Here is a 288,358-nt window from a genome sequence, read left to right as displayed (position 1 = left end):
TTTTAGTTATTACTGAGGGTTCAATCGTGCTTAAGAATTTTTTTGTTAAACAATTTTACGATTTTAATTAAATCCTCAAGAGTTCTAAACTTTGAGGTCTATTTTAAAGAAAAAATTTTGTGAAAGACCAAAATAAAATTATTTTAATAATTTTCTAGGCTTAAATAATTTTTTTTTGGGCAAAAATATAACTAAATATTAATTTTAACATACTGATAGAAGAATTTTTTAATTTATTAAATAGAAGCATTTATTTTTTAACTTTTGATAAAAATTTTGTGGAAAAAACTAAATTTATTGATAAATATATTTTGAATTGAATATCTCACTTGTAAGATTACATTAATAATTTTATATGAAACAAAATATTATCTAATCAATTATTATCACTCTTCAATATTTATTTTATTTATTATATTTTTTTTTTTTTTTATAGAAAAACAATTAATCTACCTGATTTATTGGAATTTTTTTATTTATTCAAGTTACGGCATTGCAAAAAGTTCCAAATAAATGTTTATTAACAGTTAAAAAATATTTATGAGTAGTTAATAAAAATTTTTAACTATTTAATTTTTAATAAATCATTTTTGGCTCGAAATAAAAATAAATTAAATCATCAAAAATGTTAAAAAATAATTTATCAATATTTAATGAATCTCATTAAAAATCAAAAAATCCTTCTATTTTTTTTTAATTTACTTTACTATAACATAAATAATAAAAAACTTACAGGAATGTAACCGAGCTCGCCATGCCAGAGGATCACTAACAAGTCCCTGTAATCCTGGCCAATAAACAGCCGGATGTCGAGCCTCTGTCCTCTGCTGAAACTGTCCGAGTCCTAAAAAAAATCCACAGTGAAATTCTATCCAAAAAAAAAAATTCCCAAATCAAAGAAACAAACCTGCAGAAGCAGTGAAACCTGCATGCATTCCATATCTCGGCGCAGCCAAGTGCTGCGGATGGCTGGGAGTAGACGCGAGCGCGTGAGCCGCCGAAGAAGGAACCTGAGGATGAGTAGCAGCGGGCCGGGATAGAATATTGTCAATGCCGTGCGGATTGCTGCCTACCGAAGTAACAGAAGTAGCTGGGCTATGTTTTCCACTGCCAGTCGGCGACGCTTGGCCTTGCGGAGGTGTTGAATTTATCTGCCCCAATCCAATAGACTGCCGCTGAAGCTGAGCCGCATGCTGCTGCTGCTGCAATTGTTGTTGTTGTTGTTGGTGTTGATGGCTCCGTTCGGCCATCGAGTGGAGCGCGGCAAGCGGTTGGCTAGCCGCTAGCATGCCCCCACCACTCAAATTTAGGAACTGCAACACGTGAGGCGAAGCCGCAGCGTGGAAATCGTGGAGCCAAGGTGGCCGCGGTGGAGGCGGCGAGTGGCTCGAAGCTGGCGGCGGCGAACAAGATCCCAGTGATGACCCTGCGGAAGAACTCCGGTCGCCATCTATGTGCCCGTTTCTTCTGTGGGCATCACTTAGCGATGACATTGCGTCTATTATTTCACTTCTGTCTCTCACTCCAAGGACCAATGGGTGATTTACACCACTACCTCCAGAAATATTGGTATTATTGTTGTTATTATTGTTAATATTAGTATTATGGGACGATGTATCCAGAGTATGATGATGAACACGAGTGGCCTCTGTTATACCGCTATTACGGAGGCTCTCGGCGCTGGTCACGGAGCACACCATCTCGCAACGTGCATAATAATTTGCTGATGACGTGGTCCGATTATCGTCTGGCGATGAACAATCCGTACGGCTAAATCCAGAGTAGTCGAGAGGCTTTGCTGTCGATGCAATATCCAGTTTTTATGCTCTTTGTGTCCGGTTTTAACGGATTATTTTTTTACAAAGCTTACTTATGGCATTTAGACTGTCCAAATATTATTGGAATCCCAATTACACATTGATATAATCACTTAAATTGCTTCAAACAGTACAATAAGTAGACAATGTTTATAAGTAGACAAATACAATTTTAAATAGCAATAATTACTGTGTTGTGAATATTTTGATAATTTGGCAATCTCAGCTCCAAAATTAATCAAGATAATTTGTCAAATTTTAATTATTATTAATTAATTAAAACACTTATCACGTAAAAATAAGTCACAAGTCAGAAAAAATCACAAACACACTTAAGCACAGTTATTATTATTTTTTATTTCCACTTTAAGGTTTCTCCCAATTTTTGAAGGATCCAAAATTCGCATTGTTCAAATAACCAAATAAAATATTTTAGTTATACTGAAGTACGAAAAAAAAAATCTGAGTAATTCACTAATTATTTAAAACTTCCACAAAATTAAAAGAATTTTTTTGTTATTAATTTAACAACAAATAGAAGTTACTATTAATGTTGACAATAATAATACTTAAAATTGAAGTAAATTGAAAAGGATGGATGAGTAAGCGCGTGTCGGAAGTGCGTACAGTGCGCGGCACCTACGAGTGGAACGAGTGGAATGCGAGGTGCATCTCTTGGTCGTTGGACCGTTTTCAGGATTTTCACCCCCGCTGGTGTGTGCTCGGGTTCTCTCTCGCTCCCGCAGTCCGGACCCAATAGGCGGCTGGGAATCGCCAGAGGGGAAGATTCTGGACAGGGATTGTGCAGTGGCGCGCTGGAGAAGCAGATCTGGAGAGGGCGGGACCAGAGACGCTATTGGAGAACTTGATTCCCGCTACTGCGGAAGTTAACCGCGCTCGCGGGGCGTGGCCTCTCAATCTCGCGTTAGGTTCTTGTTAAATGTCTTTCATTGTGTGTTTAAACTTGTAATTTATGATCCCGACTGAATAAAACAAGAGTAGACCGGCGCGCGCACTAAGCTCAGCTCCAACCCTGTATTATGTACGTGTGGAGTACTTATTATTATACTCATCCTGGTGTCGTGTAGCTGAGGTAGAATAGAAGGACTCGGGACTGAGTCTAGTCCCGATAGACGACTCGAGGTTAGAGTTAGGAGATAGTAAAAGAGTAAAGAGAAATAAAGTGGGATATATGCTTCCAGCACACACATTACGTCACAATCCTTATTCTCACTTTGCCGGACGTTACTGTTGACTTGCACCACTTACAAACTACACTTTAGTTAATGTCCGTGTACCTTATTTTCAGAAAACACCACGGCTATAATGCTACTGGATAACTTTACTCTTACCGAGTTTAGTATTTTCTCTAAATAACAAACCCTATATTTCAGCTTTGTTTTTCTTTATTTGCTAGTTAAACATAAACACATTTTTCTTGACCGGTATCAAGTGATTAATTATCACACCACTGCGCTTGATTTAAATATCACAAGTGTGGAAAAGGGGCAGGGGTGGTTTTGATTTTACTACACAGAAAAAAAAATTTACTTGAATCAAGTAAATAATTTTGAAGAACGTCATCTCTTTAATTTAAGTAGAAAAATTCTTAAGCTAAGAAATTTTTTTTGGCTTAAGTAAATTTCACTTGATATAAGAATTTTTTGTCTTGATTCAAGACAATGAAACTCTTTAAAATTATTTTTTTGGTTCAAGAATTTTTATTTTTATTCAAGTTAAATTTTTTTACAGCGTAGGGTAAAACTAGATTTAAAAAACTACTTAATTTAAAAGAAATATTGTTGAACTAAAAATAAAAGTATTTTCAATTCGAAGAGAATCCGTTGTCTTGATTCAAGAATTTATTTTTTTTAAACAAAAGCGATATCTTTTTTTTTTTTAATAAAATAGTTTTTTTCTGTGTATTAGTGTTGGTCATATTTGAATTGTTCACGTTATATTTTTGATTAATTGTGACTCAAAAAAAAAAAAATAAATATTCAATCCCGAAAACAGGGAATATCTATAAATTTTGAAACCTAAAAAAAAAGAACTAACTCAATGTGAGGAGACCTGAGAACATTTTTGAATTATTATTGAGTAAAATTAAAAATCACTTGAGTAGTAAGAATAAAAAAAATTTAATTATATTACATGATTTTTATGAAATCCTGAAATATGATAGCTATCATCACTTGGTATCGCAATAAATGAATAATGAATAACTTTTACTCACACTTATACAAAATATCAATTCCATTTGTGAAGATAATTCAATGCAATATGTCATAACTCATAACGTAAGCGTATCTGATTGGTCTTTCAGTTGAATTTACGTATTCAATAGAGAAAATAAGTCATTTTTTCCTCACCAATTCAACTTTATATACAAAACTTATTACCATTACTATAACGTGTAATATAAGGGGATGAAGAACAATAATGAAAGCCCCCGAAAAGGTAATTGAGAGCTAATTTTCCAGAACATCAAATTTTATTAACGAGTTGGCAGGTAAAGAATAAGCGGACTCATGCGTGACTATCATGTACGCGCATGCGTTATATTTCTATCAATGACGTTAACTTTTCGACTGACTTATTACAACTATTATTACCAAATGTAATGGATTAGGTATGCAGTTAGTCAACTGGAGATAATTCATCGTGCAAATGCTTGCAATAGCTTTTAGGATGTGTCAATTTCTTTTCCCCTACAGCTCCTTTATATATTGTACATCACAAATGTGAGTACATATATTTATATATCTGTGTCTTTATCTGTTATATATTGTATATTGTATTATGTTATTATGTTATTCAGTGTATATAACATCCATATATGTGTCTAATATGTACGTTGTGATTTTAGTAACAGGGGATTTCTTTAATACGTCTGATTAAAACTTCAAGCATTTTATTTGTGTTGAATTAAATAGATATTTTACAATGATTTGAGAAATTATAGTAGTTTAATGAGATTTAAAAATTTTTTAAAGACAAAAAAAAATTAAAATTTACTATGAATTTTTTTTATCAGATTTTCAGTGTTAGAAAAATTAAATTAACTCACGATGAAAATTTTGGGCCATAAAAATCAATTTTAAGAATTAGATCATCATCAATTAAACAAAAAAAATTTTTAACCAAGTTTTTATTAACTTGAGAAATTTTTCACTCAATTAAAAACAATTAAATTTTTCAAAATAATTTTTTTATCTTTTTCTTAAATTGTCAGACAGACTCTCTACAGTAAATAGTATATCCAGCAATGCATGAGACGTAAGTATCGTGGATGACGTGAAGAAAAAACTTCTAGTAGAGCAATGACAGCTGTTAGGTTTCTGAATTTATTTTTATTTTCATATTTCGGTCTCACTTATATTACAGACATCCCGTCTCTTTATATATTTTACTTTTATTTTATTCTCATGGTAGTTCTAGTCAGTATCGGGCGTCTATTACTTATTATATTATACATTATTATACGACTGCACGGTGACTAGTATATTCTCAGGGGCCCAATATCGAGTCTGAGAGCATTCAAGCGTTATATGAGTCCCATTCAGCGAAGAAAAGACACTCTGTATCTGTATTATATGCATCGGAGCAGCTCCTATGAACCAGAGTGTGCCACTGCTGTGTTTTCTACATACTGGCGCCGGTAAAACTCCCTCGATGATCACCGACTGTCGTCGTGCCTCTACAAATTGCCCGGGTGTATATAGTCAATATCCGTGCCAATGGAACGATTAAACACGACACACAATTTTACTTATAGTACAGACATCGATGCATTGAATGTCTGTATGTTACTAGTTATAAGATTGATGATTAACTTAAGTTTAATTTTTTTTTTTCAATATTTTTTTAATAAAGTAATTTTTGAATCAATTTATTTCCATAATTTCCATCTTTGTCTTCCATTCAATCAAAAATTTGATGAGTTAATTGACAAACACATTTTTGAAAAAAATAAAAGTTGCAATAAATTATTTTTTTTGTATGCATAGCCTGATGTAATTACATATGACGAAATCAGACTATTTATGAAAATTGACCATGTCAAAAAATTTTTACGGGTTACATTAAGAATCTAAAATTCTTAACAGAAAATTATCCATGAAATTGTTAACAAAGCAGTTGAATAACAAGCAAATACATAACACGAATAAAAGTGTAATAATAATAAAAGTTAGGTAACGAAAAACTGTGGGAAAATAATAAGACACGTTGATGGATGGACGCACACATGACATTGTCACTGTCATACACACCCAGGGATTTATCTCGATATGTATATGTGTGTAGATTGTTCTCGTGTAACCTAACGAGATATTAATGACGTTACGGTGCGGCTTAAATAATAACCAGTCGATGATCGATCGGACAAGTACGTGCGCGGAAAGCCGACATCATTATTGTGGTTGATATTTTAAAAGTCCGTCTATTCGATCACTTATCTGTCACTCTAATATCTACACTTTGTTAAAAAAATCGTACGTACATACAACATATATGGATAGTCTTATGTAATGTAATATACAACAGAAAAATAGTTTACGGGTACGGGTACCAACGCACTACTGGCAGATGCTACTAATCTCTACAAGCTGGCGATACCGCACGTCCCTAGTCCTCTACTCATTTTCTCGATCATATTGATTCGACTGCTGTATTTGTTACTCCCGGTATCTTATATTTTCATTTATCAATTCATCAATATTAAGCATGTACAATTATTCATGTAATACATGCTTTCGAAGCTTGTGATCAATTTTACATAAATCATATGCTCGAAATTATTTGTGGTTTATTTTAATTTGTTTTTGTAATTTTTAATCTTAGGTACTATTACAATGAAATAGATAAAAAAATTTTAGATCAAGAAAATCATTTTGAAGAAAGAAATTATATCTTTAATCGAGCAGAAAATTTATAAAAATTTTTTAGATTTTTATAACAATTAAATTACATAATAAAAATTCATAAAAAAATTTTACATGGCTCACACAATTTAATAAATTTAATGATCAAGCTTCGAATCCCGGTCATTGAAATTTTTTCTATAAAATTGAAATTATAATTTTTTAGGAATAAAATTGAGTTAAAAATATTCAACAATTGTCGTGTCAAATTTAAGTTAAAAAAAAAAAAAGTTTAATTGATTGAAATGCTGAAAAACCATATTTTACTCCCAAGTATACATCACAGAAGAATATACGGATTTGATAAACTAATAAAATGTATTGGTACCTAATGTTAAACTTTAAGCAAGACACATTAAGACCAATCGATGGTTATTATTATAATATATATTTATGTATAACAAAGAAACGGATGAAAACGGCAATAAAGGTGAATGAGTGAATGAGTAGCTACTGTACTTTATTCCCAATGTATATATTTTATTTTATTTTATTTTATTTTATTAGTATAATACTCCCCTATTATACCTTGTTATTGTTACCATCATTATTATAGCATATCCAGCGGGGCGAAATACGTGGCTAAGCATCAAAAGTCATCCAGTAAGCTCACTAGACTGCACCGACACATACAAGGACGCCCATATAGTTGACCTGTGCCGGCTAATTTGACGGTAAATTCTATTGTAATGCCCCGACAGATTTGTGTAGGCACGCTTGAAAACTCAGGGGTACGCTGTATATGCTATCCTAGTAAAAAGGTACAGTTTTTCGCACACAATACACCACTGTGACTTTTTTTATTTCTTTTCGACCTGAAATGACCAACGTCACAGGATATGTCAGGAGATTATAAAGAAAGTGAATGACAATGGCCTTTATATGTATATACTTACATACGAGGGATAGAATATTCACGGAGAAAATTAAATAATACCAGTCTCGATAAGTGTAACATCGGGATGAGATTATATTTTTAAAAATGTCAATAATTCACAAGATACTAGCGCATTTCTTAATTATTCTAACTAAGTATTCTACTCATATTGTGTTATATTGCATTGTTTAAATGCATTGTAGTATTAAATATATAAGCACAGTTTGTCGCACAAACAGCACATAGAATATATTTAGAATAAATAATAAAGGGTGGAAACCGAGTAGGGGGTAGGGGCTTAAATAAGAGCCCCTTTGCGGCTCCACAACGCTCTTAATCCGTTCTAAAGCCACATATGTAGTTAAATCGAAATGCCAGTTAAAAGAGCTAAAGAAGTTTGTTAACTTGGAGGAATACAACCAGCCAATAAGTTGAAACTGTTCGGGAGACATATGGACGTGATATGAGGCTGATACACTGATTTGCATCATATCCTATCCGCCGTATGTCGGTTAACCATGTTGTGGCTGAGGCTAACCTAAAATTAAATGGGCTTTTCATATCACGCTAAGAGTTGTCGAATACGTTTAATGCTGCTTATATAAGGATTTGATTATTATAATGAATACTAATATTAATGGATAATATAAATCTGTAGAGTTTCTGCTCTTTCTTTTGTGGAAACTTTACAGTAAAATTTACATTGAAAAAATTAAAAAAAATCATTATTTTTTAAAGATTTTGCATATTTCAACTCAAAAAAATATATCCTAAAATGTTCTCAAAACATCTGGCTTGATATTTCTGGAGGTAATTTTATATAATACGCTCATTTATAATTTTTCGATCAAATGTAGTATTGAAAACATCCGACAGGTGGCACATGGCCGCTGAATTCTCTCATTGCAAGAAAGTTAAGTTTAAGATATTAAGTTATAATGTGAAAATAATTTTTTTACTATTACAAAGAGCTTATCTGACATTAGTTTAAAGTTTTAAACTAATGTCAGAAGATAAAAAAATGTAAAGCCTACTTTGAATTAAATAAGACAAATAGTTTATTCTATCAAGTAAACCAGCGTCGAGATAAAAGATATATAATATTATGATTATGATTATATGTATATAGAGGAAAATTATTAAAAAGAAAACGTTTAGCATTAGGTAACGGACTACTAATTTAATAAACGTCTCTTGGCTACCCCTAGTGGCTTCGTTTTTTTCTTCTTTAGTTTTTCATATTCATTTTTATTATTATATTTTTTTTCTTTAATTTTTTTTAACTAACTCGCTCCCTTACTTGGCTTTACTTAGCTCGTGCTCTGGCTTGGTGCCTGGGCCCTGGGCTGTCACGTCGTTGCAAATGCGCCCGCGCTGCTTAATACTCCAGCAGCTATAATTCACCCAGCATTATCATCCGCTTACTTTTTATACTTTATTCTTCATTTTTTTTCTCTACTCTCACTCACAGTACCGCCTTTTACGACTTGTCGACTGAGCATTAATAATCCGTGTGCTTTGCCGACAATAACATTTGGGCGTTCCGATAACACCCTGACGGGTAACAATATCCAATAAGCAAACCGCCCTTTTAAATTTTTGTTTTATTTCATTTTTTACGTTGATGGAAAATTAAATTCAGTTAAAAATTCAATTTGAATTAGTTGTTTTAATTGATCAATAATAATTTTGATTAAAAACTAGCTAAGATATAAATTTTTAGATTGTTTGCGATAATAACTAACTAAATAAATTGAATAAAAAATAACTATTGAAAAATAAAATAAATTTTTCCTTAAAAAATGGATTCTGATAACAATGCCATTCATATTTGTATTTACTACCCCGATGTTTTCAATCAAAACTTAGAGTTAAATTTTACACAAGAGATAATAATAAAAAAAAAAAAACACATGGGAATCAATAAATTAGTTATTTATCTCTTATCATTCAGATACGTACAAATCAAAATATGACACGCCGTGAAATTGGAACACAAACCCGTGTGTATACATTTTATCAGATACAATTGAGACTTGAAGAGAATTAAAATGTTGATCAATAGATAAACCGTCCGTTTTGTGCACGACCGCGTATGTATGTGTATCATATTTCTGATAACACCAATCATTTGATTCGATCCGTTCGACAGAACAGGATAAATCCCAGTGATGCTTCACTAAATTATCTCACTAAATAAATTAATCCCTTCAATTCATTTTCATTATAAACAACGCACAATCTAATTTATACGTCAAAACATTAAATCATTTATATTTATTTATTGTGATTATAAAATAACAAATTTTGCAAAATTGAAATTTAACATTGACATTTTATGTAAAAATATTTTCTGACATGGCCAATTTTCATATAAAACCTTATATGGCTTAATATTAGTTGATATTATCATTTATGACTATATCTGGCTATATATGAAGGTAAAAAAATAAATTTTGATTAGACGAAAATTCGTTTATTAAATTATTAAACCAAAAACTAATGATAAATAAAAGCTCTCTAAAAAAATGAAAAAAAAATACTTGTCACACTCAACGATTGAGGGATCATGCGCTCTTCATTAGATATTTTCAACACAACCTTTTATTAAAAAATTATATATGGTCAGACAAAATTTTTTCACGAGATGGTTTAAATTTTTTCAAATGAGTAAAAAATTCTTGTATTGATCGACACTAATTTTTGTTGTACACAAACATACAAGCGGATTTATTAAATTACATCAGCCATGTACAAGTTATGACTTAATGATTAATACTGCTGACAAATCTGTGAGCGAAGGAGTGAGAAAGGAAGCCATAAGCCGTGAGCTGTAAGCTGGGGTGAAACATTAGCTTTGAGCTTGCGACTGTTCTGCGAATTCCATCGGGTATCTCTTGTCCTTCTCGGGCTCCGCTTATACACACTCTTCACTATAGTAGTCTAGTAAATCCGTTGGCTATAATTGTAGGATTACCAAGATAATTGAATGTTCCGTCATCTCGCATCCGTTATCTCTTTAGCCGTCGTGGCTGCTACGCCGGGAGACGCTGCTACACTTGGAGACTTGCGAATGTTTTTTAATAAAAATGTAAATGGTGTCGCCAGAAAACAACAACACCCCAGGAAAAACATCAACATACCAGCTTACCCATTATTTTACTTTATATTTTCTCTTCATCGCTTATTATAAGCAAATTTTTTATTCGTTTAGAAGCTTCAAGTATATACTAATTGTTCAAAATTTAACACAGTGTTCAATTTTTATATTGCAATAATTTCAGTCCTAACATAAAAATTTTAAACTTTTTGAATCTCAGAACTCAATCAGAAACAATCAGGACATGTAAACAAATATATATGGACATATCAGACCACAAATGACCACATCAAAAAATTTTTTTACGTCTTATTTTTCGAAAAATAACTGAGGAGTGAATAGATAGAACATAGTTTATAAAATACAATATCCCGAGGGGACGGTAATAAAATAAATGTTAAAAGCAAGGAATAGAAGTCAACGGGAAAACGAATAGACAGATTTATGCGTCACTTACAAATTGAGAGACACTTTGGGTTAGTATAGAATAAAATAAGAAGGAACTTTTGTTTCCGTTTCCCGCGATATTATTCAAGAGTGTCTGGTGTATAGTAAGAGTAGTAAGAGTGAGAGTAGTGTGCCGGCGGCGACATTTTCGGTGGGGCGTACACGTACAGGCTAAAAGATAGAAACAAGAAAAATAAACCAGCAATGTTATCCACGGGATAGAACACAAAAAGAAATCTAACAATTGAGACCACACATATCATGAAGACATACATGAGAGAGAGATGAGAAATTCGCGAGGTGGTAAAGGCGCGCAGTCTCTTCTCTATCTCCATAGAATGGCTGCTGCTCTTCTATTCACCCTCTACCTCTATATATATATATATATATATATATATATATATATATATATATATATATATATATATATATATATATATATATATATATATATCTGTATAAAGTGAGGGTGAGGGTATGAGAAGATATCAGAGTAAAAGACAAAGACAGGAGTCGTTTAACCAAGATCTTCGCTCATGTCTCGGCATCATTCCATTTCTCACTCTCTCATTTCGAGCAAGTAGAGTACGAGGAAGCATAGCAGTCGCCGATGTAATCCCGGATTCAGCACTCAATTTCGTACGTTACACGGCGATTTCTACGAAGCATACTCTTTACTCTTAACTGTATACGTGCATGAAGTTGCCTTACACAACCCCGGAACTCCTATCCACTCACTTTCGCATCCCCTCTACACAGCTCCAATCCTATTTTATTCTCAACATCTCTACATCTCTGGTACACGGTGGTGTTCTCATCCCCATCTCGTTTCTGCTCGCCGACTCCTTGGTATTAGTCCTCCTATCCTATCCCAGAACTCGCCATCCAGAAACTCCAATTCCCTTCTATTCTCTTTATTCGCGATCTCACTTCATTTCGGGCTCTCGACCCCGCGTTCCTAGTCCCTCTTATTCTTCCCTATCTCTTCATTTCACCCCATTGGTGCCTCCACACCCATACCTGGCTCGCTCTCATTCTCCGGGAGGCACTTATACCTACACTCGGAACCCCGACGAGCTTTCTACTCAGAAACTATAGTCCGCAAACCACCCCGCGGCTCCTTTACCACTCTATGTATACTCGGCCATTTGTTTTACCTATATAATGGATGGAGATATAAGAAATAAGTGTGTATGCAAGCAACAAATGTGTGAGTATGGGCGACATATATGTAATGTACTCGGAAGGAGGTGGGACTATACTCTGCTCGACTCTTGCTTGCGTTTAAATTAGATTAGACAAGTTAGTCGATGTGTCGATTAAAAGTAACAATCTTCCAGATTTACCAACAAAATTATTTCTCAATGAAAGTTATTTCTCTTGTTAAAAGTTTTTACACTGATAAAAAATTTAACTTGGCTCAAAAGCAAGAATCTTGAACCAAAAATACTATTTTGAAAAAAATTAATTTCTTCGATTTATAAATTATGTATTTATTAGTCTCAATTTAATAACTCTGCTGGCTTGACCTCTTAAAAATAATAAATAAGTCCTGAAGTTTGAACAGTCAGAATAGACACAAAAGACTAAACGGAACACACAAGAATGACAGTAGAGATCAGGTGTATAGTCTGGACAGTACACCATGGCATGATGATCACGAAGCGAAAGCGAGTGTACTAGCAAGCGTACTGAAAAGCGGTCGGGAATCGAGTGTAGTAAAGCGCTCGGTTAGGATAGAAACTCTGGGAGGGGCCATAAACAAGTGCTTACCGCAATCTAATGCGTCTGTAATGGGTTGAAACGGCAGTATCTCCCCCAGTGGTCCCACTTGCTCCCGCGATTTAATTACTATGTAAATGTCGCATTCCCCAGCCTGTCCGCCATGCCGGCGTGTACTCACTCCACACACAAAGCACACAACACACAGTTTTCCAACACCACCAGCTTCACCCGCCTTACCGAAGAGTGCCGTAACCGTAACCATATCTGAGAGCGCTGTCTCCTGTCTTCTGTCTCTTGCATTGTGTTTGGATGTCCCTTGAATAGAATATCACCTCCGCTAGTACCTCTTCTTCCTCTGCTTGGGATCCTCTTCTTCCCGTGCCGCTGTCGCCCGATGTCCTTAATTACTTTATACGTTATTATAGTCCACCAGCACGTCACCCCCTCAACGGTTGCTGGCCGGCCCTTCCACTAATATCCTATGCCTTACATTCTTGATCTACAATCTAGTTTAATATAATAATATAAGCTGTACCGCTCGACCCAACACTCCATTCTCTGTCTGCATATGTGTCTATGTCCATGTGTTTATATTCTAGAGTGCTTAGTGTATAAATACCGCATCACAGCCTGATATCTATACCAAAAAAAAATTTTTTCTTGATAATTATTGAGATCATATTTTCTGGTCTGTAGAAATGGGCAAATTGATCAGTGAAAATTTTATTTAATTAAAAATTAATTAAAAAATTTCTTGTTTTTAAATTAATTTTTTTAGTTTAAAAAATTCGAAATTTCTACATTCTAGAGTATATTATCTTGAAATTTAATCAAATTTTTCACTAAAAGCCACAATCCTTCTAAACTAAGAGTAATTTGCGCATGAATAAAATTCTGTAGGTTTTATTTAAAAAATTTTCTATTTAAGACAATAAATTTCTCCAGAATAATTTTCTTGGTTTGAGATTTTCTCTTATGAATCAAGTTAATTTTTTTATCAGAACATCAATATGTGTATACACATGTATACACATAACACTTGGATCTATCAGTAGATAGATTCCACGACATGCTGGAAAATTGAATAGCAAATCGTGCAGCTTGACTTGGATATCGTCCAAGGATAACAGACGGCACTTTTTTTAGAAATACATTTCTTTGCTTTGTGTTAGTGAAGTGAAAATAATTGAGCGTTATGATCTAATGAGACCCCATCACGGGTTATGATGACCGATGAGTCAATTACTACCACAATAATTATCAGTATCACGATAAATTTTTTTTTAACTAATAAAAAATCTTGAATTAATTAATCTCACAAATCAGAAACTTTTTTGGAGCACCAATCGGAGCTCCTTAAATAAAATGAAACGTAAAAGTCCCCGTAGAGTTGCAGCAATATAGAGTACAGAGATCAAGCTTAAACTCTTTATCTTGTCCAAATGGTCAGTGGCTGTCCTCAGTTGTCCGATAATGCGTTGGAGGCGGTTGAGAGTGAGAGACACATGACTAGACCGCACTTGGGTCACTCTGTCGACGTTAATGTGTTCTACAAGGGTGGTTGAGGAGCAAGTAATTTCAAACCGATTTATCTTATATTTTTTACGGAGCCTCTGATTTTCGATGTAAAAAATCCTCGAGTAGAAAACAGGATTAGATTGATAATTTTATTAAACAGAGCCATAAATAAAATAGTGTTGATGAAAAAGTAACACTATTTATTTTTAATTTCCGATAGAATATAATACGGGGGTGCTTTTTGTGGACAGACGGGAGTCGCCGATGAACATTGAGTAAAAGAATGGACCGCATATAGCTGATACGATAGGAGAGGGCGTGTTGTTTTGAGGGGAACAAGTTGAGCGCAATGATGCCAGTGTATGGAAACATTGAGTTGAGTTTCGAGAGCAGGGTGGTTATGGAAGAGCGAGAGAGAAAGGGATGGTTCAGCAGCATGGTAGGGTGCGTGAGTTATGAGTGCTCTGTGATATCAATGCATCAATTTGGCTAAACGAAGGATTAATTTAATAACAAGTCAGCAGCGGGGGCATCGCCGTGTGATCTATGGAGAAGGGAACTACTGTAAACCGATATACAGCTTACACCTACTCTACGTATTGTGTGTATGACTAAATTATGTGTATAACGTCAAGAGTTTGCATTGTTGGTTTGCTGTTGTATATAAAACACATGTGTCGAGTATTGGTGTGAGTTATTTACAAATCTGGATAAATCTCTGCTAAACTTTTTGTTTTGAATTACAAAATGTGATTGACTACCGTTCATTCGTGGCAGAGTTTTGTTATTTATGGAATTTATTTATCGACAGAATTAAGGGATTGAGTTTTTATTTTTTGACACTAATTGGGAGAAATTTAGGGGAAGATTTATTTGATATTTAATTTTGAGTTATTGGCGCACTGAGTTTTTTTAAATTTTTTTTTTAGAAAAAGATAATATTCTTGCAATTATAAATAATGTTTAAAATCACTAAAAAAAAATTTTCTTCTAGTTTTTTTGTATAAAATCTGAACAAGTTAAGGCCTTTAAGACAACGATAAAATTTTTCAGAAGTTAATTAATGGAAGAGATAACGGTGAAAAGAGCTTAACAACCTTTTCAGTGATAAAAGCTTTTAAACTTTGTTCAACGAGTTTTTAAAGCACGAAAACGCTGCTTTCTATTAAACTAACTTCTGATTTCTCATTAAAATAATTAAAATTCTGTAGGATTTGTTTCTAGTTTGTGATGAAAGCAATCCGATATAAATAAATATCAAAAATAAAATTATTAACAATCAAAAATTCGAAATAAATTATCAGCTACAGGACACTGAACTTAATCGCAAAAACTTTTAACAATCCAGTTAAATGAATATCTAAGATAAGAGTAGTAAAATATAAAAAACACGTTACTAAAATAAATTACACTGCACATTAAAACTGAATGTACTCGAGATGGGTAGTTAAATTCAGTGTGTAAATGAATCAATATAAAATTATAATAAAGCATTTATAGCAATAATAACTTAAGGCGTGAGAGAATAAGATGAGAATAATATTAAAGGGGATAAAGTAACGCATATCAGTTTCATCGTGGCGTAATGTTACTAAGCGACAACTTCTCTCGCACCCTCTTCTTCTCTATCTGTCAAGCCAATTAACCGTTCTGATCCCCAAGTCAACCAGTACAGGGTGGTCGATGGGGGTCGTCAGTACACTCTAATACTGTAAAAGCGTACTGAAGCAGTAGCTTCCAGCTTCCTTTTCTAACTTTCTTTTCAACCCCCGATCCCGATACTCCAGAAGAGTCTCTGTAGGGTGCAGATTGCTTTCTCACTTCGGCAACACTGAAAGCTCATATTATACGTACTGCTTAAACGCACCCACAGAACTTGCTTTATCATGGTTAGGTACCTCGCTTTCTCTCTTTATTTCTGCTCGTTATCCGCCCCTTCGTCTCTCACAGGCGATATCGGTCGGCGGGTTAGCTTCGATAACATCTAACACGCGTGTTAGAAAACACCGTGATTACTATACGTTAAAACTTTAAAGCTGGAACACACATTGGATTTTAGACTAAAAAGTGTATCTCTTCCCGCAAAAATATCCCATCTCGATGGGACACGAGCGAGCTTATCTCCACCAGGCTTATATAAGCCGTGCCATTTCGATCTGCTCTTCCACACCCGCACTTTTACATGTATGTATACAAAACTATAGAATACGATACTTTAAAGTCTGATGCGGGGTTCACGCGAATACCACCGGCCACATTATTTCCATCCATATCCGTATATAACGGATAGTTTATAGCACTTGGCCTCAGCATCAGCATCAGTATCATATATGTATGTTAGATATATACATCACCAGCAGCAAAAGCAGGACAGAAACAGAAGCAGAGAAACGGCTAGTAGAAATGCCCCGAGTTTTATCCCCTTTGGTATAAACATGACGGGTTTTATTGTTTGACGTTTTGTTATCTAATTGGTCGTTACTCGGCGCGCCGCGAGACTCATTTCATCATTTTACGTATATATATATATATATATATATATATATATATATATATATATATATATATATATATATATATATATATATATATATATTCCATTTAATTTCATTTCGTTCGAAGCTGCATCATCATTTTGCTCATTGTTGTATCCCTTTCGATGGAGATATAATATATTATCTCTGGTGAAAATAATTTGGGAATTACGGTACTAGAGGAACTTCATTTGCATAGTGTATTTGAGTTCAATTGTTGATGAGAAGAGTTTGAATAAATTTAATAGAAGTAATTTATTAATTAGATAATAGTGGCTTGATATACCTAGACATAATTTTTCAACGGATTGAATTTAAATAATTTTTTTATGAATTTTTTTTTTTGAACATAAAACTTATAGCCGTATAACCATGCAATTTATTTTCTGCCTCAGCAATATAGTATCTTCCGATTTCAATTTTTTTATTTTGGTGATTTTATATAAACGACTAACGAATTTATATTTGTATATACGCTTGGTAACATCAACTCTTCTAGTAGTAGAGATAAAACCTCTGAATTCAATTCTATTCTATTACAATTCTGTTCATTTGCCAACGGTTCAATTAATTTCAATCCAACAACACCCGGAGATAAATGAGGCTTTTGTTTCATTTACACAACAATGACGCTTTCACGAGTTTAGTTTCAAGCGTACCAGTACCAATGGTTGTAATGGTGCCGGTGGCCAGCAGATACCCGGCATACAATCCACTAACGAGCTTTTGGCGTCCGGATGTCGCTCATATATCCAATCATTGTGTACCAATCAACGCTTCCATTAAAAGCTTTACCAATTGCTCCTGCATTTGCAACAAAATTTTATCCCAAATGACACACAGGTTAGGTTTAGTCATTTGTCCTGATATATGTATATTGTGATATCAAATCAAGATACTACATCCTCTATTCTTTATATACTGTCTAAATAACCTCACATACCGTTCCAAATACTCACATACATAGGTATAGCTTTCTTGAAAATAAAGATACGATAGTCTTGGGATGAAGAAAGCCAAGAAAGATAATAGCTGAGAAGCAAAAGCTCCAGCACGCAGTCAGCAATATCATAAAGTAAGTTTGTGGCGTGGATGGCCGCCGTGCGCTTATAATAGACAATAACCACGATATACTGCCTCATTCAGACACCCTTGGAAAACATAGAATACAGTTACCCAGCTTCTGAGGATAATTTAACTCTTTATCCAGCAGAGTATTTCCGAAATATAAATGCTAGTGAGCCATCATTTTCAATAAACTTACGATATTGCCCATAGAATTGCTGTTTTTTGATTAATTACACTGTCATACGCGGATAAGAAATGCACGCGGTGTTATTTCACAGGATAAAAAACGATAAAAATAACTGGATTTGTGTGTGGATGTATCTATGTACAAGTGGGTTGGAACACGTTAAAATGAGGAGGGTAGAATGATAAAAATGGAGACAGAAGGAGCGAGAGAAAGCTACCCGGAGGCTCAGAGGACCAGAGAAAGACCAGGAGAAACGGAAAGGGAGAAAAAGCTAAACGCGTGGAATCGCGAGGCTATATTTTACATAGGATTGGGGTTGAAACCCGGCGCGCATCGACGTTTGATATTTTTATGCGGTGGCGCCACTGCGTCGAGATTTACGAGGCAGATATGTGATCACAAAATGGCCGACAGTAAATCAAATATGGTGCATCGGGAAAACATCCGGCATTATTATTGGGACTTTTATTGGATTCCCGAGGCAATAAAGCAAAACGCATGACGTTATTTTACAATACCTTCATATATCCATCTTCTTTACTGCATGATTAGGCGCTGCAATACCGCGGTGCTCCAGCGACCCAGACATTTCATTCGAGAATTAAATGCTTTTTTCTTTTGGTTCTAGGATAAAAAATGAGTAATCTTCTTTGATCGATTCTTATCGGTTTTATAGACATCGTCTTTCGTTTGGACAACGAACATGGAACAAAACTAGCTGAAAAAAAGTAAAATTTTTAAAAATTGCGAGTTGAAAAAATTAGAATCATTCTAACGAAAAACAGATAAAAAATACTTTGAATAGTAGATCAAAGTTCGAATTCAGATTGATAAATTTAAAATATCAGTTAGGAATGGAGAAGTTACAATTTTCTCGATTTCTATATTTCGATATATATATATATATATATATATATATATATATATATATATATATATATATATATATATATACATATATATATATATATATATACATATGATATAATTCAAATAATACCAAAAGGAAGTATTTTTTATAGCATCTCGTAATATAATCAATGCCAGAGAATATGTTTGTTGAGCAAACACAGTAAAAATATAAAAAGAACTAAACGAGACAAGAATGAGGACACAACATTGGTATCCGTGTCAGTTTGGAGCAATGTCTTCGGGGGTTGTTGTCTGAAATAACATCAGCCACTGCTGGACAGAATTCTACTTCTCTCTCTCTCTCTCTCTCTCTTTCTCACAGTTGACGACAAACTCAATACAAGAATATCAGATGAATTTTCACTTCGGCAAGCCGCTTCACAGGTGTCTGTGTTAGTTCAAAACTTTTTACAAACTGGCTCATTCTATTTTCTATTTTAATCCTGTTTTCTGTGTTTATTTTTATTTCATTTTAACTTTTATTATATTAAGATTTTTCTTGCTAACATCAACAAAGGCTGAAGATCTTCACCGTGGGACGAATGCCCCACTGTGTTAATGAATGTGTGGTCTACATCTAATATAAATTATATAACATGTAAAACGGATAAATAAGTCACTGCTTAGTTATTTTATTATTAAATATTAAATTAATAGTTTTTTTAAATGACACTTTTCACATCATTTATTTATGTGCTTTTTCCGGTACAAAACGCTGTAGCAGAATATTGTTGTATAATATATAATACTAACTACTTAGAGTGTTAATGTATAACAGCGATCACAACTGAAATATCTTTAACTGAATACAAATGGACATAATCTAAAAAGACACCAAATAAAATAACTCAGTGGTGAATATATGAATGGTCAATATAATAATAAATACTACACACAAGTTAAACCCGGCTTAAACTTTTCTTTGTCCATTCGAATTCGGTGTAAGCTCCTCCTACAATAATATAAACGTCGGCCGGAAATACTTTCGTCTTAGTTTACCATTGATGCATTGATTCATTCACTGATTTTTAACTTATGAAAGAAATGAGACGAGCTAGTCAGAAATACATCCACAATTACAGATACAAATACGAAAAAGTATTCCTATATAATGGAACTATCATTGTTATGTATATACAGCTTATGACGAGCTAGTCTCTTTTTGCCGTGTGTATTATTCTATTCTACCTTCTACCTAATATAAGACTCTATACCGCGTGCAATAGGGTGCATTATGACGATTTATGGTCGACAAATAAACCCTTGCATTGAGATACTTGCTAATGGTTTTCATTTTTTATTTCTTTTGAATATATTAAGAACCGGTCTTTGGAAACATCCATCATGGCGACGATTTATGGTATCATAAAAGTTGTTTAAAAAATTCCAACATGGAAAATTGTTTACACTAAAGTCTTATTAATTTTTATCTCTACGCGAAAATTTTTTCATGTCAATTTTTTAGTAAAAAATAAAATTTTTTTGAGCGAATAAAAGTTTCTTGCTTCAAGAATAACACAAGTATTATTAGGGAATTAAAACTACTTGTCACTAGATACAACAGGTAAATTTTGTGAAACGCGCATGGCTGTTAGGATGTGAATGCCTGTTTCACCATATACATGCAAACGTTAATCAGCGTCGGCGTCGGTCAGCAGAGTTAATTTTCACATTTACTGCCTTATTGATTATCTTCTTAATGCACATAGAACCAAAGAAAAAAATTACACACCTCAAAAAAAAATCGCCTTCTAGATAAATAGATTAAACCGGCTCGATTCTAACTACCGTGAAAATAACAAATTGAAAAAATGAAATCCCAAGTTTGTAGTCTGTCTCGGATATATTTGATGGCAATAAAAATGCAAGGTGGATCCATTATCATGCGGAGGAGTAGAGAGCAGCATACTAGCGGAGTAGCGCACGTTTGGAAGACACCGAACGAATGGGAAATGTACCCATTGGAATATTAAAATAATCTGTGATTACTTTAATAAATCAGAGCAGGATGAAAGTACAGGACAGGAAGAGTACCCTCTACTTCAACTCATTGGTCCTCGATCCTTGAGTACAGTAGCAGCAGTAGTTCCCGGGTCGTCAGTTTACTACTTGGAGTCCGGGCGGTCTGGGCTCAGCTTTCTTTTCTCTCTTATAACTTATAACAATATATACTTGTTCGTGCTCTTGAGCATAATCTCTGTTATATCTTCGCTCGCTCCCACTCACTCTTGGTTGTACTTTTCTGGTATTATATGGAGACTGTTGGAGTCATGCTTTAGCGAGGAGTAAGGACAGGAGTATGCCGACCGGCAGAAGCTGAGCCAGTCACAGATGTGACTGTACCCCTAATGAGCGCGCTATTTTTCACGAGTATTTTTATCCCGTTTATTGGCCGCCCGCTTCAACAAACTGTCGGCTGGTTATTAATCATCTGGCTCTTACGACTTTGAGTTTTATTTCTTCCAAGGATAAAAGTAAGAGGGCGACAAAGAGTAGACCTGTGTGATGATCATTCTTATACACCGATGGGGGGAACTAACTTCTTTCTTCCCCCTCTCTTTTGTTTATTATTATTATTATCATCATCATAAATATAATAATAATAATACAATACAATATCAAACCTGCTGATACTCCCGCGTGTTGCGTTCTTTAACGTCACTACAAAAATTAAATAACCCAGGTATAAACCCAGTGTATTTTCATTATTCACACCCTCTATGGAATACATCTATTTAGATATTAGTGAAATGCATCGCCCAGACCCAACAATTATCCTCCAATTTGTCTCTCATCCATCTTATCTATTTTTATTTCAGGTCCTTTTTATTAAAAAGGTATTAGAGCGAAAAAAATAACCGATTATATCTACTCAGATTGACGCTTCTCTTCAATATTGAAAAATATATTTGAAAAATGATTTTAAAAAATTCAAAGAAAAAATATACTTGATAAAAAAAATATTTTTCAGAGTATTTTCCTTCAAAAATTTTATATTCTTAGTTCGAACTATATAATGCTTGATCAAGAACAAATTTCTTCGTTAAAAATATTAAAAAAATTTTCAAATAAATTATTTGGTAACTCATTTTAAAACTTTTCAGAATTTTTTCGTTTTGACCCATCTAGGAATCCTAGCCCAGATTATTTTGACGTTTCTCTGACTCATAGCTTTTAAGAATTTTTCGTGAATTTTTATACATATTCTTGACTTTAATCTCAGTAATAATTCAAAAAATTATCATCCCTTCTTGTTCCAGGAAAATAAAATGAACTCTATTGACAATACTACTATCCTGTCAATTCAGTTTCACATGAATAATATAATACACACTATTCTTCTAGCACTAAATATCCTACACTCAAACTCTCTACGAGAATAGTAAAATAGTAAAACGGGATTAGTGAAGTTTGAGAGGAAAGAACATAAATTTATGAATGAACTCAGAACTACAACTATAAGGAATCTATGAATGAAACTGCAGGGATCGCATAACTATACACATACTCTGACAAAGTTAGTATATACAACCGTGTTATATCCTCGTCATTTCAACTTAGTTATAAATAAACGAGGGTGGCGCACCTGTCCTCAATAGCTACCGGAATTCAACAGTCAAATTTCGTCCTAAAAGGCATCACTAAGTTACTATGAATAGACCGAGTCACTAAGTCACGTCCGGTCAGTCCGTGGGATCGTCATCTTCGTCCTCATCCTCATCCTAGCGGTCTACTACTTACATATCACTTGTTACAAAAATACTATATATTTTACCCTTGACATTATTATGCACTAAAGAGATATTTTACTAGTATTTGAATGCTACAAATTAAATACTGAACCGCAATGTCACTCACTTTTGTGTGACTCAGTCGTCACTTTGAATCGATGGATTTTTAATTTTACCATTTAACCACTCACCATTTAAAATTTTTAAAACCCGAAAAAAATAAAATTTCTACGGTGTCATTCGGGATAATAAGTGTAAGATAGAATAACAATTATAGGGATTTCATTGTTATTGCTCCATTACATTTTTTTTCTATATTTATACCGCTATTGATGTTTAATTATTATCCAAACATTAAATTTCTTTTTAGGCGGCTTTATAATTTTAATATACATTGTTTAAAATAAAAAAAAATAATTAAAAAATCGAAAAAAAATCCCCAGGATAAGAGAGAACGCAAAAACTTTGAATTTTACGATTTTTAAAATTTTTTAGGAACTTTAAGGTAATTCTAAAAGACACTTTTTATCAGAATGGTTCTACATCTCAATTTTTTACTTCTTCGGTGGAGAAAATAATTAAATAAAGAGTTGAAAAAAATCCGTAACATAATAGAAAATTTTTTGAAAGCGGGAAATTAAAAGAATATTTAAAAAATATGTAAATAAATGCTTAGATTTATCCTAATTAAATAAAATAAATTTAATTATCTGTAACTTAAGCAACACCTGAGTTCCTCCAGTTGTTATACTTGTCACTAAAATAACAGCCGAATATCTTTTGTCAATTTTTCTCAGGCATTTATCTTGAAGCTCCTCATTATATAAATACCACTTTCATCTGTCACGAGTTCACATCTGTCGTAAATAATATGTCTCATAATCCTCACTCTGTGTAATTGTATAAATTGTATTATTTTATCACTGACAGATTTAAATAGCTCTTATTAATATAAAATATTTTAAAACCATGGAATACCCAAACAGAAATTAAACAGGAGTATTTGTACTGCTTATTATCCTATCCACGGACGCTAGCAATAAAAATTCATATCCACACTGAAGATATATTTGTATATTTATAAATTAGATATTACATATATGTGGAGTATATAATACAAATGTATAAAGCCGATGAACAAGCTGCTCTCTGTAACGTCTATCGAGATATGGCCAGACGGTAATAACTGAAAACCGTACAGTAATAATGTAATATATGTGTCATGATCGATGGAGGTGATTGAGTCGTAATATCGGTACTCGTAGCCTCGGCTATCGCGTAACCATCTGGCGCGTGGCACTGTTATTGCATCTCGCTAAACATATATACCTATATGACATAAATATATACACTTACATGTATTTATATACGGACAAGTTTGTGTGTTAACCGTATAAATTCATTAGAGCTCGGTAAACTAATATAATATGTTATAATCTGATCAATTTCCTTCATTGATAATCCTCTATCAAATATATCATTTTACCCTCGATTTATGATTTCATAAGTACGGGGTTCTAAATAAGGTGGATCGGGAGGAAATGAGTCAGCGGTTCTTTTAATTTCAGACAATTTTTCTGACAATGTTTTATGATTTAAAGGACTAACAAGAAGTTGAAAAGTATCAAACAATTTTACTTTATACAATTAAACGTTTACTTAGGAATTAATTGTATTAAATTCACTATAATATTAAGTGGCCAAAAATGGTCCTAAGATGACCAAAACCGATACTTCTACCCTACATTGACCAGAAAATAAAAAATATTTAATATCTACAAATTTATAGCCTATATTTGAGAGCGTGAAAACTTTAAACAGCCCGAACTTTAACTCAAAAAAATATTGATCAATTTATCTTAAATAGGAATCAATTTTTTTTTGTTTCACTTCAATAGAAAAAGTGTCACAAGTTCAGCAATTTTGGAGCTTGCGCCAGAGTAGTCAAAAAAATTTCACTGAGCCATCATTTCGTAAAAAAAAGTTTATGATAAAAATTCAAAATAATATGATTACAACTAATTATTTCCTTATAAGTACTATGATTTAATAAAAAATAAAAAATGACTATAAATATATTATATTTACACATACACTGATAAATTTGTTCAACCAATTAGTCATAGTTCAATACATCTAACATCCATTGGACGTTTGTTAAAATGTTTTTTCCAAGTTGACCCTCAAGTAAAGCAAAAGCAGTAATGTCATGTGTGATAGGTTTTTTTCAGATATATTTTCGCTACACTGTGCTATGACATGAATGAAATATATTCAACACGCTCCATATACCGTGTACCCGTTATTTGCTCGTCCTCATCCGTTTTCAACTCAATAGAAAAGCAAACAGCATAGTTGTGAGCTTTGTAAGTGAAAAGACTGACTCTGAGATGAGAGAGAGAAGAGAAGGGAGAAGTCAATCTGTGTGCTGAATGTACTGGCGTAGCTTAGTGTATTGTAAGTAGTATAGAGCTTGATATAATGACAGTGGAGAGGAAAGAGAGAAAGAAAGAGCTAGTGTAGCTAATACGTGATGATGACAATAGCCAAAAACTACAGCTGCTAAGTAAAGAGCCTGCATCTACGTCAGGCTGTCTATAACTTTTCTATGTCCTTCTTTCTTGCGCTCATTAAACAAACCCCAGTTATTTCCCTTTTATTATGTAAGAATGTCGCTGTTTATTTAACTATTTTTTTTTGTCGTTGATCCTTTTGTCTCGCGGATTACTGGCTTAAGTTATTGCTATTACTTAAAAAAACGTTAAAACCATTTACACTGTATAAATTTCAGTGGGTATCATTTGAGACGCTGCCTCTACTTCATCACGCAAAAGTTGCTTCTATTTTTTTTTTGTATTATTGATGGTGGAATTAATAAAGTGAGGATTCGAGGATGACGGATATTTATCATAGAAAAAGTTCAAGGTGAAATGGGAGTATTTGTTTAATAATAAAATATCCATTTTTTAAATTTAAGCCTACTCAGATTTGAATCTATTGTTAAGAAGTTTTTTTTTCTGAAATAAATTGAACACATTCATCAATGTTTTTTTTTTTTTTTTAGTCCAAACAAAAATTCAAGACGATTGTAAAATTGAATTTTGATATTATAAATTATTTTGGGGTAATATAGACGAAGCTTTTAAATTTAAAAGCTTACTATTAATTTTAATGGTAGTTAAATTCTAATTAATTTAGAAAAATTCAAAGTTTTATAAATTATAAAGCACGTCGCAATGTCTCATATTATTGAATAATATTAAATTATGATTGTACAACATTAAACGAAAATGTATTAAATTAATTATTACAAATTTTCGATAACGAATGATTTATCAGTAAAAATATATATATATATATATATATATATATATATATATATATATATATATATATATATATATATATATATATATATATATATATATATATATATATATATTATTTTCCGAGCAATGCTTGGGATGAATATACGTATATGGAGATGTATCTACAGAGTTTGTGTGTGTTGTAATATATAGTAGAAGTAGCATAGAAGGTAACGCGGGTTTGTGATACTGACAATAAATTATGGAGGTACCGGGTAATAATAATGTGGCAAATAGCGTTAAATATGGTCGGTTGTGACAGAGCTAATAGGGGAGGAGGGATTTCATAGCTCGTTTTATGAAAGGTATACCTTGCACGCTTCGATTTTAATTCAAACACTATTTGATTATAATTTATAATAAATCTAAATAAAATATCTAATGAAGATTGAATTAAAAATTTGAATAAACTTGCTAATTCTCTATTCAAGTTGTTAAAATGAAACTAAAAATTTAAAAACAGCGTGTTAATGTTTGTACAAAACTATTCGATGGGAATAAATAGTAAATCTGTTATGAATTTAATTATAAGCTATTAATTTAAGAAATGGTGAGAAGTACACAGCTTTAACAACTGGCAAGGTAATAAACTTTATGTCGGGCTAGGTACAGTACTTGGAGTAATTATTATTATATTTTTGGTTCAATAAGCAACCGAGCGACCCCTAAACCCGGTTCTAAATACTTATGTATATATTATAAGGCTTTTACACCCATTAAACATTTATATAGGCCTTGTATTATTGTAATTATTATTGTACTATTAAATTAATAATTTTTTTTCTTATTTTTAAGTTATAATTATTTTTTTTTCTTAATTATTATTATTTTTTTTTTTATTATTATTTGACGACCTAATTTAAAGCCCATTAAAAGTTACTAGTTAGGATATTTTAATACTCTGATATTTGGTTAAGATTTATTGGTTGTATATTTAAGAAGAGATACGTCAATTTTACAGCGCCTATTTATTAAAATAGTAATAAAATGCGCGTAAGTATTAAAATATATTATAAGCTGAAATTGAGTGATGGTACGTTAAAGTTTAAGTTATTTATAAATAAAATTTTTTTGTCGTAGGAGTTTTACAGAGGAATACTTTAAATTCTTTAGTATTATCTGTTAGTTTTAGCGTTTTATTGCCTGAGTTTAAATTACGGCAATAAATAAATCGTGAGTTGAATTTTTAAATTTGCCGTTTTATTATTATTCAAGTGATTTAAGTGCCACTGGAGGAACGAGTTTCATTTCAAGTTAAAGCCTGACATCTTTTGTCGTAATTTTATATTAAATTAAATAATATTTAATTTTGCATGAGCCAGGGTGTCGGTGCTTTAGCGTCCGACATTTTGAATAATTGATAATCAAGGAAGCCCTTCAATATTGCATGCATATATATTAATTTACATACCAAATGTATAAAAAACTGCAACGGCAAGCTATAAAAATATTTAAAAACAATTAAGACTGATCATTATTAATTATTTGTTGGATTTTTGACGGATGTTTGCGGATGAAAAAAAATGCGACCGTTCCGGCCCGAGGACGCGTTCCATCTGGCGGTTAGAAAGAAGACTCCCTGGGCGCGGAGCGGGAGTTTTAAAATTTTCCGCCAGATGGCGCTAGTATGTTATTTTAAAAATATAACATGACACTGAAGTTGGCTGACATTTAAAATTATTTTAAAAATTTATAAAAATGAAATTATTAAAAAAAAAATTAATTAAAAAATTTCACATGTGAAAATTAATAAAAATTATAAGTAAAAATTTTTAAGCATTTTTTTATTGCAATTAATTTATTAAAATAATTTCTTAAATTAACAGCTGATTGCTAACTTCAATTTTATAAGAAAGTTCATTTTCTTTCCGTAATTTTCGGAGAAAAAAAAATAAAATTTTACATCAATCGATTTGATTGCTATAACGTGCGATAATTATGGCTGGCCGTGAAACATTTGATCTTTCTCCGCTTCAAAAAGAAATATTAGAACAACGTGCAGCAAGGCGCAATAAATTACGATATGAATATCTGAAACAAACTCAAAATCCTTATCGTCATGCTTTGGGTGTCGGAGGTATTGTCGTAAGTGTCAACAAATCCAACCTTACATTTATCTATTTTTAAATTAATAATTTGTCGAATAATTTTAATATTTTTATTTAAATATTATAAATTAATAATTACTGCATTATTTATTTGACATTTTATTTTTTGTGTGTGTTTTAATTGATTTTATTCTGTTACATAATATTCTGTTTTGAGTGTTATGATTATTATTGTTATTAATAAAATGATTATTAATTAAATCATGGAAATATTTTACTAAATAATTTTAATAATTGCAGGACGATGTCGCAATCAATCGCTTTATGTCAATGAAAGTAAGAGCAACTCATTTTTTTAGACCAACTGTTAAAAACGCCGCGTTCTTCTGGGGAGTGATGATCGCACCAATATTAGTTTCTACATACTTTCTCCGAAAATCAAGGGTATGAATTAAATATTAAATTTTCATTAATATATTCTGTCACAAAAATTTTTACTAAACATATTTATATTGTCCTTTAACAGATGGCGAAGGAAAGTAAGTTGAGATCTGGTAAAGTAAGCTACCGAGACCGTGACTTTGCGTGTAATTAAACATTTTTTGTAGGAGTACAGATATATATAATATTAATTGGGGAAAAATAAATAAAAGTAGAACTATTAAAATTATATACATAAAAATTTAATTATTGTTTATTCTCTTTTGCTAACTTTTAAATATACAATAATAGATTATTATTATAATTATTGTTTATCACTTAAAGGTAAAAAGTAAATATTTATTTCTCATCGAGCTGTTTATCTCGGGCTATTACAGAATCATCGAATTTAACCATGTACGTTGTTCCTTTGTGCCAGTGGGCTGTGACTTTTGCCGGCTGGAATAATTTTTTACTATTAGTAATAATTAATAATAATTATAATAATTCTGGAAATCTGGAAAAAAAACCTTTTTTACTTACAAAGCCAGAATCACATAATACAGCTTCAACAATACCAGCAACAAATGACGCGCAGTTCAAGCTACCTTTATCTTTAGGCACCGATACATATTTATTGACCAACGATTCCTTCTCGATGATGTAGTAAGTCCTTTCATCGTCATTAGCATGTTCCAACTTATCAGCTTCACGCCCAAACAGCGACTTCCACAGCGTACTTTTAACGAAAAGCAATATGTTAAGTAATTTTATTTCACGCTTTCCATTTTTATCTCGCATAATCAACAAGTCTGTAACTCGGTGACCAACATCTGCTCCAAATTCTGCTAATCTAAAATATTTAAACAATAAACATTTTTTATTAAAAAATAAAATCACTTATGTTTGTATTTATATTTAATAATTATCTTGTGAATTATTGACATTTTTGAAGATATAAGCTCATCCCGATGTTACACTCATCAAGAGCTTTCATTTGAGTACCCACATCATTTTTTCATATATTTATATATATTATATATATGTATATATGAAAAATATATAAAAATGCATGTGGGTACTCAAATGAAAGCTCTTGATGAGTATAACATCGGGATGAGCTTATATCTTTAAAAACGTCAATATTTAAGAAAGTACAGTGCAATTTAACAAAAGTCATGGCAGTCACATAGTTAATTATTAAATAAGTAAACAATAAACTTGACTCACTTGTTTTGTAATTCAGGTACGGTATAAACACGGTTTTGACAATATTGAACTAATTCAGAAAATAGTAGAGCATAACAACTCAAACTAACCTCACCTTTGCCTTTACTTAATGATTTATCAATAATACTTGTTCTAGGGCGTACCGCCGATATTGTTATATTATTCATATTCATTTTTATTAACTATGTAAACAATTTAACCTACTTTCTTAATTTTAATTTATCTTCTACAATAATATTTGTACAATTATAAACTACCAAGTTAAAAAAGCGCAAGGTTTTTATTTAGCTGTCACAAGTCAGCTGTTTCACATTTCAGATGGCGTTTGACTTTGACAGTTACGAAAAAACCTCCCATCAGATAAATGATTTATTTTTTTAACGTTTAATAATAAATATTATTAAATAATAACAGAAAATATTAATAAATATTTTTAAAATGTCTGGACCACCGATAAAACCTCCACGAGGTATAAAACATACCAAGGAAACAGTAAGTTTTATTCGAATATTTTTATTAAATAAATTCACACTTATTTAGGTTATAAATTTTTTTTTATTGATTATTGATAATTGTTGGTTAATAATTAAAAATTATTTAATAGAGCGGATTGTTGATATCTGTAATACGAGCACTGTCAGCAAGTGAAACAAATGAGCAAAGAGAAGTTGAAAAGGCTAAACTTGAAAAGGAATACAAACGGAGTGATCAAAAGCTTGATGAACTGGTATCATTGCATGATCAAGATCTTACTGAAGTTATGAAAGTATGTAATTTATTTTATTTAAAAAATATTAAATTTTTAATCAATAATTTATTTATTACACAATTGATTATAAAATTATTTCATGGATATTTTGATAAGAAATGAAAATTCCAGTATTTGATAAAATTTATATTATTAAGAGAATAAATAAAATTTTGTAGGCAATGAAAATGAAGTTAGCCGAGATTTCAAAATTTTTAGAAATTTTTTATTTAAAAAATTTCAATTGAGTAATTAAAAAAAAATTTCACCTGTAAAAAAATTGAAAAACTATAAGTGTAATTTTTTAGTTGTAATTTAATTAATAAAAAAAAAATCAAAAATTTTCAGACGTTTGCTAACTTCAGTTTTAATCTTAAAAAATATCAATTGTTAAAAAAGTACAGTGCAATTTAACAGAATTTATTATTTAATAAAGCAAAATTTTATTTATTTATAATTCACAATTGCAAGGTTGCTAATAATTATTAATTATGTTAAACAAAATATGATGTTAATAAAATAATTTTATTTAAATAGATATTCAGTAACTTATCTGAAAGAGTTACGTCATCACGAGAAAAGATTCACACAGTAAAAGAAAACCTGAATGCTTGTAAACAATTACTGAGATGCAGACGTGAAGAATTGATGAAATTATGGCTGGAAGGCATTGAGCACAAGCATGTACTGCAATTACTGAATGATATTGACCAGTTGAAAGAAGTGCCGGCAAAATTAAGCAATTATTTGAACAAAAAATTGTACCTCCATGCGACCCAGCTGCTGGTCTCCGCACTGTCAATGGGTGATGGTAGTTTAGAAGGAGTTGAAGCACTGAGAGAAGTCAAGACAGAGTTGGAGGCAAAGAAGCAGCAGCTTCAGTCTAAATTGTTGGAGGAATTGACGAGACACTTGTACGTCGAAACTACCCGGGAGGTTTTGTTGAAGAGACAAGGATCTGGTCGCGATTTTCAGCGCAGTAACGAGGCTCGCGGATCCAGAGGCAATAAAGTGAAACGCGCGTTGTTGGATGTCAGCTATCCTAACGGTCAGTTGGCGCGGGGACTTAATGCTCAGCAAGAAGACTTGACAAACATAATTGAGGATGAAAATTCATTGAATCCAGAAGAAAATTCCGAGCATTTTATTGCGATTATCATTGAATGTCTGGCATTGTTGAATAATATTCCCGACGCAGTCGAAGTGATCAAGAGCAAGATGCAGAATGAGTTGTTGAATATAATTGCGCGTACTTCGGACTCAATAAAAGCTAATGCTGATAAGATGATGCCTAAATCCGATGTCAGTGGCGTACGTATAATCAATCACGCTGACGGGGATGAGAATAATGGTCAGTTGGCGTTACTTGAGTTACTCCAGACTATTTTTGATCAGTTTAGAATGATTGCTAACGCCCATTCAATGGCGTTACGAAGTTTCTCTCATGTTTCCAAAAAGTACAACGTCGATGTACGATTGTATGAGATGCCAGATGTTTGGAGTAAAATACAAGTAGTCTTACAATTATTACTGACAGAGTATCTTGATATACAGAATGTTGTGGATCGACCGTTTCAGCCGACTAATTTTTCCGAATCATCTGTTGACATTAATGCTTACTTTGCAAAGCGTAAACCTCAGAGACAAAAAAATGGGTCTTTGTTTAAATTTGACTTTTCTTTACATCCTAAAACACTTAATACGTATCTGAAGGATCAGAAACTCAGCAATGCTAATTTTATAGTAAGTATATTTTTTGGTAATTATTTACGAGTGGGGTCAACCCCATTTTTGGCTGTAACTAGATGAAAAATTAACATTTTCAAATTTTTTTTTATTCTGCTTGTTTTTATGGCGCATTTATGATAAAAAATGTCGTGAAAGAAAAAAATAAAAATTTGGATATTTTCAAAAAAAAAAAAAAATACATCAAATAGAAATTTCGTTTAAAAAAATAAAAATTAAAATTGTTAAGCCCACTTGTAAATATTTAACATTTTTTTTCATTTATTTTTGATAGATCACTAAAAATAAATAATAAATCATTTTTTTTTAGGACAATGCATCATTAAAAATATCAAAACGGCTGGTATGTGAACCAGACCCTAAAAATATAACATTTATATTCCGTCCTATGATGCAATTTATCGAAGAAATAGAACGCGCATTAGAAATCCAACCTGGTAATTTTTGTACACTAAATAGTTTTATAGCCGACTACATAAAGGAAGAGTTTCTGGGCCGACATCACATAATGGTAGCAACGACAATTGATGCTGCAACAAAAGCATCGGACGCTTGGCAAACAATAACACCACCAGAAATTATGAAAGACTTGGGATTAACGCGACCGCTGTTACAATCAACAGTAAAAGTCGAGCAGTGTATAGCTGAGTTGAGGGCGCTTATGATTGCTCTGCCACTTCAGAGCGAACATTTTTGTACTCTGGCGCTTAACATTCTCCACAATTATCGGGAGACTTGCCAATCAGCGTACCGCAATATAATACAATCGGGAAATGAGGATAGAAAAATCTGTTCAGCGGCTTGGTTGAAGGACGACGACATCAGCAGGTTCATAAAATCACTGCCTAACTGGGACAATATGAAGAGTGAAACTACGAGCGATAAGCGTGGGAAGATAACCTGCGGATGGTCAATGCGGCGCCAGGAGACTCAGGAAGAAGAAAGCCCTGAAGATGTGAGACAACGAAATTTGCGAGAAGCTGAAATTCTGGCGAGCAATTTGGGTGAGGGTGGAATTAATTCAAGCGAAATTTTATCTGACGTTGGTCAGCTTCGTTGTCTGGCACTTTTGCAAGAAAGTGTTGAGTGGTTTGCTTTGTCAATACGCTCACTTACTGCTGAATTGCAACAATCTAAAAACAGCAATGACAATCAAACACTTTTACCACGTGTTTCTGACTCGCTTGTGGAACTGCTCGAGCAAGTCGCTGTTGAGTTTGAAGAACTTGCCAACACATGTATTCTTCTGCTACACCTCGAAGTAAGAGTACAGTGTTTCCACTACTTATTGCCTCGTGGAGAGTACAGTCATCTGTGTGATGGTGTTCAGGACCCTCAGGAGGCAGATCCGCGTGTTCAAGAACTCAGTCGTGTTCTGCAGAACATCGACGAGTCACTGCAGTCTACTCTGCACCCCAAGAAGACAAAATATATATTTGAAGGCCTTGGTCATTTGATAACTAAAATATTAATCACTTCCGCGCAGTATATTGATAAAATAGACAAAAGTGGGATCCAACGTATGTGTCGAAATGTTTTTACACTCCAACAGACACTCACTAATATAACTATGGCCCGCGAACTGGCGCTGGATTATGCAAGACAATACTTTGAACTTTTTTATGAAACACCTGAGGATATTTTGAATAATATACTTGAAAATGGACCACAGTTTTCTGAGCTGGAGTATATTAATGCTTTTCAATTAATTGCTAGAAGTCAGGCACAACACTCTTCTATAAGTAAACAATTAGAAAGGTTATCTGAGATTCTAGGTGAAATTGGAGCTACTGTATAGTTTTATCGTTAGTTTATATTATTAGGGTGTGCCAAAATGCTACTTTCTTGATGGAACTCTTAAAATTGGAATTTTAAGACAGAAAAAATTTTTTTTTCTGGAAGTTGCATTTTGGCACACCCTATTATATTATATTAATATTAATAAATATATTGTTGATTAAAATGGTAATAAAATTGTTATCAAAAATTATTTATTACTTACAAAAAAAAACTTTATAATTAATTTATTAATTTTTAATAAAAAAATACTCTAACGTGAAAAATAATCTTCCATTAATGTAATTGAGGTAGTAACAGAAAGTATTTTTCAACAATAAATGTTATTTTGATTAATCAGAATCACTGTTGTAGAACTGAGTTGGTTTACGAACACCTGATCGTTGAGTTGATGTCATAAGTTGACTTGGTTGAAAGAAACGATCATTACCATTGTTAGATGTCTAAAATTATTAGCAAAAATTATTTAGACAAATTTAAAAATAATTAAAGCGATTATTGGATAAGATTAGTACCTGGTTGTTTCTAGCCTGAGTACTTATCGTCAGAGGACTTCTGGCTGGAGAAGCAGCAGCTCGTCCCCTGCCACCACGTGCTGCACCGCGGGCTCCTGCTCTAGCTCTTGTTCCTCTTCCACGCCCACGACCGCGAGTAAGCACTGGCATAGGGTCATCCACGTTGTCTAAATCTTGTACATCCATCAGGTCTGATGGCACATTGGCGATGCTTCCATTAAGTCTTTCCCGTTCTGCCCTGTTGTCCAACATTCCTTTAACTTGATTTATTTCATCAGTCGAATTTTTAGCACGTTCTGCTCGGAAGATTCTTAATTCTTCCTCGTATTCTGCGCGATTCAACTTTATGTCACGAGTCTCAAAGTGGTCTAATGTCTTCTTTACTTGGTAACTGCAAAAAATATTTTTATAAGTAAAATTTATTGAATAAATAAGTAAGAAAAAATTAAATTGATAGTTACTTGAAGATACTAAAAAAAGAATTATTATCATTGGCTTTTATGCATCTGTCTAAGGCTTCATTCATCCCCAGCAATGAAAGTATGTTTAGTTCAGTATTATTTTTTTTCAAACTATTTTCTACTTCTTTCTGAATAGCCAGTGACCAGTCTTTATCAGTCTGAAAATAAATAAAATTTTTTTTTATGAAATAATAATTTAATCATAAAAACCCATTTTATCATAAAAATACACTGGCCACAAAATTTTCCGTATTCTCTTAATAATATAGATGATCAAACTTTATATAAAAATACCTCGTGTTGAAAACACTCTGCTAAATCAGCAGCAGCCTCATTGTCATCAAATTCTAAAGACTCAAGCTTGAGGCCTCTTTTATCGCGTCTAAATAATATCAAGTCTTTAGCATTAGCAACTCTATCAGCGTACTTGCGCGTAATCCTAGAAAAGAATTTGGAGTTAAAAAAAGTAAATTTAATAATAATAAAAAAAAAAAAAAAAAAAAAAAAAAAATACCTACAGCATAGAGTCAAACATATGTATATCTTCTTTGTAAATAACTTTTAATCTGAGAAAGGGTATTTTTGGCTGATTAGGGTCGTCAGTAATGAGTTGTTCGACTTGAGGAAGCATCGTATTCGCTATATAATCATCAACGTATTCCAAAACACCTGTGGTTGAATCATCGCAATACCCTTTGTTAATAATCTCTGTAATGTCGATTGTGTCGAAGACTAGAGGTCTTACTGTTTGTAATTTTATAGCATCAATCAAAAAACGACCATCTTGGATTTTTAAAATCCCCACATGCTTCGGCTTAGATTCGCCTATCGCCATGGACGTTGCCACCGAACTCCCTGTAAAAATTTGTTTCATTATCACTTGTGATGATTGATTTTTTTTTTTAAATAAATTTTATTACCTGGTTGTGTGATATAGTACTTTTCATCATCAGGTAACGATATTAGTTCTGGTACAATACGACACTCGTGTTCGTGACCCCAGAAAACTAAATCAAAAAAGGATGGTAATTTATTTTCAGGTATACTTCCATGGCGAGTGTGTGTAGCGCGATTTTGATGTAATACCAAAATGTTAAAACAATTTTCAATGTTTTCAGGACGTAAAAATTTCACCTAAAAAATTTTAATGAAGATTAATTAAGGCAAATAAATTAATTGATAAATATCATTTGATGAGTGATAATTTATACCATATCATTCTTGAGTAATCTTGATAATCTCTGGTCTCCGATGTAACTCAAGCCATAAATAGCAATATAACTATCACCTTTTTTCAGTATCATAGGTGAAATAGTTATTTGAGTCAAATCTGATACTTTACCAAAATAATTAATCACTCCTGATGCTGCAAGTATGTCCAACGTGCTTGTATACTCGAAACCTATTAAAATATAGGTCAAATAAGAATTTATAAAAAAAAATTATTTCATGCAAAAATTTAGATCTTTAAACAAAAATTAACATAAAATCAAAAATAAAATTTACTTGGGTTATCATGGTTGCCATGAATTGTAAAAATTGGTAAACCAATGTTCAAATTTTCATTTTCAAAATTAAGTTCTTGTGTGATATTTGACAGTACTTCTGATGGATCGCTCAAAAATTGAAATTTTATTTTTCTGAAACAACGAAGCAATAATCAGAGTTAAAAATTAATAACTATAGTAAATAAATTTTTTACAAAATTAAATAAATATATTTACCGGTCACCGAAGCAATACTTTCGTAATAAATTAATACATCTCAAAACGACATTCTGTGATGGTGTGCTGTCATGAAATAAATCGCCACCAAGTAAAATAAAATCGACTCTTTTGGCTACAGCAATTTGTAGGATTTCTTCAAATGTAATAAAACTGTCTTGTCTATCAGCTGAAAAATTAATTAATAATCAGTTTTAAAAAAATAAAATACTCATCAAATGTCTAGTATTTTAATTGTTATAACGAATAATTAAATAGCGGTAATACTTTTTTTAGAATTGCGTTCTTCATAACCCAAATGACAATCTGTGGCAAGTAATATTTTAAAAACACTACTACTACCAGATGAAGTCGCCTCTGGTGTTGGTTCAGTCATTTTTAAGCAATGATTTTTTAATCACTGTATGAAAAATATATTCAGGTACTGTAAGTAATCCAAATCTAAAATTAATTATTTCACTGCACTTACAAATGTATAAATTGATGATCAACATCAGCTGTCTTGTGTCTTGTGGCTGTTTAAATACAACATGCACTGACACGCTTGTTTTGTTGTTTTTTTGTGATCTGTCGGTAACATTAAATAGAATTCTTATGGTAACAATCCCGCCATTTTTTATATTACTCTACAAATTTCGCGGGAACTTAAAAAGTTATACTTGTAACAATAATAATAGTAGTAGTAGTAAGAGAGGTTATGTTTTGTGTTATTGTTTACACACGTGACATTATCTTTAAAAATTACAAAAAACTCATAAAAAATATACAATTAAATAATTTTATAAAATTAATCAATGAACTCAATACCTGGAACGTCAGGATCCAATCAAACGGTTGATAGTTTGATTGTCAAACAAAAAGGAATTTCGCGACATGTGCTTAATAAATTAGCTAAAGATTTCAAAAAAGAACAAAAATGTAAGTATTTCATATTTTATATTTATATATTAGAGAAATAAAATAAAATAAATAATTGATTAATTGCATTTGTAATTTTTTTAAATTTCTACATGTCAATTTTTTTTTCTATAAATTATTTGTTACAAAAATGATTAAATATCTGCTAAATTAATTTTTATTATTAATTTTAGTTACAGATTTATCACTTGTCAGTCTTTACTCAGCATTTGGTGACGTTTTTGACAGAGCATTGAGCTTATATGAATCAAGTAAAATAAGTAAAATAATAGCTGTCGATCCAAACGCTCAAGGTGTTTGGAAGGAAATAAATTCCAGTAGATGGTTGCTCGAAGTACAAGGATTATCCGGTGAAGCTTATATTATATTTCCCAACGTAAACTACTGTCCATGTGCCGCTTTCAAGTACTACTTCAATTACAAAATAATAATGTGATACTTATGTTATATTAATAAATCTATTTATTGAATTATAGGTACCAAGTGCTTAGGGATCAATCAGACCAGACATGTAAGCACGTTCTAGCAGCTTGGTTGGCTAGTCTTGATCCAAGTAAAGTCACTGAGAAACATATTACTCGTGAACAATTTAAAAATTTATTACTGTACCAAGTTTCAGAGAAGTAAAGTGTCAAATGCCAAAAAGGCGTATTAAAAAACTTTTTTTAGGCTGTCACACTAGTTGTGTGTGTTAAATAAATTTCTAGGATGCAAGACTTCATAAAAAATAGCAGACAGCATCATATTTCTTGAATTTTAATTTAAAAAAATTTTTTTAATTTAAACTCGATAAAAGTAGCGCAACTAGCGGGAATAAATTGTCACTACAGCCAACTATATTAAAAATCGACCACAAGATGTAGTTCTGTAGAGATTTCCCCAACAATGCAGCCAATAGAAATTTCAAGTTATGCATTCACAGGATTTACTACTCATTCTCATCAGCCATCACATGTCTAGATGTATACGGTAGGATCAGCGGTACTCATCCGTGTACACTCTTAACGCGAAACAACCAGTGGTTAATGTTTGTAGTAAATAGAATTTTTATACCAACGCAAGCCACTGAAATCTTTTTTATTAATATTATTAGGTATTTATATCATTTTCAATTTTTTAATTTTACGACAAGTCATTCATTTTTGATTTAATAAATTTTAATTGTTTCAGCTGTTATTTAAAAATTTGTATGTAATTATAAAAATAATCCTCGTGCACATCTGTGGAAACGCCAACGTAAACGGTTATAGTGTAACCACAAAAACCAGGGATCTCCCGTCTTGCATACATTCGTTGGTTAAAAAATTATTCATATCATTGACAGTAATAATATCTTATCAGTTATTGCGTTTAATTATTCTATTAATACTTTTTAATTAATTACAGCGTGATTAAATGGTACTGAAATTAGCCAACGTTTTTAATTTTTTGATTTTTTTTTTCATTAATTAAATTGCATTTACAGTTTTTCAAGTTTTCTACAAAAGAAATTTTTTTTTTAATAATTTTTTCAATAAGAAAAAATTCTAAAAATTTTTAAATGTCAGCTAACTTAATTTTCACATAATTAACTAAGATTAAATTAATAAAAATAATTTTAAATTATTATTCCAGAATTATCAATGGAATAAATTTTTATTTAACATAAAGAAATAAAAAAATCAGCCCGTTTTTGAAAGAAGAAATCTCAAGACAACGGCAAATATTAAAGAATGGAGTCTGAATCGTCGATACCAAGAAAACGAGCGAGACCATCGTCGTCATTAGGCCATCCTGCACCCAATATCTCACTGACTGAATGTGTTCGTGAATTTGCGCTACCACAAGCTTATCCTAGTATGGCTAAGGGCAATGACAATAGCAGCGAAGTGGCTAAACCTCCAGGAGGAGCGACACAAAAATCAATGAAGCTTGCAAAGTATAAAATAAAAACTAAGGATGGCCGAGAGCTTGACATGAAAATAATGCCACAAAATACGCCAGTGACTTCTCTGAATGGCAAAACAATATCATTCTCATTAGCGAAGCCGTTGATTAGTTTAGACCAGCCTATGAATATAATTACCAAAGGAGACACTTTAAAGACCACAGCATCTGGGATAAGCGACAGTAAACCCTCATCACAGGATATTTATAAATCACTCAACAAAAACCCGAATTCGGCGGTAAAATATGTAATTCCGCCGCATTTAAGAGGTGTTAAATTATTATCAAATTCAAATTCTCGCGTTAATTTGCCATTAAGATCAAATATTGTTACCAATCCAATTTATCAATTTGATAACAATAATATTGTTGTGTCGAATGACGACAGCATTGATCTTACTGGTAGCTATGGCGAGAGTAAATCAAATGGAATTGTTATGCAACAGGGAAGAGGCTGGCGAGTGTTAAAAAAAGAACCTGAAAGAACGGTTTTAAGAAATGTACAAAATAAAAGTGCTAATTTTATTGTCGATGATAATAATTTAAACGGACAAAAACCAACTTTATTGCGTAGAGGTATGTCACTGCTGAATAAAAGAACAAATTTACCGTTCAGAACTGTCACAAATGCTAATCAAAAAAATATTATAAACAACAGGCAGCAAGTGAATGGACAACCCGGCAGTCGCTTGATTCGAATCGCCAGGAATAAAAGAGGATTCGATAAAAATTTAATAAGTATTGTTGATGACTCCAATGGAATTATAAATCTTGACGATGGTAATAATTTAGATAGAAATACTGTTTATGTTTTGCAAAATGAAGATAGTTTGTTGGATCAACAGCAGACTGAAACTGAAGTTAATGTTAAAAATGCTGCACAGTCTGTTCCGTTGGTGAATTCACAGGGCAGAGTGAACCTGATAAGAAGGGGGAATAACAAAAGTACGAATAGTAGTAGTAGTAGTAATAAATTTAACAAAGATGGGAATCCCAGACGAAGTGGGTTTCCGATGGAGAGCTACAGGTCTCCATATTTGCGCGAAAATTTAACGGATGAAGAATTATCCGATAAGCTGAGTGTTGTGGGCGAAGCACTTAGCACTGTTAGTGACGAAGATCTTAAAATGAGAGCTCTGAGGGCTTTAGAGGAGTGCGGTTTTGGAATGGAGCGGTTTATTCCAAAAAAACCGCCTCATAATTATTTGTCAGTGAAGGACACGTCATCGCAGACGAACGTGTTCGGGTTGTTGGATAAAAATGATTTTATTCACGTGACTGGAGATACTAATGGTGTGGAGAGACTTCGCGAAATCGAAAGACAAATTAATGATACGAAGGAAGTTAAAAGGAAACCTTGCGCAGATACTGCTAACTTTCAAGAAGCACTTGATAAAATGTTGGACGAAGATGTTTGGATTGACAAAACAAGTGTTGAACAAGTTAAAAATATATTGAAAGTTAATCCGGTGGTGGAAAAAGCTTACAAAATATTGGATCGCGATTTGAAGAATGCCAAGAAGTTTGACGAAAATGGATTACTCAATGTTCATAAGGCTGTTTTGAGAAATGATCCACGAGTTTTAAAGAGACATCTTATGATGCTCAAAGTTGTCAAGGAATCTGTTGATATTCTTACTCAAGACAAACAGGTGAGTTGATCTATATTATTAAAAGAATAAGCAAAATTTTATTTATTTATTTGCTAGAATTAAAATAATGATTTACAATTTTTTAAATATTGGCTTGGATTAATTAAATTTTTTTTTTATTACTGTTTTTTAGACGAGTCTTGAATTAGCGATTCAACATTCTGCGCAGCCCGAAGTTGTTAGTTTGTTGTTGAAGAATGGCGCCAATCCAGTGTCACCTGAAAACGCTCACGACTCCGCTTTGATTATCGCTAGTAGAATTACCTCAAACCTTTTGCCTCAACTTGTTCAATACGTATCGCCAAACAATCCAGCGATAAATAATGTTGACTCAGAAGGTAAGCAATTAAAAAAGAGAGACACTAAGAGGGCTCATAACGCGACTCGACTGTAGAATAATTTTTAAAATATAAAAAAATTAAAATTAAATTAAAAAAATTTTTTACAGGCTTTACAGCTCTACATTATTGTGCCAGAAATGGAAATTACAGAGGAGTTATGTGTTTGATCGCTATAAATGCAGATGTCAATGCACGTGACGGTAAATCTGGAAGAACAGCTCTGTTTCATGCGTTTGAAAATGAGAGCATAAATATATGTAAAGAATTGTTAACTGCAGGGGCCAAACCTAATATTCCAAACTTTTCTGGTCAAACGGTTCTTTCTATGTTTGATGAAGAAAAACATTTCTTGTTAAAAGGATACATTCAAAAGTATCAGAAATAAGTTATTTTCATAAATTAATAAGCATATTTTCTAAATTTTTGTTGTTTTATTTTTTGCTATAATTTACTCGTTAATTATTTCTATTTATTTATTTAGTTAGTAATTTTATATGGCTTTTATTCATAATAATACATAATTAAATATTTAATTAATCTTTAATTTCAACAAAAAAAAAAATTATTAATGAATATAAGTCGCGGGTATTTTTAATAATTTTTCAATAGTATTATTTAAACGTATATTTATTTTAAAACACTATACAAATTTTTTCTGTTTTACATTGTAGATTTATTATAAATTACAAATAAATAAATTAAATTATTATTTTCATGTTCATTAAAATTTGAAACATTTAAAAGTTATTAAATAAAGAAAATTTATAAAGTATTATTTTTTATTTGTACATTCTATATTAAAAAATTTTTTTATAGAGATAAGAATTTAATTTTAATATAAATTAATTATAACATTGCAAATTTTTTTTTTTTTAATCTGAATCCAATATCAAGAAGCGTGAATATGTCAGTACATTTGTACCACTGCAACTTGTCGCTTTATAGAAATAGTCACTAACGCCACTGGTGGCAGTTTTGAGAACTTCACGACGAATAGTTTACATGAAACGCGACGTCATTCATTGTTCCCGCTAAAACTGCTCCACTCCCCACTCATTTCGCGTTCTCGCGTCAATTGTTTAATAAGAAAAACTGTAACTATACTGAGTTAACAAATTTGCAAATTCGATTAAATATATTTATTTTATCAACTGATTAAAGTTATCAATTAATTAAATACGCAGTTAAAGTAAATATATTTCTTTTAATTCTCACGAATGTTACTATAACACTGAAGTTAGCCGTCAGCTGTTGATTATAAAAATTTTTTTAACAAATCAATCACTATAAAAAAAATGCTTCCGAAAATTTTCACTTTTAATTGTTATTAATTTTCACATGTGAAACTTTTTAATATTTTTTTTATAATTAAATTGGTATAAAATTCTAAAAAAATTTTTAATATCCGCTAACGTCAGTGTCATTTGTTACTTCATTCAAATAATGCTGAATGTCTGCCAACTTCAGTGTTATTCAATCAACTTTTTCAATTTTATTCTATCAATGATTTTAAGTCACTTGTTTTAATTTCAACAAAATTATTTTAGTCAGTATTAATTTTTTTTTAGTTTTCTTTATAGTTTATTGCGTAACAAAAATTAATTTATCAGATATTTGATAACTTTAAAAAGTTTGTAACAAATAAATGATGGCAAAAAAAAAAAATTAAAAATGTAATTTTTTAGAAATAATTTTTAGAACAATTTTGTTTGTTAAAAAAAAATGAAAAAATGGTGGTGACTGCTAATTTTAATTTTATTCCGGCATAATGCTAAATAAAAAAATATATGAAGGTAATTTTATTATTCTGATCATTTTAATGACATTTATTAAATTGTTAAAAATTTTTTACTTTAATATCTTATTTTTAAAATTACATATTATTTATTTTGGAGTTTGTTAATTAGCTCGGCCAGTTTTAACGATCATGCCATTAAAGTTAGCAGTCACTTGATAATTTTTTTTTCAACAAAAAAATTAATTAAAAATTTTTATTTTTTTTAATTTCTACATGTCAATTTTTTTTTACTATAATTTAATTGAAAAAAAAATTTTTTTAATTATCAAATAAAATATTTAATCTTCGCGTGTGTCAGTATTTTTTTAAAAAGTGTTAATTAAGTGTCATCGATGAACTTGATCAACAGGAAAAGGAACATCGAAATGTAAGTTTATTTTTTTCTGATATTATTTATTATTTACTCATTTAATCAAGAGTATAATTATAATAGTAGGTAAATAAATATTATATTTATTATTATTGACATGAAAATATATAATAAAGTTTGAGAGTTAAATTTAAAAGTTAAAAGCCATTGTTGACCAGATGTGATTGAAAAATATTCAGCAGGCCCAATTAGAAACGGAAAGATTATGCCTCGACTTCATCTTCTTTTATTCTCTTCTCCACCCATTCAGGTTTTTCCTGTAATTCCAATTTAATTTTTATTATTTACTGAGACAATGTTGTTTTTTTTAACGGGGGAAGCCGCTTACTAAACTACTTGAAATAAAAGTGAGTAATTAGTAGCATTATTGCGAAAAGTGAGTTTTAGTTGACATTTATGTAGTAAAATTAAGCAAAAAAAAGATTAATTAGTCCTTAAGGTCAGGAGAAGGTTGTTAATTTATTTATTTTTATTGCTTCTTACCTCAGGTAAATGCATTTAGTAGTTTTTGTTTATTGCTGTTAAATTTAGTTTGAAAGATAAAGTAATATGGTAACAGATTTTAGATTTAGATTTTCATAGAATTTCAAACTGAGAGGTTCGAATAAATTTAAAAAGTAAAAAGTTTATAGCGAAGAAATATATTTACAGTGAAGAATTGACAGTGTAAGCTTGTATTTTTTTTTTTTTTGACAGAGTAGTGTTAAATTTAAAAATAATTGCATGCCAATTATACTCGGATCTGAAAAAAAAATGCTTTAGTAACAAATGAATTTTTTCATCAGTGGGTGTTCGAACGTTCGTACTTCGTGAAGTAAAAAAAAATATCAACGCGCTCGTAAATATTTTTAAAATATTTTTTCTTATTATTATTATTATTGAATAATTTATTATTTATAAATCAATTAAGTATCAAGTCTCCTTTCTCATGTGACATCCAGCTACTTCTTGGTCTGCCATTCAGCTTTCTCGGATTTCTTGGGCTATCAAGAACAACGAGAAATAGCTCAATAGATTGATCATTAACAGTTACGGGTCTCATTTATTTGTTGGAAAAAAAAGGGTAAAGAAATTTAAAATACAGTAAGAAAAAAAATGATAATTGGAGAAAAATAATTATTAAAAAATGATAATAATAATTTACCTCTTTATCTTCTTCTTCCAAGGTGAATTCTTTTTTCTTCACTTGCTTTAGTTGATTGCGGAAGTTGAATTCAGCTGCTTTCTTTTGTAATTTAGCGAATTTGCTTTCATACTTAGATACTTTTTTCAAAGTCGGCTTCATGCTGTAAATTAAAATTTATTACTCAATAATAAAATATGTCACTGATTTCTTTTTTATATTTTTTAATTTATATACTTACAATTTTCCTCGGAGATCATTAACTTGGCTGTTCAAATCGGAGATCTGTAGAGAACAAAAATACATTTTTATATTATCAGATTAAATTTTCACGTTTAGATTTTTTGCTTATTTTATTGTATAAATAAAACTAAGCGATGAATTTAAAAATACAAAAAATAAATTATAATATTGAGAATTATTTATTTTATTCAGCGTAGAAAAAAGTTAGCGAACACAGCTGAAATGCAAAATGTTATTTTACGATTATACGAGAGTAGAGTTGAGTTTATGGAATATAGAATATAAGAAAACAAAGGATATGTAAAAAAATTCTTGAGGATTAAAAATTCGTGCTATTAATACGTGGACCAGAAAAGCCCACAGGTTTTAAAGATCGAATAAAAATAATAAATAAATAAATAAAAGACACGGAAGGACTAGAATGCCAGTGGGGGATCAAGAAAGTTTTTGTACCAAAACTTTTTTATATCTACAGACTTTTTTCAACAATATAGCACACGGTTTTATAATCCCGCGAGTAAAAAAAAATAAAAACTTTAGAAATTTCAGTATTGTAGTTAAAGAAAAAAAAAATAAACAAACTAAGAAGCGTACAGTCTGGAATCGGTTACAAAAGATGTAAATGACAGAAAAGTTTTTTTTTGTCTTTGCTTTCCACGCATAAGTTTTGCTGGGTTTTGTTTTGTGTAAATATACCTCGAAATCTTTCTTCTTGACAATATACTCGATGTCGAATTTCTTATCCTCCAACTCGCAGATCCTAGTGTGGTATTCGCGTAGAACACGCTTCAGAGTTTCTGTATAATTTGTTTAAAAAAAAAATAATAATGTATCTATAAATTTATTGGGTACTAAACTAATAAATTTTATCATCTAATAATTAATAATTAATAACAATGACTAATAAAAAAGTAAAAGACCCAGTTCCGCAAATATCCATGACTCAACAATTACTTAAATTTTTTTTACTGCGAAAAATCAATAAATTTTCAATTATATCATCAATTGTTTGAGATACTATAACAAAACAGTATCATTGTCATGTCGAAGCAACAAAAAGTTTATTATATATTTCATTGTACGGGCTCGAAAATAATTAGATCGTTTTAACGATAATTAAATATTATAATGAAAAACAATATTCATACAAAGAGGAAACTGTGTATTTAAATCATTTAGTATTAATTACAATTATGTATATATATTTTTTTTTTTTTTTTTTTTTTTTTTTTTTTTAATTAATAAATTCTATAGAAGGCGTAAGTAAATCATGGATAATATCGAATTGCGATGAAATATTTCGTTTTATATAAAATATTTACATTACTGAAATATTTTTGCACGAATGAAGAACAATCAACAGTAATGAATTTTTAAATTACAATAAAAGCTTACAAGCGGTATATCGCTGCTGATAATAAATTTGTTCCGTAAACTCCAGTGTCCAACAAATGGACTTGTCACGGTCAATTTTTAGTGGCAATAAAAGTACATTACGATTTATTTGTTCTATTAGGGTGAATTTAAGTAACAGTCGTACTTCCTTTCGAAATTCATATTAATGTTTACCACTTAATAAATTTTTGTAAATAAAAATTTTCATTACGATTCCTGTTTTTGTCAAAAGTAACTTCAGTAGTTCGTGGAGAGTGCGATTATTTTTTTAATAAAATTGAAACTTGTTGTGTAATTGGGTCTTTTATCTTACAATAAATTAGTCTAAAATTAATAAAATTATTCTAATCAAATATAGAAATATACTGATATTATAAATAAAAGCTTAGCTGCATTTCTACAAACTAAACTAAATTTTAACAGCTAATAATCAATCGAACTGATAATCATTGTCATTGATAATGAATAATCACCTTCATTGGCATCTTCAATAGCTCTAGGTTTTCCACAACGTTGCTCGATGATACGCCGTCTCTCGGCAGCTTTTCTTTCCTGCTCTTTTTTCAACTCTTCGGCGGCTTTCTTACGCAACAGTAACTGTACAATTAATCAAACAGTTCAGTTATTTATTTGATACTCTTTTTTTTTTTTTTCACATGTGTTCATATAAAATAAGAGAAAACTAAAGAACAAAAAGAAATCTTGTAAGATTTATTTTTACTCACCCTGAGTTTCTTCTTTCTCTCTGGGGTCATAAAACCTTTCTTGGCCTTTTTAGCTTTGGACGCTTCCTCGAGACGAGCACGAACTTCAGCTCGTTTTCGGTCCGTCTCTGCTTGTTTTCTTTTCCTTTCCTATTTTCATTCATTTTTATAATTATCTTTTCCCATGAGAAATTTATAAATTATGATTTATTACATTAATCATTTATTTGTTGGCTAAATTTTCAACTATTAATTAAATTTGTTAGTTATTATTTGAAAAATTTTTAAATTTTCCAAAGGTTCACTCTCTAGGGTTATTAAAAAAAAAAAAGTTAATAATAAAATTGTGTGTGTTGTCTTACGTACATCCTCGATACGTTTCCTCTGTAAAAAAAAGAGGATTTAAAAATAATTTGTGTATTGTCTATTTATTTATATGTGTGTTTTTTTATATGTTGTATGATTGGAAAGAAATGGGATATAGAAGTTTAGGTAAAATGGAGCGCTTGAAGATTTGTAAATGTTCGGGTCGAAATAGAACGCTATTTTTAAGATTGAATTTATTTTTAAACTCAAATTTATTGTTTACACTTCACATTTTTTGTGACAATTAGGAATATATTCAATTAAACAACATTATAAATTTGACCTGGAGAGTCATGAATTTCTAATTATTTGTAGTACTTTTGATTTCTTTAAACAAAAAAATACATCATTTTAATTTCTCAACCCAAACAAAAGATTAAAAATTTTTTTTTATGTCTACACAACTTTAAAAGAATAATTTTTACACAATAAAAGCTAGAAACATTTCAAAGCTTTCAGATTTTCTTTTTTAACGAAGTGTCATGTTTCAGTTCAGGTAGCTTTGGGGCCATTGGGAGGTATTGCGTTCTAAAAAAAAAATGCTTTTATCTTTAATTTTTTTTCTTAGCTCAGATCGTTTAAATAAATTTCATTAAAACTTTATTTTTAATCTACAATAAAATATTACTTTGATTATTTTAAACAAAAACGTAAAACGTAATTTAAAAACAAACTTCGCAAGCTAGAAGTTTCTGAAACTTGTCGCAGTTATTGGAATTTTAATAAAATAATTAAAGCGTAATTGATTTATGAATTTTATCATTAAAATAATTGATTCTTCCTTAGACTGCAAGTGTAAAGACTAAACAGTAAATTACTCTAAAAAATTTTTAAACTTCAAAAATAGTTTTCTGTTTTGCTCCGAACTTACTAATTTTTCTCCGTTCCATTTTGTCCCATTCTTCTCTACATGTGTTAAACGCATTGAAAGTAGGTATATATAATTGTTTGTAAATATATATTTGTCTGTGAGAGTTTGAATTAATAAGCAAACATATTATGCAAAGAAATGTAATGGTTAGTCAACGGCAATTAAAAATAGCTTTTTATAAATTAAAATATCATTTTGGAAATTGATATCTCTTGTGCGGGTGTTTGTTATTTCGACAGTGAAGGCGACAACAGTCGTTTATAATTATCACACGTCCGCCACTACGTTGCCTGAAACAGGCGTCATCGGTATGAGTACATTTTATTTAGAGGGGGAAATATTTATGCGGCATCATAATCTTTGGCACAAATTCAAATTTTTACGGCTGCTTTATTATACACTACTCTATTCTCTTATTACTTGAATCCACCTTCGCAGTTAAACGTTAAACAATAAAGTCTATTTCTATCACAGTTTTATCTAATAAATTTACAATATGTTTATTAACAAACATTAAAATTAATATTCATATTCATATTACAAGAATTGGGTTAGCACTTATCGCTTGTTTTAAATTTAAAAAAAAAAAAAAAACCCTTCACGCTAAAAATATCTTTATTTGTAAAATCAAATGTGGGCGTGTTTCTTTACACAGTAGGTTAAAGCTCAAAGCTTAAGTTTCTCAAACTTTCTATGCAGTACAGCAAGAAGAAGAATTGTTAAATTTATTCCGGATTCTTTTTCTTTTCAAATATTTGTTTAAACTTGTAAATGAAATTCCTCTTAATTAAATCCTTTTTTTTATCGTTAATTGGAAAAACTAAATTATTAATTAAAAAAAATGTAACTTTGTTAGTTCACTAAAATTGTTGAAAAGTTTTTTAGTTTTGTTTACTCAGATTATTTTATATTAAATTAAACGATACTTGATAATAATTCTGTTAATACTGGATTGATGTTTTTTATTGTTGATTGTTGAGCGGATCCGAGTATCAGGTTTCCCCCGTGGAATGGGCAGGAGGAATGAAAAAAAATATTCAAATTAGGAAATGAAAATAGTGCTGGCAATGCAAATGTTAATGCATTGTTCAGCAGAAAAAAAATTAATCTTTAAGAATATAAAATCCAGCTAATTATTTTGAAATAATTAACAATAATAATAATTATAATATTATAATACATACCCAACCTCATCGTCGACAGCCATGGCTCTCGGTTTTTTCCTAAAAAATAACAACCTAATCCAATTATCATAATTTTATAATTGGAAATAAAATTGTTAAACCAACTCAGCTAAGCAATTTGTTTTTCAAACTATATAAAAAAAATTGATTGGATAATTATGATAATGGAAAAATAAACTTACGTGTAAGTGATCTAAGGGAAAAATAATATAACGTGGAGCTACCACTGGTTAACTGGAGCTTCTGAGGTTGACTATTCCGATGGAAAACAGACTTCTGCTTCGACTAGTTCTTCGGTGACGTTTACGAGTGTTGAGGCGCGTTCGCAGGACAGCTTGATTGGCTGGAACGTTTTTAGGCGAGCTGCGTTGCCTCTAAAAATAATTCCTCGAAATTGAAAACGGAGATGCTCTCCTACGCTTTATGTTACCTTTTCCATCTTACTCTTCTTCTTCATTATTTTCCGTGATACTAGTTTCTAATTTTTTTTGTTATGTTGATTTTTTTTTATATTTTTCATAAATTTTCATTGCCTTTTTATCGTAAAACTTTTTTATTGTTCCAATTTTTTATCGAGAATCTCTTATTCTTTAGAGAATTTTTTGTTTTAATAATTATAGTACTGGTATTAATGTTCACTTGAAATTAACTTGTTACGAGGCACGGAGTAAAAATTAATTTAATTATCACAGACCGATGAATAAATAATATTTTCAGTATTTAAATAATTTTATAAGATGATTATAAAAGTTACAAAATTAAATATTCCAATGAATAGAAGAAGGAATATTTTTTTGTGTTCATTTTAAAACTGGATGTAGAATAGTTTAAAAATAAATCACAAAGTGAAGTTGTTCTGGATTTACTCACTTTTTATAAATTTAGTAATTCTCTGAACACAACTTAAATATATCATATTTTACGTACAGTGTAATGTATACATACACGGAGGAAACAAATAGAACTTTTTCTAATTTTCGCATAGGGAAAATTTTGACGTAAGAATTTTTTCTTGTCAATATTAAATTAAGAAAATACCAATGTCAGCATGAGAAAGCAACCTAATTTTAATTAATCAAATTTTAATGGCAATATAGTAAAAAAATCTATAATATTTTAACTAAAGGTTGAATTTAAATCAGCATATATCAGTAAAGCATGTAAATTAAAGAAACTTTAGAACTGGGACCGCCTGGAAGTCATAGATGGGTCGGAACGAAAGAATCGAAAAAAGTCTTAGACTTCTCTGGAAAGTAGATCATTAGCATTATTTTTAATGGACGTAAAATAGTCTAGATTTAAAAAAAAAAAATTTAAGATTGTAGAAATTTCAAAAGCACTCTAAAAAGACTTCCGATTTCTAGGAAAAAAAAATATTTTCGAAGTTCAAAAAGTTAATAGAACCTCTCTGAATTTAAAACGAAAAAATATAAGAGAAAAAATCTTGAACTCAGAAAATAATTCTGTAGATTTTGAATTAAGCTGAAAAATTCTTGAGTCAAGAAATTTTTTTTTTTATTTAGTAAATTTAATTAAATCAAAATTTCTCCAACATAAAAAATATTTTGCTTATTCATTTTTCACTTTTTGATTCTTCTCAATACGATAAATATGTTTACTGACCCGGCTGACCGATAAAAATAATTTGTTGTTATAAAACCATTTGGGAATAAAAGTGACATTAATAATAGTTATTCTATTGTTTAAAAAAATAATCATGACTTTTACGCAGAGAATATTGTATCCGGAAATCCGGATATAAATTCCTGATGAATCGAAATTGACAACGTGCTCAACGATGGATTACTATTTGATTTATACAATAACTTGTTGCCGAAGCTTTTTAAAAGCTTCTACATTCGATTAATAATTCCCTTTTACTAAAACAAAAAACTCTTATCATTTTTGTGTTTAAAAATAAAAAATCTCTCTATTAAACCCTTCCATGAATATACATTTTCAGATTTTATATTTCATATTCACTATTAATTATCATTTAAACGATCCCGAATTCAAACAACCTGAGCCATGATTCAGCGGAGCAAAGTATAATTTTTCTAAAAACTTTCCCTCCATAAATAACTTAAAAATTATTTTCTTCTTCTTACTTCTTTCAAAAGTTTCTTGACACGCAAGAGTAACTTTACAAAAAAATTTCTCCGCATAAAAAAAAGTTTTATCATTCAATTCAGAGCTTCAAAGAAATATTAAAATTTTTCCCTTTCAAATAATCACTCTACAATACAATAGATACTTGGAATATTTCGCGCCCGCGTTCTCGAGCTTGCACGATTCGCAGTAACACAGCATCCTCACAGGAGATTCAGTCGCCGTTTAGACCGCGACAACGCTGGGCATCGAACCGGCTGCTTGCCTCTTCCGTTAATTTTCTTATCGCGATTTTTCAGCACTCATTTTAACAACAAATTCCTAACATACTCCGTAATTAAATCAAATTAAATAATTAAAAATTTATTTAATTCAAAATTAAATTTATTTCTCCCGAGGTATTTTAAATAAAATTGTTTTAGTTTAAAACGCGGCTGTTTAACGACGTCATTTGTCGCCAATTTTAAATATTTAGATGATAAATTTTTTTTAAAAGTGTTTTTTGCTTATTTCATAAATTAAAATCGCAAGACACCGAGTCTATTGTCTCTGTCTTCGGTCGTGTACAATAGGCTCAATTCTGTGAAATTATATATTACAATACTCGAGGGAAGTTTTAGTAAATTTAACCGCCGATAAACAGCCGACGTGTGGTCCTGGTGTGGTCCTTGAAAACTTTTGAAACTTTCAGCGCTTCGATAACCTAGATATGTTTTTATTTCACTCACATAATTTCTCTATTTTCGGTTATGTATTTCTGTTTATAACTTTTCATATTGTCATATCAAAAAACCGCAATGTTAATTTGCACACTTTACGCTAATAAATTATAAATCTTATCTGCAAAAAAAATTAAAAAAAAAAAAAAAAAAAGTTTTATACTTTGAATAATTATCATTTTTTCGGTCTAAATTTTTATTCCAAAAGTTTCATAAGTATAATTGCTAAACGTGTAAAGTGTAATCTGAAATTTAATTCCTTTAAAATCATTATCACTGTGTTTTTAGTTAAAAAAAAGTCACATTGACTTTGAAGTTGCTATAATTAACCCACATCTGACAAGTTTTATTCTAAAAGTTTAGAACATCCTCTGTAATTTTAAAATTCTATTTTTAATTACAAACTAAATTTTCTATGTATTCCATAGAGTAAAGTAAATCGATTGTTTGCTTTCATTTTCACCTCACATTCTTCCTAATTTTTTTATTTTAATAAAATTCCATCGGAAAAACCCATTAAAATATTTGCGGTATACATAAATTCAATTTGATATTTAAAAAAAAATATTTACTGAAATAAAACTGAACCTATAAGTAAAACTAAATACAAGTGAAAAAAATTAATGAATAATAACCATCCAGCAGCTTAACAAATAATTGTTTCAGTGGTTTTGTTTTTAATGAGTCTTTAACTCGAAATTACAAATTCTACCTTGTAATCCGGGGAAGGAAAAAGCTAAAAGGAATCAGATTTTATCATAGGACAGAAAAATCTCATCTCCGGTTGGTTTATTTCAGAAGACACGCATCATTCGTTTTTATCAGTTTTCATCTATCCCATGCGAATGCAAATTAAAGCTTCTTTATTATTCAAGTATTTTGTTGTTAAGCTATTGTTGACTGTTCTTTTGAATTTCTTCAGCCATCACCGAGGGCAACTTGTTTTAATTTAACCGTCCGCAAATACAAGCTCTTCAAGCTTCTGATAACAGAACGAATCTTTTGTCTCGTGATGGTGAAACAAAGCGAAAGTGGATGATCAACTGCTAATAGTTATATCCATTATTTTCTCCGCTTACTCTTATCTGCTTCAAAATAGATTTTCATCGTGTAATAAATAATAAGTGACTTCCCACGCGGGAAAACTCTCGTCTGGTGGTCTAAATAAACACGCAAGCGGCTTGTTATTCATTTCATTGATCCGCGAAAATTCTGGATACCACAAATTCCTTAATACAAGTCATTGTTTTATAATTTTTTAGTTTTTTTTTTTCTTCTACCATCTATGGAATCTTGCTCTTATTAACTTATCTTTTTAGAGTAACAGCACTTTCTTCTTAATCACATTTATTTTCCTAATGTCGACGTAAAGTGGTACATCTTAACTTGGGCGTCTTTTTCACTTTATTTTTATTTTATCATCCCACCTCAAACATTACTTTCTCATTTTATTCATTATTATTTTTTTTTTATTTAAAAATATTTTGTCTTAAGAATTTTTTTATACCTAATATTTTGCCCATAATTTTGTCAAAGAATTTATTTGATTACAAAAAATTTTTTTCATGACTTTTTACTCGAATTCCAGCTAGAAGGTTGAATGTAAAAAAAATTTCAAGAACCTTAAGGATAAAAAATTTAATATCCCATAAAAAATTATTTTTATGATTTTTTCGTATCATCATAATTTTATTTACTACTTTACAAATTATTCTATCACAAAAAATTGTGTTTAAATTTTTCACATCAAAAACCAATTATCTTTTCCTGTGTAGGCAAAGAAACCAACGCAGCTGCTTGTACTAATTTGACAAACCTATAACTACCAACTATGTTACTGTAAAGCGCGATTATAATTGAAGATAAAAAAGAAACAAGTAAATCTAATTACCTGGTCAATAAGCAAACAAAAAATAGTGAAATAGAATAGGAAGAGAAGAAATTAGCAGAAAAAAGTGTAGGAACTATTTTTATTCGGCAAATGCAATTATAACGTGAGTCACGTGCGTGATTATAAACGAGGAAGATACAGAGGAACGGAATTATCAGAAGCGTCATCAAGTTGCTCGGAAGTGCGATCTGGTAAAATAGTTAGTTTGACGGCTGGGGTTATTTCAACTCCGGTTTCAAGCTCGTATTCGGGTTCATCTAATTCTTCATTACCGGGGCTTGAGGTCATTACTGAAGAAGGAAATAAAGAAGAGCCAGAAGAAGTGGGACGTCAATTTGACCGCGATTGCCGGGGTTTGTGGACAAAGACCGAGGACGAGATCGGACCCGGATGCTCGCAAGAACAAGACGTCGGAAGCGCTGCCACGTTGGAAGGGAAAATCTTGACGGTCCTCAACAAGTTTCTGACAACATCCCCTTTGGTTAATAAGGTTAAGCTACTTATGGTGAGTCAAGCAAATTCACTCGTCTATTTTGTTATTTACTTTTATTTCTGTTCTACCTTACTTTTACTATACAACAAATCCTTTTTTTACTGACGGTAAGCTATGGCTGAAGGATTCGAGACTTTTCTGATAATCAACAATTTATTTTTTATCACGAAATTCTATTTTGTTGTTTATCTTTTATTTTTGTTAGTTAATTAAAAACTTTTGTTTGTCGGTGGAATTTCTTTATACCGCTACCCACGCGCGGAATATATCTGTTTTATAGAAACTGTTTTTGAAAACCTTATGTGCGCTGTATACTCCACTTACATTACATAATACGAAAAAAGCGAAAGAGAAAGAGAAAGAGAGTGGAGTGAAAATATGCGATGAAGGAAACTAGAACGCAAAAACTTTTCAGTTAGCTTTTTTAACCATACGCTTGTATATATTCATAATGCTTAAGAACTTCTTGGAAAGTAGAGACCTAGTTTTAATATGAAAATCAATTGTTGAATGAGGCATTTTTGTTTTAATAAATATCATCAAAAATTACTTTTTAAAATTTTATAATTATAATTTTAGAAAAAAAAAATATTTTTCGTTTCAATTTTATAAATTTTTAATTTTTTAATTTTTGTGAATTAAAATTTGAGTAAATTCTCATGTTTAAAAGTTATCGTAAAAAAATGAAAAATTGATATTTATTTAAACTTGATGAAAATATACAAGTGAAATGTATTTATAAATATACAAAAGTTTTCCGCGGTTTTGTATTTCGAATCATACCTCAGTCGATAAAATTATGATTGTTATTCCGTAAAGTGATCTGCATGTCATATCTATTATAGATAGTGGATATGCGATGGTTTTGTGTCAATTTAGAAGTCAAATAACAACAAGACGATTTTCGAATGCGGGGGATTGTAGAAAGAAATTGATGAAAAAAGATATCTCAAGGGTATTAATTTATTCATTGCAAAAAAAATCAAGCTTTATCGATGATTGAAGAAAAATTCGGACAGTTTTCGAATACTAATGATGTATTATCAGCATTTGAATTGATAAATGTTTCATTTTTTCCATTTGTTGTTCATACGAGTGACATTTCCGGGGTAGAAAATTGTGTTAGTGCAATCATAATTGTATTTATTCCCGATTTATGAGAGTAGACTAATTTATATTGCTCGATAAACATCCATTATGACATTAAGAGCACTAATTGTCTGTTCTTATGTGTGCATAATTTATTTAAATAATTTAACGTCTACATTCTGCATGTCAGTTTTAATTTTAACATGACATTCTGCAATGCATAATCAGTTTTAATTGTCATTTTTGTACTTCCATTCGCCCGCTTGAACTTTTCCCTTAGGATATACGTCGAACTAATTACAATTCCATGATAGAAAGGCTTTAAAAAAATAAAACATTTAAAAAAGTGGAGAACACTGTTGGCGTTTGATTTACAAATAGATTGACAGGCAAAATTAGAATTGCGTGAAATACGCTCGTGAGAAATCGTTCAATTGTCGATAAATAAACCATGAAAATGAATAGAGAGTATAGGCTATATCTTTAAAAAATAAATTGCCCATAAATTCTCAGCAAATTTTATTGTAATTTAAATTCTTTTTATCCTGTTTTACATAAAACATTTTTAATTCTTCGAAAAAGTCTTCATCAATTTTACGTTTTGTGTTTTCCAACAGTCTCTAATCTGAATAGCAGTTAAATCTCCAAGAATTTAGTCCTTTGGATCAATTGGAAATAATGATAGATGTTAGTAAATTAATTTTAAAATATAATATCGGGGAACAAATAAATATTTATTGAATTAGCTTAGCCAAAGCTAACAGCAACAAAAAGTATTCATTAAAGTATACATCAGGTTTTAGAAAAAATAAATTTTGAAGAAAAATTTTTTATTATGATGCAATTCGCATGAAAGAATACTTTTTGATCTTGAAAGTAATTTCTCATGTACCTTAGTCTTTGATCAAACTTTCTTAAGTATTCCCTTATGTTATACCTTAGCGAAAATAGGATGACTGTTTGATAGATCATCAGTAATAATGCACTCCGAACTCCTCTCAGCAATTCAACAATACTCATAGTATTATATTAAATAAGTATTCCTACAGCAGCAGAAATATTTTGTATTTTTGACGTAAAAGGGTTGTAAATATTAAGTAGGATTATTATTATATGTTCAAAAGTAAATATGGTAATACATATTAGAATTTCCATTTCTTTTATGGATTTTCAAAAGAGATTTCATAAATTTTCAATGAAACCTTATTTATTATCTGAAAAAAAAAATTAAGCTCGATTCAAGAGAAAATTTTTTAAACCAAAAAAATTATTTTGAATCAAGAAAATAATTTATTGGTTCAAAAATTTTTTTCTTGAATAAATCTAATTTTTTTTCAGTGTTTAAATTTAAATTAAAAATTTTCCTTGGCTATTTTTAATAGCTTTTTATATTATATCGGTATAAAAAATAAAAAAATCGTATTTCAGATATTGTTAATCATCTATTCGTATAAACTTGGAAAGTAAAGGCCGAGTGGTATTTTATGCCATCACGGAAGACAAAGAATAAAGCGAAATGTGTGTATATATGCCGATAAATAGTCGTTGAGGACGAATCAGAAACATAGTTATCGACACGTGACCAGAGTTGGTTTTGTTCTCACTCACTTTGTCATCTCTTTGTTAGCCCGAGTGTGTGATTGTTTTGAGACTTGCCAATTGGATTAAACTTCTACCGATACACAATATGCGATAATAAAAAATGACACTAAATTTAGAAAACTGATCGAAGTGACAAAAAAAAAAAAATAAGTTACATTTGTTACTGTCCCTTTATACCGTTCTATTGTCACCATATCTATAAATCCGTGATCAAAAAGTGCGATTACAAAGTGACTAACTGGCACCTTTGATGGGAAATAAAGCTTTTTTTGGCGTTTCTTGTAGCATTTTTTTATATGATGATCAAGAATTCTATTCAGTTCGCAATTTCGAAGCACGTAACATACCAGATAAATGCTGATACAAAAGCGTTAAAACTTCGAGTGTAGCTTAGTGTAGCTGACCAGACTGCTTTGCTCCGTATAAATACACGGAGAATACGTATATGCTCATATCAGTGAGCGCTGAAGAAAAAAAAAATGAGAATCCTTTGTATGCATACGAATGGTCTTGAACCACTCGGATTGGATGACACTAAAGCTTATAAACGCTGTCATATGTTAAGAGGCGGAGATTTATCTTTTTTCAGGAGCTAAAATGCCTCTAAAAAATTTTTCAAGTACATCATTACTCAATTATATTGCTCAAAGTATACCATGCAGTAGTTACGTCTTTACTGCTCTTGTAGTTCCGAAGAAATAAAATGATAAAATGTTTTTTTTTTTTTTTTAATTTTTTGTGTTAGAATTTTAATAGTTTTTCAAAGCAGAAAAATAAAATTATTTCTCAGTTCATTATGCAATTTTTGACAACTTCATTTATGGATTTAAAAAATCAGGATAATATTAAACGAAAAAATAATAAAAAGACTAGTGTGTTTCGGAAAGTTGTAAGGGTTGTTACGGAATTAATTAGTGAAGCAAATATTTGGTTCAATCGACTGGTAGGTTTCTGGTTAAGATGTGGTCTCTTAGAAGCAGATGGCCTCATTGCAGAACTTGATAGTGTTCAGGTATGAATAGAATATACTGCTATATACTGACATAAAATAAATGTATAGGAATAGAAAGAGAAATTTCGATTTTAGTAGTAAGTTAAAGTAGTAGGATTTTATTTTAAAGATTCATTCATAGATTATAATCAGTGTCATTCTTTTAAAATATTACATGAGATTTTTGTAGCCTTTGGGCTCTCGACATACACGTACATGAATAAAAATAAAAGTACGTCGTTATCTCTTGGAGCAATGAACGTTGCTTGCTCTCTGCTCTAGTGGCTTTATGGAGTTTTTATGAGAATATTGAAATTCTCTTTAGAATTTTATTCTTAGGTACTTTTTAGGTTTGGGATATCTGCTTATGTATATTTAAAGGGAATATTCTCATTATTTTTTATTGAGCTCTATTATACCATTTTTTATTTCGGATTTTAAACTGTACACAAAATGAGGTTATAGGAATATTATTTTATTATTAATTTTTTATTTTCATTCATTGTTATCATACACGCCAGTGTAAAAAATTATTTATTTTTTTGGATTAAAAAAAAATTTTTATTCCAAAAAGTGATTGAATTACATTAAAATAAATAACAAAATATTCTTTTGCCTGATTCGGGATCTCATCATGAATATTTTAACAATAACAATCAGAGCCCATTGTTAAAATTTTCCGCTATTATTCTTTTTATTATACATAAGCTAATTTTTAATAACTGAAAGGAAGTTTTTTATGAAAAATAAATTTAATTGGTAAAAAAAATTTAGACAGCAGCATAGGGATACTATTACGCGATTTTTTACTATTGACGTTAATATTGAACTTTATTACTAAAGACACTAAGGATTTAAGTACTTGGTTAAGTATTATTGATAGGTCGTTAGAGTTTTCATGCAGAAATTCACAAATAGGCCGTATTTTATCATAAAACAAAATTCGTAAATTTTTATAATAATTTATCAAGTTTGAATTTTAATTTCTCCGAAAAATTATGACAATATTGACTTATAAAATAACTTTTATAATTAATATTAGTGATAATTTATCAAAAGAGTTATTCAAAATTTAAAATTCTCTTAAAGTAAATTAAAGTTTAATAGATTGATCTCAAGTCTAATTGAATTCCAAAGTGAATGCTTTTATGACTTAGTAAGATTCTTTTCAACTGATTGATTTCTTAAAGTTCTGAAAAGTTTGAAGGTATAATTTGAACTAATTTATTGAAGCATACAATGTAAATTTATTCAAAAATTATCGGCAAGTTTTGCTGTTATAATTAAAATCAGTTTCAATAAATTTAGGTCACAATAAAATTTTGTGATCAAGCTATTTCTTCGTGGGGATAAAACAAAATAAAAATTTAGTATCTGTTAAATGAGAGCAGTATTTCAGTGTTAAGATCAAAAGAGAACAAGCATAAATGGAAGAACATGTGAAACCTGAGGCCTGATTTACGTTTGCTTAGCAGGATAAGGAATTTTCCGGTTTTCGCTAAGGTGTAAATAAGCTGGAATCGTGAACAAAATTCGCCGCGCCCGAGGGGTCCACATGAGAACGCCTAGTGAATTCATGACGTTTTATCAACTAAACCGGCATCTTGAGGCTGCGGTGACCCGAAAGCGAGATTTCATTATATTACTTGTGACACAGGCTAAGGTCAAAAGTGAGACAGTTGCCTGATTTACTGAAGACTTAAGTAATCAAAAATAAATTAAATTACGGAACCAATTAAGTGAAATCATTAGATACTACCTACTGGTCTGGGATGAAATATTCGTAAAGTATGGAAATCAGTCTGTTATTAATATCTCGGATTCATATCTATTACGGCGTAGGAAGTATAACTATAAATTTATACTTGGGTATAATTGAAGTAGTTTGATTTCGACTGTAATTTGGAATCGTACAAAAAAATTTAAAACAGCTTTTTTCTATCATTTAATTAGTCAGTTATAATCAAAACTTTATTGACAGTATGGATTTTTTTTGACGACCAAAAAAAATAGAACTTTAGATTTTTCATAATTCATTTATTGCTATTTCAAGAGTATGCAAAAAAAAAATTTGGAGTAAAAATTTCAATAGTCCGTAAGATATTCAAAATTACATTTTTTTTTTTTTTGAATTAAAAGAAACATGAAAAATTATAAATTATATATAATCAAAAAAATTCGTAATAAAAATAACGTCATACAAAAAATAAAATGACGTATGTTTTTGAATATCTTGTTGCTGCATGCGTCAACGTTTTTATCAGCACAACAATATTACATTAACCGTAAAAATATTTTTCTGCAGATTACTGAAATATGCAAGCGATTCAAAATATCGCTGAAATGCTTGAGACATTGTAAATATAAACAATAATTTAAACTGTCGTCAGTATCGAGACATGACGCAAATATTTAAAGTTGCATAAATAGCGACAACTTTTATAGTTCCGATTTAAATCACTATATATAAAAAGTCGATCTTGAATGTATTTTATTTCTTTCAGATTTAGAAATATTTATTTATTTATCTATATTTTCCGGAGTGTGAATATATATTCCAATCGTTGGTAAAAGTAAAAGCAGAAGCTTCTTAAAAAGTTTAACTAAAGCAGCTTAGAACCCCAAGTACCAGAGAGAATTATTGCGAAGATTCACAGAGATTTTTGGCACCATGCAATACAATGTAAATGTCCCACTTTATAAATATATTTTTTATTCTTACGTCGGGCTTGTACATAATAACAATAACACGGAAACTCGAACCCCTCGAACCACTATTACATCCTACCGTAAAAATAAATCTGTTCGGAATGAAAATTTATTTTCATATTACTTGTTATGATATTCATCTTGACGATTTTTTATTGTTGTACATTGATATTAATTCGCGTGGGAGTTTCCACTGCATAATTCTGTACGTGATAGTGGAGATACTTTTCAAGCTTATTACTCTTGATAAAAAAAAATTATTAAAAACTTTATGAGTGTGAAAAGAATGTACAGGTAGAGGTAGAGAAAAATATCAACAATAAACGTGAAAAAATTGTTATTATTAAATAAAATAACGGACATGAGATAATTTATTATCGCTCTTATTACAATGATAGATAATTTTTTTCAACAGGATTTTTTTTTAGATTTTCTTTTATCGATAGATTTTAAATTTTTTAAGAATGAGGCGAAAAATTTTTTTTTTTCGTTTTTTAAATTATTTAAAAATAAATAATCGACGCCTTAAACTCCCCGAGGGATTTAAAAAAAAAATTACCTATAGGTGTAAGGGTATATTCATAAATCCATGTACCCGAGATACATTGTACAGAGTGCAAACATTTATACTCATCACTTGTATAGTAAATATCTACATGCCTAATACTAACGTCCAAGCCTGTATCTAAGTGCGTAGCAGGAGTTTTATGCGCGTTCCACCAACACTTGAACTTGTGTGCTTAAAACCCTTCGAGACATACTGTCGCTTTTGTGTGTGTGTAGATATGCTGCGTGGAAGATGTTGATCGGGATCCGGATACTGAGATGGGTCGGAGAGAGGATTTGCCCTGGGTGATGACATTCTACGTCTGTTTACTTTCAATGGGCTTTACCAGTATCGAATAAATTTTATTATAAATTCTTATATTAGATTTTATTATTTTTTCTGTCCATTGCAATGTGCTTAACCGCATTTGAATATTTTATTCCCAGAGATGAATTATTCCTTTGGGGACAAATTAAAAATGCAATGAGACTGAGACAGCTTAGGTTTTTTTGCTTAAGCACAAGAACAATTAAAAAGACGTTGAATGGAAACTAGGAAAAACGCAACATTAATTTCATTCGTATATAAGGTCTCTTTGGAGTTGGCAAGTGATGTATCACTGCGGATGACCCGTAAAAAAATTCATTCTGTTATGGCTCATGCTTTTCTCGAGAGAGCGTTGTATAAATAGCGTGGATTTAATATGAAAATTATTTAGATTTCTTTTAATTTTCCAAACACATCCTTGTCACTTTATCTTGTTGAGAATATTTTTCTTTAGTTTACTTTAACTACTTATTTTTATTTTTTGTTGATTAATGGCTAGAATTATCTAAATTCAAATAATTATAATAAAATTACCTTGTTTCATTCTCAAAATGAAATAACATTTTTTTTTTATTTTTCAAATAATTTCCATTCGTGTTTCAATGCTTACATTAGTTATAAAAGTTTCTGAGTGTAATAATTCAGCAAATTGCGTTAGTAAATTTTGAACTTCTTAACCTAAGTTCTAGTCTCATCTATTATTAAGCCAATGAGTATAAGCGGCTTGTATTAAGGTAATTTGCAATGCCTGACGAACGATGGTTTGCCCTTAAGTCTAATACTGTACAGCTCTTATATTTTTCTTTTTTTTGTCAAACTTATTCTAGAGTTTTGGAATTCGCTAGCATTATATATAACATCGTTATGCCACGTGCAGAAATTCTGAAACTGTTCGTGTTAGAGATCAATATTACGAAAATTTAAATAGTAATGCTTATTCAGAAACTACTGGAATATTTTTTCGAATAATTCCAAATTTTCTAATCAAAAGAGATACATTTTTACGAATGAGAATTTTTTTCTGTTGATTCAAATGTTATTTATATTTATATTTTATCTTTCCATTGTATCTTACATTTTTTTTATTATTTTATTTTATTTTTATAAATATCTTCAAATCTAACTTTATTCGCCGAAAAATATTACGATTTTATTCTTATTATGTTTTATATGTATACGTGCATAAAATTTTTTTCTACTGGTTACGGATGCGGGTGTTTATATCCTACTGAGATTTTTATACTCCAAGAAAATTTAACGATAACGAACTTTAGCTATAAAATTATAACTTTTAAAAAAAGTAACAATTTTTTTTTTTACAAGTTCAATTATAATTAAACTTTAATTATTATCAAAATAACTAAATGCCCAAAATTATTCTATCTATCATCAATTGTGTTAATTGATCACTCCATAAATCATTCTGTTAAAAATAAATTTATTTGATTGGGTTTTTCATTAAAATTTCCAAGAATCTAGAATTTTATGTGATTTAAAATTATTGACAAGTCATTTTTATCGTTCGGCGTATTAAAATAAAAGACCAGTTATTGACGCTCAAGAACACCTATAATTAATAGTTTGATTATTTTGATATATTTATTTTTTAGCTTCTCTGTTATCTAATCTTTAAAAAGTACATTGAACACAACTGAATAATCACATGATTACATGATTACGTTTACATGAAACTTATTATTTAACAATCATTGACGTACATTTTTGGTATTAAAAATAATTTTCTATCGTCGTCATTAGATAATTGTGACGATAGTAGAATTTAGTCACGTACTATAATAATATATAAACAGATACAAGTAATAATTATTATATTGTGACTAGAACTACTGTTCAAATCAATTTATCCATTTCATTCGTTTTTAAAAAATTCGTGTGTTAGATATAATTTTGCTATTAGTACAAACTGCAAAAATGAAAGTTAAATTTGTTGCATTTATTGGAATTTTAGGAATAATTCTCTTTTGTCCCGATTCGGAAGCAATACCTAAAGGTATGCCTCGAGAGTTATATGCTAAATATTTACCTAAAATAGCTTGTTATTTCAAACAACAACATTGTAGTCTTGAAGATGCTTATTTCAAATGTAAGTACATTTTTTTAATATATTTTTTTTTTTGAAGCAAATACTGTACTCAAATATTCTAAATATAATTTTTTTACAATTAATGTATTTATTTGATAATTATTTTTCGTGTCGTATTTCAGCTCAATTTCCAGACATCGTTGGCAACGAATGTTCAAAATGTGATGCAAAAACTAAAATAAAAGCACGAGAAGAAATGCCCATCATACAAAAATTCTACCCGACTAAATTTAGAATCTTACTAGAGAAATACGTTATTCCAAAAGTTTTTGACTGTCTTCTCTATGATGGGCCTTGTGACAAAAAAATTACTCTTTTCAAAGAAAAACTGCCATTTATCTTGAAAAACCACAAGTGCCCTGGTTGCAGTGAAACAGTAAGATTCAAAATTCGTGAACGAATTATTTATCTGAAGAGGCGTCATGCCAAAAAATGGCGGGAAATTAAGAATAAATACCTTCATTAATTTATATTACTATCAATATATTTATATTATTACATTTTTTATATTTCTGTTTAGAATAACAAAAAAAAAACCTCTGTCGATAAAAATTAACAAATGTAAAAAAATAAAATAAATAAACTATCAAATTTTTTATTTTATTACAGAATTTATTTCGATATCCTAATTTTGTGTACAAAAAATCCATCTCAGTAATTTTTTTTTTTTTTTTTAGCGCTAATAACTTACCTATTAATTATGAAGCGCTCTTAATCATTCAATTATACAGGATTTCAACGCGTCTGAAGAAACGGAACCTTACATCGAACTAAAAAGCTCTCTGTTGAGTAAATTATAAGGAATTTCCTTGTAATAACTTTATACACGCTAAATTTCTTATAATTCATTATCATGATATAAACTCGCAAGAAATCTTACCGCTCGTTGATGCTTCTTTAAATGAAAACAAACTAGAACTTTAAATTATTATTTATCTATAACTGAACACTGTTATAAATTTTTACCATAAAAATTAGAGAATTATATTCAATGATAAATAATTTTTGATCGTATAGGTCAGTCATTTAAACCATTAATTATTTTAAATCAAGTTCTGATAATCAATACACTAATTTTTATGACAAAAATAATCATATATGTACTTGAACGGAATAGTAATGAGAATATAAATTATTTACAGTAAGCTTCTAGACGGCTGAATAAAATAATTTAACATTCTAAGTGATTAATTGTTCATTTAGCACCAATTTAATTAGTACATCGTCGTCGATAATTATATTTGGGTTGTTGAATTTTTACTCATGATAATTTTATGAATGAAATGCTGCAAAATTAAATTTTATACACTATATTAGCTGTATATTTACCATATTCATATTAATATTCTTCTTTTTTAACGGCGCATCTCAAGGACATATATATTTACAGTAAAATATTAACATATATGTATAATCAAGAGGGTGGTAGGTCTGTTAGTAACTCTATTACTCATCGTAGGTAACTCGACAGCAGAAAGTGTTGAGAGTACTACTCGATGTTAAAACTTCTACTCGCTTAACTTGTTAACAATGGCTCGATTGCATTGTCTTCCTTTACATATAATAATAATGCTCAGAGACTCTGAATGTTAACGTATAAACCAGAATGCCTCCAAATGATACAAACTCTGTTTTAAACGCTGTTGGAGCTACGCTGTATGATATAATATATTGCATTATATCTTACCATACTATTCCTTCATACTAACTGTGATTGTTCGATTTTGTGTGTGATTATGATAATAATAATAATTATTATTATCATATGATTACCATAAGATCCTCGACAATAACTTTTTAAGCAAGATTAAAGTTAAGAATCTCCGTGTTATGTAAATCTTTGTCAACTCAACAGTTTTAAAAGTTTTGTATGTAAAATAAGAGAAGAAGGGAAGCATTATTATTTTTTTTTTTTTTTTTTTCATTCGCGTCTAAGAGATTTATTATTTTTCATACACCTTCCATTCATTAACTTTTAATGTATACACTTTTAGTCATTAAAAATCAAATTGTTAAGCCCTATACTTTGTTCATAAAAAATAATTACTGTCCAAAGAAAAGCATAGGAAACTTTAATTTTTTATCCCGCAAAAAGTTATTTATTCGTTATTCGTTATTAAAACTTGTCTCTACATAACGTGTAAGGTATAGTTGAAAGAGCAAATTATTATTGGGGAAAAGTGAAAGCCTCCGGGGGTTTTTATGTCTTATCTAAACTTCTCATTTCATCTGGGAGTTTTGTCCAATTGCCTGTAGTAAAAAAACCCCACGGCTATTTGTAGATAACTTTAAAAAATCTTTTACGTCTACAAAATTATCAAATATTGGAATTTCATTCTACTTCTATTTGATTTTTTGGGGTTAATGTTTAAAGAGGTATAATCCAACGTATTGTCGATTTCAATAGTTCTTTTTAATATCAAAGCAAGGATCGAAGGATCTGTTAAAATTTCATAAGCTTCATTAATTATTAACAAAACTTGTTAATAAAATTAATAACAAATCGCTGCCAATAAAATATTAAAAAATAATTATCTTCCGTAAAAATATCCAAAAATGAAACAAAATAAACGGCTTCATGTTTTCTCCATCGTCTATAAAACAACTCGTTAAGTGTTTCTTTTTTTTTTTTTATTTACGCCAATATATTTGCTCTTCTCAGAACATCACTGTACCACTACGTAACATTTACTTGAAACCTGTAGGTATTCCTTCGACATTGAGTACAGACCTTTCAACGAACTAACTAATTGAAATTGCCAACACGGTAGTTGATTTTACTCAAAGTGTTGGTTATTCTAATTGATCACGTTTCAAAGACGTACAGATATGTCTTGCAATTAATCTATCCGTATAATTTAATAATCAAACCGTTTAATCAAATGCAGTTAAAGGGAATATTTACTCAAATTTTACTTCCTAACTCACCAATGAACTTTAATGACTTTATTTGAAACTTTTGTCTAACTCGTATTTGTTATTCTAACTCAACTTTATTCTTCACATGACTTTTACTGCTCTGCGACATGATAAGAGTTATCTTCAATCTCTATCTTAAAATCACCCTTCACTTCTTTAGTTTTATCTATATTGCTTTAACTTATTAGAATAATTTTACTGTATAGTTATTAACATAAAACATGTAGAAGGTGTGAACAATAAAAATTGTCACACTCAGATCTTTTAAAAATTATTTGAAAATGTTTGAAAATACAAGAATTGAATTTGTTTCACTCCAACAATTTTTGGCAATAAATCTCTCTTAGACAATAGCAAAAAAAAAAGCGCGATGGAATCTACTTTTAAAATTTTATTAGTTCGTTTGATGGTCCGAACCTTCAAAGCTCTCGGAATCGTGCAGGTTTCTGCACAAATTAAACTCGCTCAAAACGATTTATCTGTAAACGTGAATCAATTGTTAAACAGTTTAATTTATAACTTCATTTTATCATTTTACTCTTTGATGACTATATTTAATTCTATCCACAATTTTTTGATATTCTCATGTCAGGCCACACATAAATATATCAAGACCTATTAAAAATTATATGTGGTCGTATCAAAAATTTTTTTCACAAGTACAAACATGTATTGATATGAGGACTGCAATTGCAAAAGTTTGTGAGTGTTATTCTAAAAACAATTAATTACAAAAACAACGTTGATGAATACATTGCATTTATGATTCCGAAATTTGTAATCAGGAAAATATTGAAGCAATTTTCCATGATTATGATTTTCACTTACAATAGATTTCACTCGAATAATGAAGAGTTCACATCGCTTTCACTGGCTGCAAAAAGTAATTTAGCGAATCGATATTCTGTTATTGCCACGGTTACTTTTAACAAACGGAAATTTTACGGTTATAAACTCATTATTGTGAAAAATAAAATTGTTAATCTTGAAAAAACATATCAATCTCTTCAAAAATCTACCAAAAATTTTATCGAAGGTTTGTTTTTAACCACTACTGCATTTTTTTTTCTTTTTTACTTTTACGAGAATATATTTTTACCTCATTTTGAATTGTAAATGGAAAGAACTGGATACTTGATATTCCGTATCATTTATAAGTATTATTTACTCGCGAAAATCCAAACTAAATGAAGTTTCAGTTGAAAAAATTCAAACAAATATCCTTTATTTTTTATTCACTACTATTTACGTTTGTTTCCGGCTACTAAATTCCACTGACTCATTACTGCACTCATAGATCGATTTTACAGCTGCCGGGTTAGTCTCACCCGATAGCTCTCTTGTAACATGTGTAATGTATTTTTTTAAAAAACGTTTCAAATAAAAAAAAAAACATTTTATGTTTTATTTTTTTTACGTTGATCAGTTCAACTTTGACACACATAGTTACATTTGTACAATTAAATCCAGAGAGCAAAAAACATGAAATTTAAATTCCGTCGGCTTAATTTTGCTTTTAAATGGGGAAGTATTGAATTAACCAAAAATAAACCAGCGTTAAAATAGTTCTAATTAGATTGTGTAGACTAAAATCAAGATACGGCCTTTAATAAGAAAAAAAAAATTATTTTATCATTCGCGAAAAATTTCCATCTTGAAAATGACATAGCTCACAATTTACGAGCTACATTGACATTTAACCTACTTTGGCAGCAAAATTAGTTCGTTTAATCACTGTAATTAACTCCGTTAATTTTTCGGTAATAATCTCATGAATGAAATAATATTTGTTACTTAAACAATTAAACTTATTATGTATTGATTTTTTCTCCAAGAATCTAATATGCTTTGTTTAGCAAATAAATGTTTCTTCATTTAAAATATTAAAAAGAAACATTCAACCCATTCTTAAACGTATTTACTTTTCTAAAAATTTACAAAATTAAAAAAAAAATCATATTAAAGTAATCATTCAAACTTTCCTTAATATAAATTTTCAAGGAATCAAAACAAAACTTTCTTGAACAACTTTTAAATAAGTTACTGTCTTTAAGACCTTCAGATATCATTTACCTTGACAAGTAATTAAATTTTAACAATCGAATATTAAGTTGTGCAAAATAAAGTTTTGAAATATTTCATCTTAAATTTGAAGCTTCTGTGCTTAAATTTATTAACTTTTTATTATTTATCATGAAACACAACTAAAGATCAAGTTTATTTTCATGATTGAAAATTTATTTAAAAAAAAAAAAACCTTTAAACTTCGTACATAGTGACATTTGAATGAAACATTTGATACCAAGTTGAAGTCCTATTGATTTGACTAGTTGATCAGTATAACTTTAAGAAATATTTCAAAGATACCAAGTTCTCTTTGCATCGATAAGATTCATCAAGAAGCGATATCATTAGTTACTTCTTAATTTGCGTAATTAATTTATTGAAATTACCGCAAAAATTCAATGAATATTCGATCAAAAGACGTTTTTTGAAACAAGACTCGTAATGAATTTCCAAGACTTCACTTTGAAAAGATCAATCGGAAAATTTGTAATACCTTATCTACAAAGAGCTGTCTCACAAATGTATTTGTCTCCCTGAAGATTGATCTGAAACCGTATAGTCAAACACGATTGTGTAGTCGGTCAGACATTGTACTTGAGGGAGCACATTAAGCACGTACATCATCAAACCAAGTTGTTGTATACAGTATTGTAATTGTGGTCCAATAAACAAGACTGATCGCTTGGCTCTAACGCTGCTCAACCTTACATAGATTGTGGGTGTGTTTATATACACACAACATAAGTACGATAAACAATATATATATATACACATTCGACAGGAATACACCTTCACATTAGTATAGCTTGTAAAGATATCATTGAAATAGCTCCCGTACGTACCAAAATGATGACGGCATGAAGCTATTAGACATTTGAGTATCGTCACGTCAACCTCAAGAGTAATACAGATCTATTAAGATTCAGACGTATTCTGTATTATCTAACTATAATGGTATAAGAAGAGAAGAGGGGTGCCTAGATAGACAAGATGTAGGGGTGAATTAACGATCCTCAATGCGAAATACTCTGTCATTTTACTAAAACGCTGGATTAAAATAAACTCTCTCAAACATTTAATTAGTTTCATGCTTTATGATAATTATTTTATTTATTTACATTACTTTGATAAGCTCAAAGCTCCTTATTTTGAAGGAAATTTCATTTAATTAAAACTAACAATGTACAACTTAATCACGACAAGACTGCAGAGTATGAGTTTTTGTTTGAAAGACTACATTGTTCTAAAATATTTAATAATTTATTTATTGAATGTTTATATTTTTATTTGATCACAAAAAAAAATATATTTCTTCATATAATTATGCAAAGAAGACAAAATTTTTCTTATAATCTTGATTTTATAGATCAATCCCTCTGTGTCAATTTCAGACTAATAATTAATTATTTTCAAAGTTCGAAAATTCCATAAAAATATGATATTTGTTAAAGATAATGAAATTCAAAAATAATATTTATCAGAGTTAGAGAACTATGAAGACTAAAATAATTATCTTCACTGGTTCAGTTTCAACGATAATGAAGTTTACCGTCCAATGAAGTATTAAATGAGTAACTGATGAAAATCGATAACAATCTTGTGATCGATGCGGAATAGACGGTAATAAAAATCCCAATTACCTTCGATGACTAGTCGGTAATACCCAGTTACCATATAACTTTTATCCGTCATAATCATGTGTAATTTACTCTTGCAATCACATTATTTTCCTTGTCAATTAATACTACACTTTATATTATAACTTCCTCTTTTTTCATTCAGTATAAGAAAATCTGCGAATTAAAATCAGCTGTACAGTATAATACATATTTATTAATAATAATTAATGATATAATTTATTAGGAAAAATTCTATTAAATAAAATTTGAATGTCAGAGTGTGTCCGTGGGCTATTTTTAAAAATTTGTTAGAGTCATTTTCGTTTGAGTTAAGTGTATCTGATCGATCAAGCTGTCGACATTGTGCCATTTGTATTTCGTCCGACAGCCTCTCAGGGGCTTATGTAAGACTGCATTTTCTTTACATTCGTAGCATTACGACTTTATTTCAACTACATTTCAACTTCTTTTATTTATTTCTTTTTATATTCAAGGTACAATAACTATTTTTGTATTTTTTCTCAAAATAGGTTGTTGGGATTTTTTTCGATGTTGTTTTTTTTATTATCCTCATTATAATTATTATCATCATTTTTTTTCTATTATAATCTTATACATTTATTCTGATACCCATTACCTTAATTTGTGTTCAACCATTAATAATATTATCACAATGTGCTCATTACCATATTCTTGTTATCGTTAAGATACTGATTTAAATATCGAGTTAATATACGATTTGAATTATCGAATAGCAATAAATTTAATTTCACCGCCTTAATTTACTCATAAGATTTACTGCGTCAATATAAAATTATACAAACTTTAATTATTAAAATCATTAAATAAAAACATAACAATAAACTTCCGAGGCATTGCGATAAATTTAATGCAGATTCAATTTATCTGCTCGCTAATTGCCATCCTTTAATATTGCCATAATACCGTAACAGTAGACACTTATAGATCCAAGTTCGAGGGTGGATAATTTTCGAGCGATAAGAAGGGAGTTGAAAGAAAGAAAGCTATCTATTGTCTTCCAAAGAGTTGAAATGAGGTCAAATTTGACACAATCGATGTATCGTTCACGACCAACTGTTCTCCAATAGAAGCTCCGGTATTTTATAAGGAAAGTTTTAATATCTACATATCGGTAGTTTAGTTTCAATGGTTTCATAACTTATTTCTATGCTATGCAAATTTTTTTTTAAAGCTTATCAATTATTTATTTATAGTTCGCCAAGGACCAGGTGTGATAAAAAAATTGGCTGTACAGAAAAAAAATATTATGATAAAATAAATTTTTTAAGTTATAAAATTTTTATTCTGTTTGCTTAAATCTACTGAATTTAGAAAAATCCTATCAGGATTATTGAGAACCGCTGATTGTTATCGATAAAAATAGTTCAATTTCCTTTTTTATTTTTTTTTCTTGCACTACCGTCACTTGCTTCACTGAGCTTCAATTTCATTTTTTTATATTAAATTTATATTGAAGTTTCCTAAAAAAAAGAATTTTAATTTTACAGACATTTTTAGATTGATACAAAAAAAAAAATTAACTCGATTAAAAAGAGAAAACAATTTTTTGTCTTAATTCAAAGCAGTGAAATTCTTTAAAATTATTTTTTAGGTTGAGGATTTTTTTTTCTTTAATAAAATTGATATTTTTTATCAGTGCGCACAATTTAGAAATCTAGCAGAATCTACCGTGCGACGAACAAAGGGTTGAGTAGCAAAAGAAAGAATCGTTTGCAATAAAATAGGGTTTGAAATAACGGGAGAATTAGCTGGTTATCAATAGTATTATCTCAGCAATCTTGTCACCTGATATTGTCCTTTGGCATTGTAACCAGACATTCCAGAGAGTATTACTGTCTTATTGTCTAATGACAATGACAATTGAGCTTGATATCACCGATAAAGTATCAAATAGCGTGTAAGGGTGACTAGAGTTTGATAGTATTTTAAGAATCAATTAAATTACCCTGATCTGTTTAGTCCGACAATGATAAATCGAATCTAAATGCCAATAGTGACAGTTTAAAGAGCCTTGTCGAGTACTTAAGAGTTACTTGATAAAACCTGGTAAAACAAAATCGTATCTTGTTTATTCTAGCAGCCGATAAATTAGTTAAATTTATTTTTTCGAGTATCTCTTTCAATTAATAGTCTGAAAAAAAATTTCCAATGAAGAAAAACAAAAGCGAGCTAAAACTACGAATCACATTGATTAAAAGACGGAAAGTCAATATCAATAGACTAACCGTGATTCGAATTAAAGTTAGTACAATAATGTTTTTGAATCGGAATGGCGATCAAGTTTTCTCCTTGGTCTTACTACTTCACTTAACTCTACATAAACTTGAACTACTGCGATCTAAAAAATACGAGTGGGAGTCGGAAACTCATTCGGTACTTAGAAAGAAGAACTAACTCTCTTCATGGCTTTTTATTAGATTCAAAAGTTTTTTTCTATGAAAGATAGAAAAATTTTTATTTTATCTAAAACATTACAGGAGCTATTTTCTTTCAATTTAACGAGTATTTCTTTTTTTTTTTCTTTTCTCTACGGGAAGTTCGAGAGAATTTATTGATATACTTATGTAAATACAGAGCGTTAAATTTGCATAGACATTTATGTTATTATACTTCACTCGAAAATATTGCGAATTAAAATATTTACAAATCGACGCCGTTGTAGTTACATGAAATTGGGGTTTTTTTTATTAGGGGAGAATCTAAATAAATAGAATGACACATGAAAATATAACGGTAATGGTACTCGTTCTTTATTTGTTTATTCGTTTATTTATTTCATTCTTTACGATTAAATGCTAACAGTTAAAACATTTTTTTTTTTTATTCTAAAATTCAAACTATAAATTATCAATAAATTTATTTATTTGGAAACAATGTATTCGTTTATTAAATATAATTAATTGCGTTAAAATTTTTAATAAATATTTTTTTGAAAGAATTTTTGAATTTCTGGAAAATTAATAAAATTTTTCCATGAAAATTGACAGATAGTTTTTTGATGAGTACTACTACATATTGGAATTATAAATGAATAAATATTGAAAAACCTATCGTAGAATATAAACAGTTTTTTTTTGTGTACAAAAAAAAATGAAACCCTTCAAATTCCATCTCTCGAATTCTGTAGCTCCCTTGACGAATATTCGAACCTGAATAAATCGAAAAAACAAATGCATAATAAAATAAATGTACTTGAATCTTTCTGTAAAAAAATCTTTTCGTTATTCATATTTAACGCATCGCTGACTTTGAAGGAATTTTTAACAGTTTTCCAATTTTAAATTTGAATAAACGAAATTAGTTTCAAAGATGTGGTCGAGTTTTTAAATTAACACATAAAATGTTGCGAAAATACGCCGGGATGTAAATATATCTCGTAAATAATTCATAGAATAGTAATAACGATGTTACTGAAAAAATGTATTCTTAATTGAAAAATAATCTTATGAATATATACTGAACTAAAAAATTCTATGGTAATTTAATTAATAATTTACTCAATGATAATTAAATTTGTTTAAATAATTTAATCAAACTTTTAAAGTATAAATTTCAAGAGTCTATTTTATTAAACATTTTTAAAGTTAAAAACTGCACGTTTTATTATTATAATGGGCGTACGGTAGCTTTAACTTTTATTTCCTCAACAACTTTTGAGTCTGCGAGTACTTTTTAAACATCTTGTTACATTTTTGGGTAAATTTCTTTATGATTATCTGCCGACGTTATCGGTGATAATTTTATCAGCGCAACTTTTCTTAACTGATAATAATAAGTTATAAAACTCATAAAAATCAAATGATATAAAAATAATAATGATATATAATTATAATTGGAATAATTAAAATTAAAAATCAACGAAACAAAAATTGAATAATATAATTAAATCAAACTTATCTGAATTTTAAGTGTTTAGTGCAGTATTTTAATTTTTTTATTCAAACGACATCGATATCGACATCAAACGTTGGAATATGTTAACCTACTGAATTTTAATAATTCCTCTAGTATGTAAATTTTTGAGGGTTCTCTGTGAATAATTTACATGAGAACCGATTCTAAAAAAGTCGTACTGTGCGAAAATAAATAACAAATAAAATAATACTAAATAAAGTAAATAAAATTTTACAAAATAATAGCAATTATTTGTAGTGATTTATATAATGTGTATTGCAGTGAAATATATTTGTAAAGGTTGACTGATCGAGGTCGAACTAAATCGCAGGACAATTAACTAAGTCTACTAATGAACGTCATAGATTGCTGGTGACTTGGTTCAGTTGGTCGCGGATCAAGTTTCAATATTCCAATATTTTAGCATCCAAGTAAGACCTCAATTACCAACTCGCAACGGCTAACATTAACATTAATCAACAACTTTTGATGTATTTCTCATACAAATATCTGAATTATTCTGTAATATTAAAATATTATTTACACTACGTATGTAGGTGAGATCAAAGAGACCTTCAAGTTGTAATGTACATATATATTAGCTTCAATTTTCATAAATAACCCAGATTTTTTTTATTTCGATATAGTTTTCTATTTTTATACCGCCAAATTACGATCGGAAAAAAGTGGACACAAAATCGATATTCTATACAACAAATTGATCTTTTTTTCTTAGAATCCAGTGGTTACAATACCGTTATTATTCCAGCTGAAATATCAAAAGTTTGATCAAAACTTAAACTACGAAAGTTCAAATTCACAAACTAAAGTTCGGTCGGCCAAGTTCAAATGTCTGAAGCCATTGCGGTTTTGCTTCTATTAAAGTGGCTTTCTTGTTTTTTCAACGTTATCACTGACAATCATCAAAAAACTTTTGATTGCTGTCAAGTACTCTAATTGTAGTATACTTCTCACTGCAATTTTTTCAGAACGTTAATTTAAAAATGACGACCACGGATTTAAAAGAAAAATTCTTGAATGACGTAAAATTTTCTTAATCCGAAAAAAATTTATCAAGTCAAAAATTTTTCTACTTAAATTAAGACAATAGCTTTTTAAAATAATTTTTTTGGTTCAAGAATTAGCTAGTTGTTTCAAGTACCCAGAAGAATATATCGAGCAATCGTGGTGCAATTCACGAGTATATAGAACGATTAACAGGTGGCCTAGTATCTGTTCTCGTGGGACTTTAGGTCAATAGCAGGATGCAGTTGAGATAAAACAAACTGCAACTTTGATTCATTGTATTTTTTTTTTTTTTTTTTTTAACTAAACTCCACCATGACAAGTTTTTTTAACGTCAACGCTTTACTCTGAACACAAGTGACTTTAGATTGACGTGATTATGTTTCATGACATCTGATGACGATAAAGTTAAAGAGCCAAAAGGGGTTGATGGGATTCGTGTTGATAAATTAAAAGGATTATGTTACACAGGGTAGACGATGACGATAACGATAACAGAGGGTCGAAACTTGACGCTGCATAGCTCGCATATTTAGTCGAGCACACCCACGCCGTTCTATTTACCTCAAGTGCATCATTCCGAGAGATCCTTTTCCCTATGTAATATGTACATGCAGTTGAGTTTTTATACCTATGTCTTTAAAGCAAATGACGTAGAATTCACCAACGGGAACAACATCTGTAGCAAGTACTTTGAAGTCATTTTGTGACTTAGAAGTACATCAGTTAGATCTCAACTATTCATGGTCGCAAATCCCTTGCCGTTAACTATTTCCTCGTTCCTGTTCAATTACTCAAGCCAGTCAACAGAATTACTGTATTTATTGCGGAAGTCACAGGTTCTAATGCAAATAAAATAATACCTGTCAGACTATCAAACAAAATAATTGATTACATATTCAACTATATCAATTTAATGCGAAACTTTGAGAAGGTTATTTCAGAAATTTGAATTTTTCTTTCAATAGAAATTTTTTAAGAATTTTACAGAAATTAAATTATTATGAAAAAAATTGAACAAAAAATTCTACATGTGATAATTAAAAAAAATTATTAATGGAAATTTTTTAAAGAATTTTTTCATTATAATTGATTTGTCAAAGAATTTTTTAAAATTGACAGTTGTCAGCTAACTGCAGTATCATTATTTTTTTTAAATAATTGTAATTTTATTATTATAGATGACAATTTTTTATAAAAATTTTCTAATACTTCTAACTATTATAAAGTTCTAATTATTTGATCGAAATAATTGATGAATTCAACTATTTGCACACCTCGAATTTAGTTTAGTTTAGTTTTTTCTTTTAATAAATTTTTCTTCATCGTTCTATTCGTCTGACTTGTTCCTGTTGGTTTCCAGACACGTAAAGACACTGATGGAGGAAGTGGAGGCGACGAAGAACCCGGTAGTTGTTCTTCAAGGCCATCGATTAGTGAAACTTCCTGGGCGGATGCGCAAAAACCGTCAGTGCCAAATGAATTTACGTCAACTTTAACATCAATTCGACAGCAGTTTCCGTTCGGCAATGATACCGATAAAATAATTTCAACAGAGAAACAAGGAACATTAGAAGAGCCGAGACATGATAAATGTCTTCTACGAGCAGACTGTCCTGTTCAAGCAATCGAAGTAACCGGTTGTGAACCAACAACAGACACCAAGATGGAGCCACTTATGATCTCGGCGGCTTCTTCAAGTTCTTCAGTATCGGGACAAACGAGACTTCCTACTAGTTTACTTTTTGAGCTACCGGACTCTCGCAGAGGATCCACTACTCCGAGTGATCAACTGCCTGCTATTAGCAAAGCCCAAATGAAAGGTAATATTATTTTATTTTTTTTACCTTTACTTTGCTTCAATTCATTTCATCCAATTGACCGGTAATTTAATTGGACAAAATTGTTTTTTTTTGTGAAGAATTTGAAGAAGCATTCAACCTTTTTGATAAAGATCGTGATGGCAGCATCACGAAAGAAGAACTCGGCAGAGTTATGCGCGGTTTGGGGCAATTCGCGAGGACAGAGGAATTGCGGACAATGCTGGAGGAAATCGACACTGATGGTAAATTTCAATGACAGAAATACAATTAAAATACTTTAGAATTGCATTTAAATAATAAAAGGCATGTGTCATATGTTAAATAGTTTTAAGTGTCAAATGAATCCGCAAAATTTTCGATCAAATCGAGTCATGTTTCACTTTGTGTACAAATAACCCACCGTATCGCAAATAACTCACATTCTCGTTTGAATATTTTCCCCTATTAAGTAGAAACGAGGGTTTAATAAACACACCAACCACTCGTTATTTTGCTGAGAATTAAAAAAATTAAAAAAAAAAAAAAGGAATATATGAGGTTCATAAGACGATTTTATATGAATTTTGTTCAGTTATAAATAATTAAAATGTAAGCTCAATTATAGATAATTAATATCAGTCATTAGAAAAAATAAGCGACAAAGAATATCTAGTTAAATTACTTTTAATGATGGCAACAGTCGAATTAGGTTCAAATGTGATAAACACGATAAAATATTATTGCCAAGCGCTCTAATTGTTTTATAATTATTGTAAGATAGTACCGAAGCATTGTTGCCTACAGGTTTGGTGGGAAAAATTTTATTAAGACGATAATTATCAAAAAATACTAATCAAATTAATTCTTATAAAGATTTATTTAAAAAATTTTTATTTAATCTCTTATTTCTATACATTTCTAAAAATAGATAAGGTAGAAAGTTTATCATATTTTCTTTTGTATTGGCTTGATTCATCAATGAGAAAAATTCAAAGTTTAAAATTGTAATTTCAAGTCACAGCTAACAGCCATTACTTTCGCCGACCTATATTTATGATATTTAAAGTTACGTCTTTGGGAGTTAAATAATTTGAATTAGACAAAATATTTGCTATTTGCTATTCCTTTGATAATTATATTATTTATGATTTCACGGTAATATTATTTTGGTTTATTTAATGTCAATACAATTTCAGTTTATTTTATTCCAGTTGGCTTTACTAAAAAAATTAAATCGAACAAAAAATATTATTTGTGTCGTAATACAGTAAGAAATGTATAGAGACGTAAAATTTCACGGATGCTTGACAATTTCAAGGAAAATAAAGTTGTCATGACATCCATCTCTCTATCGGGCATCGTATTTCAAGTTGTTTTTTTATAATCGCCTGTCGACTCTTCGATATTTTTCATTTCAAGATATTTTGACTTTCATGAACTATATTTTTGTTACATTTCTGATCTTTGCTATTACTTTGCTACACAGGTGTTGATATATATATATATATATATATATATATATATATATATATATATATATATATATATATATATATATATATATATATATTGCAATGTTTCAACGGGATTAAAATTATCCATTGATACGAACTATTTCTTTTATTTTATTTTATTTCAAAAAGTTGTACAGTTATGAAATTTCAACAAGATCATCAAGTTTATGAATTATTTATAAAAAATACAATTATAAATACGGAGACCTTCTGGATTTATTAGCAAATACAAATGCATTTTAAAGTTAATGTATAATAAATATTAAAACAAAAGCATCCTTTGTGAGGATATTACCTCAAATTTTAGGTAATAAATATGTTAAATAAGTAACAATACACTTTAAAAAGTTTAGTTATTATCTTCAGTATCGTGTTAATTAGTCGTGGTAAATAGTGTTTTATTTTCAAAGAGTGAGTTACAAACTTTACACTACTTGTTAAGCTTAATTACATAATAGCAAACGCAGAAAATTTTCTAATAGAATTTTTGATAATATTCGTACTAAGCCAACAATTATTTTCATTCAAAAATTTACTCTGTTAAAAAAATAATTTGAAATATTATTGGAGCCCGAAACAATTATTTATTTATTAACCGAAATGTCAAGTTTTATTTTTATTGTGATCTTGCAAAATTTGCGCGCAAATAAAAATTTTTAAATAGGTAGTTAAATATGTGAAAGCAAGCTTGAATATAAAAAAAATAATTTTAATGAGAAAAGCTTCTTCTGGTTTGATATCTGCCTCTTTTCAGCAGAAAAAAATAAAAAACTTCTGACCGCGAATATTTTACCCAGTAACCGACAATATTTGAAACAAAGGACTAATCCATCATGACCCAGCTCACTAAAAATCGGATTTAAAATCCCTCTCCCGAGAAACTGTTTTACAAAATTTTTCACAGTTAAATTTTTCACAAGATAATAAATATTTATTGCGGGTATTAATTTTTCCATCCAAGATAAGAGTGTTTTATTAAAAATAATATCTTTTCTATTATCTATTACGATCATTTTTAACCCTCAATCCAGATTTTTCTTCCAAGAATTACATATAAAAACTTTAGAATATGACCAAGACTTATTGTCGCGCATTAAATATCAGTCTAGTTATCTCGATATCGTGCTATTTGTCAATTTTTTATCAGTTTAATCGATTACCCTTCCAACTACTTACTGAATATTTAATACATTCGTTCGGCTGAATTTATGACAATAATATCAGCTAATGTTATAAGAATAGTTCCAGATTGTGATTGTGTTAGACAAAGACTCAGCACATCGTAAATAGAATATCATGAACCAATAACATAACTATCGAGCGTAAACGGTAACAGCTTAATGGATTGATCAATACCCTTGAGATTGAGAATTTTTTCCGCTATCGGATAAGTAAGTTAAAGAGGTATATATACAGTGTAGTAGATGGAAAATAAAAAAAATACCGCCTCCTCTAGTCATCGTAAATTTTTAAAGATCTGCCAATAGAATAGCGGAAGGTAATTGCCTACATTTTATAGAGCATTTTCAGAAGTGCAGTCTATGCATTTTCCAAAGATTTAACGTCGCTCAAGGCGTCTTTGCATTTGCACTAAATATTATAAATATAATAAAAATTATCGAAAATTTATTTACATTGCTATTTTTAGATTAATTTTTTATGAAGCCATTAGGATATGCATATGTCTAAATTTTACAAAGTACTTATTCAACTACTTAGCATAATTCAATATGTCTTTTGAACTTTGAACTTCTCTCTTCCATTCGGTACAGAGTACTAATCAACGACGTTGTTATCTTATTGGAAAATTGTTTTTTGTTACGACGAACATAATATTATTTCAAATTGATGTTTCGTAATTTATTCCATTTATATATAAATTTATATTCTACTGTGCGAGGGCTCGAATCAATTACTCGATAGTCTTATTCTTATTACATAGCAAGGTTGTTTTTTCCTGTGGAAAATAAAAAGTAAGGAGGAATTTAATTAATTGAAGTCGTGAGGACAATTAATTATATGTTGGATTCCAAATATTTTCATGTCTGAGTCCGAGTGTTTGAATACTTTAAGAGCAAAATTAATTGCATTTAATCCGAAGCAACGTTTTAAATAAATTGCAATTAAATCTTAGTAACTTGTAATTCTCTGTTATCTAATTTTACTTTCACTTTGTAAGAGTTTCGTAGTTAAAGGACGGTGACAACTTTAACAAAAAGCTCCCGTTGATTTAGATACTGCTGGATGGTTTTCTTATCTTTATGTTTATGGATTTTTCTTCTTTTTTTGCAATTGAAATTACAGCTTTGTTGACTGTTATATTCTGGTGTTTAACATTATACTAGGTCGTTAAAGTATGTGTCAAACAAGAACGAGGTTTTAGAGTTGTTTGCAGTTAAATCATTAACATATGACACGAATGATCGATTGGTTTCAATATTAGCTGACGAATTTATAATAGAATTTTTTTAGAAAGTTAAGAAATAATAATAATAATAATAATAATAATAATAATAATAATAAATTGAAAAAAATGTAAATTTTTCTTAATAAAAAGATGTTTTCAATGACTTGAAGGATAAAGAGAAGATCCTAGTTTCATGGCCCTTGATAAATAATTCTCGCGTTCATGAATATGATGCAAAGTATATATGCATCGTTGCATTTTCATCATCTGGTGAATAAGTATTCACTCGACCTTTCCTTTAAATTCGGATCATACTGTGCACTGTACATATCATCAAAATAGTTGAATATTATATTTTATCCATCCATAAAAATATTGTTTACCAACATATTATTAAAAACATGCAATACACTACAAATTCCATTCATCATAGTTACCTCGTATTATAATTCAGTCGGCATTAAAATTTAATAATGTATTTCATGACACTTTCAGCCTTATGTAGATTGATTCAAGTATCAGCTCAAAAGTTTAAGTAACTTCTGTGTTTAATACGCGTGAACAACTAAGTTATCCATATTATACAAGGATTTACGTGTTACCCAGTTTAATGTAGTTATTAGATGGTATCGTAAATTATAACTTATTTATTTGGATTTTTTAATATAAATCACGTAAAATTCCTTTACTAACTATTTCGTTTTATAAACTTCATGAATAAGTATCTCTATTCAGTTCCTAAAATTCTTGAAATTCTTAATTTTATCTCACAGACGAACTGGAATTTTAACTATTTTCTTCACTAACTTGGAAGCTAACTAGGATGTGGTTGATACAGACTTTTAACTCAAACAAAAAATTCAAAATTTTGTTTTATTTATTTTGCGCTGGATTTTGATTTTTAAAGTAAAAAAAACTTTGATCTTTTTCGGAAGGAATTCAATATTTCTTATGTGGTTAAAAAAATTTAACTCCACTATTTTTATTTTTTAAAACAAGCAAACAAATAGTTGTGATGATTTATCTTAAAAAGAAGTTGTATGTAATGTACACTTTGCGAGGGGATGAAACTTTTATCGCATAGTTTTTGTCTACATTTACACTGTTATATAGCATAGAGCTTTACCAGTAGAAGATAAAGAAAATTAGATGTCTCAGTGCAAGGAGATTCACGAGTACATCGTGTTGTAACTTAGACTCTTTCCAATTTACTGTAAAGTATTGTTTCAAATGGGTTAGTAGTCATATCGCAAACAACAGGAGGTGCAAAAAAGGATGCAGTATCATATTCTCTGTTTTTAACAAGAAATAATTTTTCTACCTGGTATGCAGTACGTGAACTCATATTTTCATGGAAGTAAGGAACGAGTCAGGTTAAATTTTTTTAAGCTGACAAAAATAAGTTATAAAAACAGCCTGTAAGTTTTCAGGCGGTTGCTCGGGCTAAAGTATACACAGTACAGTGGATAGTGATGATGTAGATGGTTGAGTTGAATACCTTGCGCTAGACCTCGGGCTAATTGTCGTGTTAGAACGATTATAACTAAAGCGTCAAAGAGTTTGTTGTAATTGTAATTATAATTAACTTTAAATGACTGAATATCATCGTCTATAATTTTCACTCTTTGGTAGTGGTGGCATTTAAATTTTTGCCTTGTGCATAAGCACTTGTAGTTTGAAATTTAGACGAATGATATAACTTTGTGATTTCATACAAATGAACAGTTTTGTTTTGTACTGAACAAAAGGCCCTACACAAAAGCTATATTTCGATTGTTATAGTTATTATCATAATACGCTGGCATTGTACAGTGTTTTGTCAGCAACCAGCATTAGATTTTAAACTGAAATTAGTTATTAAATTATATACGGGAAAATCCGATTAAATCAACTTTGTAAAAAAATCAAATTAATAGTTAGTATTTTAAAATATTTTTTAATTCAAATTAATTGCTAAAATTTGAATAAAAATAATTAATTTAATGCTTAAAAAAATTTATATCCCATGAGAAAATTTTTCACATATGATACATCGATTTATTTAAAAATTTAAAGAATTATTAAATAAACATTTTCTTCCAATTTAATAAGATATATTTTTTTTATGAATGCTGGAATTAAATTTACATACAACAATTATTTAGCATAAAAGAGAAAAAAATAAACGACATTGTCACGAAGCATTGTTACTAAAATAAAACTTTTGAAAGTCAATCACCGATTGATTTTAAACTTTCGAGTCTTCGACAGTAAACTTTACATCACCGGAACCGTTTCTTGACATTCGTTTTGCTCCCTCGTGTCTTCTTTTTCTCAACTCACTTAAACTGTTGTATACAAGCTATAGATTGCAATGAAATGACAATCTTTTTTTTTTTTAGAGAAAAAAAACCGAAGAAAGTAAAGTCATGAGGGTGAAAAAAAAAATTACAAAGCAATTCATTTGTCACGAATTTTATCTTTCTTTTGTATTTTTTTCAAGAGAAAAATAAAGAAATAAATTGTATTTACACGTTTATTTTGGTAGAAAAGATTTGCGGCTTACTTGAACCAGATTTAATTCGAATGAAGTCTAGGACTATACAGGATTTAGAACACAGTAATGTCACCGTTTTGTACATCGTCGAGACATGTTGATGTCACTGGCATTTTATTATCACGATTATTATAATTTTTTTTAATCTTTTTGTTTCATCCGTTTACATAATTTATTCTTATTTACCCTAACACACATTATCATGCAATTAAAGTGTGTGTAGATGGGCAGATTTTTAATTTTATTTTTTCTGCTATCCTACTACACTATACGTATACATAATGTCACATTATAAATATTTATCGCTAATTAAAAGCTTAAATAAAAATAAATTTTAATTTTTATTCGAGCATAAAAATCTTTTTATATTTCAGTCAAGTTTATTTAATTTAATTATTTTTTTAAATGCTGATGTTCTGCTCTGATGCAGATACGGCTGCACTACCAATAAGTTAACACTTGTAAACATTAAGGTCAAGCAAGGGTGTTACGAGTAACCAGTCATAAATTTAAAAGTTGTTATACCTATGCCAGTAAGTGATTACAGTATCGTAGCAACAATTGTAACCGGAAAAAATATATACTGCTAATAAAAGCAATTTTATTTAGTAAGTGTAGCTAATATTTTACGTCCAAGACATCCAAGTAAAATAAGTTGAATCTATTGGAGCGTATGCTGTGATATTGACGCAATAAAAACACTTCTTAGAGTTTAGAATCACTGAGTTGTAAAATTGCACACCTCAAGCGCGAACCATTGAGTGTGCTCTATTATCGCGCAGCTGTCCAGTCGCGATACTCTTACCTTAAACTTTTTTTTTTACTATATTTTTAATCATTTCAATAATAAAAGATTATTAATAGACGATTAAATTTGAAATTGTAGTTAAGTATTAAAATTTTATAAATAGTATCAAAGACTTTGATAGAAATATTTTTATTTAATTAATTAAATATAACTTTGTTAGTTAAAATGTTGAAAAATGCACTGAAGACAAAATTATTTGATCAAAAAAAATTTTCTCGATCGAAAAAAAATTAAGTAATATTTTTTTAAATTAAATTAAATGAATTAAAAAAAAAATTCATCAAATATTTATAATCGCCAATTAAGTTATTTCGTTATTGATAAATTTGATTGATGAACGTAAAGCGAAAGCGTGATTCAATAAAGGTATGATATTTATTGATAACTTGTTTGTTATCATGACTAATAACCAATTCAATTATTTCGCGATGAATAAATTTAATTGATGAGTATAAGAATAATGAAGGTCTGATGTGATGGGATTGACGTTATTGATCAGCTTTTGTAGTATGTCATTATGGGTTACATCATTTCAATAATTATCATTTGGCTTATATTGACGGGCGTGAAAGTAAACAAATTATATCGATAGTTGATCTGTGACAAACAAGTCCTGGGATTTTGTTTGAATGCTCTGCATGCTCTATATTAAGGTGCACTCAGATAAATTGAATCATCCGAATGATATTTAGACCTTATTTTCAATTATTTTGACGTTAGGTACTGATTTTTTATTTTTTCAGGCGATGGAAATGTCAGTCTAGTGGAATTTGTCAAGATTGTTAGTGATATTGGCAATGCAAGCGCTGCTCAGCAGACAGATCTCACTCAAGAGCAACAGGAGGAACAAGAATTACGCGATGCATTCCGAGTAAGTTTATCTTTTTGTTCTCTTTATTTACTTATCATTAGGAATTTCGTAGCGTGGGTTCCAAATTTACGTTCGAGGGAAAATTGTGTTAAGTAACATTCGTAACTTATCCATTTATTTACAAACTAACTGAGTTCATTGGTTCAACAAAAAGGTTACATAACACTTTCATGAATTTCTTATTATTTGTAGCAATATTTACGTACAGATGAAGGTGTTGTGGGTCTATTTATTCGAGAAAATATTTGAAAACAGTAGAAAAAAAAAAATAGAGGAAAAAATATGAATAATAAAATAATATTTGTGGTAAATTACAAAAATTTATATCATTTTTCAATACTTTATTTTTTTTTAAAATCACTGAAACTATGACAGGAAAATTGTCAGCGGTTATAGCTACATTATCGATACCATTTTGTCGTAAAAGCAATCGACTAGATCACCCATAAACTGATGATATGGATATATCGTCAAACATTAACTTACATTGCCTGTTTGTATTAGCATACTAACGATAAGGCGAGACATATATTGTCAATGATAGATAAAAAATTCAGGAAAGCAAATCTGTCGAAATATTGATGTGTCAATAAAGCACTCAGCGCTTGAGATGTGCGAAACGTTTCTATCCATCTCACAATTCTCTATCGATGTGTTTTGCGGCAAAAACATCCAATGCAGAATGTGTTACAGTATTTAATTGGTAGCTTGTAGTTTAAAAAATAGCAGAGACAGATATTTGTTAAAAAATTTACGAAAATGAAAAATGTAAGTTTTGAATTAAAAAGTGTAGTTTGTGGCAACTAAACGATATTAAAATTTATGTATTGAATAATTTAATAGCGTAATGAAGATCGATATTTTTTTTTGCTTTAGAGAATCTAATGAATCTAAAAAAAAAAAAAAAAAATTCAGAGAAACTTGATGCTGCGTCTTGAATAATGGATTACTTAAGCTTTTGACATTTCTTCTTTACCTTTTGAATTTTATATGTTTGTGACGTTTTCCAAGTAAAAGTTTATTTTATTTGCAACTTTTTCTGTTTTTTTTTTCTACAGTTTAAAAATTTATCGATAAATTTTGCAGAGTGTCTAGTGTAATTTAACCAGACTAGCATGATTTAAAAAATAAACATCCACTTAAACTCTGTCGTCAGTTAAATAAAAAATTATTGAGCTAGTGTTTTTATTTTATTTCTCTCAGTATTTGTATAATTCATGAGAGAACACAAAAAATTTTTTTTTTATTCATTTTACGGGCCTTTAATTAGAGTTAAATTGACAGAAAAAGGAAAAAAAAAAAACAGGAAATAATCATAAATTATGACTCGGCATTAAATATGAAAAGGATTTAAGAGAGAATTTATTTGGCAAGCGAGTACAGTTAATTTGACGCCAATTTCCTGTAAAGAGAAAAATAGTCCTGACTTGAAGTGACGGCATCAGGTGCGAGATGAACGCAGAAAAAAGCTTTAAATTCGAGATGAGAATAAAGAGTTCAACTGTGGCTAGCTATTTTATATATACACATAACTATACACTTATAATACACTTACAATTATATATACACTTAACTAAAACTCATATCAACTTTTTATACTAACCATAGAAGTAAATTAATTTAACCACTTTTTCAAGCTATGTGATTATGAAAATTTCATTATTCATTTTTTTTTATTCTCTACAAGGACACTTTATGCGATTAAAAAGCTTGAATAAACTTTACTGAATAGGCTTTTTCTAAGTAATTAAAATCATGCCTGAAAACAGAAAAATTCGTAATTAATTTTAATTATCAAATTAATTTTCTAACTTCTCACAATAAAAATAAAAAATTTTTAACATAACTTCTATACTTTCGAGCTCGAAGATAAATTACAAATACTTGATGAAAATTTGACATTCTGTTCCTCATTCCAAACACTATGATCAATGATAACTGGGGTTAAGATTAAAAAAAAAAGACAATAATTGTTGGTTTGATAACTGTGAGAAGAAAAAAAAATTAAAAAAAAATTTTCCCGATAAAAAATATCATGTTGTCGATTTTTCTTATTCTCAAGGGAAAACATGACTCGAAAACAAATTCCTTGGTTATGCGTTTCTACAATTTACTCAACTTTCGATCGTTACTTTTATCATTTACTCTCAATTCCATTGCTCAAACTATTCTGTTATTTTATTATCTTATCGCACTATTCAATTTAACTTTTCTATTCACTTATTTGTATTTATATATTCTGCACTCTTACCAGTCGATCTAGTCAAAAAATAAAAGAAGAAATAAACCAATAAATAAATACATTTTCCAGCGAACGAAAGAAATTAAACCACAAATCAACATTTAACTTTCTGTTTTCATTTGACTTTGTTTTTATATAGTGAATTTTTTCGCAGTTTACAACATTCGTATTTTTAAGAATGGTAAAATTGCTTTTTCAAACTTTTACCATTTTTTATTTATTCATTTTTTTTTACGGATAAAAAAATACAGACAATACATATTGTATTAAAAAATCAATCCACTTTACGACATATCACAGAGTAAACACTTTCCATTTGTAACAAAAAGAATTCAATATCAAAACTGCCTCTGACTTGTCGAATCTGTAATAAACAAATAATTGATGTAAATATTTACAATCTATCCAAAGTAAAAATAAAATTCATAGCAATTCTCTACCAGTAAAACTATTTTCATAGCCTCAGGAAACGTTTTATCTCTGACTAACTGCCGATTGAAAATGTCAACAGTGCATTCGAATTTTAAAAAGAGTCTGAAAGAGATAAAAAAATTTTTTTTTCAAAATCCACACTTTAGTATTACTTTATAATTATTCAGAGTGCGCTTTGATACCAGCTTCTTCTATTTTTGTACACAATCATACGGCTATTTTATATGTACGGAGCATATAATAGTGTTTCAATGAAATGCATCGTGATGCATTAACGTATAAATGAGAATACCACACGAGAATCAGGCTATATAGACGTAATTTATTCGCGAATGCATCCTTTTACTCACTAACGTGGCATCGAGATAAGAAAATTTCATACCTACTACCTCGACAGCACCGCCGATTGCACCTTGAATCAATTTCCGTGTCAATTTATTTTAAATTTAGGAGCTTCAAGTCAGAGAACGGCGTCTTATCCTTCTTCGTACAGCACACCTACGGTAAGATAATAACGAACCAAATGTACAAGACACTCATGCACTTAAACTCCATCTATTTTAACTTTCGTAAATTCCTTACCGTCAGATCATCACCTTCAATTTTTTTTACTTTCCTTATTTCTTTTATACACAATATCTTACACTAAACTTGTTAGCGTTTTATCTGTAAATAAATTTACAAGATTTTTTTTATGACTGACAAATGAATTTACGCTTACATTCAGCACATTTGTATCTTATTCACTTCGTCCGCCTGCAGTTAACGTTTATTCTTATTATATTTATTTATTTTCTTGATGTATATTTACCGCCTATTGATTCGCATTCAATGGTTATTGATAGTGCTTACGGAAGTTTAAATCGGAAATCGAAAAATCTTGAATTCGACAAACGTTGTATTGTGTGTGATACCATACCCGTGAAATACATATAATAGATACAAAGCATTTCGTTTTTTGCATACAAATAGGCTAATGCATCTCTTGAATCTCTTCCAAAATATTACAGCTCTATTAACTTTAGCTTTCTTTCTTATTTTATTTTTTTTTACTGACTTTATTTTTTTATTTTTGCTTTGCATTTTTTTATGGTTAAATTTTATCTATGCACATGCAAAAAAAAAAAATTATCAATTATAAATATCTCACATTAAATTAATGGGTCGTAAATACATGATTGAAATTTTTGTATAAAAAAATTTAATTGATATTTGAATTAATAAATTAAAAAAAAATTAAATTGAAAATTTTTTTACGGGTTTAGTTTCCTTTTGTTGCTGTTTTAAAATTAAAAAAAAAAATATTTAATAACTCTTGATAATTTTATGACCCGGAAATTGTTAGATTATAAACTTTAGCACAAACGACAGAAACATCGATTAAAGTCTGTTAGTGGCATAAAGTTATGGACTTTTATAATATTTATTATAAATATTGTAATTGCAATTATAATTATCATTAAGTATAGTTAATTTTTTTTAATGTTTAACTTTAAAAATTTTCATCTCCCAATTTTTAATTTTATGATAAAATTACGAAACTTTAATCATTAAATTAAAAGTTCAGATGGTTTGACAATAATTAGCCGAGAGTGAAAATGAGAAATGCCTACGGTCAACTGAATTCTGTGAGATAGTTAACCAATTATAAAACTTTCAGCAGTTTTCGAGTTCAAAGACATTATTTGTGCGACGTGATGTTTTTTAATTCGACCTCTAGAAAATTTATTTTTTTATTATGAAAAATTTTATGGTAAAAAAAAATTTTTTTTTTTTTTGCTGATTGTCTAAAAATTAAAAAAATAAGTAAGAAAGAGATTTAAATTCAAAAATAAAAATGCAACAAGTGAATGGATAATCGATACTGTCTGATAAACGACAAAAATTTCTAAAACAATGTTTTCCGTCACCTTCATAAAAAAAAAAACTGCTGATAAACGAAAAAATTTCTGTCTATTTTGCAGAAATTTCAGTAAGGAAATAAAAATAGAATGACGTCAATATAAAATTCAGTGGAGCTCATAGAAGAGTAATAAAATGATTTGGCAGGACATGGACATCGAAAGTCGCATAAAATAAAACGGTCATACACACAGATGCATGACAATTTAAAAGATGTAATTTGATCGATAAATTTATAATAGTACAAAAAATTTTAGGTGACAGCGATAAGATTGATGAGTCAGATGTTCATAAAGTAGGTCGTGACTTGAATGTTGGCGAAATTGAGATAAGACAGAAATTGCAAATCGTGTGCAATTGTCCCGAAAGTTTCTAACACCCCTTTTCCTTTTCCACTTTCTTATTCTCTTCGTACTTCTTCCTATACCAGCTCGTATCCTCAACTTATTGTTTGGCAAATATTCCTTGTGGAGTGAAGAAAGTATCTTCTACTCTATAAGAGACGAGCCGAAGAATGAGTTTGACAACTCAAACAATCAGCTTCACAGTAGCCCGGCAATCACCGTCGAGGCAAATCCAGAACTAATTGTTGGATATTAATTATTTGCTACTAACGACTTAGTTTCTCTACTTTCTCAATTATTACTTATATCATATCAGATTTTGTGATATTCATGATGACAGCAAGAATTTCTAAATAATTTTTCAATTTTTCCCGATTTTATTACAAGAGTGATTAAAATTAAAAAAATTAAAAATTTAATATTTCAAAAAAAAAAAATTTTTTTTAATTAAATAAATAAAGAAAAAAAAATTTGAAATTGTATTTTAGTAAAAAAACGTGAAATATCAAAAAATCATATTTTTAAATGATCAGACGCTTGTACCACATCGACTTACATGTGACAACTTATTCTTACAACTTTTTATTTGGTATAAAAAAATGTCGAAAATATGATTTGAAGTTTAGGGTGTAGATGAAAATGAAACGTAGGGGATAAAATTTCCTAGTGGGTTGTGTTATAGCTTATCACCCTGGAGGACGATAATTTGTTGACAAGTCGATAAGACGTATGTGAAAAGAGCCGTGTATGTCGTTTAGGTATTACACCCTTCGCCCTATATACACTACAAGCTACAAAGCGTTGGGTATATCGCATAAACTTTCGGGTGTGTAGTATACTAGTATGTGTACGGAGCAGATTGATCTGGAGATGAGTCCGCATCGTAATAAATATAAAAATAAAAAACGATTGAGAGTAATCTCTGAAAGATATCCCGATAAAAAAAAAAAATTGTGTAGCATAAAAAATAATATAAAAAATGTGGATACAATTTAACTCATTGTACCAAAAGAAAAATAAATTAGAAGCTTTTATGAGTCATAGTCCATTAGTGTCTGACACTCAGAACAAAAGGTAATTATTGTAATTAGTATTCAGATTGTGTGAGATAAATAGATTGATCCTCGGTTGGTATTTGACACACTACACTTTAATCGATTTAATGTTAAAACTTGTCAGCCGCTGACGTTAATTTTCGATGAATTTCGACTTTTTTCGGTCACATATTTTAAAATTTCGAAAGGTTAAATCGGGTTGATGTCGCTTGTATCGGAACGATGGGTTTAAATGTCTGCTTAGCCAGTCGAAACATCTCGACCCAAATAAGCGAGTTTAAATTGATCTGGTTCTTCCCTAGGGATCAAACTGCTTTGACTGCCTGCTACATTGGTCGCTAACGTTATTACATTCGAAATCACTTTTGATTATTGTTCCAGCTCAATTTACGTATCTGTAAGCCTTTAACTGTCTAATTAACTTCGGATATTTGATCTCTCTTTCAATTGTCACTTACTACATACAAAAAATAAGGCTTTAAAGCTAAAATATTTGTTTTAAAATAATATTTAGTGAAATAAAAAAGTACGTACATACATATTAATTATCATATTTTGGATTCTAGTTTTTAAAAAATAATTCTTGATTTTTTAATTTTAATTTTTGGGTTAATAACATTTGAATTCAGCAGTTTTAACAATTTTTTATTATTTGACTGACAGATGCTTTGCCAGGGGCAAACGTTTCATTTTTTACAGACAACAAAAAGTATTAAAGTTACCAAATTATACATCGAATGTTTCACGGCTGCCGGCATATTTAAATATTCATTTCAATTTCAATATTAATATTTTAACAATGCAAGTATTATCTAAAGTGCAGCATTACTGATTTATCGCACAAGTAATCGCTACTGCAGCTATATGCAATTTTGAATGGTAATTTATTCAAATAATACTACTAATCGTAAAGACATTTTTATAAAAATTAAGAGAAATCTTTTATTATTATTATTCATTTTATTTTTATAAACTATAAATAATTTTTTAACTTTACGTTTTAAAAATTAATAATTTTCATTTAAAAAATTTTTTAAACTAATTTTAAATAATGTACCTAAAAAATTTAAAAACAATTAATCTTATATATTTTTTTCAGCTAGAATATTTATACCTTTGATAGCTATAAAATTATAATTATAAAATTATAAAGTATAACATTTAAAATTAATTAATACAAATTTTCAATAAATTAGATTCTTTTAATTTAAAATGTTACTGTAAAACAATTAACTCTTAACAAAGTGAAATCGTTGTTCGCATGAGGGTATTGTAGACATTCGATAAAAAATAAAAAAAAAAATTAAATGAAATTGAAAAAGAGTAATAGAGCCGCTTAAATTTGCGAGTTTGATTATCGGAATATTCAAACAAAGCGATTCATTATACGTACGTATATATGTATTTTATTAAGCAATTTTATAACGAGTAATTAACCAGAGATCACTTAAATACACATTATCGATAATCAGCGTCAGGGTATGCAAATGAGCTATAGCCTATGTGCATAAAAATGATATAAAATAAGAAAATAGGACGGAATAATTCTGGATGGATGAAAGAGTGTCTTCCTCGTCAGCATACTGTACTGTCTCGGAAAAAATTGAAAAATATATAAACAGATGTCCAATAAAAATTGATCGAGTGCCGTACTGTCGTACTCAGTAGCTTTCAAAAACATTCTCTTTTCATTTACGATTCACAAATGATTGTTTGGTTGTTAGTAAGAAAATTGAAAAAAAAAAAAAAAAAAAATTACCAATTATAAATTAAAAGATAGTAGAAACAATACGAGATGAAACGGAATATACATGATATGATAACATAATAATATAATGAGAGCTCTCGGATTTGAATTTTCCGTATTTATTTAAAATTAAATTACCATGTACCTAGTTATACTATTATCAAACGACTCACTGAAATGAAGCTTGAAAAGTAAAATAAACAATCACAAGAATGTATACATAATCATAAAGTTTTTAAATTAAAAAATTTCCGCGCTCTTTTTTTTTTTTGCGGTCACGCAGTAGCAGTTTATTTTTTTTTTTTTTTGAGCTCGAGTTACTCCAGATTATGAAGATCTCATTATAGTTAAAATAAACGGGATGTTTATTTTCATTTTCTTGTTTGTAAATAAAAAACATTGCAAAGAAAATTAATTAATTAATTAATTATTAAAATACATAGAGATTTTTGTGCGAGACTAAGAATAATAACACATACTGTTATCATTTTTTTTTTTTTTTTTTTTTAGTTATAAAATTGTTAAATAAATTTAATAATAATAATGATAATTGTTACATTTTGATAAGAGATTAAGTAGTTAGATACACGTGCACGATTCAATTTGCGGGAAAGCTGTTAGGTAAATATCCAAGCAATTAATCCATTTACAAGTATAACTTATCCGAGAATATCATATTATTAAATCGGCATATATATGTATATATTTCTATTAAACGTTTCAATCTCGCGAAACCGCAGGTGCGGGAAACTGTTAAGGGCTTGAGGATACACAAATGCATTTTATTAGAATGACGATCACGTGGTACTGGGAAAGGGTAGGGAGGGGAAGAACGTGTAATTAACAATTATTATAACCGATCATGTGGTAATCATCTGGAAAATGGATTAGTAATTGCATTTTCTCTATTTGCTTCGCATTTATCATTCATATCATTTTCAATTATTTATTATGGGTTCATAGTTTGATGTGTTAACATTTGATCAATTGTTGATTTACAGTTTGATTGTTGTTTTGAGCATATGTAGCTCAATACTGATATGTATTTTACAGCGAAGTCTAAGCTTCAATAAGTTTTAGAAACAAACCTTTTAACTTGTAAAATATTGATATTTTTAAAGATATAAGCTCATCCCGATGTTACACCCATCAAAAGCTTTCATTTGAGTACCCACATGCATTTTGATATATTTTTCATATATAAATATATGTAATATATATAAATATATGAAAAATTGATGTGGGTACTCAAATGAAAGGTCTTGATGGGTGTAACATCGGGATGAGCTTATATCTTTAAAAATGACATTAGTTAAAAAAGTAAGGCGATAAAAAATTGTACTTAATCAAATTAATTCATTTTTAATTTAAATTTAAGATTAAATTAATAAACTAACACTATATGTTAATTTATTAATATTTAATATTAAAAATTGATAAATATTATCCATTTAGTTGTTTGCTCAGAAAATTAAAATTTTTTTTTTTTTTTTTTTTTTTTTCAGGTCTTTGATAAACATAACCGTGGTTATATCACAGCGTCTGATCTCCGAGCCGTTCTACAGTGTCTAGGTGAAGATTTATCCGAGGAGGAAAGTAAGTATCAAAATGCCACTAAATTTTAGTCAAATAGCTCGCTTTTTTTTTTATCCATCTACGGTTTTCTTTGAAACTTTAATTGGCAAGGAAAAAAGTAAATACAACCTATAAACAGTGGAGGTAGTAGTTAAGTTGAGGTGCTCGACTTAATTTTTCCGGTTAAAGTATTTATTTTTAAAAAAGTTTAAGCAGCGGATTTCGAGCGAATGAATTTGATGATAACTTGCAAACTGAAATCGAGATAACGAGTAGAGCGGCTTGTGCCATTAGTGTATTCTTTTGATCTGAAATAAATATCCTCCAACCTCCTACGCATCTTTATTTGGATTTATATGTGGATTACATTGTTGTGAAGTCTTTTGAGTACAAGTATCTTTTGTGAAAAACTATTTTAAGTAAAAAGTAGAAAAATGGTTATCTATGGAGTATTCCGGATTATTTGTACGATTCTGTTTCCAATAATTAATTTAATGAGTTCATTATAATATTAATTATCAGTAAAAAAAAAAAAAAAAAAAAAAAAAAAAAACTATTTTTTTTTATAATTTCCATGAAAAAAGACTTAATTTATTTCAATAAATCATATAATTTTTCTATGCATAAAACTCATTGACAAGCACGATCTACGCACACAAAAAAAATTTTTTGGCTGGAGGGTAAATTTTCTTAGCTCAAGAAAATATTAAAAATAATAAATTGGCAAGTCATTAAATTAAAAGTAAAAAAAAATGAACGTCATAGAGACAAATAATACTAACAGGGCAATTTAAATTAAATCCGCGATTTTAATTATAATTTGCAATATTGAAACTTGTGGTTAGTCTCCACCTACACCGCAAACACAAACACTTGATAGGGATGATAGTGGAGTACACATGTGTTACAGTTGATCCGCGAGAAAATTGGAAAATATCATTGCCCATATGCTGTATGCTGCACCTGAGTCTATATATGCACTTTATACTGTATTGATCCGCATTATAATATAATTATTCATTTATTTCGAATGATCAGTAAGTTAATAATATAATTTACTCGTCGTAATTAGCTGCCGTGTTATCATTTATTTCCTTCAATTTAATTGTCCTTGTCGCGATTTTTACACGTACGTTTATTTTGTACTCGATATGAATACTCGGTCGATTTTATTAATATATTGTACTCAACGGCCTGCATTCGATAATTAGTATACAATTTTAATTACTTTATCAATTACATTCCATTGACTTTATGAATATTGTTGAACCAATTAAGGAATATATAAAAGAAAACTGAAGTATTTATTAATTTAGAGAATTAATGGAATGAGTTTATTGTTAACTCTATCGAAAATTTACAATATGTGGTTTCAAGTATTCAATATATGGCAATATATGCCTTATAGTATCTGGTATCTATTATCAATAACCATTTAATAAAAAAATTTCCAATATATAAGTTATTTTTGTTTACACATAAAAAAATTTATTTTCTGATAAATTTTTTAAAATTATTTTTTTGGTTTAAAAGTTATTTATTCTCTTTTGTTGAGTCAATTTTTTATCTGCAATACTGACCGCTGATATTTTTTACTTAATAATTGTTTCTAATTTTTAATGTCACTGTTCCAAGTTTGAAAATAAATTTCAATACTAGCAAATTATACTTAATATACTGTGAAAAATTAAAAATTTAGACTGTTACAATTGTACGTTGTAATAAATGTTTTTAAACAAACTTTTTTATAAATTTTAAATAAAACTTTAGAGTTATCTGAACTTTATTAGCAATAAGAAATGATTTGTGGTATTAATCTCATAAACGGAGGGTTGAATGAGAAAATAAACTTTAAAAAAAAAACGGGGTAATCAAAAATTATGGTAATAAAGTATTTTTATCTTAGATGGCTATTAATCATAATTTTCTATTGACTTATTGTTATTTTTTTGATAATTTCTGATTTCCTGATGTTTGAAATTTACTTAAAATATTTTTTTTGTTAAAAAATTTCTCTATGAAATATTTTAATAATTATTATCAATAAATTGTTAAAATTTAATTATTTCTTCGACCCGAATTTTGAAATCTAACACACAAGAGTAGGTATTGCTAAAAAATTGTCAAGAAAAATGCTGAACGTACAATTATAAATTGAGGGTAAAAAAATAATGAGAACAAGATAATTTTTAAATTATTGCAACAGCCCCCGTAGCAACCACTCAGTATACATGTAACAGCTCCCGCGTGTGTTAATGGCTCTAACTTTTATTTTAATCGTCTCATTATTACGAGAACTTCGCGCGATAAAATGTAGGCGACTTTGAATGCGTCGGTAGATTATTCACCACTACAGATATTTTGCGGCTGCCTCATTCACGATCATGTAAAATAATCATTCTTCCATTAATGTCAAATTTCTTTTTTTTTTTATTGATTGAAAACGTTTTTTTTTTCTTTTCAGTTGAAGATATGATCAAAGAAGTCGATGAGGATGGAGACGGAAGAATTGATTTTTGTGGTAAGATTATTTTTAATAAATCATTTACAACAATCATACATTTTTCGTTAAATTCTTTTCTTTACAATTAATTTTTTTACACCCACATAAATGGTTTATTCCATTCTTACGTTAGTTTAAAATTTTTATCTCGATATTAAGAAAAATACAAAAACAAAGTTTCAGTGCAAAGTGTCACTCCAAGCACATGTTTAAGCTGTTGAGACTATCTTGACAAAAATACTTTAAATCGCTAAAAGTGCCACAATAAAGAGTAATAAAAAAATATTTCAATTTTTATTTACTGAAATTGTAATTAAATTTTATTTCGTACATTTATTATATTATATACTTGTTTATAATTGTTTCTTAATATTTAAATAAATATACGCTATAGGACAATTGTTTTTATAATTTTTTGCCGACAGAAAAATCATCATTTTAAGAAAATTTAATTACATTTTTGATAAATCAATTATGAAACCATTTTTGTGTCAAAATATAAATTAAAAAAATAAAATTCACAACAGACTAATTTTTTTTGATAGATTTCATAAGAATCTAATTATTTATATGTATAAAATCGGTCGAAAAAATAATTGATAATTTCTAATTGTAATTTTAATTAATAAATAATAAAATGAAATCTACTTCCATTAGAAGATATCGCAGATTACTTTCTTACAGTATTGACTATTCTACTTAGAACTTTATATTATTTTTTCATTGGATAAAATAGCGGATTAATACTTGAAAGTTAAATCTTTTCCGTGGTGAATCCTCAGATACTTGAAAGTATTTTATAAAGTAGTTAGCTGAATTGGATAAAAGTACTGTTTGCTGCGGTGTTGAAGAGCTGCTCAAGTGCTTTATAAATCTACTACTGACAATGTTAAATATCAAATTCTTGACACGTTTACCGGATTAAAATAGATTTTTATAAATTTTAAAACTTTTGTACAAGCGATTGTTGTTTTGCATTTCCTATAAGCAATAAGTTATATAAACTAGTTCTGCACGCTTAAATTTCAAGTCACGTTCTTACTCAGTGTCTATTAGATTTCTCGATCTGACACCGGTATCACGATGACTGAATTAATACACGTATTTTAATTGACTTTCTCCTTCTATTTTTCAACTAAATTATGAGTCGATTGACAATTAGAGGAAGCGAGTGCACTCATCAATAATAGAAGTCCTTTGTCTCGTCGTCGAGACGGATCCTCCTGATTTTCCCTCGAGTTCACTTCACACTTAGATTTTACAATCTCTAAATCTAATTAATTACACTTACAAATATCATTTGAGATTTGCAATTTTATAAAGTCAAGTACATCAAATTTTAAAAAATAGATTTTTATTTTAAGAATAAACAAAACATTTATTTTTATGACACTTTAATAAATTTAGCTTTTATAATATTAAAAAAATAAAAAAAAATTTTTTTATAATTTTCAAAAATAAAAATAAATCAATAATTAATTATAAATCATGTTTTACACACTGATAAATTACACTGTATCTGTAATATAATTTTTATCATGAGAATTTCCGCGCTGTCAAGAAAATTATAAAAGAAAATTTTTCAATGTATTTTTTTTTTAATTATAAACTAATTTATTTAATCACATTTTTTTTCGTAATGTATTGAATTTTATTTTTATTTATTTATTTATTTAAAGTCCCAACAGCCTACTGGCCAATAACAGGAATATTTTATAAAATCAATTTATAATTTAAAATTTAAACTTGATTGATATTAACTTACATATCCAATTAAAGGCTAAATTTTTATTGAAAAAAATTTTTTTTATAATTAAAATCATTAATTATTTATATTTAAATATTAAAAAAATTTTTTTATCGCTAATATGTCTCTTGTAAATCAAATACTAATTAATAATTTTTATTAAAATAGTTTAATTTGATTTATTAAATATATAATCCGTATCGAATAATTAAATTGATGAAATTTAAATATTTGTATTAATTTTGATTGCAGAATTTGCTCGATCACTAGTGAATCCCGTGAGTGACAATGAAGACGAGGATGAACAAGACGATGAGGAGCCGCCACTGTCACCTCTTCCTGCAGGTATTCCTACACAAATTCCTACATCTCTTCCTGCATCTGTTCTTACAACTATTTCAACTCTTCCAGCTCCTAGTTCTGCACAAATTCCCCTATCTCTTCCTGCACCTGTTCCAACAACTCTATCAACATCCCTTCCAGCCCCTATTGCTACACCAATTCCTACGACCCTGGCTACATGTCCTCTTACAGAAAATTCAATGGCCAAATATAAATAAGAGGGTTGTTAAATACTTCTGAGTGTTTTTTTTTTTTTTTTTTTTTTTTTTTTTTCACCGTAAACGAAATATCAACGAGAGACCACTTGAAGCTAAATAAAAAAATTAAATTAAATTAATTCATTAAAATAAATAAATAAATAAAGTCATAATCACTGCACGATATTGTCATTAATAAATTTATTCATACTAACAGACACATCGCGTGTCTATGAGTGATGTAACTATATTGTGTATATGTATAATGTACATTTTGGCTTTTCAATTTAAAAACTATTTACTGACTAAAATTATATAAAAATTAATTAATTAATAATAATATTAATTATAGTAAAAAATTATACCGATAATTTATTTCTGGAATTTAAATAAAAAATAAAACAAAGAGACTATTCTTTACACAGAAGGATTATTTTTTTGGTGCGGTGATATTGATTAATAAAATTATTCTGCGCTGGTGATTGTAATCTTTCTGTGACTTGGAATATCTCAACAAAATATTATTATATTATTAATAATAATAATGATGATAATAATAATAATAATAATAATAATAATAATAATAATAATAATAATAATAATAATAATAATAATAATAATAATAATAATAATAATAATAATAATAATAATAATAATAATAATAATAATAATTTATCTCGTACCTTAATGAAATGAGAAGTTTCGCGTTTTACAATCAATTTAGAGTCCAGTTATGAAAAATATGATCTTATTTTGTTAACTTATTAATTTTAATTTTTATTTTTTTAATAATGAATTTTTTGTTAAAATATTTTCATCACTGGACAGAAATATTGAAATTAAACAAAAGAATCCTAATATACATATCCAATAAATTTAATCGCTTACATTTTGAGATATTTGTAGAGTAAATAATATGCGACTATTGAACCTGCAAAAATGTGTTTGGAGTAAAGTAAAAATATTGATTAATTAAATTAATTAAATAATGAAAATTTAAAAAAAAAAGCGCGCAAAGCGCATTCGATTTTCTAGTTTATAAAAATTTATTTAATTAATTTTAAATATTAAAAATAATTTAAGGCTTAAATTAAAAAATTAAAATAAAATCTAATAAATGTTTTTTGTATCATAAATTAAATTTTTTTAATATTGTAGTAAAAAAAGTTTTATTTTTTAATTGCAACAGAAAATTTTATCCGAAAAAAAAAATTATGATAAATTTTTACAAAAATATTTTAGCAAGGTTCAATAACGCAATTTATATTAAATATCTATGAGCAAAAGTCTTACATCTATTAAAAAAAAATATTTTAAAATTTAAAATAAAATTAATAAAGTTACTTTTGCTCAAATATCATTGAATTTTTTAAAATAGTTAAAAACATTCTTAGACTCTGCTCTGTTGTTTAAAAATACTTTTTTATGTACATTATTTGAAAAGAAATCAAAGAAAATACAAAAAACTGTCTATAAATAAATAATATGAGTCTGCTGGTCGTGAAAATTAAATAAATAAAAAATTAATAAATTACCCTACTGTACGCATGTTCAATGAATTTTTAATAAAAAAGAATCCTCTATAAATCTTTTCCAATTTGAAGAAACTAAAATAAATAGTGACCAGATGGCTTGTACCAATATATCAAGTTATTAATATTAATGCAAGAAAGTATTAATCATTTTATTAACCATCTTCTCAATGACTTAGTTGATAAAGATTAAAGTATGCTTACAGATCAATTTGTTTATTAAAAAAAAAAAAAAATTGTTTCTTGAAAAGGGGATGAATTGCGCTCAACTTTTTAATCAATGCAAGAAGTGAATAATAAATATAAATGCCCATGTTATCTTAAAATTTTTCGAATCATAATATAATCCAATAAAAAGAACTATGCCATTTATCTTACGAAAAAAATTTTAAACATTATACTGTTATGCTAAATGATGAAGGTAATATGCTATGTTTCAAAATATTTTAAAATTATAAATTTAAATAAATCAATTATTGAAATCAATTTTTCTTCTTTTCTATCCTATTCTTCCTTATTGTAAATTATCCATAATATTAAGAAATTAATTTTTGGAGAAATTTGAAAAAAAAAATTGAATTTTTTTTTTTTTCAAATTTTAAAAAAAAAAATTAAATTTTTATTTTTTAAGTTTTTTGAAAAATTAATCTCTTTGATTGAAAACATAAAGATTTTTGAGAAAAAAATTTTTTTTTTCATTTAAGAAATGAATAAAAATCGAAAAATTGCTCATAATGGTGATTTTTGCAAAAACAAAGAATTTGAAGCTTCGCAGCACTATGAAAAAAAATCACAGCGCTTTGAATTTTTCAGGTATATTAGGGGACACTTGGAGGTTGAAAAATTACCAACGATATCCTTTGTTAATCCATTTTATCCAAAGTTATACCAAGTTATCCAAATATTTTTAATTAAGCGAATTTTTGTCGCTTTTTCAGTTAAAGTTTTCAATTCAAAAAAAATTTTTTTGACAAAAACTATTCACGGTATCTTATAGAGAATATTATGTAGTTTTCAAAACCGTCCTTCGATTTCCTATACGATCATTATTTCCAGAGTTATTGATTGTCAAAGTGAAAAAGTACTTTTTTGCTTTGACTGACGATAACTCCGCGGCAAATCATCGTACAGGCTTTTTGATTACGTCAAATTGAAGGGAATTGAATTTTCTAAAAAAGCTTTCCAGCGAAATAATGGAAAAAAAATTTTTTTAAGCCCGTAGACCTTTTTGAAGACGAGAAAAAATTTGGAAAATTTTTTTTTGTGGTTTTCTTCGGATTTCTCCAGACCCGAACATGATAACAGTTAAAAAATTACAGTGCAATTTATTAAATAAGACAAAATTTAATTTTTTTATTTTCAAAGGCTCATTTTTATTAGCGATAAATAAACTTACACATCTTTACATATTTAACAATGCATACTCATCATAATTCGTCAGAAAAAATATAGTTAAATATCTATCTTCGTTATACAATTATAATTTATGTATATAATATAATATAGTAATTAATAATAAATATAATAATGGGCTGTGCCTCTGGACGTGTTTTAAACAAACTACCATTCTTAATCTTTCATTTCTCTCACTCGTGGCACAACGGTAATAAATATATTTATTAACATATATTTATCCTACTACTGATTACTGATTACAAATATCATTTACGTTATAATGTATAATAGTTTCATCATAACAGGGATTAAGAATTTCTTCACAATTCAGATTATTTTCATATTCATAACTCATTACCATAAACATTCATTTATCCGTAAATCAATCAAGTACTTTCATTCAGACTTTAAAAATTCTTTCCCCATTTTTTTATAATTAAACTCAACGACAATTGTACAATTAATTTAATTGTCTTTGATTTTAATAGTCATAAATAATTTGAGTTTGTTTTAATTACCTTAAAATTTATTAAAAAAAATTAATCACGCAATATTTTTAAATATTGCGTTGCAGTACAATTAAATTAAACTTAATTAATCCGACTTACATAAATCGTGCTGTTTTAATTATATAAATTTCCGGCGCGGTAGTAAATTTTTTTGATATTAGAAAATTTAATCTTCGAGGCAGTCTCTTTAGATTATTGTCCTCGAAAAAAAATAACAAATTACGCCAGTATAAGTAGTCAGTTTTGTCTATTATTTCAGCACATTAGGAATTTTTAAATTAATTATCATTATCCTAGTTTTAATTAATTTTAATATGATATATAAACAATTAGATGGACGGGGATGACAAGTTACGAGGCAAGAAAAATTTTTCTCTCTCACTTATACATATATTTATGATATATATTTACAAATATAAATTACATCTGATCGAGGCTATTTAAATAAAAATAAAAATTTTTTTTAATAAATAATTTATGATAATGATCAAAAGTCATTTTTTTAATTTTTTGGTCAAAGTTTTTAATAATAAATAAATTTTAGCTTTAATTTACCATCACAATTTTATTGTCATCGTCGTCCATCATTCAACAGGTAATTGAGATAATAATTAATACAATAAACTGTAACGCCAACTGGAAGTTGTACTCTATATATAGTCGTGTAAAAATCATTTGATATTATAATAAAGTTCATAATAAATCTCATATTTTGACACAAATATAAAATTCATAAAACAGTCATATTTTTTTTTAATTTGTAAAAATGGTGATAATCAATTTTCTTTTTAATTGTTCATTTTTTTTATGTATTTTCTCAAAAAATTATATATCAATAAAATCAAATAAAAAAAATTAAAAATTAAAATGGTGACTTTAAAAATATTTACTAAAAATTTTTCAACCCCAAATTATCGGAAAAATTGTGCAGAATTAAATTTTGACGTTTTTTTTTTTTATTTTTTTGATGAAAATTTCAATTTTTATCAACTAAAAATATAACTAAAATTTCAAAAATCAAAATATCAAAAATTTCCTCTTCCTGAAGGATTTTTTTTTTCGATTTTTGATATCGTTAATAGTTATTGAGTTATTTACGAAAAACTGAGATTTTTTATTTTGGTTGTTTTTATTAATAACAAATTGAAGTTTTTATCAAAAAAAAAAAAAAAAAAAATAAAAAATAAAAAAACAACAACATTATTTTTAGAATTTAATTCCGTATCGAATAAGTGATTTTTCATATTTTTAATAACAATTTCTAGAATTTTTATTAGCAAATTTACAAAGAGTTCTTACAAAAATTTCCGTTACGGGTTGTTCATTTCATATGAATCTCATATTTGTGTCACAATATGAGATTCATAATGATCACAATCCATAATAAACCTCACCATGATATCAAAAGATTTTTACACGGCTATATTAATAATTCATTCATTATTAATTATCATGATGCACATACAGTTTTTTTTTTTTTTTTTTTTTTTTTACGTAACACGTATAATTTAAAATTTATTATTATTATTTATTTTATCGTTTGACAAAAAAAATGATAAGTCAACATATGATACGTCAATATATATCTTTATAATTTTTTTTTTGATTTTTTAAAATATTTTTATTTTAAAATTTACAATATACATTGTATATTCGCAGGATTGATTTTTTTTTTTTTTTTTCAAGTATAAAAGAAAATTTTTATCTATTATTTTTTTATCATAGACAAAGCAGACATTCTTTTGACTGAAAAGAGCGTCATCAGCTTAATTAAAAAGCTTCATGCCAATTTAAAATAATTCGTCAAAATGCAAGCATTGGTATTTTATCCATAAAAATGATTTTTTTTTCTTGTAAATATATCTGCAGCTAAATATCCAAAATTCACTTTTAACAAAATTTGTTCACTAATATTCCAGCATAAAAAACGCTTACATATAATAAAGTAACAATTGTTTGAAAGTTATTACAAAAAAGCGATTAAACATTCATAATAAAAAAAATCACATTTTAACAATAAAATAAATTGAACATATTTTTATTTAAACTTAACTCGAAACAAGAGTTAAATTAATATTTTAAACAAAACAATATTTAATAATTATTAATATATTTCGAGGATTATTTAAATATTATATTAAGTATTAAATAACTCATACAATTACAAGAGACTTTTAATTCCAATATCAATTTAAAATTTACTATAAAAAAAAACTAATAATATTCTGATTAAAATTAATACTAGAATTGAATGCCTCGCACTAGTAAGTTGTCAACTTAATATTAAACGTAATTATTAAAACTTAATCATAAAATATAAATCAACAAACATCACATAACATAAATAATTACATAATAAAAAACTTCAGGTCTTGAGATGTAATATGTAATAAGGATCAGGTGAAAAGACCATCAAATTCTAATATAATTATTCGTTATACGACATCCTCAGGTATCTAGTTTGACAAACAAATAATACAATCATTTAAAAAAATTAATTATAAATAAATTAATATAAAAATTATAATTAATAATCAATATTTCGACTCAATAGTATATTAGAAGCGTTTACGCGCTTTTAAAAATCTCATTCAATTTTTTTTTAAATTTATTCAATTATTTTATTGGAGTACAGATTGCACAGAGCTGAGAAATTTTGAGTACCTTTTTTTTTTTTTTTTTTTTTTTTTTAGAATAAAATATTATTAAACAAAAAAAAATTATATAGAGATTTTTAAAAGCGCGTCAACGCTTCTAATATACTATTGAGTCGAGATATCATTAATTATTAATTATAATTTTAATATTAATTTTTAGCATTGATTTTATATTAATTTATTTATTATAAATTTTTTTAAATAATTGTATTATTTGTCTGTCAAACTAGATACCTGAGAATGTCGGAATAAAACCGACGAAACGTCGTACAACGAATAATTATGTTATAATTTATTGACAGTCTCTTCACCTGATCCTTACTACATAAATAATTACGTTGAATATTAAAAAAAAAAAAAAATTGAATAAATAAACAGTGAAAAAAGGTTTAAAAAATTTGTTCATCAGTGTCGCTATTACCTAACTCCTGATAGGTAGTAAGCAACCCGGTACTCGTATGAGGGCTGGGATGAGAAGGACTGACCTTCAGCTTGAGTTTATGCTTGTGCCTCTGGTATCCATGACCAAAGTTCTCCCTGGCCAAAATGAGAGGCCTGAGAGCGTTCCTGACCGACCAATATACTTTCGGATATTTCTTCTCCTGCTGAACCATCAGCTCCTTATTATTCTTACTGACGACCTCGTTGACCTCATTGCAGCTCTGACAGACGACCCTGAGCATGGGGAGTTTCTTCTCCTCCGTGAACTGCTTAAGCGACTTTTCCCTGACATAGACAAAGGGCCTGACCACCCTCAAGTCATGTTCCTTGACATAATAATGCGCCTTCATGGTCTTGAGTTTCCCGCTGTAGAAAAAGGCCGTGAGGAATCCCTCAGTAAGGTCGTCCAAATGGTGACCCAGGGCTAGAACGTTGAACCCGTACCTTTTAGCCACAGAGTAGAGTCTCTTCCTCATGCTGACTCCGACTCTCCCGCAAGTAGTGCAAACCCGCCCGGGAACTGTTTTATCACTTGCCAAGTCGACGGAAGAATTGTTAACCGCGTCGATCAAGGACGCCTGCTCTTCAGCCTCTTCGTAGAAGTAAGGAACCTTCAAGCCCTTGAGGTAACTCACGGAGTTTGCTTCTATAGAGTCGTAGCTGCTGTTGGCGTCAATTGTCACCGCTCCAATTTCAAAATCAATGTTTTTAGACCGTGCGTAAAATTGGTACTGGTGCAACGCATGCAGCAAAGCTAGACCGTAACCCCCAGCAGCTACTCTAGCACCGGTTGTGGTGGCTGGAAGACAAACAAGCACTCTGTCCTTATCCCGAATCATATCGAACTCATGAATCGCCTCGACAGTCGCTTTCCACATGTTCTTCGGCGGACTGTACCACCTTGATTCACCCTCGCCCGGTTTATCATCGTCTTCATCATCTTCTTTGTCATCCTGCTCAAACCCAGACTTCTTTTCAACAAACTCGTCGTCATCGGAGGTCAGAATTTTGTCAGGAATTGGAAGACTAAATTCGTCTTCTGACAAATCATCTGGAAGCTTTCGGGTTTCTTTACTTTTTTCAATATTTTTAGAACGCCTTGGTCCTTTTATGGGAGTGCTTTTAGGTTTTTTGCTGGTAGTGTTGCTGCTGCTAATAATACCGCAAGAGTCGGTACTACTGCTGCCGCTGCTGCTGCTAGAGCTTCTACCCAGCTCGGTAGATCTAACGTCGTTGTCATTGAACGACAAATTTATGCCGCTGTCTTGGGAGCTCACTGAGTTTACTGCTGAATAAATTTCCGGCAGGGTTTTTGTACTATTACCAGTTATTTTTTTAATGACATTTTTGGTTAATTTTTTGTTAACTTGTACTTCTTCGTCGTCTTCCTCGTCAGAGGTTTTTGAACGCTCGCGATTCGTCGTGCTGGTTGTTGTTTGGTTAGTTGGAGCTACTCGAGGACCCACCACGTATATCACAGTCTCGTCCGATGAACACTCGCTGGACATCTTGCTTTCTTGCTGCGACTGCTGTAAGTCCGACAGCTTTGAAGTCTTGGCGAGTTTCAGCCCCGCTAAAGGCGAAGAGGGGAGTCTTCTTTCAGGGGTCCCGTAGCCTGGGGAGCCGGTTGATGCTGTTGAGTGCAAGTCTGGAGAAAATCTTCCCAGACCGTCTACTTGGTTCACCATACACCTAGAAAAATTTTTATTTTATCGTTTTTTTCAATATTAATTACGAATTTTTTTTTATGATAAAAATCAAGGATTAAGGTATAATTCAATATTGATCAAAAGGTCCAAGAATTTTAATTAATGATGGTTATTTAAAAAAAAAAGAATAATTACCTAATTTCAGATTTAACTTCGCTCGCCATTCCCTTAGAAAACTCCATCAAATATTCAGCAACTTCCCTCGCGGAGCAAGAATCATCCTTCTGATACTGTCTCTCACTAGCCATGACAGCCGCTCTTTGATTATGATGCTGGGGCGTCCCATTATCCGACAGAACATCATCAACCTTAGAAATAACCTCCCTAATCTCTGACTTAATCTCAGTAGCAAGTTCCTTGGTAACTTCCTTTAAATAGGCCCTCAAGTCATCATCAGAGCTCTGACTAAAGCTGCTAATAATCGGCGAGCACCTTCCCAATTTATGCGTCTCCGGGATGACAAGTCCGGGATGATGCGCATGCTGATGGGACATCTGATGAGAATTAAACGCCTGAGTGTACGGATGCGGCGACGGAGAAGAAGAAGAAGTTGGAGAAGAAGTCGCCGAGGACCCGGGAGACCTAGTCGGGCTGTTACCAATTCCACCATCAAGCTCCAGCGAGCTGGACAAGTCAATTCTGCTGCTGCTGCAGCTGCAGTACCGATGATTCCTCGGTAAATTACCAGCAGTTGAAGCAACAACCCCCAGGCTTGCTAAAGTTTGGGGACTCAGGGGAATAGGAACCGGCATGGTTTTTCCACTGCTGCCCAATGAATTGCACCTTGTTCTGTTCCCTCGGTGACTGTTGCTTGCGTTTACATACTGCGGCATACTGTGTTCGCCAGCCATCAGCCGCGCGCCAGCCGGCGTTGTCGCGATAATCATCGAGGAGGTGACGGCCTCGCCCACCGCAAACTTTATCGTCGGCAACGGGGAGTCCGTGGAGGACTTCTGTCCAGGGTGCGAGTGAATAGAGGACAGGGAAGAAATAGAAAAAGAATTTTTACAGATAGCTAGAGTTGGCTTTTCTTCGCTGGTTGTTGAGTCGAAGCTGTCGCCAGAGCGGTTCAACGGCGGAGCGTGAGGGTCTGAGGACAGCGCGGGCAGGCTGTTGTGTCTGGGAGATGCTATTGCCAAGGGAGGGTTCGCCGATCTGGGGATGTCGCTGTTGAGTCTCCGGATTCCGGAGTTATTGATCCCTAGAGTGAAATCTCGGCGGTGCTTTCTTACAGCCGGATCGAAGGGCAGGTCTTGCTTTACATTCTGGGAGTTTCCAAGCAGAAGATCCTGAGCTTCGCTGGGCAGAATGAACCAGCGCAGAGACTCGCCAACTGCGGTGAAGGTCACGTTGCAGTCCATTTGGAGCGGGAAGCGGTGTGCCATTTTTCGCGATCGATTGAAAATGTTTCGCGCGGTTTGAAGACAGTCCGCGTAACTTTGAGGGAATACACCTCCTCCGCCTGATACTCTCCTTTCAGAGGCGATCATTTTTCCGTCGGTATAACGAATTGATCCCAGCCACTTGCGCTCTTTGAAGACGCTGTTTGTGTGGTGCCGCCACTCCCCGGTGTCCGGGTTCAGCACGTACTGCGGGAGGAGTTTCCAGCCCTCAGTCGCAACCATTTTCAAGGCCTCTAGTACGAACGCCAGCTCGGCCTCTGTCGTGAAGTAGGGCAAGGACAGCCGAGCGAATCCAGGCCGCAGGACTTCGGCATTAGACTCAGGATTCGAACTCCTGGAAATGGGCATAGATTTTTTAGATACTAGATTTTTTTATAGGCAGATTGATAAAAAGGGAATTATTTAAAGAGGGATATTTTTAGCTGTGGTAAGGAACAACAACGAGGAGAATAATAATTATGATGAGTTAAATTAGTGGCTTACTTGTCCGTTAGTATTGAATTGTATTTTTTGGCAAGGTCAATGCCAATCCCCATGAGATCGTGAGCGTATCGACCGGCGCAAGCGCATCCGCTTCGTGCTTGTATACCAAAAACGTCGTTGAGAATCGCACAGACGAAATTATGATGCAAAAAGGTTCCTCGTGGGTGTCTGACCATGAATGAAAATACTGGTAGTCTTTTTATGTTTTGGAAATTGCTACCGAGTAATATGAGCTCGGGTATTGTTCGCACGTGAGCCAATACTTGTCTGAAAAAATATTAATTTATTAGATTTTTATATTTTATGAATATAACTTTAATTTTATACTTTTTTTGTGTTAAAAAAATATTTAAAAAATGGATAGTAAAAATATTTTTTGTTTTTTATTTATAGCACCAAAAAAAGAATATCTCCTTAATATTACTTAAAAAGTTTAAGTAATATTTAAAGTGACATTGAATTTATTATAAAATCTATTTATCTATTTATTTATAAAATTTTTAAAATATCAAGCTTTAGAGAAGCTGCGTATTATTTTTAGACTTGATAATAATTTTTTATATACGTTGAATCCCGTTGTGACTTTTATATTTATGATCACGGTCAAGGACAAATGATATTTGATTTCTAAGGATCGTTGAGTAAGCTTTCGCAACATTTATCACGTGATGTATAATATATATTCTTCTGCTATAAAATACTATCGGAAATATTTTTTTACTGATAAGAACTCAAACAGACCCTTCAAAATTTAATGCACTCTATTATTTATTGCTATTATTCTCAGTTCTTAGTTTTTTCATTTTAAATCGAAAGAATAGTTAAATAAATTTTTTGCTATTAAAATCGGGATTCCTGGTGAGTTTATCAAGTTTATTTTATTACTATATGAGTACTAAAAAATTCCACAACAAACAGTTGAGTATTTACAAAGGTATCCTACTTTTATTTTAGATCAACTTATTTGTACAGACAAAAGAATAATTTATCTCAGTCTTAATATAATTTACAAGATTTTTTGATAATAAATTTTGAAACCAGATAAGATCACCTTACAGCATTAAAAAATCACAAAAAGTAGTGTTTTATAAACTAGTGATAAAGTACATAATCTTGTCATTACATATGATATTTAAAGGTTTCTATAGAAGTCAAGGAAATAAATCGTGTTAACAGCTTTTTATTTTAACTTAATTTTTGATAAAATTTAGTTATTTTTATATTTCATCGTTTATTTTTAATATTATATTTATAAAATTATTTTAATATATTATACAAAATTAAGAATAAAATTTTATGTTTTAAAAAATGAAAAATTTCTGCTATATAAATTTGAAAACTGATTAATTAATTGATAAAATTTTTTTAAAAGGTAAAATACACTATCTCTAGACACATAATCAAGAAATGACCTTGTATCTTGTGAATTATTGATATTTTTAAAGATATAAGCTCATCCCGATGTAACACTCATCAAGAACTTTCATTCGAGTACCCACATCAATTTTTCATATATTTATATATTTTATATATATATGTATATATGAAAAATATATCAAAAATACATGTGGGTACTCAAATGAAAGCTCTTGATGAGTGTAACATTGGGATGAGCTTGTATCTTAAAAAATGTCAATACTTAAGAGAGTACAGTCCAATTTAACGTCATTATTTAACGAAGCAAAATTTTATTTATTTATAGTTTACGTCACGGCAGTCACGCAGTGACTGCGAGGTTGCAAGTTATTTTTATCATAATTTATAATATAAAAATATAAATACCCATGATACAATTATTTTATAACGAATAATAGTATAAAAAAAAAAAAAGTGAATACTCACTTGGAAATTTTTTCCTGTCGTGAAATAATAGCTTGTGTGGTAACATTTTCTTTCAATTGCATCGCGAGCCCACAGCGAATAGATCCGACAATTCCCGCGGTACCACTTTCATCACGGAGTTCCGGATCTTTGAGATATCTGTGGGAGTCTCGCATATCTTCAATGGCAATATCATTTTTCAACAACGACCTCTTGACTACAAGGACACCGGGTGATTGCGCGCCACCCACAAATTTGTGTCCGCTAAATATTATCGCGTCTTTGTACACAGCAGTTTCGCCTACGCCTGGTAAGTGCGGATTCATGTCCATATGAACGTAAGGAGCTAAAAATAAATAATAATAAATACATTGTAATTTTATTTTATTATTTTTCTTAAATTAAATACTTTTATATACTTATAAAAATTTATACAATTTATTAAATCTTAAACCATTAAAAAATGAAAGTGACAATTTAAAAACAATTTTTATCTACTTGGTAAATTTATTTAATATAAAGTAATTTAAGTTTAACTGATTAGAGTAATTTAATTACAATGTCAGCTGTTGTGTTTTTAATTTAATTAATAAAAAGTAATTGAACTGCATCAACCAAGTTGATGAACCATTGACCTTCATTATAATTTCTTTTCTTTTTTAATATTAATTTCTCATAATATTAGTTAAAAATTTAAATAACAGCAAGTACAGTCAAATATATAAATTATTTACGTAGTAATTTATGATCTAATTTTTTAATATATTTTTTTTTAATTATTTTTTTAAATGCAAATTTTTTTTCGCAATTTATGACAGTTTTTCGCAGTTCATTATTATACAAACTGTAGATTATATTATTTTCTCTCGTGTTAGTTCTGTTATTTGTGATTTGTATCAGTTTAAATAACTATAACTTGTATGGTAATTATTTTTATTTTTTCTAATATTTACATAAGTAGATAATTATTAAAGGGTCAGACTATTAAATACTTTCAAGCGACTTTTAGTTGTAAAATAGACTTTTAAAATTATTATAAGACAACTTTCATAAATTTTTAACATTTACTTGAGTTTTTAATTAAAATTAAATTATTATTATTAAGTAAAAAAATCAAGAAAAAAAATTAATAAAAATTCGGAATAATCGATTGATAAAATAATAACAATATTAATAGTAATACAAGTATAACAAACTCACCGGCTGATGTATAGTCCCACACACTTAATGCACCGTACTGATGCAACAAGAGAGTGGTTGCAACGTCATCAGCAAGTACACCAGTAATACAACTAGCCGCATTAAAGCAGCCAACCATCATACGTTCTGACGATTTTTCCTCAATAAGTTTACGCTCTAGGTCATTCAAGTCAAGAAATCCCTCTTTGGTTTCAGCAATTCTCACCACCTAAATTCGGATAATAATATTTATTACATCAAAATAAGTGCTAGGTCTTCATTATCATTGATCATTGCACTAGCACATCTTGGATCTATTAATTACATATATTATGAATCGTTAAGAGTCAAAAAGTGAAAGGAAGATCTTTAGGTATCAAGTAAAATGCCAAGATTGCGATTATGTCGATTGCGCAAAGGAATTTATTCAAATTTAAATAATTCTGTAATTTTTCGCTGATAGCACTCGGGTTCAATCCGGTAATTTAAAGCATTATTTATTCTTCTATACTATTATATTAATAATCAGACATGCTTGTTACGATATCTGTGCAGATAGATAATTTTAAATCTTTTAATTTATGTGTCGAGTAATTGGCGGACATTGTCTAGTTTATGTTGGTTTCATTTAACGTTTTAACCGCGGAGTAGAAATAATTGACCTGATTATTCAAAGGTTAAATTTTGTAATTTTTTTGCTATCTAATGTAAAGATTTTTTTTTTACAAAATAGAAAAATATTAAACAAGAATTGGTAAAGAAAATAAAATTATTATTCACAGTAAAAAAATTGCTGTAATTTAATTTTACTATTCTGCAATATTTTATTGGCCTAAAGATCATTTTAATTAAAATTTTTTTTGGTCAGGTTTTATTGTGCTTTTTAACAAAAAAAAATTATCAAAATGTTTGTCTCTAGATAATTGGAATGTATTGATGGAAACTGTGTGGTATATTGAAGCAATTAACATAATCAAAGGGAAAGCAATTAACTGAAATTGTATCACAACTTTGCTGATAATTCAAATTATAATATTAATAATAGTCGATCGACCAACAATCAAGTCAATTATTATAATAAGATTGAGTAAATTATAAACAGAATTAAATGAAACTTTTACTTTCATAAAGGTGACATTTTTTAATTATTTAATTATTATAATAATTGTAAAGCATAAATGTTTTTGAAAAATTTAATTTTTGCTTTGAATTGCTTTGAAATTTATTAAAAAGAAAAAAATTTAGTTAATTTAAGTAAAAAAGATTGCCTAATAATTAAAAGAAACAATGACTGATTTTTATTTAAAAAAAAGAACAGAATTAAGGAAAAATTATGAAAAATATTAATAAATAAATAATACGAAAAATTAATTAAATTTTTGATAATTGTGATTTATTCTATACAAAAAAAATTTTTTGATTTGTTAACACGGTTGTTCCGTAATAAAACAAAGCATAATTTCTTTGAAGAAATGTAAAAACCCGGTAATGATGATAGTTTAAGACTTGTAATTTAAAAAATATATATAATAAATATTCTGTAAGCAACAGAGAAAAAAAACTACAAGAGTTTAGTTCTTGATAGAGCGCCAAACTTGCCAAGGCGTGTAGTCGATGTTGGCTTGGAATCAAGCACGGTCGAAGTTTAAATACGAAAAACTTCTGGCAGTTTTCCACAGGACTTTGACTTTTCAATCTCGTTACAAATGAGCATCAATGACCCACTATTGATTCCGAAAATATTTAATTTAACCCTTTTTATTGTTTCAGTAAATTAACGTCAGAATTAATTAACAAGATTGTCGTCAACGGTAGAGATAAACAACAGCTAATATAAAATAAAAAAAAAAAAAGATGAGTCGCGATCGTTGACCAGGAAAAAAATCCGGGATTTTCCGTGACCGAGGAAAGTGTTAATGGGGTGTGAAGCAGTGTTAAAAATCTGAATATAAATAAACGTACCTTGGTACCGAGTTCGCGCCAGGGTCGCAAATTGGTGCGATGCTCGAATGGACCAACAAAGACAACGGTCGGCCTCCGGGGGACGTCAAGATGGCGAAGAAGAGTCCGCAGAACGTCGTCGGTACCATGACCTGTAAAGAGAACAGCATCCTGCTCTCCGGCCCCGACTGCATGTCGAATGATGTCTCTGGCCTCGTGCCTGTAACATTCACAGTCCGGTCATCAGCTGCTACTTTTTTCAACCGCCAGTAATATAACTGATCCGATGCGACAGATAATTAAATAAATTGGTACGCACAATTATTGTACGTCTCAATAAGGTCTCCGCCTTAAATGGATTTTAATTTATTATTTTTATCAATCACTATTGCTTTTTTACGGATTCAGTTTCAAAATTGTATTTTTTATTAATGGGTCACTTCAATTACTAATTAATCACTTCTGGTTATTTATTTATTTCAGATTGATTGCAGTGAATAAAAAAAACCTTACGAAGATAGAGGTAATAGTGTTGTAATTTTTTTTTAGCTGCCAAATATTTTGTTGACGCTTCGTCGATGATTTATTGAAGAAAAAAAATTTTTTTTTTTGCTTAAAATATCGTTAAAATTAAAAAAAAAAAAATAAAAGAATTTTCTAATGGGTTCAAAATTTAATAAAATAATTTTTTTTCCATCTAAATTATTAATATAAAAATTACTGACGATTAAATAGTGAAAAATTTAAAGATTAACTAATCTTTTTTAAAATTAATTTTAAGAATAAAAATTTAATTTTATAATTGGAATTATGTAACTTCTAATGACGAATAAAAAATTCTGTTTTAATTTGTCACTTAATTCTTTTAATTAGATTCGAAGAAAAATTAAATAGATAAAATATTTTCAAGAGACATTAAATAAAATTATCATTGAAATTATTTATGTGAAAAATTAAAACTTGATTTTAAAAAACATTTTATTTGACGATTCCCAAAATTTTACTTTAAATAAATTTTAATTGAATCTTGATAAAAAGTGTTTGATGAAAAAAGTATGACACCTGGTCTCAATCAGCTCATCACCTTTAATAACACACGTATATCAAACTACTTAATCCTTAACTGATGATACCATAAACGGTTTCGTCTTCGGGACAAGACTAAGTTTACGGTACTTGTTGCGAGAAACCCAGTGACTTGGATTATTGTGCCTGAGAGAGCCGGTGTCAACAGCTCAACGAATATCGAATAAAGTTGCTTCCTTAGAACATACTAGAAACTCCTTTCTATAATGTCTCGCTAAACTTTAATCGTATCGTATCAGGTATAACTTGTGTACATGTGCAACTCAGGGACTTTTCTATAAAACAAGATACTCCGTTATTGCTCCAGTATGCATTAAAACATCTAGGCCAGGCTAGGTTATCCCTTCAAGCTTTTCCGATATGCCGATCCCTAAATGTCATTCTCTTAACTCGAGACTCTCATGGTAGCCTACTGGCCGAACCTATCAAACTTCATTCTCTGATTTTTTTATCAGATAAATAGAAAGGTCATGCGTTATTTTATTTAAACTGAAAATAATTACTTGATTGAAGAAAAATATTATTTTTTAAATTTAATATTCAATTCGAATTAATTCAAAGACATTTTTTTTCAAAAAAAATTTTTTTTTAAAAAGTCCAGAACTTGTTAATTATTATTTTAGTACAAAAAGTTTTTGATGGCTATTAAAATTAATAAAAAATAAAATAATGAATGCTAATTTTGACTACATCAACAAAATTTGAATAATAATTAATTAATTAATTAATTTAAATACTTTTTTGTAATGTAAAATTTTTCTCAGTAAGAAAATAAATTTTAAAATTGAACCAAGACAAAATTTTCTTCAAAATAATTTTTTTAGATCAATAATATTTCTCTTGAATCAAATAAAATTTTTTTTTCACTAGAAATTTCGTCTAATTTTGTCTGGTAAAAATTTTCAATTTTTTTTTAACAAGAAAAATTATTTCCACTTCGATAATCATCCAAAAACAATTATCCTTCGATTCAGAAATCCGGCTGCTATTTTCGAATAAAAATAGACTTTTTATTAAGCGAAGCTAATGATACATTTAATGTCGTTGTTCGCTAATGACACAAATCCGTACACATATAGACTTGCGGCTTGAAAGTAAACAAGGCTATAAAAACATAAATTAAAAAAAAAAAAGAAAAAGAAAATAATGAGCCTTGGGTGACAACCTTGAGCTTTAGTATAAAAAAAGCTGAATGTGACTCAAATCAGAGGCTTTGTGAGCTTCCATGCCACTCTGGAGTCACCGAATCGCCCCAAGGTCTCTTTGCATTTCCACTGCGACTGTCTCATTACTTGGGACATCAAAACATCAATTCTCTAATTGCAAAAGGAGAATTAAAAGGAAGTGTGGCTTGCGTCTCTACAAACTGCAAGCCTTTTATCAGCAAATAAATAAATAAAATAGGTTGATAATTTGACACAGGGGGCGTTTTCTCTGGCATTTTCTTTGCCGATACCGATATCCGATACTGTTATACATAACACCGCACCGATCGCAAACATAATTACATACATATTGAGATTGAAGTTTATGAAAGTAAGCTGTAACTTTAATTAAGCCGGTGGATTATTATCTATCAATTCAAGGTACGATGACGATGAGGTAATAAATATTTTTTTTACACTGCTTCTGTATTTTCTTTTATTTGATAAAATAAATTGTAAATTGTGATACTTATACTCAGAACTGTAATCGTCATCGTAACTTTAGATATCCGGGAATTATTTTAGAGCATAATCAGCTAGTTTTTTGCTAGAGGTACATATATATATATATATATATATATATATATATATATATATATATATATATATATATATATATATACCGTATATTACTACTGCGTTGTGTGTAGAGTAGTGTACAATAACGCTAAGACTCGTATTACTCGTAAATATCGTATAGCTTGAAATTAAGTTTTATTTTTATCAATGAACTCATCAAATTTTTTATAATTTTTAAAAATGAAATTGAAGACATAACTTTGACCAATGAGAAAAAAAAAATAATATTTTTAAATCAATAAATTATTTATATTTATAAAGAGCCTACAATATTTTCTTGTTATTTTTATTTAAATTTTCTTTGTCTTGGATCATCCTAACTAGGTAATTATTATTTATAGCCTTGACGACATTAATGATCACCAAACGCTTTATTACCGCTAGGTCTTTATTATCGTTTTACTCTGGAAATAAAATAACTATGAAGACCGATCTTAGATTCGAAAAAAATAACATATTTGTTAACAACAAATATTTAATCTAATCAAAATCAGAAAATCTGTTAACTTACTCCATTATTTACTCTTTTTTAACGACACTATTTGCTTTTATTACTAACTATTTATTTTTTGTTTTATTATTTTATTGTATCATAAATTATTGCTATTACTAATTCACAGCTTATTCTTTTTTTATTATTATTATTATACAAAATATATTTTTTTTCAACAGAAAGTTGAATTATTTTTTAGATCTTACATTTTATCGGTAGGATAAAAATTGAGGAATTTTTTTAAGGAACATCTTCGCACTTGAAACAAATGATATTATTTTTTAATAGAACGTTAATTTGCTTCAATTGATGACACTGTGAAGGTTACATGTATTTATAGTTTTTAAATTACTTATTTTAATAAGCAAGTATTTATAGAAGCTTATGCTGCTAATTAATTTTAATTAATGTCCAATCAAGAGTAAAATTATGCTTAATTTTTTTTTTTATAAAAATCCAATACATTGACAGATTATTTTTAAAAATTTTAATTTGTTATTCAAAAATATAAAATATTGAATAAAATTTTTTTTTGCCAAAAATAAAAAATTAGTCATGTCTGTTGAATAGTTTAAAATATTCATCAATTATTATTACTTTTAATATGACCTAAAACTCCAGAAATATTTTTCGGCAGTCCATCGTGTCGAATCAATTGTAAAATAAATTTTATTAATCAAAATAAATGACTCAGATATATTTAAAGACTGATTCATCATTGCGTTTCTCTAAAAAATTTCAACGAATTCTTTGCAAAAAATTTTTTTCATTAAATTTCGTACATGACTTGACAACTTAACTGTCTCTCAAAAATACCGAGCTGAATAAATGAAATCATTTATGTCTTTTTATTTTTTTTTCAAGCTGGATTAAGCGTCAATAAAATATGTATGTAATTGGTGTGGATCTAAAAGGACAAACAACAGAAAATAAAGATAATATAAAATGCATAACAGCGCTGACATTGGCACAATGAGTTTTGTGAACAAACTTTCCTTCCTAACTTTCTATTCTTGCTCTCTGGCGGAGTCGTGAATGTGGATAAACGGCGGCATTTTATTCGCATTTTTAAAACCATTAGACATTAGACCCCCTCGGCATACAACTTGGAATTTCCTGTTCCTCTATCAGTCTCTCACGCGTTTATACCCGTCCTCTTATTTCCTCTCCACTACAATTCAAATCGATCCGAACTTTGCACGATACTTTTATTTATTTCAGTTGCACAAACATTAATATTATCGTGTCTCAAGTCTATTTATTAACTCTCTAATTTCAATGTTTAATTTTAGGTCATTTTATGAAATAAAAATGCCAAATCTCAATATATCTTTATAATTTTTTGCTTATTTTTCACACACTTATACAGTAAAAAATTTTGCGTCATTGCGTCGAAAAATTTTGTATTAAAAATTTTTTTATTAAAATTTTTGTATTTATTTACATTGTACATTCGCTCAATAAATTAAAAATTTAAACATAAATTATTTTTAAACCAACAAAAATACTATTATTTTGTACGCAGCAAAATAAAAATTTTACTCAAGTCCAAAAATTTTTTTTAGTAATTTTTTTACAAAAATTAAATATCTAATCTTCATATCAAACTATGAATCTATCTAAACAAAGAAGGAAGGCGTATTATGTATAATAGAATGGAATAATTTGCTATTATACTGGCAACAGCTACCATGTTACGTAGAAGGACTCACCAGTAGAATTAATTAAATGGTAAGATTCTTATTTTTTATTTTACTTTTTGTCATTTTGTTTAAAATGAATCTAGTTACCTTGCACAATTCAATGTGTCGTTTAAACTGAACACGGAAAAAAAAAATTAATTTGATTCAAGAAAAAAAATTTACTTAAATCAAAACGATGAAGCGCTTTAAAATGATTTCCTTGTTTAAAGAATTTTTCTCTTGAATCAAATGAATTTTTTTTTTTCAATCCAGATATTTATTTTTTTAAAAATATACTTTTTTTTCAAGACTTAAATTAATTAAGATTCATTAATATATTTTGTATAATCCAAAAAAATATTCTCATACCTAAATTTTTGTATTTATTAAAAAAAAACATGTTAATAAAATATCTTCTAATAATTCTTATGAAAGAAATATTTGAATCGTAGTAGACTCAAGATTCAAGATTATAATTTGTACTAAATAAAACATTTTTTTTTATCGTGTTATGGCACTCGAGGTGTTATCAGAATTAAAGAATGTAACGTACGACATTTGTAAACAAGAGAATAGAATGATAGTGACTATGGCCTTGTGGTGTAAATATCACCTCATTTAATTATGCAGCTTTCCCGGAAATAGTGTGCGTGCGAGGGTGTTGCTACGAGTAACTCTCCTATTCTCAGTAAAAATCATAATTTGATATTTAACACGGGGTAAAACAATAAACTACTTTTGTAAATATTACAATAAAGAACCACAAAAATTAAAAAAAAAATGTATAATTAAAAATATATTAGATACTTTGACATTAGATAATAATTAACTTAATCGATAATTTAGCATATACTTTCTACAAATGCGGAGTAAAAAATTGGCGGTTTGTAAATCTCGTGAGAGTTAAATCCGATCGGGTAACTCACGTTCCGCTCATTGAATCGTCTGATGTGAGATTATGGTGAATGTGATATGAGGCAAGTATGCACGTGTACAACTGTTATATACCTAACTATCTAAACTATATACTTGCGACTTTCGATCGAATTTGCCGCTAAACATGATTAGGTGAAAGCGAGAGCTACAAAACTACAAATGTACATAAATAACAATTGATCAAAATTATCAATTTTATTTTGATTAATTTCTCTTTATCAATTAATCTTTTTTACATTTCACCACAGATAAATTTTTATCATCAGATATTACACAGAAAGAAAAATTTCTTGACTGGAGAGCAAAATTCTTGGCTCAAGAAAATTTTTCGGGATAAAAACATTTATGAAAATTTACTTCTATCTTTATATTTAATTTTTTGGAGCAAGAGGCTGAATTTTCTCCAACCAAGAAGATTTTTTTGACTCAAATAAATTTTCTTAAGCCAATAAAATTAATTTTGTTGGAATAAGTTAAATTTCTTGTCAAAAAAAAAATTTTTTTTTCCTCAAGAAAATAATTAGGAAGAAAAATATTTTCTTGGCTCAAATGAATTTTTTTGTACTGTGCAAAAAAACTTTTATAAAAATTTATTTTTACAAAAAAATGATTTAGATTTGATACCAAAGTAATTATAAGGTCAGATTTATTTCAAAATTTTAACTTCACAGTTAAAAAAAATTTTTTTTGCACAAATAATGTCAAAAATAATTTTTTACTGTGTTTTAAAAAAATTAATTTGAATTATTAAACTGTAAACTTAAAAATCATCAATTGTTGTCAGCGTACAGTCGCATAACAACAGTTGCTATGGCGACAATTTTCTTAGCAACGCGCTGGTATGCTAACAGTAAAGGTTTTTCTCCGCAATTTTGCTCTTAGTCGAGAATAAAACTACTAAACAGTTCACAAAAAAATTCTTGAAATGTAAAGCTATATTTTTCTGCACCTTTGACGGCACGTGACCTCTCCAAGAATGTCAAGTATTTAGCAAACTCTTTAAATTAACGTAAACTATGTACGCGGAGGATAGAATAGAATAGAAGTCGGTGTGGATATTGATCTGAGCAGAGACTCTCTTACACAGAGATAGAAGGTGTACCGAGTTTGGCCTACATTTAGCGATAAGTTTGCGCGCGCATTGGCTACTTTGGGTTCTTTCCCGCGCTTTAGATCTGGCCCGGGGGCTTAGCTGTGTTCTATTGGAATTCATTGAACGTGATACACTCCGGATAAGGCGCCGACCTCGGGTTACCTGGCATCAATTAGTATAGACCTCTACTTATGCACGCGGACATATTTAATGCATGCGTAATGCAATTACATAAAATATGCACACTTTCGTGTTACCAGCTAAAATGAGGATATTTATTACCTGAAGAGTGACGACTGCAAGCTGCAAATTGACGTCGATGCACGAGTATCTCCAAGACATGGCAGTACTTCTTTAGTTATGTATTCCTCTAAAAATTGCAGTGATCTTCCTGTTGCCGTGTAATCACAGTAAATAACTGTAAACAGATACATAAAAAATGTAAATTAATTTTGTAGAAAGTATCTAACGCAATCGATGATTGATTTCTCTGATATATTGTATATTACAGGGGAAGAGGAAAAAAATTAGATTCTTTGGAGTTTTTTCGCTGAAGGAAAATATAATATCATTGAGCCAATTGAGCTACTTGAATTTCTCCGCTAAATTGATCATAAATAATTTTTTTATCAAATTATTTATTACTTTAATCAACAATAAGACGGTAAAATTTTTTTACATCGTTCTTTTTAATTAAAAAATTATTTTTAAATAAATTTTAAATTAGCAGAAGCATTGATTAAATAATTAACTTGATTTAAAAGAAAATATTTGAAACCGAAAAAATAATTTTAAAAAATTCGATTTTATTACTAAAAAAATATAATTAAAAACTTTTGAAAAAAAAAAATGTTGATTTTAGTAAAAACTTTAAAGGTACACTACGATCGAGATTATTAACCACGATCCGATATGAAAGTAAAAGTACATATACTTTACGATCGAAAATTTCGAAAGGAAAAACGTCAGTAAACGTTGTATTGATACCCATCATCATCATAATACCAGAGTTTATATATTTCGTAATAGATTTTAATCTTTTGATCTTTAAACTTTTCCCGTAGTCAAAAATATTCCTGTTTATTAATTCTTCGCTGTCAGAGACGACAAAAGCGTCAACATTTTTTTTTTTATGCTAAGAATACCTTGATTTGAATTTGAATGTATTTTTCCTGACTATAAAATATAGATTAATCTCAGACCAAGAGTTTTTTGTGAGTAACTAAAGCTTCTGGGTCAAAATAATCTGTCAAAAACACAAACAATGTAATTGAAAATTTTTTTATTTTCGTCCAAAGCCATAAATTTTATTTTTTATTTTTTCATCTGATATTTTAAATTAAATATTTTTTTTTTACTTGAAAAACATTTTACAGTTTAAATATTTTGTCCCGATTTTCGCAAACGGTTTTCACAGAAGGTAACACGTTCCAAGCAAGATGTTTGCTTGAGTAGCGACTTCAAAGACTTGAAAGCTTCAAAAAAGACTCTTTAAATATTTCGTCGGAGCATTATATCTTTGTATACATACAGAGTAAGAGTTTGCTGTTAATTTATAGTCAATGCATAATTTACAACAAAATATGTTGTGTTTTATTGATATAATCACTCACATCTTAATCTGAATGGTGTACCAAAGAGATAAATAGGGAGATATAAGATCTAGAGGATTTCTACTAGCTACCAGCAGTATAACCTGACGGCCGTAATTCAAGGACATAAATAACAAGGAAAGTTTCTATAATGAACTTGTAACGTGTAACGTGTCTTGGTTGAGTTAGTGAGATATGGAGAACAGATTTAATGCGGCAAATGCATACAATAATCTACCGAAGGAGAGAAAGGGTGAAGACAATGACACATATGAGATCTGGTGATAAACCTGGTGAAAGAGACACCTTTGCTCTCACATATCCAATCGCAGTTCTGCATCACCACGACTGAAAATATTTAATAGTCCAAGTGATTAACGAAAGGAGGAAATTAATTAAAAAATTTAATGAACGGATTTCCACGCGATTACTCGAGATCAGAAAAGGCATTTAAAAGTCTAAGCTGAATTAAATGACTTTTAACTTTTAAACTTTCGCTCACTCATGAATATATTTTAAATAGAATTCGATTGCTGATTCAGAATAGTGTTATTAATTCATTAATCAGCCCACTTTCACTCTCAAAAATATTTATTTTATTCTACTGTAGATTGTGTATCGATTTCTCTAAACTTAATCAGAGTAAAAAAAATTTATAATTAAATTTTTAATATTTTTTTGACGTGTGCTAGGAAATTTGAATGAGAAAGTGCATTATGATTCGATAGAGTTTAAAGGCGCTAGTTGTAGATAAATTTGTTTAACGATAGATTATTATAATAGCTTGAGGGCTGATATAGTATTTTATTTTATTAGTATATCTAAGGAAATAAAATGAGATACCAGATTAATATTATAATAAGTGCGAAGAAGTAGCACGCTTAAATAGAGTGACTGATTCGGGTCATGGACGATAAGTAGTACCACAAATATTTTTGCAATTCGCTGTTGTTGGCATATATGAATTGTTTGTACAATTCATGGTAGAGGGTAAATTGATAAGAAATGACTTAATCGATATAAATAAATTATCTTTTTTGTTTATGTAATCGATTATCGTAAAAATAAGACTGATAATACGGGAGATAAAAAAAAAAGGATGTCATTTTTCAAACACGGAAGCTCATTAAAATTTTTCAGTATTTTATTTAATAAAAAAAAAAAAATAATAATAATAATAACCAACTCTTGATTATATTTTTCATTTTTTTCTGAAATAGAATTTTTATTTTTGATGTTGTAAAATTTTTAGTCTAAAAAATTTGAAAGGAATTTTAAAAAAAATTTACAGTAAATAAATCAGCGGATAAAATGAAAAAATGGTTTTAATTTTTTTTTTTTTTTTTTTTTTTTTTTTTTTTACGTATCATATTATAGCATGTTAGAATTCTTCAAGCATGTTTTTCAGTTATATAAATCATCTTATGACGCTTATAATAATGAAAAACTTCACGCAGAGACAGTTATTGAATAGTCAGCAGAAAAAACAGCACGACAAAAACTAAAGACCTAAAAAACAGAATAAAGGTCTCGAAATCCTTGGAATGTTTATTGACGCCAAATTCGCCGTAAATTAGTGCCCTTGAATTGGTTAATGATCTCGTGTGACCGTGAATTTATTTGTCAGCCCACAATAATTACACACCGTGAATTAATTTGTTTTGAAACGTCAAATGTCTCAGTTATCAACTTGAGATTCAAAATATTTTTAATTAATTTATTTATTTATTTTTAACACTGCGTTGAAAAAAATATATTATCGTTAGACATAAATAGTTTCATTCTCAGTTTATATACTGTTTCGTTTTAATAACGCCAATTTATCAATGACGTTATACTAACGTCTATCAGTTGTTACTAGAAAGATATTATGAATCGTTTGGGACAATTAAATTAAATCAATGTTGGAATTTTATATCTATATTTAGAATTAGAAATACTAGTGGCTTTGCTCGCATTCTATTACTCGCTTCAAAGATACGATGCTTCGCTCTTGTAAAATGAAAAACATCGGGCGCACTGACATAAAAAACACACTTCGATACACTAATTTGATATGACTGATATTGATAGCCTCTTACTATAAATAATTGTAGAACAAATTTTGATTGAAAGAATTCTTTTGGGAACACTAAGTTGTTTTTATATTATGCTTCAGATATATGGATGTTATCATGATGATAATTAATCTCGAATGGATTTATTGATTCAGATTTTTTTTTCTATGATCACAAAAAGTAGAATTTAAATAAATATTTATTTAATCACATTTTTTGTTCATTTTTTTATAATAATTAAATTAGCTGAATGTTCAGTTTTATTATTTTGAAATAAATGATAAGAGGTGGCAAATAATTCAACTGTAAAAAAAAAAAAAATTTATTTAAGCCAGAAAAATTATTAAGAAAGACCAAAATAGTTTTGGCTGCTGAAAAAAAAATTTTTTTTTTGGTTAAAAAGATAAATATAATTTTTTTTTATCAAACAGAAATTTATTGAAGCGAGAAATTTTTTCTAAGATCAAATAAATTTTATTTAAATCGAAACTTTTTCTGTTTGATTAAAAATAATAAATTTTTTTTTTCATTCAATTTTTAATTTAGCGAATTTGAAAAAAGAAAGAAAATTTTAATATTTAAAAAAATTTAAAGCAATATTTTTTGAATTTTTTTGTAAAGAATTTTATTCAAGTAATTTTTTGAAGTTTCTTGAGTTTAAAAAAATTATTTGCGTGTGTTTAAAAAAAAGCAAAATAAATTTTAGAACTTAGAATAAATTTAAGGAATAAAATAAGTAACATACATAAATATAAAATAGATATAATCTTAAAACTGAAGCCATGTCATATTAAACGGTGCAAATTTAATGTCCAAATAAATAATAGCTCGAGCGCCAGCAGAACATATTTCCAAAAGATATATTACGTTGTGTAATACAAGTAGAGTAGATTAAAATTCAAAAAGAGAATTTATTTTCGTAGATAACAAATTGGATTTAAAATTATTTTTGACGTTAGTTAAAGTAAACGACATTATCGCCTCGTAAAGATTTATTGAAGAGGATGTGCGCAAATCCATGTCTTCAAGAAAATCAAATATATATACTGGAGAGTTTCCATGCAGAAACAGAATGGCAGGGAACGCCAACAGCAGCTGTACTCTGCAAGCTTTTAGAATTTTAACTAACCCGGCCAACAGTTTAAATTCGATTTTCCGGGTTCTTTTCCGAGTTGCGTTAATGCTTGTGTTAAATAAACATTTAGTTACATATGTAATATCCACATCCTTTTAATATTTACCTTGTGATATAATGCTTTGCAATAACAAACATTTAAATTAATCGCATTGTTAATTATTTATCGCCTAATGAATAAATGAACAAATAAACATTCAAGACGTTGAGACGTATGGATAAATAAAAGTAGAAATAGCCACTTTTATCCAGTAATAATAAACAATCCAGCTTTAAATTATTGTATCGTGTGTGTGATATATAAATGAATAATAATTATTAATGTGAAAATATTAATAACAAGTTTAGTTTATGTCTGACTAGTTTTTACGTGGATATAGACAGGATTTTATTGGAAGTTGAGAAAGACAAATAAAACTTGGTGTTGAAATCGATATTTTCTTCATATTTACTAATGTTAAAATAGCTGTTAGTTTTTGTTCTCAAACAGACAAATATCGACAGACTAATCGAAATTTAAGAAAGACAACTAAAGTAGAGTAACAGTTGAATCAATATTTTTAACAAAAGCTGCACTAAATTATTATTATTATCTTCCATATAATTTTTTGACAAAGATAGTGTTAAAAATCTCTAACAGATGGCGTATGATCTCTAAATCGTTTCGTTATAAGAGAGTTAAGTCTGGCGTGTTATATTAAAATACAAAAAAAAAAAAAAAATCAATTTTTAATCTACTGAAGAGCTTTAAATCGGTTTGTAGTTTAGCAAATGTAGCTATGTATCAAAATTGGCTGCATGACGACATCAGAAATTTTTTTCACGGGTTTTTCTTATTATTACTATTATTATTATTGGAATTTTTTTGTTCAAAATATTTGTTTACATCCCGAAGGAAAGAACGTTGCCTTTTATGGAGAATGTAGAATGAGAATAATATATATATATATATATATATATATATATTTTTTTTTTATATAATTTCTCCGAACTCGAGACTCATGACGTCAAACCCGTCCTTTGACCAGACCAAGTACAAAGCCATAAAATTCAGTTAATACTAGCTTGCTTTTAAGGCACGAAATTACATATTTTGAACGCGACTCTCCGACAAAAAAATAGTCGTAAAAAGTACATTAAATTATAGTTCATTTTAACGTCAAGTAATCGAAATTACAAATTTTTTAGTTACTTTAATTTATTTAAAAACGATTGTATTCATTTTTTTTTTTTTAATTTTCGTAATAAATTGAATTAATATAATCGTATTTAACCTAATTAATTTTTAAATTGTCACTTCCCTCAATGGAAAATTTCTTATCAAGTGTTGGACAATTATCAATTTGTTTTGTAGCGGTATTGCGCGGTTATTTATTAACTTGCCTGCAGGCGATCAAATAATCGAGTTCGATACAACTTCAATTAAATTAATCATTGATAGCGTCAAGTAATAACGTGTCATCGAAAAAATAAAAATTATTTTTTTTCTCAGCGATGATAATATTTGACAATGAATGCGATTATTAGTTACTTCCTGTGATACTTTTGGTGTACCCATTCTTTAACTTTAACAGTATCAGTAATAGTAATAGTTCTTCAAATAAAGTGTAATGTAATAGCCGACTCATTATTTTAATCGAATTATATTCAACCTACCCCTGTGACCTAGTTGTCAAGTCAATAATTGTCGAGGAAAATGCAGATGAGAAAAAAAAAAGTTACTATCAAATTCAAAGCCGGATAATAAAATTTGACGATAATTTTACTTTCTGGTTTATACCTTTTTTTTTTAAGTTAAATTAAAAATATATTAGACAAAAATATAATTCTTGAATAAAAATTTCTAAAAACGTGGGCGAGTATAAAAAACTCATTTAAATTCTAAAAATAGTGAATATATATTTTTTTTAGTAATAATAAATATTAATTTGAGTTTTCATAAAATTAAAAATATAAAAATATGGAATTTTTAAAACAAAATAGTTGGCAATGATTGAAATTTATAAATATCTGTACATAAATACATATTTTCAACATTGAGTCAAAATAAATTTTCAATGATTACGAGGACAAGAAACAGAATAAGAAGTGAGAAGAAAAGTTTATGTTATTTATCAACTGTTTTATATTTTATTGGCACGGTTAAATGGGATCAGAAAGCAAGTGTGCCAACAATATTAATTGAAAATAAGCTTTTTACCGTCATTGCTGTAAAGATTCGCTGTGTAGGTGTAAAAATAAAATAATAAAAATTAATATTGTACCGAAATAGGAGGTAATAAGTTGCATAAACTTGAATAAAAAAAAATAATAACAAAATACAAAGCCTCTAAACAGTTCGCGGGTCATACAACTTTAAATATTGACCGGCTTTCTGACTTCTGCTATTATCGGTTAACTGAATTGGCTGTTGCGTGTGCCGGTTAATGCCCCTAACTTAAAGTCGACTATTAAGCTAATATTTTTAGATCACTGGACATTCATTAAACATTACTCTTCATCTTCATTTCGGTAAAAACAACTATAAATATTTATAAATTCATTTTATTCAAAAGAAGGAGAAGAAGAAGGAGATTGCTTTGACATGAGATTTTTTTTTTTAATTTAAATTTTACACGCTCATTTTTTTAGTGTCAATATTACTGTATACATTTTAAGATAAAAATAAATATTCTATAATTATAATATTTATTTTTTAATTAATTCCAAATAGAAAAAATTATTGAAATATTTTTAATTTCTGTCGATCTTGATTTTTACTTGCAAAAAATAATTAATGATTAAAATAAAATCATAAAATTACACATATTGCGTTTAAAATTTTTTAAATTAATTAAAATAATTTTTTGTTGCTAAAAAAAAATTTTAATTTTTTTATGATTAATTTTTTTTTTCTATCGAAAAAAATAAAAAATGAATCGACTGAATGAAATTATTAGTAAGAGAACAAATTATAAACTCTTTTCCGCATAATTGATTACTTAAAGTTACAATGACTGTTACTGCTGCAGCAATATCGATCCATAAAATGTATACCAGCTACCTTCTATCCTCCAAAGTAATTTAATCCGATCATGCAAAAGTTCAATGAACGACTTCTCTCCAGCTACTCTCATTATCATCATCACTGAGCTTTGGATCATAATAACATAAAAAAAACTAAATCCGTCATGTCAAACTGCAGTTATTTTCAGCAGACCGATAAATATTAAAATCCGCGATTTAAAACAATTAGACCCAAAGGAATAATTTTTTGTCAAGATAATTTTTTTTTTATTCATCATTCACATCAGCCGGTACCAGAGGAGGTCATCGCACTTGGATGTTATGTTTGAGCTTTTAAAACACACTTATCAACTAAGAGACACGCAGGCTAAAAGCTTTTCCACTCAACTTATTTACATCGATCAAGTTATAATAAGATCACAAGTTAAAAATTACTACAGCTCTTATAATAATAGCAGTGACAATCGGTATATTTTTTCGTGATATCTTCTATTTCTGCGTGATATGGAGTAACGAGGTCGTTCGTGCACTAGTTCATTGGCCTAAGGTGCTGCTGACAAAGCACAAAGTGAGCTTTTCTGCTTATTGAAAAAAGTATTACTGAAATATAAATTGTGAAAGCTTTTATTCAGTAGTTTTATTAATAATCTCAGTCTCGCTGCTGAATCTCAATAAATTATTTCATTGATATTGATATTAATATTAATATTAATATTCAGTTCTCCAGAAGTGATAATTAGCGGTATTAATTATCCATAGAAGTTATCTCTGAATATTATAGTTAATAACTCGAGCTATTACGGGTATTAAATATCGATTCTGACGTTACTGTGGTTTTATTGTTTCATTACGAAATCAAATTTCAATATGAAAGACAAATCTCAAAGCTAATTACTAAAATGCAATCAAGATTATAAATTGTAAAGTATTTTTTCCCGATTTTACTTCTTTTGAACTTTGAATAGTGTGAATTAATTAATTAAATTGCCACTCAAATTATTCAAAGCTTTGTCAAAGCTACATCAATTCAATTAGTAAATTATATTTTTAGCTATAAAATTAATTGAATAAATAAATGATCAAAAATATAGTGCTAAAAAAAATTTTTTTTTTCCTTTATTTTACGTTGGCAATCTGTAATATGACGTACATAGATGGCGCATCGGTTAGCGCACGTAATTTGAATTATAATAACCAGTGTTAATGTATAATTAAATTTATAATTTTAAAAATTTATTTAAAATTATACAGTTGTTGTATTCTGTCAAAATTTATTAAAGAGAAAATTTACTGCATAGATAAAATTGTTTTAAAATAAAATTTCACAACTTTTATTGTCATATAAATTATAAAAGGACAAATATAAATAATAGTTGACCAGTGGAAATATCCACGACACTTTGTCTGATAAATAAATAAATTTTCTCACGACTTTAATTGAACAAACTGTCTAGGCAGCAATGCAAATAATGCAAATATCTAAGCTCACGTGTCTCTATGATACTAGAGACTTTGTACTTTTATATATGTATAAAATTACGAAAACAAAATTACTGAGTCACGAAAACACTTTTGAACTTATCTTATGAAATTATTGTTATATATATTACGATAGTCGACCGTCGAAAAATTTTAAATTGCCCATTAAATTATTTTTTATGGCGAGGATAAATATTCATTAACTAGGTACAGATATATAGAGTTTGCAATAACGATGATATTTTATTTACATAGTAGTTTGTTTACTATGCAAACTTTCTTCAAGAATAATAAAGCTTCCAGTAAGCATTAAAGTACATAAAAATTTAAAGAGCTAAGCTAAAATAAAAATCTAAAAAATTAAATATACGTTACAAAAGATACTGTCGGCGTCAAAATGAAGTGCATTTTGTTTGTCGCAATTGAATTGCACTCGCTGCGAGCAATTCCGTCTAGTTAAGAATTTACTTACGTCGTTTATTCAACACATATAAAGCCACATCAATGTATATTATATGGATAAAATAAAATCTATTTAGCGTATGTGTGAAATATAAATTGTCTTACGTTTAATTGGCCGTTCCGTTGTTTAATTCGCTAAAATAAAATTCTTATAATAATCGGCCGGTATTTCCAATTTTTTTTTATTGTTAAACTTCATTTTTTATTCAAGTATTACAACAACAATCCTTTAAATTTTAATTTGTATTATTTGAATGGGTTTTCTTTCTAAATAATTAGATTTTTCCACTCAGGAAATCATATTTTTTAATTTATTAGCCATCATAGTAAAAGTAATATTCATCGTAATTATTTCGCGCTAATTCTGTCTGTCATTGACGTCAATATCTAATTTTATTACAAAAGAAACTCGGGATTTACAGATCCAAGTAATAAGCAAAATAAATTTACCTTAATTAAATTTTTTATAAACAAGTGTAAGATAAAAAAATTATTTAAAAATTTGAATTTAGTTTTTCCAATATTCTGCATGAGTTTATTTGAACTTTTTAAAATAATTTATTAAAAAGGCAAAAAAATTTTTATAAATAATAATACCATCAATAATATTTGCTAATGAAGTCGATAACAATTTTTCATAGTGATAATATGACGATATAGAGTAATCAATTTATGCTAGGACTTTGCGGAAAGTTTATAACCTGAGTCTTATCGCATTTCTTGAAATTCTCTTTACTATAAGAAGAAATATTGTATCTCGAAAATTCTAACATCAAATCAAACGATCATACGCGTCTGAAGCATATTAATAATATGTTTACTTGAATAATTAATAATCTATCCATTACTTAATAATTAATAAATCATAGATATGATAAATGGATAAACTGGATACTTTAAAATGTAACAATAATTGTCAGGTTTAAATTCAATAAACTTATAAATAATTCATTTATTATAATAATAATTAACACTCTGTTGATGTCTTTTTAATGGATTGAAATAAACTACATGAATTAAATTTTTAATAAGTTCAATACAAATCCTACATTGATAATGTGCATATGCATGTAAAGAAAAGTATATCTCTATATCTATATATCTTTTCCGGTTGCAGTGACTATGATGCTTACGATGGATAACGTGCCACGTTACGTAACTATACTCAGTGTGCATGATACACGTTTTATTTGTACGATATGCATTTGCGATGCATGCATAAGGCGATGGTAAGTGTTTTAACAAGCGTTAGTGTCAAGGTTTTGTTGTAATTGATAAATACAAATTTGAGTGAAATTTGATATTTAGAAAATTAAAGAGTCAAATTAAATAATATTTAAAATATTAAAAAAAATTTTTTTTTTACGAAATTTTGGATGTGAAAAATAATATTTATTATTTTAATTCTTTCACTTTTTAATTAATTAATAAAATGAAATTAAACATAAAACATTTTTATTTTGTAGATTTCTGTATGGATAATTTTATTTAAAAAATTTCAAACATCTTTTTCCTCAAATTTTGATGAAAATCGAAAAAACACTAGACTCATTCTTTTAGTAAATATAAACTTCTCAATCAAGTTTTTTTTTTTTTTTTTAATTTGAATGTAGAGGTCATTAATATGCTACTAATTTAAACAATAAAAAAATTAGTTAAAAAAGATATTTTCTTCATATTTCACGTCCAAAAATAGTTAGCCACTCTAATGTATGCACAAGTATCAAAAAAACTTTTTATGATATCAAGGAAATTTTTTTTCTACTTCAAAACTATTTTATTTTATTTTATAAATTTGATTATTTAAATTTATACAAACAAAATAGTTTTTTTTATACGGAATAAAATTTTATTTACAACGCAAGAATAAAATTATATGCATGTGTTTGGGGAAAGCAAGTTTCTGCCATAAAAATATTAAAGATACAGGAAGACTAAAGATTATTTACGACAAAATTGTTTGTCAATTAAATTTAAAATTTATACTTTACTAAACTATTATTTAAAGAATGTGCTAGTTATATGGATATTAACTTTCTTGTAACTAATAATTCTAAGAATAAAACAGATTTACATAATAAAAATTTGCATTTATTTTATATCAATTAAATTATTGCAAATTAAAATTGCTTACGAGTTATAACCCTCGATAATAAAAATAGTTAAGGTATGCATAATATAGTTCGCAAGGAGTGAATCAGTAACAATTTGGCATGAGTTGAGTACGATTTTCTTTTTTTATATGACTCGACATAAATCTAGCAATAAATGACATTGAGTACAATTAATAATAATAACAACAATAATAATTGTAATAATAAAATAGCATTTGGACGACCTTAGCTATATAATAATAATTCTATACTTAACAGGATTTAACTACTGCTCTGATGCGTAAACAAGTCGTAAAATATCATCAAATTTTCTAAACTTTTCCTACGTATTTAAACAATGGAAAATTGTTTTTTCACATTTGCATTTAATCACATCGTATGTTTAATGTACTTTGTCTTTTAAATGGTCAATTATTTTTAGATAATAATTAATTTTCAGTATTAATATTGAACATAAAATAATTGATGATAATAAGAATAAAAAAAAACATAATTGACAATTAAAAAGTAATAATTAAAACAGATAAATAATATTTATCAATTTATGATTAACAATTAACAACAAAGCGTACAAAAAAAGAATAACGGTTCCATCTGGTATTTATTTAACAGAAAATTAATTTATATTATTTACAAGTATTATTTATCGAGTAATATATTTATAATTAATTTTCTTTCATTGATATCCGTTTTTAAAAGGCCATAAAAAAAAAAAACAGTTTAGAAAATAAGAATTAGAACTTTAAGAGAAATATAAAAAACAATTTTGTAGCGTGTACCTCATTAATCAAAATAACTTAAACTGCGTCGTTAAAATTTAAACATACTTTTTTTGGTAATTTTAGTTACAAATTTTTAACTTTATTACAAAAATAAAAACAAAAAATTCCTTCAAATTTATAAAAATATAAATCATTTTTTTCAGTCATTAATTAATGATAGAATTAATTTATAATAAATATATAAATGATTGTTGTAGCAATTAGTTATTTTATTATTGTACTTATTCGATCTAAATATAAAATTTTGAATAGCAAAATTGCAAAAAAAAATATTCAGCAGCTCTAACATAACTACGACAATTCTAGAAACATGTAAAATTTTTTAATAATGACTTCATAGAATAGAATAATGTAACATTGTTTTAAAAGATAACACACGTTACAAACGTGAATTTTGTGTGGTAGATTATTACTATATTATATGTACATCTTTATATGTATGTTCGCTCAAACAGTGACTCATACCCACGAATAACTGTAGACTGACAGTAAGATAGATGAGCTTTGCTAGGCAGTAAAAAAAGAGTATTAAAAAATAGACGAATACAGTCTACAAAAAAAGCATCAATTAGGTGAACAGTGAGGATCATGTAAAGTGCGATATTTTAAAATTTTCAGAGATTTAAAGCAAAATAAGACTCGGTCTAGACTTCAAAAAAATTTGCTAAACAAAAAATGACTTTATTCTTTTCATTAATTATTCTTAAATCAAAAATAGCGATTTATCATTTTTGATAATTTATTCAGAACATTATCGTACATTTTTTATCAATAGTTATTGATGTGAGAATTAGTAAATAAAAATATAAAAATTTTCTCACTGTGCTGATATTCACCAAACACTGATTCGAGATCAAACTCTTATCTATCCAGACGATAACAAATTTTTTCGACTACAAAATACTCTTTCATAAGTGCGATATATATTTAATATATTATAAATATATAAAAGCATATCATGCAACAGTTACTGCAATACAGAACCAGTACAGGCATCTCAATCGTTACATTAGCAACGGTGATAGATTACAAACATCAGAGTAGAAATAAACATTTCTATATACCTTGTGATGTCGTAGCTTATTCTTTAGACTTTCATCTAAGCCGCGCTCGTAAATTATTTAATGTCTTTGACTATTGATTACCAGTTATATATTATTTTTCAAATAAAAAAAACAACAACTGAGCAATTAATCAAGTCATTTAAAAAATACAAAATTCATTCCATTGTTTTAGGTTTATTTTTATTTATACATTTGCATCATCGATACTCAGTAAAAATGTTTATATCTTTAACGTTGTTTTTATTTATAAATTTAATTTTCCGAGAACCAATTTTTGAAATAATTTTTTTTTTTTTTCAAAATGTTGATTTCTTGAAGTTAAAATTTTTTAGTTTCAAAAGACATACTAATTAAAATTTTGTATGTATTTTATAGAATTTTGATAAATTTTTCATACAAATCTTCTACAAAATAACGATTTGATAATTGATAACCTTGGAAAAATTATGAGTTTACTTAACGAGTAATTAATTGACATACAGTTGAGAAAACAAGGTATGAATGGAAATTGCCACTTGGCCAAGATTAATTCTGGTTTAATGCCAGCTACATTTCGGTCGGTAGTTTCCGATTTAATTACAAATAAATATTTCAAATAATATTATGTATACACTTTCTTGCGATCAGTACACGCTTTATTCATATACGTGCTCTACTCAAGTGTAAATTTATATTCATAATATCAATAAAAATATAAATACAATGATTATTTCGACTCCTAACACAAACAGTATTCTTCCACGTAATATTTTTTAGGATGAATAAAAATTTTAAAAATTTGTATTTTTTGTTTTGAATGATTTTATCGAATAGAATTTAAAAATAAGATGAATGTCCAAAGGATTAACATTGATCTCTATCATCTGCTTAATCAGCAGAGAATTTCTGTAATTTTCACCAAGTTACTTGCTCGTAAAATAAATTTATAAAAAAGAGAAAAAAAATGATGTCAGCTGAAAATCTTACCACGGAAAATTTTCTTGTGTAAAAAAATTAAAAAATGATTAATGAAAAATTTTTATCGTCCGAAATTTAAGTATTGTAATTTATCTCACAGTGAGAAAAACAATTTTTTGTTCTAAAAAAACCTACCAGAATACAAACAACAAAATTCCTACAAAAAAAGCATGGGTTTACACTGTCTGTCAGACAACCCGGTCATCTCACATGCACGTGGTTTTCTTAACTCGGTTTGGAGGTCACGAGTAGGCGCGACACATGCATACGTCATATCAAACTTGCTCGACTACTTAAATTTCTTTCATTTTATTTTCTCGATTTACAGCAAGCTGCATTGTGCCGTACTATACAATACTACAATTCGCTACTCGCGATGCACATTCGCAGTCTTCCATTTCTCGTTTTGTTCCGTTCGATTTCATAAAAAAAAAAAAAAAAAAAAAAAATCATAAAAATAATTATAAAACATACTCTAAACTTTATTTGTATAATCACCATACGTTTAATTTTTATTAAAATACAGCAATGCAATTTTTCGAGTATGTATGTTACATACGTAACAGCATACATGCATATAATTATTTATGTGCATACTCTGACTACGCAATGATCAATGTACGGGTGAGTGATTGAGGCTTTAACATTCGATTTAGACGATAACAAAAAATATAAATAAAAGTTACAAAAAAAACAAATTTACTCACTTCAAATTTGAATAAAAGGTCAATAATGTTCTGTAATTTATTTATTTATTTATTTATTCATATATTTGTATTTGTGCTGTTTAATGTTTAATTCAATTTAATATTAATTAAGTATTTATTTGAAATTAGTAAATTGATAAGTCCACACTGATAAAAAAAATAAATACTGTTCAGACGAAAATTTATTAGCTCAAAAATTTTTTTTTAACAAATTATTTATTTAATTTACTAAATTAAATGATTTGAAGTTTTATTTGAAGCAAAAAAAAATTATTTTCACTAATTTTATCAAATTTAGCATGAAAGTATACATTTTTAAATTGTATTCATAAAATATTTTCATACTACAAGCATTTTTTTCTCAGTTTATAATAAATTATTCTATTAAATGTCAACGACTCAATAACACAAACATGCCCTGATTTATTTATCAAAATTTTATCATTATCAGCGAATAATAAGTATTTTAATGGAATAAAATTGTCTTCCGTATAGAGGCAAATATCGAAATAACATAAATATGTCAAAGTACAATAATAAACTGTAGTAATTTTTTTTTTTTTTTTTTTTTTATAATAATAAGTGCTTTCTGTATATATGCTTTGTGATTTCTCTTTTTCATTTGCTCATCATTTACATTATAATTATTACTATATACGCAGACCAAAACTTGCATGTTATATGTGTAATATGGATTTGAGTTAGTGAAGAGTTTGACTTGGTGTAAACAAGCGATGATGTCATGATTTTCAGTATGAAAAAATATCTTTGTGTATAATATACATGTATATTCGCATAAATGTGTGCGAAAATGCATTAAAAATATGCTAATAAGTGTGTTGATAAAACATGTGCATTCTTAAACATGAAATGTTAACATTTAGTAAAAAAGTTTTCGATTATTTAAAATGAAAAAATTTTTTTTGTTCCAACATTTATAAAAATAAGAACAATTTTAATTGACTAATAAATTTTATTGTATAGTAATGTTATATATGACGCAACAGGTTTTTTTCAAAAGTTTAGCATTTTTCCTATTCCCAATAACAATAACAACAACAACAATGAAAATTTATTTGTTAGAGATTAGACGGAATGCACAGTATCGATAAAGTGGAAAAAAACAGACGGATGGATTCATATTTTTTATTGTAATACCGATGAATCACGCGTTTTCAAACACTAGTCGAGGACGTGAAGACATTGTTTTTTAAATTAATGCAAAAATTCTGTAGCAATTACAATAACGAAGTCATAAAAAGTCTTAACAATTTATTGAACGTCGTTAATTAAATAAAATAAAATAAAAAATCCAGAACATTATATAATTGATACATTAATGAATATGTTTTTTTTTTTTCGTAAGTTTAAATGTCCGGTTGAAATAAAAACAGATGGCCGTTTTAATACAAGCTATTATATATCTAAATATTATTATTTTTAACCGTGGTTATTAATTACTTAAGCATAATAATTAAAAGTATCAATATTTACAATTATTAAGTCGGGTGAAAATATTTTTTTTTATTTTGCTCATGTAATAATTAGTGTAACGATTTAATGCCTCGATGCCGATATTGAGTTACGTTACAAGAGTTGTAAAATCAAAACAATTTAGTTCTTTGAGTACTTTCATTGACATTTTTTTGTTTTAATAAATTCTACCGAGTTCAATAATTTTTCTGCTTGGTTCAAAATTTTTTCTCTTGAATTAAATTAATTTTTTAACAATGTGAGAATTCTGAAGTCAAGGGAAGAAATTCTTGTAGCAAAAAAAACTTAATTTTCATGAATCAAGTTAATTTTTCTTTGAGTGTAATATTTACATTATTATCATTAAGCTAAGTGTGAATGTAATACGTCCATCGACCTTTCAAGCAGTGAATAAGTGAATCACTTATTGTAATCAGCGATTGAAAGAGTAAATAACAAAGAAAAATCACAAATTATATTTTTGTTAACTGAAGAATGAATAATTATTTATGAATACAATAAAGTACAAGTTCAAATGTTTGTACCTAGATATTTAATTGTTAGCTTGGTGCATTATGCTGACTACAAAGATTAACCAAAGATGAGTAATTAAAAATAACTCCATATAATAATACAATGTAGCGATCGAAGTCTAGTGTGATAAAAAATGATTGTTGCGAGGCGTGATGTACGCGTGGCATGGTATCATGCGATGAAAAAACTAAACATTTGGCTCATAAAATTGTTGCTGTAGTCGGGTTATTTTCAGATAAAATTCCCGTGTCGCGCAAGTACTCTGCAATACAAGTTGAGTAACAAAGCAAAAAAAAAAGATAAAATTATATTATAGAAACAAAATGTCTTTTTTGTGTGTACGCTCAATATTTAAAAGCAACTGTGTCTACAAAAATTTATTTAAATATTCATTAAAAAAAAAAAAAAAAAAAAAAACCCAAATCTCATTTTTTTTTTAGTGCTGGATAATTCAATTTATATTTTTTGAAAATATTTAATACATATTACTTGCAATCACAAATTATATATTTTTATTTATTGTGAAAAGACAATATATTTTTTTAATTATCATTGTCATTGACTTTAATTGATAAAAAAAAATATTATTCAATGCTATAATTAATTATGATGTCTTTATAAATATATAAATCAAGTCCTGTCATTATGGGGTTGGTAATAATAACAATTATTATTATTGTTTTTATCATTTGAAAAGAAAATAAATAAATAAATTGTAGAACTTTAAATTGTAGGTCAAGGAAACCCACTTGAATCTAATTTCATGAGTAAAACTAGTTCAATCTGAACTTTTTAATTTCAGAAATCTTATAAATATGTAATATATTTATTGTTAATTATTTACAGCCCTTTTACTTATTATCATTAGTGTTAAAATTCTTGACAATTAGATACTATCCGAGACTTGATAAGTTGATAAATAAATAAATCACCTTATCTAGTGTAATCTTCCCGCAAACTAAAAAAATAAAAATTAAAAAAAAAACACCCTATCGAGATAACGAGAGATCCATAAAAATGAAAATATAATTGTAAAGAATATGTAATATCATAGTATACAACCGACACATCACACATCTACGGTCATCGTAATATGTTATTATTAACAGTGTAGATTATTCAAACTTTATCATTATTTAACCCGTATCTTTCCATCCAATTACAATTATCACTTCAAGCTGAATAGCACTGTTGGTAAAAATAAAATCCGACATAAACTCTACCGACCAATATAATAATATATTACGATAATAAAAAAACATAAAAGCAATTGTCGGCGCCCTGCTGTCTGCTGCAGTTTTAAATGCTTACGCAATTATTCTTGCTAATAATAATATAATTTTTCATCTAGTCGTAACCACGCGATTCGTATCGCGGCAATTATAATCTACTTTGACGAATTGGCATCAAAACCGCACAGTATAGCAAGACTTACTCTTAGTTTTTTAGTCTTAGTCATTCCTTATGTTAAGATGAAAATAAAAATTAATACCGCATTTTTGTTTTCAACTCGTTTTTTTTTTTTTTAAATTACATGTCGTGTGTAATAATATTTGTACGCAATGTCTGATTGATTAAATGTGATTACGTTAATAAACCAAAGCGCCGCCAAGCAGTCTACCAAAGAAAAACGTATGTGATCATCAGCTGCTACTTTAATTCAATACCCTATACATCCATACTATTGCATAATACCCGACAATCTATATGTTATATGTTGTGTGTATAACCAAACATAAATTATTGCTTATGATTGGCGGACATTGGATGCCTCCACCAGATGTAGATAAAGTTCTTCCGGTTATGATACATGACTTTAATTATTTTCAATCGTAATTAATTGTTTTTTTAAACAAACATTTTGTGTTTGAGTCTTTTGTTGTGTTCGTTATTAATATTTGATGAAAAATAATTATGAATAAAGTATTGAAGTAAAAAAATATTCTTTTTACCCTCTTACTTCTTCTCTTCAAGTAACTTTTTATAAAAAAAATGTAATAATTAATAAAAAAAAAAAAAAATAAATAAATTCTACCTTTCCTGCGTCCAAATGGCCCAAAGAATGTTCCATTTTTCCCAATAATATTGTCATCAATATACTTGAGTAACTTAACCGTATCTTCACCCTTTTTAGTGGCAATAGATTTGGCTAACGCTTTAGATTGAACAGTCTTCAAAGTTTGCTGTTGGTGTTGTTGGAGCAACAATTGTTGTTGCTGAGGAATAAGTACTTGCGTAGTTGTTCCTATTACTATCGGAGTACTTATAACCGTACTTCCGGGATTTGCTGGCGATGCGGGTTGGCTTAGTAACACGTTGGTTTCTTCAGGCAAGGAGCCAATACGTCTCTGCTGCGAGCTGGCCCAGCCCTTGCTCGAGATCTTCACCGAGCAGCTCATTCTATCATAGTACGATTTAAATCAACTGTTCACTAACCAACAAATAAACTTCAGTAACTCAAGTAACTAGAAGCTAGTAACTAATTAACTTAACTCAACACTTCGCGTACACTCGCGCTTAAAAAAAAAGATATTTTTTAATTTTTACTATATTTTAATCACGTCACAATATAACGCAAAACTTTAACTCCTGGTGGGATTGTCCAGTGGAGAGTAAGTGGCAACATAAATACCAGATTTAACTTTAACCACTTAAATCTTTAATCGTTACCAATTATTTCTTCTTTTTGTATTTCAAACTAGAGTAAGAATTGCTCTGGCTCCGCTGATTAATAGCAATATTACCACCTGGTGCATCAGAAACCGGTTGCTGGACTCAGAAAAATTATATTCTGGAGCTTATATTCCACCGGTGATTACAATTCCTTCAATTGGATTGTTATTTAGAAAAAAAAAAAAATATTTCCTCAATCAGCAAGAACGTCGACTTGTCACAATGCGAGTTCCTGGTAAAAACAAAATCAAGTGTCAGTAAATAAAAATGGGACAAGTTAAGATAAAGGCATTACATAGTATAATAGTAATAATAATAAATAACATCAAAGTTAGCAGTCATTTAACAATTTTAAAAATTAAATACAAACAAACAAATAAAAGAACTAATTTCTATCATGCACAATAGTCAAAAGATTCTTTAATGCTGTACCAGCAGCTGGGTCACCAAGAAAAGAGACTGAAGTGAGAGTGCGCAAAAGTGAATGAGCTAAGAGAAGAAGGGGCTGCTCGATATAAAATACATACACAGACATTTAATTTATCTATCTATATCAATGCAATAATAATAGTTATGTATGCACATAAATATACCTTAAAGTTTAGTACTCCTGTTGACGGATTTAAGTCGATAATGAAATGCGCGTCTCTGTGCTAGTTATTACACAATGTCAATTAATTAAAAAAAGTAAGAAGAATATAATCACTTTCGCAGCGATAAATCTTTCAACGGTATCACTTTCACTGGAGTCATTGATCTCGAAGATAAGTTTTAAGAAATTATTATTATTATAACTATTGATACTAATTTAAGTGTATATGTTTAACAATAATAAGTTGTTTGTTTTGTTTTTTTTGCTTCAACTTGAATAATTTCAGCCTTAGGCAGAAGAGTAGACAGGTGCGCCGATAAACGAATTAAAAGTTGGTACTCACAGCTTGAGGTGCGCGGCTAGACTGACTGTCTGGTTCGCTCGCGGTGGCTGGTGCTAGTGCTGGTGCTGCTGATCAGGTTTGTCGAGTTAACTTGTGTTGTATTGCTATACTATGCCTTTGCTGTGCTGCTCGTATCGTGCTTCTTGGCCCGGAGCGGCTACATGACGTCATCGCGTCACAGCGGGACCGCGCACGCGCAAATTCTCTGGTTCTGCTTGTACATATCTATATCCATCTATTCTACTTGTCGGTGAATTTTTTCACTTATAATCTTCACTATGAAAATTGAGGGGGTATTCTGGTCTAAAATGATGAATTTTAGGTAATTTTTTAAAGTGCCGTAAAATATATTTTTTTGTTCTAATTTAATTAATAAAAAAAAAAATTAAAAACGTCGGCTAACTTTAGTATTATTTCTTCACTGAAGAAATAAAAGTTTCAATTTTATCTGATGAGTAAAAAGTAAATAAATTTTAAAACCTTACACTCTTACTTTCTTCCCTTTCTATTCCCGTTCAGCGGCCCTTGGACCGGATGGGAGTTTGGTCGTAAAGAAGTTACTGGATGCTGTTTTCACTGGTTTGTCCTGTGGATCCTTGGCCTTCGGAACTTTTTTACCCGTTGGCCCACTCAAGGTCCAAGTGTGTAGGACATGAGACGTGATTTGAGGATAAAAAAAATATAATTTACTTTAAAAAAAATGAAGAATGTGAAGATGATGTCTTCAGAGTGTTCTTGTATCGTTTTTCGAGCAGCCACACTGCACATGAGCACGAGTTTTAATTTAAATTTTGTTATAGGCACAAACATAATGCACATGCACTTTGTCAGGGGTATTTTAGTCTCACGCATGCTTTATCTCTTGGGTCACTGGGAAATTTTACATGGTTGCTGTTTTAAATGAGGACAATGCGGTAAATTATGGAAATATTATTTTTAAATATTCCTGGCTATTACTTATGAACTATTAACTCTACGTCATTTTTTTACTTCACTTTCATGCAGTTAAATTTTATTAAAATCAATTTAAACTCTCAAAGTCTAATTTGGGTTACACTGATAAAAAATGTATCATTTATTTTTATAATTGAGCAATTATTAAAAATACTAATTAGTGTATTATCACCCAAATTAACAAATACGTCGATTAAAAAAAAAAAAAAAAAATAATTATTTTTTAATTAATTATAAATCAAAACAACTTAATCTGTAATTATTAAATTTTAATGATATCTTCTTACAGATTAATTTTTTATCTTATCATCCAAAAAACATTAAATGAAAATTTTCTTCTTAAAAATTCAAAAAAAAATAATTTAGTCTTATTTTTAATATTTTCGTGTCGCTATCACCTATATTAGCTAGAACTGGAGCGAGAACATTTCTGAATACACCCTTTGAGCTTAGCCTCCAATATCTGAAGGGGGAAACTTTTAAGCGCTCATACATATATCTAGGTCTTTTGACCGGCTAGATCAATAAAGATACATTTTATAAAAATGTTACAGTAATTTATAGGTCACAAGCTTTAAATTTCTTGCCGGCATTTATATATTTTAGGGAAAGAATTATTTTTCTAATAAATCTCGATAAGAATTAAGAAAAATCTGTCGCTAGAAAAAGCCATCTGGCAGCGAGAATAACGGATCAGATTACTGAAAAAAAAAGTTTCTTATTTAAATTAAAATTTAAGATGTAAAATACATAAAAATAATTATTAAATTTATGATAAGACAAAATAATATTAACTAAAAGATCCAGGTTCGAGTCCTGGTCTGAGTTGTCTAAATAATTTTTTTTTGTCAAAAAATTATTGTCAAAAAAATTGTCAAAATAAATTTTTCTTGTTAATAAAATTAAGTAAAAACACCGGTCTATCGAGTCATATATAAAAACACATTAAAAATAAATTAATTTTTGTAGGTTGGTTACTAAAACGGAGCACTGATGTCAACAAGTCATTGAATCATATCACCCATTAAAAACAATGTATTTTTTGGGAACATTAGATTTAATTGCAAGTAATTTAATATTGTTGGTCAAATGGTTATCCATCACTTTGGCGAGTCAAATAGAGCCGTTGAGCCAAGAATAATAATTTTACTTGGCAACAGACAAAGAGATAATTCACGTATAATTTCCTCTCGCAGATGAGAGTACTACCGGAACCCAAATGATCTGTAGTATCTAACAATAATTTGACCAAGATGAATCATAACGATCTTTAAACTCTTTTTATCATTCCGAAATCTTCCTCGAATTACTTATCAAGTGGTCTTTATTGTCCTCGCTATTATTGCCAATTAAATGCGTTGGACATCAATGACATCCTGTTTCAACTTTTAATGAAATAACAAAACCACTGTAAGCTTGTGTTCATATTTTATGACATAGTGTAGTACTAGTCTTCAATACTACGAATCGCGTGATTCCTTTTTTTTTAGGAAGTGACTAATTGTAGGCTTGTACGATTCTACAGTTATACATGTTATGTGTATTATATGAGACGTGGAATATAGGGTGTCCTTGAAAGTTCGAGATACAATAGAATTTGAATCGTTACAGTTGGACTTGCGCTAATAAAATTCTCTTCAACGAGTGTATAAAAAGCATCGATCGCAATATGTCACTACATCAATTGAAGTTTTGTTTTAACTTTATGATTTTAAGTACTTAGCTTTTTGATTTTATTATTTTTACAGTAATATTATATTGTTGAAAATCATTGTGATTTTTAAATTATAAATTTTTTTTAGACTATCATAATAATTTTAATAGTAAACAAAAAATTTTCTAAAAGCACTCAATAATTGTAAACAACTGTCGCTGATAATGTAAATATTTTTGCTAGTAATAAATTTAAAAAGTCATTGATTGCTCTCGGTTGAAAGGTAATACTTCAATAATTCTATATAATTTTGCTCAATTAAATTTTATTTTAAAACGTCGTTAATAGGCTATGAATAACTTACGGCACCTGTTAATATAAGATATTCTGAGTAAATTTCGGCAACAACTGAGTTTAGTTTTTGTACAGTTAATTTATTAACGATATCTATCTGGTAAATTCAACTTACTTTGAAAATATATGAGTAATATTTTGAAATATAAAAAACATTACCTAAAAAATCATGTTAAAATTAAAAAACTTTTTTATTTGTAACACTTTAAAATATTTAATTAACGTCAAAAAATAAATTATCAACGTAATCAAAAATTTAAACTTGCGTGCTTATAAGTAATAGCTTTTTCAATTTACTTCTTTTGAGAGAAACTCATAAAATCTATCCCCTAGGTCCATGTAATAATTAAATTTCATTAAGAAGAAAATTTAAATTTTTAATTATAAAAAACTCTATTTTAAAATAAGTTTATTTTAGAAATTTCTAACTCAATAATAATTCAAAGGTTGTTGTAATATATAATTATTGTGTGTAAAAATATATCAAAAGTACTATACAGAGTAAAGTGTAAATAGACGATTAGGATTCGCTTTATGACGCACGAATGAATAATAATAACCTTGAACTTCAAGACGTGATAATTCACAGCTAGCTCGCGTAGCTGGAACAAACTCGCGACAATTTTACTTCTATTCGCAAACATAGCCGCCATTCTTGTTTTTGTGAGCGTTATATCTCGAAAGCACTTATTAACTTGCAAAAAATGTTGGTTGAGTGTACTTAGATGAAAAATTTTTCTCAAAATAATTTAATTTTATTATTTTTGCACAGTAAAAAATTTTCCGTAAAAGAATTTTGTGTTAAAAATTTTTATGTAAAAATTTAACACTTTTTTGTGTTAATTTAATACAATAAATGTTAAATTTACACATAAAAGTGTTAAATATTTAACACAAAAATTTTTAACACAAAATTTTTTGACGAAAAATTTTTTACTGTGTGGATTATTAATTTAAACAATTAAAATCTTGGTAAAATTAAAACTTGAAGTATTTAATAAAATTTTTAATTATTTTCTAATTAACAAATGGATCAGATAAAAAAAAATATTATATTTATGAATGACCTATTTAAAATGTTATTTAATTTTTTTTCTTAAGAATTCTTAAGAATTCTGTAATGATCGGCAATCTCTTCACGCAACCTGACCCTGAACTTTGTTAGTAAATTATTGCAGACAATATTGATGTTTCGTTCGTGATATAATATCATTGATAAGTGTAATCACACTGGCATTAAAAATATAAAACAAAGAGCAATTAGTTATTACTTAATTACATATTTATTTAATAAAATTAAATAAGTAAAATATAATAATAAATAATTATTTAAATATTAATTAATTTGTTGATTTAATTTGGATTTTTTGGCATCTTTATGCTTTGTTTTGTTTAACGCACGTGGCTTTAAAGGATTCTTAACTCTTCATCTCACACCTTACTTATTGTACAACGACATAGATATATAATGGATTATAAAATATGCACATAGATATAATATCAACACATACTTGCGTACGTACACGAGCAATTTAATCACACGAGAGACGTGACAGTTTTACCACGCATTGGTCAATATCATTTATAGCCTCGTTGCCAAGCAAGTTTCTCGTCGTCTACTGAGTAATTGCATCAATAACTCCGCGTTAACCACAACATGTACGTACGCAAATATATTGCTTACACATCTTACTGTTTAACTTAGCTTCTTCCTAAATTTATTACTCTAATTCAAATAAATACTCCATCCGCTGTATATTTTCCTACGGTACATATTTATTATCAGTTAATTTTTAATTAATAAAAATAAAAGTTACTATTTAATTATAAGGATGATGTGATTATACGTATAAAATTAACACGTGTACCGCTTATTGATTTAAATTTCATACCTATTTGCTCTAACATTAACACGGTTATCTGCTTCGGATTTCCCGATCAGTCCCTTGTAATATTACCTTACCTGATGTTTCGTTCTATTGCATTACTCTTCCCTACTTTATTATTGATCCACATAAATAGATACCGCTTATTAAATAATCTATTTTAGAGTTTTTTTTTTTTCTACGTATTAAATCTACGCAAGTGTCCTAGACACTCCCATGACCTTTAGATTTTTTAATTGTTAAGTGAAACAACATTGATATATATTTTTTTTTTACTAAATCTAATTTTTTTAATTAAATTTTTTTAAGAAATGGCCGAATATCTTCTAAACTATTGACATTTTTAAAGATATAAGCTCGTCCCGACATTACACTCATCAAGACCTTTCATTTGAGTACCCACATCAATTTTTCATATATTTATATATATTATATATATATATGTATATATGAAAAATGCATGTGGGTGCTCAAATGAAAGCTCTTGATGAGTGTAACCCCAGGATGAGCTTATATTTTTAAAACCGTCAATATTTAAGAGAGTACAGTACAATTTAACAAGTCAATATTTAAAAAAAAAAATTAAATCTATAATTTCAATTTAAAATTTTAATTACAAATAAAAAAAAAACAACATTGATTTGGCAGTTGTTTAATCGATGTTGTATAGGAAAATTTTCCATGGTTACGTTTATTCCATCAGTTAGCTTCAAGCTGGTCGCCAAGTATTCAGCTCCACAATTTTAATGTTTTAAAAGTTTTGATTAATTTATTTATCAACTCACTCGTAAAATTAATTATCCGATTAAAATTACTGTATACAACGAAACAATTTTAATTATTCAGCATGCTCAAGTTTCCACCGACGACGCCACAGGATCTCAAGGTCGCAGCTTGCATTGAGCAAAAACGACGAAATCAAGAGGCTAGAAAACAGAGAATATTCGATCCACGATGCCAAATTGGGGTAAGTTGGCTATTACCTTATCAATAATTTAAAAAAATTTTATAACAAATAAAAAGAAGAAATAATCTTTCTAAAAACTCAGTAAAACTCTTAAAGTAAGATTAATGCGCATAAAGTTGATAAATATATTAGAAGTATATGTATAAATGATAAGAAATATGTTGTATCAAGAAAAAAAATTTTTTTTAAATAAAATGATATCTTAAGTTTCATTAATCTTTCATACCGAAGCGATTAATAAATATTAAGTTTTTTTTTTTTTTGCAAACGACTAATGCGTCTCGGATCTCGAATTTAAAATCTCGAAGAATTATATTTATTTATGCAACTATAAAAAGAGTTGTTTTATTTTTTTTTCAATGTAATTTATTTATTTGAGTAAAAAATGGCGGTGATTGTTTATTTACTCAAAGTTTGTTTACATTGGTACTGCAGATAGACAAAGAGTTCTTGGATTGGCAGATAAAAGAAAAAGAGCGACTGCGTCAGCAAGAACGAGAACAAGAATGCCGGATGGATGAAGCGCTGCTGCGCAGCAGTAAATTCGCAATGATGCTTGAGAAGCGGGAAGAGGAGGTTTGTCATGCTCATGATTAAATTTTTTTCTCATGTAATCCCCACGCATTATCTTCTGCAACTGATATACTCCATAGCGTCCTGCACTGACACGACATTAAAAAAAATCCATTCAAGCTGATACTTGATAGCTGAGAGAGGAAAAAAAAATTTATGCATTTAGGTTTTATTTTAAAAAAACAACTCAAGTGTTTATTATTTATGTTTATATTTCTTCTTTTTTTTTTTACACAAACATTTAATTGAAAATTAACAGAAATTATTTCTTCAATTGAAAAAAAATTTTTTTTTTTAATTTTTACTCCATAAAATACAAATAAAATTATTTCTTCAATTAAAAAAATGTATGTCTTTATAAAATTACTTTTTTAAAATTATGAAATTAGAATAAAATTAATTTTCAATATAAAATTTGTAACTTGGTCAGTAATAAGAATTCTAACTTATTCGATTACTTATTTATTTACATAAAAATTTGTTAGTCATTAGAATTACGTTTCGTCACCTTTGTGACATCTTCAGATTTTAAATTAACAAGAATACTATTCATGTAAAAGTAAATCGTATAAAACAGTGAGTAGATTTAAATCAACACGTGCAGGCAAATGGAAACTTTTAAAATATTTTTTTATAACTTAAAAATTAAGAATGTTTGAATTTATTCTAAATTTAATATCTTAAACATCTAACAAAACTGTTCTATTTTAATTACTGAGTAAATGAAAATAATTTTAATAAATGCACACAGATTCTTAGAACGGGTAATTAATTCTAGAGCAACGATCTAGTTTCACAGTTTGTAAAGGCTTAATTAATATTCTAGGAAAAGAAAAAGATAAATCGTGATATAAATTCATACCGGCAAATCTATCAACGTCCTCAAGATCGTCGTGACTTTGATCTTTACGATCCGGATAATTTGAAAAAATCATTGCCAGGTCGGCTAGCCGATGATGATCCGCGAATTGGACCTTCTTCTGCTCAAAAGTTTGGATAAAAAAATTTTTAAAACAAACATTATAAATATTAAACATAAATATTCAAATGATTATGATTTTTTTATTATCAAACGCAGATTTGAGGGTGAAGATCTTGAGAAAGTTAAAAAACGGAGCAGAGATAAAGAGCAGATGCAATCGAGTCTTATGCAGCAGGTGTACGAGAAACAAAAAAACAAACAAGAACAACAAAATGCTGATGAATCTCTTCAACGAATGATATTATCTAGGGACAGACGTGCGATCGACCTTGAACGAATGGAAGAAGAATGCCGAAGAAAACTTAATGAAGCTACTGCACAGTTTAATCGTGCCCTTGTGAGCTTTATGTTTTATTTATTGTTTAATATAATTATTATGTCATTAGATTATTAAAAATGGAAAATTTTTATTGTTTATTTATTTATATATCATACTGAATAATTTATTCGTTCGATTGAGGCTGAGGAACAAGAGTACCGTAACAAATGTGAGGCAATAAAAGATGAAGAAGACAAACGTGCTGAGATTTACAATCACCTTACCGGTGATTTCCTAACAGAAGCCCGTGAACAAGCTCTAAGTCATTGTGGGCCAAATAAGTTACTTGCCTATCGGTACAAAGGCATGACATCTGACGAGTTAAAGGCAATATGGAATGAACAAGCTCACCAGATGAAGGAAATTCAGGTCAGTTTTAAAATTCAATTAATTTTCTTCTTTAGTTACAATTGGAAACAGTAAAGGGTTTATTAATTTTTTATTATTATTGGTTATTTGATTTTGCTTATTTGATGAACGTAGAAAATGAAGGAAGAACAAAGGAGAAAAAACACTGACTGGGACCGTTTAATGATCGGTAATGCTCTTGCTGCTGAAGTCTATAGCCAACAATTAGAACGCCAAAAAATGTAATGAAAAATTAATACTTTTATTTTATTTAAAAATTTTTAACTGTGATTTTTTATTTTATTTTTCTTTTTTCAGGGAAGTACGAAAAAAAATTGCTGAAGAAAATTTACAACTAGCGCAACAGCAGAAATCACATCAGGATTATTTGAACAAAGTCGTTTATAAGTATCAGCAAGAACCTGAATTTTTTAATCAATTCAATTCATGCCCTCGTTAAATTCATTTTATTTTTAATATAATCAAAGTCTAAAAAAATTAAAGTCGAGTTAATTAATAATATAATAGCACGTCACAGAAATAAATTTTATTCAAATCGGTAATAAACTATAATAATAATAATACAATAAATTAAAATAAGTAAGCTTATAAATAAATTTATTTATTTTTTGTTTGCGTAGCTCATTTAAATGAAATTGTATTAAACCATATCCATGTATTTTTTTTTTTTTTTACTCAAAAACAGATTTAATAACTTTTTTTTTTTTAAATAAAATTTAATTGAATTTTATTCTAACAAACTGAGTAAGTGAAAATTTAATTTGCTTATTTGTACATTATATTTTTTTAGATTTTTAAATTTATTTTACTTTTTTTATAAAAAAAAAAAAAAATGAATTTATAAACAAATAATTTTAAAAGCAAATGTAAATAATAAATGAAACAGTTAAGTTTCACGCCTAAAAAAAATTATTCAGTAAATGAATAAAAAAAGACACATTGAAAAGTGGTTTAGTTTATAACGAACACAAGTGGTGGTTTAGTAATTGCTTACTACTGATTATTGACTTTAAATAATTAATTAAATATAATTATGGCGTTCAATAAATTAAATGTATCATTTGGTATACAATATTTTATGAAATAAAAATAAAAACGTGCTGATTACTCAGCTTTGATTGATTTTTTTTCTTTTTTCTTCAGCGGATTGGTTTTGCAGAATTTATAAATGTTATTCAAGTCGAAGGCAGCTTTCATGTTGTCCTGTTAAAAAAAAAAAAAAAATAAATTAAATTATTTTCAGATATTAATATGTCAATTAAATATTGGAGAGACAAAAAGCTTACCAATGAAAAAAGAAATTTAACAAGTTTTCCATTCTTGTCAGCATACGGCCGGCGATCGACTTCTTTACCATTTTTGAATAGAATAATTGTCGGTAATTGTTTACTCGTACTTGCATCGCTGACATGATATTTCAACCCAGCATCGGGAAACCTCCCAATATCGATTTTACCAAATCTTAAATTCTCCAAAGCATATCTAGAAAAATAGATTTTTTATAATAAATAAAAATTTCTTGTAAATTAAATTCAAGAGAAAATAACTTACTCTGCTGATAATTGAGAATATATTGGAGCAAAGGTATTGCAAGCTGGATTCCAAGCTGTATAAAATGCAACAACCCAGACTATGCGTGTATCTCTATTTAATTCTTCCTCAAGACCATTAGCGCCTCTGATAAATGTTATATTTTGAGGACCTTGATACGTCGGTTCCGGAAGAATTAAAGCACAAACTGGAAAAATATTTTTAAATTAATAATCAGTAAAATTAATCAATAAATTAATAAATTTAATAAATATATTTATATAGATTATGTATTTTTTGATGATTCTTTAAAAATAAACAAGGTCTAAAAATTTTAATTTAAAAAAAATTGTATTTATATTTTTTGAAAGCTTTTAAAGATGGAATTTTTTAAATACATTTTTCTTACTATAATTTATAAGTTAAAAAAATTCTAAAAATTATCCCTTGTCTCTTAATTTCAATATCATTGGCTGACAGTGTTAACACTTGAGTCAAAGTATTAAAAAATAAATGAATTAATTAAAAAATAAAATACTTACATATAAAAATGACAGCAAACAAAATACCCATTCTGATATCAGCATAAAACCATAAAATAAGATTTGTAATTTTTGTATAAACAAAACTAGTTGACAAATAATGTATCATTGTAACACTTCCACTTTTTCGTGTTCTTATCATTATTACAAACAATAAGAAAAACAAAATATGTGTTTCTTTCTGTAACAAAAAATAAAATAATTAAGTAATTAATAATTTATTAAAAATAAAAAAAAATCTTACCCCATCTAATTCACGTTCGTCTTCAGCAAAAAGATATGAACAAATAAAAGGTACTTGTTTGGCAATAATATACGATAAACTCAGAAGAATATTAACTAAATAATATGGTTTAAGTAACAAACGTAAATCTTCCTTAAAAGTCATCTTGAAAATTGGCTACAGATCTGCAGTGATCACACTTTGTAAATTAACACAATTATTATTAATTAGCACAACTGAATAATTATTTTTTATACACTAAATAACTATCCTCATTTTTTATCTCCACATTGTCAAACAAAACTTGGCAAGTGTCACTGAAAACACTTGAGTGAATGTATTTAAGTATTAATAAATTGATAAATATATGCTGGTCTTTTTGTGTACACACAATTGTAGTCAGTAATGAGGAAGACGATTATTTTATTTTATGATTATTCTTTTTATTTATTATTCCAACGATGACGTATTTGTACTCGTCATCTATCAGGGAGGATGAGATTTTTATTACGTAAAAATTATCTAGGATCTCTTGTTATTATTTTTATTTGCGACTAGATTCATGAGTGCGTTTGCAGAGGGAGTTACTGTTTAGTGCCAGAGCGATGGCGCTAGTGTTGACTTATTGTCATGACAAAATAATAATACTGAAGTTAGCGGTCAGCTGTCAATTTTAATAATTTTTTTAATGCATTAATTACAATAAAAAAATGCTGCTAAAAATTGTCACTATAATTTTTATTAATTTTTGCATGTGAAACTTTTTAATTAAATTATTTTTTAATAATTTAATTGCTGTGAAATTCCAAAAAAAATTTTAATATCTGTCAACTTTGGTGTTTTACAAAATAAATGTCTAATGTTGTTGTCCAAAAATAGTGAGAAAAAAAAACATCATGATATTAAATTTAGGTGTCACTTCACAATTGTTTTAATTTTTTTTAACAAATGAATTATAGCAAAAAAATTTATTCTAAAAATTATTTAAAAAAAATTGTATTTTTCATTTTTTTTAATTTCTACATGTCTATTTTTTTAATAATTTTTTTTGTTATAATTTATTTGTTAAAAAGATTCTAAAAATTATTGAATATCTGGCAAATTAAATTAAATTTATTTTTTTCCAAGTTACAAAATTACATAATAATTTAAAAATATAAAAAATTTTGAACTTCAAAAAAGTTTTTCATACAATATTTAATTTTATTTATTAAAAATACAAAATTACTTTCTTTATTATAAAAGTCGTCAAAGGAAAAAGAATCATTAACCTCAAAGTAAAAACTAGGATTTTAATTTACAATAAAAAATTTTTTAAGATAAAAATATGAGTATAAATTTTTTTAAATAATAAAATTGCAAGTAAAAATTAATATTTACATTTCTTCTCCATAAAAATTTAAATATTTAGTTAAATTCTCTTATCATAAACGTAAAATACAAAACTTATTTATTTTCAGTCATACGGATTTAATTTATAACATATGAATTAATAGTAAACGTATAAAAAATTACCAGTATAAAACAGATAAGGAAGAATTTATCAATCTGAATCAGTTATATTACTCAAACAATCTCTTACAATATCACTAATGTTGACTTAAGTATATCATTTACCTAACAAGTACAAGTCTCTATTACTCAAATAATCTGTAACATTTTCCACAAAAGCATCAGGAAGATCATAATCCCTCTTGAATTCATACAAAAATTCCTGAGCTTGTTTCAACAGCAATATTCGTTGCTTGACTATTAGTTTACGATACCAAAGCATGTCACTGTAGCGAGTAAACCCTGAAAAACAATTCGCATAAAAGAAGAACTCATATTGGCCAAGATCAAGATTTTTCAAAATCTTAGCTAACTTGTTTCTATGAATATGCAGTGAATCGTAATAAGTGACATCAGACGCCGCAATTTTAGTTTTCTTCATCAATGCGACAATATTACGACACTCTTCACGCAAGCGGTCATACTTAGCACCTTGAACAGTTTGTAAATTCTTATCACTGACATAAATGTCCGCAGCAATTAATTTCACAATATGTTGTTCAATAATAGATTTGTAAGAATGCTGATCGTTTTCATAAGCAATGTCATGAGCTGTGTTGCCATTGATATCTACTATATTGATGTCAACCCCCGCATTCATCAAATTGATTGCATTAGATTCGTAATTACATCGAACAGCTATATGAAGCACAGATTCTCTTTTTGACGTTAAAGTATTGATATCAATCATGAACTTGTGTGTTAACAGAAATGGCATTAAATCACCATCATTCTTTGAAGCAATGTGATGAAGAAATGTTGATTTCGTTCCTGTTTTCCAGTCGAAATTCATATCAGCACCGGACTCCAGAAGATAGTCAATCATATCTCGAAATCTGATATTAGCGAAGACGCTGCACAATATCGGAGGCAGATAATCGTTGAATTGAAAATTAACAAAAGCGCCATTGTTAACTAAAATCTTGACCATATCTAAATGGTTTTGTGTTACGGCTATACGCAATGGCGTAGTCGTGCAATGTCCCAATGTAATATAAGAAACAGCGTTAACATTAGCGCCATTCATTATCAGAAGTAATGCTATTTCGATTGCATTCAATTCAGCAGCGAGATGTAATGGCGTCCAATAGTCATTCCATGCAGGTATATTAACATCAGCGCGCGCTGTGATTAATTTTTTAACCAGAGTAAAATTTATCTTCTTTACTGCTATTCCAAGCGGGGTTTTAGATGTTATATAAATACAATTGGTAAAATTATACTTCGGACTATTATTGACATCAGCTCTGTTATCTATCAGAAGATCTACCATTTCTTCATTCTGATTGTTAACGGCAATATGCAATGGCGTAAAGTGATGCATTGTATTGGGAAGAATATCGTTTTTGTCAATGACAAAAGATGGATGCCCTCTGTATAGATGCTCTTCTATAATTTTACAACAGGCATTAACATCAGCTCCATATTTAATCAGCAAGTCAGCAATTTCGTAGAGATTCAATTTAACTGCCAATTGTAGTGGTGTAAATTGTTCACAGTCTGAAAATGGTCCTTCATATAGTGATTGCACGTTAATGTCAGCATTGGCGTCAAGCAATTTTTTCACCAATTTTTTGTCTTTTTTCTCTACAGCTAAATAAATTGCGGGGTGACAATTTTTTGAATTGAAATTTATGTCAACAGAATTTCTCAGAAGATAGTCCACAAATTCTTCGTCATCTTGTTTAATAGCGTACTGTAAATAAGTATCGACGCCTTTAAAAAATTTTTTTACCGGTATTGTATTTGCGCTTAGAGTTCCACGAATTATTTTTTTACGAACTTCGTCGTACGCCAATTGGCTATTGGATGGAAGTAATTTTGTTGAATTTGTTCCCATTTTTTTATAGCTTCAAAATCAGTTCTTGGGAATAAATAGTTATAGTTATTTCTTCTTAGTCAATTTTTATAGTTGAATTTTAATTTTTGTCATAGTTTAATTTTATTTATAATATTTCAATCTCTAAGCGTTTTCAATGAAATTTACATATATTTTCATCAAAAACTGCCGTATAATTATCACTAATTACGCACTTAATATTTGTGTTATTATTTTCCGATTGTAAATATGTAAAATATACTGTTTTTATAATTATTAATTTATTTTATCGAACTTTCAATTTATAAACTATAAGATTTTTATATGACAATTTAATAATTATTTATTTTAACAATATTTTAACGTAATACACTTTTATTTTGGACAACACACGACTCTAGTCATAATACAAATACTAAACAAGTACAAACGCCAACTGTAAAATTTGAAACTATTCAAACAATTCTAGATAATTCTTTTATCAGTTTATTAAGTAGAAATCTAAACAAAATAATAAGCTGATTACTTTAATTTTATAATAGGCTCAAAATTTCTTTTTTTAAGCTGTCACAAATCATGAAATTATTAAGTGAAGTTCTAAGAAACATTTCACATAAATTTTCACAGAAAATTAGTATTATAAATTACATCAAGATAGAAAAATTTATATTTTCATTGATGATTAGTATAATTTGTTTGCGAAATAATAAAATTGAACAATACCTGGCATATTTCACATAATACTGAAGTTAGCCGTCAGCTACTGTCAATTTTAAAACTTTTAATAACAAATAAATTACAATAAAAAAATGATTTTAAAAATTTTCACTTGTAATTTTAATTAAATTTTACACGTGGAATTTTTTAATTAATTTTTTTTAATGATAATTTAATTGCTTCAGTGTTATTTTATCACTTGCATTGCATATGTAACTAAAATAGAAAAGTACAATAGTAATAATAAAATTAGCTGACATTTTTGATTTTTTTATTTTGCTTAATTTAATTGAATTATAATTAAAAATTATTTTTAAAAAATTGCACTTATAATTTTTGAAGTTTTTAACAATGAAAAAAATTTTTTTGTAATAATTTTTTAATAAAAAAAACTCACTAAAATTTTTAGATGTCGGTTAACTTCACTTCATAAAAGTACAAACTAGCGCCATCTCTTGGAAAGTCTGACAAGACATTAAAATAAATTTATCAAGCGATGTAGATAAAGATGAACTCTGACAGTTAAAACATACTTGATAAATATTTGTTTAACTACCAAATTCCTACTCTTGTATTTCCAAGAAGAATTTAAAACTCTTAAGTATCAAATAACTACCATTGGTATAGCGTCGTTTCTTCATTCTTCATTTTTTAATCGTTGACGCGTTGATGCGACGGTTTTGTTTAAAAATTGGTTAAATTAAATTGAAAAAATTTTTAAAATGACAGCGCGGAAACATATTTATGAGAATACTGGGATGATCAGTGACATAATAAATTCCGGCACAGCAGTGATCAATTTTGATAACAAAGGTGTAACGGACAATGCTCTGTTGAAGAAAAACCATTTTTATTACAAAGGAAAAATAATTGACTCTCATGAATGCCTTGATACATATATTGCGCCTGGTACTCTGGTAATTATACAATTTAAATGTTTTTATTATTAATTATATCATACTGAAATTGAGAGACATAACAATTAAATTAGCCGACATTTTTAATTTTTTGATTTTGATTAATTTATTAAATTTAAACTAATAAATATTTTTTTTTAATTGCTCTTACAGTTTATCAAATTTTTTATAACTTTATTTTCATAGAGACATCTGATAATTTTCAGCATTTTTTAAACAAACAAATTATAGCAAGAAAATTTTATTTAAAAATTTCATCTTTAGAAACTCTAAAAAACTTGGAGAAAATTTTTCTAATTTTTTTTATTGGAAAAAATTGAAAGAAAAAAATTTCACATGTAAAAAATTTGAAAAATTAACACAATCAAAAAATTATTATTAATTTATTCGGTTCAACATAAATTAATATACTTAATCTTTTCATACAAATAGATAAAATTTTCCGGGTACAATTGGTCCTCATCAGAGTACTCAGACTGCACTTGGTACGCAACCATGTGCTGGACAATTGATCACAACCCATGGTCCAGTGTTGCGATTAAAAGCGGCTTGATGTTTATAACAGGACGAGTTGCTGATCTTAATGGTCGCCGGGGTGTCATTGAGCTGACTGATAACTTAGAAAGAGTTCATAGAATTTTGTTCGTGGCGACCAAGTTCTATCCCAATGGCCAGAAATTTTCTGGTAAAATTCTGTCGGAAGAATTGACAATTGGTCAAAGTATTATGTTTGATGCAATCCCTTGCATTGCTGAAGAAAATGAAGAAGGCTGCCAGTGGTTTGCTACATGCGCCTACGTTGGCTACAGACCTTACTTAAATATCAAAACGCCTGAGAAAAGTAATGGTGTAACTGGTGGATTGTCACCAGTTTCAAGTAATCATACTAAAATTGATGATTATAAAGTCAATACTAATGTTAGCTGCTTGAAACTTATCAAAGAAGTAATTTATTGCTTATTTTTTTGGCTTAACTGAACCACCGCCATTAAACAAAAAAAAAAAAAAATTTATTTTGTTATTTTAAAAAATTAATTGGTAATAAATTTGTAATTTGTTTTTTTTTTTTTCTGTTATTTAGTACATGAGTAATCCAGAATCATTATTCGTGTGTGGAAGAGGGATTGTTGTCGACATTATTAATGATGAATTTGGTGTTTTGCTGGGTGAATTCGGCGTTAATCATTTCCAAACAATTCTGTTTCACCGTCGGAGTGTGTTCATTGATAAATTTTGTCTGACCGCGGTTAATCTGGTGGAAATATTTACTAATGGTAAGATCAATACTTTATTTTGTAGATGGTTCATAAATTAGCAATTTATCCCCAATTATCTATAAATTAAAAATATTAAATCAATAAAAATTTCTTCACAATAAAATTCAATGTCCGTTTGTTGATATCAGTTATGACTATGACGTTTTTAATTAATCTTGATATATTCTAGTAGGATATTTACTTCCATGATTGAAATTAAAAATAAAATTGAAATCTACAATGATAACCACTTAAATCCATCACTATCACATCAGCCTTGACAGTATTATTGTCATTAAACTTCTGAACTTGATAGCTCTTACACTACTATATTGAAGCTTTGATAAAAATTTTATTTATATCTTATTTTTATAACTAATTGAAATTTACTCTGAAATTCAGGAGATCGATTGAAATTCATCGCCGTTGGAGCACCGCCGGGTTTTTTCACTGAATGGATCGCCGTACAAATTTCCGTGATTTTGACGGACTTGAAGAAAGAACCAGATGAAACTTGTTCAGAATTTAGTGATTCTGTTTAAGCTGATATTTATAAAGAAAAAAGTGCAGTGATGTGAGTAAATATCGTAAAAAGAGTATTTTTTATACCAATATTGCTAAGCATGAATCATAAGTTTACTTAAAGTACGTACAATCATTAAAAATAATTAGTTATGAATATAAAGTAACATGATAATTTTTTTTATATCCATTTCTCTCAAAATTTCTTTATTACCAATGTGTATAAAACCGATTGGCGTTAAAAATACTTAAATAAATAACTAAATAAAAAAATTTTGAATGTACGTGCTAGAAATAAAAAATCAAAAAGACTTTCAACTTAAAAAACGATAATTTAAATTAAAAAAAAAAACAAATAACGAAAACAAATTCAAAAACTCGCATTGAATTTTTACGATCGACTATGATGCAAAAAAAAAAAAACAAGGTTTACCAGATCTCGCGTTCTCTGTTCGTTTCTTAAAAGTCCAAGTGTTGTTTTTATTTGCTGGCGAAGTAAATTAAGCAATTCGGATGCCGAACCGATACCTATAACATTCGGACATGTAATTTTTTTCATACCGTATACTGTCGAGCACTCTCGGTTCGTCCTTAAGTTATTCTTTCTTTGGAACTAACTCCATACTGATTACTTTAGTAAGCTCACCACGATATACTTTTGCCCAGTCTCTGATGGTCCCTCGAGGTCTGATGTAGCCTCGTTATCGCTGTCACTCAGCACCTTGTACTTGCTTTTATTATATTACACATATCTCAAGAAAAAATTAATTGATATCGACTGAAAGGTAAAAAATGACTACTGTAAATATAAAGTAGTGGAAAATAATTTAAATCCCCAATTAATTCACAGATAGTGACGTAGACATGCAGTGTCTGGTTAATTAAAAACAACACACCGGGGCAGTAATTATTATGATCTGCCTTGACCTCTTGATGTATTGAGGTATATTATTATTAAAGTAAGATAAGCTCAGCGTTTCAGGAAGGCGAATCGGTCGCTGCAACATCAACCGATCTTCGGGATTTTATGCGTGTACATTATTTAGGAAGTAACCTCGAAGTAATTCGACGGATAATTTTTCCGACCGGTTGACCCGTCTTCCTTATAGGGACACCCGTGTTAATAGGAAGTAAGTATCCTTGCAAAGGCGCCCGTCCATTCTATTCTCGTATGTATTTGTACGTCGCAATCTCGTTGTCGTCCCAGTCCCAATCCCAGTACCAGTCTTCGTATTCGTATTGTACCTTGCTGATGATCGTCTACCGCGTGTACCTACGGCCTCCAACGTGAAAACGATCTCGAATAAAAGTTTTGCCATCTAAGGGAGTCAAAAGGACCGAGGTAACATTATTGCATGTGTGTGTGTTTTTAAGAAGAAATATATAAGGATACACAGTACACCAATGTAAAAATAAAACACGCACTGGGCAATCGCTTCAGGTAAGGGAGTTCATGGCCTTCCGGCAAGGCAAAACAGCCACCGGCGAAATTCGACCGGGGAGAGTCATCAATCTTTTCCCCTGGATCATAAATGTTACTTCCTACTGGACCGATGTGTCGTTTCAATGTTTGCTGTTTTATTATTACTTATGTGCTATGCACTTTACTTATATTAGCTGCGGTCTGTGGTAATGTGAGATTTTATGAAATACGAGACCAATATGAATTGTTTAGGCTGTTAAACGAAACATGATGTACGTCAAATACGCTGTTAAATTTGTTTGATTTTTTTTTGTGGTGGTGGTGGTGGTAAGTAAAGTCCAGGTGGTGTGGAAATTAAAATAGGGATTTTTTTATGACTTTTTGTAAAAATGGTCTACACAGTAAAAAATTTTGTGTTAAATATTTTTAACACTTTTTTGTATTAATTTAAGACTTTTATAAATTAATTCAACACCATAAAAAATTTTAATAGTTGACTGAAAAATTAAGCAGAGTAAAAATGGATTGAGGATAATTTATTCCCATTGTTTATTAGTTTATCCTTTTAGTACTTAACAGTGAAGGTTTGTTTGACTCTTAGCCTCTCAGAGGGAGAGATAATTTAAAATGAATGTTTTACCATCTAAGGAAGTCCTAAGGTCCAAACTGTGTCGTCAACACATGTTTATATTTTTATTTTTATTTTTCTCTGTAGTTTGATAGAGTTCACGGTCTTACTGACCGATATATTGCCACGGGCAAGACGAGTAGAGTACACTGATCTTACAATTAGTTATGCGCCATTCGTTTTAAATACCTCAAGGATATAACTAGAAATTTTATGTTAAATTATCAATTATTGTTGGGTGACTGAAATTTATAAATATTTTATCTTTTTATTAAAATCATTATCCTGGAAACAAAATTTATTTTTTATTCTCTTAATAATATAGATAATAATAATAATAATAATAATAATAATAATAATAATAATAATAATAATAATAATATTGATGATTTGATGGACATTATACATTATTATGAATAGATAGTATTGTAAAATAACTCAATGACACTTGTTAATTTGTCTTACATTACACTAACCTTGCGATGTGGTAAAATAAAATATATGCGGGCTCATTGATATACGCTCTGTGAATTAAGTAATCAATTTTAAAAGACTGTGGGACTTTTTGTTTTGTCATTTGTTGCTTACATTGGATACATAAGGCTTCTCAATACAGATGGTAGAAAAAAAAATTGATCAATTTAGTTGGTCATGGATAAAGCCGCCGGTGCTTCAAATTAGTACACCATAAAGAAAGATGACTCTTTCACAAGGAGGAAGAAAAGGTATAAGCGCGCAATAAAAGTGTCTCTGCACGTGCGAATCCGAGTACGAGGACGAGCAATCCACCTATGCATAATGCAATGTACCTCAGTCCAGGCTTACTTGTCAGAAACTTACAAGAAAAAGCCTCCGAGAGCATGCCCTTAAATGTCTTCTGTGATACCGTTCTAGACAACGGAACGCGTGCGTCTCACCCACTTGATCTCAGAACTTACACTCTACTTAATTTTTTTTTTTTCTAACAAGTTTTTTATCGTTAAAAAAAGCATTTGTGGCTTGCAATGGCTTAAATAGTATTAAATTTTATTTAATATTAGTACAAAAAATTTCGATGAATTAATTTTTAGTAATTTAAAAATATTCATTTAAATTAAGTACTCACAGTGAATTTTTAACGTGACAGATAAAAGAATACATAAAAGTTGTAATTGATTTCGTAATTTTTAAATTTATGAAAATGAAGGTCTATTTATTTCTATAGATATATTACGAAAGAGTTGTCTTCTTTTATGAATATATTGAGAAATTTGTATTTTCTATTTAATTAAATTTTATTATTTCATTAAACTTTACCAAAATCCTTGATGAAAAAACTAATATATTTATAACACTACGTTCATTTATAATTTCTTAGTAATTAAAAAATATTTCTTAGTATTTAAGAAATATTTCTTAGAATTTTTAATATTTCTTAGCGGTAAAAATTTTAGTGTCCATTAAAATCCTTAAAAAATAATTAATTTCAAAACTTAAGCGTAAAAATTTTTAACTTCTAAATTTTAAACTGATTTTAGTTTCTTTTAATTAATATCTTTTTAATTAATTAATTTAAAATTTATCATTAATTAATAAAAAAAAAAAATCAAAATTTCTCAAATTCAGCCATTTATCTAATCGCCGTCATATATACCTACGTTGTAGCCGGTCTTTGCTCTCTTGTCGGTGATATATATGAGTTGGCGCCAAATTCTTATTCGTATCGAGAAGAGATCTAGAGAGTTGAGGAGGCTTTATTTGATGCACGGAGCATGCAACATAAACACTAAGATAAATACTTTTTTAATTTTTTTTTTTTTTTTTCGAGTATGACTCAACGGCTAAATACATTACATTGCAAGGATGTATCGCTTAGTTGAAGTTAGAACTTGTCTGCATTCTGCGGTGCCATATAACACGGTAGTATGAGTTATGAAAGAACAGAGATGGGGATAAAAAAAATTTACTAGTCAGTAAATAGTGTGTAGTTAGTATAAGAAGTAAGAAATGAGCGTAGGCCAGTGTATGATCATTTGGATGGGCGTTTGATTCGAAGTGCACCTACTGATTCAGTCTTCAGTCTATCAAAGCAATAATACACTATGAGGAGAGTTACTCATTGCTTTTTCTATTCATCTGACTATTGCTCACTTGTCTTCTATGCACTTGCAGTTTATGTAAGTTTAAGAGATAGAAATAAATGAAATAGCTACTGGTCAAGTTTCAATGGTTACGCAGCCATGTCGGAATCTTAAGTACGCGGTTCCGGGGCTGAAAATAATTCACGACTAGCGGTCGCACGAACTGTCGACCTGCAGCGAATGCAATGAGAGTAAAAAAAAGATTAATGTTAAAGAGTTAGCAGAGAGATTGAGCCTCTGATATGTTTTCTTTGTACTATGTTTGTTGATGCTTCATGCTTTTCTTCTTAATCTTAATGGATCATATTTTATGTCGAATTAAAGAGTCGTTATAATTGATTTTTTTTTTTTGTGCGGCAAAAATGGAAATCTAGAGACTTAGAGGAAATTTTACGAAGTAATAACTCTGTTCTATTTGGTAATTATTATTTTGGTTTTTATTTTTAGAAGTTGTTGAGTCTAGACCTCAAGCAAAGTGATCTTAAATATTTAATGCACGTTCTAGTGGTTTCTTTTGTTTTTAAGTAATTATAGTTTATCGCAGCGGAATATTATAGTTATGTGTTGAATTTTAAATTGATGTTTTGGGAGTTGAAATTTTTTTAAATTAGGTAAAAGACCCAGTTTCTGACTTTCAGCTTTAAAAAAATATGGTAAATAATTTAACATATATATTCTTCGGAAGTTTTGAGTAATACAATATTTTTATTTGAAAAATAATACTCCCGTTTCATTCGAAATGTAAATATTAGTCGTCGATGATAAATATTCAACTTCCTACGTAAATAGTTTTTTTTTTTTTTTTTTTTTTTTTTTATTCTTTGCATAATATAACGAAACACAAAATTATCATAAAAAATATTTTGGAAATTATATCGATTGCGTGTTAGCGTCTGAATAATGATAAATCGTTTTCTTCTATTAGCGTGCGTTGAAAATAAATAATAGCTTAATGTACGAATAATTAGACAGTGCTATAAATCTTATTTTGACATTTTTGATAAGAAAATAGTAATACTTATTATTATGGCGTGTCAAGGTCCCGAATTTCTGCGCACTATTGAAATATTTTTACACTTATAATTATAATTACAAAAGTTCTTTGTCATCCATAATAAATTAAATCTTCGTTGCAGATTTATTTTCTTGATTATCCAGATATAATATCTGTAGACGCTTTACATTACTTTATATCACTTATACTTACACACGCGACCAAACAAAGTAACCGCATAGCACAATGGCGCTAAGAGGAGCCTCTTTAACGACCCTGTGCTCTCCATATTCGGGCTCAATCATACTGGCGAATGGATTTACCTTTCTCGTCTCACGACTTTACGCCCAAGTGATTCAAAAACTAAAAATAACAATTATTTTTAACTTTAAATATATATAAATTAGGATCAAAAGCTCTCAATCGTTTCCTTGAATTAAAACAACCCTTTCTTCTTTTATAAAATAAAAAAAAAATAATAATAATAATTTTAAGTTAATATCCTTCTTATCCAAGTATTTCGCTGTTCAATTGTCCAGATTATTTTCAGAGTGACCCTCGAGTTTCCATATTTGAATTTAATCGCGGTACAAGACTCGACGCCCTGTCGTGTCCGAGGACAACAAACAGCATCTTGTTGTCAGGTTATTTTCATGTGCAATATCCTCTATAAACATTTAATTTATCAGTTACAAATTAACATTATACCGATAAATATAAATAATCGGACCGGACACAATACACCAAATAGTAATAACAATAAAGTTGCACTTTATCGTTTATGTTAGACTTTTAAAGACTTACATACAAAAGTATACCTTATTTATTTGCGGTACGTTATTTATATAATCAATATTATTAAGAGAAGGAGAAAATTTTTTTTATACAGGATTAATTTTTTTAATATTAAAATCTAAATTATTAAGAGAATAAGCGAAATTTTGTGGCCAGTGTATTTATATGATAAAATGGGTTTTTATGGTTAAATTTAGTGTTATTGCAAAGGTTTTGATTTGAATTTGTGCCTTCTCAAAGTTTCCTATTATTATCACCGATAGTTAATTTATTATGATAAGTAATTAGACTGCATTCGAAAATTCTCTATCTCTAGATACATAATTAAGAAATTACCTTGTATCTCGTAAACTATTGACATTTTTAAGGATATAAGCTCATTCCGATAATACACTCATCAAGACCTTTCATTTAAGTACCCACATCAATTTTTCATACATTTAATATATTTATATATACGAAAAATATATCAAAATTCATGTGGGTACTCAAATGAAAGCTCTTGATGAGTGTAACATCAGAATGAGTTTATATCTTTAAAAACATCATTTAACTGGTAAAAAGTGCATTAAATTACCTAAAAAAAAATAAAAAAATAAATTTTATTGAATTTATAAAAAATTTAAACTAGAATGTTTGTTCTTGTAGCAACAACACAAAGTATTAATGTATTATTTAGTATTTACTATAATACGGCTGGTTGGTAGCGATAATATTAAGTCGGATTATAATACACACGTGTTCACAATAAGCAAGACACGATAGTCACATGAAAGGACATTGGTAAATGCTTTCTGTATTGCCGGCTACTGTTGACGTATCCGGGACAATTCAAGTCACAGGATTTAATAGACGACTGACGGAACTTAAAAGTCGCGCGTTTAAGACCGCGTGGGCAGAAGCTCGAGGACCACCGCCTGGTCCTATTGTCCTGTCTATCTATTTTTTTTTGTTTTATAGAAAATTTTTTATTATCTTAACATTCCGGGCTGTTCTACATTCCACCTCGATTAATGACTTCCCAGTGTCCTTTTCTCTTATTTCACTACTTTTCCCTAATATCATGCGCAACTTATGTGAATATATATATTTATATATATAAATCGCTGGAAGGTATATATTGAGGTTGAGAGAGACTTTAAGTAGTCTATATATAAATGTATATTTGTACATGCGTTTCTTGTCCCTCTGCGATGTAAGGATATACGTGCACGCACGACTGGTTACGAGATATACCGATTTGCGTTACTGTAACTGACGTACTTACTCGGATTGGTGAATTACTTTTCTCTTTGATTGGTGATTAAAGGCTTGTGCCTTTGAAATGGGTATACATTTAAATGTTTTAAGAATATTGATAGACCGGTGGAAAACTACAGTTAAAAGTTAAAACTACTTTATTTAAATGTATATCTATCTACATATTTGTATACGTTTGCTCGATCAAGATTGATCTTTTACTAAACCTGGACTTTAAACTTTCTAGCGAAGTCATTTGTCCTGAGATCAATTGGACGGTGATCTATGCACTCCTCTCCGTTTTATTTGTTACTCGAGTTTATTATCCTTGATTAGGTAAGCTTAATTATATGCGAAAACGTGTTTATTTAATATGTGCAAATTAACCTTTAGCTTACTGTTTGTTGGATATTTTAAATAAATAAATTATTTGCTTTGTGTTACGCGTGTCAGGAGCTAAAAACTTGTTTGTTAGATATATTTGATTCGGGTAGAGTCAATACATATTTAAAAATATAAATTATTTAAAATTCTGCGAGTAAAAAAAAAAAAAATTGTAAATTCATAAATAATTTTTTATTGTAAAAATAATCTAAATGAGTGACTGCAACCTCCCTTTTTCTATTGAATCATTAAACCACTCTACAGTCCTTTTCTGTATTTTGCCAAGTTAAGAAAAAAGTCGGCAATACTTGTCGGCTTTTATGTAAAACAATTATACACTTATTGGCAAATATTAAATATTGAATTCCCTTATATTAGGATTGAGTTAATTATTCGTCGGTGGTTCTGGTACTCGATGACAATGAGGCACCATCGAACTTGAGCTACTTTTCCTCAAGGCTTTTATCTGGCATCAGCCGCACTATAAGAGCTCTTATAAGCTAGCTATAAGTATCCTCATTATGTTCAGTAAATTAAAAAAGCTTATTATACACATTGTCTAGGACGATGAAAAAATAATACACATTTATAAATAAATGTGTACACATATTAAGTTGCATCACAAAGATTTAATTCTTGTATACTCCCGGACACTTGTGCGGAAGGTCGACCTTGTCGGACTCATTGCGCATCATGCATAAAAGGCAGCACCGGCAGCAGCCTTATAGAAAGTCAATCTTGTTCATTATTTTTAATGTCAATTATTTAAATACTATTTGTCATTATTAATACGTTAAATATTGTCAAGAGTCGGCGTTGTTAATTGAAGAGACAGCGGTTGTTTTTTCTATAAATGGAGGAATTAATAGATCGAACAGCCGCTAAACATTTATTTTTACAACGATTTATTGTACTAATGCGTGTAAATAATTAGAATCACAATAACGCGGAATGGATTATTGGCAAACACGATGTATTAGAAAGAAAAAAATACTTTTGTACGTTTAATTGTATGCCGGGAGCTAGATGCTAATAATTTAGTAATTTTATACCGATATAATCTAACTATTCACAACTTACAATTCTTACCTTGCAGTTGGTATAAAAATATAAATGAGAAAAACAGGGTTGTATTAATATTTTCTCAGGAAATTTCTTGGTCGTTAAATTATAATATAAGTTATAAGTTTAGTATCTTAAAAACTCCGACACCTTTCCCACTGAACTTCCATTGTAACACTATATTACTATTCTTATACTTATACTTACACTTTACTTAGACCGCGGGTGAACCAGTGGCCGCAGATGAGGACCGTCGAGTTGCCATTAACCTCTCATTAGACGGAAAAGATGACACGTATAGTGCAGTAGTCTTATTACTTTTCCTCTCAATCTTTTGCTTTCTCATGCTAAAATAACTATTTATGAATTATTTTAGCTTCATTTTGCGGCTTTGACTTTCTACATAATTCAGATTATTTTTAAATGGAAAAAATACTGTTTTTTTTTGCCATTTGTTTATTTATTTAAATTAAAAAAAATAGAATTTCGATCAATTTTTTTGGCTTTCAAAAATAAAATTTTTAGTGAAAATATTTTACAAAGTTGAGTTTTATTTGCAGCACTTGCACTGAAAAAAAAATTACCTGAATCAAGCAAATAATTTTGAAGAACTTCTTCTTCTAAATTTGAGTAGAAAAATTATTAAACTAAGAATTTTTCATCTTGATTCAAGTTAATTTTTTTTCCAGTGAGTATTAGGATTCCATTCAATAAAACTCAAGCTTTATGAAGGCAGTCTTACTCGTTTTATTACTTGTGATTCACGGATCGTAACAAAAATTGGATCGTTTATATAAATTTGGTAATAGTTGCGCAAAAAAACATCCAAGCTTACATATTTACGATAAAATAAAATGTTAAGATTGTGAAAACATTTTTTTATTCATGTTCTTACATATTTTCTGCATATAAATGAGTATTAATCACGAAATAATGTCAATGCTAACAGAAAAAAAAACAAAAAAAAAAATGATCAGTGTGAAATACAATTATTATTAATTTTTTTAATTAGGATTTAAGATAAAAAAACAAAAAGTATATAAAAAGAAAATTAATTTCTTGATCATACATAAACAGACTTGTTATTTTCATTGAAAACATTATGTATATATTTACAGTATAAATCCATCTGCAAATGCGCTGGACTGTAACAACTCGAGTACGTAACTATTTTAATTAATGCTTGAATTAGTTATTTTAACTTGAATTATATGAATCATCTTGAGAGTTTGACACTTCCATAACGAAAATATAAACTCATTAAACAAATGACTTATTGAGTGAATATATTTTCACTACGGATGTTTATAATCAATGAAAGTGGATTGTTGTAATTGTTGAGTGGGTGATTTTTATGTTTTATCAAAATATAGCCAATTACTTTGAACAGACAAAAAATACATGAATTTTTAAAGCTCTTAGATTATCTCAATAAAATTTTATGTTTAAAAATTAACATTCTGGCACTTGACCAAAAAGAATTCGAGATTTATTCAAAAGTTACTAGATTTGAAATTCACCAATAAATTTTTATTTCCTTTTTTAAGATACGACAAAAAGTTTTTTTTTTTTTTTTTTTTTGTATCCGTATGCTGATTTTACGTAAATAAGAAATAAGTACTTTTGATAGGTTTATAAAAGCCACCAGTAAGGATTGTTTTATTTAAGTTCGATTAAAATTCTCAACAGGAGTTGAAATCAAAGATTTATGGCTTGTTTTACTGAATTTTAATAGCTGTATCTGCGCATTCGTCGAATTATGCTAATATTTCTAATATGCGTGTTCGGTGAAAGTGTATACGATGTAACCAAAGAAGTTTGTATTTATTTTGATAAAAATGGGGTAAAAGTATCAATTAGGGATTTAAAATTATTATACAGATGTTACGATTATGTTTTACTAATTTTTTGCAAATTGATAATTACAGGAAATTTTTCGCTAGAAATTTAATGTTATATTGAATAATTTTTAATTGATTTAATATTTAACAAATTAAGAATTTTCTTCACTTTAGGCCTAGAAATAATAAATAAAAAGTGTTATAGTTAAGATAAAAATTTAGTAAATTTTTTTTTAATTAATTTGTAAATCTGGAATTTTTTTATAATAATAATAATAATAATAATAATAATTCTCATTTTACTTGTAAATATTGGGAATATTTTTACAATTAAAAATTTATTAAAATAATCCCAAAAAATGTAAAAGATAATTCAACTTCTCTATCAAAGCAATTAGCATAAATTCTCCTACTTGACATTAAAAAACTCAATTTATATGTCTTATTCATATTAATTATGCTTCTTCGATAAACTTATTTAATTTTTTTACCTGATGAATTTTAATTTTCTTACCGGTCGCATGCGGAGTACGTGATTAAAATTAACCCGATGTATAAAATAATAAAACTGAGTATTTCTGAAAGTTTGAACCCGTGATTGATTATCGGTGGATAATTGATAGACTGAATAATTAGCGACAGTTTTAAAATAAATATCGAGCAAGGTTTTATTTTTGACATACACGAATAGAACGGAAACTACCGAGTAACAAAAATATAAATAAAAAATAGCAGTCTTGTAGTCTCGTAGACTGGTATACTTGTAATAGAAAGGTGATTCAGTAAATCAGTAGTTAATTTGAGAGAAAATAACATGATAAGTGCATTAATAACGGGTATGGGCCCGTCTAACATCTCCCGATATTTGTACGCCACTGACAAATGCGTATGTCAGAATGCGTGGGCCGTACTTTAACATATCTACTTGAGACGGTCGAAGTGCCCGGAGGCACCTGTATGCCGCCCACGAGGAAACAGCTCATGGGCAATATGTGAGATACACCTTGGTCGATGAGTTCCAATATACAAGTACAAGTATAGCATAACTATAAGCATAAGCAAGTAAAGTATCTCTGCTTCTACATTCATACATATATACACATAACATTATTATATATTGCATTATATTAGACGAGAAACGGTTAGGTATTATAATGAAATTCGTTGTTTGTTTCTCAAGTGTATCCAGACACGGAAGAAACTAGACAGGACTGCATCAGTGGCTCTGCATCTTGTCTCCCAGAAGATTACCTCTATCTTATAACTTTGATGATGATGCACTTTCTAAACATAAATTTTCCAAATTGCTGATCAAACATTCTTACCTTTTTACCTTTTTCATATTATATGTCTAATCTAACATTCTGATTCCGAATAAAATAGCTTCTATCATGGCTAATACTCTATTTTTTTTGTGCTACTTTTTTTTTTTTTTTTTTTTTTTTTTTTTGTATCAATTATAACTGTTCATGAGTCGGGTGATTTTGAAACAATTTTTCGATTAAAAATATAAAAAATTATAATTTAATTTTTAAGTATGTTTTGATTGAAGAAAAATATTTTTATTTAAATTTCAATTTGCAAGATTTAATAATTATACTTCAATACAGTAGTATCAAATTAATTAAGTAAAATTATGAATTGGGGTCAACCCTATTTTGGGCCATAACTAGGTGAAAAATTGACATTTTCAAATTTTTTTTATTGTTTGTTTTTACGGTGCATTTATGATAAAAAATTTCGATAATAATTCAATTCCGCCTATGCTATAATTTACAAACTATTTTTAACAGTATGTTGAAACAAAAGTATTCGAAGGTAGAGATGGTGGAAAAGTTAAGTAAGTAATTTAATAAAAAAAAAAAGCACAACGCAAAAAAAAAAAGTATGATCATGAACCTTTAAATAAATACCTTAAATAATTTATTTACTTACTGAATTTATTCAGACAGGTTTTATCTTATCGCGTTATTAATATTACAGAATTTTTTTTATTTGTATTTATACTTTATAATTGAATTCATGTTATCCGTCTATCGACGATATTGAATAATAGCTCATAAAGAACGATTGTTGTTATTATTATTAGCGTTGAGTTCTTCACTGCTGAAATGGACAAGTGCCGGTCTTACCATATTCGGCAAGGACGCTAGCTCGAGTTGGCTAGTCTTTTAAATATTTTATCTTTATTATACCACTCAATTTCTATCGGCCGATCAACTGAATTCAATCGCTGCAAATTTATGTTATTAAATTTATACAATCATCACTTGGGATCATTTTTATAATTATATTGATAATTAATCATTTTTTCAGGGTGTTCTTCTCTTGATGAACACTTGTAAGATCCTTAGATTTTGCTTTACTTTATTATTATTTTTTTTATTGATCAGATATCTTAAAAAAATCTTAAATTGTCTCACATTTACACAATAAAAAATTTAGCGTCAAAAAATTTTGTGTTAAAAATTTTTGTATTAAGTATTTAACACTTTTTCGTGTTAATTTAACACAATAAATGTTAAATTTACACATAAAAGTGTTAAATATTAAACACAAAATTTTTTACTGCCTATGTATTTTTTTTCTTGTCAAAATCATAATAGATATCTTTGAGTTTTTTTTCTAAGTTTAAAAAATATGACCATGACTCGTATTTGATTGACGTAATCGCTAACAAATATTGCCATAATAAATTTAGAGGCTTCCAAAAATAACAATGGATCATAAATTACCTTAATTTGTGTGTGTGTGTGTGATATAACACGTCACTTATGTTTAATATTATTTTTATGAATATTGTAACATTTAAAAAAATTTTTTTTTAACTTTTTTCAATCGATAATTATCTTGACTAAGTTTTAAATTGACTACAAGAAGAATCGGTAAATTAATTTGAATATTAAGCTGTTCACAACTTCTAACTTTTAAGACAATAAAAACTTCTGCGACTTGTTTTGTTCCTTTTACAACTTTTAATGACATAAATAAACTCGGTTCTATCAAAAGTACGCTAAGACTTCAATTAATGAACTTAATTCAATTGAAATTAAAAATCTTTTTAATGGAAATATTTTTTTTTAAATCGCAGTTTAATCGAGTTTAGTAATAGTATTTTTTAAATAAACTAGCTATCGTTGTAACTTTGATAACTAGGTGGTCAAACCGTGCTATTAATAAGTAATTAGAAAATTTTTTTATTGAAAAAAAATTGTCTCTTATCATAATAACTCAATTATTTTTTTTTGAGTAAAAATATTTTTTATCGTGGTGATTAATAAAAAAAATCGAAAAAATGTTTGAGTTTGGAAAAGTGAAATATTTTATCTAATAAATTAATTGTAATAATTTTATAAAAAAAATTCTAATTCAAAGAATTATCTTAAAATAAGTCTATTTTTTAAAACTAAACATTTATTCAGATTCTAATGGAACTTTAAAATCCTGAGAAAAATCTAACTCAAAAATTCTAAATGCCAAATATCCTCCAGATCCTTTACTGCCTATGTGAATAATTCCAATCCTCTCCAAAGGAAATTCTGGGGAGCCTTCTACCGGAAGAGCGTTGAAAAATGGCACTGTACTTTGTCCAGCATCCTTTTTCAAATCGGACGCTTGGAATCTGACAAATTGGCCTGGTTTTGAGTCGATATTATTTTCAATTGATTTTGTTGGATTATCTGGTTCGTATAACTCCAATTCGTCCCTGAAAATGATAATTAAAAATCCATGAACAGAAAAAAATATTGTATGTTCTAATTTTTCTTAAAAAAAAAAAAAAAAAAAAGAACCTTTTGTCTTGTTTTTTTGGAGCTATCCAATGTGTTAGAGGGTCATTGCTTATTTTTTTCTCAACAACGTCAAATGCCGACACCCGTATTTGTAATTCAACCGCGCCAAATTTCAAATGCGGTGAGTCAAATGAGTCTCCAGCATATCTGAATCTTACTCCAGTGATAACGAAGCCTGTAGGTGCGATCAAGTCATCAAAGTTTATACTTTCCGGATGTCCATAATCAAGTCCTAAAGCCAATGAACTTTTTTTCGAATTAACAATTACGACATATTGGTCAAGATATTCATCATAGTGAAAATCTTCGAGTTCCTTCCATACGCTAAATTCTACATTCTTCAAACTCGAATCTAATTTGGCTTCTTTGATTTGAACATGCATCAGGTTATCTTTTTTTATGAATCTAACACCGACGACGACCCTAAAAAATTAATTGTCCAAATTATATGCATTGAATAAATTTTTTTATGCTAATACACGGAAAAAAGTAAACTAATTAATCATAGTCGATTTGAAATAAGTATTTTTCCCGTGTATCAATTTAAAATTTTTTACTTGTTCTCCTTGATATTCGATACTTGGTCTCGAAAACTGATCGCAGTTACCACATTTGGTTTATCTTCGGGATGTCGTTGACAAATACAGACACAGTAATCACAGAAATACACTGTTGATGCTTGGTAATAACTGCTGACAGATTTTACGGTGTTTGGACACGATTCATTTTGGCCAGGACCGTAAACAACTCCGTTAGAGTCTTTAAACCATTGATAATTTCTTGACTCATTTTTCTCTAGCTAAAATTCACAAGTTTTGATTAAAATTTTCTTTTATTTGTTTATTTAATGTTGCAAAAATTTATTCTTCAAAAAATGTTATCCATTACCTCACAAATATCGAAACTTTTGGTAATATATCGGCATTCCTTGAAATCTTTGCATACAATTCCATTCGTGTTCTCCAATTTAGTAAGATCACAATCAAAACTACAATCTCCAGTACTACTAACTTCGTTTTCATTAACAATAACTGCCTGCATCATTTTTTCCAGTTCGTAATAAGTTGTTTTATTTATTTGATACTCCTCAAAATTTACTACTACCAAAAAAAATGATTAAAAATCTTGAATTTACATTATTTATCGTTAAAAAGTAAATAATTTGGTTAATACATATTGAAATTAAGTAATTAATAATTACCATCATTAACAACCTGACCGTCACATTGATAGATAAATTGTTTTTTACTTTCAATACATATTTTTTTATTTAACCGCATGGTAATTGTTAATTTTTTAATTAGAGTATCTTTTGTATTTTCCATAAAAATCTTTGGTGACTCTGTTAAAAAATAGGAGTTGATTAATTGCTTTAAAATTAATTGTAAACGCTTGTTTTTAGTTGAAATAACAACAAAAATATTCATTATTTTCCAGCAAAAATTAAAAAAATTTTTAATTAAAGAATTTGCGGTATAATTTCGCGTTTTGTGCTAAAGACGTTCCAAAAAAATTAAGATTTTTATTAATACATACTGTGTTCACAATACGCTCTCAATATTCCTGTAAAATAATTTACAGTCCATATTTTCAGGTACGAAGTGGTAACTAACCGGTAATACTCATAAAGCTCTTTGGTAATTGCAGTTCTTTCTCCACAAACATGAAGCCAATCTTCAGCCTTAATTATTTATAAATTAGAAAAATAAAAAATCTTTTCAAGATTTTTTTGTACAAATTTTCATAAATTATTTTTACTTACATAATTCAGACTGATTAAAATGGAAGTAAGAAAATTTTTATAGACGTCAGTAATAGACTCGGTATTATTCTTTGCATCGAACAAGTTTAAAACCACTGGTAAATAAAAACAAGGATTCTTCGTAGATGTTAAATAATTATTGTCTTGTAAATACAGTATACCCCGCACATACGTATCAATTATCTCACGTTTCACATCAATAACAGCAGAATAATCAAATAAAGATGTCGTCCATCGAGAAACGCCACTTTTTATTTCGTGATCGTCGAATAATTCCATGACATTGTTCATAACGACTACCCAATAATTAGTGTGGGGATCATTATGAATTCGATTTAATGTTTTTAAGACATCTATCATGTCACTGAAAATGACTTTTAAAATTTTATATGGTTCATCGTCAGACGATGTAGCGTTTATCAAGGTATAGTTATTCGTAACTCTATTCTCGAGTTTGTCCACGAAATTTTTTATAGCTTCTATGTCATAAATTTCAGACACGTCAATTGATTTAACAGTGATATGTAAGGTAAAAAAAATTAATAAGAAACTAATTCTTGTTAAAAACATTTTTAAAAATTGTTTAAAATTTGCGGAGAGGCTCTAAGTAGATAAAACTACCAAGTCATAGTAGCAACTGTCGGTTTTTTCCATTAATTTAGAACTTCTGGAGCTTATCTCAAATTTTATCGCTGCAATTAATGTTTTTATTATCGACTAATAGGTAAAAAAAATTCCCAATTATAAATGAAAAACTAAAATAATAATAACTGGCACTCTTGCAATCACTATGTGACTACCGTGACTTGTGAAGTATGAATAAATAAAATTTTGCTTATTCTCTTAATAATATAGATTATTCTAAACCGATAAAAATTGGAAAAAAAAATTTTTTTCAATATTTGATTACGGAGTAAAGGATTTATAAATTAAAACCTGTAATATTTTTGATTGTTTTTATTTATTTATTTTTTCATTCAATGTACAACTTGATTTCGTTGATAAAATCAAAGGATACAACCAGTTTCTTATGATTAGAAATAATAGTTGTAATAAAAATAATAATAATAATAATTATGAGTTATTATTATTTAAAATAACAACAATAGCAATTTTACATACTAAATCTTACAGTAATAATAATAATTAGTAGTAATAACGATTAATTTCGGTAAATAATCGTTGTTAAATTTAATTAAAATGAAGAAAGAACGGGTAGTGATGACGAAGATAACAATTATTAAAATTACACAATATTTGACAGCAAAGTATATCATAGTAATTGATATTATATATATACAGTAGAAATAGTTACAATAACTGTAAAAGTAATAGTTTTAGTGACAATAATAATGAAAACAGTTGGAATAAAATATTCAATCAGATATCATGATAATGCCATCAAATACGACGAATGGGGTTTATTAAACTTAGGCATAAGTGCACATACGTGGGCGTGCATGGATTTTATTATAAATTATAACACACTAGACGCCGCCCGTACTCATAATATCCACTTTTATTTGATGTTATACGATCGTAATTTATTTTTAAGTGTAATCGTTGCAGTCTGAATCACGTACATAATTAATTTGCTGCTGAAACCTCGGAAAAATTTTTTTACACGATAATATTTAATTAAGAGTTCGCTTACATAATAATGTTGTGTTATGTGTGATGCAAATAGAAAATTTCATTTGATACATTCTTCTGTAGTATATTAGGCGAATAATAATAATAAAATCAGTGGAATTGGGCCGGATCTATTTATAAATATACTTTGTTGCTCTAATAAAATTTTTGCATTTATTCTAAGCTATGTATAATGCTAAAAAATAGTTTGGGTATTTTTATTTCTATCGCGCTCTTTATGAAGAATTTTTGTACGACCGATTTATTGTTTTATTTTATTAAAATTCTATTTATACTTCTATTATTATACTTGATTTTTATTAGTAAAATTTTTCGAGTTAAATTAAGCTCAAACAAGCCTAAATCCGGCTTTTACGGTCCAAAAGTATCTTGTTATTTAAATGGTTAATTACCATTTTTAAAATTGAATTTTTAAACTACTAATTAAGACACTTGGTATGTAAAAAATGCTCCTACACAATTTTGGTATAAAAAAATTTTTAAACATTGGAATGACACCTATTCTGATACGATATCTAATGCAGTCTGTTAGGGGTTTATTTTATAATATTTTAATATTATAATTATTAGTTTTCTACATAATTTTACTTGCTTAAAATTATTTATTATTGCTCCACTTTATTTACATTTTTTACAATAAAGCGAAGGCTAATTAACATGCAAATAAATTGATTTCAATAAATATAACCAATAGACTATATAAATCAATAATTTTGAGAAAACAATTTCACTTAAGTCATTTTAAAAAATTATGTTTACAGTCAAGAGTTTTTAAAAATTGCTACTGGAATAACATCGATAGATAAAAATTCTGTGTCAAATATTTTGACGTTTTATACAGCGTATATTCTGTAATTTGTTTATGTACAAGTGTAATTTTAGCCTAAAATTTTACTTTGATTTAAATTTATTTCCAAAAAATATTTTTCAAGTTTTTTTTTAGATTAATATAATTAAAAATATAAGAAAATTTTTTTTTTACTCGATTATTAAATCTAAGTATAGTTTGAGCATGCGCAAAAACTGACACAGAATTTGTATGTGCTACTAAATTTGTGTTATTCTCGTATCAAAATTTTTCTCTGTCGCTTGAGTGAAATAGTTCATGATTATTTTCTAGAAAGAAGAAATTTGAGTTAAAATAACAGACTTATAATTTTTAATTAATTTTTGTACAAACGGTTTATTAAATATCTTGCCGATCATTTTTAAGTAATTTTAAATTTTTGAACCCTTCAGACACTAAAAAACACCCGTGTCCAGACGGGTTAAATTAAAAAAATTTTTTAAATATTTTTTACTTCCCGGTAAATTTTTTTATCACAAAAAAATTTCAAAAATATTTTTAATTATTAATTAAAAAAATAATATAAGTTCCAAATTCAAAAATTTACCGCTACCGTAGTTGCTCATGATTTTAGTAATTTATGTGACTTTAAACAATTAAAAAAAAAAAAAAAAAAAAAAATCTGATAATTTAAATACCTAATATTCTCCAAAATTAATTACGAAACATTCAAGGTTTTTTAAATATCAATATCGGGTTCCCAAGAAATAAATCATGAACTTTTTGCCCAACACAACTTTAAACTAAACTCTTGCATTTTACAAAAGGTCTTTAATTTTTAATAAAAAAATCATTAACAACTTAAGACACTCAATGTCTAAAAATGAATTTAGCGCGGATCTTTTCAGCAACTTTAACTTTAACCATTTAAATATATGAATTATCGTCATCTTAATAAGCGACAAATCGATAACTAACATAATAATAATAATAATTAATTGATCATATACATTCTATAATAATAATAAATATAATTTTCAAGCACCATCTTGAGAGGCTAGCTACTCTCTAGGTATCACCGAGGTATTTAACTCGCTGCTTTATTGAGTTTAAAGTAATAATCACGGTAATAATTATATCATAATAAAAAAAAAAAGCTCAAGGACGTCAAGTTTCCTTCTGAAAGCCGGCTTAATCTTCCTCTGTATGTCACTCTATAATTAATTTCTCGGAACTGGCCGCAAGTACGATAAAGAGGAGAGTCCAAATGAAAAACAAAAAAGGAAAGAAAACATCCTTAGCTACTTCCGCAACGATATTTTTATATTTAATTTTTATTGTTATTGGATATGCTTCTACGTTTTTTATTATTTTTAATTATTTTCTGATATCTATTGTCATCTTACGCTTTAGTTATTTTATTTTAAATATCATTATTATTATTATTCTTTTGATTTAATCTGTTATTATCTCACTTGAAAGCTACTGTCACAAATTACTGTTGATAATCGCTCTTATTAAGCCCCGTTGTAAACAACGGATTTACGTCAATTTGATTCAGTATTAGAGTAATAAAGAATATTTGACGTTATTCGCTAATTGTAAGATTCGAAAATAAAAAAATTAATCTAGAATTATTTTTTTAATATTTTTAAATCAATTAATATTACGGCTTAAATGAAATATTTTATTATCAAAATCAAAATTATAATTATAAACAACATTTTTAAATATAAAATTTTTTTTTTAATGTTAAATTGTAAAATAATTGGATTATTTTAATGTAATAATTATAATTATGACGTAAAAATTACTAATTTAAATTCTTATTTATTATTTATCATACAAAAATATGCCTTAGTTTATATTTATGATGTGACGCGGTCGTAGTTATAGATACGACCGATAAATTAGCGCTCAGCTACTGTAAAGGTTACACGCTTATTTAAATTTGACAACGTGTTATACAAAGTGGCCGTACGATATAAGGTGACTGATAAATTAGAGTTAAGGCCATTCTTAAATGATTTATTCCTTTTTTTTAAAAAAAATGTCGCGGTAAAATATAAATTTATTGCAATTTCAATTATGAATTAATAAAAAAATATTATAATTTATATTGTATAAGTGAAATTTAAATTTTATTTCTGAGCATCAAATTTTTTTAATCATTTTTAAAAATTTTTTTACTCGAGAAATTTGTTGTCAAAATTTTTGAATAAATAGCCATTAAAGAGTTAAATTTTTTGAAATTAACAATTGTTTTGACTAGAAAAAAATATTGAAAATAAATTCTTTAACTTTAACTCAAAAAATAAAAATTATTGCAATACTTTCACTTTAAAAAAAAAAAAAAAGAGGAAGGATCAGTTAAAAATGACTTTAAGACTTTTTTAAATTACTTGGATTGCAATAAAATAAAAATTAAACACATCAATCGATTTATAAATATCCTAAAAATTCTAAAATAATTTTCCACATATTTATAATAAATCCATCTAGATACAAACTGTAAATCTCATTAGGTCCAACTGGTATAACTACTTGCATAAAACCGCAGTGAAATTTAATAAAACCTTAAAACTAAAACCTTAAATTCTTACCCTTATTTCAAATACTGTCAGACGCAACTGACATCGCGCGTTTGTAAACAGGAGCGGGAATTCTGGAAAAATTACCGCGTTCATTAGCAGCTTTAGGATCTTTTCTAGGACTGGTAACAACTGGAACTTCTTGAGGGAGAGCAACAGTACCGTTTCCGTCAATCCACGCCCGCGTGAATTCTAGATTAGGTTCTCCGTCCGTAGCATGAGTCTGGTAATCTCTCAAGAAGTCTTGGAGTTTCTGGACGACTTGTTTGTCATCCTGGAGATGACCGACTTTTTGTAGGATTTGCTCCAGCAGGGGATTAGCAGCTTTGGTCGGAGATGACTGGAGAGAGACACTTGAGGCCGGTGGTTTTATCCGTCTTCCGTTTCTGTCATACTGGACGCCGTTCATCAGCGAGGACTTGGGGAGACTCTGTCTTACAGAATTTTTCCGTGAGAAATTTGTGGGCGATGCGCGATTAGCATTTCCGCTAACAGAATTATTGTGGAGCGGGGAGGACGGATTTACGAAAGTGTCTGACGACAATCCGGGTCGTTGTCGCGATTGCCTGCCATTCCAGGTATTACTGCCGGCTGTCAAGTGGTTTTGATGAGCTCGTGGTACCGCTGATGCTTTACTGACAGTTACAGCCGGTGGTAACTTTTTAATGCTATTTCTCACGGCATTACGTTTTAGAGGACTTCCTTCGGGGCTTGAATTACCCTCTCGTGGCGTTCTACTACCCGAGGAACATCTCGACAGATTGCTGTTTTCGCGAACCATTGAATTTGCACGAGGTGTCCGTTCTCCTGACGAACTAGTGACACTTCGTGATGGTGAATTACGTAGTGGGCTCGCCGAAGATGGGGATACTTTTGTTTTTCTCAAACCTGTTTCTATGCTCTCCGTGTCGACACACGAACGCTCCTTCTCTAGTTTAGTGAACGGTTGTTCTGTAATCAAAATTTTAGTTTTACGGGTTAGATAATTTTTAGAAACAGATTTTTTTTTTTTTTTTTTTCGTTAAAGTATCAATTACTTTTCGGAAGTTATTTATTGGACATTTACAATCGATCAGTAAAGAATAGATAAATTCAAAGAATTAAAAATTTTTGTGGGAAATAAATTTATTTTTTTATAGAATTTTAGAATTCTAAGTATTGATTTTTAAAATTTATGTCTTAGTGAAAATTTTATCTATTTTGATTTATTAAATAATTAATTTTGTTCAATACTTAAATTAAAATGAGACGTATTAAGAACTTTGGCACCAATAGCAAGAAAATAAATTTTGATGGTTCCTTAAACATTATGAAAAAGATAGTTTATCTTGAATAAATAATAAAAAAGATAATATTCATGATGTATGAATTCGTACTACACTCATTGTTTGGATAATCATAAAACTTAAACAAACAATAAATTTAATTTATCAGTAGATTTACTTTGAGTCTCGGAGTTTGGTTATTATTTAAACGATGGCTGGATATATTATAAAATAAAATATAGTTATAAGTTCAAACGAGATTGAAGATTGAAATAACATATAACATCCTTAAAATTGCAACTGATGAGTAACTTTAGTAGTTACAGATCTGAATAATTCATGACAACAAGCAAGGAAGTTGTGCTTAAGGAAGATTGAATGTAGGTGAGGAAACTCGTCGCGCGTTTAAAGTTGTTGTGATCGCGTCTCTGATTACAGGTAAGTACCGCGTATAGATGACTCATCTGAGCCCGAAATGGAAGGTGTATCGTGTACCATACGGCAAACTACGCATTTCACTGCATCACTGCATTACAAGTCCTTCGTTTGCTTGATCTTCAAATATAGAAATCCAGAAAGGACTCAATAACTTGTAATTGTACTCAAAAATACAGTAATTTATCAGTATTAAATGTTAATAATAATATTATTATTATTATTGTTGCTAAAAAAAAAAAATGTGTGCAAGATATTGTATAATAGATATTTTTTTTTCTTTAAACAAGTGTCAACATAAAATGATTGTAAAATAATTATTTTTTGTCAAGTGTTGAACTAAAAGAACTCGATGTAAAACGATTTAATGTGTCCAGTCAACCTACGCGTGTCCTTCTAGACGATTTACGTGGTTCTAAGTGCTGCCGGCGAGCACATCACCAAATTCGTCTTCAGCAGGAACCGCAAAAGATTATAATTTTTTAGATTATCTTGAGAGAAAGATTCAGTAGTTTGCATAACGCGTGGGTCTGCGTAAATGGGATATATATCTTTAGTTTTAAATTTTCACTGTTTATCTCGAAATATATTTCAATTTAAGTGCTCCGAATATTAATATTAATAACTGCAAAAAATTACAATTCCACACTTAAATATAAATGTATCTAAATGCACAATAGCAAATTGTTTGATTTATCGTAAATCTTTATATCAACATTCTTAAAGTGCACTCGAATGTAATTAAAAACTTCGTATTTTAATTACAATTTTATATCGCTCATTTGGCTGTGATGTGAATTTTTATGAGACGATGAGAATGAGTTGTTGATTGAGTGCACTAAAGTTGAATTTGTTCGTGGAGGTGAGCGACGCAATTAACTCTCTCGAGGCACTTGCAATTATAAATTCCAAGTATTAAATTATTCTGATGAGCAAAGTGAGAGCTAACATTGTCAGTAATTTTTTTTTATAAATTTTTATTCAGCTTACTGTTGACTGCTGATCATCACGATAAATTCAATGCTAAAAATTCCAAAGTGACACTGCGCATTTTTATTGAAATCACTTAGATTGTTACTCAATCAATCACGAGCCGATTTATTTTTATTTACATGTCAGTCAGTTGCATTTTATTGCATTCATTTATTTTCTCAATCACTTTATTTTTATTAATTATTAATTACCAGCCAAACTACTTGCTTCATCAAACGTTATTTAATTTTTCTATTCAAATAAAAAAAAATACAAAACTAATTAATTTTTTTTTCAGATTTATATTAACTCATTGGCCTTTAAATTTTTTTTAAAAAACTTTCAATAAAAAATCCGTGAGTTATCTATCTTACTGAAATCAAAACATTAGGAATTCAAAATTTAATATCAATGCAACGATTAATGTCATAAAGCTCGACTGATACTTATCTGATTATCAAGTTAATTTAAACTTCCTAATCTCCACTCACGCTTGTCTTCTTTTAAGAACCAGTTATCTGTAAGATGACACTTGATTCTCTTCAACGATCCTTGAATCATATTTCTATAATCCCTACCCCAACACGAAGATAAAGAACTAAAAAAGGATATTATTTTGATCAAAATCCCCAGTCGAAATCTTAGGCATTGATTAAAATCGTTAATTTGACTTCCTCGGGTCTAAATAGTTAAATGAACCGGAAATTAACTTATTAAAACTTCAAAATATTCAATTAGAGTTAAAATTTTTTATTTGATATTCACAAAATTTTTTAACAGGAGTTTTGTTTGGTTAAATTTTGAAATTTCAGCAAAAATTCCTAAACAAAATTTCTGTTAAAAAATTCTGTGGATATCAAATAAATCGTGACACACCAAACTATCTCAGAAAATGCCCAAACACAGCTCTTATTAAAAACGGAACTCAAAATTCCAATTTTAAAAGGTTCCTTTTCAAGATTGAATATTTAACATAAAAATTTTTTACTGTGTAATATAAATTTTGAAAAATCATGTAGGGTTAGTCATAATCTAAGATTTCGAAAGGGGATGTTCTAGACTATCATTTTTTTTTCCGGGAAAAAAAAAAAAAAAACATTAATGCAATCTTGGAGAAAAATAAAACTACTTTGATTAAGTGTTGTATTTAAAAAAAAATTTCTCACTTTATTGAGCTGACTCTTGAGTACTACTTAAACTAATACTAATGCTACATATATTTAAAAAGCTTGAGTTAAGTTACACGAATCAAACGGCGGAGAATCGCTTCCTGAGACAGGTTTGCGGTTCGCCCACGTTGTTTTGCCACGAAGAGATCTCTTTCTTCTCTTCCTTCTTCTTTGTCTAACATATTATCTCATGGCACACGTACGCTAAATGTCAGCCCGGCCTTCTTTACGGTTTCATGCCCAAGGTATGAAACCACCTTAGATAAATATATATATGTATACATATACATTTATATAAATATATATATCTTCGTGTACTTTGAATATTAATGCTTTACTATCTACGGGGTGGTCCGAACTCGTGAGGACCACGGACTTGGTTAGGTACGGAGTACCGACATTGGTCTCACGGTGGCATCGTCACGACGATGTGGGAGCTGGTAAGAGCAGGAGAGTAAGACCGAGAGAAAGATGTACTCGAGGAGAGCGGGACAACATGCGCACGATTCAGTCTTATGTGGAATTAACTACCTTTTATAAATAAAATAAAAATTTATAATACCATTAATAACTTTTTGCTTTTTCTGCAATAATTTAATTATTGTTTTATTTGTTTATTTATCGTAACTTTACTTTGCTTTATGGATTTTATTATGCAAGTCATGTTGGTTCATTTTATGGATGTTTTTGAAATCGATTTGCAGTGATGCATTTGATGTAACAGAAGAAAGAGTCTTTGAGGCAGAAAAATTTTAATGGGCCTTGATGTGTTGGAAATATTAACGCTGATTTGATTCAATAGACTTGCATTGCGATAAATTGATTTTCATCATTTCAAAATTATTTTAAATCGGCGTAACATTTTCGTGTTATAAGACAACTCTATTTTTATCAATTCCATGAAAACTAACGGTTTAAAAATAATTTAGTTTCTTTTTTTTGGTAAGACGATTTTGAAATAGTGTTGGGCCCTTTAATACTGTTTTTGGTCACTTAAAATTATTTAAACATTACTTAGTTTTGAGATTAAGTGACTGAAAAAAGGACAATGACTACAAAGGTGCTTCTATCTTATTTCCCCTAAGGATATGTTTCTATACTAACATCTAGCATTAATTTACGTCACATCCCAATTCCAAGCGCTTTCTGTCCCCCATAACAATCCGTGACAAATAACAAAGCCTTTGCGGCCGTTATGTAACTCGCAGACAGTTCCTTAATTGAATTATCAGTAATTTTTCACCGTAAATTGATGCGTTTTAGAAAGTATGGTAGTAATCAAGAAGGGTGTTGATTCAACACCCCTAGAGCAGAAACTAATAGACCGCAATAAATGTAGGCAAGGGTCAATCAAATTAATGATACAATCGTTTTTTTATTTATTATATAATTGTGTGTTCTATTAAATCTAGAAAAATGAAAATTTTTTTTATGAACAAAAGAAAATTAATCACATAAGAAAATAAAAAATAAAAAAAGGCTATATAAATTTATGATGACTCAAAATTACTTTCACAGGATACTTCTATTTACATTTAAAAAAATTTCTCCGTGCTCGGGTGTAGGTTTAAAAAGTTTAAGTCATTCGAATTTGAGATAAAAAAGATTTGAAAAATTTTTGATAATTATTCCGAGATAAAAGGGACTATTATAAATTAGAGCACGGTAAGATTAAATAAAAGGCAGTTTGACAAGACCACTTACAAGTTCTGAAAGGAATAAGACTCGAGGTTGTCAAACTGCCACTAATAATATTGAGACAGTTGCTTACGAGATTTTATGATTAATTAACTCAGTTTATAGTTAGTACCGGTTGAAATGTTAAGTCTATAACAGATTTACGATAATCGTTAAATTACATAAAAGTTCATTCATAGATTTCATAATATAGCGTAATATAAGATAATAACTATCAAGTATTATGCATTAATTCATTCAACTTTGTGACGAATTTAAAAAGTCGTGTTTGTCGATTGTAAATTCCGATAGAATAAAAATAAAAATAAAAATAAATAATAAAAGTATCAGTGGAATAAAAAGTTTGGAATTTAATTGAAGAAAGAGAAAATCTATGAAATAATCGGATCAAGTATAGAAGTGAATAACTCACTTGGACAGTCGACAACCGTGGGTGAGCCTTGACTGTTGGTAATACCAGTACCGGCGGTGGTGGTGCTGGTACCGTTGGAAGTAGGTGCTGGTGGCTGAACAGCGCCTAAGCTCCTATAACCCTCATCAGACACCTCACTCCCGTTATCTGAGTGCTCGCCGTCATGACCGGACTTTGTATAATGGCACACATCCTTTCCGAATGAATCGATTGTTTCTTCTTTTATTGCCGGCGGACTGGGTGTAGGACTGCGACTATTGCTCGAGTCCTGACCGCACTTGTAATTATAAATCGCCGGTTCATACTTTGGTGTGTCTTCTTTGTCGAAAGCACGACGTGCTACTCCGCCCTCCACCACGTATCGCTTTGAAAATTCTTCCGAGAGAGGAACTTTTGAACGTATCTCCTGGTGAAGATCTTTCTTAGGATCCTAAACAGTTAGTTTTATTGTTAATTAATTTAGAATTAACATGGCGAATTGTGGAAGGTAGAGTGGAGCTAATTTTATACGAACAAAGGTTGAGGTCATTTAATTGCTGCCTATGTTAAATAGAAAGTTTTATTAAGAAGATATTTATAAAAAAATCAATAATTTGATTAATACAAATAAAAAATTTTAAGTTTATATTATCAAAAAAAAACTTTAAAAACCAAGAAGATTGAAATAAAACGACATTTTGCTTCAAGTAAAGACAAACTGTTCAGAAGTTTGTGTTATAAATTTTAAAAGTGACTCTCTGAGTAGGAACACCTCATACTACATTGCGCCGCCTGGCGTAAAAGTATGTAAATAAGACACGTCATCTTAATTTAAGTAGAAAAATTTTTGAAGTGTAAAATTTTACTTGTTTTTCGTAAATTTTACTGGATACATAAATTTTTTATCTTGATTCAAGAGAATGAAACTATTCAAAATAATTTTCTTGGTTCAATAATTTTCCTCTTGCATTAAGTTAATTTTTTTCTACTTTTACTTTCACTCAATTAACAATTTTTTGGCTCAAGAAACTCAATGATAATCAAATATTTAATAATATTTAATAATTACAATCTGAAACTATAATTTTTCTAGTTTTCATGACTGAGGATCTTTAAAGGATATAAGTATAATTTATACAAGTCTAATTTTATTCTTCTCGTGAATAAATTAATAACAATTTGCTCGTATTAGCCCCACTCCTTATCTTTCTTCTATGAATTTTTTTTTTCAGTGATAAATCATGAATAACAAGAAATTATAAATAATGACGTAAAAAAAACTACCTGGTAGTTATCCTGGTGACGAGTGTGATACATCTGTGATCTGTTGTCGTACTTGACTTGTCGTATTTCTTCATTCAATGCTTTTCTGGTGGCATCAAGCGGACTCGTACGACCAGGCTTAGCTCCGTCTGGTTTCGGCGTCGGGGACCTTGACCGCTGCTTCCTCTCAAGGTCGTTACCAGGCTGGTGCACTGGACTCCCTTTGCTCTGAGGAGTAGGACTCATTGATCGGTTGGCTAAGCGTGTCAGATCCTCACCGAGATGCTGTCGGGTTGCGTGATGCGGCGTCGGCGAGCGAGATCGGTTCGTCGATACGCTGCGTGGTGTTTGAAGGGAGTGAGCTGCGGGTGTCTGCTGCTGCTGCTGCTGCTGCTGCTGTTGCTGTTGCACTGTACCACCACAGGAACCGACACTTGAAGCCGAACTCCTGCGTGTTCTCGGAGGTGATCTTGATTAGAAAAATTCGACTCGTTTTAGTATTTTTATACTTACCTCCGTTTTTATAGCTAGTTAGTTTTTTTTTTTTTTTTTATTTCAAGGAATCATTTTAACTTACCTTTCGTAATGCACCTGCGCGCTACCGAGGTCAAAGGATCCGCTGGCTTTTTGAATTAGCTTCGCAGAAATCATTGATCGATGTGCTAAAATATTAATGAAAAAAAAAAAAATTTTCATTATTTTTACACTAAAAAAAAAATTAATTTAATTCAAGAAAAAAAATCTTTAAATCAAGAAAATCATTTTCAAAAAATTCGTTTTGATTTAAAATTCAATTTAAAAAATATATTCTTAAAATTCAGACTGATAAAAAATTAAATTGACTTAAATTAATAGAAAAAAATTTACTTAAGTCAATAATTATAAATTCATTTTTTCTTAATTTTTTTTTAAGTGATTTTGTAGGAATTAAATTTCTATATATATTCTGTCTTATTTAATATTCAAGTTAAAAAGCCTGAATTTTTGACTACATACATTAAAAATATTTTTATCATTTAATTGATCTATCGCCTATAAATTAAGAATTTAAATAAAAAAATCACAAATTTAATTAAAAAATAAATTATAATAACAATAAAAATAAATACTTGATAATAATAAATGTCAATATTCTTAAGAAACACTACAATGGAAAGTGTTTTTTGACAAATGGGAATTGCAAAATTAACTTACAAGTACGACAGCGACAGGGATCGTGTTTGTCGAGATAGTGACTGAGAGTGTCCCAACCGCCGCCCACCCGTACCATAACGTGGCTTCTTAAAATTCTTACGAAGATGAGGACTTTTGTGTCACCGATTCTGTATTTTCCTTCGGAGACGCGGATCATCGGGAACTGGGTCGGGCAAGTGCATTTTTCTACCAAATCGCGAACCTGGAACAATTAAACAAACATTTTATTAGAAACAAATAAACTATTTTTAATTTTTTTTTTTTTTTTAATTAACAAATTTTTGAATGGATGAATTTTTAACTTGGCAGCTCAGTTCATACTTAAAAAAAATTATAATTAAATACTCAGAGCAGACATTATCATAAAAAAAAAAAAATTTTTTTCAGAAATGAAAATCAGAATTGAAAACTTAAAAATTCATAATAAATTGTTAGTATTATTATTAATATTCTTACAGATAAAAATATGAAGTGTTCATACTCGATTTATCAATAGAAAAGAAACTTTCGTTCTATTGACTCTAAGTTTTATATTATTATACATAGACTGTAACTTATTATGTAATTGTCGACACACATGTGTGTTAATATTTATATCCTGATGTAGAGACATATTGTCGATATATATCCAGGCCTAAGACATGTGGACATGTGTCGAGATACTTGTTTATATTATTTGAACATAATTACATCAACGGGAAATATATCAAATAAATACGATAGAGAATTGTTAGCACTGAATTTAAAGTGATATTCGTAATTGCAATTTGTTGTACAATAGTTTTCCCTGTCCTGTCACCGTACTCTTTTATTTTTTAAATTTCTGTTAAATATTTATTTCTTCATCAAGTTATCAATTGTCTTGTCGAGAGATAAATATCTAATGGAATCGTGTACCGATAAATATCGTGTGTTTGTATGCTGACACCCACTATGCCGTTTCTTCATGTACAATCATCTGTGAAGTTAAATTATTTACAACACTGGTAGTTAAACATACCGAAATGTTTTTTAGTCACGGTTATAGTTAGATGAATGCTAGGAATTCATACAGTCTTATTATTTAATATTATTATGCTGCAATTTACTCGATGATGATTTTTTATTAAATTACTTACTGACACCTTGTCATTATTAATATTATTACTTTTATTCAGTTATTTAGTAGGCAAAACATTTTCAATTTATAGCTTTTAAACCTGTCGATTTTATTATGCGTAGTTTCGAATGCAGTTAATATATTAATGATGTAATAAATTGTGGTTTGATGCATATTTTTGAGTTTAATTTTTATTTGTTTATTTATTTATTTATTTATCTGGTAAGAAATTCTATCGAGGTGTAAAAACACCTGTTTATAAAAAATAACAATTTTTTTATAATACATAGACTTTTTTACTAAATTTATGTCGCTAATTCAATGCAAAGAAATAATAAGTACAAAAAAAAATCAATTAAATTTTTTTAAGTAAAAAAATATTAAAAATTTTTTGACAGTACAGTGAATTTTATTTAATACTTCATTATTCGAAAAAATAATTATGAAAATTAAAAATAAATTTTTCTTTAATTTTTTTTACTAAATTTAGTGTATAAAAAATTTATAAAAAGACCATTGAAGATTTTTATACCATTAAAATATTAATTAATTCGTAACGAAATTTTTTATTAAAAATTATAACGCTGAAAAGTATAATTTCAAGTACAGAGTAAAGGAAAATTCTTTTCCTGCTTGAAAAGTCAAGTAACTCGACTGTTTTGTTTTTTCCTTCAAACTTATTTATATTTTTTTCAACCCTTCAGCTTTCGCGTTAAAGCTTCGTTGAATAATCGCGTGATGAAAAAATTCACTAGTGAACGCATGCGCTTGAAATTAATATCTAATTAAATAAAGCTGTGTTGAGAGTTTAATCAATAGTAATAATTTATTTATTTGCATATTTGCTGTAGTATTATTTTTAACCTCATAAGTGCTGATAAAATTTATTGAATTTCTGTAAATTCTTCTAAGAAAAAAAATAAACTTGAATCGTCACCATCAGCAATAAAAAACTGACGATTTTTCATAAATATTCTAGCTTTAAAAATTTTACGTTCAATTTTTTTTTTCAATATCTCAAGAATCAATTCCAAAAAGTTCAATTTCAGGGGATAGATAAAAAAATATGACGGTTCAAGAGATCAGTATAGAGTTGAGTCGAGAGTTAAATTATTTTTCATCTTTGAAATTGAAATTTAGAATTTTATGATCAATAAAACCTGCTATAAATTTTTTTTTTATTTTTCTTAGTTACATAAAACTTTTAATGACTTTTGGATTAGTTAATTTTCATTCAAAACAACAATTAACATAAATAACACCAAACTAAATTTCTCTAAATGAACAAATAATTCTAAAATTAAATTATGAGTAATATTTGATTCCTAAAAATAAAAGATAAAACTCTAAATTAACATTATCATTAGAAAATCGATAAATATTAAAGTTAACAAGTTAGCTGAATATTTGCTGGGTGAGCGAAGGTACGTGAGCATTAAAATTGCGGATATTCTCAACGGGAGTTATCTACAGCAGAGGAAATAGTTTGATGATTGGAATACGATGAACGCTGTCCACTTCTGTTCATATAATGCATATACACACATATATAAAAATATGTAAAAACATATTTACCTAGCACTATCACACATATGATATGACATTTGCTCCAAGAATTATATACTAACTACGTCAATGAATTTCTCGCTCCAAATAATAATTGACAATGATCAATCGGCTTTCCATGTCACTGGACATTGTGATACATGCATCTATCAAACTAATACCTTGTTTATAATTTATCTTTATTTTTCAACACACGTATAGTCATAATCACAACAATAATCATAATAAAGTTAGAAATTATAGGATCGAAAAATCGGACAAATGATAAACATCCGATTTAGATTTAGATCGATGTCAATGCATTCCGATCTATCATGTTTAGCATGCATAGACAGTAATAATAAATTTATCGTGTTTTCAATTAACATAAAAATCAATTACATCGAAATAACATGGATTTTAATTCTGACAACTGTATATTTATCGAGAATTAGAATGCCGAGAATTTTATTGAAACTAGTTGATTAATTTAATTAATGCATCCTGTCCTATTCTATCCTGTGTCGCTTAGACGATATGATGATGAAAAAATTTTATGCATACATAATTGTAATTATAAGGCGATCTGATAAATGTGTGATATTCGATAAATATACTAACACAAAGATAAAAAGCACAGTACACAGTACATAGTGCAGAGTACAGAGAGGAACATGCTATACATTTGAACGCGCATCAAATAAGTCGACAAATTGTGTGTCGCATTGCAGGTGAGCGGACAGGATGAATGGTTTATGATGCTATAATGCAAGGCCGCCATCGACTTACGTAACTTAACCCAGCGATACGGAATACAGATTATATTTTATCAACTTTTATTGGTGTAGTTGTTTGTCGGAGTGGAGTACAGATTTCATATGCGTGTGTCTTTGTATGTATGTAGAGATGTATGCAACGTTAAAGAGGTAAGGTGAGGCTGATACGCGTTGTTCACTGGATGATTGCTATTGCTATGATATTGGGAACGTCCACCGCCAACTTTTTATTTGTTAAGCCAAATGCCTTGCTTTGCTTGTTCAGTTCACTGCCTTTATGTTCATAAGGAGATTTATTTATTTTTTACTAGCTTTTATCCCCGTTGAAGCGCTTAGATAAATATCTAATTTTTTGACAAACATTGTTTTTTTTTTTATAAAAAAAAAATTTTTTTTTTTTTTTTAAAGGATCCTATGTTATTTCTAATACCTTCAAGAATATGTGTACAAAGTTTCATGATTATTGATTAAGTAGTTTTCGTGTAAAGGCGTAACAAAAAAATTTACATTCACATTTATAATATTAGAAGGGATTAGTATTGTTTTGAAATTATGTAGAGATAAAATTTTTATGATTTTGGGTGTAAAAAAAATTTTATTTTAATATTGAAAAGTAAATTTTGTCCCGTCTAAAATTTTAGATTATTTTTTTTTGTAATTAATAATTTAACTTATTTTTTTTTTTTTCATGTTTCTGTAAATCTATTATTAAAAAATTGATGAGACGTTTTCATTTTTGACAAAAGCGCGCTCGATTTTCTAGTAATTAATAAATTTATTTGAAAAAAAAATCATTTTTTTTTAACTTTGAAAAATTTTCAAACAAATTTTTGTTATCTTGTATTAAATATTTTAAATAATCAATTCGGTTGCTTATTATAATAATAAGTAGTTTTTTTACCATAAATTTGTAAAATTGTCTATTTATAAAACGATAAAAATTTTATTAGTGTTGCTTACTCAATAATTCTATTGGTAATTGTAAATTTTAAACATTTATTACGATTTTATAAATAATCATGAATTTGTAATTTAACTGTTGAATATTGAATATTGAATAAATAAATGCGTAAATTTATAAAAATGTAAATGTAATAGTTGAATGAATTCCAAAAATAAAAATAATAATTGTATACAAGTGGTGATAAGCTGTTGTGAAATAGAGATGATCGATAAAATTATATATTTAAAGATATAAATAAATTAAAAAACATAATTAACGGTACACTACTTAACAAAATAAAATATTATCATTATTATAATTTAGTTAAGAAATTTTGACATTAAAATACCGGCATAGTAATGTATTTAATATTATAAGTCAGTAAGTAATATATATTGGCTTATTATCATATATATTGATAGAATTATATCAGATATTTATTGAATAAAAAGCATTAAACGTGTCCATTATGTCACTCGGTTTTTTAAAAATTGTACTACAATATATTTACATATTTAAATAAAACTTTCCTCCGGTGTTCGTAAGAGGAAGCTTTTACCTTAATACCTTTTTTGATTGATTATCAGCCGATAATAATTTTATTAAAATTTTTACTAATGTATTTTTGATATATTTATATTTCCGACTTTCTCCCACGAATTTGTCGTTTAAAATTTGGATAAAAAAAAAAAAAACAGGAGACATTTTTTTTTATATTTAAATATAAACTGCAAAATATTTAAAATTTTATAGGATCGTGTAAATTTTAATTTAAAGGTAAATAAAAAAAAATTTTTGAAAATTTTAAGACACTGTTGAAACAAGCCGCACTTAAAGTTGCGCAATACATTACAAAATAGCAAAAAAAAATAAATATTTATGATACATATAAAATAACAAAATAAGCAATCTTATTTATTTCTTATCTAGAATATAAATAAGTAGCTACGAAATTCATGAAATTTAAAAATAATCACCATATCCATAAACATTACTTTAAATGGGATATTAACGTAAATACGTGATATTATTTTCATTTCTCTCGTTTTTTAAATAATTAATAAATTTAAATAAAGTATTAAATCGGTTGTTTAAAAAACTTGTTATATTATAATATATAACTATCATTTTTTTAGTCTATATTTAATCAAAGTAGCTATAATATTATATTTTATTGAACGTGAGGAAATGCTGAGTTAATAAAATATAATATAAGGCAAACAAGGTGTTTATGTAGCTAGTTATTAGCATCCTGGAGAAATTTTTTAGTTAAATTGTTTGAGAATACCTAGTTAGCTGTTAAATAATAGTTATAGTGTTCTTAAATCGAATATTCTTAGCCATTACTTAGCACAGTGCGATTACGTATAGTGTATTAGGCATGCACACCGATATTATCCGAAGTTTATGTAAGTTATTAATTCGTGAATACATGTTTTCAGGTTTGTTATTATTATTTTAGTAGGATACTTAAGTATCTAGATAAATAATAAAAGTGTTTTAAATCTTTATTATCTTTATAAACTTTTGATATTTGATGTGACTGAAAATGCGACGGTGGAATGCAAATAAAATACGAAAGTGCAATTTTATTAAATATACTGGTATTGCATAGTTTAAATTTTCTTAATGTGTATTGATTTTACACTTTATAAAGTGTACTTGAATGGTTTAAACTCAAAAAAATTTTTAATGACATTTTTAATTGTAGATTTTGAATTTTTTAATATTTTATGACTTTTAATTATTTAATAAATTATTTTTTAACATTTAATGACTTAATAATAATAGATACTCATTAAAAATTAATTAATCCTTTATAAAACACAATTTATGAACTGTCAATAAATATTTATTAAACGATAAAAATAATAAGTTACGTTCAATAATTGAATAAATAATTTTTTAATAAATCAATTTATCAACAGCTAATAAATTTTCTTCCTTTATATAATCAAAAAGAATAACAGTCTATTCAAATTTATTAATTTAAATTAATCTAAACAATACTAAGCTTCGATTTTTAAAATAATATTTATTTTACGATTATTTACAAAACAAATTGAATAAGTTATTGGCTTTATCAAATTTATTACACCTTAAATTAAGACATTGTTATTTAAACATAAATAAAGTAATAAAGTGTATTGAAGGGATGCGGCCAGGCAAGTGTAAAAATAAGAATTTCATTTGAGCGTTTACATTGGTACTTTAGTTAATATCTAACACAGCAAAGGCTGAAGACTAGCTTCTTCAACGGCAATTTCTTCTCGGGTACTATTATATGCTGGTGTATAAGATAATGTCTTATGCCGTGTATGTACATACACTTATACACTTATAACAGCGGATAGGAATAATAAAGAGAGTAAGAAAGAGTAAGAGCTCTTAAGAGCTGCTGGTATGCTGTATCATCATGTACTTGTATGAGCATATGTACATGCTCGGGTGCGGTGTACATTATACAGATACACAGGTATAGGTAGAGGATTATATACATTTACCGGCACGGCGCATAAATATATTGTGTAGAGCTACACTAAGGCACGCGCTGGGGTCACGCAACGTGAATTCAAAGAGGCGTACAATCTCATAAACCGCTGAGATTAGGTTGCCTCTGGTTACCTTGTATTCTAATTATCATATGATTGAGAGACTATTATAATTGTTTTATTACCAGTAGAAAGATAACCTTTTTTATTGGCAATCATTTTAGTTATTTATCGTTATTATTTATTCGCGATGATTGGCTATTTACTCTAGTATATTTATTAAGAAATAAATCAATTATTTTTTATTATTTTGGTTCAAGATTTTTGGCAATGTTTAGAAATTAGTAAAGTAATTATTCAAAATATCGAAGTACTAAAATTATTTTTTTTTTATAACTTGGATCGTAAAAAAATTTCTAAATTAATTTTAAAAAATTAAATAATTTATTAAAATTTTTCTATAAGTGAAAAAAGTATTAATATTGAAATTTTTATTGAGAAGAAATTTTTTTTGACATTTTTATGAATAAAATGTGAATCTCTGAAAGTTAAAAATTTATTACAAAATTCGAATATGGAATAAATATTAAAAAATGTAATTTTTTTAATTAATTTAATAAGAAGAAAGTTAATAATAATAAATCTTCCCAAAATAAGTTATCAATTAAAAATAAAACAAAATTTATATCTCAATAAAACTTTATTAAAAGTATATTTAGCAAGATATCGGTAAATAAAATATCCAAAGGTTAATTATTTTTATTAACGTAATAATTCAAATCATTAAAACTTGCTACCAACGATGACTTTAAGTTTGAAATCTGCGTTGATATAAATGTATCTATTTTCATATTTCAATTACGGTAAGTACTAAAAATTTCTATTTTAATGTAAGCATTCGATGGCAAAAGCAATTACTTGAAGAATAAAAATAATGAAAGCATCTGCATGAGCATCTATTACCTCAGATGATCAGAGAAAAAGTGCAGTAAACTGTTACGGTAATAAAGTATTACCGGGATAACTGTAAGCAAAAACATAATGTCACATTTGTTTTTATAGGACGTAGATAGAGAGACTGGAGACTGTAAACTGGAGACTAGACTGTAATAAAAAGCATGAGGATAGGAAAGACATATCGATCGAGTTGTTTGTCTTTTTATTAGGGTGGGTCAGATCCAGATATAAGAGTAGATCCAGTGATTTGGGATCGATTATCGATCTATCTCATCGGGCATATACACGTTGGCTAGGATAAACTGCACGATCGGAGAAAGTGATGGAACTCTGTCGGAGATCCTGATCGGTATCTTTGAGATTGTATCTTTGGGAACGATCTTAAGTGTGCAGCCAGGACCAATGTGGTAAGCATAGCATATCAGGAGGAGTCCTGAGACTCGTGGGAAGAGATCATAAGAATGACCTAGGTGTTAACCTCTGCTCCCGATTCGACCGAGCTATACGATCGATCGGACATAATCGTGGCGTATATCGTCTTTACCAAATGCATTATTTACTATGAGGCTTCGTGTGCAAACTATTATATTATAATCCCTTACTTGCCATTGCGTTAAATGTCAGATTATTATTATTTTTAATAGTATATTATTTAATTATTATATACCACACCGATAATCAGAACTTTTCGTTACACAACACTTGTAACATTACTTCATTTAAAAGCCTCCTTCATTATTTTTTTTTTCCGCCGAAAGACTTTTGGGTCAATATCTGCTTGACCCTTCGATAAGTCGTGGCTCAACATTTTTCCGGTTGGATTTTTTTTTATGTAAAGACGATGCACCGGCTCCTTTTGTCAGGCTTCATCCACGTTCGAGCTAGAGCTTTTTTACACCTGACTATTCTTTACCCTACTTTTTGAAGTTTAAATCACTGCCCGATTGACTTACTAGCTAAGGAGCTTCGATCGTTGGCTATGTTCCGAGAATAATTATAAATAGTATTAAAACACTTTTGTGTTATAGGTAGACATTTTATTCATGATAGGTGTAGAACCACCCCACGGAAAAATATTTATACAAACATATAAAAAATTTATATCCACATGCACTGAAAAAAAAATTTTTTTCGACTCAGAATACTAAATTTTTTACTCGAGTTTTCTTGATTTAAAAAAACTGCTTTTCTTAATCTTAAAATACCACATTTTATTATAAAGCTAATTTTTTGACAGTCAGAAAACTTTATTCTTATAGTTAAAAAAACTTTCATATTTTAATCATAAGAATATCAATTTTTTACCCGTAAAGAAAAATTTTCACATATTTTTTAATCATTTTTTGCATGTTTTCTCCGTGGAGACTTTTATTTAAGCTCCAATAAATTTTTCTATCGCTTATTATTTAATATTTAAAATTGCTAACTGTAAAACAAATTTTGAAAAAAATTATTTCTATAAAAAATTTAATTAATAAGTATTGCGTCAGACCGGTTATTTCTAGTATCGTAAAAAAAAAAAATGAAAAAAATTAATTTTTTTTTTGTAGACACGTCTGGTAACTAGTTCCGCTAGAGTAGATAGATGGCGAGAGATAGTCCAAAGTTTTCACTTGCAAAGCAGTAAGTCGAGTAATTAAGTGTATTCCAATACTCCATTTGTCAGATATTTTTTTTACTAGAAACTTCTTTAATTATTTTCAATATAAAACTTCAAGCATTAAAGCTTGGTTTTTATTGCCTAAGCAAAGAAATTAATTGTTCTAATTTACGACAGAGCAATTTTATTTTTTTCTAAATTATTTATTCACTATTTATTTCACTCAAAGCCTTAATTGACTTATGAGCAAAGTATGAACCTTTTTAAGTCTTATCGCACTTGCTTTTGCATAGTAAATTATGAACGCTGTATTACCATTGCTGAAATTGTAGTATATACTGGTTTATGCCTCTAACGTTTAATATCCATACTAAAATAAATATTATTCTGACTTATATATGTTAATTATCTAACGCGTGAAGATAAATGTTTAAAACAAGTCTTAAGAAATACATTGGTGATTATTTCAGACGACTAATTTATTTTTTTTATCACTATCACCACGTACTATTATTAAAATATTATTCAATTAACAATCAACCGATAGAAAAAGCCTGTAAATAAAAAGCAATTCCCAGAATTTTTAATTTACTTGTTGACTTAAACTTGGCCCATAGATTTTAACGATCATTGCTCCTATCCCGAATTTCACTATGTTAATTACCGATAGGATAACAGCTAAGAGGTACTCTCACGATGTTTTCGTGGATATAATGGCTCCGGTTGTAAAACGAATAGCTCGGAGGGATGACGACCAATTAGATGAATTTTAATTTTTACGATTAAAAATTTAATATCCAGTAATAAAAAAGGCAATTTAACTTAATTTTTTGTTTGTATTTTTATTTTACATCTTTTTTTATTTTGATAATATCAAAAATTTTTATTTACAATTCACAAGAATTTATTTATATGTGAAATATCTAAAGTTTGTGTGTAACTTGTCGTGTTATTGATCAATGGGTTTTATGAAGTTGTAAACGTACGTACGTGGTTTTCTTTGTCTCGTCTTCAACCCACGAGGAAAGGAGACGCGGAAACTGAAATGGCGAACTAGCTGTGAAACAATCGATCGCGACTTAGTTGCCATTTGAAAGACTATTTTTTTAGCGCCCACGGTTATGGGTATCAAGTGTGGGTCGTTACAGCGGAAAAAACGCTAAATAAATAATAATAAAAAAAAAAAAAAAAAAAATTATCTCCGATTAACTTGTGAAGAGGAGGAAGTCGAATTGAGAGTAGGGATAAAAGGGAAAATAAACCGGTAGTGAGATGTCAAACAAATGGATATTACACTTTTAAATAATAATGCTAAAGAGATTGATCTGATACGCGAGACGTTGAATTATTTTGGTTTCAATTATTGCTATCGATACAGTCAATTTAAAATTGATTTCACTCCGAATTTGTGTTAAATGTCAATTTGAAGGGTGAGAAGAAAAAAATATCTACATACGTTTATAAAAATATTTTTTAACTTATTATATATTTAGATAGAGGCTAGTTAAATGTAGGCGGGGCCGCTCCTTCATGTCTAGACTTTTATTAATAATCAGGTTGATTGATCAATGAGATTATCCTAATTAACGTTCACCGCGCATTCCTAATGTACTTTAGGTATCAGTGATACTAAAAATTTTTCTCAATTTCTTGATCTCTATTTTTCAATAAAAATCGGAAATCGTCTAATACCAATAATTAAATTTAATTCTAGTGATAATATTTCATTAATACTTGCGATAGTTAATAGTACGTATTATTTCAATTTGCCTGTTAATTGACCAATGAATTTTAATTGAAACTATATCTGATGTAATGATGTCTAGTTGACGAGGAAATGTTACTTTTAATTAAATATTTCTGGTTTAATTTATGCACTATTTTTTTTATTAAATATTAATCGCCACCTTTTTTTATTATTATGCTAATTTAGTTAACGTATTAAGTATAACACGCTTCGTTCGCGTAATTGTTCATTAATAAATTATTTAATTAATCGCATAATATATCAGTAAAAAATAGCATTAACAGATATTTTTTTAAATTTATTATTAATAATAAATTTTTATTTTGAAAAAAAATTTTTATAATTTATTAAAATGTTTTTCAAACTTTCGCGTATATTACGTAAAAACTTTTTTTATAAATTTATAACGGAGAGATCCAACATCTATCTTATCTCCATAAATATCAAACGCGTGTAATATAATGACTCGGTTTTTTTTTCCATCCGTCCGTATATACCCTCATATTTATCCGGGTAATTTTAGTACCACAACTGATATCAAAAAAAGCAATTTAAAATAAATTTTACTATCATAATCTGTAATAGTAATAGTAATAATAAATTTCCTTATAAAATCAGCCCTTATTTTCCAGCAATTATAAATTTAAAAATATTAAAATGTTGGGTTTATGCTTATAAAAGTTAGAAAGTAAATGTGATGTGATAAATTTAAAAGCCGTTTTCCTGAGTAAAGTCCCATACTCGCAAAAGTCTTTTAACCATTTCCCATGAACACATACTACATACATAATACCCTCACACTTATTTATTTATACTATAGCTTATATATTTACACGTATGTATAGAGGCTTGTTGGGAAAGAGAGAGGCGCACCCACGATTTCACCGTTTAAATCGATACACTACGGATTTTCCTGACCGTGAAACGTCGTGCATGATAACAATGTGATCATCGCAGTGTACTCAATCCGACTCGACGTCATTACATCGCATCACGATATATTCCTTCTCAGTCACTCTTAACTCACGGTAAATAATCGGAATGTCGCAGGCGTGTCTACTGCGTCCTGGGAATCCACGCAGATTCGCAGCATTTCCGCGCGGCATCACACATTACCGAGCTGTACTACTACACGCTGCAAACCATGTACATTGTATACATATATGTTGCCAAGAGAGCTTTTGCTAGATATCGGGTGCGGTGCCAAAGCCAAGTGTACATGCACACACATATATCAATATTACATGGTATATTATACATACATATATATATATATATATATATATATATATATATATATATATATATATATATATATATAGTCGCATGCATTCGTTGGTACGACGTCCCGGCGCCGGCGTCTCTACAATCAATACCATCCGCAAACTCGAAGAGTCTATAGTTCTCAGCTGTTCGTCTATATCATACTTTTTGCTGTTACTTCTGCTCACATGTATTAAATATATATGTACTAGCTTTTGCCTGTTTTGTGGAAGATAAAGAAGTGGAGGAAGATATACTATTGATATTAATTTAATAGAAAAATAACTCTTTAATTATTGATTTTTTGTCGGAATATAAAATTTGTTTTTTAGTTATTTTTATTGTGTTATTGTTGGGAAAATTGAGTGAAAATATCAAACTTAGATAATTATTGATGTATAAATTATTAAACGTAAAAATTAAAAAAAAAAAAATTTTTTTTGATATTTAAAATTATTTGAAAAATTTTCTTAACTTCCACAATTTAATTTTTGAAAGTTAGATTTTGATAACTTAACTTAAAATTAATTTTGCTAATTAACTCAGGCTTAAAAAAAATTTTTCAGAGCATAAATAATTTTTTATCGGTCAAATTGTCAAAATTTTTCTAGTTTTTTTTTTTTTTTTTTTTTTTTTTTTTTTTTTTTTAATAAAATTTATTAATTGTTATAAAGAAAAATATGTATAAAAAATTTTTTTAATTAATAAAAATAAATTTATGATTCTTGAACTTTAAATAAAATTTTTTCTACTTTTTTTGAGAATTCTTAACGAAAATTTGTATAAGGATTTTTTAATTTAAAGCTATTGAATTATAATATTATTTTTAACACTAATTAAAATTATAATTTTCACAAGACTTGTCAATGATTATGGAAAAATATAAAAAAATAATGACTGAAGGTATAATGTCTTCGTAAAAAGTAGGCAAATGCGACTTTTTAGTATACTAGAATTCAAATTTGCGCGCGCAAACGCGCGCTTGACTATAGCGTTTGCATATATTTTCATGCTGATGATATATTAAACCAATCACGTTAGGAATAGTTTGCTTACATGATATATTTTCATATTTTTCATCTAAATTATAAAAGTGGATCGTGGCTTAGATGTAACGAGATACAGATAGATAGTTATTGGTTAAGACAAGTAAAGCCGATAGCTGGATACCTTAGGCGGACCTTGCATGGCTCAGTAACCTTCCTTCGAATCCGCGTTCGCTTGAGTTAATTGTAGGTACATAATGGCTCGTGCGGTAAAGAGCCAAGCCCGTGCGTAGTCACCTTTTACGGTCACTTATATGCACCCGACGCTCTCATTCAACACTCAATCCACATATTATAGATTTTTTCCCAGAAAAACGTATGTATCAATTCCCCGTTAGTCAATGAGACACCTTGGAAATTGTTATGGTGATTTTAAAACGCCCTGGATTAATCTTTCGGTGCATTTATCGCAGTAAGCGAGTTTTTATTGACAGCTTAACGTTTAGTAATTGCTTGGGAACATTTTTTAAGCCTATTACTTGTCGATCAAAAGGATTTCGGTCGCTTTTCATCTTTTATTCATTTTCCATCAATTTTACATTTTTCCCAGGCTTTTAATAAATTTCTTTATTAAGCACGTTTTTCAGGAAAACTGAAATTTTAATTTTTCTAATAATTGTTTGAACTATTACAGTTTATTCTATTTAAAATCTCTTGAACTTGAAAAAAAAAAAATATATATATATAGATATTTTTCTTTGATATTTCTTCAAATTAAAATTTTTTAAATTTATTAAAATAATTATTTTGATGTTAGCGACATATTAAATGTTAATTTGTTAAATTTTTGGATTTTTTTAAATTAATTGATGATAATTGAGTACTTTTTTCTTATAAATCTATTTTTAATACTTTTGACATCTGAATTTTATAAAAAAAAAATTAATAATAATAGTTATAAAAATTATTACGCAATTGCTTCAAGCAAAATTAAACATATAATTTATAACATAATTTTTGTAATAAAAACATCAATTTTATAAATTAAATAATTAAAACAATTGGCCGATTAATAAATATTTATTAAAAAATTGATTATAGTTATTATCAGATTAAGCAATTGATACTTTATTTCCATTACGTAATACACGACAATTTTGCATAAAAAATACTACAATGCTATTAACCATCTCATATTTTTTATTGCTTGTTTATTTTATTGAGTAATTGACATTTAAAACTTTGTAATAACTAATAACAATAATTCATGCTAATGCATGAAAATATTTATATAAAAAAAAACTCTCAATGGTACTCAGATGCTTTATTTTATTGTGAGGCTAGACTTATTGTAATTACTGTAAAGTAACGATATAAATTCGTATTATTCCAAGTATTTATTTATCGAAATTTCTCTTTATCAAACAGTTATTTATTAAAAATATGTCAAACTTCTCAGCTATTGTTATCAAAGGAAGTGTACATCTATATAAATATAACCGTCTTTAAATGGAGTTGAGTAAATATTATTGTACGATAACAAACGAAAGAACGGACCACCGGATGTCAAAGTCGAAAATATATTTTCTTTAGATAAATAAATTTTAAACTTTCTTATTTCTTATTATCATTGTCTATTATTAGTGTTAAATAAATATTTATTCCATTTCCAAAAAAAGTAATTTTATAATGTATCAGCGATAAAAAAAAAAAAGTCAAAGAATTTTGAATATTTCACGCTGTGAATTAAAATAAACGTAAATAACAATTACCGTAAAATGTAAAATACCAAAAAATCTAAATATCGTTAAGCCGAGCCGGCACATTTATGATGATATAGGTGTAGGTGGGTGCGAGGTGTTAAACAGACTTTTAAAGTGACTCATAACTTTTAACGTTATGAATTGTATTGAGAGGCAACTTACAGAATAGATAGATATATATATATATATATATATATTATATATTATACTCAATGTAGAATATATTTTGATTGTATATACGGCATGCAGCATACAGTATCGATAGGTCAGTGCGAGGTAACGTAATCGTGACTCCCACTCATTTTAGTCTCGGCCTTTCTCGCGTCGAGCAAGGACGTATGGAAGCGGCTTTCAAAGAGAGGATATACTCTTTACATTATATTATGTCTGTTTGTCTGATCGAATCATTTAATAAAACGTCGATCCGCTTTGAGAAGAAAGCTGTTTGTTGTTTTTTGTTATTATCAACCACCACTTTATCCCTTTGAATAAGTTTTTCTTTTTTTTAATATACAAGTAAATTTTTTTAAGGTAGAGGAGAATTTGCATCTTCTCTTTCGATATAAATATACAAGAAATTTAATAAAAATTAACTTAATAGATAGTTGATAATTTTAAGAATTTTTGTAACAAATAAATTATGGCAAAAAAAAATTGACATTTAGAAATTTTAAAAAACTACAAATGCAATTTTTTTTAAATAATTTTTTCGCGCGAATTTATTTGTTAAAAAAAAATTAAAAAATTGTCAAGTTACAGTGTACAAAATATTTAAGTTATATTTAAAATCTTATAATTTAATTTCTTAACCCACGAATTTAAACTCCGAAATATTCTTATAAAACTCTCATGATTAAGCTCCTTGAATTGAAGTGAAGTTTACTCTCGAGGGATTATAAGAACAGCAAACTATCCACTTTACCCACTACATTTTTAATCTTCCCCCATTTTCCATGAATTTTTAATATCTTCGTTTTACAAACTAACAATTTTTGTGCTTTTATTTCAAATTATTGTTGAAGTTTTTTTTTTTTCACACCCGATCATAATTATTCTAGCATCTGGATTATTAACAAACTTTTTCTGAATTTTTTTCTCATCAATAAACTACTGTCTCATGTATCGATGTAGATGATAAAAAAGAACGATAAAGATTTCTTGAGGTGCGTGAACTTGACACAAAAGCTGCTGGCGATCAATACTCTGATAAGCTTTCGAGTTGGCGCTTTACTTGCCCTTAAAGTTACAACCTTGTATTTCAGGATCCTTGCATTACTTTCTCTTATCTCGGTCCTTTTTTTTTCTACTTGCTAGAGGCTCCGTGATCCGCATATTACTACCCGATGAGATAAATCGAAGCCCGAAGACTCGCTCAATGTTTGCTCAGACCATAAATATTCTTCTATTACGTCTCTTATGTGGGATGTCCGTCAAATAAAATAAGAGTTCAGCTAAATATCGTTGCCAACTTAAAGTGTATATTACCATGGTGATTTCCATGTTGGATGGCTATATATAATTCTATACAGCTGAGTTTATTGTACGTGACTCACACCACCGATGTCTGGCCAAATTGATTTTGCTTCACTGTTCGCTGGGGAGATTATTATTTATTTTCTCCAATATTTTATCGATCATTTAAATTAAAATCAATAAAAAATTTCAATGATTTTTTATTCCATAAAAATTTATAAAACAATTCCAAAATTTTAATTTGTCATCTAAAAAAAAATAATAGAATTTTTTTTAAGGAAATCTTCAGGGTTAAGATGAAGAATTTTTTACACTTTAATTGAAGATTTATTTTTTTTTTTACCGTTAAGTTGACCGAATATAAACCACAGCAACTTGCAATCACTATAATAAAGTAGAATTCACTATTCTAGAGTTTAAATATTTCAATACCCAACTCTTTAAATTCCAGCGAAAAGTTTTACACAATCTTTTAGCTACTTAAAGTCAATCTTACTAATCTGTTGCCTTTGACGAAGTTTAATTTTTTATTCTATTTCTTAAATCACTAATGAACAGTCTCTACAAAAAGGGAGATGTTTACGTCAAAAGCCATTTAATGACACTAAATGTTAATAGTTTAACTTCATATGTAGACGAAAATTGCTGACACCTTATACAGTTTTAAATTTTGTCATTAAATTAAATAAAAAAAAATTTTTTTAAGTAAAATATTTAACGTAAGTCTATTTTTCGACTATTTTTTACGTCTTCGTAATTACTAAAAAAAAGTACTCTCGATATTAATATTTTTTATTTAATATTTTATTTATATTGTTGAGCTAAAATATTCTAAAAAAATTTTTTTTTAATTAAAAAACCATAAAATATTGAAACTAAAAATTTTTATGATTTTACATTTAAAAAATCTGTCAGGCGTTACAATTTTTTTTAATAATTATCATTGTAAAATATTTTAAACTTAGAGCCATTAAATATTACTATGAAAAAAAAAAAAAAAAAAACTTATGAAAGAAATCATATTTGGTTAACATTACGTCAATATTCTTAAATAGTAAAAAAATGTAAGAAATTATAAATATACTTTTCGAGAATTATTAACAGATGAGTAATAAGTGGAATTTTTCAGTAAAGTCACTACGATATGAGTTGTTAAATGAACTAAAAAAAGATTAGGTATGATTTATTGCCGACATGTCTTGCTATATAGATACCAAATGATTCACGGTAATATTTTCCGCATTCTACACAATCGGTCTCGAGTACACAAGCCCCAGATTAGATAAACAGGCTATATACTCATTTTTTACCTAACTAAGCCCACTAAATTGATTACGTGACCTCGAAAAAATTTGTTCAGATTGATATTTATACCTTCAGTATTTTTTTTAAATTGTTAGAATTAAATTTTCCGTAAGTAGCTAGTGGAAGCAAAAAATTCTGCATATTCATCGCATTAATTATTCTAATTGAAGCAATAATCACGAACTAGATCAAAAGTGCAATGCGTTGGTATCTTGTATATTTACGTCACAGCAGCTACGTTGATTAAACTATGCGCTCAATTATTCAATTAACAATTTATTGTAACTAATAGCGTCGTTCTGACACTTAGACGATTCTTATAATAGAGATTTTCTCGCTTGTTCAAGGTAAAGAGCGCAGTATCGCTTCAAGAGTTGTCACGTCCTCCCGAGGAATGCAACTGGTATTCTCAGAAGCATGCTCCATAAGTTGAGAAAATGGTAATTTTTATTTGTTTTTCTTTTTGTTTGTTTTATGTCTAAACATGGTTTAACACAATGTAACGGCGTGTTTATTGTATTTATATTTAGTCAAACTTTGTAAATAAAAATCGACAAATATGGCTTTTTTTTTCTATTATGTAGAGTTATTTTAAATTATTGTTTTCACTTTTGTATCGAAAATGGTCAAGTACCAAAATTACATATTATTAGAAAAAACATTTGGCTTAGTTTAAATAATTACAATTATTCTAGATAAAATAAGTGTAACAGAGAAATTATTCCATGGTTTTTTTTAGAGTTAAAATTTTTTAACCTTTTTTGTACAAAAATAAAATTAATTAATTCTGAATTCTTGCTTTTTGAATTCCTTGTTATTAATATTATTTTTAAAGGTGTGAATTATTTTTATAAATATATAAAAATTTTTTGTCATTAGACAATAAGAAATCTGCTAATTTTTGGAGCAGTTAAAAATGTGAAATTATGAAAAAGTCAACGTTTGAATAATTTTTTTAGGGATTTTTTTTAGTTAAAAATTAAAAATTGCTAAGAAATTTAAATATGATGATTTACAATTTGTCTTATTTTTTTTTCTGTTTAATAAATTTACAATAAAATTAATTAAGATTTTTATGACTACCTAAAATTAAAATTTTTGGTTTTTGTAAAGGTTTACCTTGAATATTTTTAAATAAATAATAGAAAAAATTAATTTTTTTTGTCTTGATGTAAAAAAATTGACAAAAACTATAAATAAAATTTTTTTGTGATAGAAAATCAAAATATTGTAATTTTCTGCTATTTTTTTTACCAATTTAATTAAAACCAATCAATAAAATATAATAATTAAAAAAATAAAATGACATTGAAAAAAGTGTTACTTTTTAGTGATTTTGTTCACACTCATTATTTTTTATAATTCGAACGATGTCCAGACAAGACTGGGACGTGAATAGGCTCTGGGTTGTATCGAGCTATCGATGGTGTAAATCGTGCAAATGTTATATACACGTGGTTACCACAGGGTGGCCCTAGAAAGGAGACTGGCTGGTTCTCTTGTTCCTGATAGATAAAACCGTCGTGATTTGCTCGGTTAAATATTTTATTCATTGGTCCTCAAGCGATCCTTTGTCTATGCAAATTTAGTCGTTCATTATTCCAGCATTCACACCGAATGAGGCAACTACAATCCGGGAACTGTAGAATCGTCGTGAGATTCCTGGTTAACCGGATATGTTAACTTCTTCTGTATGAATATATGTACCTATATCCTCTCCTCCATCCTCGATTCTATTACTACATATAAATACATAAAGGATGGGATTTACCTCCTACGGCATTATTTTACCTTCAACCAGGTGCAATGCGAGAATTCATCCTAGTTTGCACCTGTACTCTCTAATATTCCCGCATAACCGCACATACTTGTGCTTATATTTATTTATTACTCCTCTTCAACAATAAAACTGTATTTTATCTTTTTTCCTGATGAGAATAATCAAAATCCTCGCATACACAATTACTCTCAACATGAACTTTGTTCTTTTAGACTTATCATATGAGAATTCTGCGGCTTGACCCACAACTTTTATGTTTTTATGTATGCGCATATATATAACATTTATTTTAAATGAAATATTAACTCGAGGATTTATTAACTCACTCTAAAAATAAATATAACTTGTGGTTGAGTCAAGTCACAGTTATTGTGAAATTAGAGAAACGAAACATTTTTTTTTTTTAATTTATGTGTAATAAAATTTGAGCTTTTATTATTAATCTTCGTGATTGCACATTCCCATTTAAATAATACTGAATTATGTTCAATTAAACTCTGGTATTTTATGTTTTAAATCTGAACAACAAATATGACGGAAAGTCTGTAACATTAATTTGAAGGAATGATATGTTGCAAATTTTTTACGCTAAAAGTCAATTTATTTGATAATAAAATTTTAATAAAAAATTTTTCGCTATCTTTTATTATTTTTAAAGTTCATAGTTGTTTTTAAGAGCGCAATATGTGTACATTGTACTGTCAATACGCAAATGTTAACTCTTAAAAGCTTCGAGTAAATAAAACTCTGTAATTTTCATTAAGAATTTACTTAAGGGCGAATAAAAAATAAGATGATAAATAAAGATCATTTAATCAACAGGATTGAATATAATTCTGTAAAAAATAAATATAATAAAAAAGAAAATAGCGGGGCCATAAATCGATTTATTGAAATGCCTCTGATCCAATTTCTCAGTGTGAAGTCGAGTCATTACTCTCGATAACTCGTTCCGGGGAATTCTTAAGGTGTCAATGAACACTCCGATATATAAGTGTCTGAATATATATATATATATATATATATATATAGTAACACGCTGTGAGTTAAATGTGTTTCCTTTCGTCCTTTTTATCTTACAACTTGTTACTTATTCGAACTATCAAGCGAAATTGAGAAAGAATATTCGTTGGAATTATACACCACGTAAAAGGTGTTTGAAACTGCCTCGGAGGCTGAGTAACTTTTTTCATTCGGTTCTTTCTTTCTCATTATTTTTTTTCCGTACGTACGCGTGCGACTTAATCCGACGATTTATCGCTGCTTATACACAGAACACTACCAACTTGTATTGGGCACAATAGGAGTTTGTTTATATCTTTATATCTTTAATAGTACCTTGTACTTGTGAAATAATAAGATAATGTTCACGATATTGATCCGGTTATTTTAATTTAATTTTATTAAAAAAAGGTAATACATTTAAATTAACAATTTTGCCTTGCAAATATTGTGATTAAGTAAAACAACAATTCACATCGTTAATTGAAAATTTTCCCAGATTTTTAATCTTCTATTCAAATGAAAACTTTTGTTCCTCTGTTCTATTCTTTACAAGAATTCTTAGTTATAATTATTGTTATTATTCAATGAAAAAAATCTCGTACTTTTAGATAAAACAAATAATTATTTTTTTACAATTTAAATTATTTGAAAAATAACAATAATAGTGGTTTAAAAATTTAGTATGCAGAAAAAAATTAATTTTAATCAAAATTTTAAATTTCTGTTGATTTAGGAGAATTGAAACACAAAAAAGTGTTAAATATTTAACACAAAATTTTTTGACGCATGACAAAAAATTTTTTAGTGTTTTGTAATGTTAAAATTTAATTTTCTGTTAATAATTGTCAATTAAAAAATTAACTATTTAAAGAAATTGATAAAAAAAATTATCTCAATGCTATGTTAGTCTCAATGTTTCTTTTACAAGTTCGTAATCATCAAAAACATGTCGTTTGAGCATAAAAGACGCGATATCTATGTCCAATTTTAAATTGCTATAGCAAATTGACAAGCAGTCGACCGAGTATTGAATTCCAAAGATATTCTTATTTAATATACTTTACTCGTATTATATATTATTACCTTTCGTTAGTAAAGCTCGAGTAAAGCAGTAACCGGCGAATCCATACGAAGATTATTTACCCCGTCGAATTCACGGCGATAGATACCGACTACCTTCGATTCGCGATAAACGTGTCAAGGCAGCTAGAAAAAATATTTATTTATCCCGCCAATTATCGTTGTGCCTGCAAACGGAGATGTGCCAGTCCCGATAACTCATCGAGAGTCATGCTCGTTAATTTTTATACTTATGATTTTATTATAAATTATAAATGACTTGCCATTTTAAACAATAAAATTAGCTCATTAATTTAATTCAAGGTATGAGAAATTGCAAAATATTGCAATAAAAAATTTTTTAATCCAATGTATTAGAAATAAATTGGAGTTTAAAAAATTAGAAACATCCTTTAATATCAAACCAAACTAAAAATTTGAATAATTAAAAAAAAAAAAATTTATTCTTTTATAAAAAAAAGGCTGGGGTGTTTTTGTGATAATTTTACTTTTACAAATATTTACCAATAAAATATTTGAAAAAATTGATATCAAAGTTTTTACAGTTTAAAATTGAAGATTATAATTTATTTTTGAATTATATATCGTAACTAAAAATCAGAAGCGTTAAAAGTGTAAAATTTTACTATTTAAAATTAATCTTTTTTTTTTTTATTTTTATTGTACCAGTCGGAACATTAGGATAAAGTTATTAAAATATTGTATTGTCATCGATCCTCAATGCGTGTGAAAATTTTCAAATTAATCAAACGTATTAAAATGACGATGAAAGATTCCGTTATTTAAATAATTAGATACATACAGGGCAAGCTAATAAGAGTTAAAAAAAAAAATTAATAATAAACATGATGATGATGATGATGATGAATATGAAAAAGACTCACCATTTCATCGAGGCTCTTGAGATCGTTGGTAACAATTTGCGGCTGAGGACCGTAAATTAAGTATGGCTCTTCTTGTTGCATTTCGCCGTACTCGTCATCACTCTCGTCGTTTCCGGTCCCATTGGAGGCTTTGTTTTCAGCGGCGATCTCGCGGTCAATTTGTCGTTCCATTTGCACAAGCATAGGCGCGAGCATTCCGAACTTGGCGCCGCGTCTCGCGACTTCAAGTAAACAAAGTATCACGTGTCTCTCGTTTTTTCGCATTATGAGGTCGTCGCTCTCGAAAAGTAGACAATCAATGATACCGAGACTATTACGACACCAACTTATAAAATTAGAGACGTTGTCACGGGCGAAGAAAGTCCCGGCCTTGGCGTTTGGTAGGAAGGCCACGTCACTCAACTGGGTCATAGGCACCGCCAGAGATGAAGTTATCGAACGTGTCATCTGCTTGCGGGCTTGACGACGAGCTATGTACTCCGAGGCTGCTTTTCGCACATTGTTCGCATGCTGAAACAACCAATACAATAAAACTGGTTAATTAACTTGCTCATTAATTCAAACTTTTTTTCAGACGATTCAATCATTTTAATTCCTAATTCTCTCTTTATTTGGTTTATATAATTCATTTAATTTTTTTTTTTTAATCAGATAATAAAATAAAATGTTTAGTTAATTTTAAGTATTAATAAATTTTTAGTCACTTTACATTTGGAATGTTTATTGATCTTACCCTAAAATAAATAAATTTAGTGTTCTATTACAATTTATTATTACTTTCTTATAATGCATGTATGAAAAAGCAATTTTTAATGTTTTGGAAAAACATGTTTTTAAATTAAATCAGGACTTTACTCTTATTGATTTAAAATGAAAACTGTCATCCAGAATTTATACCAATAACTAGGTCTGATGTTGACAGCTGATATCTTTCATATTTTCCAAGAAAATACTTGAAAAAAAAAATTTATAAATTTAAAATTTAAATCTAAAAAATCTTAATATTTATTAGAACTTATGTATAAAATGTTATGAAAGTTTTTATGAATTATATCCATATTTTTTCGCTAAAAAATCTATGCAGAAGAAGAAAAATTAAATTTTTTAACTTTAATCACTTCATTATTCAAAATTTTTGTCATTAAAAAATTTTAATAAGATTTTGACTCAAAAAATAAGCTAAAAAAATTTTTAATAAATTTATAAAAATTTTAAACAATAAAAAATTCAATTTTGTCGTAAAACTTTACTTAAATATAAAACGCTTTATCTTTTAGATGATAAAAATAAAAAAAAAATTATTCGAATGAAGCAATAGAAACCTGACGCTATTTTTGACTTTAATACAAACTAACGCAAAAAAGTCAATCAAAAATCCAATGATTGGAGTTCATTAGTCTCCCGGTAGGGATGTATGTCTGTAAACACGATATCTTTCGAAAGGCTGATTGATTGGCCTGATTCGCATCCATTAGCTTTAGAATCTAAATTATCAATTAGCATTTCTCGATTTTTAAAATAAAAAACTTTTTGAAATTGAGACTCTGCCAGTTATTGATTTACGGCTTTATTGACATTGAGTGAATAAAGCAAACGTACAAAAAAATAAAGTAATAAATTGAATAGAAAGAGGAAAGAAAGTAACATATATCTAAAAAGCATGAACAGCGATTAAAATCGATTAGGTATTTGGTCTGACAGAGTTTCTCAAAGCATTGCAAATTGATGCGACAAAATTTCCATTAAAGATAGTATCACAATTTCTCTCGCTTGCATTAACACTTTGAATTCCTAAACCTAAACCGACTTTACTTATTTTGTCGTAGATGTCACACAGGATAATAATTTCTTCCTTAGAGGGAAGAGTAGCCGGTGCTAAGTGCCGCAATGCTTTGCTTTGGAGTGACGATAAAACACGTGACACAGTTTAGTATTACATACGTTTAAGCGCGATGCCCAACCTCGGACAACAGTGAAAGGCTCTGTGATTATTTACTCCATTCAACTTGATATATACATGTATATACAGCTTGTCTTTCGAATACGCTTTTTTAAATCTCGATGACAACGAGACTGGTTATTAAATAATTATGATCCACATAGAGAAATGGGTTAACAGTATTTGGTAATGCAAAAAACTACATGATCATAGCCTGCCATCTTTTAACTTACTTAATAAATAAATATTTGCCAATTCTTTATTACTGAATTGAAAAAATTTTCGAATTAATAATAAATCTTACACTTGTTACAAAGTCTGCCAAGCTTTAAATTTTATAACACAAAATTATAGATCAATAATTATTAATTATTCATTATAAAATACTATAACCAAAGCAACAGGTTATGGGCACAGTGTTTTCATCAATAAATTTAAGAAAATAAGGAAAATTTTTGTCATTTTTATCATTTTTTTTAATGAAAAATAAATTTTAAGTTGAAAAAATTTTCAAGAAAATTAAAAAAAAATTTTCTTGTACCACATTAATAAATATTTAAGAAAATGTTTCTTATGAAAAGATGTATTTAACTTTATTTTCATGTTTTGATTCAAAGAATTTTATTCATTGAATAAAATCATCATTCATCATCATTAGTAAAAGCAAACATTTTTTTCAGTACAAATATAAATTTTAAATCATATTAATTTTTTGTAGTTTATTAATGAATATTTACGTGATATTAAATGAAAATAAATTATTTTCAAGAATTAATTTGTGTTTTATCATAATTAATCTCAATAATATTGTGAAATCCGGCATTTATATTACCGAACAAAAAAATAAAAAATAATTTTCAATTCCAATCGAGTTGAACATGTTTAGATGCTCATTACAAACAATTAAATAAATTTTTAGAAAGTTTATGAGCTGTTAAATTTAATAAACCAAAAGAGCAATAAATTAAATAAAAGTGTACGTAATATTAAATATTCGACAACCAATAATTATAACTCAACATCTCAAGGATTCACCGCCAAATCATCGCATAAAAACAAGATAAATTACAAGTATTATTACTTACAAATTTTTTTCATCATTTGTTTTAATTATACATACACAAAATGTATATATACGAACGATTAATTTCGCAAAATTTATAATTAAACATGGCCGTCTGCAAAGACGAATATATCTCCCTTTCTATTTAGGTTTCACCGCCTCATTATTTATTTTGTTTACTTTTTATTATTTTCTTCCGTTACTCTCTTGTTACCGTGGTTCGTTAGTTTTTAAAAAAATTTTTTTAGAAACTTCTTGATTGATTTTATTCACAGTTTAATTTTAATAATTTCAATTTTTAATCATTAAAAAAAAAAAAATATGGAATTATTCTAATGATAATTTTTAATATTACTTGTTCAAAATTGTTAACTCAGTCATAAAAAAATTTTTTTTTAATATTTTATTTTACCGTAGCTTAAAAAATTTCAAGAAAAGTTAAAATTAAACCTTTCATTATCCAATTATTTAAAAACAAGCAGAAAAAAAATTAATTAATTATCTTAAATTTTTTTTTAAATCTTCTAAAGTTTCCCGAGTTAGATTTCTTCGTTTTCCCCAAATATATTTTTAGCTTGAAAGCATATTTATAAATTTCAACCCAAATAATCTTACGAGACAATTATTTTTCATAATATATTTATCTAGTCTTTTCTTCTAATAACTAAGCCTCCTCTATCTATATCTATGTAAATATATATATATATATATATATATATATATATATATATATATATATATATACGTTGATTCTAAGCGTATTCTGACGGTAAGCTGTAAGCTATCCTGACATTGCACACGTGGGAGCGGTGAAGACCACACGCGCATTATATGTTATGTGTGACGATGCTATAAGTTAGGAGTTAGGACGTATGGTGTGTCCCTAGTTCCCTTGCTATATGATACCAGTTTAAGTTTAAGTTGTTATAAGAGAGCTTAAATATCTGAGAGTTATAACTTCTTCTTTGACATCCGGTAGACACTCTCTCTCTGTACTGTTCACAACAGTAATCACGAATCAGCTCTAAGTACTGTGGGATCGTTATTAAGATTAGCTATTGTACTGTGCATTTATATGAATAGATATTCATATATATTTCAATGACTTTACTCAACTTTTATTTATCTTGTGATATGAAGATAAATAAAATTATATTGCTAGTTGTGTCTCTGATTTTTTTTTATTTGCTAGTTGCTCACTTTCGAGTTGACCTTTATCTTAAAAATATTAATTTTCACTTTTATTTATTAATATTGACAAGTAAGTAGTAGAAAAAAATTTTTACATACACGTAAAAAAATTAAACTGTAAAATTCACTCGAATTCTGGGTAATTGTTATAGTTTTGAACATTAAAGCGGACATAGGGGTGGCAAAAACATAAAAATTACAGAATTTAATGCAGAAAGTGTAAAAGCCACAATTTATAATTTAATATCGAAAATTCCATGTAAAAAAATTATTTTTTAAATATTTTTATCCTTAAAATTAAATTTCTACTTTAAATTTTTAAATTGACCAAATTTTTTTTCTTGCATTTAAATTGATAAAATTAATTTACAGTGTGATAAATAATAAACACATGGTAATATTAATTTGCGGATGAGAATGGTCGACAGGATGTCACATATAAAGTAGCTTATGAACCCTTCTATTCATCAAAACTCTTCAATGTCGTCGTACCGTGTCTACATTCTACAACGCAACGACAAATGTGCTTTATAGAAATGGCCCCTGCATTTTAAATTACTGATTGTATTGTATGCAGCGCATATAATTATTATATATTGTAGATGTTGTAGTGTGCTCAATAAATAATATAAGTACGAGGGACACAAAGAGCTTGATAAAAAAAAAAAATTATAAACTGGCCAGTGTAAACTGAGATTAAGAGCCAGATGTTAAATAAAAGCTTATAAATTTGATGTTCGATAAAAAAATTTATTGATACTGTCTAAAATTTCTAGCTCCACAAAATGATGGTTAAAAGTCAATACTGCCATCTGCTACCCATTCCCAATAAATCTCCAAATGAAAGTACATTGTATTATGTATTATTCTATCAATGTGAGGCGCAATTACTACTGTGTTGCGATTGTATACATTTAATGGGTGAATGTGATATGTGAATTGGAAGAAAAATTGCCATAGCGGATTATGGATCCCCTTGGCTGTCCGCTGCTCTATGAATCAGGGGTCAGTTTTGTTACAATGGGCGGATAAATTGCATGGGTAAATATATATTAATATGATATTGTGAATTTTTAATAAAAGCATTTTTGAGGGCTGGCTAAATTTTTGACAGTCTTGTATAAACATTCAATGTAGATATTTGTTTTGCTAAAACAAGGACCTAAGTAAATAGAGTAGTCAACAAAAATACAAATAATTTTTTTTTTTTTTAATTAAAATTTTTGATAATTTAATTTAGTCAAAAATTATATTTTAATAACTTTAATAAAATCAGTGATCATTTTTTAATAATTTTTTTATCATAAAGAATTAAATAAATAAATGAATAAATAAATAAATAAAATTTTGTTACAATTTAATTAAAAAATAAAAAATTGCATGTACCTAAAGTTTCATAATTTTTTCCCTTTCTTCCCTATAAATACCTTAATTATAAAAATTAATCATCAAAAAGTTAAATAAAGAAAGCCTAAGTGAAAGATTAAATCTTTAGATCCTCATCTCCCGATCGAGTAGCCATAACTCAATACACAATACACGTTTTCTCTGTATGTAGGACTGTGATGTAAAGACCACTTGATCGTGTATAAAGTATACAGCTTGGCAGACTTGTATTACTGTCAGGAGCACAAAGCAGCTGCGAGCAATTCATTATTACTTTATTTACTTTTTCAGCACACTCTTACTCTCAAATTGTTAAACAAAAAATTTCTGCGTAGAAATTGTGCTTACATAAATCGACTACCGCAGGTGGCTGGTAAATAATTTACAATTTATATCCAATTTAAGGACTTGTCTCTGAATTCCCTCATTTTAAATCGAAACTCGAAACTGCTTGAATTAAATCCAGTGGCTAATGGCACGTGGACTTTTTTATACGCAAACTTCTGTTCTTAGAACAACAAAAAGCTGATCATAGTATCTTGTAATGTAAATCGAACAAAGCCCTTTTACAATTACGATTTAAACATTCAAGAGACCTAACATGGTACATGGAAACAATATAAACATGTTTATTACTGTACCGTTACTCCTGACATAACAATCTGACAATAGCTGGATATATATATATATATATATATATATATATATATATATATATATATATATATATATGTATACACTTGTAGACAATGTATTGTGTACAATTCAACTTTGAATCATCGACTACAAGAACTTTATTTACTCACTTCGCATATATATATATATATATATATATATATATATATATATATATATATATATATATATATATATATATATATATATATATACGATAACGGAAGTTTGTTAAGCGTTAATATAAGTTTAACAACATTAATTGCAGGTGATATCTAATTAGTCGTAATCTTGCGGTGCCCATACAAAGTTGCCGTTAATGGAAACAATCCCAACCATCGGCCGATATCTGGCAGCCAACGATTGGCCAGTTATAGGGATATGTCAACGGGCCATACTTGGTTAAACGCTGGTCGCCGTCTATTGCGGACATTAATGTTTTGCAATTAATATCCATTTATCGCCCAAAGTCTGGCTGTTCTTGGCCAATTTGTTATTTTATAATAACACAAATTTGGGTTTTCGGAGATGCATTACGCGAAGTATAATATTTAAAAAATTAAAAAAGATATTGTAATGTTTATTTAAGATTATTATTAATCCAAATAGAAGTTATATATAAACTTATATAAATAATTTAAAAAAAAATATATAAACTTTTATACAAGATTATCGTAGATCTAAACAAAAATAATGAGCAAATAAAACAAGACAATAAAAATTTTAAATGTGATTTCGAAGTTTGACTTGAGAAAAGGATGGCATAATTTTTGAAACAAACATATAACTATTGGAAGGATCAACTGTCCCTTATTAGAAAAAGAGATTTAAAAAGATTAAAATTGTTTGAAAAAATTGAAAAAGATTTTATTTTTACTACTACATAGATATACACTTTACATTGATGTAATCTTTTTGAATCTCTTTTTCTAATAAGGGATTAGCCTAAATAGGTTTGGTGCAAATTAAATTTAGAATGAAAAAAAATAATCGTCTTCAGACATTTAAAAACTTTATACAAAAATCGATAAAATTGAGTACTAATAAATTTCATAATCTGTATATGCAGTAATAAAATATATTTCAATCATTCAAATAGCTAAGTAGAATTTTTCAGTTAGATTCCAGCATGCAGCGCAGCCGGTAATGATCGAGACTTTTACGCAGACGAACCAGGTTCGATTCCCACTTCGACTTAACCTTTAAAATTTTTTCGGAATATCCGACTAGGATCGACGCTCCTGTGCTACATCTTCTACTACTTGACTTCATAACGCCAATACGATTATAGGAATAAAAAATTCTACGGCATATCGGCTAAATTTTTAGTTTTTTTTTTTTTTTTATTTTAACATACTCAGCCGATGATCAGCCATTAACGGCCCAATAACTTTTTTTACAATCGGCCGATAATCAACTGCCGTTAATGGGCCGTTGTTATCATTTGGACATTCAGCCGTCCGTGGGCCATTAAAAGTCGCCAATGATCGGCCGTCAATCAGTATCCTTTGCCCGTCGATGGGCCATCCGAGGGCCGGTTTTCGAACTTTGTATGGGATATTAGCCTTAGTCCGTGTTCTACTGTATACACTTATGCCTGCCGATACTCTATAAGCTTATAAGTATCTGCAATTTACAATTTATTTACATTTATATCTTTATTATCGCATTAGCGATCATTTTTATTTTGTGCGATAAAACCTAAATACGCTTTTATTTATTACACATAAAGCAGAGTATTTTTTATCACCGGTATCTTATTGACAATGGGAAGCTGGATATTTACAACGAAATGACTCGATATGTTTATGTTAAAAAATGTGTATGTTGATTTTAGCATTTAAGCCTTCGGGAGACGAAAGGTTATAACTTTTAAACCAAACCTTTCTTTCGGAAGATGATTGTCGTGGATGTGTTAATTTTTTTCACTAAAAGTCTACAGATGATAGATTATTTTTTAGTAGTATTTTGTTAGATAACGTTCCATGATTATTTATTGTTTAACAATGACGAAAATTCAATATTAACCTTTTCAAATGGGCTATAATGGGACGGAAAGAAGAGTTATTAGTTATATTAGATTAGCGGGAGAGAAAGTGCTCAATTTTATTACAATTGTGTCTAATTTCGTTTATTGACACCCGGTTTTAGAATTTTTTATGATGGTGTAATAGTTTAATAGTCTTCTTCTATTTTGAATGGATCGATCAAACTTTTGGGAGTTTAATAGGCTTAAATTGAAATAACTAGCATTTAATAGACTTGTGGCTTGTGTCGGGTTTTAAATTACTTAATCGGCAATAAAAGAATTAGTTTTTTAGTTTAGTTGAATTTTATTTGTTTTATATAATATAAAAAATTAAATATACTCTAGAAAATTTGATGAATAAATTTTTTTGGAGTTTTAAAAAAGAAAGCAAGTTATTTTAAAGAATTTTGCTAATGCATTACATGTAAGTGGCTAATTTTTCATTGACCTTAGTTCAAAAATTGTGTAAAAAAATTTTTTTTTCAAAGGAAATTTTTTCTAGAATTTTATTTTATAAAAATAGTAGCGGGGAGAAAAATAGTATTTATAGAGTCAATTTATTTTAATTTTTAAAACTAAGCATAGGCCCGCCTCTATAGATAAATCTTGTTATGAACTTAGTGTGAACATTTAACATTATTTAGATACAAGTATTTCAAAATTTTATCATAATGTTAATTTTTTTTCGAAACCTATCTAATAGGTCAGATTAAATTTTATTACAACCATAATAAATAAAAGATATTCAATTAGTTGTTTTAATATGTAATTAATTTTTATAAACGTAATATTTTTCATTAAGTTTAATGTGAGATAATACATTAATATCTATAATTGATGATAAATTTAAATTGTGAAATTTCTAACATCATCTACTGCTAAAAAAGTGAAATCAATATTTCCCATATCAGTAAAATTAATTAAAAATTATTGCAATAAAAATTGAGTAAACTTTTTCTTAATAATTTATAGCTTGTATCCTAAGGCTACAAAAAATTTTTTACGCCACCCTAATTTATAAATACGTTTTTTTAAATAACAAAAAAAAAATTGTATACAAATGAGGTCATTTATTACGATTTGCACAATATTTATTGTCATTTAAAAATCAGTAAATAATTTTGTAGAACATTAAACTTTAAATAATTGAAAAATAAAGATTAATCTTTCCGAAGAAAAAAAACTTTTACTTTCTAATTATTAATATTTCTCGTATATCGATCTAAAAACATAAACATAAAGCGTACGAAACAGCCCCACCCTGCTCGATACATTCTAAAATAATTTTTAAAATTAATAGTACCGACTCAATCCTCAAACTGACGGAAAAAATCTATTACGTAACACTTTATGATAATTCATCAGCAGACATTATATTACAGTTGTCGAAAATCAATTTATAGCGCGAGTTTTAAGGGCCAGTTTATCTTCCTCATCTCATGCATAATGCAGCGAAGATGAATCCCTCGCACGCTTTAACCATAGTTATATTTATATTTATTTATAGATCCATCGAGTTCCAGGTATATTCAATTCTATACATATATATATGAATGACGGCCCTTAATATTTACTTACACTTCACACTGGCAATCAACAATCGAATCTCATCGACAAAAGTGTCAGTCTTGCCCTTCACTTTGCTTCTAACCCACAACCCGTCACATTTGTGTGGCAAATATATATATAAAGGTTTATAACAACATGACGTTAACTCACCAGTTTTGGTTTTTGGTATGCAGAGGGGTGTGTCTAATTTTTCAAGTGAGTGCTGATGCATCCTGAGAATTTATAAGAAATGTAAAAAAAAGTACGCTCAGTTTTTTTTTAAACCCAAGCACGATCCTCACTTTTGGTAGAACATGAGAATAAATTTAACCATTGTAATTTAATGCTGTTTAGTTTTATTTTCTTAACATATGAAATGACGGGTGTATTTAACCGCACGTTAATTATTTACTCAACCAAAATATCCTTCATTTTTTCAGCTCTCTTAATTTATCCTTTCACTTCTTCTGTTATATTTTTTGACGTCTATGAGAAAAATTAAATTATAAATATTATTGATCACGCAAATTAAAACATCATTGGTTAGATAAATAAATATTACTTTGCTTAATTACCTTAATTTCTTTCGTAAATAGAAAATAATTGAAAAAATTTCCGTTTAAAAATTTACTCGTTAAAAATGTTGAAAATTTTATAATTAAAAAAAAAAAAATATTAATTTAAACGTAAATAATTTTTAAATTTTATTTTTTGTTTTAGATTATTTCTCTGCAATTTTTACATAAATTCACACTCAAAAGTGAAATTTTTCACGCGCGTTCTGATGAATAATAAATTAAAAATTAATTTTGATTTTAACCGTCTAATTGCTAATAAATTTTGAATAATAGGTGATAGAAAGTCCACCGCTAGTAATTGTAATTAATAAAAGAACTTTCTCAAGCATCTTCATCCAACAATTGAACATGTTAATGAATGTATTTAATATTTAACTAGATATATAACTAGTAAAGTCTTAATCTTATAATAGAAATAAAAATATAGCGCATACTGATATTGATCCTTAGCATGTTTACTATGCGCATATTATTTAACATCGGATTATTTAAATCGCATTTAATTATTTCGACGCATGAGAAAGTCTTAATAATAACCCTGTGTATATAAGCGGTAAAAAATAATATATATTTTATTTTAACGACTATTCACGTGTATGTCATTAATAGTATTAATATAATATTTTATATTGCAAAAAAATATATGCAGCGCACAGATGTTTAATGATATGATTTAGTACGCGTTAATACGTATTTTTCAGCTTATTTTTTAATAACGTTCGAGTGTTTCCATTTGATATCATCCACTTTACTCGTTGAAAATAAAAAGTATATTAACAACATTTGCACATGTCGATTTCTTGTGCAACATCACACTCCATGCACTTGCATGTGTTTTTAAAATTTTTTTTTATCAATATTTATATGTTATGTGAATGTGGATAAATGGAGGATATCATTAGACAGCGGACAGACGGTATTGCATTCAGCTTGAGATTGATAAGATTTATAGGCGTAATCATAGCTGAAGATCTTTCCGCAAGCATGCTGCTCAAAAGCCGCGGCACTGTTTGAGGTGTTATATATTGTGTCGATCAAAAATACCGTAAATATGATAAAACGTGAAATCACCGTTAATTTTAATCGACCGTATAATTTTCAAATAATTTTAAATTTTGTGGTGGTACTTTTTTTTTACTTAGTATTCAAGTTTGTAAGTATCATTTTAAATTCTTTCAAGAGATTATCACTTCAGGCTACAAGAAGGCTGATATTTATTTGTACGAACGAGTTTATTGAGATCTTTCATCAATTTCGTAATCTAATTCTTGTGTTATGAGATATCTAATCGAGACATTAGTCGGTGACCTTTTCAAATAATTGAGAGATGTCTGTGTCTAATTCACGCGTTAATCATGTCAAATCAATTGATTTAGAATTACCCATTTTTTTAGTAGTGTTTTGGAGTCTAATGATTTTTAATGAGTGAAAGTTATAAAAAAAATTAAGATCAAATATGCACGCCTCAAGCAATTATTTTCAAATTAAGGAAAGAACTTTCGTTAGTAACACATAATTCAAAAAATTACAGATTTTTTTTTTTGAATAATTTTTAAAAATTTCAGTCCTTATTTTTGAGCAGAAAAAATCAAAAATTTTTTTTTGATATTTTTATGATTTAAAATTATTTAAAAAAAAATTTTTTTTAATTTTTTTTATAAAAAAATTGTCATTTAAAAATTTCTTTTAGTATTATTTTATTTTCAATAAATTTAAAGGAAAAAAAAATACAGGATTGTTCAAAAATTAAAAAAAAAAAAATTCCACACTCCAATTACAATAAAAAAGCTTCGCATTCCAAATCATACGAGCTAATACTTTAATATATTTCTTATGCGTATTCGCGGTTTTAAACATGACAGTTGCTCCTGGCTTACACACTAAAAAAAAAAAAAAAAAAAAAAAAAAAAGAAAAAATACAAATAAAAAAAAAAAGTGAGCATTAATATTTAAATTGTTTTATCTATTTCAGTCGCTAGAAATTTTTTTATGACATCCCCGATCCGTGGTACAGTGCGATGCGGGTGCACGCAGTCGTATTTAAATTTAGACGCCAAGGGTAAAGCACTTTTGAGCTATATAGGTCTATAGTCTCTAGAAAGATATACATATATGTGTATCGCATTATGTATGTGCTTTGGTTTTCTATTTTGTGCGGCGCCTCTGTACTTGGTTCCATTCATAACGGCAAAGCATACCAGACGACAAGCAGAACGGAAGTTTAAAAAGTATAGATGACGACGAACGAGCCGGTTTAGTTATGATACTAACATAAGGCACAAGGCATCGTGTGCTTTTGGGCTTTACAATAAACACTTTCCTTATTCATATATTCCTGTGGGATTTCCTCGAGGTATTCACACTTACACTTGCACGGTCTTTAGTTCGAGGTCGATGCACGAGATGCTTCAGTATACGAGTGGGCTGCTTTTGTAGTAAAGAAATTATTTTTTGTTATTATTCTTTTTAGTAGATAAGAGAGGGTGCTATGTCAATAACCTTTCAGCCAAAAAAAAAAAAAAAATAAATAAATATCCCGTCTGTCAAAATTTGGGGTTCTTACCTAATATTTGTTTGGAGTCAATAATTTCAAGTTCTAAATAGAACGCTTTTATTTCTACCCAAAGAATATTTAAAATTTTTATCCTTATAAATATTTAAAAAAATATAACAAATTTATTTGAATCGATTCTAAGAAAATTCAAATTTTTTTAATACGAATTTAAATTGAAAAAAAAAATATATGGTAATATTTCTATTCAAAGTTAAATTATGACTTAATATGAATGAAGTATTCAGTTTCAACTACTTATAATTTATAATATGTCATCTTAATTTTTTTATAAAATATTAATACTATATTTTGATGGGATATTTCTAACAACTTTAAAGTTAGAATAAAATTATTTAAATAAAGGAAAACTGTTAGTTGATTTATGGATTTATTTGGTTGAAAATACTTTTTGCAGATCGATAATTTCCAAGAATTATTTATTTTGTAACTTTTGGTTTTTTTTTTTTTTTTTTTTTTTTCATTGACCACTTTGGATGATTTCTTTTATCTATATACTAAGTATTCTACGAAAAGTACTTATTTTTAAAAAGATAAGTCATCTGTTTATTCTTTTAAAAACACGAAATAAAACGAGTTTTGTCGCTTGAACGAATAAAATTTTCGAATAAATCATTTTTATAGATAAGTTGTAATTTTTATGAAGAAAAACACATTATTGTAAACCGTGAGATTTTTTTCGATAACTTAGTTACAAAATTTAACTAATTTAATTTTCTGTTTCTCGGATTGAAAGTCGTTGTTTGTAACCCGCGTGATTATTATATTATATTACACTTTCAAACCAATTGTTGCGGATCAATTGTCGTAGGTCAATTATCCTTGAACCAGTTGTCTAGCAACCATAACTTTAATAAAAAAGGAGCGATCTTCCTTTATTTTACAATTTTTCACTCTAAAAAATTTTTCTTAAATTTAATTTTGTAAATATCAATAATTTTTTCTCCAAAAGTTTGACTCTTGAAAAAATTGAACCAAATTTTCGTAAAGATTATTTATTTTTAAGTCTTTTGAGTTAATCGCTTCAAACGTCCAAGTTAAACAAGTAATCAAAAATTTAATTAGCCTCAGAATAATTTTTATTCTGTTCAATTAATAATCTCAAATTCAGAGAAAATGAATTTACTGTACTTATGGCAAATGTCAACTCTTTGTTCCCAGCAACTGGAATGGAAGCGGAACCAGAAGAAGTATGAGTTTATACGGTATTTTCTGCGTTACTTTATTTAAAATTCTCACGAATAAAAACATAAAAGCTCTATTTGGACGTTTAGTTATTATATAGGTGGCTGTGGTCTATTCCTCGAATAGAATAAGAAAATAAACGATGGCAAACAATGCGCGTAAAATTAGTAATCAAGGCTGTCATGAGAAATGAGGTCTCGAGGCGAGTGTCATGCAGCAATTTACGACAACTTGTAATCTCACATCAGTGTGACATTTTGTTACATACTCTGTATCATTATCTCCAGTTATTTTCCATTCATTTAGTCGTTAATATTTTATGAAAATTCACCGTTAAATATGATACCATTTAATCCGTATGATATCAAGTCACGGCGAGAATTTTTCATAATCATGCTTTACATGAATAACTTTGAGAATCTTTACATAAAAAATGGTAATTTTCTTGTTCTCAGCCGTATCTGGTAAAAATTTAAGCAATACATAATAGTAAAGTAATAATACATAAGCTATTTTTAATTTCTAAGCCCCATATTTAATATATGTAACATATATGCCTCGTACATTTTTAAATTGAATACTAACGTTTAATATATAACGTCACAGTCAACTCAATTTCACGCATGACAATGATCGCTTCCTCTATTTCATTAATATACAAGAATGTTGACGCTCTATTACAACTATATAAATAATTTAAACGAATACATCTTCTTAACTTAATATGTAATATATAACTTTCCAAACAAGATAAAGCAACAGACAAATTTTTTAACATGCGTAGGTACCATAATGATTCAAATAAAAGTGGCGCTCGAAAAATAAGTTATGAAATCTTAAATATCCAACCGTAAAAGCATCGAATGTAAATTCTTTAAATTCTTCAGTACAAAATAATTTTTAAAAAATCATTAACGCTATTTATCGCAATAATTATCGTATAATTATCTTAGCAATATGTAAAAAAATTAAAAAATGAGGTTACTTATATTTTATATTGTTTTTTAATCACTACACAAGGTAATGATTATTGGCAATTAAAATTTTTTCTCGTTATCACAACAAAAACTTGTAATACCATAATACCAATGTGGGAGATCTCTGTGGGTCATAAATTCCAATTGTGATAATGATAATGTGACAACTTAAACTCTAACTGAGAAAGTAAAACGGGAAATTTAATAATTGTCGCTTATTAACAGCGTATCATTTTTCTTCATTTGGAGAAAATTATTTTTCTGAAAAATTATTATTTTATTATAAATTCATTGGGTGTTATTATGTATTATTGCTTTGTTGTACAGACTTTTATATGTCTACAGTTGTAAGGTTAAATGTCTAAAATGTAATGCAGTCGTTGGTATAAATTATATCGTCACTTGAGTGAATGGGTTTATTTTTAATAAATCATTTTAATGTATTTTAAAAATATTTTTAAGTTATTTTAAAATTTTTTACGCTCTTTAAATAAAAAAATAGAATGATACTCTACAAATTCAAAAATCCCTCAATTGTTTCAATAAAAAATAAAACTTTGTCCATTTCTTCGGCTTTCAAATTAAAAAATATAATCAAAAAAATTTTTTTTCTATAATTTCTCAAATTACATTCGTATTAATAAAATATAAATAAATTATAACTCCGCCTCAATAAAGATCATCGGAAAGAAAAATCAAAGTGAATTTTTGGAATTTTTATGGTAAATAAATAACGAAGATCTACATCTAAATTCCAAACAATTGCTCAATATTGAAAAATACAAAGTGTTGCTCCATTTTTTAATAAAAAATTGATTGTAAAATAAAAAATTGAAAAAATTCATTTTTTTGCCGATCAAAAATAATTATTCTCAAAGCTCTGATAATTTTGTATTTATAATGACAAAATACACTGCAATTTTATCAGATTGCGCGTAAGTGAAACATTTCAGCCAACCACTTCTATAATTTCAGTATCACAAACAAATAGCTCACTTTGCGTAACAAAATAATTAAAATAAATCCTTTACCCGTGGCAAGTAAGCCTTATATTAACCATTTCTTTTTTTCTTTGTCTCAAATAAACGTTATTTCTGAGAAATAAATACTTTTTTCTCCATAAACATAACTCACTCTAATTATAAATTCATTACACGTTCTTGTAATTAGTGTTTTGTTGCAGTACACTTTACACTCAACTTCGACTTCCCAGTCTATTATTATATTGTAATTTTAATTATTAGAATTGATTTATGGAATAATTTTTTTTTAAATAATTAAAAATGAATGCACGTAAATAGATATAAATATATAAATATATTGTACATTGAAAGTAATGAATCAATAGTATTGCACAAATAAGTAATAAGTATACATTACATTTTATGAGTAATGTCACCAGTAATATAACATTAGACGTCAATAGTTTATGAGACACCTGGATAGGAGTTTAGTTATACGTCGGTATTTGTCATTTTTGACATATAAGGTTGTGTCACCGTCACTCTTTATTTTTTATTGGTATGTAAGTAATTTTTGGAGTAAATAACAGTTCAAAATAGTTTATTGAAATAATGATTTATTTCCCAATAAATATCACAGTAATTGTTTTTAAATTTTATTCTGTAAAACGTGATTGCTTTAGTGAAATTTAAGTACCATATTTTTAAACCACAAATAAAATGTTACAAATTACCCTTGCGGTCTTGTGAATAATTTTCAGGGAACACACTATCAAATTTAATACTTTTTCATCAATCGAAAGTTATAAATTGTACCGGAAATATGAATTAGGAATATAAATACACGAATGATAAAAAATGTGTAACGTAATCGGTGTCTCGGTGAAGGAATAACGAGTGATCATTCCGTAAATCACTTGGACGGAAACAAATTGCGAATGCTCGTTTACGAGATCGTAAACGAGACCTTCGGTCCATCTTCTTTTTCAACTCACTCTGCTGTACGCTAAGTCTGCAGCAAGGAGTATGGACTCGTGTATGCGCTCGTCAGTTACTAAACATTTTTTTATTTAGATTTCATACGCGCCGCGAAAATATATTTCTTCCGGGCTTTATCGTCTCGTTCGTTACACTCTTTATGTTTGATGTGTGTTATATATGTTAGTACTTATTTTCATAGCATATAATATTCAGTAGATATACCTTTCAAACTCGCCTTGACTTGACTCGAGACTTAAGACTCTTCTCTCACCATTCTGTCGTATTATTACGCGCCAAGTCCAAGTTCAAGTAGTCGAGCTCGGTACATTATTTGTACCTCGTAAACTAAGAAATATAATACAGCACAATCCAACTATTTATACAACACACAAGTTTATACACATTTTTTTTATTTTATAATTTTTCTCTTTAAATGTGGAGCCATAAATTATCGTGATTGTTAGTACGGAAGGTTCTGTTTAAATAAGATACTTGGTAGATGATACTATTTTTTCTTTATTGTTTTATTAATTTTATTCAAGACTTATTCCATCGTAAATAAATCATCAATTTTAATTGTTTGTTTAAGAATTTTTCAGTGAAAAATATCAAGGAAATTTTGAGTGCCCTTTATTAATTTCTTGATCCATCTATCGATTTTCAAAAGGAACTAAAAGTCATCCCTAATACTGCAAGTTTCTATGAGATAAAAAAATTTTTTGCTATAATTATAATTTATTTAAATCAAAGAAATTTTCTAATTCGGCTTTAAAAAATTACTTATTTTTAGTAGATTAAAAAAAATACAATGTATTCGCCTGCAGGACTGCTTTTAAAAATTTTTGATATTTTCTGACCTAGCTTTTCAAGCTTGTCAAGAAATTCATGGTTGTAAAAAAATTTTCTGTGTCCCTATACGGCCATTTAATTAAAAAAAATTCATATCATCTTGATTATATAAAATTCACACAAATTTAGCCATTAAAAATTTTTTTTTCAGTTCAATAACTTTATCAATCAAAGAAAATTATTTTTAATGAAAAATAAAAGTTTTAAATTTATAATAACTCAATTTCTACAAGACTTCATAACTTTGAAGTATTTTGACTCTTTTTAATAAATTTTGACCTAAGTAAAAAATATTATTTCAATATTATCCCTCTCTTAAAATAAAAATGATAAATATTCTAAAGTTATTAATGAAAACGTAAATAGCATGAAAAAAAAAAAAAAAAGTGAAGAAGAAACGATTAGACGAGAATAATAGCCAAGACATTTAGATCTTCAAGTCGTTGACTTTCTCCGTGTTATGTCCACAACACTAGTTAATGTTCGCGCTACTTATCCTCACAGTAGTCAGTAGTCTACTCTAAATATTTCAACGGCATGAATTTATGTCGTCGGCCCATGAATAAATGACACCAAGATACCTAAGCTAAGAACTATGTACGATAAAACTAATACTAATGTGTCTTTATTATATATAAACGAAAGCACAGATAGTAACACCCGAGTGAATATAAGTATTGCTAAAGCTGAAGTTTTAACGAATAATGCCACCGCATACTCTCTTTAAATACCTGAGAGTCTCGTCGCGCGTTGTGCTTCCGAGGAAGTTAAGGCACGCGAATCATTGAGCCAGCTATAAATTTGTACGAAGTTATTGCCGCGGTATGCAGTATGCAACGTGTGTACTTTGTCGCATTTTGGCCAACTAGAGAGATATTACACATTCGCACGAGACGCAAGACACAGGACAGCTGTAAATACACCAAAATAAATACTAAATATTTGATATTGAATATTTCGTTTGTTCACGGGAATTAACCTCGCAAACAGAGCCATGAACCTTCTTCAACCCGATTCAATGTAAATATATCCATCAAGTGATTTCGCTCATGACATCTTCAAGTTGTTATGATAAATATGTTGGTAGAGGCTTAAAGTTTGACATGTGGAGAAGAAGAAGAAGTTAAATCGCATGGTTAAGGTTTTAGATAGATGAAGACGCGGACGTGAAGGATTGAAAATGCGCAGTGTGTAGTAAAAGTCATTTGTTTAAAAGTATGGTAAGTTGAAATATTGAGTTTCAATTTTGATAAATTGAGTGAAAGCTTTAAAGTTAATTTTTAACATTGTGGGAAATTCATCAAATTTATATAAATTCATCATAACTATAAAAAAAATTGCTCTGTAAAGCTGGTTGGCTTTAAAAAATAAGAATTTAAAAAAAAAAAAAAAAAAAAAATTATTAAATTCAGAAGAAAAATTTTTTTACTTTTTTTTTTTTTAAGAAAATTCTATTTGATTCAAGAATTTTTATTTTCAATTTAAAAATAATTTTTCTTTCTCTTAAAAATGATTATAAATTTTTTTTTAATTATTTATTACATTACTTATTTTGCAATTTTGAAAAAATAATTTTTTTTCTATACCTTCATGAAATTTAATAAACATTTTTATTTAAATAAAAGTGACTTCATAAAATATATTACTTATACTTACATTGAACTTTAAATCATTATAAAAATATTAAAACTAAAAGAAAGTTGTCAAGTTTATTCAATCATTTGTCGTCTTTGAAATAACAAGTAATCAAAAAAAATTTACAACGGTTCAAGAGATTACATCAATGTCATCTAAGCGCTAAAGTAGATAATCCATCAAGTTTAAAATCAATCTTAACTCCGTAACAGTGACAATCACCATAAATGTTTAAGACTCTTACTATTGACACAAAATAAACTTTATTTACCCCCTACTTCTCCTAGTTTTATAAAATGATCATGTAGTAATTTTTGCATGTTTATAGAAGCTACAACTTGGTTAAAAATCTGACATGTCTCATAATTTATAAAAATATAAATAAGTACGATTAATTTAAGACGGAATAAAAGAAAGGAACAGCTAAAATGAAAGAGAAAATGATGATTTGAATTCTGCATTGACTAGACACGGCGATGCAGTTTGTAAGTAAATAAATGCCCCAGTGAAAGTCTTAAGAGTACTTCAGAACAGCAGACGGCCTCGCGTGAGTCTAGGACTGGATTTATTTGCAGAATTGTAAACACCGGAGGAATTGAAGATCGAGAATCGAGAAGTATGAATATGAAGTTGAAGAGAGGGAGTCAATACTACGTATTTGAAAGACTCAATGGCTTGTTACGCACCCGTTTCATTCTGGTTACGCCAGCTACAGTTTATGGGCGCAGCGATATATAATAAAACAATTTATTTCCTTTTTACGCGTCGTCTCTTCATATCAATAACATATTTGTATGACATATACTACTTACTATGTATTGCTGTGTATACGCACTGTGACGAATTTATAAATTGTAATTTAATTTGCTAATGTTGCATTCGCAGACAGTTAATATAATTTAAAACGTTTAAGCTAAACGCTGGAGAAATTCACTGATGCAAGCTTACAAACAGTGATAGGCATGTGATAATGATTAACGACTCGAGTATTATATCTATCGCGATTTTAATACTATGCCTACAACACTTCTACTGCTTATATTTGAATAGGATAGGAGTTTAGATAATAAATTAAGTGAGACGGCAAAAAATTAAGAGAAATAGGATTATCGAGAGCGTAACGAACTGTAATCAAATCAAATACCATTTCGATGGAATGTCGTTTATTTTTATATATTTTTATTTATTTACACGGTCTTTATTTATTACTTTGACGCTTGCAGTGTCATGCGCTAGACAATTATTTTAGACAAGCCTTTAAAATTTTATGTAAAAAAATTTTTATTTTCATTCCAATGATTTTAAAAATCAATGCAAATTATTTTGTATAAAAAATAAACTTTAAAAATTTTTTCAATTTTTTATTTCAGCTGAATTTTATTTTTTAATTTAAATTATTTTATTATTAAAAAAAAAATTCCTGTGAAAGTAAATTTAACAAAAGTACGCAATTAAAATATATTAAAAGCAAAAATGTGCCCTTAGTTCAAAGGCTAGCGCGAGACCTAAAAAGAATGTAGCAAGTAAAACATACGAGAGCAAAACAAAGATTTTCTTTGGAGTTGCAAAATATAAACTTCTAAAGAAAATTCCTCATATTTTTTTTTTTTGTCAATGCTACTCTTTATTTTTCCTTCAGATTTTTTATCCCCGGCGATGTTTTGTCTCGCGTGCTATCAGCTATATGTTAGTGGTGTTATACGACAATTTAACTATGACAGCTCGGGCGTCACTCGGACATTGCAGTCACGTATATCTCAGAGTTTCCGTTTAACGTCATATACGTACGCATCCTTCTTCCTCTCTGCCCGACGCACGCTCGACCGAGTTCGTTATCCTCGTACGCATACACATTACTATCATACATGCCTTTACTCATACTTATGGCTATGACTGTTTGTGCATACAATACTTATGATGTATTATATTACAGATATGAGTAAGACAGTCAAAACCTCTTGGGGAGAGCTTAACAGTAAATAATTCAATGCGTCTAGAGTCAAAAAAAATTTGAATTTGAGAAAAAATCACCGTAGTTACACATATACATCCACATATTTATATATTTATATGTTTCTTACACGCCCGGGGCATATTATGTTTACGTCTAAAGTTTTTCTTCGGTTTTTTTAATTCCGTTCAAGAGATATGTATTTGATCATAAATTATTGTTGCACTTGCGAATGCGTACAGACTTTTCTTAACGGTATACAGCTATAGTTTGATAGTTCTTGCTTTGTAGTTAGTTACTTATTTTTTTAAAATAATATCTGTTGATTAAATAAGCTTAAAAGAGCTTCAATAAAATTTTAAAAACATCCATTTTTTTTTTTTTTTTTTTTTTTAATATTAACTAAAGAATTTAATAGAAGAATTTTTTAACTGAGTACTGTAAATTTTATTTAAATTCTATTTGATTAGATTCAAACCGATATGAAGAGAAAATAAGTAATATCAAAATTATTCAGCAGCTCGAAGATATGATTTTTACTATGGATCAAAACATTTTTACTATGGCAAAAAAAATTTATAAAAAAAATTGACATTTAGAAATTTAAAAAAACTAAAAATGCAATTTTTTAAAAATAATTTTTTAGAGCAAATTTATTTGTTAAAAAAAATTAAAAAATTGTCAAGTGACAGCTAACTTTATGTATTTTTTATCTTCCAGATGATCTTAGAAAAAAAAACTATTTTTTTAAGATATGCAAAATAAAATATGCAGAAAATACGATATTGTTTCGGTAATAAAGTAACCATGATATTATTGTACTATAATACGACGATAGAAGAATAAATAAGTGATAAGAGACAATTACCTTGCATAAAGGGACCCCAGTGTCAAGCCTGTCCATAAAGTTATCCAAGTTAACTCTCAACTCTGGGTACAAAGCGTTAAGCCACTCGGCTAAATCCTCCTTCATTGCGATCAAGTACTCTTCGGAGGACTTGAATGGCCTGTAAGGCCTCGCTTCTAGTAGCACTGACATTATTATGGTTTGCCTGAAAAATGAAAAAATAAAAAAAAGTCAAATATATTTTTATTTATCTAAGGTTTGAAATAATACGCAAAGTGTCGTTGCTAGGACAGTGAAAGCAATAGATGCTTGGAAATGTTAAATAAATAAATGAGTTAATAATTAATGACTAAGAATTCGTCCGAGAAGAGCCGAATAAATATGTCACGCATGAAGACAAACGGCGATAATAAATTCTCTTCACGTGTTGGCACAATAACGAACCACGTGCTTACAATCTGAACGTACAGTATGCGTTATAAAAAGTACAAGAAAAAAGCCGAATTATTTTGCAGTCTTTTATTGTCTAATTATTTTTTTTATTACTTGTATAAATGCTATTTTTAATTTTTTATGAAAATATAATAATAATAATAACAACTAGTATTATTAATATTGTTATTCTTCTATAAAAAAAAAAAAAAATATTAAGAGCACTTAATTAATTGAATGTCTATTAAGCAACGATTAGTACATATTACTTGTATCTTGATATTTAAAATGATAAATAGATTCTCTCAGAGACATGTATGCAAACGTGTGAAATAAATTCTGAATAGAAGTAACTTCAATGTGAAACTGAAACCGTAAGTTGATTAATTACCATAATGGATACGTTACAACTCAGTTACAGTATAAATTTTTTTACGGAAAGTTTAATCTAATATTTTGATTTTAAACTTTTTAAATAATTGTTTTATATAAAAAGTTTCCATAATTTTTTTAAATAACTCTTTTGTTATTTAAAAAATCAATTAAGCTTAAAAAATTGTTTCAATTTTAATTTTTACGCAGAAAAAAAAATTTACTTGAATCAAATAAATGATTTTAAAAATTTTATCTTCTTAATTTGGGTAGAAAAATTCTTAAACTAAGAAATTTTTTGTAGTTTAAATAAATTTTACTAATTTTAAAAATTTTTTTTGATTCAAATTAATTTTTTTTTCAGTGTAAAAATCATATTTCGGTTTTTTGAACCTACACTGTAAAAAATTTTGCGTCATTGCGTCAAAAAATTTTTTATTAAATATTTAACACTTTTATGTGTGAATTTAAAATTTATTGTGTTAAATTATCACAAAAAAGTGTCGAATAATTAACATAAAAATTTTTAATTCAAATTTTTTTACTGTGTAGTAATTATTTAAAATAAAAAAAAAATCACTTTACTGGCATCCGTGCATTTTACTGATAAAAAATTCTATATTAGAACTAATTCGATTAGTTACAGGATCATTTAAAACTGTAAAGTTTCCGACTTACAGTTATATATTCAATAAAATATTTGTTTGACATCGTAATTTTGACAGATGTTATTTTTTCCGTCTGACTAGTTATCATGATAATAATCATCAGGGTGACAAGAAATTCAGATTGAGATGTAGATCTTTGATAAAAATAAGAAATGTAAATTCTGTCAGTATCCAAAGAAATCGATTGTTTATGTCGACTTGTTCTACAATAATATATCTAAATATCTTGGAACTATAAATTAGTCAAATCCTAAATCAATAATAAATGACTTTTAATTAAAATCAATCAACTCGAACTGTCATAGTTATAATAATAGTAGAACAATGTAATTCAATAAGTGAAATTGAGTATTGCGGATGTATTAATAAACTGACTATGTGACTTTCATCGGTTCAAACAACTAATAAATATGAGTGACGAACGAGTTAATATAATAAAATACAAGTAGTTTGTTCGGCGTTGGATAATTATGAGTCATGACAGTTGCGTTTAATAAAAAAAAAAAAAAAAAAAAAAAAAAAAAAAAAAAAAAAAAAAAAGCCTTAAATCTCATCGCGACCCACATCCCCTGTCTCTGTCTCGCTTTTTGCAGCATACACTTTGTCGAACGCGATATAATTTAAACGAGCGATACTAACGACAATAAGACAGTAATTAGATTAAGTTACGGCTGTATCTAGGGTCTTGGATCTGCGCTGGACAGTTTAAGCTCGTTACAAGCAGAGCAAAGTGAGCTAAAGTCGAATAGAAGACTTGTCCGGTTTTATAAATTTTTATCATAGATTACTAGTCAATTATTACATTAGAGATAGATTTTTATCGAGCGCTATTATGTGTACATTTCATCGTCGTAAATGAACAATAGATGGTAATTATTTTAAACTCAATGACAATAATGATGTCGTAACAACTTTGAGAAAATAATAGGTTACTTATAATCTTAGTTTATATTATATACTTTACCCTTTTCTTTAATGCTTCAATTTATCATTCCTTCAATGTCGTTTTACTACTACACGCTCTTTACTCTGTTAAGTGTTTCGATTTAAAAATTTTAAATTAGTCGAGGCTAAACAAACAATATACTTAACAGACTTTTTTGTTTATAATTGATTTAATTTCCCATTTAATTTTTTAATAAATACACTCACACGGGTTCTCGATTGTTTATCGCTGACACGTGTTACGCTCTATGGTTATTGGAAAAATTATTTTTTAGTTAAGAAATAAATTTTTTTTATTTCATATTTAATAATTTTATTTTTATCCAGATTTTATTATCAATAACACTTTTTATTTAAGTTGATGTTTAATATTTTTTATTTGAGTAGAAAAATTTTTAAACTAATAAATTTTTCTTGATTCAAGAATTTTTCATCTTAATTCAAGACAATTATCTTCAAAATTATTTTCTTGGTTCAAAAATTTTTCTTTCAAATCAAGTTAATTTTTTTTTCAATCTACAATATCATTTTTTTTTGTGTAATGAAAAAAATAATATTAAAATTAATATAAGAGAAATGAAATTAAATTATTTTCAATGACATTAAAAATAAAATAGGCCATTAAAGAATATTTATTTGCTCCAAAATTTTCGGAACATTTTTTAACATTCTGCACTAGAATTTTTTTTCTTTTTTGGCTTAAGTCGGTTAATAATAAAATAATTGAAAATTATTGAGATTAAAAAAGGAAAATAATTTTTTAAACTAAAATAAAACCAGATATTAGTCAAGAAAAAAAAATGAAACTTGTAATTTAATAAAAAAATTATTGGAACAAATTACTTTGAATATCAATAAATGAATAATTATCGGCATCAATTAAAACTATATATAAGTGATAATATTGTTGTTAAATTCCAACCTGAGTAGATCAATTAGTCACAGAGAATCTATTTCATAATCTGGTTAGCAACATGCACAAAGTAAGCTTCTATAACATGTTATCTGATCGATTAATTGGACTCGTAATAGGTCGATGTTCATAATGATACTTGAGATATCTCGATTGCCTTCCTCATGCATATTCGCAGAACACACTATATAATACAGAGTGCATGCTCATTCGTCTACCTGCTTGTATCTCAACCCACTCTGCTCTGTACTCTGTATTTGCATGCATGTGATACTGAAAGTACGAGCGAGAGAGATCCCAAGCTACATACTTTGCTTCGGCTCCAGAAGATTAAAGGAGCAAAATCCGACTGTACTGAGAGAAACAAAGACCGAATGCTAAGTTAGACTATGATAAAATCTAAGTAGAGAAATACGATATCTTTAGTCAGTATGCAAGCACGAGTCATGGATAATGTTCGCAGCATTTTCAAAGTCATTTATCATATTGCGATGGATTATTGTGAAGATTTCAGGGTGACATATGGAAGCATTAGAACCCTTTCGATTTCCGTGATTGCGCATGCGATTTCACTTCTTGTAATAAATTGTTGTTTATTCTTCTTCTTTTGATACTATTAAAAATTATTTTGTCATTGCAATTGTTAATTAAACGCTTGTGCTTTAAATTTCATGAAAAATCTATCGAAATTTTTCATTTGCTGTGATTTAAAGTTAAAATAGAATTTTTATGCTTAGAATATATTCACCCTAAATTTAGCCCTGGGGATAAATAGATCCTGCTAGCTTGAAAAAAAAATATTCAAGTCATTCTTATGGTTTGTTTTTTGAGGTCAGAGTTAACTAGGTTAACTATGCTTTCATTTTTTTTCCTAAAGCTCATTTTTATTACTTATTTATTGACCCCGAAAAATAGTCAAGACAAAACTTTGGGTCTTATAAAAAAACTAGGTGTTGATTTCTGATTAAGTAGTGTGTTACGCTGAAGTATAATTTAGTGGGTGCTGTATCTATTCGAGCTTTAGTGCTGGAGGGTACGATAAGAAACCGTAACAGAGGAAAACTAATGATTGTAGACTATCAGTTTGACGATTAGAATAAAAAAACCAGAAAATGCTTCTAGATAATAAAACATTCGGAATCTAATTTTAAAACTAAATTTTTTTATAATTAATCGAAAGATTAATAAGAATAATAATTCCGATAATTATTTGATATTTTTATAAACAATCTAAGGCCATAAATTTAATCGAAATTTTTTTTACAAGTCCACAATATTTTTTTTAGATATTCTTCAATAAATTATTAAATAATATCTTTCTCAATAATTTTTTTTTTTATGTTTATTTTTTATATTAATCGACTAGAAAGCCTCTTCAGAAAAAAATCGCTTAAAATTTATAATTTAATTTCAATTTTAGTTCACAATAAAATCAGAGTAAAAAAAATATTTAAATGATAAATGTGCAAGAAAATAAAAACAAACAATTACAAGACTTTTAAACAAAATTTCTATTTATCTTCCAATCACATATAAATATAATTAGTAGTTGGAGTAAAATGTATAATTTTACTTATTTCCTTTGGGTTATCTATATCTCAACTACCAGTCGAGAGGCGTGTAATATCGATCCCGAGGGTCGATCGTACACATCGATAGTGAAGAATAAATATTGCCCGTCATCTTTCGTAGCTTCAATTGAAAATAAATACAACAATGTAGATAATCATAATAATAATGGATAAAGATGAAAGAAAAAAACAAAATCATAAGGACGATTGCGGTGATACGATGAGCCAAGTCGTCATGATCGAGACCTCACTGACGTTTAATATCCGTGAATGGAATGATGCATGCTCCGACACGCGGATAAATGTGTTCGCAATGTGATGTGCTACATATATATGTGCCTACATAAATCCATTACACACTTTAGTTGTATCGTGAGGTATTGAACGCATAAAACGTTTATACGCATGTATGCAATGCAAGTTATACGAAACTGCCCGGCGGGTAATAGGGACTCCTCGAAAGAAAATCTTGTGAATGAACGGGTTTCCCATTCACTTTTAACCGTAACCAACCGGTAACGATGCAAACCGTCAAGTCTTTCGTTCTTCTTCTTACACACAGTAATGCACTCATGTATATGTATATGTTCTTCAACATAGTCGCTTTTTTCATCATAAATACTCTTCTTGTTTTTAATCTCTATTTTATGTTTTTGTTTTTCTTTCTTCCCTTGCCCCTTTTTCCTCTTCTATACGACTCATTAGCCACGACTATTCTTATAACTAGAGTGATGTGCAAACTACCTGATACTCTAGTTGCTACAGTTAATTATCTTGTTGCCATTTATTCTTAATTATCGTCAATTTTTCTATAAATTAGTAATAAAAATTTTTTTTTATAAATTTATTTATTATTACCATAATTTATTTAATATTAATTATGTCTTAGATACAATATAATTTGTAACATTTAGTCATAAAAAATTATTTATTAAAAAAAAAATTGGAAAAGCCAAATGTGCATGCCTTAAGCGTTCGTAAAATTTGTAAATTTTTCAAAATACACAGAAAAAAAAATTAATTTGAATCAAGTAAATAATTTTGAAGAATTTCATCTTCTTAATTTGAGTAAAAAATTCTTCAACTCAGAAATTTAATTTAATTTTACTTGATCCAAGAATTTTTAGTCTTGAATCAAATCAATGAAACTTTTAAAAATTATTTTCTTGGTTTAAGAATTTTTTTCTTTTTTTTGATTCAATTTTATTTTTTTTTTTTATTTTCAGTGTAAATAAAATATCAATCACGAAAAAAAAAAAAAAAATACTCTATTTAAAAAAAATTAATAATAATAATTCAGTAAAAGTTTGAGCGCAATGTATTAATTTCAAAAGGTTGAATTTTTTCTTGCAATGAATTATGTGTAAAGAAGTTTTTAGACTCAAAATTATTATTAAAAAAAAATAATTAAAAATTATTGCTGTTATTTTTTTAGGATTTCAAATAATATGTAAAAGTTTGGTACTATTTATTGTAAAATTAAAAGTTCTCATTTAATCGACAGTTTGTAATACAGGTGCACTGATTATCAAAAAACGAACAAATATATATTATCATATCGAGTAAATATCGATATACATTTAATTTATAAGGATAAGTTATTGAGTAAATTAATGAATAAAATAAATGTGTACTTATGTTTGGCAAATATTATAATTTAATGTCGTGAGAATAGAAATAAGTTTATTATGTACACTGTGGGTGGTACAACAATTGTCAACCATTTTTCCTTTTATAAGTTTTTGTCTCTCGACTGTAAATAGAGTCTAATGATAATAATAAATAAATATCTAGGCATCTCAGCTATGCAATTTTCAGGGTGCATCCGTGCTCAAACCTGTCATTTGTTAGCCTTATTTTATGTCATTATTGTACTTTCTTGTTTATTTTTCAGCTAAAAAATAAAAAATATTTCCATGGTAATAACCTTGACTCTATAATTGACATGTTTTATAAAAAGACATTATACTTAAAAAAAATAGTTAAATAAAACTAACCATCATTTGAATTCCGAAAATTATAATAACGGACTTTATAAGCATCTATTCATTAATCTGTTTAAAATGATAACGTTTGGACAATGGTCTTTTGCTTGAACTAGAATTACTTCCGAGATAAAGTCAATGCCGAATTCCGCAGTGAGTCATATCGATATACATTTTGCAGAAATGTATCAAAAGTTAAACATATTTTTATCTCTTTGTCAGTCCTGATTAATTTTCTTGTTCTAGTTTGTTGTTCTACTGAGACAAAATTATTATTATTTTACTAAATATTTATTTTGAATTAATTTTATACGTAATTACTGAAAATATATATAAAAAAAAAAAAAATTGAAGTTTTTGTAATAAAATTTATGTTTTTGACAAAAATTTTAAACTCCAAATTATTTTTTAAAATTTTTGTTTTAAGAGAATTTCAATTTGCCCATTTTATAAATTGAAAAAAAAATTTTTTTCAAAAAATTAATTATTTTTTATTCGACCATTTAGTCCCCGTTTTTGTGATAATTTGTGTTAAAAATTAAAAAAATTATGATAAAATTTTCGTAAAAAAATTATACTGTAAATTTAATAAAAAATCATAAAATTTATTATATACATGTTTATATTTTCTATTACTTTTTCCAATAAATTTATAATTTAGTTATCTTTCAACCAATCAATTTTTTAAATCATATATAATATCACTACAAGCCTATTACATTAACGTAAGCTTAATACAAGTTCATTATTTCAATTTGGAATATTTACATGCATCACTTTCTATGATTAACAATTTCCTGATGCAAATTCTCAATTTCACTCGTGAAATCATAACAGGATAAAGTGTCAGATTTATCAAAAACGTCAAAGTAAAATCAACTTTAATAATTTTTACTTCAATTCAATAATAAAAGATCAGACTTATTTTTTTAGCCTCTCTTATCTTATTATCAATGAGATGATATAATTATCGATTAACATTACCACAACAGCTGTGACTTATAAAAAAAAAAAAAAAATATATAACGAGTTATCAATTATCAAGACTAAAGAATAAACACAGTACTCACCTAATCGTTAATATCCAGCTAGACTCGCATTTGCCTCGCGGGTACTATCGTATCAGACTACCCTTACGTCTGACGAAAATCTACGCAAGTCCACTTGCTAACTTTTTCTACCCTTCCGCCTGGCACTACTCGTAAATTTGCACCGATTGCAGTTATTTTACCATGTATATTTTAATTGCTTCGCTATTATAACTTCTAACTTATTTCATCAAACCCTGTAACTTAATATCCGACACTTTAAATTTATAATTCAGTCAATATAATTAATAATTACAAATTATAAATTCATAATTGGTTCACTTGTACAGAAAATTTTTACCACTGCTGTTTATAGTCACGTAGGTGGGCAAAAAATCAAATGATTAGCTTGCAATTTTTAGTGCAAAAAAATTACAACTTGGAGTAGAAAAAAAATAATGGCACTGTATTCAAAATTCTGGATTGTGGGCGGTTCGTGGCTCATTAACAGAACCCATAGTCGCGCGTTCACGTCCCAAGAAGAGACTGATATATTTTCTGGAGTCTAACGCATATAAAATCTCCTCGCGTTCGACCAAGTTTTACTGCAGGGTGGAAGGGGAATTTGGTGCTCTAGGTTCTCGCTAGGGGGAAAACGGTCCGGTCTAAGTTGATCCCATTCTTTAAGGTGGTTGGTACTGCAGTTTTCTGTTATTTATTCTGGAATTATCTGCTGAGTATTGGACAGATAAATTTGGAGTTATACGGCAGGAGGTTTTGTCAATTTAACATTTTATATCAACGATCAGTAGCTTACCTACAAATGTATAAAATGTATTTTATAAAAAAAAATTTTCATAAATTTACAATTTTATTTTGCAATAATCAAGAGTGCAATTACTCATTAATGTTCTCTATTCTGTAAGCAGAAAAAAAATTTAATTTACTCAAATATTACTAATTATTTTTAAAAAAATTCGTCGCAAATAAATGGGCAAAATTTTTCGCTTTAAATTCGTTTTAACGATTGGTATTTCAAAAATTTGTAAAGGAAAGAATATTTAATTTTTTTAAATGTTTAAAATCTGGAAATGAATAAAACTTAAAGTTAAGTAGCTCGAGATTGTCGCATGAGTCATCGTCTCAGATCCAGCCATTAGACGAAGACAAAAGATGTAACGAGTCTCTAGCCGCTTGTTATATTATTTACAGGGAACAAGCCTTAGTAACTCGCAGTTAGTGAGTTAAAAACATTCTCGTTTTAATCGCCGAAGGATTAAGATCGATAAACGCGGTATAATAGTAATCACTGTAATTAAATATGGTGTCTAAAATATTCATCGTTATTTTATTCACCTCGTTGGCTTTTGTAATTAGTAAGTATTTTTTTTTTTTTAATATTTTAAAAATACCAATTTTAATGAATAATTTGGATACCTCGATTAATTTCTCTATTTTTTCACAAGAAATAATATACTTTCACTTGTGTAAAGAATATTCCTCAAGTGGAATTTTTTTCTACAAACAAAACGATTTATTGGATATTTTTTTATAGAACAAATTGATGAAGTTAATTATGATGTCTTCATGCGGTTTCAATAATTAAACTATTGATTGCATTAATAATTCATTTAGAAGTTTAAATTCAGATAATTCAATAACAACAGTTAATAATTCTCATGATCCTTGAAACTTCTTAAACTCGTGCTCAGATAAATTTGTCATTGACATTAAAATTCATGGTCATTTATTATAAATAATATTATTCCCATAAATTTTTTTTTTAAATAAAATGAAATCAAATTTAGTGTCCGAAATTTAAATACATAAGTCACTTTGGTTTTAAATTATTTGTTTAAAATTACGAGTAGGAATTTTTAACGTTTAAAGAATAATTTTTCATATTTTGTTATTTTTTTTGATTGAAAAAAATTTTAGATTTAAATAATGTCCAATTTTTTTTTTTTTTTTTTTAATTAAATAAGAGATTTATTTGTAATGAGAAAGCTTTATAGTACAAATTAAAAAATTATTTAAAAAAAATAATCACAAAAAATATATTTTTAATAAAAAAAATAAAATAATGGAAAAATTGTAACTTAAAAAAAAAAAAATAAAAAAATCATTGGAGTAAAAAATTTTTTTATAAGATTTAAAATTTAGAGTGAAATTTACTTTTTAATTAAAAACTTTCTCTTCTTTTAAATTTTGAAACAGTCGATTGAAAAAAAAAACAGTTTATTTAAAAAAAAAATTTCTTCCTCTAAAATGACCTGTATTAATTGATTTCGAATGCATTTGAATGAACCACTAAAAAAAGAAATGTTTATTTACGCATTGCAACTGGGTTATTATTAAGTCCTTGAGAGGAAAAAAAAAAAAAAAAAAAAGTTAAACAGATTATTTGAAGAAATGATCGTAAGGTCAATTCGATAGCCCCTAAAATGTCACTGATTATCGCAATATAAGCCAACAGCATTTGAGTATCCATCATGTAATATAATATCTCGTATCAACATATCATATCACATGTTACCAACACGCCTGGAAACCCAAACAACCAGAACAAATTCCGAGAAAACTGTGCGATAATAAAATAACTTTCCTGTTATATTAAATTAAATAGACGATGTAGAGGCAGACGGATGGAAGTTTTGGAAAAAAAGTTCAACGACGACCACTTCAACAACAACAGAATCCCCGGCAGTCGGTTCAGTGAATCCGAATTCGGGTGTAGGTCAAGCAATAGCTAACGCGGGTAATCCAAGTCTCGCGGTGGGTGCCAATAATGCGGGAACTATTCGAACCTCGACCACACCTCGACCACATCTACCAAACCCCGGAACGGAAGTTGGCTGGGAGGGAGCGAATTCCAGACCTAAACTTAATAACCAAGACTACCGAAACTTGGCAATTGATTTAACGGGTGCTGCCGAACCAACGAGGCAACCGCCCAAGCCAGGATCACCTTCCAGTGCTGGATCAGCTTTGCCATCGATTCCAGCAGGTATTAATTGTGCGCTAAAAATTTAGATTTGATTTTGTTGCAAGAGATTTCAAAATTTCAAAATTTTTTTCCATCAATTCTATTTTTTACGGACAATTTTCTTCCAGCTGGAGCACAACGACCTATCTCCAATCCAGCTCCGAATCCAGCTCAAAATAAGCCAGTGTCCACGACTACGAGGCCTGTAGAAGTATCCACAACCGCAAGACCAATTCCAGGAGCTCCGCTGAATTCAGCAACTCCACAAAATGGACAAAAACTCTCTGGAATACCAGCTGGCGGATCGTTACCTGGATCATCGTGGGCTGAAGTCGCCAGTAGGTCGAGCTCACCCACTCCAGCACCTAGGCCTGGATCACCAGCAGCTGGACCTCGACCTGGATCACCAGCGGCAGGACCTACGCCGGCAGCTAGACCTGAATCTCCAGTACCAGTATCTCGAGCAGGATCGCCTGCAGCAGGACCTACTGCAGGACCTAGACCTGGATTACCAACGTTAGCTAGACCTAGTCCAGACCAATCTTCAACACGTCCAGGTGCTGGAACTGCAGTCGGTGCAGCTGCTGTTGGTGTCGGTGCAGCTGCAATTGCTGGAGGATCTAAGAAAGTTTACACAAGCAATCCTATTTACAGCAAAGGCAATACTGTTACTGATGACGACTTGGAGAAATTGTCCGAAGCTTTGTTCTTGAAAGACAACAACAACGCTTTTAAGTATATTACCATGGACTTACAGAAGCAAACGCATTCGGACAATCCCAAAGATGAAGCACCACTGCCGTGAGTGTTCATTTTATTCTATTGTATTGTATTGCCGTCATTTAAATTTAGTTTTCCCTAAAAAATATTTATTTAAGATCGGAAAAAATTTTTTTTCGAGTTGAATCTTTATTTTTAGGAAATTAGAAATTTTTAATAAAAAATTACGCTTAATTTTTCGACTAAAATTACTAAATATAAAATTGTACTGTTAATTATCGTTAATCTTCATTATAATTAATGTTGAAATATTTCTAATTGTTATATAAAACAGTTTGTTGAAGGTTAATCCAGCAGCGCTACAAATTCCAACAATTTCAAAAGTCCTGACAATTTACGATAATTATCAGCTGGACTCAAGGATAAACGAACACATAAGTCCTCTCCAACGCACAGAAGAGAGCCTTCTTGTTGACACATTCCTCAGTACAAATGTTATGTCAGCGGCGATGAGATTCCTAGCGGATAAAGGCTTTCTTAAACAAGATTATTATGAGTACAAAGACACTCTGAGGAGACTGTGGTTCAACTTATATTCAAGAGGCGAGGGTAAAATTGGATCATCTGGGTTTGAGCATGTTTTCCTTACGGAACTCAAGTTAGGGACGGAAATTAGTGGCCTGCACAATTGGATTTATTTCAACACTGAAGAAGCTAAAAATAAAATTAACTACCTTGGGTACATTAAAAAATTAGATCTCGGTGATGTAAGTTTCGATAATTGATACTTATTTATTTTATGTACAATCAATACACACAAAAAAAATTTCTTGCGCCAAAACAATATTAAAGAAAAAAAAAAGTTATTTTGGAGCAAAAAAATTTTTTTTTGGCTCAAGAAATTTTCAATTTTCCTTAATATTTTTTAGAGCCAAGAAAATTTACACTCCAGTCGAGAATTTTTTTTTTCAGTGCAATTTTATGAACATAATTTAATTTTTTGTTTTTAGAAAGGCGCAATTTTAAAGATACACGCAAAATTCAACGATATCGTCAAACCAATGACAACAATGTTTGTTGGAACATCACCGGAACTAGAAATGGCTCTTTATACTGTTTGTTTCCTCACGCGACCTGATAGCTCATGCCCCGTGTCACTGGGTGGTTCTAAATTCAATATTGTCACTCACAAATTCAGATATCGCGGTAATGATTTAATTGGATCCGCGTATCCCGCTCTGTGAATATTTAATATCTAGAATCAGAAACTGTTATTATTGTCAATATTGATTTCGGGTTCGCCCATTGATTTAATAAATAAATAACTAATTATTTTATTTATCATCCTCTCTGTATCCGACAAATTTAGATTTCACAAATGTCACTTCAATAATTTATACTGTTAACAATTAAATAAACTGCTAGCCGATAAATGGAAATTTTGCAGAGGCCAAAAAGATTTATTTAAATTCTGTACAATTGGGTCATATATATTTTTTTTTATTCATATTCTCTATCGCTATTTTTTTTTTTTTTTTAAGTAGAAACAACAATTTACGCTTGATAATTTTATTGTGTTTTATTTTATGAAAGGAAACTATCGATATAATTGAAAAACATCAAAGGACACTCTCACTATTATTTTTATTCTCAACCCGTGAAAAAGCGGGTGAACTATTATTGGAACAAAATGTGTTAACAAAGCAACTTTTTTAGGCTACCCCAAAAAGACAAATACAAGAAAAACAATTGTAGATATGACTTGTGTTTATTCAATTATTCATTGTTTTTTATTGTATTGAACGGGTAAACGAAAATAAGATGTCAATTATTAATTTTAACTTTAATAAAGAATATAATTGTGTCATGAATAAATTAATAATCTTTACAATAAAAATTAAAATTAATCAATTTTTTGTTAAAAAATTTTCACTGTATTTTTTTATTTTAATTTATTTTTCGTCATGGAAAATTAATTTCTGACAACAGAAATTAAAGCGATCTATAATGTTTAATTTATTGCAATTGATAAAATGACAGATAATTTTTTTTTTTAATATTTATTTATTTATTTTCCTCAAATGTTTTATTAAAATTTAGTTTTGTAAAATTTTTAATTTTTTGAAATTAAAATAAAAAATTTTTTTTAATAATAATAAATTCAGCAGACGCCTAAATATTTTTTAGTTTAAAAAAAAAAAAAAAAACTAGTGTGATATTAAATTTAACAAAGATCGATCAATTTTTTATAGCAATTAAAGATGTAGAAATTGAAAAAAATCATGAGCAATTTTTTTTATCAAAATTAATTCGTTAAAAAAAATCTTAAAAATTATCAAATGTTTTCTAATTTTAGTATCAAAAATTTTTATAAAAATTGTCAGAAGTTTTTTAACTTCAAAATTATTTTTAATGAATTTTATTCTCAAATTGAAAAGAAAAATTTTTTATTCCTTTTCTATCATAAAAAACTTTCTTCCGAAACTCGGCTTAGTTTTAAAAGAAAAAAAAATAATTTTCAAAGTTACACTAATCTGCGATAACATGGGCTCTTTCAAAACTTATATGAGAGCTCTGATGTTATCTGAACACTCTGTGAGTGGTTCTCAATCTCATCTGACGACTTCGAAGAATAGAAAGAAAGCAGAGTAAGAGTAAGAAGAAGTAGAGTATTTTTATTGAGACAAAATTCGTCAGATACGGTTCAGCAGTCTCTACAGAGAGACGAATTCTTTAAAATCGGCAACAGAAATCTTGACAAAAGATTTTTTAATAAAATATCTGTAAAGTAATAATGTTGTCAATGTCAAAGTTTACGATCTGCGTGTAATTGTAGACGATGTTCAAACCTCGGCTTGAATAAAATTTTATTTGTTGTTATATTTCAGTAGTGAGATAAGTTGCGACTTACTTTTAAAGAGGAACGGAATAATAAGCCAGATAAAGTATTTTCATATGAGCAAAGAATAGCAGAGAGGATCAAATGCGGACATAAACGTTTAGACGGGCAATTCACAATTCAAGAGGAGTTTTGTATATAGTACTCTAATAGTGATAGTGATATAAATGGAGATTCAATTTAACAATCATGATGGTTAATACTGCGTTATATTTCATCATTATTTCTGTTTTATATTCTGGAAGTCGTGGACATCATAATCATATTAATAGTAAGTGAGTCAATTATTTAATAAATCGAAAAAATTACAGGAAATATTTGATACCAAATTTAAATTAATAATATTGTTTTATTAATGTAATGAAAAATATTCTAAGTGAGCCGCAGGCGAGATTATTGTACTAGGTCTTCGATCTATTTTTAAATGCTTACAAAATATTTAAAATATTAATAAATTATTTTTAAAAATTACAATATTATTTTTATGATATTAAAATTGACTTAGAATTTCTAACTTAAATTTTTTTGGATTTTTTTTAATTAAAAAATAATTAAAATTAATATAAATTTTCTTTCAATTTATTTGAATACTGAAATTACTGTTAAATAATAATAATTTTACAAAAAAAAAAAAATGAAAAAAATCTGATTGGCTATTGAATAATAAATTTTAAATCTACAGAAAAAAAAATGTTCAAAAAATTAACATGGAAAATTAAAAAAAAAACTATGAGAAATTTTTTTAGTAATTTTTTTGAAAAACATTTTATTAATTCATAAATAAAATTTCAATATTATTTAATTATTAAAAGAAAGTAATGAAAAATAATAATTACCACTTTCAGATTTTGAAAGTACACTTGGGCATTTAAAACCCCGAAGTTCACCAGCCGTGCAAGCTGAAGCGGCTTTGATGTTAATAGAACGAACAATTGGAAAAAATGTATCAATTTTCAGTGTTTCAGTCGACCCGAATTTGGGCCCAATTGGGAAAGATACTTTTAAGGTAAAAATTTCTAACGATTTTTTACAAGTTCTTAATCATAAATTATAAATAAAAAATGATAAATTTAAATACGTAACAGATAAAAAAAGTATCCAATGAATATCAAGAAATCCTATTAACAGGATCATCGGGTGTCGCAGTAGCATGGGGGTTCCATCATTATTTAAAAAAATACTGCAATTGCCATATAGCGTGGGAAGGAGAACAAATCGAATTACCCGACATATTACCGAATGTTAATGAAAGAATAACTTCTAATGACAGGTAATTCCATAGTTATTGACGTGAATAATTAATTGAAATTGGAATTGCCCGGAACAGCACGCTTATTATTATTATTTATTATTTATTAATAATTGCGTAGGTTTCGGTACTACCAGAATGTCTGCACAGCTGGATATAGTTCAGCCTGGTGGGGCTGGCATCAATGGGAGAAAAATATCGACTGGATGGCTTTAAATGGCATCAATCTTGCCCTCGCGTTTCACGGTCAAGAGGCTATTTGGGAGAGAGTGTACCTTAAAATGAATCTCACTACTGAAGAGATAAATCAGCACTTTGGAGGACCTGCTTTTTTACCTTGGTAAAAATTTTTGGAGAAAATTTTATAGTAGCGTTTTCAATTTTTGTATTGTACTTTTTAAAATTTATTAACACATAAAAGTGTTAAATATTTAACAAAAAAATTTTTAACACAAAATTTTTTGACGCAATGCAGAACTAAAAAAAAAAATTATAAAAAAATTTTTTTCTTTAATCAACTCGAAAATGGGTATAATTTATAAATTTGTGGGGGAAAATAAATAACTTAATTTTTTGCAATAATTACTATCCTATAAATTGTAAAAACTACAATACAACGATTATTGCGACTACCATAAAATTCTATTGATTGTAATTAAAAAATATTAATTTTACGGGGATATAAATTTTTGTATGAGAACGGTGTAAATGATTTTCCATTGTCCTGTTAATTAATCAGGTCACGGATGGGCAATATCAGAGGATGGGGTGGTCCATTATCTTCTTCATGGCACAATCACACTATTGTCCTTCAACATAGAATACTCAATAGAATGCGAGAACTTGGAATAATTCCAGTTCTTCCTGCATTTGCGGGTCACGTACCACGTGCCTTTTCTCGTATTTATCCTCACGCTAATATGACTAAAATAGGTGTTTGGAATCATTTCGATGATCAATATTGCTGGTAATATAATTAAATTATATTTATTTAGAAATATCAACCTAGAAAGCGAAGATAAAATTAATTGAAAATTTTTTTTTTATTAATTTCTGTTAATAAACATTTATTTTGACCCTTGAATAAAATTTAGAAAATTTGACTCGATAAAAAAAATTCAAATAATTTAATAAATAAGTTGATAATATTTTTATTTCAAATTAGCTTTTAATAATTAAATAAAATTATAATTACTTGCTTTAGAATGCATTCAAAAATTTATTAAATTGAAAAATAAATTTTTTAGTCCATATTTAGTGTCACCAACAGACCCGCTATTCAAAATAATAGGTCAAAAATTTTTACACGAGGTAATAAATAATATTTATTATTCAGCAAAAAAACAATTGGCCAAATAAATTGATCACAATAATTAACTTTCAGTACATTAATGAATTCGGTACGGATCACATTTATAACTGTGACACATTCAATGAGAATGAACCTGTGGACACCGATACCGAGTTATTAAAAATGATCGGGCAAGCTATTTATTCAGCCATGACGGAAGTTGATCCCCAAGCTATATGGTAAATAAAAAAAAAAAAAAAAAAAAAAAAATCCAATCATTGTATTCAAGCGCGAGCTCTATTATATCGTCTAAAAATCAAAATCCCAACGATTAGTCGCACTAAATCGTAGCTGACAGTCACAATGTACATTTAAACGATACAAAAAAAAAATACTGTTAGAAAAGAAAATGATCGCTGAATTTTTATTAAAAATTGCAGGATGATGCAAGGCTGGTTGTTCGTTCACGAGTTTGACTTTTGGACAGAATCACGAGTTGAAGCTTTTGTTACTTCAGTTCCATTGGTATTTTTATACAAAATGATGATTATTCATTTAAATAAAAAGGAATAATGATATTTTTTTGATTTAGGGAAAAATGATTATTCTCGACCTCCAATCAGAGCAATTTCCGCAATACATGAGATTCAAATCTTACTTTGGCCAGCCATTTATTTGGTGTATGCTTCATAACTTTGGCGGCACCCTTGGAATGTTCGGATCGGCACGAATTATAAGCGAGGTTGTTAAAAATCTTTAAATTAGCTATCAACTATCATTAAAGGTATTGATTTATAATTTTAGCGTGTTATCGAGGCAAGAAATATGGAAGGCAGCACGATGATTGGGACAGGCTTAACGCCCGAGGGAATCAATCAGAATTATGTGATTTATGAATTAATGAACGAAATGGCTTATCGACGTGAGCCTGTTAATCTCGATAAATGGTAAAATATTTACTAAAGATATTTATTACTCAATATAAAATTATAATGTTGATTTCATTGATATTAACGCTCTTGCTAGAAGATAATCCAATTAGATTATCGGGACTAATCACTTAAAAAAACATTTTATGCTTTATATTAAGAGGAAAAAAAATTAAATTGTTATGAAAAAAATTCGACTTTTATAAATGTGACAATATTAGAAATTTTTAATAGACTTGAAAACTTATTACAAAAATTAATTAATAATTAAATTATTAAATCGTGTGAAATATTTACATTTTTAAAGATATAAGCTCATCCCGATGTTACACTCATCAAAACCTTTCATTTAAATACCCACATCAATTTTTCATATTTTTATATATATTATATATATTATATATATATATATGTATATATGAAAATGCATGTGGGTACTCAAATGAAAGCTCTTGATAAGTGTAACATCGAGATGAGCTTATATTTTAAAAAATGTCAATTGTTAAAAAATTACAATGCAATTTAAGAAAAGTCATTATTTAATTTAATATTTTTTAATTTAGTTTATAAAAATTTTTAATTAGAGAATTTTTAAAAAAAACTAATAATCAGAATAATTTAATTGATTAACTAATAAAAATTAATAAATTATAATTATTAATTTTAATTTAAACCAAAAATGAAAAATTTTGAAATTAAATAAATATTTTGCAACTCTGCATAACTTTAAGTTCTATATTAACACAATTTTTCTTCAATACTTCTGTTTCATCTCATTATTTTTCTTTTCTCTGTAAAATTATTCATCGAAAAAGTTTTTTCCTCCCACTATTGTCATTATTAATAATAAAAGTTATTATTTGTTTCTTGTTTTCTCAACTTGTATCGCAAGACATCCTTGTATAAAAAAATAACAAAATTAATATCGTAAAAAAAATAATATTAAAAACTTTTAATTTTTTAAGCAAAAACTCCTTCACTAAAAACGGCAATCGACAAATTTCCATAAAAATAAAAACAAACAAATATATAACGAAAAAATTAAAATACTCACTACAATTTTTTCTAAAATTTTTTCATATCAAACATCGCTTTTATTGACAGCAAAAAATATCAAAATAAATAAATCAAAGCGAGTTTTTATGTTTATTTGCGTTGGTGTATTTGAAAAAGTGAAATGTAAATATTTATTTTAGGTTTGAAAATTATTCTATACGAAGATACGGCGGGAGGAATGAATATGCATCGCAAACATGGAACATTCTCGGGAAAACAATTTATAATTTCATCGGTCTCGAAAGGATCCGTGGACACTATGTAATCACGATGCGACCAAAAGGGAATATTAAAACTTGGGTAATTTATTTATTTTATGCAGTCAAGCCACTTCTAGTCAATAAAAAAAAAAAAATTCATGTTTCCTTTTCCTTTTTAAATTAATCAAACATTTTATTTCCTTTTTCCAGTGGTGGTACGATCCACAGTTGATTATTGAAGCTTGGGGTATTTTTTTGGACGCTCGGAATGACAAAGCTAACAAAACATTGTACAGACACGATGTTGTTGATATAACAAGACAAGCTTTGCAATTAATTGCTGATGAGATTTATCTCGGTATTAAAAATGCCTATGCCAAGAACAACTCTACTTTATTAAGGTACTCTCAAACTAATAATTTAATTTGGTAATTACGTCAACAGTTGCTTCTTCGCTCGGGTAATATTAAATTTAACTGTTTTTTATCACGCATATTGCTTTCTATAGAGTCGATCGCAGTTGCTAAGCAAAGTCTTTGTGTGCAAATGATTTTTTATTTTTGTGGATTAATTTATGCATCCTTGTTACATTTTTAAATAAATTCAAAGTTCAAAGGTAACCGGGGAAAAGTAAAATATCTTCATAGATTTTTTTAAATATTGAAGTAGAATATTTAATTTTATCTTTAATATTAAAATTTTTTCTCTGGAAATAGTTGCAAAAAAATTGTCATAAAAAATATTTCATTTTAATCATTAAAATTTCAAAATACTAGTTCATATTTGGCGTTGGAATTTTTAGATGAGTTCAAAAAAATTAAGTTTGCACTAAAAAAAAATTTTTTAAATAATTTTATTTATGATTTTTTGAAATTTTCGCCTGTGGAATTTTTTTAAAAATTTTCTTCGTAGAAATTTGTTCATAAATGAAACTTTAAAATAAATATTTTTTGAAATTGTAAATTTAAATTACTTGTATGTATAAATTATTTTGACAGGCAACAATCAGGATTATTAGTTGAACTTTTTGACGACTTGGAGAGAATCCTCAATTCGAGTGAAAATTTTCGCTTGGGAAAATGGTTGGAAGCTGCTAAATTATTGGGAACAAATGAAAAAGAAAAGCAGTTATTCGAATACAATGCACGAAATCAAATAACTTTGTGGGGACCGAATGGTGAAATATGCGATTATGCAAACAAACAGTGGGCTGGAGTTATTGGTGACTATTTTAAACCACGGTGGGTCATATTTCTCGAAGCTTTACGCGAGTCAGTTGAAACAAAACAGATATTAAACCAAACTCTGATAAATGAGCTGATTTTTGAACAAGTTGAAAAACCGTTCACATTTTCTCAAAAGGAATATCCTATTGAACAGGGTAATTAATTTTTTTCATAATTTTTAAATATAAGTAATGATATTTAAGGTCAATTTTTTTTTTTTTTTTTTAAGGAGATTCTGTCCTCATCGCTGTTGAGCTGAATAACAAATGGAAAAATTACAAGATGAGTTTAATCGAAAGAAAAATCCGTAGGCATGAACGCAGGATGATAGTTAAGAAAAAAATTCTAACTTAATTTTCTTTAAAATTTCAACTTGCTGTGAAAATTTATGAAAAGAATTGGAAATAATAAAAACCAATGTTTTGACAATTAATTTTTATTTTTTTAAGATAATAAATAAAATAAATTTAATAGTTGACATTTTTAAAACTCACATACATGTTTACATTATGTACATCACACAATAATTTGATTTTCAATTTAAAGTAGTAATTAATTTTGTGGTAAGAAGAGTTGAAAATTTTTTAGTGCAGTAATCGATAAATCTATCTACTATGTACAAGTTTATTTGTGCATTTTAAAGAGTATAAATTTCTAAATCTATTTAGTACACATTCTTAAAGATTTATTATTCCAGCAGTGGCGAAATCATCGATTTAAGTAAGAGAAATTTTTATTAATTTAATATCACCATTATTATTAAAAAAAAAAATTACATATTGCATAATTAAAATTTCAAGATGCTAAATAAAATTCTCCGGTTACAATCAAGAAAATTAATAAATTATTTAAAAAAAAAAATTTTTTTATTTCTAAAATTTATTAGAAATGAAAATTATTACAAAAAATTCATTAATTTTTTGTTACTGCCTTTGAAATTTTTATTAATTACCTAAATTGATAATTAATTATTATCACGCCTATCAATTATCATTAATCGCCCAAAAACATGATAATTAATTTAAAAATTTCGCATATTCATGGTCCCACTAAATGAAAAACTCTTTAATTACTGATATATATATATATATATATATATATATATATATATATATATATATATATATATATATATATATATATATATATATATATATGTATTCTTCATGACTTAATGAATTTAACTAGTTAAATTCATTTGATTGGCGTACAATAAATTTTATTAAATGACATGGACCACTTATGACGATAGTCGTTGTTTATTTAATTTTATTTATTACAATAAAAATTTAAATTATTCAATATCCTATGAAAGAATAATTAAATTTATAGTTTGCTAATTAATTTATATAAATACATATTTTTTAGATTTAACTATCAATTCACATTCACAATTCCATTCTAGCACCTCTACAATTTAAATTTTGTACGAATAAAATTATATCTATTTACGTTATTGAATGACGCACTCACACAATAAATTTATATTTCATTTATTTATTTATTACTTTTATATCAGTCATCATCAATGTTGCTTTTTAAATAACAATAATTACCTCCACATAAACTAAGTCACGTACCTTTGATAAAATCGACTGTTTTACATTTAACAGTCCTTTAGTAACATATAATTTTACCTTATATCTCATAAAAAAAGTATTTTAAACTTATTTTAGTACTATGGTAAGAGATATTAATCCATCAACATTTAATTATGTTCAATCTATGGAGCAATCTATTGAAGATTTTTTTTTAATTATGACAAGATAAAAAAGTTTTGTTAAATCATATCAGGTACGTTTAAAAGTAGTACATAGTACAACTACGACAAGAAAAATTAATATGTATGATATTAGGTTCTATCAATATGCTGAAGTGAATTTTTATCCACTTCTGAAAAAATTATTTCCAGCTTTGAAGATTTTTATTGAAGATAATTTTATAAAATGAATCTTTGCTTCTTCAGATTACTTAATTAAAAAAAAAAAAAATTAAAAAAAGATATCTGTTAAAAAAAAAAATTATTATGTACAACAAAAAAAAAATGCCTCAATTATTTGGTTACAGATGAAAGTAATGATAAATCAATGACGTGTTTGTTGTTAAGAAAGTAGCATGTCTTATCGTACGATCACATTACTAAACCATTTTTATTATATTAAAATCAATGCAATGTGTTTTATTGTTTTATCTATACTCATATACATATTATATATAATTATAGCGCACGAACGGTGCTCAATACTGACAACAGATAATTGATCATAATTCATAATGATAATCATAATAAAAAAGAATATACTAGATTGGAAGATTTATTTCGTTGATTATTATTTGAGCGATTCTCAACCATAGTTTTTAAAGAAATAAAAAGTTTACTTCTTCATTGAATCATCATCATCATCATCATCATCGGTTATCTTTTTTGGTCCCGACTTTTAAAACTTTTCAAGCACATACTAGCTAGACATGCTTTCCTCCATTTGTCACTGAGAGCCCTGCAGAGTATGAGCTTTATCGTTCATTGATTTAATGCTGTGTCACCGCTTCACGATTTCTGTTTCCTGAATCGAGGCTTCCGTAACTGGTGACAAAGGTGTATCGATTGATACTTGTCTGCAGAATGACAAAAAAATATTGCAGTCTACAATACTTATTATTAATTAGATTTTATTTGATATTTTCATTAGTTTTTAAAAAGTCGGTATAATTTATGCTAATGATTATTAAAAATTGTATTAAAGCTTTTTTATGTTAGAAATAAATTGCTATAACGCATTATGGTGAGTTAAATTAATTATTTTCTCTGAAATAAAGTTGAAATTTTAATTGAGAGGTGTCTCCGTTGAGATTATAAACTTATCATATGTAACTCAAGATTTTCTGACGGGTAAATTTAATTAAAAACAAAAAAATTTATTAAATCTCATGCAAAAAATTTTTGTCACAAATTTTTAGTTAAAAAAAAAGTATGACTTTCCAAAGAATTTATCAAAAAATATTTTAATTTTCTTATTAAAATATACACAATTTTTTTTTTAAATTGCAAAAAAAATTTTAATCAAATTTATTTTTTTTTCTTTTGAAAAAATTTTTTTTAAGAAAATTAAAGCAATTTTTTGATAAATTCATTGGATAAGTGTGGGTATTACTGCGGTTTTTTCTGTGGGTCTTACATCAAGCGCATTTTTATTAAATTTTTAAAAAATAACAAATTTTTTTTTTTCAAACCAAAGTTTGACTTGAAAAAAAAATCAAGAGTGATTTAAATTAAGAAATAATCACCATTATTTACTTAAAAATAATAAAATTCATCTCAAAAAAATTTTTGCTCCAATTCTTATGTAATAATTTGAAAAAATAAATTGAAAGTTAAAATCTTCAATATTTTTAACTGAGGATATTTTTTTCCAGATTATGCACCTCCAGAGCCTTTTAAAAATGCACTATTAAATGCATCTGTTAAATTACTTTCTTTACTTTCAGAATTGATCTCTTACCGTCCAATAAGTTCAATAAATCAATTTAAAAAAAAAGGCAATGCATTACTTGAGTATCTTAATTTATTTTAGAACATCCAAAGTAAATAACTAAAAGCAAAAAGAAATATCTTACCTTCCACTTGTCTGCCAGTCGTACGAATCGGGAGCAGAATTGCTCCTTCCGGCTCTGTGAAATTGCTGAGTCTTGCTCTTGGCCAATTCTTGAGTTTCAGTAATAACGGCACTATCATCACCAGTTGAGGCAAGCTTGAGGTTACCAGACATTTGATCACTATCTCGACCCGCTGGTCTTGCACTCCGCTTAGGTAAAAATGGATTCTGCAACAGAAGTTAATCACAGATATATTAGAAACATTTTCCACACACACCGACCAATAAGGTCAAAGTTTAATTACATAATAAAGAAAAAATCCTATTTAATGGACGACAAGACGCTCTTCCTTGAACTCGTTTGATAATGACAAGTTCAATTTATCAAATGACAAGGACACGGGCGTCGATCGTAGGGTCGCTGACTGTTGTTTTGTTTTAAATGTTTCTCGTCATTCTATCTACGATCACAGATCACAGGGGAATACCCAAGTCGTTAATCAACACGATGGATGCATGTAGTCGCCGCTCGGTCCTTGGGCCTCAGTCATCAACATCAATACGGTATCAACCATCATAAAATCGAGGTCACGCTCAACTTTTATCTATACTTACTTTTTTGTCACCTTCCGCGAGGTCACATTTACTTCTGCGTTTTTTTAATAAGCTTACGCTCGAGTCATTTATTATTATTTATAGCTATGAATTTAAGATTGATCATTAGTCACTCAATTTGTGACTCACTGCAAAGGAACCCGAGGCACAATAACAACTTTTTGTCTCCATGGTGTCTTTTTTAGTTGTAAGCATTCAATAGTCTGTAAATGTTTCGATTCAACTTTAAGCTTTACGAATAAAAATATTTAGCGCGTTTTAGCTTGCTCATTTATTAATTATTGACATTTTTAAAGATATAAGCTCATCCCGGTGTTACACTCATCGAGACTTTTCATTTGAGTACCCACATCAATTTTTCATATATTTATATATATTATATATATGTATATATGAAAAAAAAAAAAAAAAAAATCAGGCTTTTTTTTTTTATTTTAGTTTCCAAAATTAGTTTTATATTTTAATTAAGTATAGCGTAAGCATCTCGAGCGATATTTTCATCATCCAAATTGCATTCTATAAATCTCTATATGCGTTTAAATATATACGTACATGCTCCTATTTACAGAGTGACGGATATATTTGTATTGTTTCCACCGCCTCTGCAGATAATCAAAATTTTCATTTATAATTATTATTATTTTATAACGAGTGGGTTATTCGTAAAAATAAACATTTATTCACAAATAAATTTACGACTGAATATTTCCTAAATATTATGTATTTTAATTAATGAGTTTGTATATCGCTTTCACAATTAAAATATAATAAATTGAGTGACTCAAAATTTGGTATTAAATATTTTTTGAAAATAAAGTGACCACTATATTCAAGAATTAAATTTCTAATATTAATTTTGAATGCGTAATATTTTGTCTAAAAAAAAGTATTTAATTTTTTTTTTCCAAAATATTTAATCAAAAATTTTGAATTTACGAAATTTCGCGTATAAAAAGGCGTTTAATTATTTTTTCCAAAATTTGAAATTTTCCGATTCTTGTAAAAATTTGAAATGTAAAATTTTTTGCGTGTATTAAAATTATATCTCCAAATTTTCAGTAGAAGACAATAAAAAATTTTTATAATCATACAAAAATTTTAATTACATGCAAAATAAAAAGACTTTGATGTGTTTACCTGAAAACTATGCTGTTTGAGCATAGTTTTGATAAGAATGAGCGTATCAAGCTTAGGTACTCTTGTGACAACCCGTGCAACCTCCTCGTCGGTAACGGTGACCGGAAGCCGACAGTTATCAGCCTCGCTTGGTAGTGGTTCCTTTCCGTAGTTGGTTAACCAGCGATGGGTCTTTATCTCTTGCAGACTAGCTCTCATTGCCGGATCTTTAGTCAGCATTCTAATTATCAGATCACGTAAATCATCCGTAAGTACAATAGAATCAGGAAATCGTAATGGCTCTGTTCTAACGGCCGCTTGAACGCCTATTATACTTCCGGAACCATCCCAAGGAACTCTTCCGGTTACCAAAGTGAACAGAGTCACGCCCATTGACCAAACATCGCATAGCTGAGAAGAAAAAACATTATTTGTTTAACATTGTAAGACATTATTCAATTTTTAGATTAATTTAGTTTAACATTGTTAAAGATGTAAGCGGCGATTGTTCTCACTGATTTATATCAAAATTATATTGCATTCATGTCATCTTCATACAAAAGGTTGAACACTCAAGAGACACTCACGCGTAGGCAATTTATCGAGCGACGTACATATAAAATCGCTCTATACTGAAGGCAAAATGAAAAATAGATGAAAGTTTTTTTTTTTTTTTTTTTTTAGCTTCTTCTCTGCTCTTTATCGGATGCTCGCTATGCCAATGGGAATTAACTCGTTAAAATTTTGTCATTTTGTCATTTTGTCACTCAGAACTTGTGCTCACTTCACGGTCCTTGCTGATTGTTGACGCTATATTGCAGATTCAGGAGTGAGGAACTGAATTGAATTTAAAAAATCGTTAACAGAGGATATAAAACTACATGAATTAAATTGCAAGTTACCGCGGAGTTAACTGATCAGCGTGAATGCTGTAAAATTAGATTATAGTGTCCTTTTAAATTGAATTAAATGCACGAGAAATCTTAATTGAAATTAAACTTCTACTTTTTTTTTTTCTTTCTCTCAAAAGGAGTTCTTTATTTCAACAATGCAGTGTCGGAGTTAATAAGTTTAATTTCTATTGAAAAATTAATTGATTTAATGAGAAAAAGAGGTGATTTTTTATTTAATATTATAAATTTTTTATTAGTAGATATTTGTAGACTGAATAAAAATTAATTTGATTTATGTAAAAAAATTTTTTTTGGTTTAAGCAAATTTTATTTGATTCAAGAATTTTTTTTATTCTAAAATTTTTTTTAGTCTACAAATATCAACCAAAAAATTATTTATTATAATATTTATTTTTTTTTATAAACTTATCAAAAATCATTAAAAAAAAATTAATTTCTACTTTCTAGTTTAGTTTGTTATTAAAACGTTTTTTTTTTTTAATTTTTTTAAAAGCTATAATTTATTTAAATGAAGTAATTTTGAGCTCATAAATAATTCTCTAATTTTAATAGAATAAAATTGATTATTTAAAAAAGGAAAAAATATGCTCGTGTATTTTCTTGAATAGAGGTATACATTTCTGGGTCATACGATATTGGAATAACTAATAAAGTCGTGGTATAATGATAAATTGATGGCCGAATATTTTCCACAAATTATTCGTAAATTTCTCGAAAATTAATCTTGAATGGAGGGTCGCTGCTGATATTTTTTTCCTCGAGCTTTATTTTTTTATTATTATTATATTATAGGACGATGAAGAATTTTCTTGGGTGAAAAAATAGATTTATAGCTTATAAATAATTCAGGGAATTCATGTTATGTACAAATGATAAAAGACCTAACAAACAAAAGTAGTGGGTGTTTTTGTGAGATTGATTATGGCTGCATATATGTACACATATGCGAATGAAACAGAATTTAAAGCGTGAAAGTTACTCCATACAATTTTATTTTTTTGAGAATATTCAGTTTGATTAATGTGAATAGTGTGAAAAATTATTTCGTTCTAAAATATTGTACTTAATAATTTTTCATCTGTCTATTTATTTGAATAACAGAGCGCGCCAAAACTGCATCGAAAAATGGCTTTTAACGCTGAAATGTGAGGGTCGTTTTTTAAATTTAAACTTGTACGGGATAAAATATACAAACCGTCAAAAATCAAAGTTTATAAAATATATTAATGTAAAAAAAAAAAAACTTGAATGCTTTGCTCTTTTAAAAATTGATAAAAAAAAATTTAAATAAATATTGAAGGATAAATAAAGAGAGATGAAAGGTAGGAGACACGAAGAATGGGCGGGGATTCCATTGAAAAACTTTCATCGAATATCAGAAGCCTCAGCTTGAGCACCCGGCAGTATTATTCTTGAAAGGTGTGAATAGACAAAAAGAATGAAATATCAATCTACCCGAATAGAAGTTATTGACAAACTAATGCTCACCGTTCCAGAATACTGAGCACCGGGGACTGTTGTTTCCGGCGCAGCGAACGCTGGTGTTCCCGCAGATCCAGATAAAAGTTCACCAGGAGCTCGGAGTTCTGCGCTCACTCCTAAGTCTGCAATCTTCACGCGGCCGTCACTGTCTACCAATAGATTACTTGGCTTTATGTCTCGATGAACTATTCTTTGGTAGTGTACTGAAAAATACAGTCAATAAATTATTAATTATAAATTATGAAAATTTAATATTTTTTTTTTTTTTTTTTTGGACAAACACTGAATTTACTCAATTCGGTGAAAAAAAAATTCTTTCAAACTTATTATGAATTATTTGTCTTTTTTGTCTTTGTTTTTATAACTGCATTGATAGAAAAATCAACAAGTGTAAAATTAATCAATCGTCGAAACTCGCAAAAATTGGGATCTGATTCCTTATTGGTCGAAAGGCGCGCGCTATTTAAATTTCTAGTATTAATATAAAACTTACAGTACTCAACGCCTAAAACGACATCTCGAAAATGAATCCTCGCAGTTTCTTCGTCAAGAGGTTTGTCTGTTGGCAATTCAAGTACTTCGCCTTTTTGTACCAATTCAAAGACTAAGTACAAGTTATCCTCATCCGGGTCATCGAGTACCTCAACCAGTTTCACGACATTTGGATGATCCAACTTTTTAAGTAGCGCTATTTCCCGATAAACTTTAGCGAGTGGATTTGAGACTCCTTTTCTCCCAGGTGCCATTCTCCCAAATATTCCCGCCTTCTTCATTAACTTTTTTTTGCTCAAGATTTTCATCGCGTAATGAGTTTCGTCCTCTTCATTGTATGCCAATTTAACTATTCCAAATGAACCCTGAAATCAATAATTAATTTTCGAGAAAAAGAAAAATAAAAAATCATGTAAATAATCATTTACTTGACTGCAATGGAATTAGAAATTAAAACTGTATTAAATGTTCGAATAATTAGTTTTGTATTTCTATTTAAATGAATTTCTAACTTTTAATTAACGTCAAAATTAATTCTAAACTATTTCAAGTTTTAATTGTATCCAGTTGTTAGTAAAATAGTAAATTAAATATTTGAATTTAAAAATAAAGAAGCTATTGTTGATAATGTGAACTTGCACTAAAGTAATGAAAAAAAAAAAATTTATGGAAAACAATTTAATTTGGTCGGTAAAAAAAATTTTATCCATAAAATAAAATCTGTTCCTTAGAATTTTCTTCTCTCATATTCTTATATTCTATCGACACTGTATTCAAATTACAATAATCCATACAACAGTGAATAAAAAAAACTCTTATAAGTATTGTGGGATAAAAAGATCCGGTGAAACTTGACGCAAAGTACCCTCAATTCGATAGCAAAAAAAAAAAAAAAGAAAGAAGAAAGAAAAAGAACTAAAGTAGTGACAAAGGCTGATGAAGAATACTAGAAGATAAAGTATAGCATAGTAATAGTATTAGCACAGAAGGAAAAGAAGAATAAGAATAGGAAGAAAAATAAGCTTATATAATATAAGTCTTATAAAACCAGAGTGTCGTCATGTTATGTGTATGAGCTCTATCCAATATCTTTTTATGCATTCTTTGTGACCTCAGTCTATTGCTGCCATAACACTGATCGTCCTTACTTGAGCGAAATATTGGTGTCTTCACCTATTCTAACCACATCACAGTATATCCATAAAGTTCCATGATTTTATCTCGACTTGAATCTAATTCCATAATTCACCGATATGACCTTAGAAACTTCCCCCAAGACGTACAAGTCAACGAATAAAAAAATCACAAAAAATATTTGCTTTCTTCTTAGAAAAAAAATAATAAACACACGTGCCTCTAGGGACGTATCTCCATGAACTCATTTAGATTGGAGCTAGTGAAGGCTATTTAATTACGATTAATTTTCGTCCGCAAGCTATTCTACCGCTTTTTTACCGCTTACTCATGAATCATTTCTTGTGTCGTCTCCCCTATCATAGTTTTTGTGAAGAAGAAAAAGATTACTACGAATCGCTTACTAAGCTATAAGTTATGAATGTTTTTCGAAAAAGTGTTACTTTTATGGAATACATTACATGTCGAATTAAATACTCTTAAAAAATGACAGAGAATAAATTATTTGTGATTCTTAAATAATAGAATAATTAAATGTTGCTTGTTTATTAAAAGCTCCTTTTTCAATACTAGAAATCGATTAGTTAATTCATTCCGTATCGGCTTTAAAATTATCTTCGACTTGTACAGTTGTTATTGAATACGATTGCAAGTTCGTGACGTATACAAGTAATTGAAGGCTAGAGTTATTTTTTATTCAACGACGGCTATTTTAGTTGAGAATTGTCGTAGGAGTGTTAAAAAACTTGAATGAATAAGTTTTAGATTACTGACCCTTGCATTAAATAGTTTATAAAAAATTTTTCGTTAGTAAAAAAACAGAAAGATTGTGAAATTTTTTTTGGCAAAAGATTTTAGACTATAATTTTGATTAAAATATCGATAAAATATTTTTAATATATTGATACATCATTTTTGTCATGGATGAGTTATAACTAATAAAAACTAGAGGTGAAAAAAATTTTTTTCGATGAAAAACTGAACAAATAAAAAAATTGCATGGTTGTAATTCAACAATTGATCATAAATTTTTGAATAATTTGTAAATTTTGAGATTTGATCAACAAATTAAAGTTGATGCAAAAATTTTCCAATATTTTTACATCAAATTTGATATTTTACATCAAAAAAAGAATAAATATCAAATTAAAAAAAAAATACCATTAATATAAAAAACATCAAAGAAATCTTACTTGTCCAATATTATCAAGCAACTTGTATTGATTAAGCTGGAATGCGCCCTGCTTGTTATCAATACTGACTCTTCTACTTTCCCGAAGTGGCCGTCTGCGTATCCTAGGCGATCCCTGCGGGCTACCGTACGGCGAATAAGGGCAATAAGGATAGATAGGTCTGATCCCAACGGCTCCGGTATCTCCCAACCTTTGATTAGCTCCACTGGGATGGGAAGCTAGTTTTCCAACCGGGGACGATCTGGCGGCATTGAACGATCCAGCTTCCAAGCACGAGTTCTTTTGAACCGGCTGATACTTTATCAGGGGTGCGCTTTCAGTGTGCAAAAGCACCTTATCATCTGGGATGCACAGAGTCGTCCCAGGAATAGCTTCTTCTTCAATGTCGTGGCGAGTTATCTGCAGAGACGTTCGTCTATCCATCAGCCTGGGCTCTCCGTCCTCGCGGTCCTCAGACTGGGTCGACAGCAGCTGGTAGACTTTAACAGACCTCGGGAACAGTTTCTTAGTGTCTAACTCTTCAGTTTCATTCCGTTTTTGCGATTTCTTGATGCGATTCGCGCGTCTTTTAGCAATGAGAACATCACCATTATCATCGTCATCATCATTATCACCATCATTTTCATCGTGATTGTCAACAACGACAGTGAGATTCTGCGTAGTGCATGAAGAAGGACTCACGTCATCCAGAGGTCTCTCCGAAATGCTTTCCAGCTCCATCGTCGAGGACAAAGGCGAACTATACTGATGGATTATTCTACTGCGATGCCTCGTAGATTTGGGACTTGAGTTTGGAGAGGACGTCAATCCTTTAAGAGGTTTACGAAGACTTTCATCAGCGATATTGAAACTTTGGGATCTTGAACTCACTTTACTTATTGATCTAAATCCGTCTATATCATCCACCTTTTTATCAGACTTCAAAGGCTGTAAACAATCTCTCCCAGAAACTATCTTTTCTAATTCTATCTCAGATTTTTTATCTTTTTCTCTGCAACATGATTCTAGATTATTTTTTATTAATCCGCTGTCATGTGTCCTTGATAAAACCTCAAGAGATTTATCGACAATGCTTTGACGCGTATCTTTCAGCATTGCTGTACTCATTTTTTCATCAGTATCACCACTACTGATCAAGGTCGTTTGTCCAAGTCTATCACGAATCTCCTCGATATTTTTATAATCTGACCTCTCAGAGACACTATTCAAGGCATCGATACAATCTCGTCCATCATCCTCCGACATATCATCAGCGTCCCCTTTAATATGACTTTCATACTCTTTATCATAAACTGACATTTTCTTAATCCCAATATAACTCAACGATTCTTTTCCATCAGCTTCATTCTTGACATCCAACTGGTTTTTCGATCCCGGCAAACATACAATATCATTGTCATCATCATTATCAGGAGACGAACATTTAACGTCCTCGGCTATTTCTTTGAGCTCCTTAATATTCGGCATCTCAATGAGCCCTGCTGTTGACACTTTCCGATAAATAACTTCTGAAGTTGGCATTCTTTCAGATTCGTCTTCTCTTTCTCTGGTGGATGTAAGTCTACTGAGATTCAATCGCTTTGCTGACGAGGATCTTCGCCTTTCTCTCTGGAAATCTTTCGCGCTGCTGAAGCCTTGCAGTGTTTCGATGGTTGTTGAGTTTCTGCGATCTTCATCAAAAGTACTCAGGTTACTGGAGTAACCGCTGCTCTCGCGTCTCGGACGATAATACTTCGCTAAAGTCGGATGATTTACAACCGACGAATCTTTCTCCAATTGACTCAAATCTTCACTGTTTTTGCAGGATGGAGCGTAAACTGCGGGAATCCGTTGGTTGTTTGGTAACGGAGGTAATCTGCTGTTAGACGTAATTGTGTTATTGGAGGACAAGTTCCTTATCGAATCATAGGGAACGACTTTTTGGAGGAGCAATCTTTCCTTGAGTTCATCCAATTCGTCCAACTCAGTGTCGTCAAGACACACCGCGCTATCCTTTCTCGTGTCCCAATTTGCTTCGGGTGCTTCTGCTGACAGTGAACTTCTTGATTGTTCCCGATAAGTTTCTCGTAATTGATGATATTCTTGTTTCTCGAGGATTTTATCACCAACAATGACATTGGCTTGCCGAGATATATTGACGCCGTTATCGTTATCGAAGTCCTCGTTGTCTTCTACAGCTATTTTTTGGGGCGAGCAACTACTCTCGAGGGACCCAATGGTGCTTGACAGTTTTTCCTTCACTGACAGTAATGTTGAAACTACTGTACTGGGACCCGGTTTTGTCACTTCTAATGGCGTTGCCAGCAAGTGAGACGACGAGCTCGGGGATTCCTCGTCGATTGCCACGTGCCTGGAAAAAATGTATTTATTCATCTTGGACTTTGTTATTCATTTGATTAATTTAAATGGAAGTGCTTAAAAATGTAAACTTTTTTTTTAGCAAAATTTGCCTTCAATCTACTAAATTTATATTGAAAATATCATCCAGGTATCAAAATTAATCGATCGATTAATGAACCTCTTCCGAATAATATCGTTGGGACATAAAAAAATTTTTTGATGTTAAAATAAAAATATTATATGCTTTTTTATATGATCTATAAACACATCATATAAAAATAACTAATTTTAAGCTGTCTAAAATTTTCCCTTAATTTGATAAAAAAAAAAAAACAAATTTCCCGAGCTTCCACGGGCCCGAAAATTTATTTTTATAACCTTGTTAATTGACGTGACTGACGGATCGATTTTTAAGTAGTAATTTAATTGATAATCAATGCAATGGAAGTTTAAAAATAGTCGACAAGGATAGCAAATAAAGTGAGTTGTCATCGAAAAAAAAAATCACTGGGTAATTTTTGTCGAGAGTTTAAAAAATTAATTACTGTTTCACATAATAACGCTGCGTCTGCTGAGAATCTTTACAAGAAAAAACAGCCAAGTACTTGAATTGATAAAAAGAAGCTATTTTCATTAAATTAATTTAACCAACTAATTAAGTTTTAAATTATTTTCTTTATAAAATGTTTTAGTCTTAAAAGTGGTTATATAATAAAAGTAAAACAATTAATTTTTATCGATTCAATTGTCGGGTTAGCTTTGTCTTCAGACTGTAATTTATTGTCTCATAATTGTGCCACGAAAACTTGGACGATAATTTTACGGTAGATTAAACAAATCTTTGAACGACCCATTAAATCTATTGTCAAGTGAGAAGAAATGAAGAATTTTTTATTTTTGATTTTCATACTCAGTATGCATCTCTCTATTCAGGCTTATAACAAATAAAATAAAATAAAATAAAATTTAATGGCAACTATTCAGTGTAAGATCTTCTCTTAAAATTGTGTATAAAAATAAATATAAATATCGATTATAGTCACAACCATCAGCTTCCGCTCTAGACAGGTTCGCTATATTTCTCAAATCTATATTGGGTTATTTACAGGTCGTTAAGTACCAGAACCACAAAAAAAATATTCCATCTGCTGAGAGTAATAAACCAAGCACAGATACAGATTCAGATAACACTTTGGGGTGATACTTAAGCGAATATGTCGCGCCTCAACAAACTTGCAATTTAAATCACGTCGCCGAGTGACTGTTAAAATATGAAATTCAAATTTATATGGGATAAGAAGCAAACATGTCAGCTACCGAGAATTTAGATTAAATCATACTAATATATTGTTATGGAAAAAATATTGAGCAAAACGCAATAATAAATTGATGGAAAAAAAATATTCGAGTTTAATATTTTAGAATTTATTATTAAAGATTATATTTTTATACGAAAAATATTTTTAAATAAAGACTGAAAGAGAAAAACAGCTATTTGATTTTCCAAGTGACAGAATATATTTAAACGAAAAGATTCTGACAGACTTGAAATTACATTAAAAATCTGAGATTGTGGTTCGTTCCTAAAAAGACCGAGCACGTTTGTATTATATTTGGTATGTATAATATAAAGCTTGTTTGTCATTGATGAAAAATAACAATTCCAAAATGTATTTGTAATTTTATTCACAATTTAAAACATCTCTAACTAATTTTATTAATTATTATTCGTAATGAATAACTTATTCATTGAAGTTAAACGATTTTTATTAAACTAACAAGTTCAGTTACACTCACATCGATTCATCCATTATGAAAATAACAATGATCGGCAAAAGTTGTTGACAAAAACAACTAAATAACTGGGTATTTTATTTTTTTATTTAAAACTGATACTAATGCAAAAAAAAAAAAAAAAAAGAAAAAAAACTGTAATACAGTGTTGTCACCACAAAATATAAACTTATATTATGGTTAGAGAGATAGATATAAATTTACGGTAGATTGTTCCCGATAATCTGAGCCAAAAGTTTAAGTCATGAGGGCAATGTTTATGTATTGAAGTTTAGGATAAATCCCACGCTTAAACTTTCTGCTGTGTTTGTGGATTCCTTTCTGTTTACAATTGTTCTCTTTCTTACTCATTACCACTCACTTATTCTTCCTACTCCATGTATTCGAGATTGTATACCGACGATATGCTCAACACTAAGTCTTTAAGTATTTTTGGAAATATTTGCTAATTTAATAGCTCATTTTTTTTTTCAAATTAAAAATACGAAAATTTTGAAATTAAATAGATGGAAAAAAAATAATCCTTTATTAAAAATTTAATGAGACGTTTTTCGTTGAATATCAATGAGTAAAATTTGTAAAAATATTAATTAATTAAATTGTCGATAATAAAAATTAAAAAATGATATTGTATTTTCAAAGTGATGCAATAAAAAACAGAAAAGTATACAGCTCCAATTTAAGAGTCTTCTTTGAAATAAAATATTTATAGCAAAGCAAAAAAGATGCAGGGTAATAAGTTTGTATATTGTTTTCAATACTTATGTTTATAAATTATTGCACCGATCAATATTGCATTAAAATTGATAATTTTTGGAAGCTAAAGATAACTCATTCAATAGAATTTATTGATCGTCATTGCTCGGTAATATAAATAACGAAAACCTTTCAGAACTCAAGATAAATAAGCGTTTTAAAAAGAAAGCTTAAAGTATAACAAATTAATAAAAATTTTATAGAACTATTAATAAAATAAAGAGCAAAAAAAATATACAAATTACGATTGAATCAATGAAAAAAAATTTATTTGATTTACTACGAGTCTATGAGAGCATCGATATTAATTTAAAATGACGGAATATTATAACATCTCACTAACAAGAAGAAGAACCACTATTGATTAATTTAAAATAAATTAAGATTTAATCTTTTAACGTCTACAATATCAAAGAAACGTCAATGAATTTTATTTATTTATTTATTTATTTAGAAAAAAAATGACAAGAATCAAGAACCAGAGATTGAAAATAAATATCAGCTTGTGTTAAATTGTTAAATGGCAATTAAATAAACGGAAGGATATAGAAAGGTGACGTTAACTGGTTACAATCAATGGCGATAGATTTACTCGGATAATATAGCATTGGATTGTTATCGGTGATTGAGAAAATCGTCAACTGTGAAAATAATTATCGTATATCTACACTAACAATTTGTATTTTTATTATTATTGGCAAGTTTTAATTGGGAAACAAAATAATGAATTGTGATAATTCTCAATCTTAGTTTTATGACATTATTTTTAGTAATTTTATTGACTAATTTAACAAAAAATTGTTAGTTATTGTTTACTGATTTAATATTATTATTATTATTTTTTTTTTTTTTAATGAGACATTAAAATTTTTCCAGCTTATAAGAATATTAAAAACAAGCCAATATAACGATATAAGTTACCCTAAATATTAATAAATTATCGATCGAAAGTAACAATAACATCAAAGTTTTTGATATCAATACAAGTGAATAAAAATATAAATATAATAAATATTGACGACTAAATATAACCTGTGAACACATATTCTCATCGAGTATTAATTTTGATAATCATCATAACACGGGTTAAATCAATAGAAAAGATATAAATTACATATAGTAATTACGTGGAAGTTAGAGCAGCGCTATATTCCCTCAGGCCTCGTAATTCAATAAAATTTAGTGTGTGGTATCGTATCTTGGAGTAATTGACGTGACAAGATCTACAACGAACACATGCGATCTAAAATCTATTCATATAATATCGAAGCTTGTTTTAATGAGAGGAATTTTTTATCTCAAAGATTCCGACCTGGACCAGTTCAATTTTAATTAATACAATGTGAGTTGGGGAATTCCGATCCTCTCGATGCGAGTCATTGTCAACTTTCACTTCACGAGTCATTCAGGAGTTATTCTCAACAAACCCAATAGGCAAAAGTTAAAATTATGAGCCTAAAATTTAAAAAAATTTTTTAAATGACAATCAATAGCGACAAATTTAAATTAATGATTTCTAATTAAATTCACTATTTTTATCATAAATACTTTTAAAAACAACGCACGTCATAAAAGATAGTGAACTGTGAAACATTAATAAAAAATTTGTTTTTATCGTGGTGCTGACATCAATTAAACATCAATAAACGTTTTAAGTATTAGTTTAATACTTATTTACTTGAATGATCAAAATTTTTCGAGAAATCATAAATTTATGTTTAATTTTCTTATAAATGAAAATTTAATAGGATTATATCGGCAATATCAAGAAAACAATGAAGATAAAAAACAGCTGACTAAAGAATCAATTGAAATACAGAACTGCGAACTGCGGCAAGACCTTGTATTATGTGTTCTGTTTCTATTGAATTTTTTAAGTATCCAATGCAACACAAAGTTGTTATCTCTCATCGAGTAGTCCCGTGAGTCTTGACCCACCTATCGCCCCCACATTTTTTCTTCCCAGTTAAGAGAAAAGGTCAAGTTGTAACACACAATTCTTGTCACGTTGCCATAAACTATATAATACCGTCTTATATTATTACGCGATATCGAAAGATGAATATGATTAATTCGGTCAGCTTTTTTTATGTACTCATATTCATATTATATTTCTGGGCAACGTCATCTAAGTGCAGAAATGAATAAACTGCTTTTGGGGATAATAAATATACGCGTCGGATGATATTTATGGATTCAGTACTAATAATCCTCGAATATTTAATGGAACATAAAACCACTCCTACGTCAAGCTTGATTGTTATTATTATTGTAGTATTTTATGTTACGTAGCGAACGTATGGTATTTGTGGCATTTAAACTCGACACTTCACCTAATTAAATTATGTATAGTTAGAAAATCCTGGAAATAAAAATGAACGTTTCAAAAATTTAATAACCGAAAATTTTAATATTTTTTTTTTTAATTTAGCTGGTGAAAAAAATTTTTTATACAAAATTTTACGCCTAAAATGGCACATCTTAAACTCTGATATTGATTCAATATTTTTTTGTATTGTTATATGATATTCTACAATATATATGACGATAATACCATCGGAATTATACCAAATAAAATATATTATAATTAGATTGAATAAGCACAAGTATCCAATAGTATGTTTAATTACACCGTTATCCATAATGACATAGATCACTATTTATCAATATGTAATCAGTCAAATATCATTTTTCTTCCCGGTAAATTTTAATAATAAATATAATTTGAGTTATAACTAAAGTTCAATGTTGACGTAAATGATAAAAGCCGATAAAAAAGATTTTAAATAAAAATTATCCGGTAAAAATTAACTTTCGAAAGTACAATCAATTATTTCAATGCTCTGATTTTAATCAGCAAAACTTTTATCAGGTCCAAACATTCAAATGCGGTTTGATTTTCAATAAAAAAAACTGACTTAAATTTTTTTTGGATCCCCGTCAATATTAATGTATTTTAAGTCACAGGACGAAGGAAGCAATACGATTACGGCTATTTTACATACTTATGCAATTGTTAATGAGACATACAGAGGAATTTTTTTTTTTGATAGATAGGTAAGACTTAAATACAGATTTACATGTGTTACAACGGGTAATCATTGAATAATGATTTATCATGTTCTATATATAAATATACGCGAACACATGTTATGAATGACGCAAGTGATAAAGCTGATGCCACAAAGAAGCCACAGTAATGGAGCAATGTAGTTAAATCGTTGTTATTATTTAGTTTCCATCGAATATTGCGGGAATACACTATCAAAATTCCATATGTCTAATAGAGAAGGCATTCATAAATGTATACAGTAAATCAAAAATGTAACCGAATAGGAATTAGTATAGTAAAAGTGTATAACTGAACTTTGGTAACGAAATTTATGTTGAATTTTATATACTAAAGATTTTTTATCACTCACTATTTTACGGTTCAATAATCCGGAGAATATTTTCATATGCTACATTGCATTATTCATTATTTCATATTTACTTTTTTTTTTTTTTTATGTTTATATATTTATACAGATGCATACGTCTTAACTAATACGTTTATTGAGAAATGTTCTTGTAATAATAATTTAATTGGTGTTGTATAGTTATTTACTTTTTATGAAAGAAAAATTCCATGAGGTTTTTTTAGAATGAACTATGTAACGCTTGTCACAACTTTCATCTTCGTTACTATGATACATAAATATATTATGTAGAATACTTGATGCAAGGTATTTTTAATAAGAAATTAGCGCAATTATAAAATTGTCATTTTTCTATATTTATATATATTTTTTTAATTATGTATGTAAATTATGTTCTTAGGTTCATTTTTTCGCAAGAAAAATTTTTTATGATTTTATAGATGTCAATATATGTAAGATTGTTGTGAAATATTATTTTCATCACTATTAAGTTTATAAATCTTTATTATTATTGATGTTATTTATTTTTAATCTTGTTTGTAAATTATAAATCATTATTATTTCTTATATATTAAATCAGAATTTATCTCCGACAATTTTTGGATTTTTATGTTAGTATAATTAATTTAAAAAGCTCTTCATTATGATTAACGTAATGAAATGTTTAAAATCGTGGGTAGAATGAGAGTAATTTTTTTCAAATAAAAATTGTGCAAAAAAATAATGACTGTCAATTTTCCCACACAAAATTTCATTCGATAGCATGTAATTTTATAATTACTCGTACGTGGATATATTTTTCAAAGTTTACGGAGGAACAGGCTTTTATCATCCCACGTAATCAAAACAATTTCATACATATATGTGAGCGCTAAATAACCATTGTGTATAAAATATAGTAAGTAAACAAATATGAACGCGGTGTATTTGACATTTATTGAAACTGAATAAACTTTTTAATGCCTACATAAAATAAATAACGACTGAAAAAATATTCAGTGATTCAAGGATTCACTTTGTTTCTTTTTTAAAGAGTTTTTAGTAATTATTTTACTCATATCGAACATTAAAATCGTTATTTTTTTTATTTCATTTTTTTTTTAGTAGTCAAAACAATATAAATTAAAAATATATTTTTTCTAATTGTAGTGAATTGAATAAAAAATTTAATTTTAAGAATTTTTATTTTGCATATTATTATAATGACGATTAAAATACAAATTTTTTAAAAAGGTGAAAGTTATAGACACGCACAAATGCGATAAATTTTTTTTGAAATCCCTTAGGTAGATAACCGGTTCCGAATCTTTTAAAGATGAGTGAGTCCGACTAGACCCGCATTTTTACAAAAAAATATAGCACATCTTACACTTAAAGTCTTTTGAAGCGTGAAATCTTAAAAGCTATTATTTTTACAATAGATATAAGTTCATAAAATTAATAAAAGCTTCAATTTTTTTTATTTAAAAATCATAATTTGTAAATAAATTACCCAAAAATCGTAATTAATTAATAGAAATATCTTGATAAAGGTATTTTATTAATTTTTAAAACTATTTAAAGGAAATTCTCTCAAAGGAATGTCAATTAATTACACTTTCTAATTTTTTTCTCTCTTCTTTTCGTAAGTAACTTCATTCAACACTAACTCAGTATCATACCTTACTAATTTATATATTATATCTTTTCCAAAGCTTATATACTTTCTTGATTTAATTTTTTGGCATGGACTAAATGCGCAACTCCGAGTAAAATAATTTATCTTTTCAATAACATCGAACGATTTTTTTCAATAAATTTAAAAAGTTAAGTCAATTTAAAAGTTTTCTTGTACCCGGATAATTAAAAGCGCACTGCAGATGACAGAAAAAATAAGTTACTCTTACTCTCGAAATAATTATTCGCACGCGGCAAAAATATTATTCCGCTGTAAATTATAAATTGTAAAGAACAATCAATGTCTTTAGTAGAATGATAAAAATTAATTCATAAAATAATTTGAATATTTTAAAATAAATTTTTTAAATGATATTTATAAATTAAAAACTGCTTGGAAAATGTTTTAACGCCTCATATTCCCAAATTATGACCAAATTTATCGTTGTCTTTCATCACAATTCGACTTACCGTGAAAAAAGTAGTAAATGGATGAGTGCTTCGTTAAATAAAGTGATAATGACTAATTATTAATTGTAATTTAAAATTAAATATCAACACAATAAAAACATTAGCAAATAACAACACTAAACACAAATTTCAACAAATATTAAACTCGTAAATTAAAAGTACATGGAATGAATTCTGTGGGCTGTATAATGTACAAAAACACATAAAATAAATTTATTTCCAAGTAGTATGAAAATAAAAATAACAACGTAAGTCTATTTGATTAGATCTATATAATTCGGAGTGAATTTTATTGGAGATAGATAGTCAATAAAATACATAGATAATATACAAATCATAAAATTATTGACACGTGTTTTCAGATCGGAGCTCATACTACATTTAAACACACTGTTTTTGTTAACATTTGTGGTCCCGAGACTCTCTTCCGACCTGCGCCAGATCCAGAACCAGACTCTGACCGTAGTGGTCTCAGTCGAAGTTCGGACCGCGTGTTTCCCACCACCAATCGCGCTGTAACCAACGACGCGACCCCAGCGTCGCAACACCGTCCTCGACATATCATTTGTGTCTATGTTTGTATATATATATGACTGTTTATAGTCATATATATTATAAATGCGATGTATAGACAATTGTTTAAATATGTGATAATGTACTCACCTGATTATATACCATTCACTTTAATTAATATCTTGATTGAAGTCATTTTACCTGGACTGTAAATTTTTTACTCAAACTTGCTATGATTTTTTAGATCCTCAAGAATTCGCAAGAGATTTATAGACTTTCAGATGTTAAGAATTCAATTAGCTTATTTGATATTTTCTGCAGGGACAGAAAAGTTCATTTGATTAAAGAGAAATAATCTTGTACCAAGAAAATTATCTTGAAGAATTTCTTTGTCTTATATCAAGTAGAAAAAATAAATTTTTAACTTGATGTAAAAAAATTTCTTTGCTCAATTAATTTTCTGATTAATTAAATACAAGAATGTTCTTCAAAATTATTTTTTTCTTTTAAGATTTCTTTTCTTAAATAAAATTATTTTTTTATTAATGTACAGAAATTGTTGATTAATTTGACTAATTCCCTTAATTATTGATACTTCTGTAACATGTGTTCTATAATTTCAGTGGTAATACCAAGACACATGATGACAAATGGAAGATATATGTTCCCGGATGAATATACACTACTGCCGGATGTATAAAATTATAACGGTGGGATTCAATTTAGCTTACAAATTTAATGTCATCACTGAAAAGGAAAAACCTTTGATTTGTCACTGAAAATTAGGCCACGTTCATTTTTATCAACATTTTTAAGAAAAATTATCAAAGAAAAATATATAGTAATCATTGATCATATTTCCATCTAAAAGTTTCAAAACTACTTCTTTCCATAGAATAAAATGTCAAAATTTTCGTTTTCAATATTTTTTAAAATGACTTTTAATTAATTATTATGAAATGCATAAAATTGAAAAGAAGCTAGTCAAACATCATTTACTATTCCTATTTACCCACTAACTCTATTTGAATGAATAAATTTAAGATCCATATAATTACGTTCTTTCCGGAACAGAGCAGAGAAATACGTTTAATATGTGTCAGTTTAAACTGGAATTTACTTTAATATATGCAGTTTGTATTAATTCAAATAACCTAGCAAACATAAACCTGTTGTTTTGGTAGGATGTTTAGTGTAGAGTATGACAAATTGCAAGTAGCGCAAATAGACATAAACGGTATTATATGCAATTCAACATGACGATGGTTTCGACTATTTAGAAACTTTTTACTTATATTTGAGCTCATAAATTTCCATAAAAAACAATAAACAAGGCCTTTAAAATTTATAGGCCACTTTACTCAATTAACTGACACTGAAATTCCTTTTGACCATGACTTTATATATCTCAGATCATATTTGTTTTTGTTTTCCGCTCCATTGACGCATTGGCTTAGATAGTAAGATCGATCGTTGTGCAAACACGTTGTTATTTTACAAAAGAAAATTTCCTTCCGTAAATGGATAAACACTGTTTTTTTATTTTAATTTAACTTTACTGATATTCATATTTTAATTTTTTTCCGGACTCACATCACACCTCCCCGATCTCCTTAATTTATCACTAGCGCGATTCTTACTCTCATACTTTAATATTGTGCATAATTTTCAAATTTTTTTAAATTACAAAAGTCTTAGTAAAATTGTCAACGTATTAAAAAACAATTTTCAAAGTATAAGTGTATTTTATCATTGTGCAAAGGTTATCGGAAGTTTATCGGCTGTCAGGGTCGCACAACAATTTAATGCAGTAGTTTATCGATTGTGTTGTTTAATTTGTTTTACGTAAACCTTTCATTTCGAGAAAATAATGTCGGAATTGAATTTGTAAAACCCAAATGACATGTGCTTCGTGTTAATTATGTTTACACGTTACTTACTTACGGTGCTACTGTAAACACACTTAGTAAATTAAAATGATGATATAATCAGCAAAGTTGTTATGTATTACTCACAACCGAGTCATTACTTCAAACTTAAATTATTAAATAAATACAGTATATAAAAGTTCCCTACTCTGATTGAACTACGATTAATAATTTAAACCCTCATTATCATTTTAACAAGGAACAATGATAATAATCATTTGATTACTTAAATGACAGCAATAAAAATGATTGAAAATGAGATCCCACGTGTTTTTTTTGAAATAACTCTAATCCTATGAAATTTCAACCACAAGATCTTATTACAGTAATTGATATCGAGTATCATTATAATATGATAGGTTTTATTTTTATTCGATAACGCATAAATTAACCGGATTTGATTATTATATGAGGCGATTTTACTAAAATTAAAGAAATACATTTTTTCTCAAGTTTTGAAAGGAATAATTAAAATTTTTAAAGGATATTTAAAATTTTTATTCCGATATTATTAAATGCAAAATATCACGGAAAAAACTTTTTAAAACCATCTTGAAAGAAAATGTGAAATTTACACAATGAAAAAAATTTTTTTTCAGAGAGATAATTATAAAACTTTTTTAGAAAATTAAGTATTGTCTTTTATAATTTAAAATATTATCAATATTTTACTCAAAATTACTATTCCAAATTTTAACAAAAAGTCACTTACATAAAACCAAGCAGTAATTTTTCTTGCGAATTATAAAAACATTTAAAATTTAAAAAACTTATCCCAATAAATAAAATCGAATACAAAACCTTTCGAGCGATTTGACAGTGAAGAGCAGACTAAGTAAAAGTTAATTTAAATGTTAACTCTCATGGCTACGTCATGCAAATAAAACGATATGCCTGAACAACTTTATAACATAATAAATAATTGGTGGGAGAACCTTGACCAAGAACCAAGAACTTGACTAACATAAAGTTTCGCAAAGTCTGGAGTTTAAATACTTTAAGAGCCTTGTATTGCTGCACGAAAAGCACTCGGTGGATCTTATAAGTTAACATACATGACCATAAATATATATATTTATATGCACGTATATCTATAACATTCTGCAAAAGCACGCGACAATTTAAGCACAATTGAGTTTATTTAAGCACTTATTTTTTTTTATCTTACTATTATTATTTTCTCTACCATGAAGCCATTTTAATTATAGTTATTATGGAATAAATGTGTTTAATTAATTATACAACTAATTCTGCATTCCTTAAGTCAACTTTATTATCATTACCATGAAAATGAGTTAGCTGGTGAATTTATCGTTATCAACCACTTTTTTCCTACTGACACCACAACACGGAATAAATTTATTTTAAATTGAAACGTTTTTTCTTGAAATTATCTTTATATTTTTTTTATCGTTTTAGTGAGCATAATTAGGGATGACGTATTGGTTGTAATTACACGGTTTTTTGTCGAAGCATTAGTTTTATTTATGTTTGTAGAATACATGAAAAAATGCCTTAAAAAAAATTTATGAAGGTTTATGAAAATAATAAAAGGAAGTTGTAAAAAAATCTACCCATTTATTAAAAATTATTGGCTAAAAAACTTCTGCTTGCTCTAAATTCTAAAATAAATTAAGAGACTAGAATTTGAGCAATTTTTCATCGATAGACAATAAAAGTCTATGCAATTTGTTGAGAAATTTTTGTCCCGTATCAATTTCCGCGCAAAATTTTTGTGTTATTCTGTTTGATGAATATTTTAGATACAGAGCCAGTAATATTTCAATGAATGAAATGTATAACTTTTAACGACCGTTTTCCCAAACAGAATTTAATTAAAAAAATGTTCTATCCTGCAGCTTCAATTCTTCTCCTAAACGTACTGCATGAATATATTTTTATTGAGAATTATTATTATTACTCCCATTAAACAAGATTGATTATAGGAAATAAGTATCAAAATATTTGTTCACATTTCTCAAAAATCGAAGGTAAAAAGTTAAAAATTTTCGAGTAAAAACTTTAAATTAATTCCAAAATGAACAAGCTTAAGTTAAATATAGTCTGATCGGTATCAAGCACGCTACTCTACCTTGAATTTTATCAACTTATTTTTAGTCGTACTTATAGCATTAAATAAAAAAAAATCGTGACTAAAGTCAAAACAATTTTAAATACCGTAAAAAAACGAATGGCAACCACAAACAGCCCACTTTATAATCATTAAATTTTCTATTTTTATTTAAACAATTGTGCAGAATATAAATAATTGAATTGATGAAAAAGGTCTAAATATAAAAACTAATAAGTCATTTCTTTCGAAGCGAATCAAATGGAAAGTTACGCAAGTCTCGGACAGAATTGAAAGTCGAAACCGGTCGCGAATGAATGAGTATACAATATGTATTATATTATTGGATTAGATATAAAATATTATACTCTTATAACTCTTGTATGAGATACGAGGATGGAAAGGTGTAAGGATGTCGGGTTTTATATCAGGAAAAGTTTATAGACGGCCTTCAATCGACAAAAATAGATATTTACGATGATTGAGCTTTGATGTGCTCCATTGAGCTAGATAGACGGCTCTGCTGTGTAATACAAATTGTTGCAAGCTTCACGAGGCAACAGTTTTCCCTTTACTTACTAAACATCGATTAATGTACGCTGCTTTCCACCTAGTGTATGTATAGACGAAGACTTACTTATATGCGACAGCTCTCTACATATCTATATATGTATGTGTAATAAATAATAATAACAACAACGTTCCATGCTGTCAATAATTTATGTTAACTTTGGTACAGAGTTTCTGCAAAAAATAATCTTTCAGTGCTTGCTAAGTATCTTCAAAGGCGCTTTAATGAACCGAATGGAACTTCCGGTTCCTTGATGCAGTTACTCATTAACTAGTGAAACAATGTATAGTTATAATTATTATTTAATTATCGTTTCATGTGAATAGACATGGTATTTGTTTCTCAAGGAATTACGCATGTAATTTTAATTATTTTATAAGGGTTTATTTATACCGATTTTTGCATTCAATTTTTTGCGCTCAATATCATCGATTTGCCAGACGTAAGCTTCAAGTATTGTAATGTAAAAAAGTATCTATTCGTATATCGATACACGCGGCCGCATCGTGCAGAGAGCACGAAGGATAAGTGAAGAAAGGGAGAAAATTTAAATAAATCAGATAAAAACAAGGACTTGTTATCGTAATAGCTAGCATCCTTGAGAAATGGATGTAAATATAGTGCTTTTAATGATAACACTTTATGCTCAAATTAAGTCTACTTGAAACTATAAGTATTGGTTTATTTTTAATTATTTTGTTGGGTGAAAATTAATATTTTTTTTGTACTGATTGAAAATTTACTAAACTTTGAAATTTCTTTTTAAAAAAATTCTTTTTAGTAGATTCTCTTTAGTAATTTAATTATTGCATTTAGTCTCATGGTGGAATTGACGGAAAATTTTATTATTATTATGTTCCCTCTTATATTATACTTTAATAATACACGATTTCAACATAATTTATTTACACCGCTAAAATTCATGACGAAGGAAATAATTTGATGAATTTTCCAGGAATGGAAGTTCATTAATTTGAAATTTTGAATAATTTGAATTATCTTCAAGCTACCCTTCGCAATTTCTCCTTTTTCCCCAGATAAATTTATAAGAAATCCTCCTAAAAAACTACCGAGAAATGTCTATAAGTCATCTCTCAAAAATAATTGTAATCTCAAGAGGTTATTTTTCTTTGAATAATTAGGGAAATCCATGACATAATGAGATATAGAGGTAAAATAAGATCTCAAGACATTTATTTAGAGTTGCTAGGGGGAGATTGAAGCAAAACAAAATTTAGAGATAAAATAAATCACAGTATAAAAAGAAATTTTTTTTTCTTTTTTTTGAAGCAAGAAGCCAAACACTAAAATAAAAGTGCTCGGCTCGTTTATTTTTTTGTGGACACCGTAAATAACAATCTTTTGACGGAACTAAAAATTACATTATTTTTAACTCAAAATGACTTATATTTGTAACTTAACCAGATAATTAAATTCTTTAAAGTTTTTTGGAATTAATATTTTGTTTTAATTTTTAATTAAATTTTTCTGAAATATTTATGATTATAGGTCCTCGAGAGAATTAGTTAACTCTGGAGTGAGAGAGAGAAAGTTATTGATTTTTTCGTTACACGTGTACGAAAAAAAAAAATAATGAAAATCTATTTTAGAGGAAAAACTTACTTTGGAATATCGCCGATTCTCGGAGGTCGAGTTTTACGGGGACAAACGTCACTCCAAATGTTGCCTAAAAAAAAATAAACATTAATTAGTACAGGAAAATTATAGCTCAATGTTTTTGTGTACTGTGTGAGTGAAGTTGATAACAAAATAAAAAAAAAAACTCGATTTTTGCAAAACGGAGTAAAACCAATAACTTCCCGATTTTTTTAAATCTTCGATTTTCTCAGCGGGAAGTTAAAAAGGAGACAAATAAATAAATAAATAAATGAATAGGGAAATGAACAGAGGAAAATGAGATTGCAGAATAAATAATGACAAAGCGAAGCATTTGATAAAAATAAAAGCAAAGGAAAAAAATGTGCATCGGAGTACGAATAAGTAGTCTTGGTGGCTCCTGTGTCTGTTCTCCATTTTCCAGGATTCTATCTCCACTATCCTCAGTGCAACCGAAGCTATTCTGTATGCAGAATGAGTATATGAGTAGAGGGTTCGAAGGAGCCTTGGCATTTACCCGAGTGCACGTAATGGCTTTAGGGATGTTAATGAGGTTTTGAAATTTTGCGGCAGGCCACTGATATCGTCATGTAACGTTGCGCAACTTTGCAGATACATAACTATATACTTTAATAATCCACGCAGAAATAGATAGATATTGCTTAAACAATTTATTGTAATTTATTGTTATAATTAAACTCGTCTGGCTCGATGGTTTATCGGTATTTTTTGGATGGTTAGAAGAAATACTTTTGCCATGAATTAATTATGCTGATTTATTTGTCTACGAGAATATTTTTATGGAGAAAATTAGGATGTTGAAAAAAAATGGTGGAATCACATTTGTAACTCGACTATGTACTTTAATGTAATGACGTATTTTTTGTGCTATTGTATACTGATAAAAAATTCTAGAGCCAAGAAAGGTTTACTTAAACCAAGAATAATTTCTTGGCTCAAGAAGTTTTTTTGTTTTCTCAAGAAGGTTTTGTTAGTTTAAGATTTTTTCTTCGGGTCTAATTTAATTTTTTATCACTTTATAGATACGTAAAAAAAAATCCAAAATATTTAAAATATTTTTTAAATATCATTTTTAAAAAATTTTTAGTTTTTGTTCTATTACGTAAGATTGTTAACTCCTTTTCCACTCTTTTTGGCAGCAAAAGTGAAAAAAGCTTCACCCATTCCTCCTCTCTAATCCGGCTTACATAATACTAGAACTCTTATACAAGAAGAGAATTCTTATCCTAACAATTTGAACAAAAAATTTAAAAAGTAATTATTTTCGCTACATAAACGCTCATGTTGTTTCAAAGGAAATTAAGATTTTTAATTTTTCTACTTATTGAAGATATAATTATCTTTCACATAAAGAGAAAAGCAGAAATGTATCTGATATTTAGTTGAAATCCAACAATTAATTTCACAACTATTCCAAAAGACTGCATTTAATATTTAGTTAAGTATATACATTATAATTTACGTCATGGAGACTATATAGCTACAAATTTAATAACTAGACGTGGGCGAAAATTACTTAATAACATATTTCTTATTCATCCTGTAGAGACATTATTGTCTGACGTCTCTTAATGAATATTCACGTTGATAATACGATCATCAACGTCTTGACAGATAATATAAATAATATTTTCGCCAGACTACATTCCGTGTAAGGTTAATTTTTAGGTGTGGATTATTGATTAATTTAAATTTTTTATTACAAATTCAACATTGAAAAATGCAAGGACAAATTTTGAACCAGCAATTACTAAATTTTATTTTTTTAATATGATTGATAATTTAATTTTTAGAAACAATAAATCAAAGTAAAAATTTTTCATCAAAGTATTAAGTATTATGTTAAAGATGGAATTATTTTTTGTATTAAAAAGAAAAACTAGTTACGAACTAAATAAATATCCAGGACAATGATAAACCAGTAAATGAAATGACTCGAATAAATCTCAGAATCAAGCTCAAAGATCTCAAGTAAGAGAATGAAAGAGTAACAAAACATTTCCCTTTACAAAATAACAAAAATTTTTATTATTTTTACAAAGAATTTTTACATGAAAAATTATGTAAATTCTACCTATTTTGTCTGATAGTAGACTATTAACCAGAAAAATACTTCAAAGGTAGCTATACAAGCATAGAATTATAACATTCGATGCTTGTTAAGATCGACCATCTTCCCCCGCCGTCCATCTTACGGCTTAAAATATTTCCCTCGGGAATTCACACTCGGATGTCACGTTTTTTCTACTACTTTGCAAATCCGAGTTAAATGTAATGGGACCTTGAAGGATCCTTCGTTTTAGAGTTACTTTATTTTCTCAGACTATATATATAATACTCTCTTGCTCTGGAAGATCAAAGGTAGAAAAAAAAAACTCTAGTATCATGCATGGAAAATAATTGCTCTGACTTTTATTTTCTACTTTCGCTCCAGTACTAATACTAATTGAAATAAATTAAATTGCCTTCAATTTAATTCATAATTACAAAGTTTTTTACAAGATAGAGAAAAAAAGTTTCTTAAAAAGCTACTTAAGGACTATTTTCCTACGGTAAAGTGGAATTGAACGCAAGATAATTTTATTCACCATAATTTATTCCATAAAATCTTCTCATCTATGAATTCAAATGTAAGAAGATGTCTACGAGAGTCAGCAATTTAAATTCAATGAAATAAATGTAACTCTACAATTCTTACAGCAAAGAAAATAGAAATGGAATTCTTTTCTTCTAAAGACCCTGTTATACGGTATGAACATTTGTTATTTGAAGATTTGTCGCAAATATGAATTTATATGACCGTGTAATGGAAAAAAAATAATAATGAAATAGAACAAAAATAGGAAAAATTCTCTCAGATGAGTTGAGACATAAACAAATAATAAAAAAAAATTTATTTTTTAGGATTATAACGGATGACCGTTTTCCATACACTTTCAAAGTGAATTGTACGTTTGATCTCTATGTATTGTCTCTATAGCCGGAATGTAATTTCCTGAGGCCTCTCGACATTGTGTCAATCCATCTGTATGTTTTCAACATCAATTGGTTATCTACAATATTGTTCAGTATATATAGTCTTTTATACATATATGTACATTTATGGCCAGTTATTTTTATTTTAAAATTGATGTATTTCTGTGTCAATATCAGTGTATTATTTTTTTGGTGTAAATAAAAAGAAATGTCTAGCTGTGTTGAATAAATAATAAAAATATCGGCTTAAAAAAAATGTACCGCATAGAATTAAAAAAAAATTTTTTTTTTTTCAATCTCTGTACCAATATTGTATTTTGTGCTTAGTATTGCTTTTTTATTTCCAATTTTTCAAATAAAAATCAATTTATGGTAGAATTTTTATACTCACTTTTTATTCGAGAGTTTAAAAAAATTTTCATTAACAGTTAATAAATATTTGTTAAATTTTGGTAAATACTTATTAAAAATCATTGATTAAAATTAATAATGCTTATTAAAAATTAACAAATCCTTCTATCAGGATTTTTTTGTGAGACTGATTTTAACTTTAAGTATAATTAAAATTACAAAAGATCCATGTAAAGTTATAATAAAAGAGAAAGCATGTAAAATAATAGACTTTAATAAGTAAAAACATGACGGTGATGATACTGAAAATTTAATTATGGGTAAAATTATTTAATTAAACAAAGTGTTTCACTATGTAAATTACATTATTATTCGGATATAGCTTTAAGTGGACATAGAATTCAATTTCGGCCTAGTTTTTTATTTTATCGAACGGCAAACTAAAAAAAAAAAAATCACCGGAACACAATTACAACCGACAAAAAAGTTATTAATTAGATAATGTATTAGATCCTTTTTACCCATATTCCATTAAAATCAGAACTAGTCACCTAATATAAAAAAAACCAATTACGATTCGTTCGAAATTCTTCAATTTAAACTCTAGATTTATAAGTAATAAGTTTTCCAAGGTTCTGAAGGACAAAAAAAAAAAAACGTTTCTGAGTTAGCCCTTAGGGTGAATCGTCCTTTCGATTTCTATTCAATTTCCCGAGTTTACTTTTCCTCTGTAAAAATTACGATTGAAATCGAAAACAAATAGAATGATCAAGAGTGTTAATCTTTGACAGAAAGTAATTGTAATTAATTAAAAATCATACCTATTACTTTTAGAGTTATTGAATTTAGTATGATCTCAATATAAGTTGGTGTAAAAATTATAGTGGCTAAAAATAAATGTATTAGTCCGAGATAAGTTAGATCGTTTTGAAAAACAAGAAAGTTTAAAACTCATCTATCTTCGAAGAGAATAAAAATGACCAAAAAGAAGTATGAGGTAGAAACTTGGTGCATTACTTCTAGCCTTCAATTATCGATAAAGATATGAATAGAGTAAAATAATATCTACTAGAAAAATAATAATAATAATGATACTAAAAATCGTGAAGACAGATAAAAAAAATGATTCACTTTTTATATTTTACAACTCACCTTCTACAGTCGTCATATTATCTCCAAGCTTCATCTTGCCGGTGAAATAACTCGTATTACCGATTCAATTTGAATTTCTTCGGTTACCAATGGCGCCCGATATAAATATATATACGTACATCTACGAAACTAGTTCACACTTTATTTGACTCCACCACGTACTAGTAAAGGGTCAATTTTCACATTTAATGTTTTCTTCTGATTTACGACCAGAATTTTTTTATTTTTTTTCTGTCTTACTGGAACTAGAATTGATTAAATTTTTAAAATAGTATTTTACATCGATCGTCCTTTATCACTGTACGAGTACGAATAAAAGTATTATTATTATGTTTAAAATTGAATATGCTTTATTTGTTTACTCGTGTTAATTTTTAATTCAATTTCCCGGGAGAAAATATGAAGTAAATTCAGTCATGGGTTGAAGACTCAAGAGCCCTTCGACATAAAAATTTCAGCTTTGTCATTTATCATGGGTATTAATATAAATTTATTCAAGTTTTGCCAGTCGATACTCTATGACCCAGTATTCTCTTTGTCTTTTCCCAGTGAAGCTAGTTATTAATTTTATTATACCGAAGTACGCTGTCGATTTTAAAATTTTTATTTTCTTCCTTTTTTTTTTTTATCCAGAAATGCTTCGTGTCAGCTCTTTGGATTATTCAATCAATCAATTTTTCACGATCAATTAGTGGAATATTTTTTAAAAAATCGATATCGTACGGGTGAGTATTTTTTTTTGTTCTTCGTAATTCAATTATCGTTCCTATTTTTCTTTTCTTCCTTCTCGTTCTTCCATCGTCATCTGCCTGCTGTTCTGTTACGTCTTTCCTCGATCTCACGGTACCTTCAGCAAATTTCGTAACTGCATAATCTTTGAACTGTAAAAATTTATTAAAAATTTTCATAATTAATTTATACCAAATTTTTTTTTTTTAATTAATATTAAACTGAAGAAATTTTCTTATTTTGGCTTGATT

General features: G+C 28.4%; 19 protein-coding genes across 41 annotated transcripts in view; 9 read left to right on the top strand and 10 right to left on the bottom strand.

The window, feature by feature from the left end:
- Positions 1 to 1,878, bottom strand: part of Hgtx (HGTX homeodomain transcription factor) — a 16,252-nt gene extending 14,374 nt beyond the window's left edge. The window contains exons 1-2 of the mRNA XM_074241143.1: positions 908 to 1,878; positions 734 to 844 (exon numbers count right to left, since the gene is read on the bottom strand). Coding sequence (XP_074097244.1) covers positions 734 to 844; positions 908 to 1,700 — 904 coding nt within the window. The 5' untranslated portion in view covers positions 1,701 to 1,878. The remainder of the gene's footprint in view (positions 1 to 733; positions 845 to 907) is intronic.
- Positions 1,879 to 28,083: 26,205 nt separating this feature from the next.
- Positions 28,084 to 28,944, top strand: Nd-b15 (NADH dehydrogenase (ubiquinone) B15 subunit). The gene is made up of 3 exons (XM_074240808.1): positions 28,084 to 28,294; positions 28,558 to 28,701; positions 28,784 to 28,944. Exons 1-3 carry the CDS (start codon positions 28,148 to 28,150, stop codon positions 28,850 to 28,852), a joined length of 360 nt encoding a protein of 119 aa, XP_074096909.1. The 5' UTR covers positions 28,084 to 28,147; the 3' UTR covers positions 28,853 to 28,944.
- LOC141526056 (trafficking protein particle complex subunit 5-like) lies at positions 28,925 to 30,213 on the bottom strand. Its single transcript, XM_074240806.1, has 3 exons — positions 29,908 to 30,213; positions 29,221 to 29,530; positions 28,925 to 29,136 (listed from the first exon to the last, which is right to left on the bottom strand). Exons 1-3 carry the CDS (start codon positions 30,078 to 30,080, stop codon positions 29,038 to 29,040), a joined length of 582 nt encoding a protein of 193 aa, XP_074096907.1. The 5' UTR covers positions 30,081 to 30,213; the 3' UTR covers positions 28,925 to 29,037.
- Positions 30,214 to 30,221: 8 nt separating this feature from the next.
- Sec8 (exocyst complex component secretory 8) lies at positions 30,222 to 34,237 on the top strand. The gene is made up of 4 exons (XM_074240799.1): positions 30,222 to 30,399; positions 30,512 to 30,673; positions 31,193 to 32,398; positions 32,712 to 34,237. The coding sequence occupies exons 1-4, from the start codon at positions 30,346 to 30,348 to the stop codon at positions 34,197 to 34,199; spliced, it is 2,910 nt and encodes a 969-aa protein (XP_074096900.1). The 5' UTR covers positions 30,222 to 30,345; the 3' UTR covers positions 34,200 to 34,237.
- Positions 34,238 to 34,375: 138 nt separating this feature from the next.
- Mre11 (double strand break repair nuclease mre11) lies at positions 34,376 to 37,504 on the bottom strand. Its single transcript, XM_074240805.1, has 11 exons — positions 37,368 to 37,504; positions 37,166 to 37,298; positions 36,899 to 37,067; positions 36,681 to 36,814; positions 36,386 to 36,576; positions 36,095 to 36,308; positions 35,693 to 36,029; positions 35,469 to 35,613; positions 35,175 to 35,332; positions 34,714 to 35,104; positions 34,376 to 34,641 (listed from the first exon to the last, which is right to left on the bottom strand). Exons 2-11 carry the CDS (start codon positions 37,272 to 37,274, stop codon positions 34,531 to 34,533), a joined length of 1,959 nt encoding a protein of 652 aa, XP_074096906.1. The 5' UTR covers positions 37,275 to 37,298; positions 37,368 to 37,504; the 3' UTR covers positions 34,376 to 34,530.
- A 174-nt stretch (positions 37,505 to 37,678) lies between these two features.
- On the top strand, positions 37,679 to 38,561 carry LOC141526058 (zinc finger SWIM domain-containing protein 7-like). Its single transcript, XM_074240807.1, has 3 exons — positions 37,679 to 37,816; positions 37,990 to 38,221; positions 38,293 to 38,561. The coding sequence occupies exons 1-3, from the start codon at positions 37,693 to 37,695 to the stop codon at positions 38,441 to 38,443; spliced, it is 507 nt and encodes a 168-aa protein (XP_074096908.1). The 5' UTR covers positions 37,679 to 37,692; the 3' UTR covers positions 38,444 to 38,561.
- A 139-nt stretch (positions 38,562 to 38,700) lies between these two features.
- LOC141526054 (uncharacterized) lies at positions 38,701 to 42,155 on the top strand. Of its 5 annotated transcripts, none has more exons than XM_074240803.1 (5): positions 38,701 to 38,909; positions 38,987 to 39,108; positions 39,431 to 41,394; positions 41,528 to 41,732; positions 41,843 to 42,155. In XM_074240803.1, the coding sequence occupies exons 3-5, from the start codon at positions 39,529 to 39,531 to the stop codon at positions 42,118 to 42,120; spliced, it is 2,349 nt and encodes a 782-aa protein (XP_074096904.1). In that variant the 5' UTR covers positions 38,701 to 38,909; positions 38,987 to 39,108; positions 39,431 to 39,528; the 3' UTR covers positions 42,121 to 42,155. The 5 variants fall into 5 exon arrangements, with proteins under 5 accessions (XP_074096904.1, XP_074096903.1, XP_074096902.1 ...); XM_074240802.1 differs by having other exon boundaries at positions 38,987 to 39,112; XM_074240801.1 differs by having other exon boundaries at positions 38,987 to 39,139.
- A 1,476-nt stretch (positions 42,156 to 43,631) lies between these two features.
- Positions 43,632 to 101,979, top strand: LOC141526084 (uncharacterized). Of its 5 annotated transcripts, none has more exons than XM_074240851.1 (8): positions 43,632 to 43,900; positions 54,393 to 55,013; positions 77,301 to 77,760; positions 77,859 to 78,002; positions 85,748 to 85,875; positions 95,103 to 95,193; positions 97,637 to 97,693; positions 99,675 to 101,979. In XM_074240851.1, the coding sequence occupies exons 2-8, from the start codon at positions 55,011 to 55,013 to the stop codon at positions 99,980 to 99,982; spliced, it is 1,191 nt and encodes a 396-aa protein (XP_074096952.1). In that variant the 5' UTR covers positions 43,632 to 43,900; positions 54,393 to 55,010; the 3' UTR covers positions 99,983 to 101,979. The 5 variants fall into 5 exon arrangements, with proteins under 5 accessions (XP_074096952.1, XP_074096951.1, XP_074096950.1 ...); XM_074240850.1 differs by lacking the exon at positions 43,632 to 43,900 and adding an exon at positions 52,132 to 52,231; XM_074240849.1 differs by lacking the exon at positions 43,632 to 43,900 and adding an exon at positions 52,138 to 52,296.
- On the bottom strand, positions 43,906 to 50,095 carry LOC141526086 (troponin I-like). 5 transcript variants are annotated; one of them, XM_074240853.1, is made up of 9 exons: positions 49,972 to 50,078; positions 49,795 to 49,828; positions 47,735 to 47,752; positions 47,390 to 47,518; positions 47,138 to 47,261; positions 45,966 to 46,066; positions 45,268 to 45,311; positions 45,048 to 45,189; positions 43,906 to 44,160 (listed from the first exon to the last, which is right to left on the bottom strand). In XM_074240853.1, the coding sequence occupies exons 2-9, from the start codon at positions 49,810 to 49,812 to the stop codon at positions 44,107 to 44,109; spliced, it is 630 nt and encodes a 209-aa protein (XP_074096954.1). In that variant the 5' UTR covers positions 49,813 to 49,828; positions 49,972 to 50,078; the 3' UTR covers positions 43,906 to 44,106. The 5 variants fall into 5 exon arrangements, with proteins under 5 accessions (XP_074096954.1, XP_074096955.1, XP_074096958.1 ...); XM_074240854.1 differs by having other exon boundaries at positions 49,795 to 49,843; positions 49,972 to 50,058; XM_074240855.1 differs by lacking the exon at positions 43,906 to 44,160 and adding an exon at positions 44,529 to 44,886.
- An 857-nt stretch (positions 101,980 to 102,836) lies between the features above and the next one.
- On the bottom strand, positions 102,837 to 141,879 carry LOC141526472 (uncharacterized). Its single transcript, XM_074241507.1, has 8 exons — positions 141,503 to 141,879; positions 122,388 to 122,523; positions 115,053 to 115,251; positions 113,112 to 113,319; positions 111,933 to 112,257; positions 110,091 to 110,357; positions 108,340 to 109,941; positions 102,837 to 108,187 (listed from the first exon to the last, which is right to left on the bottom strand). Exons 1-8 carry the CDS (start codon positions 141,864 to 141,866, stop codon positions 106,444 to 106,446), a joined length of 4,845 nt encoding a protein of 1,614 aa, XP_074097608.1. The 5' UTR covers positions 141,867 to 141,879; the 3' UTR covers positions 102,837 to 106,443.
- A 1,130-nt stretch (positions 141,880 to 143,009) lies between these two features.
- On the top strand, positions 143,010 to 151,725 carry LOC141526473 (RIB43A-like with coiled-coils protein 2). 6 transcript variants are annotated; one of them, XM_074241509.1, is made up of 9 exons: positions 143,014 to 143,151; positions 143,876 to 143,989; positions 148,770 to 148,890; positions 149,326 to 149,466; positions 150,290 to 150,453; positions 150,542 to 150,782; positions 150,906 to 151,133; positions 151,248 to 151,354; positions 151,431 to 151,725. In XM_074241509.1, the coding sequence occupies exons 2-9, from the start codon at positions 143,976 to 143,978 to the stop codon at positions 151,570 to 151,572; spliced, it is 1,158 nt and encodes a 385-aa protein (XP_074097610.1). In that variant the 5' UTR covers positions 143,014 to 143,151; positions 143,876 to 143,975; the 3' UTR covers positions 151,573 to 151,725. The 6 variants fall into 6 exon arrangements, with proteins under 6 accessions (XP_074097612.1, XP_074097610.1, XP_074097609.1 ...); XM_074241511.1 differs by lacking the exon at positions 143,876 to 143,989 and having other exon boundaries at positions 143,010 to 143,151; XM_074241508.1 differs by lacking the exons at positions 143,014 to 143,151; positions 143,876 to 143,989 and adding an exon at positions 143,183 to 143,397.
- On the bottom strand, positions 151,645 to 153,950 carry LOC141526475 (thioredoxin-related transmembrane protein 2 homolog). The gene is made up of 5 exons (XM_074241515.1): positions 153,450 to 153,950; positions 153,206 to 153,386; positions 152,685 to 152,871; positions 152,420 to 152,615; positions 151,645 to 152,336 (listed from the first exon to the last, which is right to left on the bottom strand). Exons 1-5 carry the CDS (start codon positions 153,591 to 153,593, stop codon positions 152,238 to 152,240), a joined length of 807 nt encoding a protein of 268 aa, XP_074097616.1. The 5' UTR covers positions 153,594 to 153,950; the 3' UTR covers positions 151,645 to 152,237.
- An 859-nt stretch (positions 153,951 to 154,809) lies between these two features.
- LOC141526215 (uncharacterized) lies at positions 154,810 to 157,194 on the bottom strand. Its single transcript, XM_074241081.1, has one exon. The coding sequence runs from the start codon at positions 156,817 to 156,819 to the stop codon at positions 155,038 to 155,040; it is 1,782 nt and encodes a 593-aa protein (XP_074097182.1). The 5' UTR covers positions 156,820 to 157,194; the 3' UTR covers positions 154,810 to 155,037.
- Positions 157,195 to 158,128: 934 nt separating this feature from the next.
- On the top strand, positions 158,129 to 208,192 carry LOC141526105 (uncharacterized). 2 transcript variants are annotated; one of them, XM_074240889.1, is made up of 5 exons: positions 158,129 to 158,432; positions 158,865 to 159,377; positions 159,514 to 159,706; positions 160,091 to 160,262; positions 207,964 to 208,192. In XM_074240889.1, the coding sequence occupies exons 1-4, from the start codon at positions 158,238 to 158,240 to the stop codon at positions 160,228 to 160,230; spliced, it is 1,041 nt and encodes a 346-aa protein (XP_074096990.1). In that variant the 5' UTR covers positions 158,129 to 158,237; the 3' UTR covers positions 160,231 to 160,262; positions 207,964 to 208,192. The 2 variants fall into 2 exon arrangements, with proteins under 2 accessions (XP_074096990.1, XP_074096989.1); XM_074240888.1 differs by lacking the exon at positions 207,964 to 208,192 and having other exon boundaries at positions 160,091 to 160,373.
- On the bottom strand, positions 173,987 to 176,609 carry LOC141526368 (uncharacterized). The gene is made up of 7 exons (XM_074241354.1): positions 176,250 to 176,609; positions 176,024 to 176,168; positions 175,689 to 175,829; positions 175,376 to 175,587; positions 175,045 to 175,286; positions 174,488 to 174,910; positions 173,987 to 174,402 (listed from the first exon to the last, which is right to left on the bottom strand). Exons 1-7 carry the CDS (start codon positions 176,607 to 176,609, stop codon positions 174,111 to 174,113), a joined length of 1,815 nt encoding a protein of 604 aa, XP_074097455.1. The 3' UTR covers positions 173,987 to 174,110.
- LOC141526104 (uncharacterized) lies at positions 177,223 to 243,186 on the bottom strand. Of its 2 annotated transcripts, XM_074240885.1 has the most exons (9): positions 243,009 to 243,186; positions 242,690 to 242,910; positions 234,755 to 234,938; positions 212,366 to 212,875; positions 189,668 to 189,869; positions 189,051 to 189,135; positions 188,495 to 188,942; positions 187,232 to 187,661; positions 177,223 to 182,231 (listed from the first exon to the last, which is right to left on the bottom strand). In XM_074240885.1, the coding sequence occupies exons 3-9, from the start codon at positions 234,923 to 234,925 to the stop codon at positions 181,300 to 181,302; spliced, it is 2,778 nt and encodes a 925-aa protein (XP_074096986.1). In that variant the 5' UTR covers positions 234,926 to 234,938; positions 242,690 to 242,910; positions 243,009 to 243,186; the 3' UTR covers positions 177,223 to 181,299. The 2 variants fall into 2 exon arrangements, with proteins under 2 accessions (XP_074096986.1, XP_074096988.1); XM_074240887.1 differs by having other exon boundaries at positions 188,495 to 188,921; positions 242,690 to 243,186.
- A 680-nt stretch (positions 243,187 to 243,866) lies between these two features.
- LOC141526223 (uncharacterized) lies at positions 243,867 to 248,279 on the top strand. Its single transcript, XM_074241091.1, has 5 exons — positions 243,867 to 244,023; positions 245,274 to 245,654; positions 245,762 to 246,434; positions 246,688 to 247,120; positions 247,364 to 248,279. The coding sequence occupies exons 1-5, from the start codon at positions 243,969 to 243,971 to the stop codon at positions 247,595 to 247,597; spliced, it is 1,776 nt and encodes a 591-aa protein (XP_074097192.1). The 5' UTR covers positions 243,867 to 243,968; the 3' UTR covers positions 247,598 to 248,279.
- A 521-nt stretch (positions 248,280 to 248,800) lies between these two features.
- On the top strand, positions 248,801 to 255,632 carry Naglu (N-acetyl-alpha-glucosaminidase). Its single transcript, XM_074241090.1, has 14 exons — positions 248,801 to 249,523; positions 250,098 to 250,258; positions 250,338 to 250,522; positions 250,623 to 250,841; positions 251,241 to 251,468; positions 251,749 to 251,812; positions 251,886 to 252,031; positions 252,233 to 252,317; positions 252,385 to 252,534; positions 252,597 to 252,739; positions 253,918 to 254,077; positions 254,188 to 254,378; positions 254,976 to 255,358; positions 255,433 to 255,632. The coding sequence occupies exons 1-14, from the start codon at positions 249,442 to 249,444 to the stop codon at positions 255,555 to 255,557; spliced, it is 2,322 nt and encodes a 773-aa protein (XP_074097191.1). The 5' UTR covers positions 248,801 to 249,441; the 3' UTR covers positions 255,558 to 255,632.
- Positions 255,633 to 257,350: 1,718 nt separating this feature from the next.
- On the bottom strand, positions 257,351 to 287,506 carry LOC141526134 (uncharacterized). Of its 4 annotated transcripts, XM_074240940.1 has the most exons (9): positions 287,379 to 287,506; positions 282,885 to 282,948; positions 265,743 to 268,092; positions 263,417 to 263,780; positions 262,930 to 263,126; positions 260,549 to 260,938; positions 259,964 to 260,013; positions 258,819 to 259,024; positions 257,351 to 257,819 (listed from the first exon to the last, which is right to left on the bottom strand). In XM_074240940.1, exons 1-9 carry the CDS (start codon positions 287,410 to 287,412, stop codon positions 257,752 to 257,754), a joined length of 3,723 nt encoding a protein of 1,240 aa, XP_074097041.1. In that variant the 5' UTR covers positions 287,413 to 287,506; the 3' UTR covers positions 257,351 to 257,751. The 4 variants fall into 4 exon arrangements, with proteins under 4 accessions (XP_074097041.1, XP_074097042.1, XP_074097044.1 ...); XM_074240941.1 differs by lacking the exon at positions 259,964 to 260,013 and having other exon boundaries at positions 287,379 to 287,498; XM_074240943.1 differs by lacking the exons at positions 282,885 to 282,948; positions 287,379 to 287,506 and adding an exon at positions 279,332 to 279,351.
- Positions 287,507 to 288,358: the final 852 nt, after the last annotated feature.

The sequence above is a fragment of the Cotesia typhae genome, unplaced genomic scaffold, assembly GCF_013202065.1.
Source record: "Cotesia typhae breed Kobodo isofemale line unplaced genomic scaffold, CoteBio_Ctyphae contig_33, whole genome shotgun sequence".
NCBI classification, from domain to species: Eukaryota; Metazoa; Arthropoda; class Insecta; order Hymenoptera; family Braconidae; genus Cotesia; species Cotesia typhae.
The sequence above is the reverse complement of the archived record's forward strand: the minus strand, read 5'-3'. Positions and strand labels throughout refer to the sequence as shown.

Coding starts and splice junctions, on each gene's coding strand:
- Nd-b15 (XM_074240808.1), top strand. CDS start 28,148: ATGGCTGGCCGTGAAACATTTGATCTTTCTCCGCTTCAAAAAGAAATA. Junction 28,295..28,557: donor TGGGTGTCGGAGGTATTGTC/GTAAGTGTCAAC, acceptor TAATAATTGCAG/GACGATGTCGCAATCAATCG. Junction 28,702..28,783: donor ACTTTCTCCGAAAATCAAGG/GTATGAATTAAA, acceptor GTCCTTTAACAG/ATGGCGAAGGAAAGTAAGTT.
- LOC141526056 (XM_074240806.1), bottom strand. CDS start 30,080: ATGAATATGAATAATATAACAATATCGGCGGTACGCCCTAGAACAAGT. Junction 29,531..29,907: donor GTACCTGAATTACAAAACAA/GTGAGTCAAGTT, acceptor TAAATATTTTAG/ATTAGCAGAATTTGGAGCAG. Junction 29,137..29,220: donor TATTATGTGATTCTGGCTTT/GTAAGTAAAAAA, acceptor AAATTATTCCAG/CCGGCAAAAGTCACAGCCCA.
- Sec8 (XM_074240799.1), top strand. CDS start 30,346: ATGTCTGGACCACCGATAAAACCTCCACGAGGTATAAAACATACCAAG. Junction 30,674..31,192: donor ATCTTACTGAAGTTATGAAA/GTATGTAATTTA, acceptor TTATTTAAATAG/ATATTCAGTAACTTATCTGA. Junction 32,399..32,711: donor TCAGCAATGCTAATTTTATA/GTAAGTATATTT, acceptor ATTTTTTTTTAG/GACAATGCATCATTAAAAAT.
- Mre11 (XM_074240805.1), bottom strand. CDS start 37,274: ATGACTGAACCAACACCAGAGGCGACTTCATCTGGTAGTAGTAGTGTT. Junction 36,577..36,680: donor TGGCAACCATGATAACCCAA/GTAAATTTTATT, acceptor ATATTTTAATAG/GTTTCGAGTATACAAGCACG. Junction 36,030..36,094: donor GTACTATATCACACAACCAG/GTAATAAAATTT, acceptor AAATTTTTACAG/GGAGTTCGGTGGCAACGTCC.
- LOC141526058 (XM_074240807.1), top strand. CDS start 37,693: ATGAACTCAATACCTGGAACGTCAGGATCCAATCAAACGGTTGATAGT. Junction 37,817..37,989: donor TTTCAAAAAAGAACAAAAAT/GTAAGTATTTCA, acceptor TATTAATTTTAG/TTACAGATTTATCACTTGTC. Junction 38,222..38,292: donor TGTCCATGTGCCGCTTTCAA/GTACTACTTCAA, acceptor ATTGAATTATAG/GTACCAAGTGCTTAGGGATC.
- LOC141526054 (XM_074240804.1), top strand. CDS start 39,529: ATGGAGTCTGAATCGTCGATACCAAGAAAACGAGCGAGACCATCGTCG. Junction 41,395..41,527: donor TTCTTACTCAAGACAAACAG/GTGAGTTGATCT, acceptor ACTGTTTTTTAG/ACGAGTCTTGAATTAGCGAT. Junction 41,733..41,842: donor AAATAATGTTGACTCAGAAG/GTAAGCAATTAA, acceptor AATTTTTTACAG/GCTTTACAGCTCTACATTAT.
- LOC141526086 (XM_074240853.1), bottom strand. Junction 46,067..47,137: donor TATTGAAGATGCCAATGAAG/GTGATTATTCAT, acceptor CAAATTATACAG/AAACTCTGAAGCGTGTTCTA. Junction 45,312..45,965: donor TCAAGAAGAAAGATTTCGAG/GTATATTTACAC, acceptor TGTTCTCTACAG/ATCTCCGATTTGAACAGCCA.
- LOC141526084 (XM_074240848.1), top strand. CDS start 58,489: ATGCAATTTTTGACAACTTCATTTATGGATTTAAAAAATCAGGATAAT. Junction 85,876..95,102: donor AATTACGCGATGCATTCCGA/GTAAGTTTATCT, acceptor TTTTTTTTTCAG/GTCTTTGATAAACATAACCG. Junction 97,694..99,674: donor CGGAAGAATTGATTTTTGTG/GTAAGATTATTT, acceptor TTTTGATTGCAG/AATTTGCTCGATCACTAGTG.
- LOC141526472 (XM_074241507.1), bottom strand. CDS start 141,866: ATGAGCTGCTCGGTGAAGATCTCGAGCAAGGGCTGGGCCAGCTCGCAG. Junction 110,358..111,932: donor CGACAGGAAAAAATTTCCAA/GTGAGTATTCAC, acceptor ATATTTTTTCAG/ACAAGTATTGGCTCACGTGC. Junction 109,942..110,090: donor AATTCAATACTAACGGACAA/GTAAGCCACTAA, acceptor GCCCATTTCCAG/GAGTTCGAATCCTGAGTCTA.
- LOC141526473 (XM_074241508.1), top strand. CDS start 143,354: ATGAAAATTGAGGGGGTATTCTGGTCTAAAATGATGAATTTTAG. Junction 143,398..148,769: donor TCTAAAATGATGAATTTTAG/GTAATTTTTTAA, acceptor TTAATTATTCAG/CATGCTCAAGTTTCCACCGA. Junction 151,355..151,430: donor CAATTAGAACGCCAAAAAAT/GTAATGAAAAAT, acceptor TTCTTTTTTCAG/GGAAGTACGAAAAAAAATTG.
- LOC141526475 (XM_074241515.1), bottom strand. CDS start 153,593: ATGACTTTTAAGGAAGATTTACGTTTGTTACTTAAACCATATTATTTA. Junction 152,872..153,205: donor GTTTGCTGTCATTTTTATAT/GTAAGTATTTTA, acceptor ATATTTTTCCAG/TTTGTGCTTTAATTCTTCCG. Junction 152,616..152,684: donor TATTCTCAATTATCAGCAGA/GTAAGTTATTTT, acceptor CTATTTTTCTAG/ATATGCTTTGGAGAATTTAA.
- LOC141526215 (XM_074241081.1), bottom strand. CDS start 156,819: ATGGGAACAAATTCAACAAAATTACTTCCATCCAATAGCCAATTGGCG.
- LOC141526105 (XM_074240889.1), top strand. CDS start 158,238: ATGACAGCGCGGAAACATATTTATGAGAATACTGGGATGATCAGTGAC. Junction 158,433..158,864: donor ATATTGCGCCTGGTACTCTG/GTAATTATACAA, acceptor TCATACAAATAG/ATAAAATTTTCCGGGTACAA. Junction 159,378..159,513: donor GCTTGAAACTTATCAAAGAA/GTAATTTATTGC, acceptor TCTGTTATTTAG/TACATGAGTAATCCAGAATC.
- LOC141526368 (XM_074241354.1), bottom strand. CDS start 176,609: ATGATAGATGTCTTAAAAACATTAAATCGAATTCATAATGATCCCCAC. Junction 175,830..176,023: donor GAGAGCGTATTGTGAACACA/GTATGTATTAAT, acceptor ATTTTTTAACAG/AGTCACCAAAGATTTTTATG. Junction 174,911..175,044: donor TCGAATATCAAGGAGAACAA/GTAAAAAATTTT, acceptor TTAATTTTTTAG/GGTCGTCGTCGGTGTTAGAT.
- LOC141526104 (XM_074240885.1), bottom strand. CDS start 234,925: ATGTCAGTGCTACTAGAAGCGAGGCCTTACAGGCCATTCAAGTCCTCC. Junction 188,943..189,050: donor GCGCAGGTGCATTACGAAAG/GTAAGTTAAAAT, acceptor TTTCTAATCAAG/ATCACCTCCGAGAACACGCA. Junction 187,662..188,494: donor GTCACCAGGATAACTACCAG/GTAGTTTTTTTT, acceptor CTAACTGTTTAG/GATCCTAAGAAAGATCTTCA.
- LOC141526223 (XM_074241091.1), top strand. CDS start 243,969: ATGGTGTCTAAAATATTCATCGTTATTTTATTCACCTCGTTGGCTTTT. Junction 244,024..245,273: donor CTCGTTGGCTTTTGTAATTA/GTAAGTATTTTT, acceptor TAAATTAAATAG/ACGATGTAGAGGCAGACGGA. Junction 247,121..247,363: donor AAAAATTAGATCTCGGTGAT/GTAAGTTTCGAT, acceptor TTTTGTTTTTAG/AAAGGCGCAATTTTAAAGAT.
- Naglu (XM_074241090.1), top strand. CDS start 249,442: ATGATGGTTAATACTGCGTTATATTTCATCATTATTTCTGTTTTATAT. Junction 252,535..252,596: donor CGGCACGAATTATAAGCGAG/GTTGTTAAAAAT, acceptor TTATAATTTTAG/CGTGTTATCGAGGCAAGAAA. Junction 254,379..254,975: donor AACAACTCTACTTTATTAAG/GTACTCTCAAAC, acceptor TTATTTTGACAG/GCAACAATCAGGATTATTAG.
- LOC141526134 (XM_074240940.1), bottom strand. CDS start 287,412: ATGAAGCTTGGAGATAATATGACGACTGTAGAAG. Junction 263,127..263,416: donor CGTTTTAGGCGTTGAGTACT/GTAAGTTTTATA, acceptor TGTATTTTTCAG/TACACTACCAAAGAATAGTT. Junction 259,025..259,963: donor CACTCTGTAAATAGGAGCAT/GTACGTATATAT, acceptor CTTCTGTTGCAG/AATCCATTTTTACCTAAGCG.